The sequence below is a fragment of the Taudactylus pleione genome, unplaced genomic scaffold (assembly GCF_031769625.1).
Source record: "Taudactylus pleione unplaced genomic scaffold, aTauple2 ptg002751l, whole genome shotgun sequence".
Lineage (NCBI taxonomy): Eukaryota > Metazoa > Chordata > Amphibia > Anura > Myobatrachidae > Taudactylus > Taudactylus pleione.
The window spans coordinates 1688621-1954927 of record NW_028287126.1 but is presented as its reverse complement, the minus strand read 5'-3'; the positions used below and the strand labels follow the sequence as shown (position 1 = coordinate 1954927).

The 266307-nt window shown below is 49.1% G+C and overlaps 6 protein-coding genes across 6 annotated transcripts; 3 read left to right on the top strand and 3 right to left on the bottom strand.

Annotated features, from left to right (window-relative positions):
• The first annotated feature begins 8190 nt into the window (after window positions 1–8190).
• Window positions 8191–22700, top strand: LOC148431151 (acidic phospholipase A2 PLA-2-like). The gene is made up of 5 exons (XM_088466301.1): window positions 8191–8204; window positions 8472–8553; window positions 8643–8790; window positions 16711–16817; window positions 22555–22700. The coding sequence occupies exons 2-5, from the start codon at window positions 8517–8519 to the stop codon at window positions 22698–22700; spliced, it is 438 nt and encodes a 145-aa protein (XP_088322427.1). The 5' UTR covers window positions 8191–8204; window positions 8472–8516.
• Window positions 22701–27291: 4591 nt separating this feature from the next.
• Window positions 27292–40362, bottom strand: OTUD3 (OTU deubiquitinase 3). The gene is made up of 8 exons (XM_088466298.1): window positions 40038–40362; window positions 35451–35599; window positions 35255–35367; window positions 32377–32499; window positions 30631–30747; window positions 29887–29983; window positions 28890–29140; window positions 27292–27787 (listed from the first exon to the last, which is right to left on the bottom strand). The coding sequence occupies exons 1-8, from the start codon at window positions 40238–40240 to the stop codon at window positions 27611–27613; spliced, it is 1230 nt and encodes a 409-aa protein (XP_088322424.1). The 5' UTR covers window positions 40241–40362; the 3' UTR covers window positions 27292–27610.
• A 20213-nt stretch (window positions 40363–60575) lies between these two features.
• Window positions 60576–61379, top strand: RNF186 (ring finger protein 186). The gene has a single exon (XM_088466312.1). The coding sequence runs from the start codon at window positions 60576–60578 to the stop codon at window positions 61377–61379; it is 804 nt and encodes a 267-aa protein (XP_088322438.1).
• A 7067-nt stretch (window positions 61380–68446) lies between these two features.
• TMCO4 (transmembrane and coiled-coil domains 4) lies at window positions 68447–116428 on the top strand. The gene is made up of 14 exons (XM_088466302.1): window positions 68447–68658; window positions 82474–82632; window positions 82727–82901; window positions 83983–84010; window positions 88341–88473; window positions 95644–95741; window positions 95828–95971; window positions 97052–97171; window positions 97389–97553; window positions 97634–97770; window positions 100737–100821; window positions 100985–101102; window positions 109527–109644; window positions 115365–116428. Exons 2-14 carry the CDS (start codon window positions 82496–82498, stop codon window positions 115782–115784), a joined length of 1878 nt encoding a protein of 625 aa, XP_088322428.1. The 5' UTR covers window positions 68447–68658; window positions 82474–82495; the 3' UTR covers window positions 115785–116428.
• Window positions 116429–117052: 624 nt separating this feature from the next.
• Window positions 117053–166582, bottom strand: HTR6 (5-hydroxytryptamine receptor 6). Its single transcript, XM_088466303.1, has 3 exons — window positions 165372–166582; window positions 126386–126529; window positions 117053–119539 (listed from the first exon to the last, which is right to left on the bottom strand). The coding sequence occupies exons 1-3, from the start codon at window positions 166104–166106 to the stop codon at window positions 119141–119143; spliced, it is 1278 nt and encodes a 425-aa protein (XP_088322429.1). The 5' UTR covers window positions 166107–166582; the 3' UTR covers window positions 117053–119140.
• A 60117-nt stretch (window positions 166583–226699) lies between these two features.
• NBL1 (NBL1, DAN family BMP antagonist) lies at window positions 226700–265621 on the bottom strand. Its single transcript, XM_088466266.1, has 4 exons — window positions 265111–265621; window positions 232945–233129; window positions 232264–232375; window positions 226700–229201 (listed from the first exon to the last, which is right to left on the bottom strand). The coding sequence occupies exons 2-4, from the start codon at window positions 233118–233120 to the stop codon at window positions 228965–228967; spliced, it is 525 nt and encodes a 174-aa protein (XP_088322392.1). The 5' UTR covers window positions 233121–233129; window positions 265111–265621; the 3' UTR covers window positions 226700–228964.
• Window positions 265622–266307: the final 686 nt, after the last annotated feature.

Here is a 266307-nt window from a genome sequence, read left to right as displayed (position 1 = left end):
ATGGCGGTACCCATACTACACTGGCTCGGGAGGTGAGACTGGTGGGACGCCAACCACCTGGCTGGTCGGCCAATATGGAATTCAGCAGGCGTGAGCGTGATCCGGCACTGACGGGTTAGGTTCCGGGGCCTGGTAGTCCAGTGTGCATCAGTAAGCTCCTCTGATATCCAAATTAGAGAAGACAGTAGCCCCTTTTGATTATGCCCAATAACTCTGAAATGAGTAGCAATGATTAACGATCTTTAACAGTTACAGCTATCAAGCCAAAATATTCTTGAGACCAAAAATTGTTCCACACCGGTAGGAGAATTGGATTTTCTTATAAAGACTCTCTGTACATTCCCTTTAATGTACTCTGCCATGGCTTCAGACTCAGGCAAAGATAAAGGAAAGACTTGTTCCCTTAGTGGGTTCTTCCCAGGGAGTAACTCACTTGGACAATCCCAATCATGGTACCATCCATTTACTGAACACCTCGTGGAAAGAGGAGCGCTGAGGAGGGAGGTCAACTGTAGAGTTATCCATGAGAATCTTTAATAGTTTAACGAGTGAGAGACATCTGCTTGGACAGGAAGGTGCCCAGGACAGTGTTTGCCCAGAATGCCCGTCCACTGAAGGCATGTGTAAACGAAGCCAAGGCAGCCCCAAAATAATGGTTTTAATGGCAGGGAGAATTAACATGAATGAATTGTCTTCTTTATATAATGCTTCAACTCCAGAGGAAATAAACAACGCTGAATAGTGGCATCGGGAACCCATCTCACATCTACTTCTGAGGTGTGTGGATAATCAAGTGGACAAGTTTCAATTTTGGGATGAGATAATGGACCTCATTCAGAGTCGGTCGAAGCGGCCGCACGGTCGTACGGGAAAAGGGGTCGGATATGCAAATGATTCCCTCGCAAGTTGCGTCCCTAAGTTCGGATCGGTAGCTGGCCGACCAAGGGGAGGAAGTGGCCGGAAGACAAAAAAATACGCCCCCTTCTCGTACGCATTACACGTCATCTCCGGGCATATAAGGATTAATTGCGAGCATCGGGAACCATCGGAGCTGGTCGTAGAGCTTAAGGTTGACCATACCCTCTCTTAAGCTCTACGATCATGTCAGTGTAATAACCTACCATGTCACATGTGCCATGACGCTACTTTGTTAATTATGCACTCCCATAAAACGCCGTTCGCATAATTAGACACGCCTGCGTTCGGATTTCCACTCCCCCGTTTTCAAGCACCTTCCCCTGTTACCACCCACAAACGCCTCAATCTGTCATTCAAACTACCGACCTGGCTGTGTTCAAGGAGAGAGAAATTTCTGATCGTAGCGGCTAGTTTGCGCACACGCATTGCGAACTTTACGCATGCGCAGTATAGCGAACATCGGTGGCGTACGACCGTGCGGCCGCTTTGACCGACTCTGAATGAGGTCCAAAATTCCCGCCAGCCCTTGAATCTGTGAAGGCTATAAATGGACCTGGTCTGTTAGAAACCTAGAGGTAGACTGGAGTGGAGAACTGAGTAGCGTTATTGAAATTGGAATTTTGAAGAATTATGTGCATAAATCTGATCAGGGTTAGGGAGGTGATAAAGCAAAATTAATTAAGGTGTCTCTCTCCTGTTGTCACCAGACATATCTCCTGTAGTGCAGAGAAGGCTGGTTGCCATCTATAGCACTTAGGTAAGCGGCTCCCTCCAGATCACCGTCCAGTACGAGTGGACTTCTGTTATCAGGCCGTTCCCCTTCCAATTCATCTCTGGATAAGGCGTGAAAACTCCATCTCCATCTCTTGTCATTAGTGTGGGTTCATTGAAATCTCTTGTTCTTTTGTTCCTGTATTTGCTTTTCTTTGTTTGAACAGCTCGTATTTACTGTTCTCTATGATGTACCTTGTTAGTGCCCGATCCAGGTCACACAGGCTTATTACATCTATTTATTACGCTTTCGAATGGGTCTATTGTAAAACTTCTGTAAACATATTTTAGTACGTTACTTTGTGATCACTGCATAGTTAGATTTGGTTACTACTGTACGCTGGTCTGGACTATTTATATCTGTTTTGTACTCTGACTTACATATAATATTTCACATCAGGGATTTTCCTTTGATGTCCCGTGATATTTTCCAGAGCAATTATTTTTTATATTTTTTTACAAATATGTGATTGTCCTGTACGTGGTAAGGAAGGAACACGCTCGTTCCACCTAATTTCTTCCATCAGTCAGTGCAAACATGGAGATCTCACTCCACAAATCCACGCTCTAATGGGAACCCAGCGCTAGTGCAAACACGGAGATCTCACTCCACAAATCCACGCTCTAATGGGAACCCAGCGCTAGTGCAAACACGGAGATCTCACTCCACAAATCCACGCTCCAATGGGAACCCAGCGCCAGTGCAAACATTCCTCATATTACCAAATACATTGGCACATGCCGGGCGCATCCTAAACTCACCCCCAGATATTCTGCTAATCGCAAGCATTTTCCCACACTGGCTGCTTGTGATTGGCTCCGCGGCTATTGACACTTAGGGCAAAATTTAAAAAGCGGCGAGTTCTAAACCCCAGAGGTTTAATGGCGGTTTCTAATTTACGCCAAAACCGCTGACTAGTAATTTTAGCTCTAGCCCTGTTCTACTCTATTCTAAAATGTGTTTTGACAGCGGTTTTGTGACGGTTTTGGCCTTAGTAAAACTACGGATAGCAAAACCTCTGCCAAACCACTGGGGTTTAGAACCCGCCGCTTAGTAAAGTTTGCCCATCATTCAGCACAGGGCCAGATTCCACACTATATATATATATATATATATATATATATATATATATATATATATATATATATATATATATATATATATATATATATATATATAGGAAGAGGGAAGCCGCGGCACTCACAGGACTTATAAAGTAAAAAAAAAACACTGGTGACGCATCACCTAAGCTTCTTAGTCGTCTACGTTTCATTGTTATTTAACTTTTCATAGGACGTCAGATAAAAGTCCAGACAAAAGTTAAATAAAACTGAAATGTAGACAACTAAGAAGCTTAGGTGATGCGTCACCAGCGTTTTTTTTTACTTTATAAGTCCTGTGAGTGCCGCGGCTTCCCTCTTCCTATATACCAGGGAACCTCAGGCCCAGGGGCCGTATAAGGCCCCCGGAATCATTTGGTCCGGCCCTCGGAGCTTGTTTCTCCTAGCCTCATCTGGCCATCAGGGTGTCTAGAATGTTACCCTGCAGCCAGAATCTATGCAGCAGTGCCGCCTGGGGCGTCCTTATGACACTTCAGACAGTCACACCGCTGCCCTTACAGCTCCCCAGAGCATCCTCAGGATACTCCAGGCATTGCTGTAACCACCGGCGATTATAGCCCAGCCCCGTGTGATGTCACACGGAGTGGTCGTGACCTGCACCGGGCCCGCGAATAATGTTATATATATCAAAATGGCCCTCGGCAGAAAAAAGGTTCCCCACCCCTGCTATATACCTTACATCCGAGTGCACCCAGGCACTTAGTTACTCAGTCAAGGAGTGGTAGCCAACTTGCTGCTATATATATACTGTATGTATGTATATATATATATTATATATACAGTATGTATATATATATATATATATATATTGTGATAGGATCACTGGTAAAGTGGTCTATGGCTGGGACATTTATCCCAGATTCCTGTCCTATGTGTTTAAAATCCCCAGGAGAAAGTCTGCAGTGTAGCAGGCTTGAGTTTCGGCTTTTTGAAAAGCCGGTTTGGGACCTGGGGGTTGTGGGTGAGAGGAGAGGGAGGGCTCCACCCACGGCCACTCCAGGCTTTGGTTCTCGCAGCCTGGTAACAGGCTTGATTGGGTTCCCACCTGAGGGTGGCCAATATAGGTCTAGTGTGTTGAGGGCTGATTGTCTCACCTGGGAGAGCAGACAGGGAGTTTGCTCAGAGACACTTGGAAAACCTATCTGTGAGTACTGTGCTGTGCTTTGTTGCTGGCGAGGGCATTAGGCCCTGCCAGGTTCTGGTAGTGAGGGAACTACCTGTGAAGTTAGTGCCCCGACAGGGCTAGGATTTACGTTTATGTTTTCTTTGTGTTATTTCTGACATTGTACAATAAAGACTGGCGCCGACCAGCTTGTACTTGCATCCAGACTGGTGTGCTGCTTCCCTGCTGCTGTGTGTGTGTGTAAGGAAGGAGTCCTCTACCCAGAAGAGGGACCTCCTAATCTGATTGTGTCACAATATGGTGGAGAATGCGGGCAACCACACACACTGAAGTTGCAGCGAGAGGAAAACTTTCCGTTTAAAAATTAAAGGGACAGACACCCAATTGGTGAGTGTGGAAATAACACTGTGTCCTTGGAGTCCCATAGAGGAGGCGTCAGCCAATGCTCAGAGAGGCAAGGTTCTGCTTCCAACCTACACCCCAGGACAAAATGGAGGACATTATTAAGGCCTTGATCCAAGCTACAGCAGCTCAGCAGGAGACGAACAAACTTCAGCAGGAAGCTACCAGGGCTCAGCAGGAATCCACCAGGGTGCAACTGTTGGCCTTGGAGACAGCTCAGAGGCAACAACAGGTCGCCATCGAGGAAACCTGCCAGGCCATAAAAGAAGTGGTACAGCACCTGGTCGCCCGGCCCAGAGATGTTACTACTAGTCCTCCCACCACCATTCACTCCATACGAGCCAGTCATTTCCTCCAAAAGATGACTTCGGGTGATGATGTGGAGGCCTATCTCGCCGCATTTGAAAGAACGGCCGAAAGGGAGAGTTGGCCCCAGGAGCAGTGGGCAAGTCTGGTGGCACCTTTTTTGTCTGGGGAGCCACAAAAAGCATATTTCGACTTATGCCTAGCTGATGCCAAGGACTATAAAAAACTAAAACAGGAGATCCTAACTCGCTTGGGAGTCACCACCTTTGTTCGTGCCCAACGGGTCCACCGCTGGGAGTTCCATATGGACAAGCCTCCACATTCACAGATGCATGACCTCGTCCATCTGTCCTCAAAATGGCTACAGCCCGACACGCTGACGGGACCACAGATCGTGGAAAGGGTCGTGATGGACCGGTACCTGCGATCATTACCCGCCACTCTGCGCAAGTGGGTGAGCCATGCAGACCCTAAGACCGTGGACCAGTTGGTCGAGCTAGTGGAGAGGTACGTGGCGGCTGAGGAGCTGAGGAGTATGCCCCACCAAGTCCCGATGGCGCACCGGCGAACTCCCACAGACACTGGTAAGACTGTTCCAGGGGAGAAGGGTGCTGGGCGGTGGGATGTACCTAAGACTGAGGGTGTAGAACCTGGAGACAGGCCTGCCAGGCCAGGAAGGTTCTTGCCCCGTAAACGACTAGACATTAATATGATTCAGTGTTTCCGGTGTGGTGACTTCGGCCATATTTCCGCTAATTGTTCACTTACAACTGAACCTATGCAATGTGATACTGCTCATGTCTACCGCAGCGGGTCTTTCTTTGCACAGACAGCCTGTACGGCTGACCGGCAGGCTGAGACTGATAAGCACATGTGTGTACTCACTGTAGATGGCAACCGAGTAGAGGCACTGTTAGACTCTGGTAGCTTGGTGACACTTATAAAAGCTGAGCTGGTGAACCCCTTGAGGCATAAGGGGAAAACTGTTGTTGTGACCTGCATACATGGGGATACTCGATATTATGTTACTGCCGAGGTGAACATCGAGACACCATGTGGTTCTGCTATAGTTTCTGTGGGTTTGGTGCCTGGTCTGATGTACGATGCAATATTGGGGAGAGACTTTGCTCTCTTCTGGAAATTGTGGGAAAGCCGTTTTGTTCCAGAAGTGAACAACCCCGGTCCACTTGAGAAGGTTGTCGATATAGTGGAGGAGGGAGTTTCTTCTGAGTCAGAGTTATTCCCTTTTCCTACTATGGTTGGCGAACTAGAGAATGCGGAGCGTGACGGTGGCCCGCCAACTGATGTGCCTCCCATTGAGGTGGGAAGTGTTGTTCGGCCAGTTGATCGTCTGCCTGATTTAGAGGTCAGAAGAGAGGTCTTTGCCGTGGAGCAGTTGAAAGACCCTACTTTGGTAAAAGCCAGGAAGAATGTAAAGGTAGTTGATGGTAAACCCGTAGACCGTGATAGTCCTTTGTCCTATCCCCACATGGCAATGTGTCAGGATTTATCCTGCCCTGAGTGTCAGTATCATGCTCCCAGACCATGTTTTAAGGGTCCACTAGTTCCATTGCCTATTGTAGAGGTACCAATAGTGAGAGAGCACCTGAAACAGGCTCAACAGGCACAGCAGAGGGTATACAACCGCAATGCTCGGTTACGCAGCTTTGCTCCTGGGGACAGAGTGTTAGTGTTGGTTCCCACTGTGGAAAATAAACTTTTGGCTAAATGGCAAGGGCCCTTTGAAATCTTAGAAAGAGTGGGACAGGTCAATTACAAAGTTTACCAGCCGGGGAAAAGAAAGCCGGAACAGATATACCATATAAATCTGTTAAAGCCCTGGAAAGATAGAACGGTACTGTCGGCCGTCCGAGCCCCTCCAGTAAGTCCAGGGCCCTTAGTTCCCGAAGTGACAGTGGCAAAAACCCTGTCGGCAATTCAACAACGAGAGGTCAAGGAGTTTCTGGTTAGAAATAGGGTGCTGTTCTCTGACGTACCTGGGAAAACCTCGATCGTTAAACATGACATCATCACTGACCCAGGGGTTAAAGTTAATCTAAAGCCCTATAGGTTACCAGTAGCACAAAGAGCATCGGTGTCGAAAGAAATTAAAAATATGCTAGAGTTAGGGGTTATTGAAGTATCACATAGTGAATGGTCAAGTCCCATTGTGTTGATTCCAAAGCCCGACGGGAGTGTACGTTTCTGCAATGACTTCCGAAAGTTGAACAGTGTTTCAAAATTCGATGCCTACCCGGTGCCACAGTGGAGAAGGAGGAGTTGGCCATAAAGTGGGCGTTACAAACTTTTACATTTTCGGTGGAACACAGGCCAGGGGGCCTGTTGTCTAAAGCAGACGCGTTGTCACGCGTTCATTGTTTGGGGGCTTCAGTTGTTAGGCCCCATAGGTCGAAACAAAGGGGGGGGATATGTGATAGGATCACTGGTAAAGTGGTCTGTGGCTGGGACATTTATCCCAGATTCCTGTCCTATGTGTTTAAAATCCCCAGGAGAAAGTCTGCAGTGTAGCAGGCTTGAGTTTCGGCTTTTTGAAAAGCCGGTTTGGGACCTGTGGGTTGTGGGTGAGAGGAGAGGGAGGGCTCCACCCACAGCCACTCCAGGTTTTGGTTCTCGCAGCCTGGTAACAGGCTTGATTGGGTTCCCACCTGAGGGTGGCCAATATAGGCCTAGTGTGTTGAGGGCTGATTGTCTCACCTGGGAGAGCAGACAGGGAGTTTGCTCAGAGACACTTGGAAAACCTATCTGTGAGTACTGTGCTGTGCTTTGTTGCTGGCGAGGGCATTAGGCCCTGCCAGGTTCTGGTAGTGAGGGAACTACCTGTGAAGTTAGTGCCCCGACAGGGCTAGGATTTACGTTTATGTTTTCTTTGTGTTATTTCTGACATTGTACAATAAAGACTGGCGCCGACCAGCTTGTACTTGCATCCAGACTAGTGTGCTGCTTCCCTGCTGCTGTGTGTGTGTGTAAGGAAGGAGTCCTCTACCCAGAAGAGGGACCTCCTAATCTGACTGTGTCACAATATAAATATAATTATATATATATATATATATATATATATATATATACTGTTTATATACACAGCTATTTGGAGGCACTGAGAGACTTCTTGTAGGTATAACTGCCTTTATTGACAATACAGGTAGTCTTACCTTTACAAGAAGTCTCTCAGTGATCTGAATAGCTGTGAACGATTGGGTTACTGACCCTTGGAAGGCTCGAGAGCGAATATACCGACTATACTTTACAAGCAAGTGCTGGATTAATGGATATATATATACATATATATATATAATGTAGTGTTACATCTAGTCTGCCACGCCCAGTGCACATTAGTTCCTATGGCGTTAGCTGATTTGGCCAATGTAATATATTGTATTATCTGTGGAGCTGAAGAAGAGACGAGGAGGGAGTTAAAGTTCCTGATCCTGTTGAAAGAAGCTGTGACATTTGGGAGGACTCCACCCACCTGGAGACTGATACCTTGCCGAGCTTTCCCGACCAGGATCAGGGATGAGCTGGAAGGATCTCTCACAGTACTCAGGTGAGGAACGTTGCACCTGTCATTTGGTTTCACCCTCTTACCTGTATGAGAATGAAGCAGAAGCTGCAGGCCAGGCAGATGGTCAGTGTAGGAGCATTATATGTACACCTGGAATCTGTATGAACACAATACACATTTACTAGGAGACTATTTTGCTTAAGTTATATCCTGAGCTGTGCAGCAATGATCCATATGTCATGAGCAGTCTCTGGGACATAGGACCCTGACACTTCTAGAATAACAATGAGCAGTTTCTTGTTCTTGCAGAATAGGTCCCAGCAGTGTCCTGCTATCTGCTGCTATTGGTGGAATATGGCGTCCTCTCTGCTCGTCCTCCTCCTCTGCTCAGGTAAGTCCAGGAGTGTGGACGGTTGGTGGTGGATGAAGATCATCAGCCCAATTAGTCACACAGGAGCTGACCCTTCTCTCCATATCTAGTGTTGGTGGGGCAAACGTATGGTGACCTTATACAGTTTGGGATAATAGTACATCATGTGACTGGAAGATGGCCGATCCTATCCTATGCGTTCTACGGCTGTTACTGTGGTCTTGGCGGCAGTGGCTGGCCAATAGATGCCATTGACTGGTGAGTACTGAATGTTCGGATTTGGGGAAACCGACTTGTTATATAATGTGGGACAGAATAAGAGACATTATACAACCTGATAGTTATCTTTCTTACCTCCTGGATTAAATACTTAAATTTTCCCATTAATCCATTCCTGGCATAAGGAAAGATTCCCAGTGCGCCTAACGTGTCTTTCTGGCGAAGCTTTCCTGACGCTGACTGCAGCGCAGAGCCCCATAAAGGGCCTGGTTCAGGGCAACGGCGATTTTTACGCAGATAGCGCAATTGTTTGTCATTGCACATGCATATAGTTGCAATGCTCACACGTCGCAACCGCATTGCGGGCACGCACGGACAGAGGATCCATTCGCAGAGTGAGTGACAGGTAGTCAGTGTTTGGGGGAGGTAACAATGGGGTAGTTAGAAAAACGCAGGCGCGTCAGATTGTTTAAACGCTGCAGTGTTTGCGGCTGGTCAGATCTGCCGCAAGGGCGAGACGGCCGCTCGATGTGCGTCGAAGGTTCTGATGTTTACACTGGACTGCGACATTGGACTGATATGAAAAGGCAGAATTGGGAACCTTTATGCCAGCTGTGCTTTGCCAGGCATTAGAATATTTTCGCAGCTGCGTTCCCAGCAGTGCCAGATTAATGTCCACATGGGCCTGGAGCTGAAATTCATGAAGGGCCTATTGCGTGCCGCTGCCACCCCGGGAGTTTTATGGTTAGGCACTCCTAAGGGAGGGTTAGGGGGCGGGGACAGGGGAGGATAATAGTACTTACCTGCCTTAGTTGGGATCTTCATCCTGTCGGGCATCCGCAGTCGGTATTTGAACTGGCTAAACAGCTGCCGGCATTTAAATACCATTCCGGGAACGAGATAGTGTGTGCAGAACACGCTATCTGACCATTGCAGGAGCATTTGAAGATGTTTATTGGCTAGCCCTCCTGCATATACACTAATTATTGGCCCGATCAATGTTTCAGTCCTCTGGAGGGTTCTTGGTAAAAGTCCACAGAGGACTGAAATGTTGATCATAGACCTTTGATGTCTCAATCATGGCGAAAGTGAGTGCCACCGTTTCTGACTGTATACAGTGCCAATCTAGAGGTGTGCGCTGTTTGTAGCACCGTCGCCCTTGACACTGGCAAACAGGTTGCTTGGAACAGCATCCTGCTGCCAGTATCGCTGATGCAGTGCTGCTCAGACAGACACCCTGCAGCCTGTGCAGCATCCTCAGGGCACTCTCGGCAGTGCTGCACTTTACACTTCCAGGTGATGACACTCCCGCCCCCCTGTGCGATGACATGACATCATGAATTTAGGGGACAGGACCAGTAATCTGCCAGGCCGCTTACTGTGTGTGTGTGTGTATATATATAATATAGCAGTCGAACGGACAGCACTCTGAACATCTTGTATAAAGCACACTAAAATCCATTTACATTTTAAATATTTCAGAACCTGTTTTCATACTTTCGTGAGGGATTACAGAGAGAATGAGTGCAGGTTCTGCAATTTTGATACCGAATTTTAGTGTTATATACTAGCCGACCTGAGTGCAGCCCATTCGACTGCTACATGGTCCACTCCCTTCACAGGCAAAAGGTAATTAGGAGGACACCAGGCACCATGGCACAATACTTTGCACAGGAGTGGCAGCCTACCAATTGTGTGTGTGTGTGTGTGTGTGTGTGTGTATATATATATATATATATATATATAATATATTATATACACACACAGTGCCGTAGCAGGACGGCAGTGCGCTCTGTGCTGTACTGCCGCCCCTCTCACTCCCCCCACCGCCGCCTACTTCCCATATGTGCATGCCTTTTCACCCGGCCGTCGGGTGGAGGGCAGGGATTTCTTTAGAGTTGTGCTGCTCTGTCGCTTAGCACTCCAGGAGGTCACTTCCTGCAGACCTCCGGAGCCCAGCAGGAAGAGGCCGATGACTTTGCAGGATTCTGCCCTGTGCGGAGGCACCGGCCGCACCACCCTTCGTACGGTCCTATATATATATATATATATATATATATATATATATTTTAAAGGTAAATAACAGGCGGTACTCCTGGTCTCATAAATCACTTGTATTGAAAGTATGTCACACATAACTTCCAAAGTTTCCTGTTATTTACCTTTGTAGTCGCTTATATAGAGGAGGTCACCTGGGCACTTTACAATAGGAGGAGATTGAGTGCTGGTCCACTACTTGATTAACTAACTAACTAGATAGATAGATAGATAGATAGATAGATAGATAGATAGATAGATAGATAGATAGATATGGAAACATAAGTACACAGGGATCTAGAGTTACACTGACATGCTGTGCTCAGGGCTGCCTTCCCTATGTGCTAGGCTACTGCATTCACAATGCTTTAGAGCAAGATGGCCAGGGGGTGAGCTTCGGGTGACTAGGGGCGGAGCTTCAGCGGGTCCGAGGTGGGCGGGGCTTCAGCCGGCATGTGTGTGTGTCCACCAGCAGAGAGGAGAGGAGGACCAAGGGGGTGTGAGGGCTAAGATTCGGTCGGCCAGGAGGTGAGTGAGCTGGGCTGTTGGTTGTGTCTGCACGGCTGTCAGTTTCCTATGGGCCTATTTTCAATGGGAGGCCTGGAGCTGTAGCTCCACCCGCCCCATTGTTAATCCGGCCCTGGTTCCCAGAGAGTATGCAGTTGCGTTTGCATTATCGTCCGTCTCTGAATCAGGCCCAAAGACCCCTGGGCAACATATTCATTTGAGCCCCTTCCCACACTCTCATTTGGGGGGTTACAGAAACCTGAGCCTTAGACAAAATAAAACATAAAAACTGGTAGGGCAATCCGGGCCCCTAAGTGCCCACTGGGCCCTATCTGGGAGCCGAGGTTGGCTAACGGGTGATCCAGCTCTGCAGCAGAGCGTCACGGACAGTGATGGTCACACACAGACCAGCTTCCTCATGTAATCAGGGCATGAGGTCCACGGAGACAGAGGGAGACAGCAGAGATACAAGGGAATTATAACCTGGAACGTTGGGACTTGTCCTGTGATCGGTCCTTGTTATCTCGCTGTCCCTAGAATTCTGCAATCAGGGGTGAGGGTCTCACGTGTCACAGAAATACCGCTCCACTATGGAAGCAATTTTATTACTTTTACCCTGAGCCCCTAGAAAATATTATTTCTGTACTGCATTTTATAAACAATAAACATACAATGAAACATGGGGTACAGTGACCACGCTCGCTGGGGAGGAGAAGCCCCCAAGTAAGAGAAAGACTGTGCCCCCAGTGGCAAACGCAGGATTTTAAGAGGGGGGTTTCCAAATGCTTAATTTTAGAGCGAGTGTGGACAGTCAATGAAGAGGGCAGAATTAGTACTTAACCAGCTTTAATAAGCGTCATACAAAGTGTATTGTGTGTATCATAATCCCAGCATATACAGGACCAGCGATCACAGTAAGCCATTATATGCGGCAGTAGCGCCATCCTGCCTGAGCTGAACGTATTTATTTTAGATGTGGGCACCATTCCAGACTATTGGAGCAAGTCCGGGCAGTGGCGTCACTAAGAGGGTGCGGGGGGTGCGGGCCGCAACGGGTGTCACCCTCCAAGGGGGTGACACCAAAAGTTGCACACTGATGCCCGCACCCCCCGCCGCCATACTCCCGCACCCACCCCTGCCGCTAGTAATAAAATCCCTCTCATACAAGGGGCTGCCCTACACTCATCTGCTCCAGCCTGGCTGTCACGATCGGAGAGCTCCGATCGGGCAGCGTTACAGGCACTAGAGTTTGAATGAAAATGGCTGACGGGGGAGCTGCTGCGCATGCCCAGCTGCAGCAGCTCCTACCATAAGCCTTTGCGGAGCCGTCATTCATCACTGACAGCTCCGCCTCAAGCCTGTTTGCAGCCAGCCCCGCAGCCATCCAGGACCAGCACCCGCAGCCGGCCAGAACCAGCAGCGAACAGGAGCATTTGCTGGCATGCCATTCCTGATTGCGAGTGACAGTAAGTGAACATCTGCTATAGCATGCCCATTTATAATTATAACATCTATATCTAATATCTATCTGCAGTGTCAGAAAAGTTATATATATATATATATATATATATTATATGTGTATATATATATACATATATACATACATATATATAATGTGTGTGTGTATATATATATATATATATATATATATATATATATATATATGTGTGTGTGTGTATATATAATGTGTGTGTGTATAATATATATATATATATATATATATATACATACACACACACACATATATCAGGGGCAAACGCAGGATTTTTAAGGGGGGGTTTCCATTTATAAAATATATATATATATACACACATATATATCAGGCCCAAACAACCAGTCCCAGCCAGCCCCTGCCGCAGCCAGACAGCCACCCAGCCCCAGATACCGAGCCAGCTCCTGCCCCACACTGCCAGCCTCTGTTCCAGACAGCCAGCCCCAGCCCGATAGGCAGCCTGCCAGCCCCTGCCCCAGTCCAATAGCCAGCCTCCCAGTACCTGCCCCAGACATCCAGCCCCAACCCCACACTTACCTGCTGCTTGTAGTAGCTCCTCAGTCAAAAGCTGCGGCTCAAAGACCTCTGCTGTCAGTGGCGCGGCATAACGTCTTGCGCGCCGGCCGCCGGGTCTCACCGTCTCTCTCTCCAAATGAAAAAAACCTATCTTGCAGGCTTTACACTGCAGCATAGCGGGCGCGTGGGTCGGGAGCGGCGGTGCCGGTCGTGCGGGCCCCCCTCTTTGTCCGGGCCTCCAGTCCAGGACCTGGTGACCACTGCGCGCTGCCCGGCCACTGTCGGTTCAGCTGTCAGCGTTTCCGTGACAGTAGGTATGAAAGCACCTGACGCAGAAGCGCTGACAGCTGAACAGGCAGCAGCTGGGCAGCTCTGAGGGTGGCCCGCTGATTATGCAGAGATAGAGACAAGTCTGTCTCTGAAAAAAAAAAATAGTTGGTCAGGGGGGGGTTTCTGTGTACTCAGAAACCCCCCCTGCATGCGCTAGTGTATATATATATATATATATATATATATATATATATACACACACACTATTCAGGGGAGTATTAAGAGAGGAGGGGGCCCGTGTGCAGAATCTGTCCTAGGCCCTCCTCTCTTTCCGGTGGCCGGAAGCACTGAGCCTATTGAGCGTGCAGCGCCACAGCAGTAGATTCTGGGCACTAGTCTGTGCGCAGAGTCTAATGTGCATGCGCAATACGCTGGGAAAATGCCAGCGGTGGCCAATTAGTGTCAAGGAGGTAGGTTTAAAGCTGAAGACACAGGGCTGGGAAATGGTGAGGCTGAAAGAGAAGGCTGGGGAAGGTGATGAGGGCTGAGGATGGGGATGAGGCGCTGCAGATGGTGATGAGGGGCTGAGGAAGGTGATGAGGGGCTGAGGATGGTGGTAAGGGGCTGAGGATGGTGGTAAGGGGCAGAGGATGGTGGTAAGGGGCAGAGGATGGGGCAGAAAAATGCTGAGGTGAAGAGAGCAGAGGACAGTGATAAGGTGCTGGGTGCTCTTGTGAGTGAGAGAGGGAGCGGGTCTAAGGGCATGATTCAGACCTACTCGCTAGGCTGCATTCGCACGCAGCCTTAAGGAAAGAAAGTATCCAAATGTCGTGATCGCACAGACATTAGGATGCCTCCTATGTCTTAACGTGCAATCGCCGGGTGAAGTTAGTTGCCCACTTGTGCATTTCATCTCTAGGAAGTGTATGAAAATATTGGTACCATCGGGAGACATCGAACCTGCACGCAGTGCTTGAGGTAGACCTTAGCCAACCCCAAGCACTGCGAGCACCACTGTCTTTATTTCTCTCGTATGACGTGTATGCTGACACTGCATCTTAATTATGCACACCCTTTAAATGGTGTTAAAACGCACTGACACGCCTACGTACGCACATCCACACCCCTGTTTCCCTTGTCTGTCCCCTGTCACCACCCACAAACGGCCCATTCTGTCACTCAAACTAGCAGGCTGGCTATGTGCTTGAGCGATCGTCTCCCAATTGCAGTGTCTGGTTCGTGCACGCGCACTGCGTGTTTTATGCATGCGCAGTTTGCAACAATCGGCCGGCTGCGTTTGAATGCTGCCTAGCAAGCAGGTCTGAATCTCCCCTTAAGTTCCAACCCACTGGTCTGGACTTTCTGGAGCGGCTGGAGGCTCGTCTCCTGAAATTAGCTCCGCAGCTATCGGTGACTTCCCAGAATTAAGTCACTCAGGCTTTCTAGGAGACTGGGTGGGAATCAATGTTTGCTTTATTTTTTCCTGCGGGGGCAATCACTGAATCAATTTTTTCATATATAGGTTAATGTGTGCTTTTTCCCTGTGGCGGCTGTTGTGTGTTTTTTTTTTCTCATAGGGACCAATGTTTTTTTCCTGTCAGGGGCCAATGTGTATTATTTTTTCCTGTAGGGCTAATGTGTTTGTTTTTATTTCTGTAGGGCCAAGTTTTTTCATTCTTGTGTCGTTTTTCTTCTGAGCATGAGACTGCGTTGCACCGTGCATACGTCCCGATGGTGTTTGTACAGAGTTGCAGTACAGATGCAGACGCACGCACCAAGTAGTGTAGTGTATTAGAAATGTGTTGGGCCTTCATAGGTGGTTACAGGAGGAAGGTTAATTAGACGCAGATGTAACTTAGCATCCACATGTTATACGAGTGACGTGGGTCATGTTATTGAAGTGGTCGTGTAGAGAGAGTGAAATTGCTCACACTGGAGGCCATACTCAGATGGATGAGATGCAGGTAACATAGGGCTGGTAAAAGTTTCAATGGTGCCACCGATAGTGACATCTAAAGACGCACAAAGCAAGATTGCAGCATCTGTAGACACTGAAAGTAGGCGTCTCAGTCCTTGTACATTCTGACACATGGATGTACACCTGGGAAGGGCATTGTAGTGGCATTAGCCTAAAGGAGGAGTGTTCCCACCCCTCTTCACAGACCCTGCCCTCATTGGGGCTGCTTCCATAAACTTCCCGGGCTGGTTTTTCATCCCAATCCATCCCTGCCCCCGCTCACCAGTCCACTCCCCACTACCACCCCCGCTGCGGGGGCGGTGAGGATGGACTGGCACCAGCAGCGTTTTGGTTCAGTTGGTCCTCTTTACCCAGAAAGTAGGGTATGATGTCATCACGCCGGCCTCGTGCCACCTGGCATTCTGGGAGAAGAACTGCAGCGCTGAGTACTGGACTGGTAGGGGGAGAGAGCGCAGAGCTGCGCACCTTGTTCCTGATTTCTTTTTTGGGGGGTGACACCATGAGTTACAGCACCGGGTGACACCAACCCTAGTGACGCCTCTGAGTCCGGGAGCCTGGAGGAGCAGCAGAAGAACCTAGCACTGCCCTGGACATACTGTAAATGTACATAGTGGGCTCTATAGCAGCACATCCCTAACAGTGCATGTTTTCCAGATCTTCTAGTTGGTGCACAGGTTATTTATTACTGGCTAATACATGTTAAAAGATCCACAGGTAGTGCTAATTATTTCATTTGTGATACTGAGAAGAACATGCATCACAAGTAACAATCTATCATATTATTATTTCTATTGTGTTCATGGTGTGGGCTGGGGAGCGGGGGTTTCCAGGCAGACGGAAACCCCCCCTGCGTTTGCCTATGGCCCCTAAGCAGGTAACTGATTGCACTGCCACGTTCCGAGGACAGATAAGTCCTCGGGACTTTAGCAGCCAGATAGATAGACAGCTAGGGGTAGCAATTTCCTATTAAGTGGAGTAATTTAAAATAGAAGTAAAATTGACAGGGTGGGACTAATTATTATTAGTGTTTTATTTACCATGGTTAATAAATGATATGCGAGCTTAGCTCTGTCTGTTATAGGGTAATACATTTATATGATATTATTCTGTATTTTTGTCCTTTGCTGTACTTTGCAGTTGTTTCTATGTTCTCCACCAGGTGCTGTCACGTTCACGATTGTTGCTACGAAAATATGTCCTGGTTGGGCTGTAATCCAAAGACGGAGCATTATAAGTTCTCCTGCGAGAATGGGAACGTGAACTGCGGTAATGTTGATCAGTCAGGTGCTAGGGAGAGCCTGTGGCCAAGAGCTTACAATCAGTGTGTAGAGACAGGACATCACTGTAGTCGTTATGCAGGCTGTTCCTCTATTCTTCTATATAAGTCTTATAGAGAACACACGAGTGTGCGCCTTAGGCTAATCGCCATACACTTGTTACAGAGTCGCCATGCCAGGGTGACAATAGCTCCAGTACAATGACAACACTGATCAATAAGGCAATCAAATAAGAAGGAAGCTCTGCATGCACAGGGAGCGTACTGATTGTGTTTTCTAGCTGTAGGGTTAAAGGTTAATGATCCCTACAACCGTCCTACGCTGCTAATAAACGCAAAAGGCTTACGGCTGTCAGGTCAGATTCGTATGGGATACCGGCGGTCAGTTACCCGACACCGGCATCCCAACAGGGTTAGGATACTGACACCTATCGGCATGTATCCTAACCCTACCCTTAACCCTCCCTCTACGCACCCTAAACCTAACCTCCCCCATAGTGCCTAAACCTAACCCCCCCCCCCCTAAGACCTGAACCTAACTTCCCCCCCTAAGACCTGAACCTAACCTCCCCCTAGTCAGGGCCAGATTAACAATGGGGCAGTTGGAGCTACAGCTCCAGGCCTCCAAATAAAAATAGGCCCATCGTCATGACCGCATAATGTTGACTGACCATCTGCTGTCCACACGGTCAGCCATAAATCATTAGTAAAATTGTATTTCTATTTACCTCAATATAAAGCATTTTTTTTCTTTTACATATTTACATTGACATTGGTGTTGAGATTATAGAGGGTGTATATGCCCATGTGGCTCTGGCCACACCAAACAGCACTGGTCACACATCATCTACTTCCTATAATAGGCCCTTCATCATTTTCAGCTCCAGGCCCATGTGGTCCTCAATCCGGCCCTGCCCCTAGTGCCTAAACCTAACCGCTCCCCTAGTGACTAAACCTAACCTCCCCATCTAGTGCCTAACCCTAACCTCCCCATCTAGTGCCTAACCCTAACCTCCTCCCCTAGTGCCTAACCTTAACCTCCCCCCTAGTGCCTAACCCTAACCTCCCCCCTAGTGTCTAACCCTAACCTCCCCCCTAGTGCCTAACCCTAACCTCCCCCCCTAGTGCCTAACCCTAACCTCCTCCCCTAGTGCCTAAACCTAACCTCCCCCTTAGTGCCTAAACCTAACCTCCCCCCCTAGTGCCTAACACTAACCTCCTCCCCTAGTGCCTAACCCTAACCTCCCCCCCAGTGTCTAACCCTAACCTCCCTCCCTAGTGCCTAACCCTAACCTCCTTCCCTAGTGCCTAAACCTAACCTCCCCCCCTAGTGCCTAAACCTAACCTCCCCCCCTAGTGCCTAAACCTAACCTCCCCCCTAGTGCCTAAACCTAACCTCCCCACCTAGTACCTAAACCTAACCTCCCCCTAGTGCCTAAACCTAACCACCCCAACTAGTGCCTAACCCTAACCTCCCCACCTAGTGCCTAAACCTAACCTTCCCACCTAGTGCCTAAACCTAACCTCCCCCCTAGTGCTTAACCCTAACCTCCCCACCTAGTGCCTCCCCCCTAGTGCCTAAACCTAACCTCCTCCCCTAGTGCCTAAACCTAACCTCCTCCCCTAGTGCCTAAACCTAACCTCCCCCCCTAGTGCCTAACCCTAACCTCCTCCCTAGTGCCTAACCTTAACCTCCCCACCTAACCTCCCCCCCTAGTGCCTAAACCTAACCTTCCCCCTAGTGCCTAAACCTAACCTCCCCCCTAGTGCCTAAACCTAACCTCACCCCCTAGTGCCTAAACCTAACCTCCCCCCCGAGTGCCTAACCGTAACCTCCCCTCCTAGTGCCTAAACCTAACCTCCCCCCTAGTGCCTAACCTCCACACCTAGTGCCTAAATCTAACCTCCCCTCCTAGTGCCTAAACCTAACCTCCCCTCCTAGTGCCTAAACCTAACCTCCCCTCCTAGTGCCTAAACCTAACCACCCCACCTAGTGCCTAACCCTAACCTCCTCCCCTAGTGCCTAACCTCCTCCCCTAGTGCCTAACCCTAACCTCCTTCCCTAGTGCCTAACCTCCCCACCTAGTGCCTAACCCTAAACTCCTCCCCTAGTGCCTAAACCTAACCTCCCCATCTAGTGCCTAACCCTAACCTCCCCTCCTAGTGCCTAAACCAAACCTCCCCCCTAGTGCCTAAACCTAACCTCCTCCCCTAGTGCCTAACCCTAACCTCCCCTCCTAGTGCCTAAACCTAACCTCCCCCCTAGTACCTAACCTCCTCCCCTAGTGCCTAACCCTAACCTCCCCCCTAGTGCCTAACCTTAACCTCCCCTCATAGTGCCTAAACCTAACCTCCCAACCTAGTGCCTAAACCTAACCTCCCAACCTAGTGCCTAAACCTAACCTCCCAACCTAGTGCCTAAACCTAACCTCCCCCCTAGTGCCTAAACCTAACCTCCCCCTAGTGCCTAAACCTAACCTCCCAACCTAGTGCCTAAACCTAACCTCCTCCCTAGTGCCTAAACCTAACCTCCCCCCTAGTGCCTAAACCTAACCTCCACACCTAGTGCCTAATCCTAACCTCACCCCTAGTGCCTAACCTCCCCCCTAGTGCCTAACCTTAACCTCCCCTCCTAGTGCCTAACCTTAACCTCCCCTCCTAGTGCCTAAACCTAACCTCCCATCCTAGTGCCTAAACTTAACCTCCCAACCTAGTGCCTAAACCTAACCTCCCAACCTAGTGCCTAACCTTAACCTCCCCTCCTAGTGCCTAAACCTAACCTCCCAACCTAGTGCCTAAACCTAACCTCCCAACCTAGTGCCTAACCTTAACCTCCCCTCCTAGTGCCTAAACCTAACCTCCCAACCTAGTGCCTAAACCTAACCTCCCAACCTAGTGCCTAAACCTAACCTCCCCCTAGTGCCTAAACCTAACCTCCCAACCTAGTGCCTAAACCTAACCTCCCCCCTAGTGCCTAAACCTAACCTCCCCCTAGTGCCTAACCCTAACCTCCCCCTAGTGCCTAACCCTAACATCCCCCTAGTGCCTAACCCTAAGCCCCCCCCCTAGTGCCTAACCCTAAGCTCCCCCCTAGTGCCTAACCCTAACCTCCCCCCTAGTGCCTAACCCTAACCTCCCTCTTAGTGCCTAACCCTAACCTCCTCCCCTAGTGCCTAACCCTAACCTCCCCCCTAGTGCCTAACCCTAACCTCCCCCCTAGTGCCTAAACCTAACCTCCCCCCTAGTGCCTAAACCTAACCTCCCCCCCTAGTGCCTAAACCTAACCTCCCAACCTGGTGCCTAAACCTAACCTCCCCCCTAGTGCCTAAACCTAACCTCCCCACCTAGTGCCTAACGCTAATCCCACTACATATCATCGGCTGGTCGGGATGCCGGTGCTGGGATACTGACTGGTGTCTGGGTTCCGGCGCTGGTATTGTGAGCGCCTGAATCCCGGCTGTCAGGATTTCAACTACCTCCCGTCAGAGCATCCATTGCCACACACATTTGCCAATATAAGATAACCACCAGCCACATGATGGTGCCTCCGCTAACAGAGTGGACCTAATGCTATATAATGACCGTACCTATATTGGATGTTGTGATTTTAAATTGAGAGCTAATTACCTGGGGAAACCCTAAAAACCTCCAAAATGGCAACTGAAGGCAGCAATCGAGCAAGACACTGCCGCCCCCGCCCCCGTGATGTCACCTGAGGGGGTGGGGCCACTGGCAGGAGAAAGGGAAGCGCTGCCTAGATGGTCCAGACAGCTCACCACACTGTAGAGTGCCCGCCCAGAGCAGGGTGCTATTGTAGGGGAGGAGACGATTTCGCCCCCATGGCGGCACCGCTAGCAACGCCATCCCTACGGCCCTGACTGAGGGACCAGCCCTGCCTCAAACAATACAGAAACGTATTTATTGCCACAATGTAATAATAAGTAGATTCTAAGTACCCATTCCCAATGCATAATAGGGCGTCATCATCACTCACATTCGCCTTTAGTAGCGCAAACTATAAATACAGCAACCAAAGCCGTAACTAGACTTTTTGGTGCCGTGTGCCAGAAAGAGCATTGACGCCCCACTCATTTTTCAAAGGGACATAATGCATCCAAAAAAGGGCCATGGCCGCATGGGGAAGGACCAGGGAAGAGACAGGGGAGGCCAGGAGATGCTGGGGATAAATAGGGACATAATATAGTGCACCTGAGAGAGGGCCATGGCCTCATGGGGAAGGGCCAGGGAAGAGACAGGGGAGGCCAGGAGATGCTGGGGATAAATAGGGATATAATATAGTGCACATGAGAGAGGGCCATGGCCTCATGGGGAAGGACCAGGGAAGAGATAGGGGAGGCCAGGAGATGCTGGGGATAATTAGGGACATAATATAGTGCACCTGAGAGAGGGCCATGGCCTCATGGGGAAGGACCAGGGAAGAGACAGGGGAGGCCAGGAGATGCTGGGGATAAATAGGGACATAATATAGTGCACCTGAGAGAGGGCCATGGCCTCATGGGGAAGGGCCAGGGAAGAGACAGGGGAGGCCAGGAGATGCTGGGGATAAATAGGGACATAATATAGTGCACCTGAGAGAGGGCCATGGCCTCATGGGGAAGGCCAGGGAAGAGATAGGGGAGGCCATGAGATGCTGGGGATAAATAGGGACATAGTATAGTGCACCTGAGAGAGGGCCATGGCCTCATGGGGAAGGGACAGGGAAGAGATAGGGGAGGCCAGGAGATGCTGGGGATAAATAGGGACATAATATAGTGCACCTGAGAGAGGGCCATGGCCTCATGGGGAAGGGCCAGGGAAGAGATAGGAGAGGCCAGGAGATGCTGGGGATAAATAGGGACATAATATAGTGCACCTGAGAGAGGGCCATGGCCTCATGGGGAAGGGCCAGGGAAGAGATAGGGGAGGCCAGGAGATGCTGGGGATAAATAGGGACATAATATAGTGCACCTGAGAGAGGGCCATGGCCTCATGGGGAAGGGCCAGGGAAGAGATAGGGGAGGCCAGGAGATGCCGGGGATAAATAGGGACATAATATAGTGCACCTGAGAGAGGGCCATGGCCTCATGGGGAAGGGCCAGGGAAGAGACAGGGGAGGCCAGGAGATGCTGGGGATAAATAGGGACATAATATAGTGCACCTGAGAGAGGACCATGGCCTCATGGGGATGGGCAGGGAAGAGATAGGGGAGGCCAGGAGATGCCGGGGATAATTAGGGACATAATATAGTGCACCTGAGAGAGGGCCATGGCCTCATGGGGAAGGACCAGGGAAGAGACAGGGGAGGCCAGGAGATGCCGGGGATAAATAGGGACATAATATAGTGCACCTGAGAGGGCCATGGCCTCATGGGGAATGGCCAGGGAAGAGATAGGGGAGGCCAGGAGATGCTGGGGATAAATAGGGACATAATATAGTGCACCTGAGAGAGGGCCATGGCCTCATGGGGAAGGGCCAGGGAAGAGATAGGGGAGGCCAGGAGATACAGGGGATGAAATAAGAGGAAACTACACGTGAGAATGATAATAAACAGAAATTTGACAGGCCCAAACAGCACCCCCTGCCCTGTGGTGCCCTGTGCCATGGCACCGGCCGCACTACCCTAGCTACGGCTCTGACAGCAACTTTTCCCCCACAAGACGTCCCACCTTCTGTGTAATATAAGATCTACAGTACCTTGTCCTAAGTTTGTTTTTTTCTTCACCACAGGTGACCTGGATGGTTGCGCCAGACAGACCTGTGAGTGTGACCGGCGGGCCGCCCTCTGCTTCAGGGAAAATTATGAAAAATATTCCGTAAGCAAAAGCTTTTATGCCAAGAAGACCAAATGCTGGGGGTTCCAGCCACCCTGCTGACACATGCAGTATACATGCATGGGACTGTTTATTAAAATAAAGCAGAAATTACATTTACCCTCTGTTATTTTGTCTCCCACCTACCTTTACACCACCCGCCCATGGCTTTCTGAAGGTGGACTTATCTGTGTCCCTATGTACTTTGAGTTATATGTATGTGGACACCACATAATTGAGACTGAAGGGTTTAAGTAATCACATGCAAGCTGCAGGTACTGGCGAGATTCCGGCGAGTCTGCCGCTTTTAAAATATGCTTGGAATCGCCATAATTACACCAGAGACAGAATGTTACTGGTTATTACATACATTCCTGAGGCTGAGATCTGGCAAATGTAAACATTTTCCTATTTTGTGCTTTTGTAGAGCTTTGCTTCAGAGCTTTAATGCAGAGCAGAGCTTTGGTGCAGAGCTTTAATGCAGAGCAGAGCTTTGGTGTAGAGCAGAGCTTTGATGCAGAGCTTTAATGCAGAGCAGAGCTTTGGTACAGAGCTTTAAAGCAGAGCAGAGCTTTGGTGCAGAGCTTTAATGCAGAGCAGAGCTTTAATGCAGAGCAGAGCTTTGGTACAGAGCTTTAATGCAGAGCAGAGCTATAAAGCAGAGCACAAAAGGCCTGGTTGGGATTCCCAAACATTTCATAATAAAGAATTCTAAAATTCCTCTTTAATATTCTCTCATTAACAAGATATTCACAGATATTTATTTACAAGCGTTTGGGGAGCTTTTCGAATTTGCGCTAAATCGCTAATAACAAGAGTTATTGTGGCTATGGAGAAGCGACCTTAGTGAATCAGGAGATTATTATTATAACCACAACCTTTATTAAGAGTAACACTCGCGGTATCCATATATTAATGTCGAGTCAAGTACTTTTAAATAAGATAATAGTGAAAATTTGAACAAACTATTCATAAAAGTTGTTTTTTTTAAATATAATGTTAATTCCGCCATGTTCTCTGTCACCTACACTGTAAAGGACAATTACAGACTGACTTTGTTATTAGTACTGTACATGTTGGCCAAACATTACATAGAACCTGATTTATGCTTCACGTTAATTTTAGAGATTATCAAAAGTATTCTGACTATCGGTATTCTTAGTGCTTGGTGTGTGCACCTGCATTTTCTTTTTCCTGCATGGTACTGCAAGTCTCAGCATAGCAGCACCTCCTATTATGTTCAAAAGTAGGATGTGCGGCCCAAGCCCAAGGTCCCTCACTCCCTCCTCAGGTGTAGTAGGTATTACCGCTGGACGCATGTCCGGCGGTTCAAATCCTGACAGCGGCAGCCCGGCAAGGGTGAAAATCCTGATCGTCCCTAAGGTAAGTATCGCTAACCTAATTCCCCCCCAAATACCTAACCCCAATCCCTCCTCTAAGTGCCTAAACCTAACCTCTCCTTCCCCGCCGCCTAAACCTAAGTTCCTCTGGGGGGTGCCTAACTCTAACGCCCCCTCCCCTAGCCTAACCCTAACCTCCTGGGGGGTGCCTAACCCTAAGTCCCCCCCCGGGAGCCCTAAACCTAACCCTTCCCCCCCCCCCCCCGCGGCTGTCCGCGCCCTACATCTCTTCGATCGGGATGCTGGGCGTTGGTCTTCCGGCGTCTGGTTAATGACAGGCGTCTAGATTTAGACGCCTGCCATTAGTACCATGCTGGGATTAGAACATCTGGAAGCCGGCGGTCGGGATTTAGACCGTCGGCTTCCAAACTACATCCCCCCTCCTCTTGTATTGGTTCACAATTTCTTTGTTTAATGAAAAATATCTAACACAAGAAGTGAAATTCGCAGAGCGGTTACGTGTACAGATCACTAGCTGATAATGGCTGTCACACAAGACACTGCAAAGCCGCGCTACGGAGTGAGGAATATAACAGGTAAATGTTCACACTGAAACAACATAGATAAAGAGAGAGGCTTCATTAATAATAAACGGAGGGGGGGCGATCGGAACGGTCTCTCCTGCTTGGTCTGTAATGCCCTATACATTGATGGAAATGGGGGAAACCGGAAACTCCACAGCGGTGACAGACTCTAGGCCTGATTCAGTACAGATCACAATTGCGTAATCTCACGCAATGCAGCTGCGAAAACATTCTACTGCCTGTAACCGCTCACCCAGCCTAGAGACGCCCGCTGTGCCACATCCGTAATACCTCACAGTCCTGCGTATACATCGGTCCCTCACGCACAATTACAGCAGGTCTGACCCGTCACAGAAACCGCAAGTCTCGTCGCACTCAGAGGGCTCTCAAGCTGCGTACGCCATCGCAGTGGCTAATTTATGCACGCCCACGCAACGGCGTTCAAACGGACTGGCACGCCTGGGTTCCTCCAACCAATGCCCCCGTCACCAGTCCCCAAACGCTCACGGCCTGTTACTCCCTCTGCGATGCATCCCTGTGTGCGTACGTAATCGCAGTGCTATCGCGGAGCACACACAATGCGATGAATACGCAGTGTGCAACAATCATCCGATCTGCGTACGCGGTTGCAATGGCGATCCGTGCTGAATCAGGCCCTGTCCCGGTATAAATGGCAGAAGCTGGACCTTGCCTCAGTGTTTTACTATCGTGCTGCAGCAATCACACGACCATTCATGGTCCACGGAGCAGCAACACATCATGGCCACGCAAAGGTCCTTGTATACCGGTATATATACGGATATCGGGACTTTTAAGGGGTTTCTCACCCAGGACACACTGCAGTAAGGAGGAACTTCCGGTGCCTCCTGCTTTTCCATGAAATTAGCGTCTTGTTGTCCCTACCTGGCTGAAGTGTCCTCAGGGCCTGATTCAGATCCGGACATTATGCTGCGCTCGCTCGCATTGAGCGATTTTTCGCAATCTGCGCATGCATATGAGTCACAATGCGCATGCGCAAACCAGTCATTGCGATGGGAAAGCGCTCGCCCGTAGCCGGGCCGCTATTTTGACTGACAGATAGTGCCGTTTGTGGGTGGTAACAGGGGAAGGTGCTTGTAAACGGGGGTGTGGATGTGCGAACGCAGGCGTGCCCAACCGTCAGAACAGCGTTTAATGGGTGTGCCTAATTAGCAAAGCAGCGTCATTATACATGTGACTGGGTTGTATTTTAGCCAGAACTGCTCAAAGTGTTGTGGTGGGAATAGGCTACAACAAGTGCTGCGAGCAGCTCCAATGGCTCTCCATGTTCCCGATTAATCCTACAACTGCCGGAGATGACGTGTGCATACATTTATTGTAACAACTGAAAAAAGACAGTGGAATAAAACGAAAATAAAAGCAGATTGTGCCAGGTAGGCTGCTTTACCGGATGGTGGAAAAACAAAAGCCTTGGTGTTTATAATTTAGGGAGAGGTGGTCCGGATCACCTGACTGCCTTGATAAAGGGACAAGGGAGTCCCGAAACGCGTTGACAACCAGGAGGTCAAAGGGGGTTCTATACCAGGATGGTAGAAGCAGTGGCGTATGGGAGTCAGGTGATCCGGACCACCTCTCCCTAAATTATAAACACCAAGGCTTTTGTTTTTCCACCATCCGGTAAAGCAGCCTACCTGGCACAATCTGTTTTTATTTACGTTTTATTCCACTGTCTTTTTTCAGTTGTTACAATAAATGTATGCATATTTACTTACTATGAATTCTGGGCCTGATACAGAGCCGCTCACTCTGAATCAGGGCCGGGCTTTTATTTATTTATTTTTTTTGGAGCAGCCTCTTGGCCACTCTCACAGCTGTTGGTGACCACCCACAGCTTATGCGAGTGGCCAGGATGATGGTCGCGATGGTCAAGACCATCGCGACCATCGGGCTTGCGACAAGACCCCTTGTGGTAGGGGTCTCGTGGCCGCAATCCCCCAGAGAGCTTTCAGCTCAGAGCCGAAAGCTCTCCCACTGACAATCACTTGTGATGTCAGTGGTGCCGCCCCCAAACGGTAGGCGTTCTCATAGGAACGCCTCACTTTGGGCAGGCACTACCCCCGGCCCGCCCACCAAAGGGGGCGAGCTGTCACTCGACATCGACAGCTCGCCTCCTTTGTTCCAAGACCCGGAGCGATGGATTGCCCGCATGCGCACGACGGAGCCGGCTCCGTCGTGCGCATGCGCTGTGGGCCACCATCGACCCGGTTGCGAGCGCTCAGCGCTTGCGACCGGGTCTGAATCAGGCCCTCTGACCTTAGTGTGGATTCATTATATGCTAAAGTGTAACCTAATGTGTATGTATGTAAATAGTGCACATCTATGACAGTTAACACAAGGTGTTCCCAATAGGGTAGCGCTTGTTGCATAAACGTTCACACACACATATTTGCCTCATATTTATTCTGCCTATAGCAAATATCCCCACAGTCCGAAGCCGTGGGTCTATACGGGCAATACATGGGGGCAGGTTGTCAGATAATTCTAGATGACTGGTGCTTCCATTACTAGTAAGTTTGTATTACGTGGGACAGGCCGGGATACATACAATGAATGAGGAATAGGAGTCTTGATCGGGGTTATTCTGAGAATTAACCCTTCAAGATTGGGATAAGGGCAATGTGTGCTTTGGGTGGATGTATGTAACTTTGGGGTGACTGATCCCCTTAGAGACATCCTGCTCATGCAAATGAAAATTGTTATACATTCACTTTATTTAAAAATATAAAGATTTTCAAATACTGTTCTTCATGTTGCGACAACCTGCAGCGCAGTAGGTTACATGTTATACAGTATTGGTGATTGGTGCACGGATGTATAATTCCACAGCCGACACCACAAACATTGCACGGAGGAGGGGGAAGGCATGGCCGACGCGGCCAAGGCACAGATGTATTTTCGTTCTTCTGCCCTCGCCGGATGAATGAGAAGACAAAGGAGATGGAGAAAGGTCCACAGAAGATGCCGATCGCTTAGTCACGAGAACGGATTAGTCTGCATTAGTCAGTCACCATCAGATATTAAGGGCTGCAAAAGCCTTTATGACCGTTACACGCGAGGGGTCGCTGTCCTCTCGCTGGTTATTGTCCGTGTTATTACTCCGGAGTTCCTGTACCCTCTGGCGGTGTCTCTCTTCCTGACGCTTCTTCTTCTGTTGTCTCTGCTGATCTTTTCGCTGCTTGTTGCTCACCTGTAAAATCAAACAGCTGGGTAAAACTCCACAGACAGACGGGTATCGTAATTCTCCTTTATAGATTGCTCACTGCACACTACCAGATGCCGGGGAATGTTCACCTAGCATCCCAAGTCACTGACACATTAAAGAAGGGACTATAATGTAACATCTCTCCTATCTAAAGTGAGCAAAGCATCCCAGATTCTATAGCATGGCATATACTACTGGTGTATACAGATTATGTAACCTGTGTAGCCAGAAGGGTCGCAAGCTGTCTGTAATATAACAGCAATATAAGCAATAACAAGGGAGATGGCCGGGGCAGCTAGCAGAGGTGGAGACTGTGCATCTGATTTATTGAGCTGGGAAATGCACTCGTACATGGAGCTTTATAGCATGTTGGTGCCTGGTTCCACATAACCACATCTGTTCCAGACATGGCAATAATCCTTCCCCATCACAGCGAACACATCAATATTTACGCAATCATCTACTTTCATCTATTTTCTACAGCTGGAGAAACATCCAGGAAACCTCTACACCAGTGGTCGGGGAACAGGGGTAAATTACCCCATTTGGGGGTAAAACTGAAATTCCTGGGGGTAATGGATGGACAGCCGAGCATGCATATGAATCATTGCATGCCCGGCTGTCCGTCCATTACCTCCAGGAATGGAAGTCACTGGCGCCGGAAGCACCCGGCATCAGTGACCTCCAGCCCGGCGCCGCAGGGAGGCTCTAACCCGGACGCCCGCTGAGATGTTATTACCAGGCGGGCGCCCGGCTCCTTCCCTGCAGCGCCGCGTTAGCCGGAGGCTGGAGTTCTCTTCTGAACTCCAGCTTCCGCCTCTCTCCATGCGCACTATGGGAGAGACGTCATGACGTTTCTCCCACAGTTCCGAGGAGCAGCCGGGCGGACAGGACGGCAGCGGATGCAGGAGCGGGGATTAAGGTGTTTTTTTTGTACAAGTGGCACTACAGGGGCATAACTATGGGGGCACTGCTATAGGATTTCCATCCTTTCAAATCAAGGGGGTAACTTTTGGGGTAAAAGGTAAAAAAGTTCCCTGACCCCTGCTCTACACAGAGAACCTACGTTCTAGACAAAGGTCTTTACCTTCTGGCTCCGCTGGTCCTTGTTCTCCTCCTGGGTGTTTTTTGCCTGTGCGCGCTCCTCCTCAGGTGGGGCGATATTTGCGTCGGGTCTGGTCTGTCTGCTGTGGTTTATCCGCTCCGTGGATACGAGGCCGGAGCTCTCTGTGTATTCTGGTCTCGGTTGGGTCCGTGACCTTTCACAATCACCCGTGTCCAAAGATACATTAGTGTAAGGACATTGACTTCCCTTGTCTACAGAGTCTGCGTTGCCAGCTGCGAAGGACAGACGGCAAAATGTATTACATGTATTATCTTTCCCCAGGGAACCCTAACGAACAAACTAGTTACTGCAGATGGGTCCTCGTACATCTAGCCTCCTTGCCTGTTAAACTTCTAGTTGCACCATGCCGTGGCGTGACTTGGTAGCACAGAGCGTCTTTTCATGTAACTTTTTACCTTCAAAGGCGTTCTATTCTCACAGCGAATGGGACGCACAAGCAGCTTCTGCTGAGTAAAATGATATGCGGCACGCCTATAATCTGTGTGCGACTGCGGCTGTATCTGTATGCTAAATGCTGCGTTACAGTGTCACAGCCACTGACCCTAACGTAGCATTTCGCTCTGTGCTACCGAGTCACACAGAGCTCCCACGTTATGTGCAGCGCACAGAGGACAGATGTATGAGGACACGTCTGTACATCACAGGGCAAAATATTCCAGTTACGAGGGTTCCCTACTTTTGGACAATCCCTCAGTAACTATGCCTCCTACTGTACGTATAAAGCAAGCTGGAATTACTACAATATACCCCATCCCCCTGTGTTCCCGCAGCATAATCAGATCCCGGGGTCATTTACTGATGCGCTTCTTTTGTGGCTAATTCCACATAGTCCTCTTCCAATAATGTATTGTGAATACAGGAGGGGGGGGGGGGGGGGGGGGGTGCTGCCAGATATTCGGCTACCACCAGACTGTGTAAGGTTATGTTATTGTCACCAGCTGTCCGAGGGAAAACTCACCGATCCGCTTCAGTTCCTGGATCTGTAGAATGACGTGGATGGCCGACTCAATGTCGTAGCTCTCGGCCTCCAAACTCTGCAGGATAAGGCGGACGTCCTTATAGAAAGGATATATATATTCAGAATCAGTGTAAGAAGCGAATGCAAGTCTCGCAAATATGCACAAACACACTGTATATAGGAGAGGCCGGCTGTGTAGTAACAGATTAAGGGGGTCTATTTACTAAGCAGTGTTAGGAGACAGAGTGAAAAGTGATAAGGTACCAGCCAATCAGCTCCCAACTCTCATCTCACTGGCTGTGTTGAAAAATGACAGTTGGGAGCTGATTGGCTGGTACCTTATCACTTTTCACTCTGTCTCCTAACACTGATTAGTAACTAGACCCCTGTATGAATGTATTCCCCAAGAGGAAGCTCACAGGAGACCCCCTTCTCTTTACATTACAGACAATGTTCTCTAAAGAGTGGAGAAGTGGACAAGTCAATAAGTTACCCATAGCAGCCAATCAGCTTGTAGCTATCATTTTATATAATGCACTTGCTAAATGCTACCTGAAGGCTGATTGGTTGCTATAGGAAAGGTCTTTAGTAGGCTGGATACTCCTCCCCATTGAGGATCGTAGTTACGTCGCCTGATCCGAGTCCACGTTTATTAGGACTGGACCATAAAATGTTCATCCACCTCCTGGAACTCTTGGTGGTAGGTCTCCATTACAGTCTTAGTGAAAGAACGCAATCTGTTACCGTGCAGCCGGTGGCGTTCTGCACTTTCTGCACCGCGTCCCCCTGCCGCGCGGAGCGCTCATCCGGCAGACTGGACTTCTGTTTGCCCTTCCGATTAGACTCGTCCTTGGACAGCATCTGCACGCGGGTCACAATAATAGACAATTAGGATTATTATTGGAGTAGGGGCTAAAACGGGGCTCATGAAATAAAAATCAGTCATTTAACAACAAACTCTTATATCCTTTGCTGTGGGGCTTGTTCTAAGCACTGTGGAGGCTGGAGAGGAGGTGACCCCCTTACAGCGGCTGCTTGGACGCAGGAGAGATGGGGGGGGGTTCTGGGCAATGGCTACTAGTGCGCGCAGAAATGGTCCTTTCAGTGGGCCCGTCAACGCAAGCGGCCGCGTACCCAGAGCAAGCCTAGGAGGCCATAGAGACTCTACACCTGCGATAGCGCTGGTGGAAGTTTCAATGGTGGTGTCTAAGGATGCACCGATTACGGTGTCCACAGACGCCGACAGTCCTCGCACAGATGTACACAAGGGAAAAGACGATAGCGGCATTTGCAGAAAGTCAGGGACGGCCGAATGCCAATACTTGCTGCGTGCGACTTCGCATCAGGGCCTCGATGAGGGAGCTTGTCTGGTAAATAATATGCCTCGTTGTGCTACAATGTGACTGCTACACGTTTTATGCGTTTCATTCAGTCATGTGACAATAGATCGCAAAACGCATTTTTTTCAAGTGAAGATTTTATAATGAAATGAAAAATGAGATCCCTCCCACTACGTCAGTGGTACATTACCCCACATGGGGTAAAAATGAAATTCCTGGGGGTAATGGACAGACAGCCGGGCATACATATGATATATAACATAGAATGATTCATATGCATGCCCGGCTGTGCCGCAGGGAGGCTCTAAGCCGGACGCCCGCTGAGATGTTATTACCAGCGGGCGCCCGGCTCCTTCCCTGCAGCGCCGCGTTAGCCGGAGGCTGGAGTTCTCTTCTGAACTCCAGCTTCCGGCTCTCCCCATGCGTACTATGGGAGAGATGTCATGGCGTCTCTCCCATAGTTCCGAGGAGCAGCCGGGCGGACAGGATGGCGGCGGATGCAGGAGCGGGGATTAAGGCGTTTTTTTTTTTTTTGTACAAGCGGCACTACAGGGGCATTATATGGGGGCACTACTACAGGGGGATTATATGGGGGCACTACTACAGCGGCACTATATGGGGGCACTACTACAGAGGCATTATATGGGGGCACTACTTTATGATTTTCTTCCTTTCAAATCAAGGGGGTAACGTCGGCGTATCTAAATATATTTGGGGTAATAGGTAAAAAAGTTCCCTGACCCTTGCAGTACATCTACCATATTCATGTGATGCTGACAACATGAAGGGCTGCATACGTCTGCCCTTCATACTACCCTGTAGTGAGAATACACCACTATTCCGGCTTTCAGTCTGCCCCTCTGGGGGATCTCCAAAACAGAAGACAGAGTGGCTGGCAGTCTGGCAGACTTGCTTTCTACAAATGCACGGTCTAGATTCATACACAAGGAAGATCCCACCAAACTGCCCTAATGTGCAGAATATCACAGTCGGGCCTTTAGAAAGTGGTTTTCAGGCAGCAGAGACTTCGCGTCACTTCCGGCAGTTCTCTGATGGCGGAATCACAGGCATACAGTGTTTCCTATGAGTGGAACAGAACGGTACAAGCCATGTACAACCTACAGTATTGTCCAGGATCGTTTGTGTTCACCTCTGTCTGCACGTTGGCCGGGGTCTCGGTGTTGTCATTAATGCGCCGGACGCTGTCATAGTGTTCTCCGTAACGGTAAGCGATGTGCAGCTCGCGGACATTGGGCTTATCGGAGCCTCGGATCTGCAGAGATAGAGAAGATGTTCCAGAGTGGTGACATCAGGACCATAATTACCACTAATGTTTGTACTGGCAGCCAGTCAGCACTGCAGCACGTTGACCTGTACAGGGAGAGGACGTACATATCTGCATTGCCACCGTTACCCAGTTCCTCTCTGAATTTCCTTCTAGTGCAATCTGGCCTCGCCAGCAAGGGACAGAAACATTCAATGGGCTAGATTCTATTCTGCGCAAAGTGAATAGCGCCGGGAATCGGCTACCGGAGCTATTCAATTCAGCGCGCTGCTAAGTCCGACTAAGGATTTCTTCTCGCACCCCTCCGGGGATGGGAGCAGAAATCCGACATAAGTCCAGGCACGAAGCTGTTTTCTGCCCTTCGCGCCTGGAAAACAGCATCGCGCCGGGAAGTTAGGTCGGGGAATGGCCGTTCTAGCGCCTTAAACAGGATGTCTAGTCGCGAGAACGGGCATTCACCGACTAAACACTGCGCAGAATTGAATAGCTCCAGGAGCTATCGCCAGCCGCTATTTACATCGCGGGCAATTGAATCGAGCCCACTATTTCAATGTATTTTAATGCATGTTCCCTCCAGCCAGACTCCATATGTCTGCCCCTACCCAGCTATATACAAGACAGTGTGGAAAAACATTTGCTTTGTTATTTTTAAAGATTTTATTTTTTTTTCCTTATTTACAACAGCTAATTATATTCTGTTCCTGTAACACAATAATGAATCTTGGTTAGAGTATAAACTGCAGACAAATGTGGTAATTGTATCAAAATTGGCAGCACCGTAGCACAATGAATAGCACACTGCCTCACAGCACTGAGGTCCTGGGTTAGATGCGCACCAAGGCCCTCTTCTGTGTGGGGTTTGTATGTCCTCTTTGCGTGTATTTCCTATGGGTGCCCCGGTTTTCTCTCTCTCACTGCAAAAATCATACTAATAGGGTAATTGGCTTCTGACTAACAATTAACCCTATTGTGTGTGTTTGTTCAGGTGGTAGGGAATATAGAGTGTAAGCTCCACTGGTGCAGAGACTGATGAGTGACGGATATATTCTCTGTACAGAGCTGTGGAATATGTGCACGCTACATAAATAACGGGTAATACAGCCAAATGTATCCAAATCCTGATTCCCCAGTAATTGTCTGCTCTGGACACATGTAGCTTGTGGAGGCTTCAATCTGAGACAGGAACTCTCCTGAGCCAACCTGCTTTATAGGAAGGCGCAAATAAGGGTCAAATACAAAATACTAAAACATGGTTCAAAGCAAACCTGCATTTACTGTAGATGTAAAATGTAAGTCTACTTGCTATCTAGAGTGTGAGAGCGAACGTGAACATATAGGTAATTTGCACACATAGCTATTATATCCGTCTCCCCTCCCCACACACGGACAACACACGGGCTCCTCTTTCCCGTCAGTGTGTAACGGACACTCCTCTATAAAGCCATCAGCCAGTCTTCTCCCCCTACATCTCCCTCCACACTGCCACCGCGCTCTGCCAACAACTGCCACCTCTCCTCCCACCGATTACCTCCGTCCGCTCCCGTCTCAGGATTTCACCCATGCTGCTCCTTACCACTGGAACTCTCTCCCTATGAGACTCTCATCCTAACCCACCGCTCTATGGTCACCCATGTCTTCTCCTCCCCTATAGTGTAAGCTCTCATCCTAACCCAGCGCTCTATGGTCACCCATGTCTTCTCCTCCCCTATAGTGTAAGCTCTCATCCTAACCCACCGCTCTATGGTCACCCGTGTCTTCTCCTCCCCTATAGTGTAAACTCTCATCCTAACCCACCGCTCTATGGTCACCCGTGTCTTCTCCTCCCCTATAGAGTGTAAGCTCTCATCCTAACCCACCGCTCTATGGTCACCCGTGTCTTCTCCTCCCCTATAGAGTGTAAGCTCTCATCCTAACCCACTGCTCTATGGTCACCCGTGTCTTCTCCTCCCCTATAGAGTGTAAGCTCTCATCCTAACCCACTGCTCTATGGTCACCCGTGTCTTCTCCTCCCCTATAGAGTGTAAGCTCTCATCCTAACCCACTGCTCTATGCTCTTCGCTCACTGTCTCTCCCATTTGTTCCTCCCCTATAGAGTAAACTCTCATCCTAACCCACCTCTCTATTCTCCTCACTCACTGTCTCCCCCATTTGTGCCAGCCTTGTCTGTCTGCTCTTTCCCCACATAGTGTAATCTCTGGTCATAACCCACCGCTCCATGCTCCTCACTGTCTCTCCCCTTTGCGTCACCCGTCTGTCTGCCCCTCCCCTACAGACTGTAAGCTCTCATCCAAACCTACTGCTCTATGCTCCCCACTCACTGGCTCTCCCCTCTGTCACCCCTCTCTGTCTGCCCCTCCCCTATAGAGAGTGTCAGCTCTCACGAGCAGGGCCCTTTACCCTCTTGTGCTTTTACTAATCTAAAACATACCATCCCCCCCCCTCACTGCCCAAATCGGCAGCAAACCGTCACGACTTATGAGGGTATGATGACTACAAGTACAGCAGTGATAATACAATGGGTATCCCATGATCTGCAATGTTTTGTACGGAAATCTTTTTGCATTTTTTTTCTTGTTTTGTTTGCATAGTTTTTGCTTATGTACTTTGGTGCTGCTAAACCCTTGAGGCACCACATAGAGGATGATAATAATAATTAGTTAATGGCTAAATGTTTCCTATGAGGAGAATGTGGTTTCATTATAACATCATTTGTTGTCATCAAGAATGAAAGCGGAAGCATTACCTGCCACAGAGGGTTATTGAGCTGGTGAATGACCACGTTCACACTGTTATTGCGAGCAAACGCCACTATGGCATCATTACCGGCGAACGTACCGGGCTGCGCCAAGTTAGAAACTACAAGAAGAGAGACATTAAAGAAACTTGTGGCGTCAGTCTGGGTCAGGTCAGCGTCCAGCTCCGGTCATCCAGGCCCTCACCATGTCTGTCAAATGGAATATCGTCCTCCACAAAGGGCTCGAAGTCATCACGGTGCTTCACCATGTAATTCACAGTCTCCTGCCGCAACCTCAGGTGGCTTCTGGAATGTCCCTCCAACTGGTCTCCCAGCGCTCGGAATAAGCAGTTCCTAATGGCAGACAGGGCACAGGGGATGACGGGTTAGCAATAAGGTGCAGCTCCTCCATAACTCAGCACTAACGAGGGTCGTCTAGCAGCACATAACCAGCCTCTCCTGATTAGGGAAGGACATTCATTCTGGATTACAGCAATGGCCATTCAGTCACAGAAACGCATGCCAAGTCAGAGGATTAACGTTCCAGCCAATGCCACGGTACATGTATACATACACACAAGTATTAAGGAGTAATGTGCAGGCTGAGATAGGAACCATGTGTACCATACGGACCCATCATTTGTAAGTCACATAATCCTGCAGGTGGTAATTAAGGAAAAAAGCAACATGTATCACCAGTAGAGGTGGCAGTAATCAGAGCTGCCATGTTATCTGCTGCTGGGACATGGTGACAGTTGCAAGATACCTGCTTGTACAGTGTGAGTAATGGTGCTAGTCTGAGAGTACAAAGATGGCGCTAGTCAGAGCTGAGGTGCAAGTCTGGGGCAGCTGAACAGAATGAGTACAAAGATGGTGCCAGTCTGGGCACAGAATAAGAAAACAAAGATGGTGCTAGCCTGAGCTGAGGTGCCAGTCTAGGGCAGCTGGACAGAATTAGAGCACAAAGATGGCGCTAGTCAGAGCTGAGGTGCCAGTCTAGGACAGCTGGACAGAATTAGAGCACAAAGATGGCGCTAGTCAGAGCTGAGGTGCCAGTCTGGAGCAGCTGGACAAAATGAGGGCACAAAGGTGGTGCTAGTCAGAGCTGAGGTGCCAGTCTGGGGCAGAATGAGGGTACAAAGATGGCACTAGTCAGAGCTGAGGTGCCAGTCTGGGGCAGCTAGACAGAATGAGAGCACAAAGGTGGCGCTAGTCAGAGCTGAGGTGCCAGTCTGGGACAGAATGAGAGCACAAAGATGGCACTAGTCAGAGCTGAGGTGCCAGTCTGGGGCAGCTGGACAGAATGAGAGCACAAAGATGGCGCTAGTCAGAGCTGAGGTGCCAGTCTGGGGCAGCTGGACAGAATGAGGGTACAAAGATGGCGCTAGTCAGAGCTGAGGTGCCAGTCTGGGACAGCTGGACAGGGACAGAATGAGGGTACAAAGATGGCGCTAGTCAGAGCTGAGGTGCCAGTCTGGGGCAGCTGGACAGAAAGAGGGTACAAAGATGGCGCTAGTCAGAGCTGAGGTGCCAGTCTGGGACAGCTGGACAGAATGAGGGTACAAAGATGGCGCTAGTCAGAGCTGAGGTGCCAGTCTGCAGCAGCTGGACAGAATGAGTACAAAGACAACACTAGTCAGAGCTGAGGTGCCAGTCTGGGAACAGAATGAGAGTACAAAGATGGCGCTAGTCAGACCTAAGGTGCTAGTCTGGGGCAGCTGGACAGAATGAGAGTACAAAGATGGCGCTAGTCTGAGCTGAGGTGCCAGTCTGGGGCAGCTGGACAGAATGAGAGTACAAAGATGGCGCTAGTCTGAGCTGAGGTGCCAGTCTGGGACAGCTGGACAGGGACAGAATGAGGGTACAAAGATGGCACTAGTCAGAGCTGAGGTGCCAGTCTGGGGCAGCTGGACAGAATGAGAGCACAAAGATGGCGCTAGTCAGAGCTGAGGTGCCAGTCTGCAGCAGCTGGACAGAATGAGTACAAAGACAACACTAGTCAGAGCTGAGGTGCCAGTCTGGGAACAGAATGAGAGTACAAAGATGGCGCTAGTCAGACCTAAGGTGCTAGTCTGGGGCAGCTGGACAGAATGAGAGTACAAAGATGGCGCTAGTCTGAGCTGAGGTGCCAGTCTGGGACAGCTGGACAGGGACAGAATGAGGGTACAAAGATGGCACTAGTCAGAGCTGAGGTGCCAGTCTGGGGCAGCTGGACAGAATGAGAGCACAAAGATGGCGCTAGTCAGAGCTGAGGTGCCAGTCTGCAGCAGCTGGACAGAATGAGTACAAAGACAACACTAGTCAGAGCTGAGGTGCCAGTCTGGGAACAGAATGAGAGTACAAAGATGGCGCTAGTCAGACCTAAGGTGCTAGTCTGGGGCAGCTGGACAGAATGAGAGTACAAAGATGGCGCTAGTCTGAGCTGACGTGCCAGTCTGGGACAGCTGGACAGGGACAGAATGAGGGTACAAAGATGGCACTAGTCAGAGCTGAGGTGCCAGTCTGGGGCAGCTGGACAGAATGAGAGCACAAAGATGGCGCTAGTCAGAGCTGAGGTGCCAGTCTGCAGCAGCTGGACAGAATGAGTACAAAGACAACACTAGTCAGAGCTGAGGTGCCAGTCTGGGAACAGAATGAGAGTACAAAGATGGCGCTAGTCAGACCTAAGGTGCCAGTCTGGGGCAGCTGGACAGAATGAGAGCACAAAGACGGCGCTAGTCAGAGCTGAGGTGCCAGTCTGGGACAGCTGGACAGGGACAGAATGAGAGTACAAAGATGGCGCTAGTCTGAGCTGAGGTGCCAGTCTGGGACAGCTGGACAGGGACAGAATGAGGGTACAAAGATGGCACTAGTCAGAGCTGAGGTGCCAGTCTGGGGCAGCTGGACAGAATGAGAGCACAAAGATGGCGCTAGTCTGAGCTGACGTGCCAGTCTGGGACAGCTGGACAGGGACAGAATGAGAGTACAAAGATGGCGCTAGTCAGACCTAAGGTGCTAGTCTGGGGCAGCTGGACAGAATGAGAGTACAAAGATGGCGCTAGTCTGAGCTGACGTGCCAGTCTGGGACAGCTGGACAGGGACAGAATGAGGGTACAAAGATGGCACTAGTCAGAGCTGAGGTGCCAGTCTGGGGCAGCTGGACAGAATGAGAGCACAAAGATGGCGCTAGTCAGAGCTGAGGTGCCAGTCTGCAGCAGCTGGACAGAATGAGTACAAAGACAACACTAGTCAGAGCTGAGGTGCCAGTCTGGGAACAGAATGAGAGTACAAAGATGGCGCTAGTCAGACCTAAGGTGCCAGTCTGGGGCAGCTGGACAGAATGAGAGCACAAAGATGGCGCTAGTCAGAGCTGAGGTGCCAGTCTGGGACAGCTGGACAGGGACAGAATGAGAGCACAAAGATGGCGCTAGTCTGAGCTGAGGTGCCAGTCTGGGACAGCTGGACAGGGACAGAATGAGGGTACAAAGATGGCACTAGTCAGAGCTGAGGTGCCAGTCTGGGGCAGCTGGACAGAATGAGAGCACAAAGATGGCGCTAGTCTGAGCTGACGTGCCAGTCTGGGACAGCTGGACAGGGACAGAATGAGGGTACAAAGATGGCACTAGTCAGAGCTGAGGTGCCAGTCTGGGGCAGCTGGACAGAATGAGAGCACAAAGATGGCGCTAGTCAGACCTAAGGTGCTAGTCTGGGGCAGCTGGACAGAATGAGAGTACAAAGATGGCGCTAGTCTGAGCTGACGTGCCAGTCTGGGACAGCTGGACAGGGACAGAATGAGGGTACAAAGATGGCACTAGTCAGAGCTGAGGTGCCAGTCTGGGGCAGCTGGACAGAATGAGAGCACAAAGATGGCGCTAGTCAGAGCTGAGGTGCCAGTCTGCAGCAGCTGGACAGAATGAGTACAAAGACAACACTAGTCAGAGCTGAGGTGCCAGTCTGGGAACAGAATGAGAGTACAAAGATGGCGCTAGTCAGACCTAAGGTGCCAGTCTGGGGCAGCTGGACAGAATGAGAGCACAAAGACGGCGCTAGTCAGAGCTGAGGTGCCAGTCTGGGACAGCTGGACAGGGACAGAATGAGAGTACAAAGATGGCACTAGTCAGAGCTGAGGTGCCAGTCTGGGGCAGCTGGACAGAATGAGAGCACAAAGATGGCGCTAGTCTGAGCTGACGTGCCAGTCTGGGACAGCTGGACCGGGACAGAATGAGAGTACAAAGATGGCGCTAGTCAGACCTAAGGTGCTAGTCTGGGGCAGCTGGACAGAATGAGAGTACAAAGATGGCGCTAGTCAGAGCTGAGGTGCCAGTCTGGGACAGCTGGACAGGGACAGAATGAGAGCACAAAGATGGCGCTAGTCTGAGCTGAGGTGCCAGTCTGGGGCAGCTGGACAGGGACAGAATGAGGGTACAAAGATGGCACTAGTCAGAGCTGAGGTGCCAGTCTGGGGCAGCTGGACAGAATGAGAGCACAAAGATGGCGCTAGTCTGAGCTGACGTGCCAGTCTGGGACAGCTGGACAGGGACAGAATGAGAGTACAAAGATGGCGCTAGTCAGACCTAAGGTGCTAGTCTGGGGCAGCTGGACAGAATGAGAGTACAAAGATGGCGCTAGTCTGAGCTGACGTGCCAGTCTGGGACAGCTGGACAGGGACAGAATGAGAGTACAAAGATGGCGCTAGTCAGACCTAAGGTGCTAGTCTGGGGCAGCTGGACAGAATGAGAGTACAAAGATGGCGGACAATCCCCAAGTTGGGTGTAGTAAAATGTCAGACTCTCCCGGAGACTCGGCTACGCACCCGTCTCCCGGTACCTCCCGCAGCCGGAGACCCAGCACCTGCAGCTGGTTCGCGAAACTAACGAACTCCTCCGAGTCGTCGACTTCTCCCGCCCGGTTCCTACGATCTTTTGCCAGGGCCCGACGCGCCGCTCTCTCGTCCCTCTTCCGCTCCACCTCAGCCTTCTTCCCGGGCCGGGAGCGGACGCTCTGCTTCCTGGACATGTCACCCAGGCGGCGGCAACACCGGGAGCCCGGAGCGTCTCTGAGACCGCAGAACGGTCACTTCCGGCACCCGCCGATCACGTGATGTGCTGCTGATACCATAGAGAGGAGAGAGCTAGAGATGAGGTACCAGACACGCCTTCTTCATCATAGTAGAACCATTGGGGCTCTCCGCCTGTGGCAGCACTACAAATCCCAGCATGCACAGTTCCACTACAGCTGGAGGAGGGATTGGTTACCGTCCTTTATGTGAATCATCGTACATTTCCTATATTAATCAGCCACACACAAAGTACTCTACTCAGTATAGTTACTCTAGGCCACAGGTTTTCAGGACCCCAAACAGTGCATGTTTTCCAGGTCGCCTCACAGAATTACAAGGGAAATAATTAGCTCCACCTGTGGATTTTTTAAAATGTGTCAGTGAGTAATGAGTGCACCTGTTGGGTGACCTGGTAAATGTGATCTGTGTGGGGTCCTGAGGACCGAGTTTGAGAACCACAGATCTAGGCCATTAATGCTGGGAGGAGCATCATGTTGTCATTCCCAATAATATGTAGTGTAAGTGTTCAGAGTGACACGAGGAACAGTCATCCTTCTCGGACAGTATTATTGTCCCTAACATTCATGAGCTATTTGTTAAATATTGTTTTCAAGGGGATCTGTTTGGTGGGTCAGTGCCCCTACAACAGCACTTCCTAGCTGCATCACTTTCCAACAACAGTCCCCTCTCAATGGTGTGGTCAGAAGTCTTCTGACAGAAGGACATGTAGACATTCCCCGTATAAAATGTCCTCCATTTCCAGCAGTAGGGTAGGCAAAGTACCCGATCCCAGCTCTTTCCAATCACTCACCTTGTTTCACGTGCCCTTTTACTTGTCTGAAGCATCAGTTTTACAATGTCCGCTAGCCCTCTTTGTATCACTACACTTCACTCAAAAACAAATGATGTGCCATCACAGCAGGCCTTGGCTTCCTCATCCGTCAGGTCGGCCATATTGATAGTAGATCCAAATCCCTGAACAGTGCATAGTACACACTAATACCGCCGGGTACCTCAGCATATCATACATACAGTTCCTCTACTCGTGCTCTGTCTTCAATATGGAGACCTGAGTGACAGGAGACGCCGTTTGTGGGTGGTGACAGGGGCTGGCCGCTAGAAACGGGGGAGGGGAGGTGCGAACACAGGCGTGCCTGAGCGTCTTAACGCCGTTTCAGAGGCGTGCATAATTAGCAGTCAGCGTCATAGTACACGTCACTTGGCTGAAATTTCCACTGCAGTGCTTGCGGCAGGGTATGGTCAACCACAACTGCTGCGATCGCATCCAATGGTTCTCGATGTTACCGATGGTTGCATACACATCCTGGATATGACGTGCACTAGTGGACGTATTATGACAGGCTGGTGGGCGTCTGCATACACAAAGCGATCGCACGCTAAGACATAGTGGGCGTGCTAATGCCTTGCCGTGCGATCGCTCGCCTTGCCGAATTTGCATACGCATCTACCGAGCGAACGCATCTAGCGAGCGGGTCTAAATCGAGCCCTCAGTGCGGGCCCCCTCCTCTCTCTGGCGGCCCCGCGGCGCAGAACTGGCAGTAGATTCTAGCTTAGTGCCAGAATCTACTGCGCAGGTCTCCAGGAAAATGGCGCCCGTGCCGTTTTCCTGGGGACAGCAGTACTGTGCAAGCCTGAGTCACCGGGAAAATGGCCGCCGCCAGTTTCCCAGTGATTTTTGCTGCTCTGTAGCACAGTCCTGCATTTCCCTGTATAACCGCACACTCGCCTTGTAAGACAGGAGTAAAGTTTCGCCACCTTTGAATTTAAGGCTCATTGTGAAGCTTATTGTAGTAGTCTTCCCTGGGAACGATGCGCTTCCAAAATTCATCCACTTTCTCCTATATTGGCGTTTCCCAAAGCCGGTCCCCATGCCGTGAAGTTGGCTGTGCAGGGAGTGGTCGCACTGGTGAATCTCTCCTTGGTGCAGGGGTCCCGGACACCCTGCACCTGTAATAGATAACCCACTGTTGCAAACCATCATGACAAAGAAACGATGGAGACAGATGTCGTTGCTCCAGGAATTCCGCACCTCCAGGTCCTCGGCCTCAGGACACCTGACACTAACAACATCCTCCTCTTCACATAGTTTCACAAAATTGCAATTAGTTTAGCTCAGAGTTTCCCAAACTCCACAATTACAGTCCAGGTTTTAATGATATCCATGCTTGAGTCCAGATGGTTAAATCAAATTGACTGAGGAAAAATGAAGTCACCTGTGCTCAAGCATGGATATCCTTAAAACCTGGACTGTAATGGCAGAGTTTGGGAACTTCTTGTTTAGCTGATCTGGTTTAGTTGTGAATTCTAGTTTTGCATACTTTGGAGTATCTTTACCAATGGCCGATTTTAATCTACTTAAAATCAATGAAAATCAATCAGCATCGGTGTTGTGTTTCTGGGGCTAAATCACACATTTACTAATACTTAAAAATAAACAAATAAAAAAAATTGTCTAAGTATTAGTAAATGTGTGATTTAGCCCCAGAAACACAACACCGATGCTGATTGATTTTCAATCGCGCAAAATCGATTATAATCGACCTTTAGCACATATAGGGCCTGATTCAGAGCCGCTCAGAAGCGGGTGGTAGGGTGGTTGGGCACCCCCACCGCTGCAGCTGTGCGGCGGTGCCGGACTCCGGAGAAGCTAAATGGATGCGCGGCATCCATTCAGTGCAGGGAGAAGGCTGGGGGCAGCCCAACTACTGACGGAGTGCTGGACTCGCCCCCAGCCTGACGTTAAACGGGAGGCGTGCCATACGGACACGCCCCTAAATAACGCCCCTAATACTCACCTTCGGGATCTATCAGGATTTTGACAATTGGGATTTTGGTGTTGGTATTGTGACTGGTGAGATCGTCACCGCCGGGAACCAAATTACATCCCCCATTTAAATGTGAGGTGATGTCTCATGTGTAATAAACAAATCTGGCTCTAGATGGCAGCACCTGCTAACAATGAAGGAAAGAAAACTTTCGTTAAAAAAAAAAAAAAAAATTATTAAATTCAATCATTTTTATTATTTAAGACTTTGGGCCTCATTCAGAGCCGGTCGCTGTTTGCGTTCGTTCGTTCAAAAACAAGGGGCGGCTATGCAAATGATCCGTTCGCACACTGCGGTCTGTTCACACCTCTAAGTCTGAACGAGCGAGCAAAACATACGCTCGTTTATTTGTTAAAAACGCCCCCTGGCCGCTCGCATCCTACGTCATGTCCGCTATTTATTAGATTAATCGAGTACATCGTACAGGGTAGGACCTGCTCGCTATTCTTGTGGTTGGTTTTTTCAACCGCTATTTTGCGAGCAGTTCTGAGTTAAAAAAAACCCAGTGACGTGGTCAGTGACGCTGCTGTATTAATTATGCACACCCATAAAACGCCCGTTTTGACCTTTAAGCACGCCTGCGTTCGGATCTCCACTCCCCGTTTTCAAGCACCTTCCCCTGTTACCACCCACATACGCCTCCTCCTGTCACTCAAAATAGCAGACATTCGCTATATAGCGAACAAATGATTTTCGGCCGCACTGACTGGTTCGCGCATGCGTACTAAAAACCGTACGCATGCGCAGATGTGCGAACATCGCTCGGAACGAGCGTACTGCCGCTAGCGAGTGGCTCTGAATGAGGGCCTAAGTTTTACAAATATAACAAAGGAAAACAGATCACAGTCAGTTTGTAGCAACAACTTCTGCATCCATCAAATATATGTACATACACTAATCTATCCATACTAATATAATAAAAACGTTGTGCGTCTGTTTGTACCAAGTTGGCTCAATAACTACTGAACCGATTTCATGAAAACTGCATAATTGTGTAGTGGAAACTCTAATAAATACTTGCGGCTAGTAAGGGGGGGGGGGGGGTTAGGGGGGAGAGGTGTTTTGGGCCCGCAATCACTTAGGATAGACTACATGCACATGGCACACAGTGACATTGGTGTGAGTGGAGGGTGATGGTGCTGCTGCCAGTAGTCTGTATAGCGCTGCTGGTCACGTGGGTCACTCCTGCAATCCAGAATTTAAATAGGGGAGGAGCCACACCAACTGCCCTTTCAAATGCGGCCAAACATCATTGGCTGGGACTCACTGGCAGTTGGTGTGGGTCTCCTATTTGAATCTTTTTGAACTGTACTTCAGCCCCCTCCCCTGGAGCCGCCACTGTTTATAACACTTCAAATAATAAAAAATAATGTTGGCAGAAGCAATTTCGCTGTGGGCGAAGCCGTGGCCAACAGGTCCATGTAACATAGGAATACAACAACATACAAATGTGTCCACAGAAACATCCCAGTCCGACCACTCTGTTCCCCCATGTGCAGATTTAAGCAACCAGTAAGAGGAGTCTTTCCACCAGTGCCGCACTCTCTCATATTTCTCCGTCCCGTATAAACAGCGCTCATGGCCCAGCGTGAAAGGATTTTCTGTTATATAAGTGCTTCCAAGTTCTAAGGGGTCAATTCAATTAGATGCGAGTTTGCAAAAGCATACTCGCATCACGAAACTCGCATACATTGCTGCAATGCCCGCACACCTGACAAATGCGATATACAATTAGAAATGGTGATTCGTTGGACTCACGGCAAAGTTGCTCAATTATTCTACAAAGAGTGACCTGGGAGAAGTGTATAAAACATTGGGCAAGGGAAAAGTGGCAAATGAGATAGCATGGCCATAGAGAAGGCTGTTAGTGACAAATGAGATAGGGTCATATAGAGGCTGTTAGTGACCACTGAGATATCAGGACCATACAGAGGCTGTTAGTGACCACTGAGATAGCAGGACCATAGAGAAGGCTGTTAGTGACCACTGAGATAGCAGGACCATAGAGAAGGCTGTTAGTGACAACTGAGATAGCAGGACCATATAGCGGCCATTACTGACCAATGAGATAGCAGGACCATATAGAGGCTGTTAGTGACAATGAGATATCAGGACCATATAGTGGCTGTTAGTGACAATGAGATAGCAGGACCATACAGAGACTGTTAGTGACAATAAGATAGCAGGACCATACAGAGACTGTTAGTGACAATGAGATAGCAGGACCATACAGAGACTGTTAGTGACAATGAGATAGCAGGGCCATATAGAGGATGTTAGTGATAATGAGATAGCAGGGCCATACAGAGACTGTTAGTGACAATGAGATAGCAGGGCCATACAGAGACTGTTAGTGACAATGAGATAGCAGGGCCATACAGAGACTGTTAGTGATAATGAGATAGCAGGACCATATAGAGACGGTTAGTGACAATGAGATAGCAGGACCATATAGAGACTGTTTAGTTACAATGAGATAGCAGGACCATACAGAGACTGTTAGTGACAATGAGATAGCAGGAATATACGGAGACTGTTAGTGACAATGAGATAGCAGGACCATACGGAGGCTGTTAGTGTCAATGAGATAGCAGGACCATATAGAGGCTGTTAGTGACAATGAGATAGCAGGACCATACAGAGACTGTTAGTGACAATGAGATAGCAGGAATATACGGAGACGGTTAGTGACAATGAGATAGCAGGACCATATAGAGACTGTTAGTGACAATGAGATAGCAGGACCATATAGAGGCTGTTAGTGACAATGAGTTAGCAGGACCATACAGAGACTGTTAGTGACAATGAGATAGCACGACCATATAGAGACGGTTAGTGACAATGAGATAGCAGGACCATACAGAGACTGTTAGTGACAATGAGATATCTTTTTGAACTGTACTTCAGCCCCCGCCCCTGGAGCCGCCACTGTTTATAACACTTCAAATAATAAAAAATAATGTTGGCAGAAGCAATTTCGCTGTGGGCGAAGCCGTGGCCAACAGGTCCATGTAACATAGGAATACAACAACATACAAATGTGTCCACAGAAACATCCCAGTCCGACCACTCTGTTCCCCCATGTGCAGATTTAAGCAACCAGTAAGAGGAGTCTTTCCACCAGTGCCGCACTCTCTCATATTTCTCCGTCCCGTATAAACAGCGCTCATGGCCCAGCGTGAAAGGATTTTCTGTTATATAAGTGCTTCCAAGTTCTAAGGGGTCAATTCAATTAGATGCGAGTTTGCAAAAGCCTACTCGCATCACGAAACTCGCATACATTGCTGCAATGCGCGCACACCTGCCAAATGCGATATACAATTAGAAATGGTGATTCGTTGGACTCACGGCAAAGTTGCTCAATTATTCTACAAGAGGTGCCTGGGAGAAGTGTATAAAACATTGGGCAAGGGAAAAGTGGCAAATGAGATAGCATGGCCATAGAGAAGGCTGTTAGTGACAAATGAGATAGGGTCCTATAGAGGCTGTTAGTGACAACTGAGATATCAGGACCATACAGAGGCTGTTAGTGACCACTGAGATGGCAGGGCCATATAGAGACTGTTAGTGACCACTGAGATAGCAGGACCATATAGAGGCTGTTAGTGACCACTGAGATAGCAGGGCCATAGAGAAGGCTGTAAGTGACAACTGAGATAGGGTCATATAGAGGCTGTTAGTGACAACTGAGATAGCAGGGCCATATAGAGGCTGTTAGTGACCACTGAGATAGCAAGGCCATAGAGAAGGCTGTTAGTGACCACTGAGATAGGGTCATATAGAGACTGTTAGTGACCACTGAGATAGCAGGACCATATAGAGGCTGTTAGTGACCACTGTGACCATTGAGATAGCAGGGCCATAAAGAAGGCTTTTAGTGACCACTGAGATAGCTGGGCCATAGAGAAGGCTGTTAGTGACAACTGAGATAGCAGGACCATATAGAGGCTGTTAGTGACAACTGAGATAGCAGGACCATATAGAAGGCTGTTAGTGATCACTGAGATAGCAGGGCCATAGAGAAGGCTGTTAGTGACCACTGAGATAGCAGGGCCATAGAGAAGGCTGTTAGTGACAACTGAGAGAGCAGGACCATATAGAGGCTGTTAGTGACCACTGAGATAGCAGGGCCATATAGAGGCTGTTAGTGACCACTGAGATAGCAGGGCCATATAGAAGGCTTTTAGTGACCACTGAGATAGCAGGGCCATAGAGAAAGCTGTTAGTGACAACTGAGATAGCAGGACCATATAGAGGCTGTTAGTGACAACTGAGATAGCAGGACCATATAGAAGGCTGTTAGTGACCAATGAGATAGCAGGGCCATAGAGAAGGCTGTTAGTGACCACTGAGATAGCAAGGCCATAGAGAAGGCTGTTATTGACAACTGAGAAAGCAGGACCATATAGAGGCTGTTAGTGACCACTGAGATAGCAGGGCCATATAGAAGGATGTTAAGGACAAATTAGATAGTAGGGCCATATAGAAGTCTGTTAGTGACAATTGAGATAACAGGACCATGCCGAAGGCTGTACATGACAACTGAGATAGCAGGACCATACATAAGGCTGTTAGTGACAACAGAGATAGCAGGACCATATAGAGGCTGTTAGTGACACTGAGATAGCAGGACCATACAGAAGGCTGTTAGTGACAACTGAGATAGCAGGGCCATATAGAGGCTGTTAGTGACAACTGAGATAGTACCGTATAGAAGGCTGTTAGTGATAACTGAGATAGCAGGGCCATATAGAGGCTGTTAGTGAAATCTGAGATAGCAGGACCATATAGAGGGTTGTTAGTGACAACTGAGATAGCAGGACCATACAGAAGACTGTTAGTGACAATGAGATAGGACCATACAGAGGCCGTTAGTGACAATGAGATAGCAGGACCATATAGAGGCCGTTAGTGACCAATGAGATAGCAGGACCATATAGAGGCCGTTAGTGACCAATGAGAGCAGGACCATACAGAGGCTGTTAGTGACAATGAGATAGCAGGACCATACAGAAACTGTTAGTGACAATGAGATAGCAGGACCATACAGAAGACTGTTAGTGACAATGAGATAGCAGGACCATATAGAAACTGTTAGTGACAATGAGATAGCAGGACCATACAGAAGACTGTTAGTGACAATGAGATAGCAGGACCATACAGAGACTGTTAGTAACAATGAGATAGCAGGGCCATACAGAGACTGTTAGTGACAATGAGATAGCAGGGACATACAAAGGCCGTTAGTGACAATGAGATAGCAGGACCATATAGAGGCCATTAGTGACCAATGAGATAGCAGGACCATATAGAGGCCGTTACTGACCAATGAGATAGCAGGACCATATAGAGGATGTTAGTGACAATGAGATATCAGGACCATATAGTGGCTGTTAGTTACAATGAGATAGCAGGGCCATACAGAGACTGTTAGTGACAATGAGATAGCAGGGCCATATAGAGACTGTTAGTGATAATGAGATAGCAGGGCCATACAGAGACTGTTAGTGACAATGAGATAGCAGGGCCATACAGAGACTGTTAGTGATAATGAGATAGCAGGACCATATAGAGACGGTTAGTGACAATGAGATAGCAGGACCATATAGAGACTGTTTAGTTACAATGAGATAGCAGGACCATACAGAGACTGTTAGTGACAATGAGATAGCAGGACCATACAGAGACTGTTAGTGACAATGAGATAGCAGGAATATACGGAGACTGTTAGTGACAATGAGATAGCAGGACCATACGGAGACTGTTAGTGACAATGAGATAGCAGGACCATATAGAGACGGTTAGTGACAATGAGATAGCAGGACCATACAGAGGCTGTTAGTGTCAATGAGATAGCAGGACCATATAGAGGCTGTTAGTGACAATGAGATAGCAGGACCATATAGAGACTGTTAGTGATAACTGAGATAACAGGACCATACAGAAGACGTTTAGTGACAATGAGATAGCAGGACCATACCGAGACTGTTAGTGACAATGAGATAGCAGGACCATACAGAGACTGTTAGTGACAATGAGATAGCAGGACCATACAGAGACTGTTAGTGACAATCAGATAGCAGGACCATATAGAGACGGTTAGTGACAATGAGATAGCAGGACCATACAGAGACGGTTAGTGACAATGAGATATCTTTTTGAACTGTACTTTAGCCCCCGCCCCTGGAGCCGCCACTGTTTATAACACTTCAAATAATAAAAAATAATGTTGGCAGAAGCAATTTCGCTGTGGGCGAAGCCATGGCCAACAGGTCCATGTAACATAGGAATACAACAACATACAAATGTGTCCACAGAAACATCCCAGTCCGACCACTCTGTTCCCCCATGTGCAGATTTAAGCAACCAGTAAGCGGATTCTTTCCACCAGTGCCGCACTCTCTCATATTTCTCCGTCCCGTATAAACAGCGCTCATGGCCCAGCGTGAAAGGATTTTCTGTTATATAAGTGCTTCCAAGTTCTAAGGGGTCAATTCAATTAGATGCGAGTTTGCAAAAGCATACTCGCATCACGAAACTCGCATACATTGCTGCAATGCGCGCTCACCTTCCAAATGCGATATACAATTAGAAATGGTGATTCGTTGGACTCACGGCAAAGTTGCTCAATTATTCTACAAAGAGTGACCTGGGAGAAGTGTATAAAACATTGGGCAAGGGAAAAGTGGCAAATGAGATAGCATGGCCATAGAGAAGGCTGTTAGTGACAAATGAGATAGGGTCATATAGAGGCTGTTAGTGACCACTGAGATATCAGGACCATACAGAGGCTGTTAGTGACCACTGAGATGGCAGGGCCATAGAGAAGGCTGTTAGTGACAACTGAGATAGCAGGACCATATAGAGGCTGTTAGTGACAACTGAGATAGGGTCATATACAGACTGTTAGTGACCACTGAGATAGCAGGACCATATAGAGGCTGTTAGTGACCACTGAGATAGCAGGGCCATAGAGAAGGCTGTTAGTGACAACTGAGATAGGGTCATACAGAGGCTGTTAGTGACAACTGAGATAGCAGGGCCATTTAGAGGCTGTTAGTGACCACTGAGATAGCTGGGCCATAGAGAAGGCTGTTAGTGACCACTGAGATAGCAGGGCCATAGAGAAAGCTGTTAGTGACCACTGAGATATCAGGAACATATAGAGACTGTTAGTGACCACTGAGATAGCAGGACCATATAGAGGCTGTTAGTGACCATTGAGATAGCAGGGCCATATAGAAGGATTTTAGTGACCACTGAGATAGCTGGGCCATAGAGAAGGCTGTTAGTGACAACTGAGATAGCAGGACCATATAGAGGCTGTTAGTGACAATTAAGATAGCAGGACCATATAGAAGGCTGTTAGTGACCACTGAGATAGCAGGGCCATAGAGAAGGCTGTTAGTGACCACTGAGATAGCAGGGCCATAGAGAAGGCTGTTAGTGACAACTGAGAGAGCAGGACCATATAGAGGCTGTTAGTGACCACTGAGATAGCAGGGCCATATAGAGGCTGTTAGTGACCACTGAGATAGCAGGGCCATATAGAAGGCTTTTAGTGACCACTGAGATAGCAGGGCCATAGAGAAAGCTGTTAGTGACAACTGAGATAGCAGGACCATATAGAGGCTGTTAGTGACAACTGAGATAGCAGGACCATATAGAAGGCTGTTAGTGACCAATGAGATAGCAGGGCCATAGAGAAGGCTGTTAGTGACCACTGAGATAGCAGGGCCATATAGAAGGCTTTTAGTGACCACTGAGATAGCAGGGCCATAGAGAAAGCTGTTAGTGACAACTGAGATAGCAGGACCATATAGAGACTGTTAGTGACCACTGAGATAGCAGGACCATATAGAGGCTGTTAGTGACCACTGTGACCATTGAGATAGCAGGGCCATATAGAAGGATTTTAGTGACCACTGAGATAGCTGGGCCATAGAGAAGGCTGTTAGTGACAACTGAGATAGCAGGACCATATAGAGGCTGTTAGTGACAATTAAGATAGCAGGACCATATAGAAGGCTGTTAGTGACCACTGAGATAGCAGGGCCATAGAGAAGGCTGTTAGTGACCACTGAGATAGCAGGGCCATAGAGAAGGCTGTTAGTGACAACTGAGAGAGCAGGACCATATAGAGGCTGTTAGTGACCACTGAGATAGCAGGGCCATATAGAGGCTGTTAGTGACCACTGAGATAGCAGGGCCATATAGAAGGCTTTTAGTGACCACTGAGATAGCAGGGCCATAGAGAAAGCTGTTAGTGACAACTGAGATAGCAGGACCATATAGAGGCTGTTAGTGACAACTGAGATAGCAGGACCATATAGAAGGCTGTTAGTGACCAATGAGATAGCAGGGCCATAGAGAAGGCTGTTAGTGACCACTAAAATAGCAGGGCCATAGAGAAGGCTGTTAGTGACAACTGAGATAGCAGGACAATATAGAGGCTGTTAGTGACCACTGAGATAGCAGGGCCATATAGAAAGATGTTAAGGACAAATTAGATAGTAGGGCCATATAGACGTCTGTTAGTGGCAATTGAGATAACAGGACCATGCAGAAGGCTGTACATGACAAATGAGATAGCAGGACCATACATAAGGCTGTTAGTGACAACAGAGATAGCAGGACCATATAGAGGCTGTTAGTGACACTGAGATAGCAGGACCATACAGAAGGCTGTTAGTGACAACTGAGATAGCAGGGCCATATAAAGGCTGTTAGTGACAACTGAGATAGTACCGTATAGAAGGCTGTTAGTGATAACTGAGATAGCAGGGCCATATAGAGGCTGTTAGTGAAATCTGAGATAGCAGGACCATATAGAGGGCTGTTAGTGACAACTGAGATAGCAGGACCATACAGAAGACTGTTAGTGACAATGAGATAGGACCATAGAGAGGCCGTTAGTGACAATGAGATAGCAGGACCATATAGAGGCCGTTAGTGACAATGAGATAGCAGGACCATATAGAGGCCGTTAGTGACCAATGAGATAGCAGGACCATATAGAGGCGGTTAGTGACAATGAGATAGCAGGACCATACAGAGACTGTTAGTGACAATGAGATAGCAGGACCATACAGAGACTGTTAGTGACAATGAGATAGCAGGACCATATAGAGACGGTTAGTGACAATGAGATAGCAGGACCATATAGAGACTGTTTAGTTACAATGAGATAGCAGGACCATACAGAGACTGTTAGTGACAATGATGAGATAGCAGGACCATATAGAGACGGTTAGTGACAATGAGATAGCAGGACCACACAGAAGACTGTTAGTGACAATGAGATAGCAGGACCATACAGAAGACTTAGTGACAATGAGATAGCAGGACCATACAGAGACTGTTAGTGACAATGAGATAGCAGGACCATACAGAGACTGTTAGTGTCAATGAGATAGCAGGACCATACAGAGGCTGTTAGTGACAATGAGATAGCAGGACCATACAGATTCTGTTAGTGTCAATGAGATAGCAGGACCATATAGAGGCTGTTAGTGACAAGGAGATAGCAGGACCATATAGAGACTGTTAGTGATAACTGAGATAACAGGACCATACAGAAGACGTTTAGTGACAATGAGATAGCAGGACCATACCGAGACTGTTAGTGACAATGAGATAGCAGGACCATACAGAGACTGTTAGTGACAATGAGATAGCAGGACCATACAGAGGCTGTTAGTGTCAATGAGATAGCAGGACCATATAGAGGCTGTTAGTGACAATGAGATATCAGGACCATATAGTGGCTGTTAGTGACAATGAGATAGCAGGACCATACAGAAACTGTTAGTGACAATGAGATAGCAGGACCATACAGAAGACTGTTAGTGACAATGAGATAGCAGGACCATACAGAAACTGTTAGTGACAATGAGATAGCAGGACCATACAGAGACTGTTAGTGACAATGAGATAGCAGGACCATACAGAGACTGTTAGTGACAATAAGAGAGCAGGACCATACAGAGACTGTTAGTGACAATGAGATAACAGGGCCATACAGAGACTGTTAGTGACAATGAGATAGCAGGAATATACGGAGACTGTTAGTGACAATGAGATAGCAGGACCATACAGAGACTGTTAGTGACAATGAGATAGCAGGACCATATAGAGACGGTTAGTGACAATGAGATAGCAGGACCATACAGAGACTGTTAGTGACAATGAGATAGCAGGACCATACAGGGACTGTTAGTGACAATGAGATAGCAGGACCATATAGAGATGGTTAGTGACAATGAGATAGCAGGACCATATAGAGACTGTTTAGTTACAATGAGATAGCAGGACCATACAGAGACTGTTAGTGACAATGATGAGATAGCAGGACCATATAGAGACGGTTAGTGACAATGAGATAGCAGGACCACACAGAAGACTGTTAGTGACAATGAGATAGCAGGACCATACAGAAGACTTAGTGACAATGAGATAGCAGGACCATACAGAGACTGTTAGTGACAATGAGATAGCAGGACCATACAGAAGACTTTTAGTGACAATGAGATAGCAGGACCATACCGAGACTGTTAGTGACAATGAGATAGCAGGACCATACAGAGACTGTTAGTGACAATGAGATAGCAGGAACATACAGAGACTGTTAGTGACAATGAGATAGCAGGACCATATAGAGATGGCTAGTGACAATGAGATAGCAGGACCACACAGAAGACTGTTAGTGACAATGAGATAGCAGGACCATACAGAGACTGTTAGTGACAATGAGATAGCAGGACCATACAGAGACTGTTAGTGACAATGAGATAGCAGGACCATACAGAGACTGTTAGTGACAATGAGATAGCAGGGCCATACAGAGACTGTTAGTGACAATGAGATAGCAGGAATATACGGAGACTGTTAGTGACAATGAGATAGCAGGAAGATACAGAGACTGTTAGTGACAATGAGATAGCAGGTCCATATAGAGATGGTTAGTGACAATGAGATAGCAGGACCATACAGAGACTGTTAGTGACAATGAGATAGCAGGACCATACAGAGACGGTTAGTGACAATGAGATAGCAGGACCATATAGAGACTGTTTAGTTACAATGAGATAGCAGGACCATACAGAGACTGTTAGTGACAATGATGAGATAGCTGGACCATACAGAAGACTTAGTGACAATGGCATTGCCTATGGGGATCAAGCTCCGGAAAGTTTTGCTTTCTGGAGATTGATGAATACCGGCACATCGCAGCGGACCACATTAATGCATATGAGGATTGCGGCAAACCTCTGAAGACTGCAGTTTTTGGAGGTTTGACAAGTGGCAGCTCCAGAGGTGAGGCTGCAATGTTATGCAAAATTCAAATAGGGGAGCCACACCAACTGGCAGTGAGTCCAGGCAGGTGATGTTTGGCAGCGTTTGGGGTGGCAGTTGGTGTGGTTCCTCATTTGAATTTTGGTCTGCGCTGCAACCCCACCTCTGGAGCCACCAATTAGCACATCCCTCTCTGGGTGCTGTGGATTAGCAGTCGGGTGCGGTTTCAGGACTCTGGCCCTGATTCAGAGCCGGACGCTCTGACAGAGCGCTCGCTCTGAATCAGGGCCGGCCTTCTTGTTTTTTAGAGCGGCCTCCTGGCCGCTCGCATAGCTGTGGGTGACCGCCCACAGCTATAGCGAGCGGCCAGGAAGATGGTCGCGTTGGTCAAGACTATCGCGACCATCGGGCTTGCGACGAGACCCTTGTGGTAGGGTCTCGTTGCCGCAAGCCCCAGAGAGATTTCGGCGCTCTCGGAGCCAAAATCTCTCCAACTGACATCACTCGTGATGTCAGTGGGGCCGTCCTCAAACGGAGACGTTCACATGGGAACGCCTCAGTTTGGGCAGCCCCACCCCGGCCCGCCCACCAAAGGGGGCGTGCTGTCACTCAACATCGACAGCACGCCCCCTTTGGTTTGAGACCTGGAGCGACAGTTGGCCGTCGCTATCCGGGTCTCGCACATGCACACGACGGAGCCGGATTGCACATAGCGCTCGCCGAGCGGGTTTGAATCAGGCCCTCTGTTTGTTAGTGACATCTCTGTTCTAGCAGCAGGGCACTAAACCTCATTGCATGTCTACTGTACAGTTGCAGCCAGTTACCTGTATCCTGGGGGTATGCATCAATCCATGGAAAGGCGCAGTCAGGGAGCGGTTAAGGACGCTGAACGTCTAATCCTCTGTGCATGTACTTATTGCATTTCGACTTAATCTTATCTGATCTTTTATTGCAGACACACAGTAGCAATTACTGTCCAAACCTACCTTGGATTGAACACAAAAAACTGTTTTGTTACTGTCAGTGCCGCAGAGAAGGCGAAAATAAAGGATAATAATAATAATGATGTTTGCAAATTTTTATCAATAGTGGGATATGAATAAATGCATTGTGATTGGACGCTTCGTAACGCACACCAGGAAATGTGCGACACATTGCTCAGTGCACACAACGCTACCCGGGTATTAGTAATAGCAGACTTTGCTCATTATTTACAGATTTGTTTTTTGAATAATAAATTGGCTTCCTAAGCAGATATCATTATAGTATTATTACTGCTACCTGTTCTCATATTCCCGAAGCTGCCACCTCTGTGATAAATCAGGACCCTGACACCTCCAGGGCTGAGTGGTGACAACTTATATACATATAACTGGAACTCTGCTCTCATGTGATTTTGTATCTTCTTCCATCTCTATAAGTTTCTAGGGTCAGTAAAGCCTGCCCATTCGCACCATAGCGGGGGCAGCCATTGTGGGGCCTGATCCAGCATTCAGGATCACGCTGGAGGTGTCATGTTCTTTATATGTCAGCTTCACACCGTTATAATAATAATAATTACATATCGGCATCACATCTCTTTTCTACTGCTTTTGATGTGTTTCACAGTGAGGAGAGCAGTGACAGTAGATCAAAAATCAGTTCCATAATAGAAGTTCTACTGCGCATCATTATAAATAGGCAAAGTATTAGGAAACCGAATCACCTGCTGATAAAAGCTGGATAAAATACTGCAGTGGTTCTCAAACTCGGGGCCTGATTCAGACCCGCTCGCGGGCGCTAATCGCTCGCAAGTGGGTCGATGGTGGCCCAGTGCGCATGCGCGAGACCCGGATAGCGACGGGCAAACCGTCGCTCCGGGTCTCGTACCAAAGGGGGCGTGCTGTCGATGTTGAGTGACAGCACGCCCTCTTTGGTGGGCGGGGTGGGGGCGTGGCTGCCCAGACGGAGGCGTTCCCATGGGAACGCCTACCGTCTGGGGCCGGCCCCACTGACATCACGAGTGATGTCAGTGGGAGTGCTTTTGGCTCTGTTAGAGCCAAAAGCACTCTGGGGCTTGCGGCAACGAGACCCTACCACAAGGGTCTCGTCGCAAGCCCGATGGTCACGATGGTCTTGACCATCGCGACCATCATCATGGCCGCTCGCATAACCTGTGGGTAGTAACCCACAGCTATGCGAGCGGCCAAGAGGCCGCAACAAAAAAAACAAAACGCCCTGATTCAGAGCGGGCGCTTGTTCAGAGCTTCCGGCTCTGAATCAGGCCCTCGGTCCTCGGGACCCCACACAGTTCACGTTTTCCAGGTCACCCAGCAGGTACACAGGTGTATTTATTACTCACTGACACATTTTAAAAGATCCACAGGTGGAGCTAATTATTTCACTTGCGATTCTGTAAGGAGACCTGGAAAACATGCACTGTTTGGGGTCCTGAGGACCGAGTTTGAGAACCTGTGAAATACTGTAATTCCTTAGGGCTTGACAAGTGTACAGACCTTTAAACACCCACCCATTCATCCAGTGTTGTGACGGCACTAATGCGCCCTGGGTCCAGACATCCCCACCCCTCCCCCCAATCTGCTTTGCGCCCCTCCCCAGCACATATGACAACATGATGGCGTGGAAGACGGGACCAGGAAACTGATCACCAGGCACATCCCAAGGACTCCCTGGGTGGCTCCGAAGGCTGGTTCCCGTAGTTATAGTTCTGTATTCATCACCTGTGCCACCCCTCACCTGCCTCTGCCCGCGTCCTTGCTCGTGCTCAGTGTTACCCTTCCACTTTTTCATCCTTGCCCTCCACAATAGATTGCCAGCTCTCACGAGCAATACTCTCCCTCCTCCTGCCTTTGTCCTTGTGTTACGCCTCTTACGTGTTTTATGCTACGCTCTATGGGCCTGATTCCCTACGAATCGCTATAGCGATAGCGCATGCAGATGGCCGATGGTTGCGTACTGCTCATGCGTATGCACCGCAGTGCAAGTGCGCAGCCACAGAATTGCGATCGCACTGCGATTACGGAGCTCACAGACAGCCATCACAGAGTGAGTGACGGAGGTCAGCGTTTGGGGGTGGTGACGGGGGAGTGGTCGGAGAAACGCAGGCGTGCCTGTCCGCTTGAACGGCGTTACATGGGCGTGCAGAAATTAGCCACTGTGACGGCATACGCAGCCTGAGTACTCACTGCGTGCGATGAGGTTAGCAATGTCTGAGTAAGGTCTGACCGGCTGTAATTGTGCGCGAGGGGCCAATGTTGCTATTGCAAATATTAGCATATTTTCGCAGCAGACCTTAGTGCATAATTGCAATAGTGATCCGTAGTGAATCAGTCCCCAAATTCAGTATTTGCTCGCCAGTTCTTTGGCCATTTCCATTCAAAACTTTATCATTGTGCAAGGAACAGCTCCCAAACTGATGCATGTAAGGGTTTCCATCTGTGATTAATCATAATGGTTTATTGCAACTGGCATCTCTGCGCACGCTTACCTCCGACTAGCTCGCAAGTCTACATGCACACAACACGCGGCCAACGCAACGCTTATTTCATGTGTGAACATAGTTACGCCCTCAGTGCCGCAAATGGAGTTGTGGCCGAGATGCGGATGACACTGAATCGGCAGTAGTTGCTCAAAGTTGCATACTCTCTGCTACAAGATCCGTCCGCAATAACGGACTGGCGCACAACTGTGTACCAGCCCCCTCAGTTGCATCCTGAGAAAACGTCGCCCATTTTCAACTGAAAATTACTCAGCTCTCTCTTTAGGGACTGTTCCTCCTATTCCCTCTATTGCCAATCTCACCAAAAAGAGGGCGAGTTTGACAGTGCTGTAACTATACTTTTTGGTGCCCTGTGCCAGAAAGAACATTTGGTTCCCCCCTATTTTTCAAATGGGGACATAATGCACCCAAAAAAGGGGCATGGCCTCATGGGGAAGGGCCAGGGAGGAGATAGGGGAGGCCAGGAGATGCTGGGGATAAATAGGGACATAATATAGTGCACCTGAGAGAGGACCATGGCCTCATGGGGAAGGGCCAGGGAAGAGATAGGGGAGGCCAGGAGATGCTGGGGATAAATAGGGACATAATATAGTGCACCTGAGAGAGGGCCATGGCCTCATGGGGAAGGGCCAGGGAAGAGATAGGAGAGGCCAGGAGATGCTGGGGATAAATAGGGACATAATATAGTGCACCTGAGAGAGGGCCATGGCCTCATGGGGAAGGGCGAGGGAAGAGATAGGGGAGGCCAGGAGATGCTGGGGATAAATAGGGACATAATATAGTGCACCTGAGAGAGGGCCATGGCCTCATGGGGAAGGGCCAGGGAGGAGATAGGGGAGGCTAGGAGATGCTGGGGATAAATAGGGACATAATATAGTGCACCTGAGAGAGGGCCATGGCCTCATGGGGAAGGGCCAGGGAAGAGATAGGGGAGGCCAGGAGATGCTGGGGATAAATAGGGACATAATATAGTGCACCTGAGAGAGGGCCATGGCCTCATGGGGAAGGGCCAGGGAAGAGATAGGGGAGGCCAGGAGATGCTGGGGATAAATAGGGACATAATATAGTGCACCTGAGAGAGGGCCATGGCCTCATGGGGAAGGGCCAGGGAGGAGATAGGGGAGGCTAGGAGATGCTGGGGATAAATAGGGACATAATATAGTGCACCTGAGAGAGGACCATGGCCTCATGAGGAAGGGCAAGGGAAGAGATAGGGGAGGCCAGGAGATGCTGGGGATAAATAGGGACATAATATAGTGCACCTGAGAGAGGGCCATGGCCTCATGGGGAAGGGCCAGGGAAGAGATAGGAGAGGCCAGGAGATGCTGGGGATAAATAGTGACATAATATAGTGCACCTGAGAGAGGGCCATGGCCTCAGGGCCAGGGAAGAGATAGGAGAGGCCAGGAGATGCTGGGGATAAATAGAGACATAATATAGTGCACCTGAGAGAGGGCCATGGCCTCATGGGGAAGGGCTGGGGAAGAGATAGGGGAGACCAGGAGATGCTGGGGATAAATAGGGACATAATATTGTGCACCTGAGAGAGGGCCATGGCCTCATGGGGAAGGGCCAGGGAAGAGATAGGGGAGACCAGGAGATGCTGGGGATAAAATAAGAGGAAGCTACAAGTGAGAATGATAATAAACAGAAAATTGACATGCCCAAACAGCAACCCCTTCCCTGCGGTGCCCTGTGCCAGGGCACAGGTCGCACTACCCTAGCCAAGGCCCTAGAGTTTTGCCACAGCGCCCTTCTGCACCTCCTCAAGGCCAATGATTAATTCATTATAGTAAGAGCAAAGTGGTCCATGGGCCGTAATTCCGCGAGTACAATCCCTTTGGATTCTAGGAATTTCTTGGCGACTGAAAGTCATCATTCCACTGGAGACAATTGTTGGCTCTGGAATTGTGATCGGGAGAATGGAGACAACTTCTAGAAGTAGCGCTTTGTTACTGTTTAAATATACCATTATAATCTCCCAAACCCACCACCTGCACTAAGGTTTACTCGCCCACAGGCTAAATGGGATCATTTCTTTTCTTAATCTCACTTATCTCCCTGGATGCAAAAATGTGACATGTACGACTGTCAAGGCCCATACGCACGGCACAATATAGCAGCGATATCGTACCAATCAGTCGGATCGGCTGCTATATCGTACCGTGTATGGGGGCCTTCAGCCACAGAAGTCCCTGCTGACCTCAGAGCCTAGGGCACGTCAGTGGCTATCACAAATTGACCAAAAAACTAGAGAAGATGTGACGAGGACATCAGTATCACTTCATCTCTACAAAGGTGTGAGTGTAATCTGTGCCGCTTATTGGGACATACGTTCCATGCCTTCCTCTTTACCATTATATTCTTCCCATTTCCCTGACAACCCCTGTAGGGGAACTCTGCTAGCTGCTATATAAATAAACCATTTCCCCTCCTCCTGTGAAGAATTGGTGCTCTCACCAGAAGCAGCCAGTGGCCTTATCTGGGCCCATAAAACATCAAATATTGAGTTAATGTTTAAGCCGCCATTGATAAGGGACCGGTTACTGGGTGTATGGGAGCATATCAAACTCGGCTGCCTGAATTCCCTGCAAGAAGGAAGAATCCAAGGAAACCTGTTATAGGACAGGACGGTTCTCACCTACTGTATACATGGGGGACTCAGCAGACCCCCATCGCAGGGACAGAGAGGACGTGGGTTTTGAATGTTACGCAGGAGATATGGAACCTGCAATGAATGCAGAACTCTACCCAGGAGAACCCACAGCTGCCAGACCACCCGTTCCAGCTTCAATTTGCCCAGAACCTGTGGTTGCACAGCAGGCCTTACCCCCACCTACAGAGGTATCACAACCACCCATGGTCAAGGCAGATGTCCCAAGTTTTTATCTCACTAATATGGACTGCCCCGTCTGTTTCAGCAGATATGACATCTACCGGATTCCCAAGGAGTTGTCCTGCAAACATAACTTCTGCGCTATATGTCTTAAACTACTGATTCGTATCGAGGATGGCACCTGGCTTATCTCCTGCCCCATCTGCAGAGCTTCCACGACAGTATTTGGGGGGCTCGTGTGTACTTTACAGAACCAGCAGTCACTAATGAGCAGACTGGGGAACCCTGGACCCAAATCTGGGGTTCCCTGTGCAGGCGCTGAGACAGCAGAGATTACTGTGAGACTGAGCAGCGATGCCCACGGGGTGTCGGGTGAGGAAAGTCACGGGAACCTGAGAATGGCGGCAAAAAGACTTGTTGTCCTCTTCCTGATGCTGCTCATCATTCTGATCATCATCCTCCAGTTTGTGTACTCAGGGATTATGAAATGGGTGCTTGGGTTCATACTAGGTGTGGTTGTAATTATCACTGTCCTGCTCTGCTTCAACCCGAACTGCAGGATGAGATTGCTAAGGACAGGGAGGACAGAAGGACAGTGTCCTGATACATGCACAGCGTGATTCATGGACTGAAACCAGCACTATGTGATATATAGACTGCAGTGTGCGCTATGTGATATATAGACTGCAGTGTGCGCTATGTGATATATAGACTGCAGTGTGCGCTATGTGATATATAGACTGCAGTGTGCGCTATGTGATATATAGACTGCAGTGTGCGCTATGTGATATATAGACTGCAGTGTGCGCTATGTGATATATAGACTGCAGTGTGCGCTATGTGATATATAGACTGCAGTGTGCGCTATGTGATATATAGGCTGCAGTGTGCAATATGTGATATATAGGCTGCAGAGTGCGCTATGTTATATATAGACTGCAGTGTGCGCTATGTGATATATAGACTGCAGAGTACGCTATGTTATATATAGACTGCAGTGTGCGCTATGTGATATATAGACTGCAGTGTGCGCTATGTGATATATAGACTGCAGTGTGCGCTATGTGATATATAGACTGCAGTGTGCGCTATGTTATATATAGACTGCAGTGTGCGCTATGTGATATAAAGACTGCAGTGTGCGCTATGTGATATATAGACTGCAGTGTGCGCTATGTGATATATAGACTGCAGTGTGCGCTATATGATATATAGACTGCAGTGTGCGCTATGTGATATATAGACTGCAGTGTGCGCTATGTGATATATAGACTGCAGTGTGCGCTATATGATATATAGACTGCAGAGTGCACTATGTTATATATAGACTGCAGAGTGCGCTATATTATATATAGACTGCAGTGTGCGCTATGTGATATATAGACTGCAGAGTGCGCTATGTTATATATAGACTGCAGTGTGCGCTATGTGATATATAGACTGCAGTGTGCGCTATGTGATATATAGGCTGCAATGTATACTATATCATATGTGGGTTGCTATGTAAAATATGTGATTTATATATGGAAGAGAAGCGTCAGCGTGTATCGTTTTGAGAAGCAAAGCGCAAGATTTCAAGATGGAGGCCTAATACTAATAATTATTCACTTGCTCCACCCAGGTATTCATAAAACTTTTCCTCTTTGTATATGGGCTTCTGCAGTGGCTCAGACCTGGTGGTCATCAGGGCTCGTCCAATACGTGTAATGCAAAGTGTTTGCACATCAGTGGTGAAACGCGTTCCCAGGTGTACTCTGAGCAATGCAACAAAAAACTTCAAATACACAATATTGCCATCTGTAATAATCACCATCCTGATGTCTCTTCACTTTCACTATTTATTAAAGCTATAGAAGAGGCTAAACCAAGCGGTATTCTAAGAGAAACATAACAGATTACTGGGGTGTATGTAAAGTGGCTGGAGACCGGGCCTGAGTGTGACCATTACACGATTGCACCATAAGCATCTGGAAGCAACTGGCAGCACTTCGATGTTACCGGAGACGTCTCCTGAGGGCACGATTGCACCTTTATGTGCACTGAGCGTTTCGGTAACAAGCCACTGCGTTATGAGGAGAGCAAAGAGTGCACTTCATAAATGATCTCCAATGTTTTATTTTTTAATATGTGAGATGTAAGTAGCACTAAATACTACACTCGATGTGACTGTACAGATTTGTCTAAGGTCAATAAAACCGATTGTAATGTGATAATAGTCATCAGTTATATGGTCACTGACATGCAGTTGTGGTATTTGTACACTTTCTAAATACTTAGGGGACTAGTTACTAAGAAGTGTTAGGAGACAGAGTGAAAAGTGATAAGAAAGTGATAAGGTGCCAGCCAATCAGCTCCCAACTGTCATTTTTCAAACAGCCTGTGAGATGACAGTTGGGAGCTGATTGGCTGGCACCTTATCACTTTCTTATCACTTTTCACTCTGTCTCCTAACACTGCTTAGTAAATAGACCCCCTTGGTATTAATTAATAGAGAACACATTAAGGGGTAAATTTACTAAAAGTCGATTTTGGTTCCATATAAAATTGATCAAAATAGAACCAACATCCCCACAAAAATCGACCACAGTGTTTCTATTCTACGACAGTCGATTTTGGGTTCCATTCTGATTTCGATGGTGCATTGGTTTCTATTTGAAGTTCTACATGTGTTCTCTTCATCCTCAAAAGAGCCCGAAATCAGTCTAAAATAGACATAAAATCATACAAAAGCATTCCTGTTGGCCAGAACATGTCACATGCACTGTATTACCCACAAACACATTCATCCCAAAGCTAATTTGCATATCCACGATATTTAAAAAATCATTGCTATGCCTTTAAATGCCTGATGTATACTGTACAGCCAGAGTTCCCCACATGTTTCTCTCCCATGTTTTTTCCATCATAGGGGGGGAATTAAATTCAACGTGCTATTGAATAGCGTTGGTAAGGACTCCCGAATCTATTCAATACACTGCCCTGTTTGGGCGCGCTAAGAATTGAATCGACCCCATAGTGAGTTGTCAGACAATTCTACATAAGTTAAAATCAAATACAATGTTTCTCATGGTTCTATTCAAAATGGTGATTTTGGGTTGATTTTTGGTCTATTTTCAAATCGACTCTTAATAAATAAACTTTTTATACTGATGGCTATTGGGAAGTACCGATGGTCTATTTGAAGTTCTGTTTGTGTGTGAAGTTGAATTTCTGGGGATTTTGAAGGGATTTTGATTCAGTTTTGCCTTTAGTTAACAACTGATTGTCATAATCACCATCAATTCACGGCAAAATCATCACAAAATAGAATGTAACTGAAAATCGACCCTTAGTAAATTTACCCCTAAGTGTCTAGATAAGAATGTATTGCAAGCAGAAAACCGAGGCCTACATACAGAGCATTCTAGTGACCACCATACACTGTACAGAGACCGTGCCGTAGACAGCTGGCCAGGGCACTGTGGCCTAATCGCGGGAGGCCACAGGGATTACCATGGGGACGTCCTAAAGTAGTTTCCTCTAAGGGTGGGGACGCTCCTGAGGAGAAAGGAGAATCCTGCGCCCGAAGGAAGCATCCTGAGAGGCAAAAGTATCAAAGGCAGGAGGAATCAGAGGACGTTGTGGACGGAAGCCCATGTGGCCGCCATGCACAATTGTCTAGGAGAAGCGCCACGGCAAACCACACATGAAGGTCCAACAAACTGGAACCCCACACTCTTCTTCCAGCAAAAATTAAAACCCCGGGATACCACTTTTGGAAGGTAATCACCCAGGTACTGAAGACAGTTCTGTCCTAGATAAAAAATAAAGATAAAAAGTAAGCCCCCAGACACCCCTAAAACCATAGGGTCATAACATCTGGGTGAGCACCCTTAAAAATAAGAGTGCTAAGCTCTGTGACAGATGTGGGCTGAGGAAGGCTTCCTCGCCCCGAGCATCATCCTGACCAAAGAGCTAGAGAAATATTTGGCTCTTAAGGAGAATAACTGAAGAGCCATGCCGTCAAAGATAAACCAGGGAGGTCCGAGTGCAGACAAGGACCCTGTGCTAACAGGTCCGGCCGTAGAGGAAGTGGAAAAGGAGCGTCTATGGAGAGACTCCATAGATTGGTGAACCAATGGTGCCTTGGCCAGGCTGGTGCTATCAGTATCACAGTGCCACCTTCCTGCTTGAATTTCCAGTGAACCCTTGGGAGGAGGAAAATCTGAGGAAAAAGGTATGAGAGATAAAAATTCCATCGCACTGCCAGAGCATCCATGGAAGCTGCTGAGGGGTCTCTGGTCCTGGACCTGTACCTGGGAACTTTGTGGTTGTGACGCGAGGCCATGAGGTCTTTGTCTGGTAGGCCACATTTGTTCACCAGGACTTGAAAGACATCCGGGTGAAGAGCCCTTTTCCCTGTGTGTACAGTACATCCTGATGGCTACAGCACGGTATCAGCACCCGCCCTCACCCACCACCCCTCTCCCAGCAGTGAGCACCACAGCACCCTGGCCCTCTCCTCTCCCAGTTCCAAACTTACTTTACTTGAGCGCAGCATGCAGAGCCATCTGACTCAAGGTACAGCAAGCCGCGGGCAGCAGACCCACTTTTCCCATCTCGGGCTGGCAGGCCGCAGTTGTGATTATTACTGGAGGCGGAACCCAGAGCCGTGAGGTGTGACTCACTACTCCGAGCCCCGCCATGGTGCAGGAGCCCTGCCATGACCGATTACTAGCCACCGTCCAGGTGCTCCGCCCCCGCAAACTGTAGCCAGCTGTTCCTCCGCTGCCCGCTCACTGTTTGCTGCCAGGCCCGATCGGAGCTCCGATCTCTACCCAGCCGACAGTAGGTGCCAGGCCGTGCCTGCATCAAACCTCCACCGGCCCTAGGTACTTGCTCAGTTTGTCTATGCCTAGAGCCAGCTCTCTGCTACGGTCTAGCAGGCCGGGAACAGTGAAGACTGTATCTCACTGGCATGGTAGTGGAGGCACAACCGGAGCTCAGGGAGCGAGCCGACTGGCCACAGGAGTGGTAAGTGACCCAGCGGCAGGGGTAACAAACACACCTAACCCTCCCCCCTTCCCGCACCTTACACCTAACCCTCCCCTTGGGGGTGCCTTACCCTAACCTCCCCCGGTGGTACGTAACCATAACCCCCCCTCCCCGTAGCCTAACCCTCCCTGGGGGGGTGCCAAACCCTATTCTACCCCCGGGGTTCCCTAAATCTAACCCTCCCATTCCCTGAGAAATTCTAATACTTACCCGGATCCTTGCCGACGCCGGTATCCTGATCTCATTCGGGATAGCGGCGTGGGCATTTTCCCAGTTGGCGGGATTGCGGCGTCGGTATATATCAACGTCCGGGATCTCGTCCGCCGGCAATTTAGACGTGTACTGTTGTTTTGTTGGCGCATCGATGCTAGTGGCACATTTCTGAATTTCTGGTGAAATTTTGAATCAGCTGCATCAATTTGCTTATTCCTGGATGTACCGTACAATAGGGTCTCATTCAGAGATAGACGCAAATCCCGTCGCAACAGTGTCTTTGTACGCAGCGACTGTATGAAAATATGCCAATGTCGCAGTCACCAGGATTTCTATTGAAACGCCCAGGGACGGCTTCGCAAATCCAACTGATTGCGCAAAAGATGCAGCATCGGACGCAGATAAGTTGATTATTGAACTTCGGAGTAACCTTATGGTCGCACAGATTCTCCGTCAGGACTTAGACGCTGGAGCCTATGCACGCAGGATTGCAGTCACAGACTAAGACCCGTCCTATAAACGGTCATGACACGCCCACTTTCCCGCCGTTGCCGTCCACAGAGTCCCTGCCTGTCAATCACTTTGCATATAAATCCTCGCTGCGAGCGACAATGATAATCCCTTGGGTGATATGCGCCGTGTGACTCCGCCACATGCGCAGTAATTAAAACATCGCCCATTTGCGAATACATCGCATTGTGTCCATCTCTGTATCAGCTCCCTAAGGCATACCTGCCTACTGTCCCGGACTGTCTGGGAGACCGCAAAATGTATATGAGCTCTCCCAGAATACAACTGGTGTAGACCAGTCTATAGGAAGCCGCCCACTTCCCCATTGAATTGAATGGCGTGTGCGCTTGTTGACCCGATTTGAAACTAGATTTAAAAATGAAAAACCTATACCAAATAAAGGTGTCGGCACTGCCTACCGCTAAACACCATCAGAAAACAGTAGGAATGACATCGGAAGCAACCATTGATGTAAACTGCATGGAAATATTCGTTCCATTAGATGCTCAGATGGCTGTGGCCCTGATTCATAGACGGACACAATGGCGATTTTTATGCAGATCGAGCTGCGATTGTCTTGCGATTGCCCACACAATACAGAGAACCCATTCGCAAAGTGAGTGACAGGTAGTCAGCATTTGGGGGAGGTAACGGGGGGATGTCCAGAAAATAACCCAGGCGTGCCTGACCGTTTAAACGCCGTTACATGGGCGTGCATTAAGCCATTGCGATCTCCTACGCAGTGTGAGAGCCCTCTGTGTGTTAGGGGAAAGCTGCAGTGTCTGGTCAGATCTGTCGCAAGGGCAAGATGGCTACTCGCTGTGCGTCGATGTTATCGATATTTACGCAGGTAAGCAGCGTCGTACGCAGGTGAGAAGGCAGCAGTGGGCGTCCCGATGCTCGGGTGATCTTTGGAACTAGTAGCATGTTCTCGCAGCTGCGTACCGTGCATAAACGCACCTGCCATCATCGCAATAGCGTCCATCTCTAAATCAAGCCCTATATTCCGATGCAAGGCATGTTGTAACGCTGACATCACCACTATTTAACCCTGCGTTAGGCGCAGGTGGCTTGATAAGCGCCACAAAGCTGTTCTCGCTCACCTCTCCGCCGCAAGGGTCTGCCCCTCCTAGTACCTTCCTATCTCTAGGTGCTGTTTGAAACCCCCTAGTCAGTTTTCCCGCCGCCTATGCGGAGCGCAGTAGTGACCTTCCTGGCCTCACAGGCTCATTGCGCCCGAACTCGTCCGACTTTTGAAGGTACGTATTTCTTTTTATTTTCTCACAATCTTGTATATTTTGCTCATTTCCTGAATGAAAATTACAAAGGTTGGGGATATTTTGCGGAAATATGTAGGTTTGTCCAGGGCGGCCTCTTAGGCACACTGCGCCTCTTAAAATTTTGTTTTTTTGTTTTACTTGCTTTAAGGTTAATAAATGTGGGTTTGAGGATGAGATTTCCATATATTCTCTCTTTGTACATCCTAATGAAGGTCACTGATCACTTTAAGAACGTTAGAATTCAGTTAATTAGGTGCTAATGACGATTTTATAACAGGCGCCTGTTGGACGCACTGCGCCTGAACCTGGGAGTCCCAGAGATGCGCCTGACGCAGGGTTAATGGCCATTACTAGGAGAAAGCACTACTTTTAGCATTCCAAATAAATGGTAACTTATGAAGCAACAGAATAAGGAAGTTATTAAGAACTGCATCCAACATACTGATAACATGGGATTTTATTGTGCATTTGGCCAATACTGTTTTGAGCTGTTTTCCGTGGCTAGAGGAGGTATGTCATGGCAAGTGCCTGTATGTCAGTCAGTATGAGGCAGAGATCACAGTGTTCCCATGTCACACACACATAGTGCCAGGGGATGTGTGTACATAACATGCTGGCTGGCTGATCACAGCACCTGTACCAGCACCAGGCGGAAGTCACCTGTCCCCATGACAACCGCCCTGAGGCTCAAAGTCCAACCGCAGCGTATCTACGGGTAGCGGGAACGTGGCAGATGCTACTCTAGGAGCGTAACTTTGGGATTCCCGTTGAGTTACGCTGATTGCGCAGATGCGGCCTGGTGCTGCCGGGTAGCGGTTCAGGGTTTGGGACGGTCTGACCGGGGTCACAGCGGTGGTGACGGGTGAGAACCGGGACCTGTGTGATGGAACGGGACATTTATTCCTTTATCCTAGTTATCTGCAGCTGTTAATAATAATAATGAGGGAGTTATTATTGTGTATAGGAGGTCGGAGATGACATTACATTGTGCCTGTGTATAATATCGTGATATATTGTGTATACTATACTGTGCTATGTATACAGTGTCACCCCTCCCCCATACACTGACTAATACAGCGTGTCACCCCTCCCCATACACTGACTGATACAGCGTGTCACCCCCTCCCCATACACTGACTGATACAGCGTGTCACCCCCTCCCCATACACTGACTGATACAGCGTGTCACCCCCTCCCCATACACTGACTGATACAGCGTGTCACCCCCTCCCCATACACTGACTGATACAGCGTGTCACCCCCCCCCATACACTGACTGACACAGCGTGTCACCCCCTCCCCATACACTGACTGACACAGCGTGTCACCCCCTCCCCATACACTGACTGACACAGCGTGTCACCCCCTCCCCATACACTGACTGACACAGCGTGTCACCCCCTCCCCATACACTGACTGACACAGCGTGTCACCCCCTCCCCATACACTGACTGACACAGCGTGTCACCCCTCCCCATACACTGACTGACACAGCGTGTCACCCCCTCCCCATACACTGACTGATACAGCGTGTCACCCCCTCCCCATACACTGACTGATACAGCGTGTCACCCCCTCCCCATACACTGACTGATACAGCGTGTCACCCCTCCCCATACACTGACTGATACAGCGTGTCACCCCCTCCCCATACACTGACTGATACAGCGTGTCACCCCCTCCCCATACACTGACTGATACAGCGTGTCACCCCCTCCCCATACACTGACTGATACAGCGTGTCACCCCCCCATACACTGACTGATACAGCGTGTCACCCCTCCCATACACTGACTGATACAGCGTGTCACCCCCTCCCCATACACTGACTGATACAGCGTGTCACCCCTCCCCATACACTGACTGATACAGTGTGTCACCCCTCCCCATACACTGACTGATACAGCGTGTCACCCCCTCCCCATACACTGACTGACACAGCGTGTCACCCCCTCCCCATACACTGACTAATACAGCGTGTCACCCCTCCCCATACACTGACTGATACAGCGTGTCACCCCCTCCCCATACACTGACTAATACAGCGTGTCACCCCCTCCCCATACACTGACTGATACAGCGTGTCACCCCCTCCCCATACACTGACTGATACAGCGTGTCACCCCCTCCCCATACACTGACTGATACAGTGTGTCACCCCCCCCCCATACACTGACTGATACAGCGTGTCACCCCTCCCCATACACTGACTAATACAGCGTGTCACCCCTCCCCATACACTGACTGATACAGCGTGTCACCCCCTCCCCCATACACTGACTGATACAGCGTGTCACCCCCTCCCCATACACTGACTGATACAGCGTGTCACCCCCTCCCATACACTGACTGATACAGGGTGTCACCCCCCCCATACACTGACTGATACAGTGTGTCACCCCTCCCCCATACACTGACTGATACAGTGTGTCACCCCTCCCCATACACTGACTAATACAGCGTGTCACCCCCTCCCATACACTGACTGATACAGCGTGTCACCCCCTCCCCATACACTGACTGATACAGCGTGTCACCCCCTCCCCATACACTGACTGATACAGCGTGTCACCCCCTCCCCATACACTGACTGATACAGGGTGTCACCCCCCCCATACACTGACTGATACAGTGTGTCACCCCCTCCCCATACACTGACTGATACAGTGTGTCACCCCCCCCCATACACTGACTGATACAGTGTGTCACCCCCTCCCCATACACTGACTGATACAGTGTGTCACCCCCCCCCCATACACTGACTGATACAGTGTGTCACCCCCTCCCCATACACTGACTGACACAGCGTGTCACCCCCTCCCCATACACTGACTGACACAGCGTGTCACCCCCTCCCATACACTGACTGATACAGCGTGTCACCCCCTCCCCATACACTGACTGATACAGCGTGTCACCCCCTCCCCATACACTGACTGATACAGCGTGTCACCCCCTCCCCATACACTGACTGATACAGCGTGTCACCCCCTCCCATACACTGACTGATACAGCGTGTCACCCCCCCCATACACTGACTGAATACAGCGTGTCACCCCTCCCCATACACTGACTGATACAGCGTGTCACCCCCTCCCCATACACTGACTGATACAGCGTGTCACCCCCTCCCCATACACTGACTGATACAGCGTGTCACCCCCTCCCCATACACTGACTGATACAGGGTGTCACCCCCCCATACACTGACTGATACAGTGTGTCACCCCCTCCCCATACACTGACTGATACAGTGTGTCACCCCCCCCCCATACACTGACTGATACAGGGTGTCACCCCCTCCCCATACACTGACTGATACAGTGTGTCACCCCCCCCCATACACTGACTGATACAGTGTGTCACCCCCTCCCCATACACTGACTGATACAGCGTGTCACCCCCTCCCCATACACTGACTGACACAGCGTGTCACCCCCTCCCCATACACTGACTGATACAGCGTGTCACCCCCCCCCATACACTGACTGATACAGTGTGTCACCCCCTCCCCATACACTGACTGATACAGCGTGTCACCCCCTCCCCATACACTGACTGATACAGCGTGTCACCCCCCTCCCCATACACTGACTGATACAGCGTGTCACCCCCCCCATACACTGACTGATACAGCGTGTCACCCCCCCATACACTGACTGACACAGCGTGTCACCCCCTCCCCATACACTGACTGACACAGCGTGTCACCCCCTCCCCATACACTGACTGACACAGCGTGTCACCCCCTCCCCATACACTGACTGATACAGCGTGTCACCCCCTCCCCATACACTGACTGATACAGCGTGTCACCCCCTCCCCATACACTGACTGATACAGCGTGTCACCCCCTCCCCCATACACTGACTGATACAGCGTGTCACCCCCCCCATACACTGACTGACACAGCGTGTCACCCCCTCCCCATACACTGACTGACTACAGCGTGTCACCCCCCTCCCCATACACTGACTGATACAGCGTGTCACCCCCTCCCCATACACTGACTGACTACAGCGTGTCACCCCCTCCCATACACTGACCTGATACAGCGTGTCACCCCCTCCCCATACACTGACTGATACAGCGTGTCACCCCCCTCCCCATACACTGACTGATACAGCGTGTCACCCCCTCCCCATACACTGACTGATACAGCGTGTCACCCCCTCCCCATACACTGACTGATACAGCGTGTCACCCCCTCCCCATACACTGACTGATACAGCGTGTCACCCCCTCCCCATACACTGACTGATACAGCGTGTCACCCCCTCCCCCATACACTGACTGATACAGCGTGTCACCCCCCTCCCATACACTGACTGATACAGCGTGTCACCCCCTCCCCATACACTGACTGATACAGCGTGTCCACCCCCTCCCCATACACTGACTGATACAGCGTGTCACCCCCCTCCCCATACACTGACTGATACAGCGTGTCACCCCCTCCCCATACACTGACTGATACAGTGTGTCACCCCTCCCCATACACTGACTATACAGCGTGTCACCCCTCCCCATACACTGACTGATACAGCGTGTCACCCCCTCCCCATACACTGACTGATACAGCGTGTCACCCCCTCCCCATACACTGACTGATACAGGGTGTCACCCCCTCCCCATACACTGACTGATACAGCGTGTCACCCCCTCCCCATACACTGACTGATACAGCGTGTCACCCCCTCCCCCATACACTGACTGATACAGCGTGTCACCCCCTCCCCATACACTGACTGATACAGCGTGTCACCCCTCCCCCATACACTGACTGATACAGCGTGTCACCCCCTCCCCATACACTGACTGATACAGCGTGTCACCCCCTCCCCATACACTGACTGATACAGCGTGTCACCCCCCTCCCCATACACTGACTGATACAGCGTGTCACCCCCCCCCATACACTGACTGATACAGCGTGTCACCCCCTCCCCGATACACTGACTGATACAGCGTGTCACCCCCTCCCCATACACTGACTGATACAGCGTGTCACCCCCTCCCCATACACTGACTGATACAGCGTGTCACCCCTCCCATACACTGACTGACACAGCGGTGTCACCCCCTCCCCATACACTGACTGACACAGCGTGTCACCCCCTCCCCATACACTGACTGACACAGCGTGTCAACCCCCTCCCCCATACACTGACTGATACAGCGTGTCACCCCCTCCCCATACACTGACTGATACAGCGTGTCACCCCCTCCCCATACACTGACTGATACAGCGTGTCACCCCCTCCCCATACACTGACTGAAACAGCGTGTCACCCCCCCATACACTGACTGACACAGCGTGTCAACCCCCTCCCCATACACTGACTGACACAGCGTGTCACCCCCTCCCCATACACTGACTGACTACAGCGTGTCACCCCCTCCCCATACACTGACTGACACAGCGTGTCACCCCCCTCCCCATACACTGACTGACACAGCGTGTCACCCCCCTCCCCATACACTGACTGAAACAGCGTGTCACCCCCTCCCCATACACTGACTGACACAGCGTGTCACCCCCTCCCCATACACTGACTGATACAGCGTGTCACCCCCCTCCCCATACACTGACTGATACAGCGTGTCACCCCCTCCCCATACACTGACTGATACAGCGTGTCACCCCCTCCCATACACTGACTGATACAGCGTGTCACCCCCTCCCCATACACTGACTGATACAGCGTGTCACCCCTCCCATACACTGACTGATACAGCGTGTCACCCCCTCCCCATACACTGACTGATACAGCGTGTCACCCCCTCCCCATACACTGACTGATACAGCGTGTCACCCCCTCCCATACACTGACTGATACAGCGTGTCACCCCCCCATACACTGACTGATACAGCGTGTCACCCCCTCCCCATACACTGACTGATCACAGCGTGTCACCCCCTCCCCATACACTGACTGATCACAGCGTGTCACCCCCTCCCCATACACTGACTGATACAGCGTGTCACCCCCTCCCCATACACTGACTGATACAGCGTGTCACCCCCTCCCCATACACTGACTGACACAGCGTGTCACCCCCCTCCCCATACACTGACTGACACAGCGTGTCACCCCCTCCCATACACTGACTGACACAGCGTGTCACCCCCCTCCCCATACACTGACTGACACAGCGTGTCACCCCCTCCCCATACACTGACTGAAACAGCGTGTCACCCCCTCCCCATACACTGACTGATACAGCGTGTCACCCCCTCCCCATACACTGACTGATACAGCGTGTCACCCCCTCCCCATACACTGACTGATACAGCGTGTCACCCCCTCCCCATACACTGACTGATACAGCGTGTCACCCCCTCCCCATACACTGACTGATACAGCGTGTCACCCCCTCCCCATACACTGACTGATACAGCGTGTCACCCCCTCCCCATACACTGACTGATACAGCGTGTCACCCCCCTCCCCATACACTGACTGATACAGCGTGTCACCCCCCCCATACACTGACTGATACAGCGTGTCACCCCCTCCCCATACACTGACTGATACAGCGTGTCACCCCCTCCCCATACACTGACTGATACAGCGTGTCACCCCCTCCCCATACACTGACTGATACAGCGTGTCACCCCCCCCATACACTGACTGAACGGTCACCCCCTCCCCATACACTGACTGATACAGCGTGTCACCCCCTCCCCATACACTGACTGATACAGCGTGTCACCCCCTCCCCATACACTGACTGATACAGCGTGTCACCCCCTCCCCATACACTGACTGATACAGCGTGTCACCCCCTCCCCATACACTGACTGATACAGCGTGTCACCCCCTCCCCATACACTGACTGACACAGCGTGTCACCCCCTCCCCATACACTGACTGACACAGCGTGTCACCCCCTCCCCATACACTGACTGATACAGCGTGTCACCCCCCTCCCCATACACTGACTGATACAGCGTGTCACCCCCTCCCCATACACTGACTGATACAGCGTGTCACCCCCTCCCCATACACTGACTGACTACAGCGTGTCACCCCCTCCCCATACACTGACTGATACAGCGTGTCACCCCCCCTCCCCATACACTGACTGATACAGCGTGTCACCCCCTCCCATACACTGACTGATACAGCGTGTCACCCCTCCCCATACACTGACTGATACAGCGTGTCACCCCTCCCCATACACTGACTGATACAGCGTGTCACCCCCTCCCCATACACTGACTGATACAGCGTGTCACCCCCTCCCCATACACTGACTGATACAGCGTGTCACCCCCCCATACACTGACTGATACAGCGTGTCACCCCCCTCCCCATACACTGACTGATACAGCGTGTCACCCCCCTCCCCATACACTGACTGATACAGCGTGTCACCCCCTCCCCATACACTGACTGATACAGCGTGTCACCCCCTCCCCATACACTGACTGATACAGCGTGTCACCCCTCCCCCATACACTGACTGATACAGCGTGTCACCCCCTCCCCATACACTGACTGATACAGCGTGTCACCCCCTCCCCATACACTGACTGATACAGCGTGTCAACCCCTCCCCATACACTGACTGATACAGCGTGTCACCCCCTCCCCATACACTGACTGATACAGCGTGTCACCCCCTCCCCATACACTGACTGATACAGCGTGGTCACCCCCTCCCCATACACTGGACTGATACAGCGTGTCACCCCCTCCCCATACACTGACTGACTACAGCGTGTCACCCCCTCCCCATACACTGACTGACACAGCGTGTCACCCCCTCCCCATACACTGACTGACACAGCGTGTCACCCCCTCCCCATACACTGACTGACACGCGTGTCACCCCCTCCGCCATACACTGACTGACACAGCGTGTCACCCCCTCCCCATACACTGACTGACACAGCGTGTCACCCCTCCCCATACACTGACTGACACAGCGTGTCACCCCCTCCCATACACTGACTGACACAGCGTGTCACCCCCTCCCCATACACTGACTGATACAGCGTGTCACCCCCTCCCCATACACTGACTGACTACAGCGTGTCACCCCCTCCCCATACACTGACTGATACAGCGTGTCACCCCCTCCCCATACACTGACTGATACAGCGTGTCACCCCCTCCCATACACTGACTGATACAGCGGTGTCACCCCTCCCCATACACTGACTGATACAGCGTGTCACCCCCTCCCCATACACTGACTGATACAGCGTGTCACCCCTCCCCATACACTGACTGATACAGCGTGTCACCCCCTCCCATACACTGACTGATACAGCGTGTCACCCCCTCCCCATACACTGACTGATACAGCGTGTCACCCCCCCATACACTGACTGATACAGCGTGTCACCCCCTCCCCATACACTGACTGATACAGCGTGTCACCTCCTCCCCATACACTGACTGATACAGCGTGTCACCCCCTCCCCATACACTGACTGATACAGCGTGTCACCCCCTCCCCATACACTGACTGATACAGCGTGTCACCCCCTCCCCATACACTGACTGACACAGCGTGTCACCCCCGTCCCCATACACTGACTGACACAGCGTGTCACCCCCTCCCCATACACTGACTGACACAGCGTGTCACCCCCTCCCCATACACTGACTGATACAGGCGTGTCACCCCCGTCCCCATACACTGACTGAGACAGCGTGTCACCTCCCTCGCCATACACTGACTGACACAGCGTGTCACCCCCCTCCCCATACACTGACTGATACAGCGTGTCCACCCCCCTCCCCATACACTGACTGATACAGCGTGTCACCCCCTCCCCATACACTGACTGATACAGCGTGTCACCCCTCCCCATACACTGACTGATACAGCGTGTCACCCCCTCCCCATACACTGACTGATACAGCGTGTCACCCCCTCCCCATACACTGACTGATACAGCGTGTCACCCCCCCATACACTGACTGATACAGCGTGTCACCCCTCCCCATACACTGACTGATACAGCCGTGTCACCCCTCCCATACACTGACTGACCAGGTGTCACCCCCTCCCCATACACTGACCTGATACAGCTGTGTCACCCCTCCCCATACACTGACGCGTGTCACCCCCTCCCCATACACTGACTGATACAGCGTGTCACCCCCTCCCCATACACTGACTGATACAGCGTGTCACCCCCCCCCCCATACACTGACTGATACAGCGTGTCACCCCCTCCCCATACACTGACTGACACAGCGTGTCACCCCCTCCCCATACACTGACTGACACAGCGTGTCACCCCCTCCCCATACACTGACTGATACAGCGTGTCACCCCCCCCCATACACTGACTGATACAGCGTGTCACCCCTCCCCATACACTGACTGATACAGTGTGTCACCCCCTCCCCATACACTGACTGATACAGCGTGTCACCCCCCCCCCCCATACACTGACTGATACAGTGTGTCACCCCCTCCCCATACACTGACTGATACAGCGTGTCACCCCCTCCCCATACACTGACTGATACAGCGTGTCACCCCCCCCCCATACACTGACTGATACAGCGTGTCACCCCCTCCCCATACACTGACCAATACAGCGTGTCACCCCCCCCCCATACACTGACTGATACAGCGTGTCACCCCCTCCCCATACACTGACTGACACAGCGTGTCACCCCCTCCCCATACACTGACTGACACAGCGTGTCACCCCCTCCCCATACACTGACTGACACAGCGTGTCACCCCCTCCCCATACACTGACTGATACAGCGTGTCACCCCCTCCCCATACACTGACTGATACAGCGTGTCACCCCCCCCATACACTGACTGATACAGCGTGTCACCCCCCCCATACACTGACTGATACAGTGTGTCACCCCCCCATACACTGACTGACACAGCGTGTCACCCCCTCCCCATACACTGACTGACACAGCGTGTCACCCCCCCCCCATACACTGACTGATACAGCGTGTCACCCCCCCCCATACACTGACTGATACAGTGTGTCACCCCCTCCCCATACACTGACTGATACAGCGTGTCACCCCCCCCCATACACTGACTGATACAGTGTGTCACCCCCTCCCCATACACTGACTGATACAGCGTGTCACCCCCTCCCCATACACTGACTGATACAGCGTGTCACCCCCCCCCCATACACTGACTGATACAGCGTGTCACCCCCTCCCCATACACTGACAGATACATCGTGTCACCCCCCCATACACTGACTGACACAGCGTGTCACCCCCTCCCCATACACTGACTGACACAGCGTGTCACCCCCTCCCCATACACTGACTGACACAGCGTGTCACCCCCTCCCCATACACTGACTGATACAGCGTGTCACCCCCTCCCCATACACTGACTGATACAGCGTGTCACCCCCTCCCCATACACTGACTGATACAGCGTGTCACCCCCTCCCCATACACTGACTGATACAGCGTGTCACCCCCTCCCCATACACTGACTGATACAGCGTGTCACCCCCTCCCCATACACTGACTGATACAGCGTGTCACCCCCTCCCCATACACTGACTGATACAGCGTGTCACCCCCTCCCCATACACTGACTGATACAGCGTGTCACCCCCCCCATACACTGTCTGATACAGCGTGTCACCCCCCCCATACACTGACTGATACAGCGTGTCACCCCCCCCATACACTGACTGATACAGTGTGTCACCCCCTCCCCATACACTGACTGATACAGCGTGTCACCCCCCCCATACACTGACTGATACAGTGTGTCACCCCCCCATACACTGACTGATACAGCGTGTCACCCCCTCCCCATACACTGACTGATACAGCGTGTCACCCCACCATACACTGACTGATACAGCGTGTCACCCCCCCCATACACTGACTGATACAGCGTGTCACCCCCTCCCCATACACTGACTGATACAGCGTGTCACCCCCTCCCCATACACTGACTGATACAGCGTGTCACCCCCCCCATACACTGACTGATACAGCGCGTCACCCCCTCCCCATACACTGACTGATATAGCATGTCACCCCCCATACACTAACTGATACAGCGTGTCACCCCACCCCATACACTGACTGATACAGCGTGTCACCACCCCCCATACACTGATACAGCGTGTCACCCCCCTCCCATACACTGACTGATACAGCATGTCACCCCCCATACACTAACTGATACAGCGTGTCACCCCCTCCCCATACACTGACTGATACAGCGTGTCACCCCCTCCCCATACACTGACTGATAGTGTGTCACCCCCCCTATACACTGACTTATACAGCGTGTCACCCCCCCATACACTGACTGATAGTGTGTCACCCCCCCATACACTGACTGATAAAGCTTGTCACGGGATGCAGTCAGGAAGCCTACGGTCGAATCCCGGCATGGTACTAATGACAGGCGTCGAAATCCCGGCGCCTGCCATTAGACCTACGCCGGGAGCGTACAGAACGAAGGTAAGACGTGCGCAGACAGCAGAGGGGGGGGGGGGTAGGTTTTAGGGTTCCCGGGGGTACTTAGGGTTAGGCTGTCTGTAGTGGTGTGTAAGTGTAATATACTGTAGCTGTGTATTATCTGTTTGTGTTCTGTAGTGGGGTGTTATATGCTGTAGGTGTATATTATTGTCTGTCTGTAGTGGTGTGTAAGTGTATATTATCTGTTTGTGTTCTGTAGTTGTGTGTTACATGCTGTAGGTGTATATTATTGTCTGTCTGTAGTGGTGTGTAAGTGTAATATACTGTAACTGTATATTATCTGTTTGTGTTCTGTAATTGTGTGTTATATGCTGGTCGTGTATATTATTGTCTGTAGTGGTGTGTAAGTGTAATATACTGTAGCTGTGTATTATCTGTTTGTGTTCTGTAGTTGTGTGTTACATGCTGTAGGTGTATATTATTGTGTGTCTTTGTAGTGGTGTGTATGTGTAATTTACTGTAGCTGTATATTAGCTGTTTGTGTTCTGTAGTTGTGTGTTATATGCTGTAGATGTATATTATTGTCTGTCTGTAGTGGTGTGTAAGTGTAATATGCTGTTGTATATTATCTGTTTGTGTTCTGTAGTGGGGTGTTATATGCTGTAGGTGTATATTGTCTGTCTGTAGTTGTGTGTATGTGTAATTTACTGTAGCTGTGTATTATCTGTTTGTGTTCTGTAGTGGGGTGTTATATGCTGTAGGTGTATATTGTCTGTCTGTAGTTGTGTGTATGTGTAATTTACTGTAGCTGTGTATTATCTGTTTGTGTTCTGTAGTGGGGTGTTATATGCTGTAGGTGTATATTATTGTGTGTCTGTGTAGTGGTGTGTATGTGTAATATGTTGTAGCTGTATATTATCTGTGTTCTGTAGTTGTGTATTATATGATGTAGGTGTTAGTTATTGTCTGTCTGTAGTGGTGTGTAAGTGTAATATACTGTAGCTGTATATTATGTGTTTGTGTTCTGTAGTTGTGTGTTCTATGCTGTAGCTGTATATTATCTGTGTTCTGTAGTTGTGTGTTCTATGCTGTAGCTGTATATTATTGTCTGTCTGTAGTGGTGTGTATGTGTAATATGCTGTAGCTGTATATTATCTGTTTGTGTTCTGTAGTTGTGTGTTACATGCTGTAGGTGTATATTATTGTGTCTCTTTGTAGTGGTGTGTATGTGTAATATGCTGTTGCTGTATATTATCTGTTTGTGTTCTGTAGTTGTGTGTTACATGCTGTAGGTGTATATTATTGTGTGTCTTTGTAGTGGTGTGTATGTGTAATATGCTGTTGCTGTATATTATCTGTTTGTGTTCTGTAGTGGTGTGTTATATGCTGTAGGTGTATATTATTGTCTGTCTGTAGTGGTGTGTAAGTGTAATATGCTGTAGCTGTATATTATGTGTTTGTGTTCTGTAGTTGTGTGTTATATGCTGTAGGTGTATATTATTGTCTGTCTGTAGTGGTGTGTAAGTGTAATATGCTGTAGCTGTATATTATGTGTTTGTGTTCTGTAGTGGGGTGTTATATGCTGTATGTGTAATTTACTGTAGCTGTATATTATCTGTTTGTGTTCTGTAGTTGTGTGTTACATGCTGTAGGTGTATATTATTGTGTGTCTTTGTAGTGGTGTGTAAGTGTAATATACTGTAGCTGTATATTAGTTACTGTATGGTGACTGCAAAAAAACACCAAATACACTTTTTTAATATGAAGTGTTCCTTTATTTAGTTTCATTGGAAAAGTTGAGTTTTCCTTTACATAATTCTCGGCGTGCCATTTAGCGGGCAGTATAGGAGAGGGTGACCTGTCGCCTTCTGATCTGCCAGCAGTGGGTGGAGAGCTTATTTTATGTACTGTATAAAATGGGATGTAGTTATGAGATCTCATTACCGACATGAAAATCCCGACAAGGGATTTAAGATAGGCGTCGAAATACCGACGCCTATCTTATTCCCGACGCTATAACACCGGAGGACACCAGCCCGAAAGAGGTAATTCCAGAGCGCCCTTAGCGTTAGCCGCCGGGGGAGGGGAGGGTTAGGTTTAGGGAGCGTATCGGGGTTAGGGTTAAGTTTTGGGGGCAAGGAGGTTAGGGTTAGGCACCCCAGGGGGAGTATATGGTTAGGCACCCCTGGGGGGAGGTATGGGGGGGTTAGGCACCCCAGGGGGAGTATATGGTTAGGCACCCCTGGGGGGAGGTTAGGGTTAGGCACTAGGGGGAGAGGTTAGGATTAGGCACCACTAAGGGAGGGTTAGCGTTAGGGGGGAGAGAGGGTTAGGGATAGGGTACTTACCTGTCCTGTCGGGATCTTCTCCCTTCGGGCTGCCGGCGTCAGGATATGAACCGGCGGCTATTCAGCCGCCGGGACTTCATATCCATTCCATATAAAAAATGGGACTCCATTTCCTAACATTACACTGTATAACCGCTCATCAGACAATAAAAGGAGGGTTCAGGGTGACGAAACTCCGTCCCGCAGTAAGTCGGGGCTGCTGACTACCGACCAGTATAATCTGTAACACTCTAAATAAATATTACACTGATACATAATGTGGATGTGTTTAACCATCTCAAATATAGGATATGGACACAAATTTTATTGTAATAGAAATGACTAAACTGCCAGCTAAAAAAGCTTAGAAAAGCAACTGGATCAGAGACTGACCTGAATGTTCGCACCAGTCACACATAGAAGGTTCTTTTATGTCCTTTTATGTCCTTTAAATAACAAGTGAAGTACATTTCCACCATGCATCAGATGTCAATATTTCTTAGCTTTCCTTCTTCAAATCATTATCTCTATTTCAACATCTCTCTGGAGGTTGCAAAATATGGCTGCCAGTCACAGACACAGCCAGTACTAGGATTACTGCTTGAAACTTTCTGTGTAATATTTTGGTAGTTTCTAAATAAAGGTACATAATAAAATTATATTGTCCTCACTCTTGCCTGTATTTAGGCTTTTGTTACCATTTCTTCCTTGATTGCCCTCTTAGATTGATGCAAGGTAGAGAAGCTTTTTAAGGAGTGGACACTTTATTTCAGTATAGATCAGCAACACACAGGCTTGGACGTGTATGTCTATATGTGCAGGATATACATATAGAGGCATGAGGGGGTTCTGGTGTGATGGGTGGGGGGCATTGAAAACTAGAGTGAACTTTATTTGCTTTGTAAATAATGCCAGTCATTCCCTCTTGCTCATTTATGCGCAGGTTCGGTCGCCAGGGTGACATCATGGAGGATGAATCAGACGGACGGAGTGCTCTTCCCCAGGTCGTGCTGGGGAGGTCGCTAAGTGAGCCGGCTCGGTTTGCCTATGCCGGCCTCTGTTGCCTATCCCTGGCTCATCTCTTTCCAGAGAAGGAACAAAGGTACATTTGTATTTCTGAACCAACTAAAAGAATCTCCACACAGTCACCCCCATTGTCAGTCTATAATGATGTGTTATAATGTCACCATGTGCAGGGAGTTCTGCAGGAAGTTTGTGGGTGACCTGGTGCGTTGGCTGGCTCTGTGCCCAACCGTCATTCCCGCCATGGAGGCGTTTGCCAGTGGTTTGGGGGGAGAAGGAACAGACACATTCACTCAGGTTCTCCTGGAAGATTCCGCCATGAAGGCAGACCCGACTATTATCACTCAGGTAACACCGTACACTCAGCAGATGACGTGTCACGCAAAGCCCATCTCATCCAGAGAACCACCGTGGTGCGTTCCCGCGGCCCACGTTGCAGCTCGCAGGTTTAGTCTCCCACCTCACACATTAGGAGCTGCCATCTCTGGTGCTCTATGGTGGTCTAGTGGTGAATTATCTGGTACGGCGGCTCCAACAATGTCTTCGGGGTTCGGCAGTCAGATGATGAGAACTTCAGTGGATCCAGTGGCGCTTCCAGCGTTGAGTATTGCTAATCGTAAGCCTCCCCCTCCCATAGCCTAACCCTAACCATTCCCCTAGTGCCTAACCTTAACCCTCCACTGCCAGTCTGTGCAGAAGGTCGGCATTTCCTATGTCGACACCGTGGGCAGTATGTAGTCGGGATGCCAACGGTCTAAATGCCGACTGTCGGCATCCCGGCTGTCTAATCCCAACAAGTGTCTGATGACAGGCAGGCACCTCCCCAGGAGGTTAGGGTTAGGCTAGGGAAGGGGGGTTAGGGTTAGGCACCCCCGGGGGTAGGTTAGGGTTAGGTACCTCCCCGGAAGACTTAGGGTTAGGCTGAGGGGAAGGGGGGTTAGGGTTAGGCACTTAGAGGGGGGTTAGGGTAAGGCACTTAGAGGGGGGTTAGGGTTAGGCACTTAGAGGGGGGTTAGGGTTAGGCACTTGGGGGGGGGGGGGGGTTAGGCACTTGGGGGGGGGGTTAGGGTTAGGCACTTGGGGGGGGGGGTTAGGGTTAGGCACTTGGGGGGGGTTAGGGTTAGGCACTTGGGGGGAGGTTAGGCACCCCTAAGGGAGGGTTACGGTTGAGGGGGGGGAGGTTAGGTTAGTAAATATAAAAAATATGTACCTGTCGGGATCTTCACTGCGGGGCTTCCGCTGTCGGGATTTGAACCGCCGGCCGCATCATACTGATTCCCTGTGAACATGTTATCATACTACACATGACGACATGCTCAGTGTCGACATCGTAACTGCCTACATTGTGATGTTGACATTATAAATGTCGGCATTTTGACTTCATCCCTCTCACGTTGATTATTCATATCCATTCTCTCTTTTCTTGCAGGATCTGGTGTCTTTCTGCCTCCAAGACGGTAAGTTAATTGCGCGCCTCATGGTAGACCGGCAACGAAGCCTAGAGCCGCTGCGTTTATAGGATGTAACCACTAATTCTGAAACCCATCTGTTCTCAGTAAGACGCACCCAATGTACAGTATTGTTCTTTAATTGTCAATAACAAACCGAGCAGCGGGGAAGACGGAGCCGCCATTAAATTCTGCGAGTGTGAGAATTGCTGAAATGTTTATAGATTACTATTAAAGGGGAAGTGCCAAATAATAGGTTCCTGGTAATAATAATACAAGGTAATAAAGTGTTATGCAGGTTTAAATAAGATATCGTTACCAGCGACGCACCGAGGGTTACCGTTCTATAAAGAGAGAGATCTTCTGCTCTCTGCAATCACACAGCGACGGACACGGATCACGCAGATTGCAGGAATTGTAATTATGCTTCTCACGAAAATAGTCTCAAATATATTTTCCTATGTGAAGTATGTTTCCCGGTATATACGCAAAGATGGTAAAATAATGTAAGTACCTGTACGCAGGGCAATTGCTGCTGTGCTGTGCGGAATGCCTGTCCCCCCAGCAGCCTCATGGGGCTACGTAACTAACCCTTCCTGTGCCCTCCTGCATATCACCGCTGTGACATCGGTCTCTCTTGTACATCGCAGATGGTGGAGCACCTGCGTATGTTCAGAATGAGAACCGCGTGACCGCACGTAGTGCCCCAAACCGTTTGGGGCCGAATAGGAGGTGGCGCCGACCTGCGTTCCCGGAATCGCGGGCGTGTCATCCCGATTTCCTGGGAGCGCCAAGGCTGGGGTCTGCTTATCGATGGTTGCGATGTTGATCCGATGCTGGGTCTTCGGAAGCAGCGTTCGGATCACAGATGCTGCCATCCTGTGTCCTTCAGACGCCTCCTGCGGAATGACCATATTTACACATTGCACGCAGTCGGCCAGTGTTTGCTGTCTGTACATGCATCTGAGTCGCAGTGCGTGTGCGGCTCACTGCGATCGGGAATGCAATCGCAGAGAGCTCGCAGAGACATTAAAAAGTGATTGACAGGAAGAGCTGTTTGTGGGTGGTGATGGGGGGGTGGTCGGCCAAACGCTGGCGTGCCAGTGCATCTGATCGTCTTTGCATGGACGTGCATAAATTAGCCGCTGCTATAGCAGACGCAGCCTGGCGTCCCTCTGCGTGCAGGAAGATTAGCGGTTTCTGCGGCAGGATCATGTCAACCACAACTGTGCATACGGGTTCGCTGGTTATTGATGTCACAAATATTTCTGCAGATTTGCTAAGTATTATGGATGTAGGTGAACGTAAGGGGGCGTGTGTATGTAGTGCGTAAGGGGGCGTGTGTATGTAGTGCGTAAGGGGGCGTGTGTATGTAGTGCGTAAGGGGGCGTGTGTATGTAGTGCGTAAGGGGGCGTGTGTATGTAGTGCGTAAGGGGGCGTGTGTATGTAGTGCGTAAGGGGGCGTGTGTATGTAGTGCGTAAGGGGGCGTGTGTATGTAGTGCTGGGCATTTGCTGCTTGTGCTGTGAAGGAAGTGCGATTGCATTCATTAGCATATCTGCGCTTTGGCCGGGTGCGAGCGAATGCAGATGTGCGATCTGTGCTAAATCAGGTCCTGAGTACAATGCAGGTCTGTGTTATACTAATGGCAGCACTGCGCACCCCTGAGTACAGCCACATAATAGCACTGAGTACAATGCAGGTCTGTGTTATACTAATGGCAGCACTGCGCACCCCTGAGTACAGCCACATAATAGCACTGAGTACAGTGCAGGTCTGTGTTATACTAATGGCAGCGCTGCGCGCCCCTGAGTACAGCCACATAATAGCACTGAGTACAGTGCAGGTCTGTGTTATACTAATGGCAGCGCTGCGCGCCCCTGAGTACAGCCACATAATAGCACTGAGTACAGTGCAGGTCTGTGTTATACTAATGGCAGCGCTGCGCGCCCCTGAGTACAGCCACATAATAGCACTGAGTACAGTGCAGGTCTGTGTTATACTAATGGCAGCGCTGCGCTCCCCTGAGTACAGCCACATAATAGCACTGAGTACAATGCAGGTCTGTGTTATACTAATGGCAGCGCTGCGCACCCCTGAGTACAGCCACATAATAGCACTGAGTACAATGCAGGTCTGTGTTATACTAATGGCAGCGCTGCGCACCCCTGAGTACAGCCACATAATAGCACTGAGTACAATGCAGGTCTGTGTTATACTAATGGCAGCGCTGCGCACCCCTGAGTACAGCCACATAATAGCACTGAGTACAATGCAGGTCTGTGTTATACTAATGGCAGCGCTGCGCACCCCTGAGTACAGCCACATAATAGCACTGAGTACAATGCAGGTCTGTGTTATACTAATGACAGCGCTGCGCACCTCTGATTACAGCCACATAATAGCACTGAGTACAATGCAGGTCTGTGTTATACTAATGGCAGCGCTGCGCACCCCTGAGTACAGCCACATAATAGCACTGAGTACAATGCAGGTCTGTGTTATACTAATGGCAGCGCTGCGCACCCCTGAGTACAGCCACATAATAGCACTGAGTACAATGCAGGTCTGTGTTATACTAATGGCAGCACTGCGCACCCCTGAGTACAGCCACATAATAGCACTGAGTACAATGCAGGTCTGTGTTATACTAATGGCAGCACTGCGCACCCCTGAGTACAGCCACATAATAGCACTGAGTACAATGCAGGTCTGTGTTATACTAATGGCAGCACTGCGCACCCCTGAGTACAGCCACATAATAGCACTGAGTACAATGCAGGTCTGTGTTATACTAATGGCAGCACTGCGCACCCCTGAGTACAGCCACATAATAGCACTGAGTACAATGCAGGTCTGTGTTATACTAATGGCAGCACTGCGCACCCCTGAGTACAGCCACATAATAGCACTGAGTACAATTCAGGGCTGTGTTATACTAATGGCAGCACTGCGCACCCCTGAGTACAGCCACATAAGAGCACTGAGTACAATGCAGGTCTGTGTTATACTAATGGCAGCACTGCGCACCCCTGAGTACAGCCACATAATAGCACTGAGTACAGTGCAGGTCTGTGTTATACTAATGGCAGCACTGCGCACCCCTGAGTACAGCCACATAATAGCACTGAGTACAATGCAGGTCTGTGTTATACTAATGGCAGCACTGCGCACCCCTGAGTACAGCCACATAATAGCACTGAGTACAATGCAGGTCTGTGTTATACTAATGGCAGCACTGCGCACCCCTGAGTACAGCCACATAATAGCACTGAGTACAATGCAGGTCTGTGTTATACTAATGGCAGCACTGCGCACCCCTGAGTACAGCCACATAATAGCACTGAGTACAATGCAGGTCTGTGTTATACTAATGGCAGCACTGCGCACCCCTGAGTACAGCCACATAATAGCACTGAGTACAATGCAGGTCTGTGTTATACTAATGGCAGCACTGTGCACCCCTGAGTACAGCCACATAGTAGCACTGAGTACAATGCAGGTCTGTGTTATACTAATGGCAGCACTGTGCACCCCTGAGTACAGCCACATAATAGCACTGAGTACAATGCAGGTCTGTGTTATACTAATGGCAGCACTGCGCACCCCTGAGTACAGCCACATAGTAGCACTGAGTACAATGCAGGTCTGTGTTATACTAATGGCAGCACTGCGCACCCCTGAGTACAGCCACATAATAGCACTGAGTACAATGCAGGTCTGTGTTATACTAATGGCAGCACTGCGCACCCCTGAGTACAGCCACATAATAGCACTGAGTACAATGCAGGTCTGTGTTATACTAAGCTGATAAGTGAAGTGTTATATTGTACGTTCCTGAATCTGTCCGGCTCTGTTCTGACATTTAACATGTTAGTGTCGCTCTAATAAGCCGTATGCAGCAGGCTCTAGAGATGAACGACACACACTGCTGCGGTCACACACATACGGACGCGGTCACACACACACTGCCGCGGTCACACACATACGGACGCTGTCACACACACACTGCCGCGGTCACACAGACATGGGCGCAGCCTGGGAGCAATGATTTACCTATTGAGCCCTATGAAATGTCGGCTCCTCCTTAGCAATGTCCTCTTTGCTGTGTGTCTTATAGTGCTGTGATGGAGTGGGAGCATATAGTGTATACTTCATGTCCTAACAATGGTACAGTGGAAGTAGGGGCTGAATAGTGCCGCTGGGTCATAGATGAAAATGTTTGGCGTTAGTTGTCCTTTAGTAAATACAGTTTGGTATCAGAGATCCTAAACCTTTATATTTGCTCCCTCATGGGGGGGTTTCCTGCCTTGTAAAGCGTGTGTCTGTATTTGTGCAGGATACTACGATGCACGGAGCCGGGTATTGATCTCCCATGTCTCTTGGCTGCTGCGCGTTCCCCCGGAAACCATGGAGATGAGCGAGGAGTCTCTGATGCAGGACCTGAAGCAGTACACAGAGGAGCCGTCAGAGTAAGCACCTGTGTATACCCTGCCCTACAGTGTAACGTGCGCAATGTGAGGGTCTCTCTACTGCTATTCACATAGCTAGCGCAGTCTGCCATGCTGTGTGCCGAACCGTATACCTGAGAATGCAGCCTATCAACCAATGACATCACTCTGTGCCTCATGCCTCCAATGTGAATCTATACCCTGAATTGATCACCATTCAATTCATGCCTCAATTGTGGAACTTGTTTCAAGAGAATACACTGAATTGATCATGGTCACACATTGCCTCATGCCTCATTTATATCACTAGTGAATTGAAAGGCTGAATTGATCACATAGTGACTCATGCCTCATATGTCATTAGTGCCTAGTGAATGGATAGGCTGAATTGATCGCACAGTACCTCATGCCTCATATGTCATTAGTGCCTAGTAAACGGATAGGCTGAATTAATCACACAGTGCCTCATATGTCATTGGTGCCTAGTGAATGGATAGGCTGAATTGATCGCACAGTGCCTCATATGTCATTAGTGCCTAGTGAACGGATAGGCTGAATTCATCACACAGTGCCTCATGCCTCATATGTCATTAGTGCCTAGTGAATGGATAGGCTGAATTGATCGCACAGTGCCTCATGCCTCATATGTCATTAATGCCTACTGAATGGATAGGCTGAATTGATCGCACAGTACCTCATGCCTCATATGTCATTAGTGCCTAGTGAATGCATAGGCTGAATTGATCGCACAGTTCCTCATGCCTCATATTTCATTAGTGCCTAGTGAATGGATAGGCTGAATTGATCGCACAGTGCCTCATATGTCATTAGTGCCCAGTGAATGGATAGGCTGAATTGATCACACAGTGCCTCATGCCTCATATGTCATTAGTGCCTAGTGAACGGATAGGCTGAATTGATCGCACAGTGCCTCATATGTCATTGGTGCCTAGTGAATGGATAGGTTGAATTGATCGCACAGTGCCTCATATGTCATTAGTGCCTAGTGAATGGATAGTCTTAATTGATCGCACAGTGCCTCATGCCTCATATGTCATTAATGCCTAGTGAATGGATAGGCTGAATTGATAGCACAGTACCTCATGCCTCATATGTCATTAGTGCCTAGTGAATGGATAGGCTGAATTGATCGCACAGTGCCTCATGCCTCATATGTCATTAGTGTCTAGTGAATGGATAGGCTGAATTGATCACACAGTGCCTCATATGTCATTGGTGCCTAGTGAATGGATAGGCTGAATTGATCGCACAGTGCCTCATATGTCATTAGTGCCTAGTGAATGGATAGGCTGAATTGATCACACAGTGCCTCATGCCTTATATGTCATAGTGCCTAGTGAATGGATAGGCTGAATTGATCGCACTGTACCTCATGCCTCATATGTCATTAGTGCCTAGTGAACGGATAGGCTGAATTAATCACACAGTGCCTCATATGTCATTGGTGCCTAGTGAATGGATAGGCTGAATTGATCACACAGTGCCTCATATGTCATTAGTGCCTAGTGAACGGATAGGCTGAATTCATCACACAGTGCCTCATGCCTAATACGTCATTAGTGCCTAGTGAATGGATAGGCTGAATTGATCGCACGGTGCCTCATTTATGTTACTAGTTCCCAGAGAACTATTTGGCTGCATTCCCCTGAATAGTTAGTCCAGCTGACAAATAGCCTCATTTAGGAATAATCTCACATTGATGGAGCAATTATTATTACGTAATGCGGCAGTGACTGTAACCTCAGCGTCTATTAATAGTCTTTATAACGGTGTTTACAATCTGAGTCTATAATGTGTGACATCTCCCATCAGTCTCTGTCATCATTCATAAATGGGGCTGTCACGAGCTGTCTCTTATCTGAGATTTACTGTCAGTCTAATAACCGGGAGGTGACAGCTCACAGACATACAGAGATATAGCCACAAACAGCAGCCTGGGAGTATATACAGCAGATATACAGAGATACGTATACCTGTATACAGCAGCCTGGGAGTATAGTACAGCAGTCATACAGAGATACGTATACCTGTATACAGCAGCCTGGGAGTATAGTACAGCAGTCATACAGAGATACGTATACCTGTATACAGCAGCCTGGGAGTATAGTACAGCAGTCATACAGAGATACGTATACCTGTATACAGCAGCCTGGGAGTATGGTACGGCAGACATACAGAGATACGTATACCTGCATACAGCAGCCTGGGAGTATAGTACAGCAGTCATACAGAGATATGTATACCTGTATACAGCAGCCTGGGAGTATATATAGCAGTCATACAGAGATACGTATACTTGCATACAGCAGCCTTGGAGTATAGTACAGCAGTCATACAGAGATACGTATACCTGTATACAGCAGCCTGGGAGTATAGTACAGCATTCATACAGAGATACGTATACCTGTATACAGCAGCCTGGGAGTATAGTACAGCAGTCATACAGAGATACGTATACCTGTATACAGCAGCCTGGGAGTATAGTACAGCAGTCATACAGAGATACGTATACCTGTATACAGCAGCCTGGGAGTATAGTACAGCAGTCATACAGAGATACGTATACCTGTATACAGCAGCCTGGGAGTATGGTACGGCAGACATACAGAGATACGTATACCTGCATACAGCAGCCTGGGAGTATAGTACAGCAGTCATACAGAGATATGTATACCTGTATACAGCAGCCTGGGAGTATATACAGCAGTCATACAGAGATACGTATACTTGCATACAGCAGCCTTGGAGTATAGTACAGCAGTCATACAGAGATATGTATACCTGTATACAGCAGCCTGGGAGTATAGTACAGCAGTCATACAGAGATACGTATACCTGTATACAGCAGCCTGGGAGTATATACAGCAGTCATACAGAGATACGTATACCTGCATACAGCAGCCTGGGAGTATAGTACAGCAGTCATACAGAGATACGTATACCTGTATACAGCAGCCTGGGAGTATAGTACAGCAGTCATACAGAGATACGTATACCTGCATACAGCAGCCTGGGAGTATAGTACAGCAGTCATACAGAGATACGTATACCTGCATACAGCAGCCTGGGAGTATATACAGCAGTCATACAGAGATACGTATACCTGCATACAGCAGCCTGGGAGTATAGTACAGCAGTCATACAGAGATACGTATACCTGTATACAGCAGCCTGGGAGTATATACAGCAGTCATACAGAGATACGTATACCTGCATACAGCAGCCTGGGAGTATAGTACAGCAGTCATACAGAGATACGTATACCTGTATACAGCAGCCTGGGAGTATAGTACAGCATTCATACAGAGATACGTATACCTGTATACAGCAGCCTGGGAGTATAGTACAGCAGTCATACAGAGATACGTATACCTGTATACAGCAGCATGGGAGTATAGTACAGCAGTCATACAGAGATACGTATACCTGTATACAGCAGCCTGGGAGTATAGTACAGCAGTCATACAGAGATACGTATACCTGCATACAGCAGCCTGGGAGTATATACAGCAGTCATACAGAGATACGTATACCTGCATACAGCAGCCTGGGAGTATATACAGCAGTCATACAGAGATACGTATACCTGTATACAGCAGCCTGGGAGTATATACAGCAGTCATACAGAGATACGTATACCTGTATACAGCAGCCTGGGAGTATAGTACAGCAGTCATACAGAGATACGTATACCTGTATACAGCAGCCTGGGAGTATAGTACAGCAGTCATACAGAGATACGTATACCTGCATACAGCAGCCTGGGAGTATAGTACAGCAGTCATACAGAGATACGTATACCTGCATACAGCAGCCTGGGAGTATATACAGCAGTCATACAGAGATACGTATACCTGTATACAGCAGCCTGGGAGTATAGTACAGCAGTCATACAGAGATACGTATACCTGCATACAGCAGCCTGGGAGTATAGTACAGCAGTCATACAGAGATACGTATACCTGTATACAGCAGCCTGGGAGTATGGTACAGCAGACATAGGGCCTGATTCAGCAGGCATTTAATGGGCGGGGGCAGCCGGCGTTCCTGGAAACGGGGTGTCTAGATCCTCCTCCAGTGTGAGCCATTAAGTGTCCGTGTACGCGGCCAGTTATGTGACACGCCCCTGGCAATGCCATAATGAACGATTTTTTTGAACTGCAAACGATTTTTGCATATTCCCTTAATGAAAATCGTTGAGTTGACAAGTCTGACTGAACTACAAACGTGAACGCGCATGAACAATAATCGTTCATTGTTTGACTCAGAAAGTGAACGATTTTTTCAAACGATTATCGTTTAACGATAATAGTTCAAAAAAATCGTTGTGTGTGTGTATGCAGCTTAACTGTTATCATAGGGGTGACGTCTTCTTTAAGGAGTGATTGAAAGACCCTGTTAAAATAATAATTATGCTTCTCTGGCGCCAGCACTTTCCAAAGCGCCGTTTTCTCTGTGTCATCCTTATTTGTGGAATCTGAAAGTAGAAAAATATTTTAATTGTTTTTTTTAAAGTGGCTTCTTATTTGCAGAAGCTGCAGACTGATACCCCTCTCACTGTACAAGCAATAACCCGGGTTACCGTGCAGTGTGAAAGGGCCAGGCATTTCAACCCTGGTCACGAGAAGCCGGCTCATGGAGCAGCGTGAACGGGTAACCCGGGTCCTGGAAGAGCCAGCGTTTGGAGATGAGATCATCCCCAAACGCCGGCTCTCGTGTGATGGCGGTGAATGCCGGGTCGGGCCGCCAGTCTGAAAGGGGTCTCAGCTGGGTCGCACCTGGAATAGACCTGTGAAAAAAATCCCAGGTGCGACCCGGCATTCAGATGTGAAAGGGGGATGATCTGAACTCTGAAAGACCTCATGTAAATTTCGTAGCAATGTGTCTGTATCCATGGTCTTCAATTTAGCGATGTAAAATATTGATCCGAATTAATATTATATATATTGTGATATGATCGGGGTAGGTGGTCCCTCTCCTGGGGTAGGTGGACACCTCCTTACACACAGCAGCCAGGAAACAGCACTCCAGTCGTGGGTTTTTGTGCAAGCTGGTCGGCACCAGTTTTTATTGTGCAACATCAATAGTCAATTAAACCAAACATAAAATAACTCCTAGCCCGGCTGGGCACTGACTAGACAGGTAATTTCCTCTCTACAAGTGGCAAGGCCTACTGCCTCACCACAAACACAGCTCTTTCAAAAGGTCACAGTGTCTCTGAACAAAACCTCAGTGTCTGTTCTCCCCAGGGTGTGTGAGACACTACATCTAAACTCTTACACAGCTATATTGAGCCACTTCCAGGTGTAATCCCTAATTAGCCTGCTCCCAGGCTGAAAGGCCTAACACCTGAAATGGCCCTGTGGATGGAGCCCTCCCTTCTCTCTCACATCCACACCCCCGGGACCCATTCTCCGACTTTTACCAAAAGCCGACCCTCAAATCTGTTTGTAAAACAGACTTTTCCTGGGGGTTAAAATACATATTACAGGAATCTGGGACACATATGCACGCCATCCCTATCTTCTCTAGTGCTCCTATCACATATATATATATATATATAGCCTCGATATCAGCTCATGTACGATCACACAGGATTTCTCTGTAGTATATGTATAGTGTTGTTGCAATGTCCTTTCAATAACTGTTTCTCTATTCTGTCTGCTGCGTGGCAAGGAGCTGTGACTCAGGTATGTAACCGTTTTTTACATCTTTGATAAGTTTAAGAGTGGCTCAGTCGTCCTCTGTTATATACTCCTGTCCCGTCTGTCTGTTCTCACGGATGCTTCGTTTAGGAGGACGGCCTGTTCTAGGTAAATGTACAGTTATTCCATATTCTCTGTTTCTTTATGACAGACTGACAGACAGTTTATATATACTTCCCTTTGCTGTTGCTTTTCAGTAACCTTTCCTTTGATTTCCTTTCCCGTTCTTTGAACTTCATGATGAAGCTCTTGTTTGGCAATGCACTAATGAACATCTCGCAGCCTGGGTGTATTTTATTAAATCCGTTTAAACACTTTAATTATACACTAGTAGACTCCAGTCAATTAATTATGCAATCTCTAGAGACAACTGATTGCACTAGGGCTTATTTTGGTGTAATTTAGCAATAGGAGTTAATACATAAATATTGTCCCTTTTTTCTTTTGTAATTAAGAAAAAGTTTTTACGTTACAGACAAATTTGTGCTAATCAGTGGTTAGAATCGCAAAAGATATCTATGAAATGAGAACATAAAATCTGAAAAGTCCCAAAGTGGTGAATATTTTTATTTCTAGGCACTTACAGAAAACTTTTCTCTGTATATGGAGCGTGCGGCTGGTTTCCTCTGTGCGGAGCGATAATTGCTGCTCTCTGCACTTCCCCTGCTTTATTCTGTTCCTTGCTGGGCTCTAACTGTGCGTTATGAAGACGCCGTGTGATTTGTTCTCATACAGTAATTATTTTTGTTTGTTTTTACCTTTATTTCTGTCGGGGCTTTTGTGCTGTTGTTTATATTCAAGACCCGAACAGATTGCTCACACCGGGAATGCTTCTGTGGTAATAGCAATCAGTATTGCTGACTTACATGAAGCCGAACGTTGTCATTTTACACAGAACCTTTACTACCTTTGCCAGACTCACCGGAAACCCTTCTCTCACCTGGGGGGGGGGAACTTCTGCAGTTAATAATCCAGCCGTCTTGAGAAGTCGGCAAATATTCATTAGCGAATACGATCTCATTCTCTCACTACTTTTAGAATAAACTTTTACTGTATTATTTATTCATCCCGTCTCAATGGGAGCTTTTCATGTCACTGAGCAGAGGCACTCTGTACCCCGTGTCTCAGTGATGTCACTGTTTATTGTTTTTTTTTTTTATCTAAAAGTTTTGATTTAAAGGGCCCCTGAACATAAAAAGTTTATCCATTAGTTACATGAATGCTATTGTTCTCTAATCGCTAATTCAGAGCTTTATAAATTTAATTTTCTACATTTTGCTTCCGAAATCTGAGCTTCCTAAATCTGTTTTCTTTGGCATATACTGTGATTCTATCTCATTATCCATTAGATGGTTTTAATGGTTCTTTCCTTCAGTAGGTTCACGACACATATTTCTTCACTATATAGGATAAAACTTTGATGGTATCCAGGATATATTTTTCACCTCACAATTTGTACCTCCAGGTCCGTCCAGGCCTCCCGCCGTAAAAAGGAGCTCCGGAAGAAGATGAAACGATACCTGCTCATTGGCCTGGCCACTGTCGGAGGAGGGACAGTAATAGGTGAGGGGTCTGTTCTAATGTGCGGTACTATGATCGGCTGTCCAGGCAAGCCTTAATGTGGTCCCCGATGTCTTACTGTGAAACAGGACTGACCGGAGGTCTGGCAGCTCCGCTAGTAGCTGCAGGAGCGGCCACCATCATCGGAAGCGCTGGAGCCGCAGTCCTGGGGTCTACTGCCGGCATTGCCATCATGGCATCACTGTTTGGTGCAGCTGGAGCTGGGCTGACAGGTGAGACTTTGACTCCTTCATCTGAGCTAGACTCAAGCAAATGGATTAACATGAGTTTCATTCTCTCAGGTTGTAGAATGGATTATAATAACATGTGGCTGTGTGATATTGAATGAGGATCCAATAAGTGTATTGTCTTTCACATTCCGAGGATTTACACTGACTCATTCTCTGTTGTCTAAACTACACTTTCAAGATGGCCTCCTTCATGTTGTGTGAGGTAGACTGTGTTCATGGGCTGTAGCGAGGGTGATTTACCCATCTTACAAGATGGCCTCCTTCATGTTGTGTGAGGTAGCCTGTGTACATGGGCTGTCGTGTGGGTGATTTACTCTTCTTACAAGATGGCCTCCTTCATGTTGTGTGAGGTAGACTCTGTACATGGGCTGTTGCGTGGGTGATTTACCCATCTTACAAGATGGCCTCCTTCATTTGTGTGAGTTAGACCTTAGTACATGGGTTGTCATGTGGATGATTAACCCATATCAGATCGCCTCCTTCATGTTTATGTGAGGTACATTCTGGTACAAACTGTCATGTGCCTGATTACCCCATAGTATAAGATGATGTCCTTCATCTTTCTGTGAAGTAGACTCTTCTCAATAGTGTCATGTGACAGATAAACCCATCTTATAAGATGTCTTTCTTTATGTTTGTCAGATAAATCTGGTAAACGGACTGTTATGTGACCAGTTTCCCCATTTTACAAGATGGCCACCTTTTGGTTTGTGTGAGGTAGACTCTGCTCAATGGATTGTCATGTGACTGATTTCCCCATCTTATAAGATGGCCTCCTTCATGTTTGTGTGAGGTAGAATATGCTTGATGGACAGTCATGAGACAGATTTCCGCATTTCACAAGATGGCCACCTTGTTTGTGTGAGGTAGACTCTATTCATTGCATTGTCATGTGACTGATTTCTCCATCTTACAAGATGGCCTCATTCATGTTTGTGTGAGGTAAAATCTGCTTGATAGACCATCATGAGACCGATTTCCCAATTTTACAAGATGGCCTCCTTCATGTTTGCGTGAGGCAGACTCTGTAAATGAACAGTCAGTGACTTGAGATTTTTACAGGCTACAAAATGAAGAAACGAGTCGGAGCTATAGAGGAGTTTGAGTTTCTACCACTAACTGGCGGACGTCGGCTCCACATCTGTATCGCTATCACTGGATGGCTCTCCACCGGCAAATATGGTGAGTGCCTCATTCATAACCCTGTTATACTGAGAGTGACCGAGATGAACTAGATCGTGTATTGCCCTTTAGCCTTGTTCTTGTGTTTGACTTCCTGAATGGCTTCATTGGACGGAACAGTTTGTATTCAACTGGGAGTTCTCTGCTGATGAAAGCAGAGGGTTAGTGCATATTGGAGTGAGTGGGCACCGAGTCATGTACAGTTATTTCCTGACAGGTAGTTTTGCCGCCCCGTGGCAGAGTCTGCTGCACTCCACTGAACAGTACTGCTTAGCGTGGGAGTCGAAGTACCTCATAGAGCTGGGAAACGCACTGGATACGTTACTAAACGGTCTGGTGAACATCGTCGCCCAAGAAGCCCTGAAATACACCATCTTGTCAGGTAAATCTTTACTGCACAAGAAACTCCCCCCGTACTGACAGACTACACGGACGTTGCTCTCACCCTCCCTCTTCCCTCAGGGATCGTGACGGCTCTGACGTGGCCAGCCTCGCTCATCACCGTGGCCAGTGTCATCGATAATCCCTGGGGTGTGTGTCTCAGCCGCTCGGCAGAAGTGGGGAAACATTTGGCGCACATTCTGCTCAGCAGACAGCAGGTAATGTACGTCGTTGAAGGAATGGGTCTCTGCATGGGTCTCCCGTCGTGGCTATTGCATGCTGCTGGGTAATTTGAGTATTGGATAGCTGCTGTGCATGTCTCAATGTCTTTACCGGCTACATCCGGGGGCATCAGCCGATGCCAGGTCCCGGTGTAGGAGACCACAAGACAGGGCTGCCTACGCTGTTTCCTGTGTGTGGGTCTCATCACTATTTCACCTGCTGTATCTCTCCCACTGCCTGCGCTCTTTCTATTTCTCGCTTTACCGATTCCCTCTCCGTCATTCTCTCCCACTACCATCGTGTCTCTCATACATCCTGCTTTTTCCCTATCCCTCTGTTTATCTTTTAGTGGGGCCTGGATTAATACACTTGTGTGGAGGTCAGATTGGCATGTAAAGGGGCATGTTCCGGAGGTCAGATGGGCATGTAAATGGGCATGTTCATGAGGTCAGATGGGCACGTAAAGGGCCATGTTCTGGAGGTCAGATGGCCACATAAGGGGCATGTGGGGTGTTCAGATGACCACATAGGGGGTGTTTGTGGGGTTCAGATGGGCATGTGTGGAGGTGAGATGGGTATATAAGGGGCATGTGTGGAGGTGAGATGGGTATGTAAGGGGCATGTGTGGAGGTCAGATGGGTATGTAAGGGGCATGTGTGGAGGTCAGGAGGGTATGTAAGGGGCATGTGTGGAGGTCAGGAGGGTATGTAAGGGGCATGTGTGGAGGTGAGATGGGTATGTAAGGGGCATGTGTGGAGGTCAGGAGGGTATGTAAGGGGCATGTGTGGAGGTGAGATGGGTATGTAAGGGGCATGTGTGGAGGTCAAGTGGGTATGTAAGGGGCATGTGTGGAGGCCAGGTGGGTATGTAAGAGGCATGTGTGGAGGCCAGGTGGGTATGTAAGGGGCATGTGTGGAGGTCAGGTGGGTATGTAAGGGGCAACATGTGGAGGTCAGGTGGGTATGTAAGTGGCATGTGTGGAGGTCAAGTGGGTATGTAAGGGGCATGTGTGGAGGCCAGGTGGGTATGTAAGGGGCATGTGTGGAGGCCAGGTGGGTATGTAAGGGGCATGTGTGGAGGCCAGGTGGGTATGTAAGGGGCATGTGTGGAGGTCAGGTGGGTATGTAAGGGGCAACATGTGGAGGTCAGGTGGGTATGTAAGGGGCATGTGTGGAGGTGAGGTGGGTATGTAAGGGGCATGTGTGGAGGTCAGGAGGGTATGTAAGGGGCATGTGTGGAGGTGAGATGGGTATGTAAGGGGCATGTGTGGAGGTCAAGTGGGTATGTAAGGGGCATGTGTGGAGGCCAGGTGGGTATGTAAGAGGCATGTGTGGAGGCCAGGTGGGTATGTAAGGGGCATGTGTGGAGGTCAGGTGGGTATGTAAGGGGCAACATGTGGAGGTCAGGTGGGTATGTAAGTGGCATGTGTGGAGGTCAAGTGGGTATGTAAGGGGCATGTGTGGAGGCCAGGTGGGTATGTAAGGGGCATGTGTGGAGGCCAGGTGGGTATGTAAGGGGCATGTGTGGAGGCCAGGTGGGTATGTAAGGGGCATGTGTGGAGGTCAGGTGGGTATGTAAGGGGCAACATGTGGAGGTCAGGTGGGTATGTAAGGGGCATGTGTGGAGGTGAGGTGGGTATGTAAGGGGCATGTGTGGAGGTGAGGTGGGTATGTAAGGGGCATGTGTGGAGGTGAGGTGGGTATGTAAGGGGCATGTGTGGAGGTGAGGTGGGTATGTAAGGGGCATGTGTGGAGGTGAGGTGGGTATGTAAGGGGCATGTGTGGAGGTGAGGTGGGTATGTAAGGGGCATGTGTGGAGGTGAGGTGGGTATGTAAGGGGCATGTGTGGAGGTGAGGTGGGTATGTAAGGTGCATGTGTGGAGGTGAGGTGGGTATGTAAGGGGCATGTGTGGAGGTCAGGTGGGTATGTAAGGGGCATGTGTGGAGGTGAGGTGGGTATGTAAGGGGCATGTGTGGAGGTGAGGTGGGTATGTAAGGGGCATGTGTGGAGGTGAGGTGGGTATGTAAGGGGCATGTGTGGAGGTGAGGTGGGTATGTAAGGGGCATGTGTGGAGGTGAGGTGGGTATGTAAGGGGCATGTGTGGAGGTCAGGTGGGTATGTAAGGGGCATATATGGAGGCCAGGTGGGTCTGTAAGGAGCACATGGGGAGTTTTGGAATACATGTGGAGGAATATTAGAGCAGATGGAGGCCGGGGGTGTTACATTTATACTGGTCCCCAGAGTGTGTGATTGCAGGCCTGTACACATATGTAATAGAGGAGTATCTGTATACACTTGGGGGTAGGAGGGATGAATCACTGTGTGCGCGTGTTGGTGGGGTAGGGGGGGACAGGTGTACAAGTGGGGGCTGGTTCTCCGTCGTCATGCACACAGATGATTTTAATTCTTGACATGAGTCCCTTGAGTGAGCATATGTTCTGTTAGCTGCACGCTGGTAATTGTTACTGCTGAGTGCGGATTAAAGTCGGCTACTTCATGGCACTCATTATGCAGAGCCATGGCAGCCTGGCACATTTCAGCTATTCACCATGTCGCTACTTGGTCAGGCACAGCTGTGTGGGTGGCAGGAGACCGAGCGCTTGACCCACCACGGGGCACTCGTACAGCAGGTTACACAGCGCAGAGAGGAGCAATGTGCCCCAGTTACGGAAGATGGCACAGGATACACGCTGCCGTTATTATGGCTCTATTCTGACCTGTAATATATATATTTTAGCAAAAAAAAAAGAAAAATAAGACTGTGCAGATAAGCTCCATTCACTCGCTATAACCTGTATTCAACAATAACCTCACAGGCCACCTTCATACAACCATCTCCTCTAAGCAGTAACACACATGTGAGTCTCGCTGCAGATAGCTGCCTGACACTGCTACACCTGTAACCCCAGCGTAATGCCCCTGTACAGTGCTGGTAACACTGTCCCTCCTGCTCCTGTTTTAGGGGAAGCGGCCCGTGACTCTTATTGGTTTCAGCCTGGGGGCTCGGGTCATTTACTTCTGCCTGCAGGAGCTGGCACAAGAGGCAGGTAAGCGTCATCTCTCCCGATGTCTGTATCTAGTATTGTCCTAGAGGAATCCATTTCTCCCTCACTGATCCAGCTTTGTAGAATAGCGACTAATCGTCCCACGCCAGTGTGTTTGGTAAATACAGGTTATAAGGAGATGTAAGTGTCTCTTTGCCTCTGGCAGGTGCTGAGGGGATCATTGAGGACGTGGTCCTGCTGGGAGCCCCCGTGGAAGGTGATGCGAAGAGATGGAAACCATTAACGCGTGTTGTAGCTGGGCGGATCATTAATGGCTACTGCAGGTGTGTAAGTGGGTTGGGAGGAAACCAGTAATGTCAGCAAATTTCCATTAGAGAATGTATAGGCTGTATAGCCATGTGTACAGGATCAGTATAGGGAATGTATAGGCTGCATTACCATGTGTACAGGATCAGTATAGGGAATGTATAGGCTGCATTGCCATGTGTACAGGATCAGTATAGGGAATGTATAGGTTGTATAGCCATGTGTACAGGATCAGTATAGGGAATGTATAGGCTGCATTGCCATGTGTACAGGATCAGTATAGGGAATGTATAGGCTGCATTACCATGTGTACAGGATCAGTATAGGGAATGTATAGGCTGCATTGCCATGTGTACAGGTTCAGTATAGGGAATGTATAGGCTGTATAGCCATGTGTACAGGATCAGTATAGGAAATGTATAGGCTGTATTGCCATGTGTACAGGATCAGTATAGGGAATGTATAGGCTGTATTGCCATGTGTACAGGATCAGTATAGGGAATGTATAGGCTGTATAGCCATGTGTACAGGATCAGTACAGGGAATGTATAGGCTATATAGCCATGTGTACAGGATCAGTATAGGGAATGTATAGGCTGTATAGCCATGTGTACAGGATCAGTATAGGGAATGTATAGGCTGCATTGCCATGTGTACAGGATCAGTATAGGGAATGTATAGGCTGTATAGCCATGTGTACAGGATCAGTATAGGGAATGTATAGGCTGCATTGTCATGTGTACAGGATCAGTATAGGGAATGTATAGGCTGTATAGCCATGTGTACAGGATCAGTATAGGCAATGTATAGGCTGTATTGTCATGTGTACAGGATCAGTATAGGGAATGTATAGGCTGTATAGCCATGTGTACAGGATCAGTATAAGGAATGTATAGGCTGTATAGCCATGTGTACAGGATCAGTATAGGGAATGTATAGGCTGTATAGCCATGTGTACAGGATCAGTATAGGGAATGTATAGGCTGTATAGCCATGTGTACAGGATCAGTATAGGGAATGTATAGGCTGCATTGCCATGCGTACAGGATCAGTATAGGGAATGTATAGGCTGTATTGCCATGTGTACAGGATCAGTATAGGCAATGTATAGGCTGTATTGCCATGTGTACAGGATCAGTATAGGCAATGTATAGGCTGTATTGCCATGTGTACAGGATCAGTATAGGGAATGTATAGGCTGTATTGCCATGTGTACAGAATCAGTATAGGGAATGTATAGGCTGTATAGCCATGTGTACAGGATCAGTATAGGGAATGTATAGGCTGCATTGCCATGTGTACAGGATCAGTATAGGGAATGTATAGGCTGCATTGCCATGTGTACAGGATCAGTATAGGGAATGTATAGGCTGTATAGCCATGTGTACAGGATCAGTATAGGGAATGTATAGGCTGTATAGCCATGTGTACAGGATCAGTATAGGGAATGTATAGGCTGTATAGCCATGTGTACAGGATCAGTATAGGGAATGTATAGGCTGCATTGCCATGTGTACAGGATCAGTATAGGGAATGTATAGGTTGTATAGTCATGTGTACAGGATCAGTATAGGGAATGTATAGGCTGTATTGGCATGTGTACAGGATCAGTATAGGGAATGTATAGGCTGTATTGCCATGTGTATAGGATCAGTATAGGGAATGTATAGGCTGTATTGCCATGTGTACAAGATCAGTATAGGGAATGTATAGGCTGCATTGCCATGTGTACAGGATCCGCATAGGGAATGTATAGGCTGCATTGCCATGTGTACAGGATCAGTATAGAAAATGTATAGGCTGCATTGCCATGTGTACAGGATCAGTATAGGGAATGTATAGGCTGTATAGCCATGTGTACAGGATCAGTATAGGGAATGTATAGGCTGTATAACCATGTGTACAGGATCAGTATAGGGAATGTATAGGCTGTATAGCCATGTGTACAGGATCAGTATAGGCTGTATTCCCATGTGTACAGGATCAGTATAGGGAATGTATAGGCTGCATTGCCATGTGTACAGGATCAGTATAGAAAATGTATAGGCTGCATTGCCATGTGTACAGAATCAGTATAGAGAATGTATAGGCTGCATTGCCATGTGTACAGGATCAGTATAGAGAATGTATAGGCTGCATTGCCATGTGTACAGGATCAGTATAGGGAATGTATAGGCTGCATTGCCATGTGTACAAGATCAGTATAGAGAATGGATAGGCTGCATTGCCATGTGTACAGGATCAGTATAGGGAATGTATAGGCTGCATTGCCATGTGTTCAGGATCAGGGGCGTGGCCAATGAAAATGGGATCAGCATATGGAATTAGATGTAAACTGGGTATAACACAGCAATGTCTGATAAATTAGTAAATAAATGGATGAAATAAGTAATATTTTAAATTTAGAAATAGGAAGAGTTTAAGAACAGATAAAGTAGTCAGTGTATCAGATGGTGATAATCACGCTTCTTTGAATGTATTAAACGGCAGCCCGTAGAGAAATCAGAGATCTGTCCAGCAGCCGCTTTGTGTTCTTTCAATAACAATGCAGCAGTGTGCTGGTAACATATCAGGGAGGAAGAGCTGAGCCTTACAGCGCTTGTCACATAACACTGCAGAAGTGTGCTGGTAACATATCAGGGGAGGAAAAGCTGAGCGTTACAGCGCTTGTCACATAACGCTGCAGAAGTGTGCTGGTAACATATCGGGAGGAAGAGATGAGCGTTACAGCGCTTGTCACATAACGCTACAGAAGTGTGCTGGTAACATATCGGGAGGAAGAGCTGAGCGTTACAGCGCTTGTCACATAATGCTGCAGAAGTGTGCTGGTAACATATCAGAGGAGGAAAAGCTGAGCGTTACAGCGCTTGTCACATAACACTACAGAAGTGTGCTGGTAACATATCAGGGGAGGAAGAGCTGAGCGTTACAGCGCTTGCAACATAACACTGCAGAAGTGTGCTGGTAACATATCAGGGGAGGAAGAGCTGAGCGTTACAGCGCTTGCAACATAACACTGCAGAAGTGTGCTGGTAACATATCAGGGGAGGAAGAGCTGAGCGTTACAGCGCTTGTCACATAACGCTACAGAAGTGTGCTGGTAACATATCAGGGGAGGAAAGCTGAGCGTTACAGCGCTTGTCACATAACGCTGCAGAAGTGTGCTGGTAACATATCAGGGGAGGAAAAGCTGAGCGTTACAGCGCTTGTCACATAACCCTGCAGAAGTGTGCTGGTAACATATCAGGGGAGGAAAGCTGAGCGTTACAGCGCTTGTCACATAACGCTGCAGAAGTGTGCTGGTAACATATCAGAGGAGGAAAGCTGAGCGTTACAGCGCTTGTCACATAACACTGCAGAAGTGTGCTGGTAACATATCAGAGGAGGAAAGCTGAGCGTTACAGCGCTTGTCCCATAACACTGCAGAAGTGTGCTGGTAACATATCAGAGGAGGAAAGCTGAGCGTTACAGCGCTTGTCCCATAACACTGCAGAAGTGTGCTGGTAACATATCAGGGGAGGAAGAGCTGAGCGTTACAGCGCATGTCACATAACACTACAGAAGTGTGCTGGTAACATATCAGGGGAGGAAAAGCTGAGCGTTACAGCGCTTGTCACATAACCCTGCAGAAGTGTGCTGGTAACATATCAGGGGAGGAAGAGCTGAGCGTTACAGCGCTTGTCACATAACACTGCAGAAGTGTGCTGGTAACATATCAGGGGAGGAAGAGCTGAGCGTTACAGCGCTTGTCACATAACGCTGCAGAAGTGTGCTGGTAACATATCAGAGGAGGAAAGCTGAGCGTTACAGCGCTTGTCACATAACACTGCAGAAGTGTGCTGGTAACATATCAGAGGAGGAAAGCTGAGCGTTACAGCGCTTGTCACATAACGCTACAGAAGTGTGCTGGTAACATATCAGGGGAGGAAAGCTGAGCGTTACAGCGCTTGTCACATAACGCTACAGAAGTGTGCTGGTAACATATTAGGGGAGGAAAAGCTGAGCGTTACAGCGCTTGTCACATAACGCTGCAGAAGTGTGCTGGTAACATATCAGGGGAGGAAGAGCTGAGCGTTACAGCGCTTGTCACATAACACTGCAGAAGTGTGCTGGTAACATATCAGGGGAGGAAAAGCTGAGCTTTACAGCGCTTGTCACATAACGCTACAGAAGTGTGCTGGTAACATATCAGGGGAGGAAAAGCTGAGCGTTACAGCGCTTGTCACATAACGCTGCAGAAGTGTGCTGGTAACATATCAGGGGAGGAAAAGCTGAGCGTTACAGCGCTTGTCACATAACACTGCAGAAGTGTGCTGGTAACATATCAGGGGAGGAAGAGCTGAGCGATACAGCGCTTGTCACATAACGCTGCAGAAGTGTGCTGGTAACATATCGGGAGGAAGAGCTGAGCGTTACAGCGCTTGTCACATAACGCTGCAGAAGTGTGCTGGTAACATATCAGAGGAGGAAAGCTGAGCGTTACAGCGCTTGTCACATAACACTGCAGAAGTGTGCTGGTAACATATCAGGGGAGGAAGAGCTGAGCGTTACAGCGCATGTCACATAACACTGCAGAAGTGTGCTGGTAACATATCGGGAGGAAGAGATGAGCGTTACAGCGCTTGTCACATAACGCTGCAGAAGTGTGCTGGTAACATATCGGGAGGAAGAGCTGAGCGTTACAGTGCTTGTCACATAACGCTGCAGAAGTGTGCTGGTAACATATCAGAGGAGGAAAGCTGAGCGTTACAGCGCTTGTCACATAACACTGCAGAAGTGTGCTGGTAACATATCAGGGGAGGAAGAGCTGAGCGTTACAGCGCATGTCACATAACACTGCAGAAGTGTGCTGGTAACATATCGGGAGGAAGAGATGAGCGTTACAGCGCTTGTCACATAACGCTGCAGAAGTGTGCTGGTAACATATCAGGGGAGGAAGAGCTGAGCGTTACAGCGCTTGTCACATAACGCTGCAGAAGTGTGCTGGTAACATATCAGAGGAGGAAGAGCTGAGCGTTACAGCGCTTGTCACATAACGCTGCAGAAGTGTGCTGGTAACATATCAGGGGAGGAAGAGCTGAGCGTTACAGCGCTTGTCACATAACACTGCAGAAGTGTGCTGGTAACATATCAGGGGAGGAAAAGCTGAGCTTTACAGCGCTTGTCACATAACGCTACAGAAGTGTGCTGGTAACATATCAGGGGAGGAAAAGCTGAGCGTTACAGCGCTTGTCACATAACGCTGCAGAAGTGTGCTGGTAACATATCAGGGGAGGAAGAGCTGAGCGTTACAGCGCTTGTCACATAACACTGCAGAAGTGTGCTGGTAACATATCAGGGGAGGAAAAGCTGAGCTTTACAGCGCTTGTCACATAACGCTGCAGAAGTGTGCTGGTAACATATCGGGAGGAAGAGCTGAGCGTTACAGCGCTTGTCACATAACGCTGCAGAAGTGTGCTGGTAACATATCAGAGGAGGAAAGCTGAGCGTTACAGCGCTTGTCACATAACACTGCAGAAGTGTGCTGGTAACATATCAGAGGAGGAAAGCTGAGCGTTACAGCGCTTGTCACATAACGCTGCAGAAGTGTGCTGGTAACATATCGGGAGGAAGAGCTGAGCGTTACAGTGCTTGTCACATAACACTGCAGAAGTGTGCTGGTAACATATCAGGGGAGGAAAAGCTGAGCTTTACAGCGCTTGTCACATAACGCTACAGAAGTGTGCTGGTAACATATCAGGGGAGGAAGAGCTGAGCGTTACAGCGCTTGTCACATAACGCTGCAGAAGTGTGCTGGTAACATATCAGGGGAGAAAAAGCTGAGCGTTACAGTTTTTGTCCTGTAATGCCGCAGTATCGGACACTCATTCTGAAAAATTTGCACGTTTCGACGTTTAGTTTTGCATTTGCGCTGACTAGAAATAGCTTATTTTTATCCCACGCGTGCGCATTAGAGCTGCGCACTAACTACCACATAGGGGGACATGAGGTCACCGGAGTGATGAATTTGCACAACAGCTGGTGATAGGATAAATGTTTTTGGCGTATGAGTGACTATGATCCTGCACACTGAATAGTAAATACCTAAAGATGTCTTGTGTATTTCTCTCGCTGAATCATTTCTTCTTGTTTGCACTAATGATACAGAATGAATAATGCACTAAATAATTACCCCCATCAGATAAACCCAGGAATAGAATTGGAAGCCAGAGATAGTGGGGGCGGAATATAAACATTATGTCATGGAATCCGATTCCTCAGCTTAACAGCTCATCAAAACAATTGTCTCTATGTACTGACAGGAGATAGATTGTTGTAAGAAGAGAAGATTACATATAGTGTCTGTCAGACAGTTCTCTCTGTCCTACATTACATATAGTGTCTGTCAGACAGTTCTCTCTGTCCTGCGTTACATATAGTGTCTGTCAGACAGTTCTCTCTGTCCTGCGTTACATATAGTGTCTGTCAGACAGTTCTCTCTGTCCTACATTACATATAGTGTCTGTCAGACAGTTCTCTCTGTCCTGCATTACATATAGTGTCTGTCAGACAGTTCTCTCTGTCCTACATTACATATAGTGTCTGTCAGACAGTTCTCTCTGTCCTGCGTTACATATAGTGTCTGTCAGACAGTTCTCTCTGTCCTACATTACATATAGTGTCTGTCAGACAGATCTCTCTGTCCTGCGTTACATATAGTGTCTGTCAGACAGTTCTCTCTGTCCTGCGTTACATATAGTGTCTGTCAGACAGTTCTCTCTGTGCTGCATTACATATAGTGTCTGTCAGACAGTTCTCTCTGTCCTGCGTTACATATAGTGTCTATCAGACAGTTCTCTCTGTGCTGCGTTACATATAGTGTCTATCAGACAGTTCTCTCTGTCCTGTGTTACATATAGTGTCTATCAGACAGTTCTCTCTGTGCTGCGTTACATATAGTGTCTATCAGACAGTTCTCTCTGTGCTGCGTTACATATAGTGTCTATCAGACAGTTCTCTCTGTGCTGCGTTACATATAGTGTCTATCAGACAGTTCTCTCTGTCCTGTGTTACATATAGTGTCTATCAGACAGTTCTCTCTGTGCTGCGTTACATATAGTGCCCATCAGACAGTTCTCTTTGTCCTGCGTTACATATAGTGTCTATCAGACAGTTCTCTTTGTCCTGCATTACATATAGTGCCCATCAGACAGTTCTCTTTGTCCTGCGTTACATACAGTGTCTGTCAGACAGTTCTCTGTCCTCAGTTACATATAGTGTCTATCAGACAGTTCTCTGTCCTCAGTTACATATAGTGCCCATCAGACAGTTCTCTTTGTCCTGCGTTACATACAGTGTCTGTCAGACAGTTCTCTGTCCTCAGTTACATATAGTGTCTATCAGACAGTTCTCTGTCCTCAGTTACATATAGTGTCTATCAGACAGTTCTCTGTCCTGCGTTACATATAGTGTCTATCAGACAGTTCTCTCTGTCCTGCGTTACATATAGTGTCTGTCAGACAGTTCTCTCTGTCCTGCGTTACATATAGTGTCTATCAGATAGTTCTCTCTGTCCTGCGTTACATATAGTGTCTGTCAGACAGTTCTCTCTGTCCTGCATTACATATGGTCTCTGTTCTCTGACTGTGGGCCTGATTCAGAGCCGGACGCTATTTGCGGACGGTCGTTCTGAAAAAGGGGCCGGATATTTAAATTAAGCGCTCGCTCTTTGCGGTCTGTTGACGCCTCTATGTCTGAACGAGCGAATGAAACATGCGCTCGCTAATTTGAAAAAAAACGCCCCATGGCCGCTCGCAACATACGTCATCTCCGCTATTTATTAGATTAATCGAGTACATCGAATGGCGTCTGAACTCGCTATTCTTGTGGTAGGATTTTCCTACCGCAATCATGCAAACAGTTCAGGCTAAAAGACAACCAAGTGACGTGGTCGATGACGCTGCTGTATTAATTATGCACACTTTTAAAACGGCCGTTTTGACCGTTTGGCACGCCTGCGTTCGGATCTCCACTCCCCGTTTTCAAGCACCTTCCCCTGTTACCACCCACAAACGCCTCATCCTGTCACTCATATTAGCAGGCACTCGCTATTTTGCGAGCGCTCGATTTCCGACCGCACTGACTGGTTGGCGCATGCGCATTACAACCTATACGCATGCGCAGATGTGCGAACATCGCTCGGAACGAACGAGCGGCCGCTTACGAGCGGCTCTGAATCAGGCCCAGTGTTCAGGCTGTTGTGCTGAGCCCCTCTCTCCCCTGCAGCCCCCTGCTCTCTCTCCTAGCACAGATCATGCAATGTAGAACCTCCCTGTTTAGTACATATGATTGTACGTTTAATAAAGCGACACACATATGACTTATGCCCTCTCTCGTATATCTGTCATCTGTTCTGAGTAATGCTGTGGCAGGTGTTGACGTGTCGCTTTCTGTCCTGGCAGAGGGGATTGGCTGCTGAGTTTCGTGTACCGCAGTTCTTCAGTGAAGCTGAATGTGGCTGGGTTACAACCAGTGAACCTGGATGACAGGAGAATGGTGAACGTTGACCTGTCTTCCGTGGTACGTGGAAGTTTCCTTTGTTTTACTTTATCTGCCGTTAAATAACTGTTGTTGGGAGAAGAGATTGTAGCGTTTATAAAGGATTTTCCATTATTGAGGGACCTTTAATGTAATCGGTGTCCACCATTGTGTTATTGGTTCTGAAGGGGATGGGGGTGGGGGGCTATTTTTGTGGCTACAATAATGTAGGCGTTTCTGCTGCTATAACGACTGGTTACCGCTGCAACGGTGTATAATAAAATATATTTCATTCTGTCGCAATCAATATGGTTTTGATTTATTCTGAGGTAATTTCCATAGTATGTTATCCTTGTATTAAAGATAGCACGGTCCTGTCAGACTCTGTACCACGTCATAGCCTGGATCTGCCTCCTTCTGTAATCCGCAGGGAGAGTTGAGTGCAGGAACAGACCCCCGCCTCCCAGCCTCTTCACACCGCGCCTGCCATGATTGCATTACTCTTCTAGGAAATGAAGGAGCTTCTTTGTTTGTAGTTGCGAGGAAACTTAATTATTTCTAAATCCACTTTCCCATCACTTCCATATTTATACCTTGTAATCAGCGGCAGGATTAGCCGGCCCAGCAGCCTCGCTGCTCGCCATACGTGAGTCTGTGCGGTGATACGAGCAGCATTTTCACATGCCCTAATCCCTCTTCCATCGTTGGCAGTAATGATAACCTTGTCGAAATAAATGTTCCAAAATCTTCCCACAAATAACTAAACATGAAAAACATAAATGATCATATTTTAAAAAGTATTCATACCCCATGTGATGGCAGGGTCCCATTAGCTCAGTGCCTCCAAAGTTACCCCACGCTTCAGTAACGCCATCGATCTGCCCAACACAAATGGAGGAGCTCACTCCTTGGAAAGCTGCTTTCGCGCTGCCATTTAGACTCTGTAAAGTATTTCAGAATCCCGTTTGGTGTGAAACTTTCTTCCTATAGCTGCTGATCTTCATACGCTAAAACCACAGATCCCTTCCGCTAGGTGTTCTTAACATGAGGACATTATGGCCCCAATGATGCTAATATACCTGAGGTAGACGAGGGCTCCATAAAGAGCACCCAAGCATGGCTGACCGATGGCTCAACAGGAGCTAACCGTCAGGTGGGGGAGGCAGCGAGACGATGGCTTCAGTCTAGCGTTATCTCCGTTATACATAGGAGGCCATCGGAGCTCATCTGGGATCTGACGGTTGAATGCTCGCGAAATAGACAACAAGACTGACAGCTGTGATTACATACGGTCCAGAGGTGGGAAAAGAAAAAAATAAGTTTGCAGTTTGAAATGTTTTGTGGGAGAGCACTTGTGTCCCTGAATAAATATCTTTTGCTCAGTAGAGCGGACAGGCCTGGAGGTGTGTGTAGTGTGAGTGCTTGGAGGAAACACTGGATACGTCTGTGAGCTATATTACCTGGGAAGCTTGAGACTTGCGTTTTTCCGGATGAGCATTTTGGAGCACCATGCCTAAATTAAACTGAGTAATGTATATAAATAGCCCCCCCCCCCCCCCCAAATAGTACCCACCTAATAATTGTGTTCATTCTAGCACCTTGTACCTGTCACAACCAGTGCCATTCCTCTTTCCTGCCTGTGGTGTCCCTCTGGTGCTTCTAGCACATTCAGCTGATGCAAACAAACTGCTGAGATACAGACCAGTGTGCTAAGAGCACCAGGGGGAGAGTGACAGCCCAGGCGGGAGAGAGGAACTGCACGGGCTGCGACAGGTACAGGGTGCTAGAATGAAGACTATAATAAATTGTATAGTAATATGCGACTGCGATGTCTTGTAGCTGCCGTCAGTCATCTGCTCCCAACGCACCCAGACCGCACAGCCAGACCATGGCCAGCGCACATCGTCCACTGCTTCTGGTTACCAGGCTGCTGCCCAGTTCTGGTTAGACTGTAAGCTCTTCTGAACAGGGCCCTCTTCCCTCATGTGGTTTTCCTTACTTAAACCATCATCACCTTCCCACCGCCAACAACAGCACCAATCCGTTGGGCTTAGCCGCCCCGCAGCTTATTTGGGTGCTATGACTGCAGAAATGTTTATTACATCACCTTTTTCTTCTTTTCTCACCGTTTCTGTTTTCGTACTCTGTAAGGCGCTGCGGACCCCTGGTGGGCGCATTTAAATAGGGGATAATAATAATTCTGAGATGCCGCTTGTGAGCACAACCTCGCCTTTTGCCCAGTTGAAGTTACATCTGTTATCGGTGCTGTTTGCAGCAATAACAGATGACTTAACCGAGTCATGCCAGGACAGCGCGTCTGTACAGAGGCCGTGCCGGCAATGACTGAGCCCTTCGGCGGTACAAGTCTGAGCTTCCAGGTATCAGGACCTGACGCCTTTACATGCGTATACGGTCGCTGAGAAGGCGTTAGTTATTTTGGAGCTCCATAAGTTGCTCCAGACTTCAGGCCCCAGGACTGCAGTATTCTCTTTTAGTTTGGCAAATCCCGGAGATATCGGTTATGCTGTATATATGACAGGCTATGGGGAGTATTCAATTAGGCTGCGAAAAGTCGAAATGACGTCATTTTCGCATGATTCAATTATCCCCGTATTCAATTTCAAAGCCTTTTCGCAGGTTCGAAAAGTCTTAAAAAAAAAAAAAAAAAACGGGGATAAGTTTTCACCATGTTTTACATGGCGAAAAAAAGTGCAGAATTGGGGTTTAGAGGTGCAGACTTTAAACAAAATAGCCTGCACCCCTGGGAATGTCATTTCAAAATAAACTGTGTCAAAAAAATAAAAAAAAAATAGGGACACGCCAAAAAAAATGATTTAAAAATTTGGGGTGAAAAAAAAAAAGTGGAAACAGTGTTTAAAAATAGGGGAATAGGTTCAGGGCTATTCTGCAAGTATGCGGCAGGTGTTTTCTAGAATAGGTTATTAGCGGCAGGTGTATTTTTGCAGAATTTAAAAAAAAAAAGACTTTAGGGACTTAAAAATATGCTAGTACCCATTTTCATGTACCCCAAATTTGATGGGACCACTTAAAAAAATGAAAAAAAATTCCTAAGTGCTCTTCTGCATCAATGCATCTGCATTTCGGGAAAAAACACCGGCTGCAGCTATTTAAAAACCCAACTTTCTTTTGCAGGCAAAAAACGGGGGTACCCATAGTGATCCCCCATGTCTGGACATCTTTAGGGGTCCTACAATTAATTCCCGAAAATACACGATTTTTCGTAGCTCCCAATTCGCCGGGTCCCGTTTTCGCTGATTTTAATTTGAATATGGGGATAAAGCGGGCGTGCACCCGATACTTTATCCCAGGAAAATCTCCGATGTGGAGCGAAAAGTCCAGCACGGACTTTTCGCTCCCATATTGAATACGGCTCTATGTCTCATCAGGGTTTGCCTGACTACACGTCCCAGCATGTCCTGTCAGCCAGAGCAGGTGGAACAGAGAGAGCGTTCAGCTTTAGATCTAGAATGAATATAATATGCCGTGTTTATGTACAAGTTGCTGGTTATTCCGTTCCGCACCTCGCTGCTGACTCCGGCTTTTTTTTATACATATCGTTCCCAGAAGTTGCTTTATATTTCTGCCCGGTGCTGTCACAGAGTTAATGTAGAACGGCGAAGATCACAGCAGGTAATTAGCGGAACGCCCCCACCTCGCAGGAACTAATTACACCTTGAGATTAACCCCTGACCTGCCGTCCTTTTCACAGCCCCTCATTCATCTCTGCAGGACTCACGGCGTTTGTTCAGAGCCAGGCAGGGAACAGCTGCTGTAAACAATGAGGCACCAACCTCTTCTCCGTAATTACCAGCAGTGCACAGAGCGCAATTCCCTCTTTTGTTTATTACTGTAAGCGCCTGATTGTCTATTATTTCATTTCTCATACTTTGTGTTCTCAGCGCCGATACCTCTGCCTGAGTCACAGCTGCGGTGTTCTGATCTCGCCGAAACGTCGTGTCGGCTCACAGAGAGAGACACTAACCTACAAGAGACCGCCATAGATAGCCGTGGCGTCTGTGCGAGTTTAAAGGTCTTCACCTTTAAAGGTCTTCACCTAGGAGGAGCTGGGTGGCCCTGATAACCGCAGAGAAGTTTTGCTCCTAAGCAGAACAACCGGGTGCCGTTTTGTGGGAGAGGATTATTGCAATGACCTGGAACAGGCAGAGACGGGAGACCGTACCTGCTGTACCGATACAGGCATTGCCCTTTTCTCCCTGTGTAAGGGCCCGGGTTTGGTCCTCTGGCTGGTTGATAGTGCCGAATTCGCAAGCTCAGACCTATACTTATACATAGACGCAATGCATCGGTACATTCAATGCACAATTCTAGATCGCCTAGTGAAAGTCTTGAAAATCTCATAAAAATAGTTAAATCGCCCCGTCAGGGCCCTGAATGGATCAGAATGTACACAATACAGAGTGCATTACAATTATAACATAACGTTGGCTCTTCCTGGTTCCCTTGTTTCTTCTGAGGGGTGAAAGCATCCTGACCCCTCTACATACTATTTCCAAGAGAGAATAATCTGGACATATACCATAATAGGTACCAGAATTGCCGGGTCCATTACACTTCGGTACACAGAGCCGTAACTAGACTTTTTGCGCTTGTGGCTAGAAAGAGCATTGACGCACCCCCCCCCCCCCCCCCCTCCCCTATTTTTCAAGATGTGCGCCCGAGAAAGTGGTATGTCCTCATTGGTAAGGGCCATGACCAACCCGACTCATCCCGTACATTGATGAGGGGGGTACCAATCTCGCTGTACCACTGTTATCCATTGCCAAATACAGCGAGAATCCAATGGTTGCAGTGATGATACGCAATGATTATGCCGTATACCTCATCAGCTCTAGATGTAGGAGAGCGCTGGACAGAACGGCCATGGGCATCGGTGTCTGTGCTCGGGGCTGCCGTCAGTAATTGTGGGCAGAGAGCTGTGTGTGTTAGATAAGTGAGGATGTGACTGGAGGTGCTCGGGTAGGTGGCCACATGGAGGGGGAGGAAGTGACTGGACTGGAGGTGCTTGGGTAGGTGGCCACATGGAGGGGGAGGAAGTGACTGGACTGGAGGTGCTCGGGTAGGTGGCCACATGGAGGGGGAGGAAGTGACTGGACTGGAGGTGCTCGGGTAGGTGGCCACATGGAGTGGGAGGAAGTGACTGGACTGGAGGTGCTCGGGTAGGTGGCCACATGGAGGGGGAGGAAGTGACTGGACTGGAGGTGCTCGGGTAGGTGGCCACATGGAGGGGGAGGAAGTGACTGGACTGGAGGTGCTCGGGTAGGTGGCCACATGGAGTGGGAGGAAGTGACTGGACTGGAGGTGCTCGGGTAGGTGGCCACATGGAGGGGGAGGAAGTGACTGGACTGGAGGTGCTCGGGTAGGTGGCCACATGGAGGGGGAGGAAGTGACTGGACTGGAGGTGCTCGGGTAGGTGGCCACATGGAGGGGGAGGATGTGACTGGACTGGAGGTGCTCGGGTAGGTGGTCACATGGAGGGGGAGGAAGTGACTGGAGGGGAGGTCGAAAGATCGGAGATGGAGTGGTCACTTAAACTTCTGTGATCTAAGAGCAGCATTATGGAATGTTTTACATTCATTGTTTATCCCTGAAATGCGTTATTGTATGTGTGATGCTCTGGTTCATGTTTTCATTCTTACCTTATGTTCTGTGATGATATACGGAAGGCGAGCGTTCTGCTCCTATATACCAGGCTACCTGCGTGTCTGTGCTTTCCTCTCTAGGTGAACGGACACCTGGACTACATGAAGCAGATGGATACGTTGCTGAAAGCGGTTGGCATTAAGACCAAGGAGTGCCGGCTGGAAGAACAGAGCGGACTTCTGCACCCGCTGGTGGCATTCAGCGAGCCATCTCAGATTAGTCAGGCTGCCAACGAAACGGATTCTGGGGACAACTGGGACTGGGAACCTGTAACCACTGACCCACAGAACGACGACGCCAGTGATCCTGCGCAGTCCTGCTGCGCCAAATGTGGAGAAGGTGAAGGCCGAGCGCTCTGCGGAGACTGCACAAATAACAACAACAGCAGCAGCTGCGCGAAGGATCCAGCGCCTCATAGTGTAATAACCAGCAGTGACTCATCCGATTACTCCCTCGCAGACACCAAAAGTCAGCGTCAGGCCCCCTTCCACGTAGGATGACCGTAAATTACGTGTAATGTCCTGGTCACTGTGCAGCTCAGATGCCCACTTACCGGTCACTCGCCATAGGCCGGGAACCACCATAACCAGGTCAGGCTGCATCTAACAATGTAACGTCTCTACTGCACAATCCCGATGCTCCGTTGCACGTAAAGTGCTGGATACGTTCTGTCGTCCAGAGATTGTACATAGTACTGGGGCTGCCATGCAGGTATTTGTATATAGACGTGCTGCCTATTCCCCCGTTATCTATATATAAATCAGCAATAGAGTGTTCCTCCCCTTCATGTAAGACTCCCCTGCACAGCTGTAATGTATATATTGTCCTGTGCATCTGACACTGATGACCTCTGTATGTTCTCAGGACACTGAGGGGCTAGTGCCGATACACAGTCCATCCCTGGTGTACATCCGTGTGTGGTCTGACGGAACACCCCTTACATTGCTGCTACCCCCGTTACCTCCCAGTCACCGGTTAGGAACACCCCTTACATTGCTGCTACCCCCGTTACCTCCCAGTCACCGGTTAAGAGCACCTCTTACATTTCCGCTACCCCCGTTACCTCCCAGTCACCGGTTAGGAACACCCCTTACATTTCTGCTACCCCCGTTACCTCCCAGTCACCGGTTACGAACACCCCTTATATTTCTGTTACCCCCGTTACCTCCCAGTCACCGGTTAGGAACACCCCTTACATTTCTGTTACCCCCGTTACCTCCCAGTCACCGGTTAGGAACACCCCTTACATTTCTGCTACCCCCGTTACCTCCCAGTCACCGGTTAGGAACACCCCTTACATTTCTGCTACCCCCGTTACCTCCCAGTCACCGGTTAGGAACACCCCTTACATTACTGCTACCCCCGTTACCTCCCAGTTACCGGTTAGGAACACCCCTTACATTACTGCTACCCCCGTTACCTCCCAGTCACCGGTTAGGAGCACCCCGTACACAGACTGCTGTAAGGAATCTTAGAAACATGGCGTATATATTATACAGATATTATCTACGTTCCTGATGCGTCTGATACATGCTTCTATTACATTTAATCTGAGTCACACAGTTGTCGCCAGATTTGTGATACACTTCATTACACAATGTATAACTCGACAAGAGTCTGACATTTAGCGGATGTAATCAGATCCTCGCTGGACCTGTGGAGAGACCTGAGATGCTGCTGTCTCCTAATTCCATGTCGTCATTTCAGCAAATATCACTGGATGTATTGTAAGAAAAAATATTTTAATACAGAAGTAAACAGAACATGTGAGAGAGTGCATGATTCAGTGCTCAGCGTCCCTTATTGTCAGGGTCTCTGGGCAATTCCAAATCAGAATATCAGGACGTAGAAAAGTGCTGCACATTTATAGAAGTGAGAGTCGTCCCGGACTCCTGAAAAGCCCAAATACAGTTTCTGACTAGTTCATTTATTGTTTCAGGGGTTGGGCTGGGAGGTGTGGATCAATAGATCGACAATAAAAAGGTCAACACCAAATGGGCAACAGGGACAAAGGGTCGACACTTCGTTTTTTTTGTTACCTCTTCTAAACCAAATCTTCACCCTAACCCTGCCTTTGGTGCCTATCCCTAAGCGCCCCTCCTAGTGCCTAACCCTCCGGTAAGTGCCTAACCCTAATCTTCACCCTAACCCTGCCTTTGGTGCCTATCCCTAAGCGTCCCTCCTAGTGCCTAACCCTCCGGTAAGTGCCTAACCCTAATCTTCACCCTAACCCTGCCTTTGGTGCCTAACCCTAATCTTCACCCTAACCCTGCCTTTGGTGCCTAACCCTAAGTGTCCCTTCTAGTGCCTAACCCTAATCTTCATCCTAACCCTGCCTTTGGTGCCTATCCCTAAGTGTCCCTCCTAGTGCCTAACCCTAATCTTCACCCTAACCCTGTCTTTGGTGCCTAACCCTAATCTTCATCCTAACCCTGCCTTTGGTGCCTATCCCTAAGCGTCCCTCCTAGTGCCTAACCCTAATCTTCACCTTAATCCTGCCTTTGGTACCTATCCCTAATCTTCACCCTAACCCTGCCTTTGGTACCTATCCCTAAGCGTCCCTCCTAGTGCCTAACCCTAATCTTCACCCTAACCCTGCCTTTGGTGCCTATCCCTAAGTGTCCCTCCTAGTGCCTAACCCTAATCTTCACCCTAACCCTGTCTTTGGTGCCTAACCCTAATCTTCATCCTAACCCTGCCTTTGGTGCCTATCCCTAAGCGTCCCTCCTAGTGCCTAACCCTAATCTTCACCTTAATCCTGCCTTTGGTACCTATCCCTAATCTTCACCCTAACCCTGCCTTTGGTACCTATCCCTAAGCGTCCCTCCTAGTGCCTAACCCTAATCTTCACCCTAACCCTGCCTTTGGTGCCTATCCCTAAGCGTCCCTCCTAGTGCCTAACCCTAATCTTCACCCTAACCCTGCCTTTGGTGCCTAACCCTAAGTGTCCCTTCTAGTGCCTAACCCTAATCTTCATCCTAACCCTGCCTTTGGTGCCTATCCCTAAGCGTCCCTCCTAGTGCCTAACCCTAATCTTCACCCTAATCCTGCCTTTGGTGCCTATCCCTAAGTGTCCCTCCTAGTGCCTAACCCTAATCTTCACCCTAACCCTGTCTTTGGTGCCTAACCCTAATCTTCATCCTAACCCTGCCTTTGGTGCCTAACCCTAATCTTCACCCTAACCATACTTTTGCTGCCTAACCCTAAGCGTCCCTCCTAGTGCCTAACCCTCTGGTAAGTGTCTATCCCTAATCTTCACCCTAACCCTACCTTTGGTGCCTAACCCTAAGCGTCCCTCCTAGTGCCTAACCCTATGGTAAGTGTCTAACCCCAATCTTCACCCTAACTCTGCCTTTGGTGCCTAACCCTAAGCGTCCCTCCTAGTTCTTCACCCTAACCCTCCGGTAAGTGCCTAACCCTGCCTTTGGTGCCTGTCCCTAAGCGTCCCTCCTAGTGCCTAACCCTAACTCCGGTAAGTGCCTAACAAACAAAAAAAAAAACATTTTTACAGTAACCTTTTGTACCTGTTGACCTAAACCCATGTTGACCTTTTATACCTGTCAACCTATTGCTGTGTCGTCCATCTGGTGTTGACATATTGCTTGTTAACATATTTACTGTCGAGCTTTCATCCAGAACCCCAAAACCCGACCAATCCTAATCCCAGCATAAATGTTGTCCTTCCCTGAGTTTTGTACGTTCACATTTATCATTTTACCCCACATAAGACTCAAATCTCTGCTGTGCACAGTTATTACATTCCAGCCGTTGATTGCGTGTACACGGACTCTGGACAATCCCTTACGCGTGGTAGGTATCTATCGCGGAATCCGCAACTTTATCTCCCCATGAAGACTCAGTCCATTGGCGTGTTCAGCTGGTGTACCTGTATTTCCTGCTCCAGGTCGAAAAGATTGACGGAGTCGGCTGCGGTGACCGGCAATGGGTCGGTGCTATGGTCCTTATAATTTTGTAACAAGTGCTCGTTTCCCAGAGTGGCTGAATACAGTGAGTCCGTCTCCCCACGTAGAGTCAGGACATTCCTCAGGGATAGCCCCAGCCGCGGGGCGCTGTTGGAGTTACGCATGGATAGCGAGATGACCCTGGAGCGCCTGCAGCAAGGCAGATACTTCCCCATGGCGCGCTTGAAGTCTCTCATGAAGAGTGGGTAGATGATGGGGTTCATTGTGCTGTTAAAGTAGCCCAGCCACGTGAGCACGTCAAACAGGCCAGCGGGGACACAGTCACAGACAGCCTGTGTGACACAGAGAGAGGACACAGTCACAGACAGCCTGTGTGACACAGAGAGAGGACACAGTCACAGATAGCCTGTGTGACACAGAGAGAGGACACAGTCACAGATAGCCTGTGTGACACAGAGAGAGGGCACAGTCACAGACGGCCTGTGTGACACAGAGAGAGGGCACAGTCACAGACGGCCTGTGTGACACAGAGAGAGGGTAGCTGTGTGACACAGAGAGGACACAGTCACAGACAGCCTGTATGACACAGAGAGGGCACAGTCACAGACAACCTGTGTGACACAGAGAGGGCACAGTCACAGACAACCTGTGTGACACAGAGAGAGGGTAGCTGTGTGACACAGAGAGAGGACACAGTCACAGACAGCCTGTGTGACGCAGAGAGAGGGGACAGTCACAGACAGCCTGTATGACACAGAGAGGGCACAGTCACAGACAGCCTGTGTGACACAGAGAGGTCACAGACAGCCTGTGTGACACAGAGAGGTCACAGACAGCCTGTGTGACACAGAGAGGGCACAGACAGCCTGTGTGACACAGAGGGCACAGTCACAGACAGCCTGTGTGACACAGAGAGAGGACACAGACAGCCTGTGTGACACAGAGAGAGGGCACAGTCACAGACAGCCTGTGTGACACAGAGAGAGGACACAGTCACAGACAGCCTGTGTGACTCAGAGAGAGGGTACAGTCACAGACGGCCTGTGTGACACAGAGAGAGGGTACAGTCACAGACAGCCTGTGTCACACAGAGAGAGGGCACAGACAGCCTGTTTCACACAGAGAGAGGGCACAGTCACAGACAGCCTGTGTGACAGAGAGAGGACACAGACATCCTGTGTGACACAGAGAGAGGGTACAGTCACAGACAGCCTGTGTGACAGAGAGAGAGGGCACAGTCACAGACAGCCTGTGTGACACAGAGAGAGGACACAGTCACCGACAGCCTGTGTGACACAGAGAGGGCACAGTCACCGACAGCCTGTGTCACACAGAGAGAGGGCACAGTCACAGACAGCCTGTGTGACACAGAGAGAGGGCACAGTCACAGACAGCCTGTGTGACAAAGAGAGAGGGCACAGTCACAGACAGCCTGTGTGACACAGAGAGAGGGTACAGTCACAGACAGCCTGTGTGACACAGAGAGAGGGTACAGTCACAGACAGCCTGTGTGACAAAGAGAGAGGGTACAGTCACAGACAGCCTGTGTGACAGAGAGAGGACACAGACATCCTGTGTGACACAGAGAGAGTGTACAGTCACAGACAGCCTGTGTGACAGAGAGAGAGGGCACAGTCACAGACAGCCTGTGTGACACAGAGAGAGGGCACAGACAGCCTGTGTGACACAGAGGGCACAGTCACAGACAGCCTGTGTGACACAGAGAGAGGACACAGTCACAGACAGCCTGTGTGACAAAGAGAGGGTACAGTCACAGACAGCCTGTGTGACACAGAGAGAGGGTACAGTCACAGACAGCCTGTGTGACACAGAGAGAGGACACAGTCACAGACGGCCTGTGTGACACAGAGAGAGGACACAGTCACAGACGGCCTGTGTGACACAGAGAGAGGACACAGTCACAGACGGCCTGTGTGACACAGAGAGAGGTCACAGACGGCCTGTGTGACACAGAGAGGGCACAGTCACAGACAGCCTGTGTGACACAGAGAGAGGGTACAGTCACAGACGGCCTGTGTGACACAGAGAGAGGTCACACACAGCCTGTGTGACAGAGAGAGAGGGCACAGTCACAGACAGCCTGTGTGACAGAGAGAGAGGACACAGTCACAGACAGTCTGTGTGACACAGAGAGAGGACACAGTCACAGACTGCCTGTGTGACAGAGAGAGGACACAGTCACAGACGGCCTGTGTGACTCAGAGAGAGGGCATTGTCACAGACAGCCTGTGTCACACAGAGAGAGGGCACAGACAGCCTGTTTCACACAGAGAGAGGGCACAGTCACAGACAGCCTGTGTGACAGAGAGAGGACACAGACATCCTGTGTGACAGAGAGAGGGTACAGTCACAGACAGCCTGTGTGACAGAGAGAGAGGACACAGTCACCGACAGCCTGTGTGACACAGAGAGGGCACAGTCACCGACAGCCTGTGTCACACAGAGAGAGGGCACAGTCACCGACAGCCTGTGTGACACAGAGAGAGGGTACAGTCACAGACAGCCTGTGTGACAAAGAGAGAGGGCACAGTCACAGACAGCCTGTGTGACACAGAGAGAGGGCACAGTCACAGACGGCCTGTGTGACACAGAGAGAGGGCACAGTCACAGACGGCCTGTGTGACACAGAGAGAGGGTAGCTGTGTGACACAGAGAGAGGACACAGTCACAGATAGCCTGTGTGACACAGAGAGAGGGCACAGTCACAGACGGCCTGTGTGACACAGAGAGAGGGCACAGTCACAGACGGCCTGTGTGACACAGAGAGAGGGTAGCTGTGTGACACAGAGAGGACACAGTCACAGACAGCCTGTATGACACAGAGAGGGCACAGTCACAGACAACCTGTGTGACACAGAGAGGGCACAGTCACAGACAACCTGTGTGACACAGAGAGAGGGTAGCTGTGTGACACAGAGAGAGGACACAGTCACAGACAGCCTGTGTGACGCAGAGAGAGGGGACAGTCACAGACAGCCTGTATGACACAGAGAGGGCACAGTCACAGACAGCCTGTGTGACACAGAGAGGTCACAGACAGCCTGTGTGACACAGAGAGGTCACAGACAGCCTGTGTGACACAGAGAGGGCACAGACAGCCTGTGTGACACAGAGGGCACAGTCACAGACAGCCTGTGTGACACAGAGAGAGGACACAGACAGCCTGTGTGACACAGAGAGAGGGCACAGTCACAGACAGCCTGTGTGACACAGAGAGAGGACACAGTCACAGACAGCCTGTGTGACTCAGAGAGAGGGTACAGTCACAGACGGCCTGTGTGACACAGAGAGAGGGTACAGTCACAGACAGCCTGTGTCACACAGAGAGAGGGCACAGACAGCCTGTTTCACACAGAGAGAGGGCACAGTCACAGACAGCCTGTGTGACAGAGAGAGGACACAGACATCCTGTGTGACACAGAGAGAGGGTACAGTCACAGACAGCCTGTGTGACAGAGAGAGAGGGCACAGTCACAGACAGCCTGTGTGACACAGAGAGAGGACACAGTCACCGACAGCCTGTGTGACACAGAGAGGGCACAGTCACCGACAGCCTGTGTCACACAGAGAGAGGGCACAGTCACAGACAGCCTGTGTGACACAGAGAGAGGGCACAGTCACAGACAGCCTGTGTGACAAAGAGAGAGGGCACAGTCACAGACAGCCTGTGTGACACAGAGAGAGGGTACAGTCACAGACAGCCTGTGTGACAAAGAGAGAGGGTACAGTCACAGACAGCCTGTGTGACAGAGAGAGGACACAGACATCCTGTGTGACACAGAGAGAGTGTACAGTCACAGACAGCCTGTGTGACAGAGAGAGAGGGCACAGTCACAGACAGCCTGTGTGACACAGAGAGAGGGCACAGACAGCCTGTGTGACACAGAGGGCACAGTCACAGACAGCCTGTGTGACACAGAGAGAGGACACAGTCACAGACAGCCTGTGTGACAAAGAGAGGGTACAGTCACAGACAGCCTGTGTGACACAGAGAGAGGGTACAGTCACAGACAGCCTGTGTGACACAGAGAGAGGACACAGTCACAGACGGCCTGTGTGACACAGAGAGAGGACACAGTCACAGACGGCCTGTGTGACACAGAGAGAGGACACAGTCACAGACGGCCTGTGTGACACAGAGAGAGGTCACAGACGGCCTGTGTGACACAGAGAGGGCACAGTCACAGACAGCCTGTGTGACACAGAGAGAGGGTACAGTCACAGACGGCCTGTGTGACACAGAGAGAGGTCACACACAGCCTGTGTGACAGAGAGAGAGGGCACAGTCACAGACAGCCTGTGTGACAGAGAGAGAGGACACAGTCACAGACAGTCTGTGTGACACAGAGAGAGGACACAGTCACAGACTGCCTGTGTGACAGAGAGAGGACACAGTCACAGACGGCCTGTGTGACTCAGAGAGAGGGCATTGTCACAGACAGCCTGTGTCACACAGAGAGAGGGCACAGACAGCCTGTTTCACACAGAGAGAGGGCACAGTCACAGACAGCCTGTGTGACAGAGAGAGGACACAGACATCCTGTGTGACAGAGAGAGGGTACAGTCACAGACAGCCTGTGTGACAGAGAGAGAGGACACAGTCACCGACAGCCTGTGTGACACAGAGAGGGCACAGTCACCGACAGCCTGTGTCACACAGAGAGAGGGCACAGTCACCGACAGCCTGTGTGACACAGAGAGAGGGTACAGTCACAGACAGCCTGTGTGACAAAGAGAGAGGGCACAGTCACAGACAGCCTGTGTGACACAGAGAGAGGGTACAGTCACAGACAGCCTGTGTGACAGAGAGAGGACACAGACATCCTGTGTGACACAGAGAGAGTGTACAGTCACAGACAGCCTGTGTGACAGAGAGAGAGGGTACAGTCACAGACAGCCTGTGTGACAGAGAGAGAGGGTACAGTCACAGACAGCCTGTGTGACAGAGAGAGAGGGCACAGTCACAGACAGCCTGTGTGACACAGAGAGAGGGCACAGTCACAGACAGCCTGTGTCACACAGAGAGAGGGCACAAGATTCATGGCCATTTAAACAGCATTTAACATACCTGTCACAAATCTGACACACCTGAGCCTGTGTGACCTGTGAGTGTGTGACCTGAGCCTGTGTGACCTGTGAGTGTGTGACCTGAGCCTGTGAGTGTGCAAGGGTTAATGACAACCAAACCACCTGGCCTGTCTATTATGAATTAAATCCCCCATTCAATATTCCACACTCATCCCTACGTATTATTCTGACCCCTAACATGGATTTGCCCCATGCTATAAAGTCTGTCTCTCCCTCACTTATCTCAGCTTAGTTTTATATCTATTGTTATCCTAACAATATCTGCCTTAAAAGTAGGGCCAGATTAAGAGGGGGGGGGGTGATCGTCTCTGGGCCCTCACACCTAAAGGGCCCCCACACCCATCGGGGTTAATGTGAACCGGAGGAGACGGAACCAGTTCCGCCTCCTCCGGCCAACCTAACCCCGGCGCCGCAGGGAGGCTCTATTTGCCAGACACCCGCTGATTGTAACCAGCGGGCGCCCGGCTCCCTCCCCGCAGTGTCAGCCGGAGACTGGAGCTCATTCGTGAGCTCCGGCTTCCGGCTCATGCAGTGCACTATGTGAGATACGTCATGATGTGTCTCCCATAGTGCAGAGGAGCTGCCGGGCGGAATGGACGTGGACGGCAGCGGGTGCGGGGCTTAAGGTAAGTAATAGCTTTTTTTGTTTTTTTTAAGTGCAATTGGCCTTTCTACTGGGGGGATTACTACTGGGGGCATTACTACTGGGGGCATTACTCGGGGTGCCTAACCCCCCCTCTCCGCACGCTAACACACTCCAGGGGGGGGTGCCTAATCCTAACCACCCCCATCCCCGGCTTACCTTCATACTCACTGTCCATCGGGATATCGACGTCGGCATTATGCCCGCGCAGCGGGATTGCGGCGTCGGTATTTCGACTGCCGGCATAATAACGGCATCCTAACAGTAGAATTTATGAACCGGTGTTTAATGTGACAAAGTTGTCACAATGCAAAAAATTAACAAAATTTAGACACTGAGGGCCTGATTCAGCAAGGAACGCACGGATGCCGAAGCACGCACCTAGCCGCTGCGATCATATGCTAATCAGTGCACACGCACGGAGACCGCAGCACAAGATGGAGACGCCCAGCCCCATACTAAGCCCCCCATCTACCTTTAATCACAGCCTGACCAGCACGCAAGATAGCGTAAACATCGGTAAAATCGAGAACCATCGATCCCATTAGCATAATAGTGGTGCCCTGACCTGCCGCAGGATTTTGGCCGCTTCCTGTGTACAGCTTACGGTATGGCTGCGTATGCCGCAATTATGCACGCCCCTTTAACGGCGTTATAGCGCCTGCGTTCGCCTGACCACCCCCCCGTCACCGCCCACAAACGGCACTTCCTGTCAATAGCGGAGAGGCCTGCGTACACACTGCGTGTAGACTGCGTACCGTAACCTGATCGCACTGGCTAGTTCGCGTAAGCGCATTGCGATGCTAACAACCACGCACGCTATGAGAACTCAGGACGCGTAGGGAATTGCAGTGGTTAATTTATGCACAGCCCTGCAATGGTGTTCAAATACACTGGCACGCCTGCTTTTCGCGAACCACCCTCCCGTCACCACCCCCAAACAGTACTTCCTGCCAATCACTCTGCGATGGGTCTGCGTAGTCACTGCGATCCCGAACGCAGTGGCTAGTTAGTGCGCAGAACGCAAAAATCGGACGAAATACTGGGCCTTAAAAACAATTATTTCAACACTTCATAATCACATAAAGAATGGATGGGGAATTCAGAGGTGCTTGTGCCCTATCTGCTATATATTCCATTTATTGTTACATTGCTTTCCTCATCAATATATACAGACCACTAACTACTCAAAGGGCAAATTAGCTCTAAGCTTCATCCATTCAGCAATTAGCTAGCATCTGTCTACAGCAAGCTACTGTCTGATTGGCTGCTATTGATGATCTCACATATATATGCCAATGAGCATAACCCTCAGTGTAAGTCTCCCTGTCAGGGTTATAGAATATATATATAGTGGATATTATGACTGTGATGGTCTTTAGTGTTCTTTATAAAAAGAAGACCCAAAGTTACGCATTCAAGTTACCTGAACCACATTGGCGACAAAGAACGGCAGCCAGGCCACGAAGAACATGCCCAGTAGTATGCCCAGCGTGAGACTCGCCTTCAGTGCCTTCTTACTGTGCTTGGTGACAAACTTCCTGCTCTCCGCCACTGGCACAGCGAGGACCTGGCATGCCAACAGAGAGAGACATCAGTGGTAACATTCAGGGCTGAGACATCCCATCTCCCTATGCATTGTGGGTACCCGGCGCACACTGGGGCCAATACGCAGTTTGCAGCTATGGGCCGTACTCAGTTTGAAGCGAAAAGCCGTTTTTGCGTGTTTATGGCGAAAACTTTTCGCCGATGACGTCATTTTCGCCTGTTTTGATTTTACTCCGTATTCAATTTGGAAGACTTTCTGCCTAGGCGGAAAGTCAATGCAATGTAATAGGCGGTAAAGTTTCGCCTATGAATGGGAGGCGGAAAAAAGTGCAGAATTGGGGCTTTCGGGTGCAATGTTGCAGGAACCCCCCCTGCAGCCTTCAGACAGCCCCCCAAAGGTAATATGTGTCAAAAAAAAAAAAAACACTTAAGGACACAACAAATAATCACTTTGAATTTGGGGGCGAAAAAAAAAATAATGTTGGGGGACAAAGTAAAAACTAGCGAACTTGACTCTGGGGGGGTCCCCAAGTATGCACCATGTGTTTTTTTTATTGCAGGGGCTTGGAGCAGGTGGATTTTTCACGATTTTTTCAACTTCACTTTAGCAACTTTTAAATATGCAGACCCCCATTTTCAAGTACCCCAAATTTGCTGGGATCAGTTATTTTCTGGGAAAAAATATGAGATATGGTAAGAACTTACCCTTGTTATCTCTATTTCTACGAAGTCCATAGGGTTCCACAGGATACCTTGGGGTATAGGTGTGACGTCAGTCGCAGGGCACCAAAGAGTTAAGCTTTCAGCCTCCCAGGATGCACTAGGTCCCCCTCCTATACCCCGCCCCCGGGCCAAGGCACCTCAGTTAGTTACCAAGCCATAGGCCGGAGGAGGAGAAGGAAGAGAGAGAACAAAGATCTGGACACATACAAGAATCACATTCTCACCAGAGGGAGACGGAAAACCGGTGACCAGAGCAAAGCCCATCTGCAGCACAGGTGCGACAGGGCGGGAGTCCTGTGGAACCCTATGGACTTCGTAGAAATAGAGATAACAAGGGTAAGTTCTTACCATATCTCATATTTTCTACTTCAGGGTCCATAGGGTATCCACAGGATACCTTGGGGATGTCCCAAAGCAGTATCCTTTAAGGGTGGGGACGCTCCTGTGCAGAAAGGAGAATCCGCCGCCCGAAGGAAGCATCCTGAGAGGCGAAGGTGTCAAACCTGTAATACCTCACGAAGGTATGGACAGAAGACCACGTAGCAGCCTTGCAGATCTGAACTGCCGAGGCACCACGTCGAGCTGCCCACGAAGGACCCACAGACCTAGTGGAATGAGCCTTCAGAGAAGGAGGGACCGGTAGGCCTTCATGAAGATAAGCTTCAGAAATAGCCATACGGATCCAGGCTGCCAAAGTTTGCTTTGAAGCAGGCCAACCCTTTTTACGGAAGCCAAAGAGGACAAACAAAGCGTCCGACTTCCTAAACGAAGAAGTGCGGTCAACATAAGTCCTTAAGGCCCGCACAACATCCAAAGAGGCCTCACCCACGGAAAGACCCGGTGAGTTAAAGGCCGGAACAACTATTTCCTCGTTAATATGAAACTGGGAAATAACTTTGGGAAGAAACTCGGGCCGAGTGCGGAGCACTGACCTGTTCCCATAAAAAACCAAGAAAGGGGGTCTACAAGAAAGAGCCCCTAACTCAGAAACACGTCTGGCCGAAGCAATAGCCAGAAGGAAAACAGTCTTAGCTGTTAGCCATTTAAGATCCACTGAGCCCAGTGGTTCAAACGGCGGTCCTTGGAGAGCCCTCAGGACCACAGCCAAATCCCAAGGCGCCACAGGTGGAACAAAGGGCGGCTGAATGCGGAGAACACCCTGCATAAAGGTGCGCACATCCGGGATTGTAGCAATCCTACGGTGAAACCAGACAGATAGGGCCGAAACCTGTACCTTCAAAGAAGCAAGGCGAAGCCCATGATCTAGTCCCGCTTGCAGGAAGGCGAGAATCCGAGACAGACGAAACTCCCGCGGTGCATAACCTCTCGGTCGACACCACTGGAAGAACGTATGCCACACGCGATGGTATATCCTCGCGGAAGACGGTTTCCGAGCTCGTAACATGGTACGCACCACAGAGCTGGAAAACCCCCGGGACCTCAGCATGGCCGTCTCAACAGCCACGCCGTCAAAGACAGCCGAGTCAGGTCCGGGTGAAGGCAAGGACCCTGAGACAGAAGGTCCGGTCGTAGCGGCAACCGCAGAGGAATGTCCACGGACAGACCCTGAAGGTCTGAGAACCAGTGCCGTCTGGGCCACGCGGGAGCTATCAACAGGAGCGTCCCTCCTTCCTGTTTGAATTTCCGGATTACCCGTGGAAGAAGGGAGACCGGAGGGAACAGGTATGCGAACCGGAACGTCCACCGGACGGACAGAGCATCCACCAGAGACGCCCCTTTGTCTCTTGTGCGAGACCCGTACACCGGCAACTTGTTGTTGTGCCGGGACGCCATGAGGTCGATTTCTGGAAGACCCCACCTGTCCACCAGTAGTTGAAAAACGTCCGGGTGCAGGGACCATTCCCCCGGATGAACGTCCTGGCGACTTAGAAAGTCCGCCTCCCAATTGAGCACTCCCGGGATACAGACCGCTGATATGGCCGGAAGATTGCGCTCCGCCCAAACCAGGATCCGAGAGACCTCTACGAGAGCCGCCCGACTGCGAGTTCCTCCTTGCCTGTTTATGTAGGCCACGGTGGTAGCGTTGTCCGACTGGACCTGCACCGGGCGACCCTGGAGAAACCGCTGTGCCTGCTGGAGAGCATTGAAGACCGCACGGAGTTCCAAGATATTTATTGGAAGCTCCGCTTCTGTCGGCGTCCACCTGCCCTGGAACAAGTGTGGACCCGAAACTGCTCCCCAGCCCCGAAGACTGGCGTCCGTTGTCAACAGGACCCAATTTGGAACCCAGAACGGACGTCCCTTGTTGAGGTGGGTCGTCTGTAACCACCACGTAAGGGACAGGCGAACCTCCTGGGTGAGCACAATCGTCTGGGACTTCAGAGACTGAGTCAGCCCGTTCCACTTGGACAGGATCAGGTGCTGCAGAGGTCTGGAGTGAAACTGGGCGTATTCCACCATGTCGAACACCGACACCATGGAGCCCAGTAACCTCATCGCCGAGTGTAAGGACACCCGGCGGCTGTGCAGACAACTGCGCACCCTTGACTGTAAAGCAGAGATCTTGTCCTCCGTCACGAAGATCCTTTGCTGTCCCGAGTCCAATAAGGCTCCAAGATGCAGAATCCTCCGAGACGGGATTAGAGTGGACTTCTGCCAGTTGATTAGCCAGCCGTGCCGTTGCAGCAGTGCAATGGTCAGGTCCAAGTGGCGTAACAGGAGCTCTGGAGATCCTGCCACCAATAACAGGTCGTCCAAATACGGCAACATGCGGACTCCCTGCAGCCGCAGAGAAGCCGCCATGACCGCCATCACCTTGGTGAAAACACGTGGTGCTGTTGCCAGGCCAAAAGGTAACGCCCGAAACTGGAAGTGGTCGCTGCTGATTGCAAACCTGAGGAACTGTTGATGGCGCCAAAGAATAGGGACATGCAGGTAAGCGTCCTGTATGTCCAATGACACCAAGTAGTCCCCAGGTTCCAGCGCCATAATGATGGACCGTAGGGTCTCCATCCGAAACTTCGGGACCCGCAAAGACTTGTTGAGTGCTTTGAGGTTGAGTATCGGACGATATGACCCATTGGGTTTCTGTACCAAAAATAGATTTGAATAGAAACCCTGGCCCCTCTGGGAGAATGGAACCGCCACTATAACTCCAGCCTGGAGCATAGTGTGCAATACCTTCCGCAGCTCCGTAGCCTTGTTCCGGTCTGATGGGAGACCCGTGGTGAAGAAGCGAGCCGGGGGTCTGTGCCGGAAGGAGAGGGCGTATCCGTGGGAAACCACCTCCAGAACCCAAGTGTCTGTCGTAGTGGTCGACCAACACTGGGCGAACTGTAGCAGGCGGCCTCCCACCCTGGGATCCCCCAAAGGGAGGCCCGGACCGTCAGGCCGCAGGCTTGTCATCTGGCTTGGGGGCCGGACGTCTGGTACTCCATGCCTGCTTCCGGGGCTTGACCGATTTCTTAGGGCCAGCCTGTCGAGGAAACGACTGTGGTTTGGGCCTGCCCTGGGCCCTAGATGACCGAAAGGACGATGGTCCCGAACCAGAAGGAGCAGCGGCCGACGGGAGACAGGCAGATTTGGCTGCCGCCAGCGTGGCCACAATCTTATCCAGATCCGGACCGAAGAGAACTTCTCCGGTAAACGGCAACGCTTCCAGACCTTTCTTGGAATCTGCGTCCGCCTTCCAGGATCGCAGCCACAAGGTGCGACGAGCAGCTACCGCTGCTGAAGAAATTCTAGACACCAGAGTACTAATGTCTAGAGCCGCCTCGTTGATGTAGGTGGCCGAATCACGGAGATTGCCAATCAACTCCGCCTGATCGGCCGGACAGTCGGATTCAAAAGAAGCCTCTAATGAATCCGCCCAGCGCTCCATCGCTCTGGCAACCCAGCAAATGGCCATAGCCGGCCGTGCTGCCCCCCCTGCAAGGGAATAAGCGGACTTCAGGCAGATTTCTACCTTGCGGTCCGTAGCATCCTTAAGGGAGGACATGGATGGCATCGGCAATGTGGCACTACGGACAAGACGGGTCACGTGAGAATCCACCTGTGGAGGGGATTCCCACTTAGCAAAATAATTATCCGCGAACGGATAAGCCACCGCCAGGCGTCTCTGCGGCTGGTATCTTTTGCCAGGTTGTTTCCACGCCTCCTCTAAATGGTCCACCAACTGACCCGAAAGAGGAAAGACTGTGGCATCGCCCTTCACATCTTTGAAAAAGGCATACTTAGATTTAGCCGCTGGGGGAACTTCGTCCTCAATCACCAAGGCTGTGCGGACCGCCCGAATAAGTCCAGGAATATATACTTTGGACTTAGCATCAGCGTCCTTAGTATGGAGAGGTTCCTGATCGTAAGGATCTAGAATCTCCCCATCATCAGACGTCCCTTCGTCATCCTCATAAGGAGCGGACAGAGACGCCACCGGCCTTTTATGAGACCGCATCACAGACTCCCCTTGCAACACATCCGACAAGTGCTGTACAGAACTTGTCAGGGAGTTAACCCACGCTGGCTCCTGAGAACCCGGGAGCGGGGAAATAGGGAGACTGTGGGGTACCACCAATTGTCGTGGGAACCCCTGCATGGGTGACGACACCACAGACTGCTGGGACAAACCCATCGGAGTAAACGCGGGCTGCGGAGCTAACTGGCCCACTAAAGCTGTTAACGCCTGAGCGAAACAAGCCCAGGGCGGCTCCTGTACCGGTGCTGTAACCGTAATAGGCCGCGCCATGGACAAACACTGCCGGCAAAGGCCCTCCGCGCTACCCTCCCCCTCCGCTAACGGTACTTTGCACGTGGTACACTGTAGCCGGAGGGGAAAATCACTTTCAGACATGATGGCACCACGTATGTGACCTCTCTCACCAATTAAGTATTAAATAGGCGAGAGACCACCCTGCAGCACCGCACCGCAAGGGCTTTAGCAGAAAGAACAGGGACAGTAATAAAGCTGACAGTTTAGAGAAGAAAAGATTACAGGCAGCAGCGCTAGCACAGTCACATACAATGCAGAAAAATAACAATTCCTGCACTAACAGCGCTGATCACTCAACTACACAGACACAGGGCCTGGTAGGACACAGCGCTGCATACACAGACCTGACCACAGCGGAGGAGAGGTATGCGGGGGGACCCAGACCACGATGCTTCCGTCCAGCGCTTCCAGCAGCGTTCACCATGCGTTCTGGAGAAGATGGCCGCCGAGGAGCAGAGAGGAGGCTGGCCTGGGGGAGGAGCGCTGCCACAGGACCAGTCGGCAGCATGCAGAGAGGGCTGTGTGCAGCGGGGGAGGCGCCGGCTGTGAGACAGGGAAGGCGCGCTCCCCTGGCATGCATTTAACCCCTGGGACGCCGCAGCGCTACCGCTCTGCTGCGGTCCGCTGTCCCAGGGGGTAGTGGAAGCGCAGGTTGGTCGCCTGGCTCCACGCTGCAGCCAGTCCCCAGGGAGCCCCCTGCCTGGGGACTTAGGACCATGTGATCAGCGGGGACCCACCGCGGGACCCCGCTGCTTACCTCTGTCCCCCTTGAATCCGGCCATGGTCCGGAGCATCTGGGGTCACCGCTAGCTGTGACCCCAGACGCCCACCAGCATCCCCGGATCAGTACCGGCGTTCTGGTACCGGCGGGGTGTAGGGAAGACAGCATGGACGTCAGGACTGACTGTCCATGCTGTTCATCCAGATGTGCAGCCACAGCTGCATGAAGAATAAGCTTCAGGGGCTCTTCTAGCCCCCACTCCAACAGGTGCACCCGACTCCGGCCGGGCACCAAACTAAACTGAGGTGCCTTGGCCCGGGGGCGGGGTATAGGAGGGGGACCTAGTGCATCCTGGGAGGCTGAAAGCTTAACTCTTTGGTGCCCTGCGACTGACGTCACACCTATACCCCAAGGTATCCTGTGGATACCCTATGGACCCTGAAGTAGAAATACTCCTGAAGACTATTCTGCACCACGTATAGAAAAACGCTATTTAGCAGCTATGAGCCCGTTTAAAAACACAAAACACCTTCAGCGAGCCAAATCGGGGGGTACCATAGGGAATCCCCATGTCTGAGCATCTTTTGGGGGGTGTCAGGCTGATTTCCCCAAATCTAAGAGTACTTTCCGCCTGTTCAAGTTTCGCCGGGTCCCGTTTTCGCGTACTTCCATATTGAATATGGGGTAAAGCGGGGACGGGCGCGATACTTTTCCGCCTACAAAAGATGCAATGTAGGCGAAAAGTCTGGGAGGCGGAAAAGTATTGCAGATCCGCTCTAATTGAATACGGCTCTAAGTGGGCTTACATTATATCGGCATGTGCGCTGTGCCTCTCACAATGCACATAACAAAGGTATGAAGCTGTTTACATGAAAACTGGGATCACAGATCAGTAATATGCGCTCACATTGCACAGTAGTAACAGGCAGTGAACATGTCATAAAACAAATTTCTAAAAAGTTATTTAAAAGCAAAAAACATCATTAAAACAAATTTGTTATTTTCAGGACAATTCTCAATGAGAACCAAAGTGATGCTTGTAAGACTCTATGGTCCCACTCGTCCCCTTCACGTTACAGTCCTACTCATCCCCTTCCCATTACAGTCCCACTTGTCCCCTTCCCGTTATGGTCCCACTCGTCCCCTTCCCCTTACGGTCTCACTCGTCCCCTTCCCCTTACGGTCTCACTCGTTCCCCTTCCTGTTACGGTCCCACTCGTCCCCTTCCCGTTACGGTCCCACTCTTCCCCTTCCCGTTATGGTCCCACTCGTCCCCTTCCCCTTACGGTCTCACTCGTTCCCCTTCCCGTTACAGTCCCACTCGTCCCCTTCCCGTTACGGTCCCACTCATCCCCTTCCCGTTACAGTCCCACTCGTCCCCTTCCCATTACAGTCCCACTCGTACCCTTCCCGTTACAGTCCCACTCATTCCCTTCCCGTTACGGTCCCACTCGTCCCCTTCTCGTTACGGTCCCACTCATCCCTTTCCCGTTACAGTCCCACTCGTCCCCTTCCCCTATTCTCTTTCTGTGGATGTTATTTTCCCTGCTGCAGACCGTACGCTGTAATGTAACCATGCGTCAGGACACAGATACACCCAGCGCGTGTGTAGGAAAGTGTCTGCGCAAATATTTCCCAGGATTAGTGACGCGAGACCGGCAGCAGCATGACTAGAGCCATCACATTCTGGACTAGTGTAGTGCTCACACACACCACACTTGTGAGCCTTAAAGCACTACAACTCCCATCATCTCCTGTTTACTGACCTAGATTTTATAACCCTCTAAACCAGTGATTCCCAACCTCGGTCCTCAAGGCACACCAACAGTCCTGGTTTTAGTGATATCCATGCTTAAGCACAGATGGTTAAATCAAAATAACTAGTACTAATTAAGTCACCAGTGCTCAAGTATGGCTATCCTTAAAACCTGAACTGTTAGTGTGCCTTGAGGACCGTGGTTGGGAACCCCTGCTCTAAACTGTAAGCTCTCAGGAGCAGGGCCCTCCGCCCTCCTGGTTCTCTACCTGCACTATACTTGTCTCCAGCGAGCTCACCCTCACAGTCTGTGACTCTTGTCCTTTCTGTACACCCAGTGCCAGATTAATGTCCACATGGGCCTGGAGCTGAAATTTATGAAGGGCCTATTGTGTGCCGCTGCAGGGGGTGTGACCAGCGCTGCAGCAGTGTGACTGGTGATGTGGGGTTGTGGCTAGTGTGGTGTAGCTGTGATTTACATAGGGGTGTGGCCTGTGTTGTGGGTGTGTTTTGACTGCATACAGTGCCATAACCGCAGGTATGCGACCGGTGATGCTGCACAGAGCGCAGGGCTCTGTTTGCAGCACCATCACTACCCCATGGCCTTTGTTACTGGCTAGCAGGGTGCTTGCACCCTGCAGCCAGTATCACTGCTGCAGTACTGCCCAGACAGACACCCTGCAGTCTTTGCAGCCTCCTCCGGATGCTCTGGGCAGTGTTGCACTTCCAGGTGCCGGTGGCCCAGGCCCCTCTACACGACAGCATGACGTCATGTGGTTAAGGGGCAGTGCCGGCACAGGGCGCTCTGGAGCCAGCTGTTTGTGTGTTTGTGTGAGACACTCTGGAGCCAGCTGATTGTGTGTGTGACACTCTGGACGGCTTGTATAAAACACACTGACCCGTTTATGTAAGCAATGTTTCAGAACTTGTATTTGTCATTTTGCTAATCCTGATGAAATAATGAATACAAGTTCTGAGACGTTGATTACTTAAATGTATTCTAGTGTGTTTTATACAAGTCGACAGTTATAATGTCAATATTCATTATGTTGACATTAAAGTTAATTTAAAAATGACTGTGAAAGGGTTAGGCCGGTATACAATCGGGAAACCGGCTGCCTTAATACCGATAGCCGGCTTCCCGACTGTCATATCCCGGCGAGGGTGAAATGCCGGGCGTCTATATCTAGACGCCTGTCATTTCCCCGACGCCGGGAGACAGGCGCCTGGCATCCCGACCGAAGGGATGCCGGGCGCCGCGAGCGGACAGCCATTTAGGCTAGGGAGAGGGAGGGTTAGGGCTAGGCACCCCCGGGGGGGGACTTAAGGTTAGGCACCCCCCCGGGGGACTTAGGTGTAGGCAGCGAGGAAGGGGGGGTTAGGGTTAGGCACTTAGAGGGGGGAGGTTAGGGTTAGGCACGCCTAAGGAGGGTTAGGTTAGTTTATACTTACCTTAGTGACGATCGGGATTTCCAGCGCTGTCGGGCTTCAGCTGCCGGGAACTCTGCTTTTGTCGGCCATGCGGCCGGCGGTATTTCATACCGATTCCGGTTAGACCCTAGGGCAGGGGAACCTTTTCTCTGCCAAGGGCCATTTTATAACATTATTCGCGGGCCAGGTGCAGGCCACGCTCCCTCCATGTGACATTACATGAGGCGGGGCCACAATCCCTGGCGATTACAGCTATGCCCGGGGCATCCTAAGGATTTTCCAGGGAGCTGTAAGGGCTCCTGGCGGCACTGGTGCATCGACTCTGGCTGCACGGTGCTATTCTAGGCACCCTGGTAGCCAGATGAGACTAGCAGAGAAAAGTTCAGAGGGCCAGACCAAATGATTCCGCGGGCCTTATACGGCCCCCAGACCTGAGGTTCCCCATCCCTGACCTAGGGGAAGGTTAAGGCTAGGCTGCGGGGGAGGAGGATAGGTTTAGACACTGCACGGAGGGTTAGGCATTAGGGGAGGTTACAGTTAGATTGGGGGGGCGTGGCTAAGGTTAGGCCCTATAGGGAGGGTTAGAGGTAGGGATTAGGGTTAGGCTGTGCCGGGGCGTTAGGCACTAGGGGAAGGTTAGGCTGCAGGGGGAGGAGTGGGTTAGGCACTACAGGGAGGGGTAGGGATTAGGTTTAGGGATGGGAGTAATACTCATCGGAAGGCAGGAGCAGCAGAGGTCATGACTGCTGGGACCCGGAAGCCGCACTGGAGCTGCTACAGCCATCAGGAGCATGTTAGTGGGCCAACAGGGATGATATGTCGGCATTCCATCACTGTCTACATGATGAATGTCGACATATAATACCACACCCACTTTCGTCCCCATAAGTGTGCCTCAAACTCCTGTACCCTCTCTATTTACCAATGTGTGTGTTTTATATATATATATATATACATATATACAGTATATCACCCAAAATCAATCGGGACTCACAGTCCAAACTAAAGGCAGGGTGCCCAGGTGCCCTCCCAAGGAATATTCATACAGTAGGTGCTTGTTCAATCCTAGGAAAGACAGAGGGGGCACTCCGGGACTTGAATGCACAAAGTATTTACTTGAAAATTACCGACGTTTCAGAGCCCACCCAACTCTTTTATCAAGGTTGGCTCTGAAACGTCAGTCATTTTCAAGTAAATACTTTGTGCATTCAAGTCCCGGAGAGCCCCCTCTGTCTTTCCTAGGATTGAACAAGCACCTACTGTGTGTGTGTGTGTGTGTGTGTGTTTGTGTGTGTCTATATATATAATGTATACACATACTGTACTTATGTATGTATATATACATACACATACTGTGTATGTATGTATGTATATATATATATATGTATATACATACATATACATATTTATACATTATATGCTCCTGTACCCACCTAATTTAACACACACATATATATAGCCATGTAAATAAATATATATACAAAACATACATAAATTGTACACAGGGGCCAAACATTACACTGACCTGTGTAATGTGACATGCTGGGCTGCAGGGCCTTCCCTCCTGAACTGGGCGATTGGTCTGGTGCACAGTCACAGGACACAGCTCTGCAGTAGGACGTACAGGAGGCGGAGCTTAAGGCACATAGGGGCGGGGCTTCGACGGCCAATAGTGGGCGGGGCTTAGGTCGAGCAGCCGAGAGGAGGGGTTGGGGGTGACAATGGGCTCAGCTTCTGGCGGGAGAGTGAGCTGGGAGGTGAGTGGGCCATAAGTGAGTGAGCTGGGAGGTGAGTGGGCCATAAGTGAGTGAGCTGGGAGGTGAGTGGGCCATAAGTGAGTGAGCTGGGAGGTGAGTGGGCCATAAGTGAGTGAGCTGGGAGGTGAGTGGGCCATAAGTGAGTGAGCTGGGAGGTGAGTGGGCCATAAGTGAGTGAGCTGGGAGGTGAGTGGGCCATAAGTGAGTGAGCTGGGAGGTGAGTGGGCCATAAGTGAGTGAGCTGGGAGGTGAGTGGGCCATAAGTGAGTGAGCTGGGAGGTGAGTGGGCCATAAGTGAGTGAGCTGGGAGGTGAGTGGGCCATAAGTGAGCCAGCTGGGCTGTCGGTGGTGACAGGAAAAAAAAAATATTTTTTTTCCTGTCTGCACTGCAGTCCTTGCATCCTGTGGGCCTATTTTCAATGGGAGGCCTGGAGCTGTAGCTCCATCCGCCCCATTGTTAATCCGGCCCTGTGTACACCCTTCCGGGTCATTGAATGCTACTAATATATTCGGTCACTAAGTTGTATAATTTTCTCACTGTGTAACTCCCCCTAAATCAACACTTGCAGGTATATTACTAGTTATTGTGCCTCATGCATCAGCCATGTCATTATTTACTACAGCGACTATTGGGTAGCCATCTCTTTCACCACATGAAATAGTTACTCCATTATATGTAGGCAACATGTACGCTTAATATTCCACCGCCTTAATTAACCCTTTATACATTTTCTTTCTTATTACAGTTTTCTTTGCTGATGGGAAGAGAAAAAAAAAAATTGACACATTTATTATACACTGGTAACACTGCTCTTTTGTCTCTGGCTAAAGCATTGGCCCTAAGGAGCCTATTCATTATGGGTTCATTTCTACAAAAGCAGGTGAAAATTAAATTTTCATCATAGAGGTAATACAGGAGCTATCACAGATATCTCCTGCTTACCTTCCTCTCCCGGAATGGCCGCTGTCCCCATACACTAGTATCACAGATATCTCCTGCTTACCTTCCTCTCCCGGAATAGCCGCTGTCCCCATACACTAGTATCACAGCTATCTCCTACTTACCTTCCTCTCCCGGAATGGCCGCTGTCCCCATACACTAGTATCACAGATATCTCCTGCTTACCTTCCTCTCCCGGAATGGCCGCTGTCCCCATACACTAGTATCACAGATATATCCTGCTTACCTTCCTCTCCCGGAATGGCCGCTGTCCCCATACACTAGTATCACAGATATCTCCTACTTACCTTCCTCTCCCGGAATGGCCTGCTGTCCCCATACACTAGTATCACAGATATCTCCTGCTTACCTTCCTCTCCCGGAATGGCCGCTGTCCCCATACACTAGTATCACAGATATCTCCTGCTTACCTTCCTCTCCCGGAATGGCCGCTGTCCCCATACACTAGTATCACAGATACCTCCTGCTTACCTTCCTCTCCCGGAATGGCCGCTGTCCCCATACACTAGTATCACAGATATCTCCTGCTTACCTTCCTCTCCCGGAATGGCCTGCTGTCCCCATACACTAGTATCACAGATATCTCCTGCTTACCTTCCTCTCCCGGAATGGCCGCTGTCCCCATACACTAGTATCACAGATATCTCCTGCTTACCTTCCTCTCCCGGAATGGCCGCTGTCCCCATACACTAGTATCACAGATATCTCCTACTTACCTTTCTCTCCCGGAATGGCCGCTGTCCTCATACACTAGTATCACAGATATCTCCTGCTTACCTTTCTCTCCCGGAATGGCCGCTGTCCCCATACACTAGTATCACAGATATCTCCTGCTTACCTTTCTCTCCCGGAATGGCCGCTGTCCCCATACACTAGTATCACAGATATCTCCTGCTTACCTTCCTCTCCCGGAATGGCCGCTGTCCCCATACACTAGTATCACAGATATCTCCTGCTTACCTTCCTCTCCCGGAATGGCCTGCTGTCCCCATACACTAGTATCACAGATATCTCCTGCTTACCTTCCTCTCCCGGAATGGCCTGCTGTCCCCATACACTAGTATCACAGATATCTCCTGCTTACCTTCCTCTCCCGGAATGGCCTGCTGTCCCCATACACTAGTATCACAGATATCTCCTGCTTACCTTCCTCTCCCGGAATGGCCGCTGTCCCCATACACTAGTATCACAGATATATCCTGCTTACCTTCCTCTCCCGGAATGGCCGCTGTCCCCATACACTAGTATCACAGATATCTCCTACTTACCTTCCTCTCCCGGAATGGCCTGCTGTCCCCATACACTAGTATCACAGATATCTCCTGCTTACCTTCCTCTCCCGGAATGGCCGCTGTCCCCATACACTAGTATCACAGATATCTCCTGCTTACCTTCCTCTCCCGGAATGGCCGCTGTCCCCATACACTAGTATCACAGATATCTCCTGCTTACCTTCCTCTCCCGGAATGGCCGCTGTCCCCATACACTAGTATCACAGATATCTCCTGCTTACCTTCCTCTCCCGGAATGGCCGCTGTCCCCATACACTAGTATCACAGATATCTCCTGCTTACCTTCCTCTCCCGGAATGGCCGCTGTCCCCATACACTAGTATCACAGATATCTCCTACTTACCTTTCTCTCCCGGAATGGCCGCTGTCCTCATACACTAGTATCACAGATATCTCCTGCTTACCTTTCTCTCCCGGAATGGCCGCTGTCCCCATACACTAGTATCACAGATATCTCCAGCTTACCTTTCTCTCCCGGAATGGCCGCTGTCCCCATACACTAGTATCACAGATATCTCCTGCTTACCTTCCTCTCCCGGAATGGCCGCTGTCCCCATACACTAGTATCACAGATATCTCCTGCTTACCTTCCTCTCCCGGAATGGCCTGCTGTCCCCATACACTAGTATCACAGATATCTCCTGCTTACCTTCCTCTCCCGGAATGGCCTGCTGTCCCCATACACTAGTATCACAGATATCTCCTGCTTACCTTCCTCTCCCGGAATGGCCTGCTGTCCCCATACACTAGTATCACAGATATCTCCTGCTTACCTTCCTCTCCCGGAATGGCCGCTGTCCCCATACACTAGTATCACAGATATCTCCTGCTTACCTTCCTCTCCCGGAATGGCCGCTGTCCCCATACACTAGTATCACAGATATCTCCTACTTACCTTTCTCTCCCGGAATGGCCGCTGTCCTCATATACTAGTATCACAGATATCTCCTGCTTACCTTTCTCTCCCGGAATGGCCGCTGTCCCCATACACTAGTATCACAGATATCTCCTGCTTACCTTTCTCTCCCGGAATGACCCGCTGTCCCCATACACTAGTATCACAGATATCTCCTGCTTACCTTCCTCTCCCGGAATGGCCGCTGTCCCCATACACTAGTATCACAGATATCTCCTGCTTACCTTCCTCTCCCGGAATGGCCGCTGTCCCCATACACTAGTATCACAGATATCTCCTACTTACCTTCCTCTCCCGGAATGGCCGCTGTCCTCATACACTAGTATCACAGATATCTCCTGCTTACCTTTCTCTCCCGGAATGGCCGCTGTCCCCATACACTAGTATCACAGATATCTCCTGCTTACCTTCCTCTCCCGGAATGTCCTGCTGTCCCCATACATTAGTATCACAGATATCTCCTGCTTACCTTCCTCTCCCGGAATGGCTGCTGTCCCCATACACTAGTATCACAGATATCTCCTACTTACCTTCCTCTCCCGGAATGGCCGCTGTCCTCATACACTAGTATCACAGATATCTCCTGCTTACCTTTCTCTCCCGGAATGGCCGCTGTCCCCATACACTAGTATCACAGATATCTCCTGCTTACCTTTCTCTCCCGGAATGACCCGCTGTCCCCATACACTAGTATCACAGATATCTCCTGCTTACCTTTCTCTCCCGGAATGGCCGCTGTCCCCATACACTAGTATCACAGATATCTCCTGCTTACCTTCCTCTCCCGAAAGGAGCAGTGAAAACATTTGGGGAGACAGGTGATTTTCGTATCAGCTGTTTCCGTGCCAAAGCCACAATGAATTGCTCCGGCGCTCGCCGTGAGTAGGAATGTTAATTGTTGGGGTCTGCTCGGACATCTATATCATTCCTGAGGCTGATTCTATCTTTGGCATGCAGCCCCCCCCAATGGCGAATGTGAAAGATCCTTTTTAACTGTATTTTAAATGAAAACACATGAAGTGTGTAATTACTGTATGAAAGCGACGTGAAGCTGAACAGCGAATATGTCGGTTATTCTGAATATTGTTATTATAGCAGGAGGAGATGTGCAGTCAATCGCTGCTCCCCCTGCACTCTCAGCGTTGGCACCAGGCAGCCTGCGAGCAGAGGGTAGAGGGGCGTGTATGTTTTATGCATGCACGATGGGCAGCAGCCAAGCCTGGCAGGAGACTGGAACCCACATGGTGATAGATTACCATGAATTGGGGGGAGTGAGTTGTGAATCATCACAGCGGCTGTTCTGCAGAGAGCGCAGGGTAAATGTCACTCGTGTGAGGGGTATGGTGTCACAGACAGGAATACAGCAGCAGCAATGAGCCACCAGAGGAGGAGGCACAGGGCCTGACACAAAGGTGCGCACAGTTGCAGCCACTGGTGCGCATATTTGCAGAGTCACGGTGGCGATAATATGCAAATGCTAGTTCTAGCCTTCCCCTCCGGTACTAGCGTGCAGCTGAATGTGCAGGCACTGAGACGCCCGCTTACAGTGATCTGCACGCAGTAACGCCACCGGCGAATCTTCTCACTCCACGATCGACACTTGCACAGGCCCTACAGACAGGGTTGCTGCTGGATCCTAGTTGGATAAAGGACCTCTCTGGCGTTGCACCCACGTGAGCGCTTTGGCAGTGCCGGACTGCTCCAATGTTACCATCCACGTGGGCATAGGGGAATATATTTTTGTAGTGAGCCACTGTGCCCAAAGCATGGCGAGCATAGTGAGCCCACGAGGGGACACTTTTGCCCCCCCCCTCTATTCGGATCCTTGCCCTTCCTCCTTTGGTCGCCCGGTTACGTGAGTGTGACGTCAGAGGTCCTTTGCAGCACCCAATTGTAGACCTAACTCTGCGGACAGGTCCGTTGTCTCTGAACATGGCCTCTGCGCAGCTGACACACTCGCGGCACTCCTGTAACGCCCTCAAAATGGAATTTAATGAATCTGGCCCAATATGTTTATTACATTTTTTTTTTTTAAATGTACCTTTTTGGAGATCAAATCCGATGGCGTCCTGTCAGCGATGTTTGGGGGAACGGAGCTTAGCCCTGTCCCCGTGTCCCACCGCTAAATCCACGTCTCTCATTGCCCACAGCATGGGTGGCAAGTGGGGATGTAGTCAGGAAGCTTACGGTCTAAATGCCGACCGCCGGCTTCCCGACTGTCTAATCCCGGCAGGTGTCTAATGACAGGCGTCGAACTTCAACTTTATTTTTCATTTTCTGGCAATTCGTTCTGTCAGCTTTCAGGTGTTAAATATTGATCTTCACAGGTAACTTGGACATTTTAACCAAGATAAACCAGGTGATCTGGGAATGTAAAGGGGGAGAAGCTGGATGGAAGCTTGGTGTATGTGCTGGTCCTATCAGAAACCATAGATGTATCCACTGCACTGGGATCTAAGTAACTGGCTAAATTGCTTCACCTCCCGTCCAATACTTTATAATATACCTATAAATGGGAAGGGGTGCTACCAAAGATTACACATATATATATAAATCTGACCAGGGAATTGGACAAAGAGGAAAATAATCTTGGATTCGGTGCACTCGGGCAATTTATCCCATATTTAAAATGTAACTTATTGAGTCCTTATAATAAAAATATTTTATTAAATCAATCAATACGTTTATTAAAGCGCATGTAAAGCTAGCGAAATAAAAATAGACATAAAAAAGAATGTGAGAAGAGTTGAACAAGTGATTCAAAAATCAATTAATGTAAATTAATGCTGTTCATAATATGTTATATATAGCAGCCACAGAAAACATATTATGAACAGCATTAATTTACATTAATTGATTACAATTACATGGTGACAGCATTTAAATATTTGAGACTTATTTTATTAGCATCAGCGGTAGAATTATTATTTTTTAGTCACTTGTTCAACTCTTCTCAAATTCTTTTCTATGTCTATTTTTATTTCGCTAGCTTTACATGTGCGATAATAAAGGTATTTATTGATCTAATAAAATATTTTTATTATAAGGACTCAATAAAAGTTACATTTTAAATATGTGATAAATTGCCCGAGTGCACTGAATCCAAGATTCTTTTCCTCTTTCTCCAATTCCCTGGTCAGATTTATATATATGACGCTGGTCCTATCACAGGTCAGGCACACGCACGTACGCACAATAATATATAAAGGTGCTAAGTAACCCAGGATGACAGGAACGCCACCAGCTACAGTACTTAGTATGAATGCCCCGGAGGCAGCCTGAGCGTGCAGAGACCTCACATGTACCGTATTTATCAGTATACAGGACCACTAATACAGATGTAACTAGGGTAGTACGACCAGTGCCATGGCAATGGGCACCGCAGGGCAGGGGGCGCTATTTGGGCCTGTCAACTTATCTGTTTATTATCATTCTCACATGTAGCTTCCTCTTATTTTATCCCCAGCATCTCCTGGCCTCCCCTATCTCCTCCCTGGCCCTTCACCATGAGGCCATGGCCCTCTCTCAGGTGCACTATATTATGTCCCTATTTATCCCCAGCATCTCCTGGCCTCCCCTATCTCCTCCCTGGCCCTTCACCATGAGGCCATGGCCCTCTCTCAGGTGCACTATATTATGTCACTATTTATCCCCAGCATCTCCTGGCGTCCCCTATCTCTTCCCTGGCCCTTCCCCATGAGGCCATGGCCCTCTCTCAGGTGCACTATATTATGTCCCTATTTATCCCCAGCATCTCCTGGCCTCTCCTATCTCTTCCTTGGCCCTTCCCCATGAGGCCATGGCTCTCTCTCAGGTGCACTATATTATGTCACTATTTATCCCCAGCATCTCCTGGCCTCTCCTATCTCTTCCCTGGCCCTTCCCCATGAGGCCATGGCTCTCTCTCAGGTGCACTATATTATGTCCCTATTTATCCCCAGCATCTCCTGGCCTCCCCTATCTCTTCCCTGGCCCTTACCCATGAGGCCATGGCCCTCTCTCAGGTGCATTATATTATGTCCCTATTTATCCCCAGCATTTCCTGGCCTGCCCTATCTCTTCCCTGGCCCTTCCCCATGAGCCCATGGCCCTCTCTCAGGTGCACTATATTATGTCCTTATTTATCCCCAGCATCTCCTGGCCTCCCCTATCTCTTCCCTGGACCTTCCCCATGAGGCCATGGCCCTCTCTCAGGTGCACTATATTATGCCCCTATTTATCCCCAGCACCTCCTGGCCTCACCTATCTCTTCCCTGGCCCTTCCCCATGAGGCCATGGCCCTCTGTCTTATGTCCCTATTTAAAAATAATGGCCCATGGGCACCGTACACCTTGAGCGCGGTGCCTGGTGCCACTACCGCCTCTGGTCTCTGCTCACCTTCCCTGCAGCTCGGATCTCTACACAGTGACGTCTGGAGGACCCCAACCAACGTACTAATATCAATAAGGGATTGGTCAAAATCTAATGTAGAGTGGAAATCCTGTGATATAATTATTGTTAGCCCAGTAGTCCTAGGGTCACATGGGGAAATAGTGGGAGCAAGTCTGGTTGGGTGTAATGGGGTCCGGTATACTGCTGTTGGCCTGGGCAGGTAGGACAGAACGGCAATTTCTCAGATGTATTAGATGCCGGGTGCACTTAATGACACTTTAAAGTAGAGACCCTTTCCCCGGACACATGGCTCAAAATCGCACAGAGCTTTTACATACACACAGAGCTCACGAAAGTCAGCGTGGTGTCCTGCGATCGCATTGTCACCGCCAAGTTCCTGCCTTGAAACACCCTATTTCACGGAAAAACAGATCCGGCCAAGTTCTGTCCGACTCAGGATAGGACGGACAAGCGCAAACATGCATAAATTTCTTTCCGTTGTCTGCAAAAACTCGCTGTGTGTGTGATCTCAGGGGCGTATTTATAATGGATGCAGGGTGTACGGTCCAGGGGGGCCCACACCGCACACCTTGTACCCATATGATTTAATACTTATGTCTATGAAGTTCCACGTTGGGCTGTAGCGCTGGACAAAACCTGAAAAATGGCAGCCTCGCCATTTTCCTGCATTTTGTGCATGCGCACTAAGGAAATCACTGGGAAAATGTGGCTCGCATGCGCAGTAGACTCTGGGCACAGACTAGTGCCCAGAGTTTACTGCTGGGGTGAAGCGGCCGGTGAACTACGCGTGCTCCACTTGTGTGTCAGACAGGCGCAGTGCATCAATATCGGCGTCCTACGCAGGTTACAGAATGGGCAGATGGCTTCCTCTCCTGACAGAATGATATTTAGAAGAATAAGGCAACAATAGAAGGTAAGTGGACACCAATTGGTTAGGTCATATATCAGCGGAGCCAATGTTTTTATATTTAGATTATTTATTGGTCAGATAGAATTTGCGATCATTAGTTCCCTCCCCTTTCTGTGTCTTCTCTCTTCTCCAATTCCCCATCTCCTCCTGTAAGAAGGTCTGTCCATGTACTTTACCATAGGGCCCCAGGATGTTTCCTCCTGAGTTCTCCTGCCGACCGCGACGCAAGTTACGGATAGAAAGAAAAGCCACGACTCTGCGATGGATCACGCGTGGCTGAAGAACGCAGCTCACTGATAGAATTAGTGTGAATTGCAGGACACATTGACCATCGACTGCCCTTAATTACTGAACTGTTTCATTAGATGTTACAAGTCAAGACTTTCCCTATTAACGCCAGCAGTAGCTGCCATGAAAAATAAACCTTAAACATCAGGTAGATTTCACGATCTGAGAATGATACATAACAATTCCCACTCACTACCCATGCTAAACAAAAATCCCCCATCAGAATGATGAAAGTGACTGATTACCGGACTAAGGTCTTGATTCAGAGGCGCTTGCTATTTGTGAGTGTATGCTCTGAATCAGGGCGTTTTTTTTTAACCCGGCCTCCAGGCCGCTCACTAAGCTGTGGGTGACCACCCACAGCTTTAGCGGGCGGCCTGGCGATGGTCGCGATTATCGCAACCATCGGGCTTGCGAGGAGACCCTTGTGGTAGGGTCTCAGGTCTCGCAAGCCCGAGTGGACTTCCTGCTCTAATAGAGCAAATGTCAAAATAAAAATGAGTTATGCTTTGGTGCGCAAAAACAATCTTGCTGCTTTAATGATACTACAAAATGGAGTAATACCAACTCCACATAAAGACTTGTATAAATATATAAGTACTTCCTTCAAAAAGGGCTCAAATTTGCACCCACAGCTAAAGTCGATAATTTTGAATTATTTATTGATTTAGAAAAGTACATCCGGAAACTTAGCATAAAAAAGTTTTTTCTTATGCAACAAACGGTTGATATCAATATGGTTGCTTCTAAAACTCCTTATATACCAGTTTCTAAGTTTTATCCAAAAAAATATAAAAAGTGGCAGTATTGATTGTTTTGTATCACTGGTGGGTAAAGAATTGAAAAATATAAAAACTTGCAAAAAACAGAACCTGACAAAGAAAGAGTTTTTGGCGATAAAATCCTTAAAAAATTATAATTTGATTATAAAACCAGCCGATAAAGGCGGAAGTGTCGTGTTAATGAGTAAGGATGATTATCTGAATGAGATTAATAGACAATTAGATGATCGTTCTACTTATAAAAAACTTAAAAGTGATCCCACTCAAAAGATTTTAAAATCATTTATGGTGCTTACGAAAAAAGCCTTTGAGAATGGTGTTTTAAATAAAAATGAAATGGATTTTATTAATATAGAGAAGCCTAACATTGCGACCATGTATGTGTTACCCAAGATACATAAAGATATGACTAATCCTCCGGGACGCCCGATAATATCGGGTACTAACAGCTTAACCTCCAATTTATCAGCAGTTGTTGATTTTTATTTACAACCATTGGTGCAACAAACACAGGCCCTTTTAAAAGATACCAGTGACATTTTAAGAAAACTAAATCAAATTGAATGGTCAGAAGATTGTTTTTTAATAACCACTGATGTAAGCACTTTATATACTATAATTGAGGAGTAACAAGGATTACAGGCTGTTGAATATTTTTTGGATATTAGCACATATAGTGATAATGTAAAAGATTTTATTTTAGAAGCCATTTCTTTTATATTGAAAAATAAATATTTTTATTTTAATGGAGGATTTTATCTACAGATTTCAGGCACCGCAATGGGCACCAGGTTTGCCCCTAGATACACTAATTTATTTATGGCCTACTGGGAAATTTTGACGATCAACCCAGCAAAAGAGGAAGGGGCAAACCTGGTGGCCTGGTGGCGTTTTATTGATGATGTGTTTTTTATTTGGAAAGGGGACCCCACCCATCTTAATAATTTTTGTGACTTTTTAAACACTAATACTTTCAATATTAAATCAGGTAGTCTTTTTAGATTTGGTAATTTACATTGATGACGGTCATATTTGTACAAAAACGCATAAAAAAATGACCGATTCCAACTCCTATATTGCATCTAATAGTGAACATCATAATAGATGGTTGGAAAGCACACCACTCGGCCAATTTAAAAGCTTGAAAAGAAATTGCACTAAAGAATGCACTTTAAATGTACAAAATGATGAAATGACCGAAAGATTTAAAACAAAAGGTTATTCTGATTCTTTATTAACTGCTGCTAAACAACAGGTGACAGAAGTCAAGAGAGAAGATCTTTTAAAAGAAAAAATAAACACTTCAAAAAAGAAAAATAATTATGAATGGGCATTCATAACGAAATATGGTGCCCATCATAAACAAATTGAAAATATTATAAGAATAAATTGGAATATCTTAAAGAATGACCCCATATTGGGGGAAGTATTACCAATAAAACCAGTTTATATATACAAAAAGGCTTCTTCTCTTAAAGATAAATTAGTTAGGAGTACTCTTCCTGAAAAGAATCAAGTGAGAGAACAAAAGGCTTCCACCGATGTGGAAGCTGTTTAATGTGTAGAACCACAGCATCATCACATGGAAATACTAAAAAGATTATAGAGTTCACCATAAAAGGAAAATCACATAGAATGAAAGATTTTATCACGTGTCATTCGAGAAATGTTATATACGTTTTAGAATGCGCTTGTGGTTTATTTTATGTGGGGAGAACCACTAGAAATTTAAAAATACGTATGGCAGAACACATTTATAATATTAGAAAAGGACTAAATACTCATTCCTTTTCAGATCATTTTTCAAAAGTCCATAACAAAAATGAAAACCAAATAAAAAATTTTTTTGGTATCCAGCTTATTAAAACTAACTGGAGAACCAATGATACAGACAAGCGTTTAGCCACTAGTGAGATGAAGTGGATTTTCGATTTAGAAACTTTGTCTCCAAAAGGCTTAAATCTCAATTTTGAATTGAAGTGGTTTTTAGACTGAAACTGTTTTTATCCCGTATTTTGAATAGCATTTATAATTGTGATTATGTCTAACTCCGTTCTCCTTTTATCTCTCCCTTATTTATTTTTGATTTTTTATCTTTTTATCTTTCCCCTTTTATGGTTTTTACCTTATTTGGAGGATTAACAAGGAAATGTTCAGCTGGTTTCTAGGGATGGACAATGCCGAAATACACAGTACGGCATAGTTTTTCCAGCTGAACATAGAAAAATACATTGGAATTTGGAACCTGATTTCAATAGCAATGGGCAAATAGTTCCATACATCGCTGCCTATTTTGGGAATTTAGCCTACACCAAGATGGCCGCGACCGGAGCCCAAATATTTATCCCCTAGTGACCACTAGATGATCCGGAAGAGAGTTTCCCCGCTGATGAGTGGAACACACGTGACTTCCGGGTTTCTGAAGGAAGTCGGAGCAAGGTGGAATGCATGAAACTCCCAGCGAATACCGGAAGTGACGCGGCTGCCGCATCCATCGCCAGTACGCGGGAATTTCGGCACCAATCAGAGTTTGGACCTGGGTATAAAAAGGGTTAGCTACAAACTATAAGTCACCTTTGCTTGAAGAAGGATCCTTGAAGTGATCCGAAACACGTTGCAAAAAGGTGACTACTTGAAGACCGGGAGGGACGCATTTTGGGAACCCAATTACGTTTTTTGGACCTAACACACTATCTGCGGTGGTGCCGAGCTACTGAGGCCCGGGACCCATTGCTAAATTAGCACTTGCCCACCGCAGCACCTTGTTTGGGTGAGAAGCTTATTGTGGAACCCTTTTCTCCTCCATGTAACATTGTGCGTTTATTTTATGTTGTGTATAATTATGAATAAATTGATATAATATTATACTGTGGGGTAAGTTATTAACATATCCCGATTACTAAAAGGTGCTCTAATAGAGCAGGAAGTCCACTACTGACATCACGAGTGATGTCAGTAGGGCCTCCCACAAACGGCAGGCGTTCCTTCGGGAATGCCTCAATTTGTCCAGCCACCCCTCCTACCTGCCTACAAGACGGGGCGAGCTGTCGATCAACATCGACAGCCACCCCGTCTTGTAGCTAGCCCCGGAGCGAGTGAAGTTCTCACTCCAGGGCGAGCGCACGCCGTGCGTACGCAATGGCCCACCATCGACCCGCTTGCGAGCGCAATGCGCTCGCGAGTGGGCCTGAATCAGGCCCTAAATGCGAAAAATATAGCAAAACTGCTTCTTACATACTAACGATATTTATTGCAAAAAATGAACGTGTTTTTATTTGTATCTTGATACATATCCCGCTATCACTCTGATCTGGTTCAACTGCACCCCCTTCCTCCAGCTCTGTGCCACCCCAGCAGACTTTATACATCTGTACAAAGTACTTTATACATCTGGGATATGCGGTAAACCTCCCGAAAACTGCATTTTCGGGGGTTCTACCGCATTTCCTCGTAGGGTGCGGTGCAGGTTGACTGCGTCGGTGGGATACCAGTAAATGTGTTCGTTTCTTTTTTTATTTGAAACATAGTAACCCTAACTACACTCCGCAGAAGGTACCTGAAGGGGAGCCCATATTATCGATCACTTTACTTTGACACATTACAGGGATGAGATCCAGTCGGAGCCTCTTTCCCTGTATATGCATTTATATACATTCCGGAAATACATAATATGTTATTACTGCAATAAGGCACCGCTAAGAAATCATAAATATCAGATGTAAAACCCGATAATGAATAAATGGGTCGCCTAGTGACTTTTTTATTTGAAACATAGTAACCCTAACTACACTCCGCAGAAGGTACCTGAAGGGGAGCCCATATTATCGATCACTTTACTTTGACACATTACAGGGATGAGATCCAGTCGGAGCCTCTTTCCCTGTATATGCATTTATATACATTCCGGAAATACATAATATGTTATTACTGCAATAAGGCACCGCTAAGAAATCATAAATATCAGATGTAAAACCCAATAATGAATAAATGGGTCGCCTAGTGACTTGTGATGTAAGCCAGGCATTCATAGGAATATGGCATTGTTCAGTGAGCAACAAATCTGCACATTCACCGTCTACGATGTACAGAAACAAAGTATATCTTCATGTTCAGCTTTGTTATATTGAATTCTTTGACCCTGCGGCGCCATTCGCCAGTGGCAGGGGGTGGAGTGAAGCGACGGTTTCTCTTCAGCGAGATGTTCACAATCACCCAGATCCATCTCTCCGCTCCGGCCGTGGTGGGATTTCCAGCATCGGCCCAGCAGAGACCTCTTATCACTAAGAACGTGTGTGTACACTGCGTCATTTCATTGTTGGAGCAGCCTGATCTAAACCGGCCTGAAACCATCTATAATAGTGATTATCGTGTGGGCGGAACTCCTGGGCAAAATATACACAAAGGAGACGTTCAACAACAAAGAGCTTTCTTTTCTTCCTGAGGCTTAGGATGGGCGAGAGTGTCTGTGCATAGGCGAGCCTTCCCCCCAATTACCAAGTTTATCTAACTGTACATTTATTCCTTTGGACATTGTGTAAAATAAGTCACTGGAATGTGTGGCCCTGTACATTAGTCCTGGCACCTAGATGTGGCTCTGTACATTAATCCTGGCACCTAGATGTGGCTCTCTACATTAGTCCTGGCACCAGGTGTGGCTCTGTGCATTAGTTCTGGCACCAGGTGTGGCTCTGTGCATTAGTCCTGGCACCTAGATGTGGATCTGTAGATTAGTCCTGGCACCTAGATGTGGCTCTGTACATTAGTCCTGGCAACAGGTGTGGCTCTGTACATTAGTCCTGGCACCTAGATGTGGCTCTGTACATTAGTCCTAGCACCTAGATGTGGCTCTGTACATTAGTCCAGGCACCTAGATGTGACTCTGTACATTAGTCCTGGCACCTAGATGTGGCTCTGTACATTAGTCTTTGCACCTAGATGTGGCTCTGTTCATTAGTCCTGGCACCTAGATGTGGCTTTGTACATAAGTCCTGGCACCAGGTGCGGCTCTGTACATTAGTCCTGGTACTAGATGTGTGTCTGTACATTAGTCCTGGCACCGAGATGTGGCTCTGCACATTTCTAGATTTGACTCTGTACATTAGTCCTGGCACCTAGATGTGGCTCTGTACATAAGTCCTGGCACCTAGATGTGGCTCTGTACATGAGTCCTGGCACCTAGATGTGGCTCTGTACATTGGTCCTGGTATTAGATGTGTCTCTGTACATTATTCCTGGCACCTAGATGTGGCTCTGTACATTACTCTGGTACTAGATGTGACTCTGTACATTAGTCCTGGCACCTAGATGTGGCTCTGTACATTAGTCCTGGCACCTAGATGTGGCACTGTACATGAGTCCTGGTACTAGATGTGACTCTGTACATTAGTCCTGGCACCTAGATGTGGCTCTGTACATGAGTACTGGCACCTAGATGTGGCTCTGTACATTAGTCCTGGCTCCTAGATGTGGCTCTGTACATTAGTCCTGGTACTAGATGTGGCTCTGTACATTAGTCCTGGTACTAGATGTGGTTCTGTACATTAGTCCTGGCACCTAGATGTGGCTCTGTACATTAGTCATGGCACCTAGATGTGGCTCTTTACATTAGTCCTGACACCTAGGTGTGGCTCTGTACATTAGCCCTGACACCTAGATGTGGCTCTGTACATGAGTCGTGGCACCAGATGTGGCTATGTACATTAGTCCTGGCACCTAGATGCGGCTCTGTACATTAGTCCTGACACCAGATGTGGCTCTGTACATTAGTCCTGGCACCAGATATGACTCTGTACATTAGTCCTGGCACCTAGATGCGGCTCTGTACATGAGTCCTGGCACCTATATGCGGCTCTATACATTAGACCTGACACCAGATGTGGCTCTGTACATTAGTCCTGGCACCAGGTGTGGCTCTGTACAATAGTCCTGGCACCTAGATGTGGCTCTGTACATTAGTACAGGCACCTACATGTGGCTTTGCACATTATTCCTGGCACCAGGTGTGGCTCTGCACATTAGTCCTGACACCTAGATGTGGCTCTGTACATTAGCCCTGACACCTAAATGTGGCTCTGTACATGAGTCCTGGCACCTAGATGTGGCTCTGTACATGAGTCCTGGCACCTAGATGTGGCTCTGCACATGAGTCCTGGCACCTAGATGTGGCTCTGTACATTAGTCCTGGTACTAGATGGGTCTATGTACATTAGTCCTGGCACCTAGATATGGCTCTGTACATTAGTCCTGGCACCTAGATGTGGCACTGTACATTAGTCCTGGTACTAGATGTGACTCTGTACATGAGTCCTGGCACCTAGATGTGGCTCTGTAAAAGAGTCCTGGCACCTAGATGTGGCTCTGTACATGAGTCCAGGTACCTAGATGTGGCTCTGTACATGAGTCCTGGCACCTAGATGTGGCTCTGTACATGACTCCTGGCACCTAGATGTGGCTTTGTACATTAGTCCTGGCACCAGGTGCGGCTCTGTACATTAGTCCTGGTACCAGATGTGTCTCTGTACATTAGTCCTGGCACCTAGATGTGGCTCTGTACATTAGTCCTGGCACCAAGATGTGGCTCTGTTCATTAGTCCTGACACCTAGATGTGGCTCTGTACATTAGTCCTGACACCTAAATGTGGCTCTGTACATTAGCCCTGGCACATAGATGTGGCTCTGCACATGAGTCCTGACACCTAGATGTGGCTCTGTACATGTGTCCTGGCACCTAGATGTGGCTCTGTACATTAGTCATGGCACCTAGATGTGGCTCTGTACATTATCCCTGGCACCTAGATGTGGCCCTGTACATTAGTCCTGGCACTAGATGTGGCCCTGTACATTAGCCCCGGCACCTAGATGTGCCTCTGTACATTATCCCCGGCACCTAGATGTGGCTCTGTACATTAGCCCCGGCACCTAGATGTGGCTCTGTACATTAGCCCCGGCACCTAGATGTGGCTCTGTACATTAGTCCTGGCACCTAGATGTGACTCTGTGCATTAGTCCAGGCACCTAGATGTGGCTCTGTGCATGAGTCCTGGCACCTAGATGTGGCTCTGTGCATGAGTCCTGGCACCTAGATGTGGCTCTGTACATGAGTCCTGGCACCTAGATGTGGCTGTGTACATGAGTCCTGTTACTAGATGTGGCTCTGTACATGAGTCCTGGCACCTAGATGTGGCTCTGTACATGAGTCCTGGCACCTAGATGTGGCTCTGTACATGAGTACTGGTACTAGATGTGGCTCTGTACATGAGTCCTGGTACTAGATGTGGCTAAGCACATTAGTCCTGGTACTAGATGTGACTCTGTACATTACTCCTGGTACTAGACCTGGCTCTGTACATTAGTTCTGGTACTAGATGTGGCTCTGTAAATTAGCTCTGGCACCTAGATGTGACCCTGTGCATTTGTCCTGGCACCAGGTGTGGCCCTGTACATTAGTCCTGGCACCTAGATGCGGCTCTGTACATGAGTCCTGGCACCTATATGCGGCTCTATACATTAGACCTGACACCAGATGTGGCTCTGTACATTAGTCCTGGCACCAGGTGTGGCTCTGTACAATAGTCCTGGCACCTAGATGTGGCTCTGTACATTAGTACAGGCACCTACATGTGGCTTTGCACATTATTCCTGGCACCAGGTGTGGCTCTGCACATTAGTCCTGACACCTAGATGTGGCTCTGTACATTAGCCCTGACACCTAAATGTGGCTCTGTACATGAGTCCTGGCACCTAGATGTGGCTCTGTACATGAGTCCTGGCACCTAGATGTTGCTCTGCACATGAGTCCTGGCACCTAGATGTGGCTCTGTACATTAGTCCTGGTACTAGATGGGTCTATGTACATTAGTCCTGGCACCTAGATATGGCTCTGTACATTAGTCCTGGCACCTAGATGTGGCACTGTACATTAGTCCTGGTACTAGATGTGACTCTGTACATGAGTCCTGGCACCTAGATGTGGCTCTGTAAAAGAGTCCTGGCACCTAGATGTGGCTCTGTACATGAGTCCAGGTACCTAGATGTGGCTCTGTACATGAGTCCTGGCACCTAGATGTGGCTCTGTACATGACTCCTGGCACCTAGATGTGGCTTTGTACATTAGTCCTGGCACCAGGTGCGGCTCTGTACATTAGTCCTGGTACCAGATGTGTCTCTGTACATTAGTCCTGGCACCTAGATGTGGCTCTGTACATTAGTCCTGGCACCAAGATGTGGCTCTGTTCATTAGTCCTGACACCTAGATGTGGCTCTGTACATTAGTCCTGACACCTAAATGTGGCTCTGTACATTAGCCCTGGCACATAGATGTGGCTCTGCACATGAGTCCTGACACCTAGATGTGGCTCTGTACATGTGTCCTGGCACCTAGATGTGGCTCTGTACATTAGTCATGGCACCTAGATGTGGCTCTGTACATTATCCCTGGCACCTAGATGTGGCCCTGTACATTAGTCCTGGCACTAGATGTGGCCCTGTACATTAGCCCCGGCACCTAGATGTGCCTCTGTACATTATCCCCGGCACCTAGATGTGGCTCTGTACATTAGCCCCGGCACCTAGATGTGGCTCTGTACATTAGCCCCGGCACCTAGATGTGGCTCTGTACATTAGTCCTGGCACCTAGATGTGACTCTGTGCATTAGTCCAGGCACCTAGATGTGGCTCTGTGCATGAGTCCTGGCACCTAGATGTGGCTCTGTGCATGAGTCCTGGCACCTAGATGTGGCTCTGTACATGAGTCCTGGCACCTAGATGTGGCTGTGTACATGAGTCCTGTTACTAGATGTGGCTCTGTACATGAGTCCTGGCACCTAGATGTGGCTCTGTACATGAGTCCTGGCACCTAGATGTGGCTCTGTACATGAGTACTGGTACTAGATGTGGCTCTGTACATGAGTCCTGGTACTAGATGTGGCTAAGCACATTAGTCCTGGTACTAGATGTGACTCTGTACATTACTCCTGGTACTAGACCTGGCTCTGTACATTAGTTCTGGTACTAGATGTGGCTCTGTAAATTAGCTCTGGCACCTAGATGTGACCCTGTGCATTTGTCCTGGCACCAGGTGTGGCCCTGTACATTAGCCCTGGCACCAGATGTGGCCCTGTAATTTTGTCCTGGCACCTAGATGTGGCTCTGTACATTAGCCCTGGCACAAGGTGTGGCTCTGTACATTAGTCCTGGCACCTAGATGTGTCCCTGTACATTAGTCCTGGCACCTAGATGTGGCTCTGTTCAGTAGTCCTGGCACCTAGATGTAGCCCTGTACATTAGTTCTGGCACCTAGATGTGGCCCTGTACATTAGCCCTGGCACCAGATGTGGCCCTGTACATTAGCCCTGGCACCAGATGTGGCCCTGTACATTAGTCCTGGCACCAGATGTGGCCCTGTACATTAGTCCTGGCACCTAGATGTGGCCATGTACATTAGTCCTGGCACCAGGTGTGGCCCTGTACATTAGTCATGGTACTAGATGTGGCTCTGTACATTAGTCCTGGCACCTAGATGTGGCTCTGTACATTAGTCCTGGCACCAGATGTGGTCCTGTACATTAGCCCTGGCACCTAGATGCGGCTCTGTACATTAGCCCTGGCACCTCGATTCTGCTCTGTACATTAGCCCTGGCACCTAGATGTGGCTCTGTACATTAGTCCTGGCACCAGGTGTGGCTCTGTGCATTAGTTCTGGCACCAAGTGTGGCTCTGTGCATTAGTCCTGGCACCTAGATGTGGATCTGTAGATTAGGCCTGGCACCTAGATGTGGCTCTGTGCATTAGTCCTGGCTCCAGGTGTGGCTCTGTACATTAGTCCTGGCACCTAGATGTGGCTCTGTACATTAGTCCAGGCACCTAGATGTGACTCTGTACATTAGTCCTGGCACCTAGATGTGGCTCTGTACATTAGTCCTGGCACCAGATGTGGCTCTGTACATTAGTCCTGGCACCTAGATATGGCTCTGAACATTAGCCCTGGCACCTAGATGTTGCTCTGTACATTAGTCCTGACACCTAGATGTGGCTCAGTACATTAGTCCTGACACCTAGATGTGGCTCTGTACATTAGCGCTGGCACCTAGATGGTGCTCTGTACATTAGCCCCGGCACCTAGATGTGGCTCTGTACATTATTCCTGGCACCTAGATGTGGCTCTGTACATTAGTCCTGGCACCTAGATGTGGCTCTGTACATGAGTCCTGGCACCTAGATGTGGCTCTGTACATTAGTCTTTGCACCTAGATGTGGCTCTGTTCATTAGTCCTGGTACTAGATGTGGCTCTGTACATTAGTCCTGGCACCTAGATGTGGCTTTGTACATAAGTCCTGGCACCAGGTGCGGCTCTGTACATTTGTCCTGGTACTAGATGTGTGTCTGTACATTAGTCCTGGCACCTAGATGTGGCTCTGCTCATTTCTAGATTTGACTCTGTACATTAGTCCTGGCACCTAGATGTGGCTCTGTACATTAGTCCTGGCACCTAGATGTGGCTCTGTACATTGGTCCTGGTACTAGATGTGTCTCTGTACATTATTCCTGGCACGTAGATGTGGCTCTGTACATTACTCTGGTACTAGATGTGACTCTGTACATTAGTCCTGGCACCTAGATGTGGCTCTGTACATTAGTCCTGGCACCTAGATGTGGCACTGTACATGAGTCCTGGTACTAGATGTGACTCTGTACATGAGTCCTGGCACCTAGATGTGGCTCTGTACATGAGTACTGGCACCTAGATGTGGCTCTGTACATTAGTCCTGGCTCCTAGATGTGGCTCTGTACATTAGTCCTGGTACTAGATGTGGCTCTGTACATGAGTCCTGGCACCTAGATGTGGCTCTGTACATTAGTCCTGGTACTAGATGTGGCCCTGTACATTAGCCCTGGCACCAGATGTGGCTTTGTACATTTGTCCTGGCACCAGGTGTGGCTCTGTACATTAGTCCTGGTACTAGAAGTGTCTCTGTACATTAGTCCTGGCACAAGATGTGGTTCTGTACATTAGCCCTAGCACCTAGATGTGGCTCTGTACATTAGTCATTGCACCTTGATGTGGCTCTTTACATTAGTCCTGACACCTAGGTGTGGCTCTGTACATTAGTCCTGACACCTAAATGTGGCTCTGTACATTAGCCCTGGCACATAGATGTGGCTCTGTACATGAGTCCTGACACCTAGATGTGGCTCTGTACATTAGCCCTGGCACCTAGATGCGGCTCTCTACATTAGTCCTGACACCAGATGTGGCTCTGTACATTAGTCCTGGCACCAGATATGACTCTGTACATTAGTCCTGGTACTAGACCTGGCTCTGTACATTAGTTCTGGTACTAGACCTGGCTCTGTACATTAGTTCTGGCACCTAGATGTGGCTCTGTGCATTTGTCCTGGCACCAGGTGTGGCCCTGTACATTAGCCCTGGCACCAGATGTGGCCCTGTACTTTTGTCCTGGCACCTAGATGTGGCTCTGTATATTAGCCCTGGCACAAGGTGTGGCTCTGTACATTAGTCCAGGCACCTAGATGTGGCTCTGTTCATTAGTCCTGGCACCTAGATGTGGCACTGTTCAGTAGTCCTGGCACCTAGATGTGGCCCTGTACATTAGTTCTGGCACCTAGATGTGGTCCTGTACATTAGCCCTGGCACCAGATGTGGCCCTGTACATTAGCCCTGGCACCAGATGTGGCCCTGTACATTAGTCCTGGCACCAGATGTGGCCCTGTACATTAGTCCTGGCACCTAGATGTGGCCGTGTACATTAGTCCTGGCACCAGGTGTGGCCCTGTACATTAGTCATGGTACTAGATGTGGTCCTGTACATTAGCCCTGACACCTAGATGCGGCTCTGTACATTAGCCCTGGCACCTCGATTCTGCTCTGTACATTAGCACTGGCTCCTAGATGTGGCTCTGTACATTAGTCCTGGCACCTAGATGTGGCTCTGTACATTAGTCCTGACACCTAGATGTGGCTCTGTACATTAGCCCTGACACCTAAATGTGGCTCTGTACATGAGTCCAGGCACCTAGATGGGTCTATGTACATTAGTCCTGGCACCTAGATGTGGCTCTGTACATTAGTCCTGGCACCTAGATGTGGCACTGTTCATTAGTCCTGGTACTAGATGTGACTCTGTACATTATTCCTGGCACCTAGATGTGGCTCTGTACATGAGTCCTGGCACCTAGATGTGGCTCTGTACTTGAGTCCTGGCACCTAGATGTGGCTCTGTACATGAGTCCTGGCACCTAGATGTGGCTTTGTACATTAGTCCTGGCACCAGGTGCGGCTCTGTACATTAGTCCTGGTACCACATGTGTCTCTGTACATTAGTCCTGGCACCAGATGTCGTTCTGTACATTAGTCCTGGCACCTAGATGTGGCTCTGTACATTAGTCCTGGCACCAAGATGTGGCTCTGCACATGAGTCCTGACACCTAGATGTGGCTCTGTACATGTGTCCTGGCACCTAGATGTGGCTCTGTACATTAGTCATGGCACCTAGATGTGGCTCTGTACATGAGTCCTGGCACCTAGATGTGGCTCTGTACATGAGTCCTGGCACCTAGATGTGGCTGTGTACATGAGTCCTGGCACCTAGATGTGGCTCTGTACATGAGTACTGGTACTAGATGTGGCTCTGTACATGAGTCTTGGTACTAGATGTGGCTAAGCACATTAGTCCTGGTACTAGATGTGACTCTGTACATTACTCCTGGTACTAGACCTGGCTCTGTACATTAGTTCTGGTTCTAGATGTGGCTCTGTAAATTAGCTCTGGCACCTAGATGTGGCCCTGTGCATTTGTCCTGGCACCAGGTGTGGCCCTGTACATTAGCCCTGGCACCAGATGTGGCCCTGTACATTAGCCCTGGCACCAGATGTGGCCCTGTACATTAGTCCTGGCACCAGATGTGGCCCTGTACATTAGTCCTGGCACCTAGATGTGGCCATGTACATTAGTCCTGGCACCAGGTGTGGTCCTGTACATTAGCCCTGGCACCTAGATGCGGCTCTGTACATTAGCCCTGGCACCTCGATTCTGCTCTGTACATTAGCCCTGGCACCAAGATGTGGCTCTGTACATTAGTCCTGGCACCTAGATGTGGTCCTGTACATGAGTCCTGGCACCTAGATGTGGCTCTGTACATGAGTCCTGGCACCTAGATGTGGCTCTGTACATGAGTCCTGGTACTAGATGTGGCTCTGTACCTTAGCCCTGGCACCAGATGTGGCTCTGTACATTAGTCCTGGCACCTAGATGTGGCTTTGTACATTAGTCCTGGCACCAGATGCGGCTCTGTACATTAATCCTGGTACCAGATGTGTCTCTGTACATTAGTCCTGGCACCAGATGTCGTTCTGTACATTTGTCCTGGCACCAGGTGTGGCCCTGTACATTAGCCCTGGCACCAGATGTGGCCCTGTACTTTTGTCCTGGCACGTAGATGTGGCTCTGTACATTAGCCCTGGCACAAGGTGTGGCTCTGTACATTAGTCCTGGCACCTAGATGTGGCCCTGTACATTAGTCCTGGCACCTAGATGTGGCTCTGTTCAGTAGTCCTGACACCTAGATGTGGCTCTGTACAATAGTCCTGGCACCTAGATGTGGCCCTGTACATTAGCCCTGGCACCAGATGTGGCCCTGTACATTAGCCCTGGCACCAGATGTGGCCCTGTACATTAGTCCTGGCACCAGATGTGGCCCTGTACATTAGTCCTGGCACCTAGATGTGGCCGTGTACATTAGTCCTGGCACCAGGTGTGGCCCTGTACATTAGTCATGGTACTAGATGTTGGTCTGTACATTAGTCCTTGCACCTAGATGTGGCTCTTTACATTAGTCCTGGCACCAGATGTGGTCCTGTACATTAGCCCTGGCACCTAGATGCGGCTCTGTACATTAGCCCTGGCACCTTGATGTGGCTCTGTACATTAGTCCTGGCACCTAGATGTGGCTCTGTACATTAGTTCTGGTACTAGATGTGGCCCTGTACATTAGCCCTGGTACCTAGATGTGGCTCTGTACATTAGTCCTGGTACTAGATGTGGCTCTATACATTATTCCTGGCACCTAGATGTGGCTCTGTACATTAGTCATGGCACCTAGATATGGCTCTGTACATTAGTCCTGGTACTAGATGTGGCTCTGTACATTAGTCCTGGCACCTAGATGTGGCTCTGTACATTAGTCCTGGTACTTGATGTGGCTCTGTATATTAGTCCTGGCACCTAGATGTGGCTCTGTATATTAGTCCTGGTACCTAGATGTGGCTCTGTACATTAGGCCTGGCACCTTGATGTGGCTCTGTACATTTGTCCTGGCACCTAGTCCTAGATGTGGCTCTGTACATTTGTCCTGGCACCTAGTCCTAGATGTGTCTCTGTACATTAGTCCTGGCACCTAGATGTGGCTCTGTATATTAGTCCTGGCACCTAGTCCTTGATGTGGCTCTGTACATTAGTCCTGGCACCTAGTCCTAGATGTGGCTCTGTACATTAGTCCTGGCACCTAGATATGGCTCTGTACATTAGCCCTGGCACCTAGATGTGGTTCTATACATTATGTAATTCAACTTACATTTATATTTAGTGGTAATATAATATTCAGCCTTGGAGGATTCACAGTATGTAAAATATATAAACAAGTGGAATGAGTGTACAATTGCTGTGAGTTGTGTGACACTTGTATCTCAGTAACAGTGAAAGTAGAATTTTATTCCCATTCAATTACAAACCAGCCCCAGTTATCCTGCTAATAAGAAATATTGTGTATTGTGTAGATGCCGCCATCTGTGTTTTGTTTTCGTGCATCGGAGAAGGGAAAGGTGCAGTCACCGGTGGCCATTTACTAACAACGCAGGCGTAGAAATTACAGTGAACCATATCAACCAATCAGACGCTTGCTTTAATTGTCTAACTTGTACTAGACAAACTACTTGCTGATTGGTTGCTGTGGCTCAGTACAAGTATGCTATTAAAGAGCCCCCATTGCATTTGTGTTGATGGCCCTTTCATATACATTTCCTTATATACAATCAGTATTGCTGTGATAGTCAGGAGTGAGCTGCAGCCCCTCAGCACTGGGTAAGAGGGTATATGACCACTTCTATCTGCAGTGCTGACACTGCCTGTAACAGTCCTATAGTGCTGGGCTCCCATTTATGGAGAGTAAGGGACCACTTCTATCTGCAGTGCTGACACTGCCTGTAACAGTCCTATATTGCTGGGCTCCCATTTATGGAGAGTAAGGGACCACTTCTATCTGCAGTGCTGACACTACCTGTAACAGTCCTATAGTGCTGGGCTCCCATTTATGGAGAGTAAGGGACCACTTATATCTGCAGTGCTGACACTACCTGTAACAGTCCTATAGTGCTGGGCTCCCATTTATGGAGAGTAAGGGACCAGGTGTGTATAGCGGAAGTGCTGACACTGCCTGTAACAGTCCTATAGTGCTGGGCTCCCATTTATGGAGAGTAAGGGACCAGGTGTGTATAGCGGAAGTGCTGACACTGCCTGTAACAGTCCTATAGTGCTGGGCTCCCATTTATGGAGAGTAAGGGACCAGGTGTGTATAGCGGAAGTGCTGACACTGCCTGTAACAGTCCTATAGTGCTGGGCTCCCATTTATGGAGAGTAAGGGACCAGGTGTGTATAGCGGAAGTGTCACAATGAGTTTGGATCTATCTTCTCAGCTCCGGAGATACTCTCCTATTTTCAGCTCTATTCTCTATGGGTTAAGTTCGGAAACCCACTAGTGCTCCTTAGATCGCAGAGATTGGGCACCACCCCTACATTCATATATATATATATATATATATATATATATATACATAACATACACACACATATATACATATATACTCACACACATATATCCAGTGTATACACACACACACATATATATATATATATATATACACACACACATATATATATATACATATACACACACACACATATATATATATATATATATATATATATACACACACATATATATATATATATATACACACATATATATATATATATACATATATACTCACACAAAAATATCCAGTGTATACACACACACATGTATAGAGAATATATACACACACACATACAGATATATATACACACACATATATACACACACATATATACACACACAGACATATATGTGGACCTGTACATATATATACATACACATATACAGTATATATACACACATATATGTGGCCCTGTATAAACATCTATGCACACATACACACATATATATATATATATATATAGACACACACATATACACATACACAGCAGCTCTGTTTACAACACTAATGAGAGATGTCTTAGTGACATTGTTTTCTGTAGGTATGCATTATACTGTAGATGTACATTATACTGTAGGTATGCATTATAGGTGTGCATTATACTGTAGGTATGCATTATAGGTGTGCATTATACTGTAGGTGTACATTATAGGTGTGCATTATACTGTAGGTATGCATTATAGGTGGGCATTATACTGTAGGTGTACATTATAGGTGTGCATTATACTGTAGGTATGCATTATAGGTGGGCATTATACTGTAGGTGTGCATTATACTGTAGGTATGCATTATACTGTAGGTGTGCATTATACTGTAGGTGTGCATTATAGGTGTGCATTATACTGTAGGTGTACATTATAGGTGTGCATTATACTGTAGGTATGCATTATAGGTGGGCATTATACTGTAGGTGTGCATTATACTGTAGGTATGCATTATACTGTAGGTATGCATTATAGATGTACATTATACTGTAGGTGTACATTATAGGTGTGCATTATACTGTAGGTATGCATTATAGGTGGGCATTATACTGTAGGTGTGCATTATACTGTAGGTATGCATTCTAGGTGTGCATTATACTGTAGGTGTACATTATAGGTGTGCATTATACTGTAGATGTACATTATACTGTAGGTGTACATTATACTGTAGGTGTACATTATAGGTGTGCATTATACTGTAGGTGTACATTATAGGTGTGCATTATACTGTAGGTATGCATTATAGGTGTGCATTATACTGTAGGTGTGCATTATACTGTAGGTATGCATTATAGGTGTGCATTATACTGTAGGTGTACATTATAGGTGTGCATTATACTGTAGGTATGCATTATAGGTGTGCATTATACTGTAGGTGTGCATTATACTGTAGATGTGCATTATAGGTGTGCATTATACTGTAGGTGTACATTCTAGGTGTGCATTATACTGTAGGTATGCATTATACTGTAGGTGTACATTATAGGTGTGCATTATACTGTAGGTGTACATTATAGGTGTGCATTATACTGTAGGTATGCATTATAGGTGGGCATTATACTGTAGGTGTGCATTATACTGTAGGTATGCATTCTAGGTGTGCATTATACTGTAGGTGTACATTATAGGTGTGCATTATACTGTAGGTATGCATTATAGGTGGGCATTATACTGTAGGTATGCATTATACTGTAGGTTTGCATTCTAAGTGTGCATTATACTGTAGGTGTACATTATAGGTGTGCATTATACTGTAGGTGTGCATTATACTGTAGGTGTGCATTATACTGTAGGTATGCATTATAGGTGTGCATTATACTGTAGGTGTGCATTATAGGTGTGCATTATACTGTAGGTGTACATTATAGGTGTGCATTATACTGTAGGTATGCATTATAGGTGTGCATTATACTGTAGATGTACATTATAGGTGTGCATTATACTGTAGGTGTACATTATAGGTGTGCATTATACTGTAGGTATGCATTATAGGTGTGCATTATACTGTAGGTGTGCATTATAGGTGTGCATTAAACTGTAGGTGTACATTATAGGTGTGCATTATACTGTAGGTGTGCATTATAGGTGTGCATTATAGATTGAGTACTCAATATGACCTTTTTATGTGAAACCTATTCCTTTCATATCTGAATATCTCAATTGTAAAAAAGATTTTGTGTTTAAATAATAAAGGTTATATTTTCGCGTATGCAATCACATCCTAGTATGCCGAAGGAGAAAGTCTCTATCCACCTTATGGGGTTCCTTCCCCTCCTCTAGAGGTGACTACAGACATCACTACTGCGCTAGTTACCTGCTCACTCCATTGCACTGATAGTTTGTCACCTGTTATACTGCACATGGCCGAGAGGGGTCAGACAGCGGGGGAGCTACTCACCTGCACGTGGTCTCCAGACACGTTGGGCACATTAGTGGTCAGAGAAGCCACCTGAACAGCCTGTTTCTTGGCTGCCAGCAGGATCCTGCAGTACGTGAACGAGATGGCTGCAGATGGCAAGAAGAACGTCAGGCAGGAGACAATCAAAGCGTAGGGTAGGCTGACCAGGAGGCGACACTGCTTCTCCACCGACCCTGATGTCAGGTTCAATGGCTGCTCCTCAAAGTCCTGCCCATGCCATCCCATCTCAATGGGCAGGAATGATGCTAGAGCGGCCAGCGTCCACGTGGCTAGAATCAAGCCGAGAGCCCGGCAAGAGGTCATGCGGAGCTTGTACTTGAGCGGGGAAATGATCAGCAGGTACCGGTCCAGGCTGATGACGCAGAGGTTGAGTATGGAGGCGCTGCAGCACATGACATCAAAAGAATACCAGATGCAACAAAACTCGGCGTCCAGCACCCACTTCCCGTACAGTTCGTTCAACATGGCCGGCGGCATGACCACCAGGCCCACCATGAGATCGGACATGAAGAGCGACACCAGGAAGTAGTTGGAAGTGTTTCGCAGGGACCTCTGGGTGAAGATGAGTAAGATGAGGAGAGAGTTGCCCAAGGTGGTGAGGAAAATAATGAAGCAAAGAAAAATGGCCATCCAGACTTTTCCGCCATTGGGAGGAGCCCCCAGGACCCCTTTCCCATAAAGCCCATTCCATTGTTCATCCATGAGCTGAGCCATGAAGGATCTTTCTACTGATAAGTGACCATTGCGGGTGTCTTCTCCTTGCCCAGTGTCTCTGGCTTCTCCTCTCCATCTATCCTACACCTCTACTCTCATCGCTATCCCAGCCCTGGCTCTGCCTCCCAGCTCTCCTACCCACTTTTATTTCTTCACTCTTTTCTCTCCATCTCCTCAGTGCCAACCTTCAGCCGAGCTCTTGTGCTTCCAATATTCATGTGTTGCTTTTATGTTTTTGTTTTTTTTTCCTCCCTGCATCTAATAATATTCTCTTTCAGTAGTTCAGCTTGTGTGTGTCACCGGCTCTCAGTACCCTGTCTCTTCCCCCCATCTTGCTGTCAATTCTCCTCAGTCAGCAGCCCCCCACCCAGCCTCCCTCGCTGTTTCCGCCATGCCTCCCGCAGGTTCAGCAGACCTGGCAGAGAGGATTCTAATCACACGGAAAACCCTTTTCAAAAGGCAGCGATTCTGAGATGTGTAACTCGGCGACTGAGCAGAACGGAACCCAGCAGATGACAGGGAGGTTATGGAAACTGGAGTGATGTGTCCCACCCCTTCCAAACCCCTTCCTCTCACAGGGAGAAATCTCATTATCTCTGGGAATGAATTGACTTTTCCGCAACTGAATTCATCCTACGAAGCTGATCAAATGCCAATGCACATCCTACTGATAAAGGAATGGTTTAGCAGCGTCTAAAGCCTCAATCTTCCTCCGTTCCCCACCTGCGGCCTCAGCGCCGTGCGTTTCCAACACTCTGGGGTCACAAATTCTTATTACTGCCCATTTACTTATAGCTCTCGCGCATCACATTGGTATAATCTCCTATAAATTATGTCTGACTAATAAATAAATGATAATGTGCGTCTTCGTCCGTAGTAACTACGCAGAGGGGTATATTATGGCATATATCGCACACAGGTTAGACGAATATATAGGACAGTGTAACCCCAGGTGCACATACTAAGCTTCTGTGATTGCATAAAGGCCAAGGACCAGCAGCCGAGAGTCTCTTTACAGCTGACAAAAGACTGTGGTGGCTTTTAATTGCCACAATTAATGACCGTAGGGGCCACTTTATTGCTTTTAAAACACACAAGAAATGAAAGAACAATATATATTATACAGACATAATTTAGAGGACTATAAATATTCCTAACATGAACTGAACGGACAGATAAAGGGAATGACACAGGGCCTGATTCAGAGCCGCTCGTAAGCGTCCGCTCGTTCGCTCTGAGCGATGTTCGCACAACTGCGCATGCGTATGGGTCGTAATGAGCATGCACAAACCAGTCATTGCGGTTGGAAATCGTGCGCTCGCAAAACAGCGAATGCCTGCTAATTTGATTGACAGAATGTACCGTTTGTGGGTGGTAACAGGGGAAGGTGCTTGAAAACGGGGGAGTGGAGATCCGAACGCAGGCGTGCCAAACGGTAAAAAGGGCGTTTAATGGGAGTGCATAATTAGTAAAGGAGCGTCATCGACCACGTCACTTGGTTGTCTTTTAGCCTGAACTGCTCGCTGTGATTGCGGTAGAAAAAACCTACCACAAGCACTGCGAGCAGTTCTGATGCCTTTCGATGTTCCCGATTAATCTAATAAATACCGGAGATGACGTGTGATGCGAACGGCAAAGGGGCGTCTTTACAAAATAGCGAGCGCATTTTTCGTTCGCTCGCTCGCTCAGACATAGAGGCATCAACAAACCGCAAACAGCGAGCGCTCAATTTAAATAGCCGGCCCCTTTTTTGGAACGACCGTCCGCAAATAGCGTCCGGCTCTGAATCAGGCCCATATTTCCAATTCACCTCAGAGCTCGGAGCTTTTATATAAGAGCATGTAACCAGTGGTCCCATTTATATGGTCACAGAACCACTCAGGGACCCCTCGTATCCTTATGATTTACACTAGGCATTTAGTGGTCCTTTCTAAGTGGTCCTACCTAAGCAGCAGTCACACACGTACAATAGAAATATACTCAACCTTGTTAAACGCAACACGGAGAAATGTTATTTTGTGTTATTTTTGATCACAGAATTGAATACGTTTTTTTTTTTTTTTTTAAATTATAATCATTCTGGGGCTCATTTAGAGCTGGATGTCCGGCGGTTTGTGTTGTGTAAGATATATATTACCGTACCAGGGCCCTGATTCAGAGCCGGATGCTCTGACAGAGCGCTCGCTCTGAATCAGGGTATCTTTTTTTTTTTTATGGAGCGGCCTCCTGGCCGCTCGCATTGCTGTGGGTTGTCACCCACAGCTAATGCGAGCGGCCAGGATGATGATCGCGATGGTCAAGACCATCGCAACCATCGGGCTTGCAACGAGATGCTTGTGGTAGGGACTCGTGGCCGCAAGCCCCAGAGAGCTTTCGGCTAAAACAGAGCCGAAAGCTCTCCCACTAACATCACAAGTGATGTCAGTGGGGCCGCGCCCAGACGGTAGGCGTTCTCATGGGAACGCCTCCGTCTGGGCAGCCACCTCCGCGGCCCGCCCACCAAAGGGGGCGTGCTGTCACTCAACATCGACAGCACGCCCCCTTTGGGGCGAGACCCGGAGCGACGGATTGCCCGTCGCTATCCGGGTCTCGCGCATGCACACGACAGAGCGGGCTCCATCGTGCGTATGCGCTCTGGGCCACCATCAACCCGGTTGCGAGCGCTCAGCGCTTGCGACCGGGTCTGAATCAGGCCCCGGGCCTGCGTACGTATACATTCATATATAATAATTTGCGTACGGCGACTTATGCCTCTTTTCGCTTGGTGTGTCGGAACAGGGTGGACGAGCGTAAACACTGTACAGTCACGGCGCGTTCATGTAATAGCGTGCATGAACTCATCAGCGGATACACTTACTAGTGGGTGTATCTCTTACAGGTGCTAAAGGGAAGGTTGCAGCGATACACAATGACGACTATCGGCAGCACTGATCGTACGGCCATTTCTGGTCGGCTGGTTGCATACTGACCCAAGTCTCTGCTGTCTCTTTCTGTTATTTAAATGACATTTCAGTTTGGACAGCTGCCGGGAAGAAAATTCCCATTTGATTTTTAAAGGGGAAGACAGATGCTTAAGTTTAATTTAATTTTTCTTAGTATTTTGTATTCTTCATTGTTTTTCCAGGGAGGACAAATGAAATTAGATTTTGGGAGGAGCTATGCAAAAATCAGAGGAATCAACTAGGGCTAGTTAGGGGTAGGGATGGACATTTCGGAAGCCCATGATGGCTAGGCTTTCGCCATTACAACATTTGATGCAATGGTAACCATCGCGTCATAAGAATTTGATGCATGCGCAAAAATAAAACCATGTGCAATAGCACCCTGTGGCCAATGTTAAACAGCTGAATTCAGCAATATTTTAACATCGGATGGCCATCGCTTCCACACCATTCGATGGCAGCTACCATCAGAAAACCGCCATCAAATGGTGAAAACACAACCACCGAATAGGAAAACATTGATGGTTGTGAAGTATCGGAAAGCGATGTCCATCCATAGTTAGGGACAGGTGACATAGTGGTAGGGGCCCTGGTGTATGTCGATAACTGTGTACTGCTGTACCCCTGTATTGCAGAGACTTCTATAGTAACCATTAGCAGATAGACAGTAAAAAGGTCGACATTGTCTAGATAGACACCAGATGTTAGACAATCAATAGGTTGACTGGGACAAAAGGTCGACACACTGAAGGTAGACATGTAAGAAGGTCCACAGGAACAAATGGTCAACGCGGTCGGAATGTCAACATGAAAATGGTTGACTTGATTTTTATTTTCTTTAGCCCTAATTTTCACCCTAAGCCTCCCCTTGGTGTCTAACCCTTACCCTCCCTCCTGGTGCCTAACCCTAACTGTCCAGTAAGTTCCTAAACCTAACCTTAAAAAACAAAAATAGCATGTGTCGATCATTTTCGTGTCGACCATTTTCATGTCGACCTTTTGACCCTGTCGACCTTCTTACATGTCAACCTCTAGTGTGTCGACCTTTTGTCCCTGTCAACCTTTTCTCCCAGTCGACCTACTGACTGTCTAATATCTAGACATGGTCGACCTTTTTAGTGTCTATCTATAGTCCAGAACCCAGTATAGTGTCATCCAAAACGATCTATTAAATCATAACGACTCAGTTGTGAGACCTCACGTCCATTCCTACGTGAGTGCCATTACACAGCAGCCCCCTATGTCCTGCGCTGCCCCCCAGCCCCCAATCAGTATCGTATTGCAAATCTGAACAAATGCCGACATGCTATAAAGTAATAACTCAGAGCACGCTCATTACCATAGTTCTCTATGGCAGTTTTTGCTTCTGCTAAATATTTTCGGTGAAATTGAATATCTGTAATTGCTGAGAGACAGTAGCATCTGTGCGGAACGCTGAAATGTCAATGAGGCACCTGAGAGGTACGTGTGCGCTGTGCGCCTGCTGTCTCCGGCAGTCTATTCCCAGGGCTTAGAGATGGGATATGTCACTGAGATTTCCCAGTGATGGAGAAATTAGTAATACAGCTGTGGCCACGTTCACCTTGGTGCGCGCAGACTTACTGTAGCTGCGGGAAGCGCCCCCTGCCAGAGACGGGCCTGACACAGAGGTGGACGCAGTTTCGAGGCCGCACGCAGTTGGCCGATGTTGTAGGTCTGTGTCTGAGTCACACGGGTCCTGATTGTTACCTACTAAGTACTAAGCTGGGGTCCCTGGTGACTTTGTATGTATGCGGATACGATGCAAATAAGATGCAAAACTCAAACTGAAAAGTCTGAATCGCCTAAGTCACGCCAAGCGTCTGCTACTGCAATATGGAGCAGACCCCCCGGGTGAATCAGGTGAATGTCAGCAGCTGAGCACAGAACAGTCCTCCGTCTGGGTGCTGACCACAGTGCTGAAATAATCCCCATCACTCTGTGGTCGCTTTTGGATCCAACATGAGAAGTCATGTAACAACTTCACACAGAGGTACCAAAAGGTCGCAGAGCCTGGATAGGTGGGGAAGTTCCCCATAGCGACCAATCAGCTCTTAGCTGTCATTTTACAGAATAAATGAGAGCTACAGTAGGTTCTAATTAATTGCTATGGTGCAACTCAGAGCCGTAACTAGACTTTTTGGTGCCCTGTGCCAGAAAGAGCATTGGCGCCCCCCTCATTTTTCAAAGGGACATAATGCACCCAAAAAAGGGCCATGGCCTCATGGGGAAGGGCCAGGGAAGAGATAAGGGCGGCCACGAGATGCTGGGGATAAATAGGGACATAATATAGTGCACCTGAGACAGGGCCATGGCCTCATGGGGAAGGGCCAGGGAAGAGATAGGGGAGGCCAGGAAATGCTGGGGATAAATAGGGACATAATATAATGCACCTGAAAGAGGGCCATGGCCTCATGGGGAAGGGCCAGGGAAGAGATAGGGGAGGCCAGGAGATGCTGGGGATAAATAGGGACATAATATAGTGCACCTGAGAGAGGGCCATGGCCTCACGGGGAAGGGCCAGGGAAGAGATAGGGGAGGCCAGGAGATGCTGGGGATAAATAGGGACATAATATAGTGCACCTGAGAGAGGGCCATGGCCTCATGGGGAAGGGCCAGGGAAGAGATAGGGGAGGCCAGGAAATGCTGGGGATAAATAGGGACATAATATAATGCACCTGAGAGAGGGCCATGGCCTCATGGGGAAGGGCCAGGGAAGAGATAGGAGAGGCCAGGAGATGCTGGGGATAAATAGGGACATAATATAGCGCACCTGAGAGAGGGCCATGGCCTCATGGGGAAGGGCTGGGGAAGAGATAGGAGAGGCCAGGAGATGCTGGGGATAAATAGGGACATAATATAGTGCACCTGAGAGAGGGCCATGGCCTCACGGGGAAGGGCCAGGGAAGAGATAGGGGAGGCCAGGAGATGCTGGGGATAAATAGGGACATAATATAGTGCACCTGAGAGAGGGCCATGGCCTCACGGGGAAGGGCCAGGGAAGAGATAGGGGAGGCCAGGAGATGCTGGGGATAAATAGGGACATAATATAGTGCACCTGAGAGAGGGCCATGGCCTCATGGGGGAGGGCCAGGGAAGAGATAGGAGAGGCCAGGAGATGCTGGGGATAAATAGGGACATAATATAGTGCACCTGAGAGAGGGCCATGGCCTCATGGGGAAGGGCCAGGGAAGAGATAGGGAAGGCCAGGAGATGCTGGGGATAAATAGGGACTATAGTGCACCTGAGAGAGGACCATGGCCTCATGGGGAAGGGCCAGGGAAGAGATAGGGGAGGCCAGGAGATGCTGGGGATAAATAGGGACATAATATAGTGCACCTGAGAGAGGGCCATGGCCTCATGGGGAAAGGCCAGGGAAGAGATAGGAGAGGCCAGGAGATGCTGGGGATAAAATAAGAGGAAGTTACAAGTGAGAATGATAAACAGAAATTTGACAGGCCCAAACAGCGCCCCCTGCCCTGCGGTGCCCTGTGCTACCCTAGCTACGGCCCTGGTGCAACTTCTGCTCTTTAAAATATATGATACACCCCCCCATAGTCTTCAAGCCTTCAGTGGTCAAAGAGCGATGAGTAAATGTCGGGCTGCCGGGGGTGTTTGTGTTATGGTGGGTGGGAGTCCGGTGATGGTGCAGTGTGTAAGGGGGGGGGCTGGGGTATTCAGATGCCCTGGAGACTTGTCCACCTCTCTGGCTGGTCCCCAGTTTTTGGGAAGCCCACGGCCATTCCGGGGGGTAGGCAGGGTTGGTAGTGTCCCTTATTCACGTTATGACACACAGTAGTGTGAGAGGCGATGACCCTAACGGTCTCTGCGACACAAATCTACCTGCGCTGCTGAGAGGAACAGTAGGTAGACCGACACAATTATCCTGTGCACAAAGTCACTGTATTATCAGCCTGACCCATATGTAATAAGTATAAAATCATATCTATAACCACCCTGTGTGCAATAGGCAGGGGGGTATTAAGAGAGGGGACCCCAGAAGGAGCCTGCAAACGGGCCCCCTCCTCTCTACCCGGTGGCCGGCAGTGCACTGGTGCAGCAGTCTAGTGCTGTGCCAGAGTCTACTGCGCCTGCACAGGTCACCGGGGAAATGGCACGGCAGCCATTTTACCAATGATTTCAGTACTGCGCCTGCACAAAATGCCGGGGGACTTACAGCAGCGGCAATTTTCCAGGCAATTTGTACAACGTTTCTACCGCCGACGCGAGACTCGGGATAGTTCAGTATTTATTAAATGGGTGCAGGGTGTGCAGTGTGGGTCACTCTGCACACATTAGCCCCTGGCAGTAGGAGTGTTCTTACAGAGCTGGCCCTCACCGATTTGATGCCCTAGGCGCTGCTAGTTCCACCTTTAACCCAGCAGCCCTCTCCCAGAACAGTACCCATCACCACAGATCACAGCACCCGTCTCCCAGCACAGCACCCATCACCACAGATCACAGCACCCGTCTCCCAGCACAGCACCCATCACCACAGATCACAGCACCCCTCTCCCAGCACAGCACCCATCACCACAGATCACAGCACCCGTCTCCCAGCACAGCACCCAACAGCACAGATCACAGCACCCGTCTCCCAGCACAGCACCCATCACCACAGATCACAGCACCCCTCTCCCAGCACAGCACCCATCACCACAGATCACAGCACCCCTCTCCCAGCACAGCACCCATCACCACAGATCACAGCACCCCTCTCCCAGCACAGCACCCCTCTCCCAGCACAGCACCCATCACCACAGATCACAGCACCCCTCTCCCAGTATAGCACCCAACAGCACAGATCACAGCACCTGTCTACCAGCACAGCACCCAACAGCACAGATCACAGCACCCGTCTCCCAGCACAGCACCCATCACCACAGATCACAGCACCCCTCTCCCAGCACAGCACCCATCACCACAGATCACAGCACCCCTCTCCCAGCACAGCACCCATCACCACAGATCACAGCACCCCTCTCCCAGCACAGCACCCAACAGCACAGATCACAGCACCCCTCTCCCAGCACAGCACCCATCACCACAGATCACAGCGCCCATCTCCCAGTATAGCACCCAACAGCACAGATCACAGCACCCGTCTACCACCACAGCAACCAACAGCACAGATCACAGCACCCGTCTCCCAGCACAGCACCCATCAAATAGATCACAGCACCCATCTCCCAGCACAGCACCCAACGGCACAGATCACAGCACCCCTCTCCCAGCACAGCACCCAACAGCACAGATCACAGCACCCCTCTCCCAGCACAGCACCCATCACCATAGATCACAGCACCCGTCTCCCAGCACAGCACCCAACAGCACAGATCACAGCACCCGTCTCACAGCACAGTACCCATCACCACAGATCACAGCACCCCTCTCCCAGCACAGCACCCAACAGCACAGATCACAGCACCCCTCTCCCAGCACAGCACCCATCACCACAGATCACAGCACCCGTCTCCCAGCACAGCACCCATCACCACAGATCACAGCACCCGTCTCCCAGCACAGCATCCAACAGCACAGATCACAGCACCGCTCTCCCAGCACAGCACCCATCACCACAGATCACAGCACCCCTCTCCCAGTATAGCACCCAACAGCACAGATCACAGCACCCGTCTACCAGCACAGCACCCAACAGCACAGATCACAGCACCCGTCTCCCAGCACAGCACCCATCACCATAGATCACAGCACCCCTCTCCCAGCACAGCACCCATCACCACAGATCACAGCACCCCTCTGCCAGCACAGCACCCATCACCACAGATCACAGCACCCATCTCCCAGCACAGCACCCTCACCACAGATTTCAGCACCCGTCTCCCAGCAGAGCACCATCACCACAGATCACAGCAAAATGCAGTAATTCTGTCCCTGGGAAAATGGCGCAGTAGATTCTGGTTCTAAGCCAGAATCTATTGCTGCACTACCCACCGCGGCACCACAAGAGAGAGGAGGGGGCCCACACTGAATCAGGGCAGGCGCTTGTTTTTTTAGTTGCGGCCTCTTGGCCGGTCGCATAACTGTGGGTTACCACCCACAGCTTATGCGAGCGGCCAGGATGATGGTCGCGATGGTCAGAAGCTCTCTCACTGACATCACTGGTGATGTCAGTGTGGCCGCCCACAAACGGCAGACGTTCGCTTGGGAACGCCTCCGTTTGTGAAGCCACCCCCCCGCCACGCCTACAAAATGGGGCGAGCTGTCGATCAACATCTACAGCCGCCCCTTTTGTGGTGAGCCACGGAACGAGTGCTTTTTGCGCTCGCTCTTGGGCTCGCGTGCGCACTGGGCCACCATCGACCCGCTTGCAAGCGGGTCTGAATCAGGTCCTGAGTCTGCACACGGGCACACCTCCTCTCTTGAAACGCCCCGGCCATCACCCCTCACAATCCTCATCCACAGAGCTGTAACTAGACATTTTGGTGCCCTGTGCCAGCAAGAGCATTGGCACCCCAATCCCCTAAGGTGTGTCAAGTAGCAACACCATAGTACCCCCAAATCCAATTACACCACACAGTAGTGCAACTTTATTCACACGATATATGTAATATCCTCACTCTATGCTCAGCACTATGGGTCTCTCTGCATCATTCTCAGCCTGCTGGACTCCGCAAAGGCCCACAGGAGGCCATTTCTGTTTCTGCCCGCTGCCCCCACTATCTCTGCTCCCCGCTCCTGCCGGCTGTATGAGCTACCGCTGGATGGGAGCTGAGCTGAGAGCTCCAATCATGTAAGGCAGCCAGAGCAGACCCACCGGTGCCGTCCACCGGTCCTGCTGCTGCCCGCTGTCAAGCTTAGCCGGCCCTAGGCTTGGTTTTGCATGCCCTTAGGCATCCCAAATGCTCTGGGCACATACTTTTCTACTCTCCCGATTTGTCCGGGAGACTCATGAAAATTGGGTGCCGCCTCCGGCTCCCCGGAAAGGCAGGCAAGCCGACCCCTCCGATATCCCCCCCCCCCTCTGAATCGCATAATTTTGGCCCCGGCCCCCTACTTCACAATGCCTGTAATATTGGCCAAAATAATGCGAACGTGTGGCCCACCCCCACTCCGTCCACAAATGACAGTAATTTGTCTGACCCGCCCCCTTGCGTCGGCCATGCCCCCTGTCAAGCCGATCTGGCTACTGCCTCCCGGAAGGGGCAGCCAGAATGTCGGCAACCATGCCTGTGTTCTTATACTGTGATGTGCTGGAATACAGTTCTACAGTGCAAAAACATGTGCACCAACCCCCGTACATTGGTTTTTACTCCTAGTGCCAAATTAGGTTCTCTATAGTAAGCCTTTGCTTATGATACGGCTGGACAAAAAACTAGAGATGTGCTCGTAACCCCAGGTTTTGGTTTTGGATTTCTGTAAAATATATAAAAAAAGCTAAAATCATGTAACTTGGGCCTGTTTTTGTTTCTATAGTATCATTACCATCAAAACCATGAATCAATCACCAGTCATTTCCAGTTCATTTCACCACTTTTGACACCGGAAAGAATGACGGGTGAGAGACTTACATGCAATTAAAAACATGCAAGATACGATTTTTATCTCTGAGATCCGACTTCCGAGAATACCCAAGACGGGGACTCTGTACTCCTCCCAAAGATCCGGTGAGTTTCAGAAAAACCAAACAGCTCATCTCTACATAAAAAGGAAATGTAATGGCTCTACAATGACACCTAGAGGGCACATATGGAACTTCCGCATCAGTATTTCTGGTCTACAGGCAGAGATCATCACAAAATTTCTACAAAAGCATGTGAAAATGAAAACTTTTACCTGCAATTGTAGAAATTAACTTTTCGGGCCATTCATCAAAAAGGTTGTCCACATTCGCTAGTATCACAGATATCTCCTGCTTACCTTCCTCACCCGGAATGGCCCGCTGTCCCCATACATTAGTATCACAGATATCTCCTGCTTACCTTCCTCTCCCGGAATAGCCGCTGTCCCCATACACTAGTATCACAGATATCTCCTGCTTACCTTCCTCTCCCGGAATGACCAGCTGTCCCCATACACTAGTATCACAGATATCTCCTGCTTACCTTCCTCTCCCGGGAAATGGCCCTCTGTCCACATACACTACTATCACAGATATATCCTGCTTACCTTCCTCTCCCGGAATGGCCCGCTGTCCCCATACACTAGTATCACAGTTATCTCCTGCTTACCTTTCTCTCCCGGAATGGCCGCAGTCCCCATACAATAGTATCACAGATATCTCCAGCTTACCTTCCTCTCCCGGAATGCCCCGCTGTCCCCATACACTAGTATCACAGATATCTCCTGCTTACCTTTCTCTCCCGGAATGGCCCACTATCCCCATACACTAGTATCACAGATATCTCGTGCTTACCTTTCTCTCCCGGAATGTCCCGCTGTCCCCGTACATTAGTATCACAGATATCTCCTGCTTACCTTCCTCTCCCGGAATGGCCCGCTGTCCCCATACACTAGTATCACAGATATCTCCTGCTTACCTTTCTCTCCCGGAATGGCCCACTATCCCCATACACTAGTATCATAGATATCTCGTGCTTACCTTTCTCTCCCGGAATGCCCCGCTGTCCCCATACATTAGTATCACAGATATCTCCTGCTTACCTTCCTCTCCCGGAATGGCCCGCTGTCCCCATACACTAGTATCACAGATATCTCCTGCTTACCTTCCTCTCCCAGGAAATGGCCCTCTGTCCACATACACTACTATCACAGATATATCCTGCTTACCTTCCTCTCCCGGAATGGCCCGCTGTCCCCATACACTAGTATCACAGTTATCTCCTGCTTACCTTCCTCTCCCGGAATAGCCGCTGTCCCCATACACTAGTATCACAGATATCTCCTGCTTACCTTCCTCTCCCGGAATGACCAGCTGTCCCCATACACTAGTATCACAGATATCTCCTGCTTACCTTCCTCTCCCGGGAAATGGCCCTCTGTCCACATACACTACTATCACAGATATATCCTGCTTACCTTCCTCTCCCGGAATGGCCCGCTGTCCCCATACACTAGTATCACAGTTATCTCCTGCTTACCTTTCTCTCCCGGAATGGCCGCTGTCCCCATACAATAGTATCACAGATATCTCCAGCTTACCTTCCTCTCCCGGAATGCCCCGCTGTCCCCATACACTAGTATCACAGATATCTCCTGCTTACCTTTCTCTCCCGGAATGGCCCACTATCCCCATACACTAGTATCACAGATATCTCGTGCTTACCTTTCTCTCCCGGAATGTCCCGCTGTCCCCGTACATTAGTATCACAGATATCTCCTGCTTACCTTCCTCTCCCGGAATGGCCCGCTGTCCCCATACACTAGTATCACAGATATCTCCTGCTTACCTTTCTCTCCCGGAATGGCCCACTATCCCCATACACTAGTATCATAGATATCTCGTGCTTACCTTTCTCTCCCGGAATGCCCCGCTGTCCCCATACATTAGTATCACAGATATCTCCTGCTTACCTTCCTCTCCCGGAATGGCCCGCTGTCCCCATACACTAGTATCACAGATATCTCCTGCTTACCTTCCTCTCCCAGGAAATGGCCCGCTGTCCCCATATACTAGTATCACAGATATCTCCTGCTTACCTTCCTCTCCCAGGAAATGGCCGCTGTCCCCATACACTAGTATCACAGATATCTCCTGCTTACCTTCCTCTCCCGGAATGGCCCGCTGTTCCCATACACTAATATCACAGATATCTCCTGCTTACCTTTCTCTCCCGGAATTGCCGGCTGTCCCCATACACTAGTATCACAGATATCTCCTGCTTACCTTCCTCTCCCGGAATGGCCCGCTGTTCCCATACACTAGTATCACAGATATCGCCTGCTTACCTTTCTCTCCCGGAATGGCCGCTGTCCCCATACACTAGCATCACAGATATCTCCTGCTTACCTTCCTCTCCCAGGAAATGGCCGGTGTCCCCATACACTAGTATCACAGATATCTCCTGCTTACCTTTCTCTCCCGGAATGGCCGATGTCCCCATACAATAGTATCACAGATATCTCCTGCTTACCTTTCTGTCCCGGAATGGCCGCTGTCCCCATACACTAGTATCACAGATATCTCCTGCTTACCTTCCTCTCCCTGAATGACCCGCTGTCCCCATACACTAGTATCACAGATATCTCCTGCTTACCTTCCTCTCCCTGAATGACCCGCTGTCCCCATACACTAGTATCACAGATATCTACTGCTTACCTTCCTCTCCCGGAATGACCCGCTGTCCCCATACATTAGTATCACAGATATCTCCTGCTTACCTTCCTCTCCCGGAATGGCCCGCTGTCCCCATACACTAGTATCACAGATATCTCCTGCTTACCTTCCTCTCCCAGGAAATGGCCCACTGTCCCCATATACTAGTATCACAGATATCTCCTGCTTACCTTCCTCTCCCAGGAAATGGCCCGCTGTCCCCATACACTAGTATCACAGATATCTCCTGCTTACCTTCCTCTCCCGGAATGGCCCGCTGTTCCCATACACTAATATCACAGATATCTCCTGCTTACCTTTCTCTCCTGGAATGGCCCACTATACCCATACACTAGTATCACAGATATCTCCTGCTTACCTTCCTCTCCCGGAATGGCCCGCTGTCCCCATACACTAGTATCACAGATATCTCCTGCTTACCTTCCTCTCCCAGGAAATGGCCGGTGTCCCCATACACTAGTATCACAGATATCTCCTGCTTACCTTTCTCTCCCGGAATGGCGGCTGTCCCCATACAATAGTATCACAGATATCTCCTGCTTACCTTTCTGTCCCGGAATGGCCGCTGTCCCCATACACTAGTATCACAGATATCTCCTGCTTACCATCCTCTCCCGGAATGCCCCGCTGTCCCCATACACTAGTATCACAGATATCTCCTGCTTACTTTTCTCTCACGGAATGGCCCACTATCCCCATACACTAGTATCACAGATATCTCCTGCTTACCTTTCTCTCCCGGAATGCCCCGCTGTCCCCATACATTAGTATCACAGATATCTCCTGCTTACCTTCCTCTCCCGGAATGGCCCGCTGTCCCCATACACTAGTATCACAGATATCTCCTGCTTACCTTCCTCTCCCAGGAAATGGCCCGCTGTCCCCATATACTAGTATCACAGATATCTCCTGCTTACCTTCCTCTCCCAGGAAATGGCCCGCTGTCCCCATACACTAGTATCACAGATATCTCCTGCTTACCTTCCTCTCCCGGAATGGCCCGCTGTTCCCATACACTAATATCACAGATATCTCCTGCTTACCTTTCTCTCCCGGAATTGCCGGCTGTCCCCATACACTAGTATCACAGATATCTCCTGCTTACCTTCCTCTGCCGGAATGGCCCGCTGTTCCCATACACTAGTATCAAAGATATCGCCTGCTTACCTTTCTCTCCTAGAATGGCCGCTTTCCCCATAGAATAGTATCACAGATATCTCCTGCTTACCTTCCTCTCCCGGAATGACCCGCTGTCCCCATACACTAGTATCACAGATATCTCGTGCTTACCTTTCTCTTCTGGAATGACCCGCTGTCCCCATACATTAGTATCACAGATATCTCCTGCTTACCTTCCTCTCCCGGAATGGCCCGCTGTCCCCATACACTAGTATCACAGATATCTCCTGCTTACCTTCCTCTCCCTGAATGACCCGCTGTCCCCATACACTAGTATCACAGATATCTCCTGCTTACCTTCCTCACCCGGAATGACCCGCTGTTCCCATACATTTGCATCACAGATATCTCCTGCTTACCTTCCTCTCCCGGAATGGCCCGCTGTCCCCATACACTAGTATCACAGATATCTCCTGCTTACCTTCCTCTCCCAGGAAATGGCCCGCTGTCCCCATATACTAGTATCACAGATATCTCCTGCTTACCTTCCTCTCCCAGGAAATGGCCCACTGTCCCCATACACTAGTATCACAGATATCTCCTGCTTACCTTTCTCTCCCGGAATTGCCGGCTGTCCCCATACACTAGTATCACAGATATCTCCTGCTTACCTTCCTCTCCCGGAATGTCCCGCTGTTCCCAAACACTAGTATCACAGATATCGCCTGCTTACCTTTCTCTCCCGGAATGGCCGCTGTCCCCATACACTAGCATCACAGATATCTCCTGCTTACCTTCCTCTCCCAGGAAATGGCCGCTGTCCCCATACACTAGTATCACAGATATCTCCTGCTTACCTTTCTCTCCCGGAATGGCCGCTGTCCCCATACAATAGTATCACAGATATCTCCTGCTTACCTTTCTCTCCCGGAATGGCCGCTGTCCCCATACACTAGTATCACAGATATCTCCTGCTTACCTTCCTCTCCCGGAATGACCCGCTGTCCCCATACACTAGTATCACAGATGTCCCCTGCTTACCTTCCTCTCCCAGGAAATGGCCCGCTGTCCCCATATACTAGTATCACAGATATCTCCTGCTTACCTTCCTCTCCCAGGAAATGGCCCGCTGTCCCCATACACTAGTATCACATATATCTCCTGCTTACCTTCCTCTCCCGGAATGGCCCGCTGTCCCCATACACTAGTATCACAGATATCTCCTGCTTACCTTCCTCTCCCTGAATGACCCGCTGTCCCCATACACTAGTATCACAGATATCTCCTGCTTACCTTCCTCTCCCGGAATGACCCGCTGTCCCCATACATTTGCATCACAGATATCTCCTGCTTACCTTCCTCTCCCGGAATGGCCCGCTGTCCCCATACACTAGTATCACAGATATCTCCTGCTTACCTTCCTCTCCCAGGAAATGGCCCGCTGTCCCCATATACTAGTATCACAGATATCTCCTGCTTACCTTCCTCTCACAGGAAATGGCCCACTGTCCCCATACACTAGTATCACAGATATCTCCTGCTTACCTTCCTCTCCCAGGAAATGGCCGCTGTCCCCATACACTAGTATCACAGATATCTCCTGCTTACCTTCCTCTCCCGGAATGGCCCGCTGTTCCCATACACTAATATCACAGATATCTCCTGCTTACCTTTCTCTCCCGGAATTGCCGGCTGTCCCCATACACTAGTATCACAGATATCTCCTGCTTACCTTCCTCTCCCGGAATGGCCCGCTGTTCCCATACACTAGTATCACAGATATCGCCTGCTTACCTTTCTCTCCCGGAATGGCCGCTGTCCTTATACACTAGCATCACAGATATCTCCTGCTTACCTTCCTCTCCCAGGAAATGGCCGGTGTCCCCATACACTAGTATCACAGATATCTCCTGCTTACCTTTCTCTCCCGGAATGGCCGATGTCCCCATACAATAGTATCACAGATATCTCCTGCTTACCTTTCTGTCCCGGAATGGCCGCTGTCCCCATACACTAGTATCACAGATATCTCCTGCTTACCTTCCTCTCCCTGAATGACCCGCTGTCCCCATACACTAGTATCACAGATATCTACTGCTTACCTTCCTCTCCCGGAATGACCCGCTGTCCCCATACATTAGTATCACAGATATCTCCTGCTTACCTTCCTCTCCCGGAATGGCCCGCTGTCCCCATACACTAGTATCACAGATATCTCCTGCTTACCTTCCTCTCCCAGGAAATGGCCCGCTGTCCCCATATACTAGTATCACAGATATCTCCTGCTTACCTTCCTCTCCCAGGAAATGGCCCGCTGTCCCCATACACTAGTATCACAGATATCTCCTGCTTACCTTCCTCTCCCGGAATGGCCCGCTGTTCCCATACACTAATATCACAGGTATCTCCTGCTTACCTTTCTCTCCCGGAATGGCCCACTATCCCCATACACTAGTATCACAGATATCTCGTGCTTACCTTTCTCTCCCGGAATGCCCCGCTGTCCCCATACATTAGTATCACAGATATCTCCTGCTTACCTTCCTCTCCCGGAATGGCCCGCTGTCCCCATACACTAGTATCACAGATATCTCCTGCTTACCTTCCTCTCCCAGGAAATGGCCGGTGTCCCCATACACTAGTATCACAGATATCTCCTGCTTACCTTTCTCTCCCGGAATGGCCGCTGTCCCCATACAATAGTATCACAGATATCTCCTGCTTACCTTTCTGTCCCGGAATGGCCGCTGTCCCCATACACTAGTATCACAGATATCTCCTGCTTACCTTCCTCTCCCTGAATGACCCGCTGTCCCCATACACTAGTATCACAGATATCTCCTGCTTACCTTCCTCTCCCGGAATGACTCGCTGTCCCCATACATTAGTATCACAGATATCTCCTGCTTACCTTCCTCTCCGGGAATGGCCCGCTGTCCCCATACACTAGTATCACAGATATCTCCTGATTACCTTCCTCTCCCGGAATGGCCTGCTGTCCCCATACACTAGTATCACAGATATCTCCTGCTTACATTCCTCTCCCAGGAAATGGCCCGCTGTCCCCATATACCAGTATCACAGATATCTCCTGCTTACCTTCCTCTCCCAGGAAATGGCCCGCTGTCCCCATACACTAGTATCACAGTTATCTCCTGCTTACCTTCCTCTCCCGGAATGGCCCGCTGTTCCCATACACTAATATAACAGATATCTCCTGCTTACCTTTCTCTCCCGGAATTGCCGGCTGTCCCCATACACTGGTATCACAGATATCTCCTGCTTACCTTCCTCTCCCGGAATGGCCAGCTGTCCCCATACTCTAGTATCACAGATATCTCCTGCTTACCTTCCTCTCCCGGAATGTCCCACTGTCCCCATACACTAGTATCACAGATATCTCCTGCTTACCTTCCTCTCCCGGGAAATGGCCCTCTGTCCCCATACACTACTATCACAGATATATCCTGCTTCCCTTCCTCTCCCGGAATGGCCCGCTGTCCCCATACACTAGTATCTCAGATATCTCCTGCTTACCTTTCTCTCCCGGAATGGCCGCTGTCCCCATACAATAGTATCACAGATATCTCCTGCTTACCTTCCTCTCCCGGAATGCCCCGCTGTCCCCATACACTAGTATCACAGATATCTCCTGCTTACCTTTCTCTCCCGGAATGGCCCACTATCCCCATACACTAGTATCACAGATATCTCGTGCTTACCTTTCTCTCCCGGAATGCCCCGCTGTCCCCATACATTAGTATCACAGATATCTCCTGCTTACCTTCCTCTCCCGGAATGGCCCGCTGTCCCCATACACTAGTATCACAGATATCTCCTGCTTACCTTCCTCTCCCGGAATGCCCCGCTGTCCCCATACACTAGTATCACAGATATCTCCTGCTTACCTTTCTCTCACGGAATGGCCCACTATCCCCATACACTAGTATCACAGATATCTCCTGCTTACCTTTCTCTCCCGGAATGCCCCGCTGTCCCCATACATTAGTATCACAGATATCTCCTGCTTACCTTCCTCTCCCGGAATGGCCCGCTGTCCCCATACACTAGTATCACAGATATCTCCTGCTTACCTTCCTCTCCCAGGAAATGGCCTGCTGTCCCCATATACTAGTATCACAGATATCTCCTGCTTACCTTCCTCTCCCAGGAAATGGCCGGCTGTCCCCATACACTAGTATCACAGATATCTCCTGCTTACCTTCCTCTCCCGGAATGGCCCGCTGTTCCCATACACTAATATCACAGATATCTCCTGCTTACCTTTCTCTCCCGGAATTGCCGGCTGTCCCCATACACTAGTATCACAGATATCTCCTGCTTACCTTCCTCTGCCGGAATGGCCCGCTGTTCCCATACACTAGTATCAAAGATATCGCCTGCTTACCTTTCTCTCCTAGAATGGCCGCTTTCCCCATAGAATAGTATCACAGATATCTCCTGCTTCCCTTCCTCTCCCGGAATGACCCGCTGTCCCCATACACTAGTATCACAGATATCTCGTGCTTACCTTTCTCTTCTGGAATGACCCGCTGTCCCCATACATTAGTATCACAGATATCTCCTGCTTACCTTCCTCTCCCGGAATGGCCCGCTGTCCCCATACACTAGTATCACAGATATCTCCTGCTTAACTTCCTCTCCCTGAATGACCCGCTGTCCCCATACACTAGTATCACAGATATCTCCTGCTTACCTTCCTCTCCCGGAATGACCCGCTGTCCCCATACATTTGCATCACAGATATCTCCTGCTTACCTTCCTCTCCCGGAATGGCCCGCTGTCCCCATACATTAGTATCACAGATATCTCCTGCTTACCTTCCTCTCCCAGGAAATGGGCGCTGTCCCCATATACTAGTATCACAGATATCTCCTGCTTACCTTCCTCTCCCAGGAAATGGCCCACTGTCCCCATACACTAGTATCACAGATATCTCCTGCTTACCTTCCTCTCCCAGGAAATGGCCGCTGTCCCCATACACTAGTATCACAGATATCTCCTGCTTACCTTCCTCTCCCGGAATGGCCCGCTGTTCCCATACACTAATATCACAGATATCTCCTGCTTACCTTTCTCTCCCGGAATTGCCGGCTGTCCCCATACACTAGTATCACAGATATCTCCTGCTTACCTTCCTCTGCCGGAATGGCCCGCTGTTCCCATACACTAGTATCAAAGATATCGCCTGCTTACCTTTCTCTCCTAGAATGGCCGCTTTCCCCATAGAATAGTATCACAGATATCTCCTGCTTACCTTCCTCTCCCGGAATGACCCGCTGTCCCCATACACTAGTATCACAGATATCTCGTGCTTACCTTTCTCTTCTGGAATGACCCGCTGTCCCCATACATTAGTATCACAGATATCTCCTGCTTACCTTCCTCTCCCGGAATGGCCCGCTGTCCCCATACACTAGTATCACAGATATCTCCTGCTTACCTTCCTCTCCCTGAATGACCCGCTGTCCCCATACACTAGTATCACAGATATCTCCTGCTTACCTTCCTCTCCCGGAATGACCCGCTGTCCCCATACATTTGCATCACAGATATCTCCTGCTTACCTTCCTCTCCCGGAATGGCCCACTGTCCCCATACACTAGTATCACAGATATCTCCTGCTTACCTTCCTCTCCCAGGAAATGGCCCGCTGTCCCCATATACTAGTATCACAGATATCTCCTGCTTACCTTCCTCTCCCAGGAAATGGCCCACTGTCCCCATACACTAGTATCACAGATATCTCCTGCTTACCTTCCTCTCCCAGGAAATGGCCGCTGTCCCCATACACTAGTATCACAGATATCTCCTTCTTACCTTCCTCTCCCGGAATGGCCCGCTGTTCCCATACACTAATATCACAGATATCTCCTGCTTACCTTTCTCTCCCGGAATTGCCGGCTGTCCCCATACACTAGTATCACAGATTTCTCCTGCTTACCTTCCTCTCCCGGAATGGCCCGCTGTTCCCATACACTAGTATCACAGATATCGCCTGCTTACCTTTCTCTCCCGGAATGGCCGCTGTCCCCATACACTAGCATCACAGATATCTCCTGCTTACCTTTCTGTCCCGGAATGGCCGCTGTCCCCATACACTAGTATCACAGATATCTCCTGCTTACCTTCCTCTCCCTGAATGACCCACTGTCCCCATACACTAGTATCACAGATATCTACTGCTTACCTTCCTCTCCCGGAATGACCCGCTGTCCCCATACATTAGTATCACAGATATCTCCTGCTTACCTTCCTCTCCCGGAATGGCCCGCTGTCCCCATACACTAGTATCACAGATATCTCCTGCTTACCTTCCTCTCCCAGGAAATTGCCCGATGTCCCCATATACTAGTATCACAGATATCTCCTGCTTACCTTCCTCTCCCAGGAAATGGCCCGCTGTCCCCATACACTAGTATCACAGATATCTCCTGCTTACCTTTCTCTCCCGGAATGGCCCACTATCCCCATACACTTGTATCACAGATATCTCGTGCTTACCTTTCTCTCCCGGAATGCCCCGCTGTCCCCATACATTAGTATCACAGATATCTCCTGCTTACCTTCCTCTCCAGGAATGGCCCGCTGTCCCCATACACTAGTATCACAGATATCTCCTGCTTACCTTCCTCTCCCAGGAAATGGCCGGTGTCCCCATACACTAGTATCACAGATATCTCCTGCTTACCTTTCTCTCCCGGAATGGCCGCTGTCCCCATACAATAGTATCACAGATATCTCCTGCTTACCTTTCTGTCCCGGAATGGCCGCTGTCCCCATACACTAGTATCACAGATATCTCCTGCTTACCTTCCTCTCCCTGAATGACCCGCTGTCCCCATACACTAGTATCACAGATATCTCCTGCTTACCTTCCTCTCCCGGAATGACTCGCTGTCCCCATACATTAGTATCACAGATATCTCCTGCTTACCTTCCTCTCCCGGAATGGCCCGCTGTCCCCATACACTAGTATCACAGATATCTCCTGATTACCTTCCTCTCCCGGAATGGCCTGCTGTCCCCATACACTAGTATCACAGATATCTCCTGCTTACCTTCCTCTCCCAGGAAATGGCCCGCTGTCCCCATATACCAGTATCACAGATATCTCCTGCTTACCTTCCTCTCCCAGGAAATGGCCCGCTGTCCCCATACACTAGTATCACAGTTATCTCCTGCTTACCTTCCTCTCCCGGAATGGCCCGCTGTTCCCATACACTAATATAACAGATATCTCCTGCTTACCTTTCTCTCCCGGAATTGCCGGCTGTCCCCATACACTGGTATCACAGATATCTCCTGCTTACCTTCCTCTCCCGGAATGGCCAGCTGTCCCCATACTCTAGTATCACAGATATCTCCTGCTTACCTTCCTCTCCCGGAATGTCCCACTGTCCCCATACACTAGTATCACAGATATCTCCTGCTTACCTTCCTCTCCCGGGAAATGGCCCTCTGTCCCCATACACTACTATCACAGATATATCCTGCTTCCCTTCCTCTCCCGGAATGGCCCGCTGTCCCCATACACTAGTATCTCAGATATCTCCTGCTTACCTTTCTCTCCCGGAATGGCCGCTGTCCCCATACAATAGTATCACAGATATCTCCTGCTTACCTTCCTCTCCCGGAATGCCCCGCTGTCCCCATACACTAGTATCACAGATATCTCCTGCTTACCTTTCTCTCCCGGAATGGCCCACTATCCCCATACACTAGTATCACAGATATCTCGTGCTTACCTTTCTCTCCCGGAATGCCCCGCTGTCCCCATACACTAGTATCACAGATATCTCCTGCTTACCTTTCTCTCACGGAATGGCCCACTATCCCCATACACTAGTATCACAGATATCTCCTGCTTACCTTTCTCTCCCGGAATGCCCCGCTGTCCCCATACATTAGTATCACAGATATCTCCTGCTTACCTTCCTCTCCCGGGAATGGCCCGCTGTCCCCATACACTAGTATCACAGATATCTCCTGCTTACCTTCCTCTCCCAGGAAATGGCCCGCTGTCCCCATATACTAGTATCACAGATATCTCCTGCTTACCTTCCTCTCCCAGGAAATGGCCCGCTGTCCCCATACACTAGTATCACAGATATCTCCTGCTTACCTTCCTCTCCCGGAATGGCCCGCTGTTCCCATACACTAATATCACAGATATCTCCTGCTTACCATTCTCTCCCGGAATTGCCGGCTGTCCCCATACACTAGTATCACAGATATCTCCTGCTTACCTTCCTCTGCCGGAATGGCCCGCTGTTCCCATACACTAGTATCAAAGATATCGCCTGCTTACCTTTCTCTCCTAGAATGGCCGCTTTCCCCATAGAATAGTATCACAGATATCTCCTGCTTACCTTCCTCTCCCGGAATGACCCGCTGTCCCCATACACTAGTATCACAGATATCTCGTGCTTACCTTTCTCTTCTGGAATGACCCGCTGTCCCCATACATTAGTATCACAGATATCTCCTGCTTACCTTCCTCTCCCGGAATGGCCCGCTGTCCCCATACACTAGTATCACAGATATCTCCTGCTTACCTTCCTCTCCCTGAATGATCCGCTGTCCCCATACACTAGTATCACAGATATCTCCTGCTTACCTTCCTCTCCCGGAATGACCCGCTGTCCCCATACATTTGCATCACAAATGTCTCCTGCTTACCTTCCTCTCCCGGAATGGCCCGCTGTCCCCATACACTAGTATCACAGATATCTCCTGCTTACCTTCCTCTCCCAGGAAATGGCCCGCTGTCCCCATATACTAGTATCACAGATATCTCCTGCTTACCTTCCTCTCCCAGGAAATGGCCCACTGTCCCCATACACTAGTATCACAGATATCTCCTGCTTACCTTCCTCTCCGGGAATGGCCCGCTGTTCCCATACACTAATATCACAGATATCTCCTGCTTACCTTTCTCTCCCGGAATGGCCCACTATCCCCGTACACTAGTATCACAGATATCTCGTGCGTACCTTCCTCTCCCGGAAAGGCCCGCTGTTCCCATACACTAATATAACAGATATCTCCTGCTTACCTTTCTCTCCCGGAATTGCCGGCTGTCCCCATACACTAGTATCACAGATATCTCCTGCTTACCTTCCTCTCCCGGAATGTCCCGCTGTTCCCATACACTAGTATCACAGATATCGCCTGCTTACCTTTCTCTCCCGGAATGGCCGCTGTCCCCATACACTAGCATCACAGATATCTCCTGCTTACCTTCCTCTCCCAGGAAATGGCCGCTGTCCCCATACACTAGTATCACAGATATCTCCTGTTTACCTTTCTCTCCCGGAATGGCCGCTGTCCCCATACAATAGTATCACAGATATCTCCTGCTTACCTTTCTCTCCCGGAATGGCCGCTGTCCCCATACACTAGTATCACAGATATCTCCTGCTTACCTTCCTCTCCCGGAATGACCCGCTGTCCCCATACACTAGTATCACAGATATCTCCTGCTTACCTTCCTCTCCCTGGAAATGGCCCGCTGTCCCCACATACTAGTATCACAGATATCTCCTGCTTACCTTCCTCTCCCAGGAAATGGCCCGCTGTCCCCATACACTAGTATCACATATATCTCCTCCTTACCTTCCTCTCCCGGAATGGCCCGCTGTCCCCATACACTAGTATCACAGATATCTCCTGCTTACCTTCCTCTCCAAGGAAATGGCCCGCTGTCCCCATATACTAGTATCACAGATATCTCCTGCTTACCTACCTCTCCCAGGTAATGACCCGCTGTCCCCATACACTAGTATCACAGATATCTCCTGCTTACCTTCCTCTCCCGGAATGGCCCGCTGTCCCCATACACTAGTATCACAGATATCTCCTGCTTACCTTCCTCTCCCAGGAAATGGCCCGCTGTCCCCATATACTAGTATCACAGATATCTCCTGCTTACCTTCCTCTCCCAGGAAATGGCCCGCTGTCCCCATACACTAGTATCACATATATCTCCTGCTTACCTTCCTCTCCCAGGAAATGGGCCGCTGTCCCCATACACTAGTATCACAGATATCTCCTGCTTACCTTCCTCTCCCAGGAAATGGCCCGCTGTCCCCATACACTAGTATCACAGATATCTCCTGCTTACCTTCCTCTCCCAGGAAATGGCCCGCTGTCCCCATACACTAGTATCACAGATATCTCCTGCTTACCTTCCTCTCCCGGAATGGCCGCTGTCCCCATACACTAGTATCACAGATATCTCCTGCTTACCTTCCTCTCCCGGGATGTCCCGCTGTCCCCGTACACTAGTATCACAGATATCTCCTACTTACCTTTCTCTCCCGGTATGGCCTCTGTCCCCATACACTAATATCACAGATATCTCCTGCTTACCTTCCTCTCCCGGAATGGCCGCTGTCCCCATACACTAGTATCACAGATATCTCCTGCTTACCTTCCTCTCCCGGGATGTCCCGCTGTCCCCGTACACTAGTATCACAGATATCTCCTACTTACCTTTCTCTCCCTGTATGGCCCGCTGTCCCCATACACTAGTATCACAGATCTCTCCTGCTTACCTTCCTCTCCCGGAATGGCCCGCTGTCCCCATACACTAGTATCACAGATATCTCCTACTTACCCTTTTTTCCCGGAATGGCCGCAGTCCTCATGCACTAGTATCACAGATATCTCCTGCTTACCTTCCTCTCCCGGAATGGCCCGCTGTCCCCATCCACTAGTATCATAGATATCTCCTGCTTACCTTCCTCTCCCGGAATGGCCGCTGTCCCCATACACTAGTATCACAGATATCTCCTGCTTACCTTCCTCTCCCGGAATGGCCGCTGTCCCCATACACTAGTATCACAGTTATCTCCTGCTTACCTTCCACTCCCGGAATGGCCCGCTGTCCCCATACACTAGTATCACAGATATCTCCTACTTACCTTTCTCGCGCGATATGGCCCGCTGTCCCCATATACTAGTATCACAGATATCTCCTGCTTACCTTCCTCTCCCAGGAAATGGCCCGCTGTCCCCATACACTAGTATCACAGATATCTCCTGCTTACCTTCCTCTCCCGGAATGGCCCGCTGTCCCCATACACTAGTATCACAGATGTCTCCTGCTTACCTTCCTCTCCCAGGAAGTGGCCCGCTGTACCCATATACTAGTATCACAGATATCTCCTGCTTACCTTCCTCTCCCAGGAAATGGCTCACTGTCCCCATACACTAGTATCACAGATATCTCCTGCTTACCTTCCTCTCCCAGGAAATGGCCCGCTGTCCCCATACACTAGTATCACAGCTATCTCCTGCTTACCTTCCTCTCCCGGAATGGCCCGCTGTCCCCATACACTAGTATCACAGATATCTCCTACTTACCTTTCTCGCCCGGCATGGCCCGCTGTCCCCATATACTAGTATCACACATATCTCCTGCTTACCTTCCTCTCCCAGGAAATGGCCCGCTGTCCCCATACACTAGTATCACAGATATCTCCTGCTTACCTTCCTCTCCCGGAATGGCCCGCTGTCCCCATACACTAGTATCACAGATATCTCCTGCTTACCTTCCTCTCCCGGAATGGCCCGCTGTCCCCATACACTAGTATCACAGATATCTCCTACTTACCTTTTTTTCCCGGAATGGGCGCTGTCCCCATACACTAGTATCATAGATATCTCCTGCTTACCTTCCTCTCCCGGAATGGCCGCTGTCCACATACACTAGTATCACAGATATCTCCTGCTTACCTTCCTCTCCCGGAATGGCCGCTGTCCCCATACACTAGTATCACAGCTATCTCCTGCTTACCTTCCTCTCCCGGAATGGCCCGCTGTCCCCATACACTAGTATCACAGCTATCTCCTGCTTACCTTCCTCTCCCAGGAAATGTCCCGCTGTCCCCTTATACTAGTATCACAGATATCTCCTGCTTACCTTCCTCTCCCAGGAAATGGCCCGCTGTCCCCATACACTAGTATCACAGATATCTCCTGCTTACCTTCCTCTCCCGGAACGGCCGCTTTCCCCATACACTAGTATCACAGATATCTCCTGCTTACCTTCCTCTCCCGGAATGGCCGCTGTCCCCATACACTAGTATCACAGATATCTCCTGCTTACCTTCCTCTCCCGGAATGGCCCGCTGTCCCACACACTAGTATCACAGATATCTCCTGCTTACCTTCCTCTCCCAGGAAATGGCCCGCTGTCACCATACACTAGTATCACAGATATATCCTGCTTACCTTCCTCTCCCGGAATGGCCCGCTGTCCCCATACACTAGTATCTCAGATATCTCCTGCTTACCTTTCTCTCCCGGAATGGCCGCTGTCCCCATACTCTAGTATCACAGATATCTCCTGCTTACCTTCCTCTCCCGGAATGTCCCACTGTCCCCATACACTAGTAACACAGATATCTCCTGCTTACCTTCCTCTCCCGGGAAATGGCCCTCTGTCCCCATTCACAACTATCACAGATATATCCTGCTTACCTTCCTCTCCCGGAATGGCCCGCTGTCCCCATACACTAGTATCTCAGATATCTCCTGCTTACCTTTCTCTCCCGGAATGGCCGCTGTCCCCATACAATAGTATCACAGATATCTCCTGCTTACCTTCCTCTCCCGGAATGCCCCGCTGTCCCCATACACTAGTATCACAGATATCTCCAGCTTACCTTTCTCTCCCGGAATGGTCCACTATCCCCATACACTAGTATCACAGATTTCTCGTGCTTACCTTTCTCTCCCGGAATGCCCCGCTGTCCCCATACATTAGTATCACAGATATCTCCTGCTTACCTTCCTCTCCCCGAATGGCCCGCTGTCCCCATACACTAGTATCACAGATATCTCCTGCTTACCTTCCTCTCCCGGAATGCCCCGCTGTCCCCATACACTAGTATCACAGATATCTCCTACTTACCTTTCTCTCACGGAATGGCCCACTATCCCCATACACTAGTATCACAGATATCTCGAGCTTACCTTTCTCTCCCGGAATGCCCCGCTGTCCCCATACATTAGTATCACAGATATCTCCTGCTTACCTTCCTCTCCCGGAATGGCCCGCTGTCCCCATACACTAGTATCACAGATATCTCCTGCTTACCTTCCTCTCCCAGGAAATGGCCCGCTGTCCCCATATACTAGTATCACAGATATCTCCTGCTTACCTTCCTCTCCCAGGAAGTGGCCCGCTGTCCCCATACACTAGTATCACAGATATCTCCTGCTTACCTTCCTCTCCCGGAATTGCCCGCTGTTCCCATACACTAATATCACAGATATCTCCTGCTTACCTTTCTCTCCCGGAATTGCCGGCTGTCCCCATACACTAGTATCACAGATATCTCCTGCTTACCTTCCTCTCCCGGAATGGCCCGCTGTTCCCATACACTGGTATCACAGATATCGCCTGCTTACCTTTCTCTCATGGAATGGCCGCTGTCCCCATAGAATAGTATCACAGATATCTCCTGCTTACCTTCCTCTCCCGGAATGGCCCGCTGTCCCCATACACTAGTATCACAGATATCTCCTGCTTACCTTCCTCTCCCAGGAAATGGCCCGCTGTCCCCATATACTAGTATCACAGATATCTCCTGCTTACCTTCCTCTCCCAGGAAATGGCCCGCTGTCCCCATATACTAGTATCACAGATATCTCCTGCTTACCTTCCTCTCCCAGGAAATGGCCCGCTGTCCCCATATACTAGTATCACAGATATCTCCTGCTTACCTTCCTCTCCCAGGAAATGGCCCGCTGTCCCCATATACTAGTATCACATATATCTCCTGCTTACCTTCCTCTCCCGGAATGGCCCGCTGTCCCCATACACTAGTATCACAGATATCTCCTGTTTACCTTCCTCTCCCAGGAAATGGCCCGCTGTCCCCATATACTAGTATCACAGATATCTCCTGCTTACCTTCCTCTCCCAGGAAATGGGCCGCTGTCCCCATACACTAGTATCACAGATATCTCCTGCTTACCTTCCTCTCCCAGGAAATGGCCCGCTGTCCCCATACACTAGTATCACAGATATCTCCTGCTTACCTTCCTCTCCCGGAATGGCCGCTGTCCCCATACACTAGTATCACAGATATCTCCTGCTTACCTTCCTCTCCCAGGATGTCCCGCTGTCCCCATACACTAGTATCACAGATATCTCCTACTTACCTTTCTCTCCCGGTATGGCCCGCTGTCCCCATACACTAGTATCACAGATCTCTCCTGCTTACCTTCCTCTCCCGGAATGGCCCGCTGTCCCCATACACTAGTATCACAGATATCTCCTACTTACCTTTTTTTCCCGGAATGGCCGCTGTCCTCATACACTAGTATCACAGATATCTCCTGCTTACCTTCCTCTCCCGGAATGGCCGCTGTCCACATACACTAGTATCACAGATATCTCCTGCTTACCTTCCTCTCCCGGAATGGCCGCTGTCCCCATACACTAGTATCACAGCTATCTCCTGCTTACCTTCCTCTCCCGGAATGGCCCGCTGTCCCCATACACTAGTATCACAGCTATCTCCTGCTTACCTTCCTCTCCCAGGAAATGTCCCGCTGTCCCCTTATACTAGTATCACAGATATCTCCTGCTTACCTTCCTCTCCCAGGAAATGGCCCGCTGTCCCCATACACTAGTATCACAGATATCTCCTGCTTACCTTCCTCTCCCGGAATGGCCGCTTTCCCCATACACTAGTATCACAGATATCTCCTGCTTACCTTCCTCTCCCGGAATGGCCGCTGTCCCCATACACTAGTATCACAGATATCTCCTGCTTACCTTCCTCTCCCGGAATGGCCCGCTGTCCAACACACTAGTATCACAGATATCTCCTGCTTACCTTCCTCTCCCAGGAAATGGCCCGCTGTCACCATACACTAGTATCACAGATATATCCTGCTTACCTTCCTCTCCCGGAATGGCCCGCTGTCCCCATACACTAGTATCTCAGATATCTCCTGCTTACCTTTCTCTCCCGGAATGGCCGCTGTCCCCATACTCTAGTATCACAGATATCTCCTGCTTACCTTCCTCTCCCGGAATGTCCCACTGTCCCCATACACTAGTATCACAGATATCTCCTGCTTACCTTCCTCTCCCGGGAAATGGCCCTCTGTCCCCATTCACAACTATCACAGATATATCCTGCTTACCTTCCTCTCCCGGAATGGCCCGCTGTCCCCATACACTAGTATCTCAGATATCTCCTGCTTACCTTTCTCTCCCGGAATGGCCGCTGTCCACATACAATAGTATCACAGATATCTCCTGCTTACCTTCCTCTCCCGGAATGCCCCGCTGTCCCCATACACTAGTATCACAGATATCTCCAGCTTACCTTTCTCTCCCGGAATGGCCCACTATCCCCATACACTAGTATCACAGATTTCTCGTGCTTACCTTTCTCTCCCGGAATGCCCCGCTGTCCCCATACATTAGTATCACAGATATCTCCTGCTTACCTTCCTCTCCCCGAATGGCCCGCTGTCCCCATACACTAGTATCACAGATATCTCCTGCTTACCTTCCTCTCCCGGAATGCCCCGCTGTCCCCATACACTAGTATCACAGATATCTCCTACTTACCTTTCTCTCACGGAATGGCCCACTATCCCCATACACTAGTATCACAGATATCTCGAGCTTACCTTTCTCTCCCGGAATGCCCCGCTGTCCCCATACATTAGTATCACAGATATCTCCTGCTTACCTTCCTCTCCCGGAATGGCCCGCTGTCCCCATACACTAGTATCACAGATATCTCCGGCTTACCTTCCTCTCCCAGGAAATGGCCCGCTGTCCCCATATACTAGTATCACAGATATCTCCTGCTTACCTTCCTCTCCCAGGAAGTGGCCCGCTGTCCCCATACACTAGTATCACAGATATCTCCTGCTTACCTTCCTCTCCCGGAATTGCCCGCTGTTCCCATACACTAATATCACAGATATCTCCTGCTTACCTTTCTCTCCCGGAATTGCCGGCTGTCCCCATACACTAGTATCACAGATATCTCCTGCTTACCTTCCTCTCCCGGAATGGCCCGCTGTTCCCATACACTAGTATCACAGATATCGCCTGCTTACCTTTCTCTCATGGAATGGCCGCTGTCCCCATAGAATAGTATCACAGATATCTCCTGCTTACCTTCCTCTCCCGGAATGGCCCGCTGTCCCCATACACTAGTATCACAGATATCTCCTGCTTACCTTCCTCTCCCAGGAAATGGCCCGCTGTCCCCATATACTAGTATCACAGATATCTCCTGCTTACCTTCCTCTCCCAGGAAATGGCCCGCTGTCCCCATATACTAGTATCACAGATATCTCCTGCTTACCTTCCTCTCCCAGGAAATGGCCCGCTGTCCCCATATACTAGTATCACAGATATCTCCTGCTTACCTTCCTCTCCCAGGAAATGGCCCGCTGTCCCCATATACTAGTATCACATATATCTCCTGCTTACCTTCCTCTCCCGGAATGGCCCACTGTCCCCATACACTAGTATCACAGATATCTCCTGTTTACCTTCCTCTCCCAGGAAATGGCCCGCTGTCCCCATATACTAGTATCACAGATATCTCCTGCTTACCTTCCTCTCCCAGGAAATGGGCCGCTGTCCCCATACACTAGTATCACAGATATCTCCTGCTTACCTTCCTCTCCCAGGAAATGGCCCGCTGTCCCCATACACTAGTATCACAGATATCTCCTGCTTACCTTCCTCTCCCAGAATGGCCGCTGTCCCAATACACTAGTATCACAGATATCTCCTGCTTACCTTCCTCTCCCAGGATGTCCCGCTGTCCCCATACACTAGTATCACAGATATCTCCTACTTACCTTTCTCTCCCGGTATGGCCCGCTGTCCCCATACACTAGTATCACAGATCTCTCCTGCTTACCTTCCTCTCCCGGAATGGCCCGCTGTCCCCATACAATAGTATCACAGATATCTCCTACTTACCTTTTTTTCCCGGAATGGCCGCTGTCCTCATACACTAGTATCACAGATATCTCCTGCTTACCTTCCTCTCCCGGAATGGCCCGCTGTCCCCATCCACTAGTATCATAGATATCTCCTGCTTACCTTCCTCTCCCGGAATGGCCGCTGTCCCCAAACAATAGTATCACAGATATCTCCTGCTTACCTTCCTCTCCCAGAATGGCCGCTGTCCCCATACACTAGTATCACAGCTATCTCCAGCTAACCTTCCTCTCCCGGAATGGCCCGCTGTCCCCACACACTAGTATCACAGATATCTCCTACTTACCTTTCTCTCCCGGTATGGCCCGCTGTCCCCATATACTAGTATCACAGATATCTCCTGCTTACCTTCCTCCCCCAGGAAATGGCCCGCTGTCCCCATACACTAGTATCACAGATATCTCCTACTTACCTTTCTCTCCCGGTATGGCCCGCTGTCCCCATACACTAGTATCACAGATCTCTCCTGCTTACCTTTCTCTCCCGGAATGGCCCGCTGTCCCCATCCACTAGTATCATAGATATCTCCTGCTTACCTTCCTCTCCCGGAATGGCCGCTGTCCCCATACACTAGTATCACAGATATCTCCTGCTTACCTTTCTCTCCCGGAATGGCCCGCTGTCCCCATCCACTAGTATCATAGATATCTCCTGCTTACCTTCCTCTCGCGGAATGGCCGCTGTCCTCATACACTAGTATCACAGATATCTCCTGCTTACCTTCCTCTCCCGGAATGGCCCGCTGTCCCCATCCACTAGTATCATAGATATCTCCTGCTTACCTTCCTCTCCCAGAATGGCCGCTCTCCCCATACACTAGTATCACAGATATCTCCTGCTTACCTTCTTCTCCCGGAATGGTCGCTGTCCCCATACACTAGTATCACAGCTATCTCCTGTTTACCTTCCTCTCCCGGAATGGCCCGCTGTCCCCATACACTAGTATCAAAGATATCTCCTACTTACCTTCCTCTCCTGGGAAATGGCCCGCTGTCCCCATATACTAGTATCACAGATATCTCCTGCTTACCTTCCTCTCCCAGGAAATGGCCCGCTGTCCCCATACACTAGTATCACAGATATCTCCTGCTTACCTTCCTCTCCCAGGAAATGACCTGCTGTCCCCATACACTAGTATCACAGATATCTCCTGCTTACCTTCCTCTCCCGCAATGGCCGCTGTCCCCATACACTAGTATCACAGATATCTCCTGCTTACCTTCCTCTCCCGGGATGTCCCGCTGTCCCCATACACTAGTATCACAGATATCTCCTACTTACCTTCCTCTCCCGGAATAGCCCGCTGTCCCCATACACTAGTATCACAGATATCTCCTACTTACCTTTTTTTCCCGGAATGGGCGCTGTCCCCACACACTAGTATCACAGATATCTCCTGCTTACCTTTCTCTCCCGGAATGGCCCGCTGTCCCCATCTACTAGTATCATAGATATCTCCTGCTTACCTTCCTCTCCCGGAATGGCCGCTGTCCACATACACTAGTATCACAGATATCTCCTGCTTACCTTCCTCTCCCAGGAAATGGCCCGCTGTCCCCATATACTAGTATCACAGATATCTCCTGCTTACCTTCCTCTCCCAGGAAATGGCCCGCTGTCCCCATACACTAGTATCACATATATCTCCTGCTTACCTTCCTCTCCCAGGAAATGGGCCGCTGTCCCCATACATTAGTATCACAGATATCTCCTGCTTACCTTCCTCTCCCAGGAAATGGCCCGCTGTCCCCATACACTAGTATCACAGATATCTCCTGCTTACCTTCCTCTCCCAGGAAATGGCCCGCTGTCCCCATACACTAGTATCACAGATATCTCCTGCTTACCTTCTTCTCCCGGAATGGCCGCTGTCCCCATACACTAGTATCACAGATATCTCCTGCTTACCTTCCTCTCCCGGGATGTCCCGCTGTCCCCGTACACTAGTATCACAGATATCTCCTACTTACCTTTCTCTCCCGGTATGGCCTCTGTCCCCATACACTAATATCACAGATATCTCCTGCTTACCTTCCTCTCCCGGAATGGCCGCTGTCCCCATACACTAGTATCACAGATATCTCCTGCTTACCTTCCTCTCCCGGGATGTCCCGCTGTCCCCGTACACTAGTATCACAGATATCTCCTACTTACCTTTCTCTCCCTGTATGGCCCGCTGTCCCCATACACTAGTATCACAGATCTCTCCTGCTTACCTTCCTCTCCCGGAATGGCCCGCTGTCCCCATACACTAGTATCACAGATATCTCCTACTTACCTTTTTTTCCCGGAATGGCCGCAGTCCACATACACTAGTATCACAGATATCTCCTGCTTACCTTCCTCTCCCGGAATGGCCCGCTGTCCCCATCCACTAGTATCATAGATATCTCCTGCTTACCTTCCTCTCCCGGAATGGCCGCTGTCCCCATACACTAGTATCACAGATATCTCCTGCTTACCTTCCTCTCCCGGAATGGCCGCTGTCCCCATACACTAGTATCACAGCTATCTCCTGCTTACCTTCCTCTCCCGGAATGGCCCGCTGTCCCCATACACTAGTATCACAGATATCTCCTACTTACCTTTCTCGCCCGGTATGGCCCGCTGTCCCCATATACTAGTATCACAGATATCTCCTGCTTACCTTCCTCTCCCAGGAAATGGCCCGCTGTCCCCATACACTAGTATCACAGATATCTCCTGCTTACCTTCCTCTCCCGGAATGGCCCGCTGTCCCCATACACTAGTATCACAGATATCTCCTGCTTACCTTCCTCTCCCAGGAAATGGCTCGCTGTCCCCATACACTAGTATCACAGATATCTCCTGCTTACCTTCCTCTCCCAGGAAATGGCCCGCTGTCCCCATATACTAGTATCACAGATATCTCCTGCTTACTTCCTCTCCCAGGAAATGGCTCGCTGTCCCCATACACTAGTATCACAGATATCTCCTGCTTACCTTCCTCTCCCAGGAAATGGCTCGCTGTCCCCATACACTAGTATCACAGATATCTCCTGCTTACCTTCCTCTCCCGGAATGGCCCGCTGTCCCCCATACACTAGTATCACAGATATCTCCTACTTACCTTTTTTTCCCGGAATGGGCGCTGTCCCCATACACTAGTATCATAGATATCTCCTGCTTGCCTTCCTCTCCCGGAATGGCCGCTGTCCACATACACTAGTATCACAGATATCTCCTGCTTACCTTCCTCTCCCGGAATGGCCGCTGTCCCCATACACTAGTATCACAGCTATCTCCTGCTTACCTTCCTCTCCCGGAATGGCCCGCTGTCCCCATACACTAGTATCACAGCTATCTCCTGCTTACCTTCCTCTCCCAGAAAATTTCCGCTGTCCCCATATACTAGTATCACAGATATATCCTGCTTACCTTCCTCTCCCGGAATGGCCCGCTGTCCCCATACACTAGTATCTCAGATATCTCCTGCTTACCTTTCTCTCCGGAATGGCCGCTGTCCCCATACTCTAGTATCACAGATATCTCCTGCTTACCTTCCTCTCCCGAAATGTCCCACTGTCCCCATACACTAGTATCACAGATATCTCCTGCTTACCTTCCTCTCCCGGGAAATGGCCCTCTGTCCCCATTCACAACTATCACAGATATATCCTGCTTACCTTCCTCTCCCGGAATGGCCCGCTGTCCCCATACACTAGTATCTCAGATATCTCCTGCTTACCTTTCTCTCCCGGAATGGCCGCTGTCCCCATACAATAGTATCACAGATATCTCCTGCTTACCTTCCTCTCCCGGAATGCCCCGCTGTCCCCATACACTAGTATCACAGATATCTCCAGCTTACCTTTCTCTCCCGGAATGGCCCACTATCCCCATACACTAGTATCACAGATTTCTCGTGCTTACCTTTCTCTCCCGGAATGCCCCGCTGTCCCCATACATTAGTATCACAGATATCTCCTGCTTACCTTCCTCTCCCCGAATTGCCCGCTGTCCCCATACACTAGTATCACAGATATCTCCTGCTTACCTTCCTCTCCCGGAATGCCCCGCTGTCCCCATACTCTAGTATCACAGATATCTCCTACTTACCTTTCTCTCACGGAATGGCCCTCTATCCCCATACACTAGTATCACAGATATCTCGAGCTTACCTTTCTCTCCCGGAATGTCCCGCTGTCCCCATACATTAGTATCACAGATATCTCCTGCTTACCTTCCTCTCCCGGAATGGCCCGCTGTCCCCATACACTAGTATCACAGATATCTCCTGCTTACCTTCCTCTCCCAGGAAATGGCCCGCTGTCCCCATATACTAGTATCACAGATATCTCCTGCTTACCTTCCTCTCCCAGGAAGTGGCCCGCTGTCCCCATACACTAGTATCACAGATATCTCCTGCTTACCTTCCTCTCCCGGAATTGCCCGCTGTTCCCATACACTAATATCACAGATATCTCCTGCTTACCTTTCTCTCCCGGAATTGCCGGCTGTCCCCATACACTAGTATCACAGATATCTCCTGCTTACCTTCCTCTCCCGGAATGGCCCGCTGTTCCCATACACTAGTATCACAGATATCGCCTGCTTACCTTTCTCTCATGGAATGGCCGCTGTCCCCATAGAATAGTATCACAGATATCTGCTGCTTACCTTCCTCTCCCGGAATGGCCCGCTGTCCCCATACACTAGTATCACAGATATCTCCTGCTTACCTTCCTCTCCCAGGAAATGGCCCGCTGTCCCCATATACTAGTATCACAGATATCTCCTGCTTACCTTCCTCTCCCAGGAAATGGCCCGCTGTCCCCATACACTAGTATCACATATATCTCGTGCTTACCTTCCTCTCCCGGAATGGCCCGCTGTCCCCATACACTAGTATCACAGATATCTCCTGTTTACCTTCCTCTCCCAGGAAATGGCCCGCTGTCCCCATATACTAGTATCACAGATATCTCCTGCTTACCTTCCTCTCCCAGGAAATGGGCCGCTGTCCCCATACACTAGTATCACAGATATCTCCTGCTTACCTTCCTCTCCCAGGAAATGGCCCGCTGTCCCCATACACTAGTATCACAGATATCTCCTGCTTACCTTCCTCTCCCGGAATGGCCGCTGTCCCCATACACTAGTATCACAGATATCTCCTGCTTACCTTCCTCTCCCAGGATGTCCCGCTGTCCCCATACACTAGTATCACAGATATCTCCTACTTACCTTTCTCTCCCGGTATGGCCCGCTGTCCCCATACACTAGTATCACAGATCTCTCCTGCTTACCTTCCTCTCCCGGAATGGCCCGCTGTCCCCATACACTAGTATCACAGATATCTCCTACTTACCTTTTTTTCCCGGAATGGCCGCTGTCCTCATACACTAGTATCACAGATATCTCCTGCTTACCTTCCTCTCCCGGAATGGCCCGCTGTCCCCATCCACTAGTATCATAGATATCTCCTGCTTACCTTCCTCTCCCGGAATGGCCGCTGTCCCCATACACTAGTATCACAGATATCTCCTGCTTACCTTCCTCTCCCGGAATGGCCGCTGTCCCCATACACTAGTATCACAGCTATCTCCAGCTTACCTTCCTCTCCTGGAATGGCCCGCTGTCCCCATACACTAGTATCACAGATATCTCCTACTTACCTTTCTCTCCCGGTATGGCCCGCTGTCCCCATATACTAGTATCACAGATATCTCCTGCTTACCTTCCTCTCCCAGGAAATGGCCCGCTGTCCCCATACACTAGTATCACAGATATCTCCTACTTACCTTTCTCTCCCGGTATGGCCCGCTGTCTCCATATACTAGTATCACAGATATCTCCTGCTTACCTTCCTCTCCCGGAATGGCCGCTGTCCCCATACACTAGTATCACAGATATCTCCTGCTTACCTTCCTCTCCCAGGATGTCCCGCTGTCCCCATACACTAGTATCACAGATATCTCCTACTTACCTTTCTCTCCCGGTATGGCCCGCTGTCCCCATACACTAGTATCACAGATCTCTCCTGCTTACCTTCCTCTCCCGGAATGGCCCGCTGTCCCCATACACTAGTATCACAGATATCTCCTACTTACCTTTTTTTCCCGGAATGGCCGCTGTCCTCATACACTAGTATCACAGATATCTCCTGCTTACCTTCCTCTCCCGGAATGGCCCGCTGTCCCCATCCACTAGTATCATAGATATCTCCTGCTTACCTTCCTCTCCCGGAATGGCCGCTGTCCCCATACACTAGTATCACAGATATCTCCTGCTTACCTTCCTCTCCCGGAATGGCCGCTGTCCCCATACACTAGTATCACAGCTATCTCCAGCTTACCTTCCTCTCCTGGAATGGCCCGCTGTCCCCATACACTAGTATCACAGATATCTCCTACTTACCTTTCTCTCCCGGTATGGCCCGCTGTCCCCATATACTAGTATCACAGATATCTCCTGCTTACCTTCCTCTCCCAGGAAATGGCCCGCTGTCCCCATACACTAGTATCACAGATATCTCCTACTTACCTTTTTTTCCCGGAATGGCCGCTGTCCCCATACACTAGTATCACAAATATCTCCTGCTTACCTTTCTCTCCCGGAATGGCCCGCTGTCCCCATCCACTAGTATCATAGATATCTCCTGCTTACCTTCCTCTCCCGGAATGGCCGCTGTCCCCATACACTAGAATCACAGATATCTCCTGCTTACCTTTCTCTCCCGGAATGGCCCGCTGTTCCCATCCACTAGTATCATAGATATCTCCTGCTTACCTTCCTCTCGCGGAATGGCCGCTGTCCTCATACACTAGTATCACAGATATCTCCTGCTTACCTTCCTCTCCCGGAATGGCCCGCTGTCCCCATCCACTAGTATCATAGATATCTCCTGCTTACCTTCCTCTCCCAGAATGGCCGCTCTCCCCATACACTAGTATCACAGATATCTCCTGCTTACCTTCCTCTCCCGGAATGGCCCGCTGTCCCCATACACTAGTATCAAAGATATCTCCTACTTACCTTCCTCTCCTGGGAAATGGCCCGCTGTCCCCATATACTAGTATCACAGATATCTCCTGCTTACCTTCCTCTCCCAGGAAATGGCCCGCTGTCCCCATACACTAGTATCACAGATATCTCCTGCTTACCTTCCTCTCCCAGGAAATGACCTGCTGTCCCCATACACTAGTATCACAGATAACTCCTGCTTACCTTCCTCTCCCGCAATGGCCGCTGTCCCCATACACTAGTATCACAGATATCTCCTGCTTACCTTCCTCTCCCGGGATGTCCCGCTGTCCCCATACACTAGTATCACAGATATCTCCTACTTACCTTCCTCTCCCGGAATGGCCCGCTGTCCCCATACACTAGTATCACAGATATCTCCTACATACCTTTTTTTCCCGGAATGGGCGCTGTCCCCACACACTAGTATCACAGATATCTCCTGCTTACCTTTCTCTCCCGGAATGGCCCGCTGTCCCCATCTACTAGTATCATAGATATCTCCTGCTTACCTTCCTCTCCCGGAATGGCCGCTGTCCACATACACTAGTATCACAGATATCTCCTGCTTACCTTCCTCTCCCGGAATGGCCGCTGTCCCCATACACTAGTATCACAGCTATCTCCTGCTTACCTTCCTCTCCCGGAATGGCCCGCTGTCCCCATACACTAGTATCACAGATATCTCCTGCTTACCTTCCTCTCCCAGGAAATGTCCCGCTGTCCCCATATACTAGTATCACAGATATCTCCTGCTTACCTTCCTCTCCCAGGAAATGGCCCGCTGTCCCCATCCACTAGTATCATAGATATCTCCTGCTTACCTTCCTCTCCCGGAATGGCCGCTGTCCCCATACACTAGTATCACAGATATCTCCTGCTTACCTTCCTCTCCCGGAATGGCCGCTGTCCCCATACACTAGTATCACAGCTATCTCCTGCTTACCTTCCTCTCCCGGAATGGCCCGCTGTCCCCATACACTAGTATCACAGATATCTCCTACTTACCTTTCTCGCCCGGTATGGCCCGCTGTCCCCATATACTAGTATCACAGATATCTCCTGCTTACCTTCCTCTCCCAGGAAATGGCCCGCTGTCCCCATACACTAGTATCACAGATAGCTCCTGCTTACCTTCCTCTCCCGGAATGGCCCGCTGTCCCCATACACTAGTATCACAGATATCTCCTGCTTACCTTCCTCTCCCAGGAAATGGCCCGCTGTCCCCATATACTAGTATCACAGATATCTCCTGCTTACTTCCTCTCCCAGGAAATGGCCCGCTGTCCCCATACACTAGTATCACAGATATCTCCTGCTTACCTTCCTCTCCCAGGAAATGGCTCGCTGTCCACATACACTAGTATCACAGATATCTCCTGCTTACCTTCCTCTCCCGGAATGGCCGGCTGTCCCCCATACACTAGTATCACAGATATCTCCTACTTACCTTATTTTCCCGGAATGGGCGCTGTCCCCATACACTAGTATCATAGATATCTCCTGCTTGCCTTCCTCTCCCGGAATGGCCGCTGTCCACATACACTAGTATCACAGATATCTCCTGCTTACCTTCCTCTCCCGGAATGGCCGCTGTCCCCATACACTAGTATCACAGCTATCTCCTGCTTACCTTCCTCTCCCGGAATGGCCCGCTGTCCCCATACACTAGTATCACAGCTATCTCCTGCTTACCTTCCTCTCCCAGAAAATGTCCCGCTGTCCCCATATACTAGTATCACAGATATATCCTGCTTACCTTCCTCTCCCGGAATGGCCCGCTGTCCCCATACACTAGTATCTCAGATATCTCCTGCTTACCTTTCTCTCCGGAATGGCCGCTGTCCCCATACTCTAGTATCACAGATATCTCCTGCTTACCTTCCTCTCCCGGAATGTCCCACTGTCCCCATACACTAGTATCACAGATATCTCCTGCTTACCTTCCTCTCCCGGGAAATGGCCCTCTGTCCCCATTCACAACTATCACAGATATATCCTGCTTACCCTCCTCTCCCGGAATGGCCCGCTGTCCCCATACACTAGTATCTCAGATATCTCCTGCTTACCTTTCTCTCCCGGAATGGCCGCTGTCCCCATATAATAGTATCACAGATATCTCCTGCTTACCTTCCTCTCCCGGAATGCCCCGCTGTCCCCATACACTAGTATCACAGATATCACCAGCTTACCTTTCTCTCCCGGAATGGCCCACTATCCCCATACACTAGTATCACAGATTTCTCGTGCTTACCTTTCTCTCCCGGAATGCCCCGCTGTCCCCATACATTAGTATCACAGATATCTCCTGCTTACCTTCCTCTCCCCGAATTGCCCGCTGTCCCATACACTAGTATCACAGATATCTCCTGCTTACCTTCCTCTCCCGGAATGCCCCGCTGTCCCCATACACTAGTATCACAGATATCTCCTACTTACCTTTCTCTCACGGAATGGCCCTCTATCCCCATACACTAGTATCACAGATATCTCGAGCTTACCTTTCTCTCCCGGAATGTCCCGCTGTCCCCATACATTAGTATCACAGATATCTCCTGCTTACCTTCCTCTCCCGGAATGGCCCGCTGTCCCCATACACTAGTATCACAGATATCTCCTGCTTACCTTCCTCTCCCAGGAAATGGCCCGCTGTCCCCATATACTAGTATCACAGATATCTCCTGCTTACCTTCCTCTCCCAGGAAGTGGCCCGCTGTCCCCATACACTAGTATCACAGATATCTCCTGCTTACCTTCCTCTCCCGGAATTGCCCGCTGTTCCCATACACTAATATCACAGATATCTCCTGCTTACCTTTCTCTCCCGGAATTGCCGGCTGTCCCCATACACTAGTATCACAGATATCTCCTGCTTACCTTCCTCTCCCGGAATGGCCCGCTGTTCCCATACACTAGTATCACAGATATCGCCTGCTTACCTTTCTCTCATGGAATGGCCGCTGTCCCCATAGAATAGTATCACAGATATCTGCTGCTTACCTTCCTCTCCCGGAATGGCCCGCTGTCCCCATACACTAGTATCACAGATATCTCCTGCTTACCTTCCTCTCCCAGGAAATGGCCCGCTGTCCCCATATACTAGTATCACAGATATCTCCTGCTTACCTTCCTCTCCCAGGAAATGGCCCGCTGTCCCCATACACTAGTATCACATATATCTCGTGCTTACCTTCCTCTCCCGGAATGGCCCGCTGTCCCCATACACTAGTATCACAGATATCTCCTGTTTACCTTCCTCTCCCAGGAAATGGCCCGCTGTCCCCATATACTAGTATCACAGATATCTCCTGCTTACCTTCCTCTCCCAGGAAATGGGCCGCTGTCCCCATACACTAGTATCACAGATATCTCCTGCTTACCTTCCTCTCCCAGGAAATGGCCCGCTGTCCCCATACACTAGTATCACAGATATCTCCTGCTTACCTTCCTCTCCCGGAATGGCCGCTGTCCCCATACACTAGTATCACAGATATCTCCTGCTTACCTTCCTCTCCCAGGATGTCCCGCTGTCCCCATACACTAGTATCACAGATATCTCCTACTTACCTTTCTCTCCCGGTATGGCCCGCTGTCCCCATACACTAGTATCACAGATCTCTCCTACTTACCTTTTTTTCCCGGAATGGCCGCTGTCCTCATACACTAGTATCACAGATATCTCCTGCTTACCTTCCTCTCCCGGAATGGCCCGCTGTCCCCATCCACTAGTATCATAGATATCTCCTGCTTACCTTCCTCTCCCGGAATGGCCGCTGTCCCCATACACTAGTATCACAGATATCTCCTGCTTACCTTCCTCTCCCGGAATGGCCGCTGTCCCCATACACTAGTATCACAGCTATCTCCAGCTTACCTTCCTCTCCTGGAATGGCCCGCTGTCCCCATACACTAGTATCACAGATATCTCCTACTTACCTTTCTCTCCCGGTATGGCCCGCTGTCCCCATATACTAGTATCACAGATATCTCCTGCTTACCTTCCTCTCCCAGGAAATGGCCCGCTGTCCCCATACACTAGTATCACAGATATCTCCTACTTACCTTTCTCTCCCGGTATGGCCCGCTGTCTCCATATACTAGTATCACAGATATCTCCTGCTTACCTTCCTCTCCCGGAATGGCCGCTGTCCCCATACACTAGTATCACAGATATCTCCTGCTTACCTTCCTCTCCCAGGATGTCCCGCTGTCCCCATACACTAGTATCACAGATATCTCCTACTTACCTTTCTCTCCCGGTATGGCCCGCTGTCCCCATACACTAGTATCACAGATCTCTCCTGCTTACCTTCCTCTCCCGGAATGGCCCGCTGTCCCCATACACTAGTATCACAGATATCTCCTACTTACCTTTTTTTCCCGGAATGGCCGCTGTCCTCATACACTAGTATCACAGATATCTCCTGCTTACCTTCCTCTCCCGGAATGGCCCGCTGTCCCCATCCACTAGTATCATAGATATCTCCTGCTTACCTTCCTCTCCCGGAATGACCGCTGTCCCCATACACTAGTATCACAGATATCTCCTGCTTACCTTCCTCTCCCGGAATGGCCGCTGTCCCCATACACTAGTATCACAGCTATCTCCAGCTTACCTTCCTCTCCTGGAATGGCCCGCTGTCCCCATACACTAGTATCACAGATATCTCCTACTTACCTTTCTCTCCCGGTATGGCCCGCTGTCCCCATATACTAGTATCACAGATATCTCCTGCTTACCTTCCTCTCCCAGGAAATGGCCCGCTGTCCCCATACACTAGTATCACAGATATCTCCTACTTACCTTTTTTTCCCGGAATGGCCGCTGTCCCCATACACTAGTATCACAGATATCTCCTGCTTACCTTTCTCTCCCGGAATGGCCCGCTGTCCCCATCCACTAGTATCATAGATATCTCCTGCTTACCTTCCTCTCCCGGAATGGCCGCTGTCCCCATACACTAGAATCACAGATATCTCCTGCTTACCTTTCTCTCCCGGAATGGCCCGCTGTTCCCATCCACTAGTATCATAGATATCTCCTGCTTACCTTCCTCTCGCGGAATGGCCGCTGTCCTCATACACTAGTATCACAGATATCTCCTGCTTACCTTCCTCTCCCGGAATGGCCCGCTGTCCCCATCCACTAGTATCATAGATATCTCCTGCTTACCTTCCTCTCCCAGAATGGCCGCTCTCCCCATACACTAGTATCACAGATATCTCCTGCTTACCTTCCTCTCCCGGAATGGCCGCTGTCCCCATACACTAGTATCACAGCTATCTCCTGTTTACCTTCCTCTCCCGGAATGGCCCGCTGTCCCCATACACTAGTATCAAAGATATCTCCTACTTACCTTCCTCTCCTGGGAAATGGCCCGCTGTCCCCATATACTAGTATCACAGATATCTCCTGCTTACCTTCCTCTCCCAGGAAATGGCCCGCTGTCCCCATACACTAGTATCACAGATATCTCCTGCTTACCTTCCTCTCCCAGGAAATGACCTGCTGTCCCCATACACTAGTATCACAGATAACTCCTGCTTACCTTCCTCTCCCGCAATGGCCGCTGTCCCCATACACTAGTATCACAGATATCTCCTGCTTACCTTCCTCTCCCGGGATGTCCCGCTGTCCCCATACACTAGTATCACAGATATCTCCTACTTACCTTCCTCTCCCGGAATGGCCCGCTGTCCCCATACACTAGTATCACAGATATCTCCTACTTACCTTTTTTTCCCGGAATGGGCGCTGTCCCCACACACTAGTATCACAGATATCTCCTTCTTACCTTTCGCTCCCGGAATGGCCCGCTGTCCCCATCTACTAGTATCATAGATATCTCCTGCTTACCTTCCTCTCCCGGAATGGCCGCTGTCCACATACACTAGTATCACAGATAACTCCTGCTTACCTTCCTCTCCCGGAATGGCCGCTGTCCCCATACACTAGTATCACAGCTATCTCCTGCTTACCTTCCTCTCCCGGAATGGCCCGCTGTCCCCATACACTAGTATCACAGATATCTCCTGCTTACCTTCCTCTCCCAGGAAATGGCCCGCTGTCCCCATACACTAGTATCACAGATATATCCTGCTTACCTTCCTCTCCCGGAATGGCCCGCTGTCCCCATACACTAGTATCTCAGATATCTCCTGCTTACCTTTCTCTCCCGGAATGGCCGCTGTCCCCATACTCTAGTATCACAGATATCTCCTGCTTACCTTCCTCTCCCGGAATGTCCCACTGTCCCCATACACTAGTATCTCAGATATCTCCTGCTTACCTTTCTCTCCCGGAATGGCCGCTGTCCCCATACAATAGTATCACAGATATCTCCTGCTTACCTTCCTCTCCCGGAATGCCCCGCTGTCCCCATACACTAGTATCACAGATATCTACTGCTTACCTTTCTCTCCTGGAATGGCCCACTATCCCCATACACTAGTATCACAGATATCTCCTGCTTACCTTCCTCTCCCGGAATGCCCCGCTGTCCCCATACACTAGTATCACAGATATCTCCTGCTTACCTTTCTCTCCTGGAATGGCCGCTGTCCCCATAGAATAGTATCACAGATATCTCCTGCTTACCTTCCTCTCCCGGAATGACCCGCTGTCCCCGTTCACTAGTATCACAGATATCTCGTGCTTACCTTTCTCTTCCGGAATGCCCCGCTGTCCCCGTACATTAGTATCACAGATATCTCGTGCTTACCTTTCTCTCCCGGAATGCCCCGCTGTCCCCATACATTAGTATCACAGATATCTCCTGCTTACCTTCCTCTCCCTGAATGACCCGCTGTCCCCATACACTAGTATCACAGATATCTCCTGCTTACCTTCCTCTCCCGGAATGACCCGCTGTCCCCATACATTAGCATCACAGATATCTCCTGCTTACCTTCCTCTCCCGGAATGGCCCGCTGTCCCCATACACTAGTATCACAGATATCTCCTGCTTACCTTCCTCTCCCAGGAAATGGCCCGCTGTCCCCATATACTAGTATCACAGATATCTCCTGCTTACCTTCCTCTCCCAGGAAATGGCCCGCTGTCCCCATACACTAGTATCACAGATATCTCCTGCTTACCTTCCTCTCCCGGAATGGGCCGCTGTTCCCATACACTAATATCACAGATATCTCCTGCTTACCTTTCTCTCCAGGAATGGCCCACTATCCCCATACACTAGTATCACAGATATCTCGTGCTTACCTTCCTCTCCGGGAATGGCCCGCTGTCCCCATACACTAGTATCACAGATATCTCCTGCTTACCTTCCTCTCCCTGAATGACCCGCTGTCCCCATACACTAGTATCACAGATATCTCCTGCTTACCTTCCTCTCCCGGAATGACCCGCTGTCCCCATACATTAGCATCACAGATATCTCCTGCTTACCTTCCTCTCCCAGAATGGCCCGCTGTCCCCATACACTAGTATCACAGATATCTCCTGCTTACCTTCCTGTCCCAGGAAATGGCCCGCTGTCCCCATATACTAGTATCACAGATATCTCCTGCTTACCTTCCTCTCCCGGAATGACCCGCTGTCCCCGTACACTAGTATCACAGATATCTCGTGCTTACCTTCCTCTCCCGGAATGGCCCGCTGTTCCCATACACTAATATCACAGATATCTCCTGCTTACCTTTCTCTCCCGGAATGGCCCACTATCCCCATACACTAGTATCACAGATATCTCGTGCTTACCTTCCTCTCCCGGAATGGCCCGCTGTCCCCATACACTAGTATCACAGATATCTCCTGCTTACCTTCCTCTCCCTGAATGACCCGCTGTCCCCATACACTAGTATCACAGATATCTCCTGCTTACCTTCCTCTCCCTGAATGACCCGCTGTCCCCATACACTAGTATCACAGATATCTCCTGCTTACCTTCCTCTCCCGGAATGACCCGCTGTCCCCATACATTAGCATCACAGATATCTCCTGCTTACCTTCCTCTCCCAGAATGGCCCGCTGTCCCCATACACTAGTATCACAGATATCTCCTGCTTACCTTCCTCTCCCAGGAAATGGCCCGCTGTCCCCATATACTAGTATCACAGATATCTCCTGCTTACCTTCCTCTCCCAGGAAATGGCCAGCTGTCCCCATACACTAGTATCACAGATCTCTCCTGCTTACCTTCCTCTCCCGGAATGGCCCGCTATTCCCATACACTAATATCACAGATGTCTCCTGCTTACCTTTCTCTCCCGGAATGGCCCACTATCCCCATACACTAGTATCACAGATATCTCATGCTTACCTTCCTCTCCCGGAAAGGCCCGCTGTTCCAATACACTAATATAACAGATATCTCCTGCTTACCTTTCTCTCCTGGAATTGCCGGCTGTCCCCATACACTAGTATCACAGATATCTCCTGCTTACCTTCCTCTCCCGGAATGGCCCGCTGTTCCCATACACTAGTATCAGAGATATCGCCTGCTTACCTTTCTCTCCCGGAATGGCCGCTGTACCCATACACTAGCATCACAGATATCTCCTGCTTACCTTCCTCTCCCAGGAAATGGCCGCTGTCCCCATACACTAGAATCACAGATATCTCCTTCTTACCTTCCTCTCCTGGAATGGCCGCTGTCCCCATACACTAGTATCACAGCTATCTCCTGCTTACCTTCCTCTCCCGGAATCGCCCGCTGTCCCCATACACTAGTATCACAGATATCTCCTGCTTACCTTCCTCTCCCAGGATGTCCCGCTGTCCCCATACACTAGTATCACAGATATCTCCTACTTACCTTTCTCTCCCGGTATGGCCCGCTGTCCCCATACACTAGTATCACAGATCTCTCCTGCTTACCTTCCTCTCCCGGAATGGCCCGCTGTCCCCATACACTAGTATCACAGATATCTCCTACTTACCTTTTTTTCCCGGAATGGCCGCTGTCCTCATACACTAGTATCACAGATATCTCCTGCTTACCTTCCTCTCCCGGAATGGCCCGCTGTCCCCATCCACTAGTATCATAGATATCTCCTGCTTACCTTCCTCTCCCGGAATGGCCGCTGTCCCCATACACTAGTATCACAGATATCTCCTGCTTACCTTCCTCTCCCGGAATGGCCGCTGTCCCCATACACTAGTATCACAGCTATCTCCAGCTTACCTTCCTCTCCTGGAATGGCCCGCTGTCCCCATACACTAGTATCACAGATATCTCCTACTTACCTTTCTCTCCCGGTATGGCCCGCTGTCCCCATATACTAGTATCACAGATATCTCCTGCTTACCTTCCTCTCCCAGGAAATGGCCCGCTGTCCCCATACACTAGTATCACAGATATCTCCTACTTACCTTTCTCTCCCGGTATGGCCCGCTGTCTCCATATACTAGTATCACAGATATCTCCTGCTTACCTTCCTCTCCCAGAATGGCCGCTGTCCCCATACACTAGTATCACAGATATCTCCTGCTTACCTTCCTCTCCCAGGATGTCCCGCTGTCCCCATACACTAGTATCACAGATATCTCCTACTTACCTTTCTCTCCCGGTATGGCCCGCTGTCCCCATACACTAGTATCACAGATCTCTCCTGCTTACCTTCCTCTCCCGGAATGGCCCGCTGTCCCCATACACTAGTATCACAGATATCTCCTACTTACCTTTTTTTCCCGGAATGGCCGCTGTCCTCATACACTAGTATCACAGATATCTCCTGCTTACCTTCCTCTCCCGGAATGGCCCGCTGTCCCCATCCACTAGTATCATAGATATCTCCTGCTTACCTTCCTCTCCCGGAATGGCCGCTGTCCCCATACACTAGTATCACAGATATCTCCTGCTTACCTTCCTCTCCCGGAATGGCCGCTGTCCCCATACACTAGTATCACAGCTATCTCCAGCTTACCTTCCTCTCCTGGAATGGCCCGCTGTCCCCATACACTAGTATCACAGATATCTCCTACTTACCTTTCTCTCCCGGTATGGCCCGCTGTCCCCATATACTAGTATCACAGATATCTCCTGCTTACCTTCCTCTCCCAGGAAATGGCCCGCTGTCCCCATACACTAGTATCACAGATATCTCCTACTTACCTTTTTTTCCCGGAATGGCCGCTGTCCCCATACACTAGTATCACAAATATCTCCTGCTTACCTTTCTCTCCCGGAATGGCCCGCTGTCCCCATCCACTAGTATCATAGATATCTCCTGCTTACCTTCCTCTCCCGGAATGGCCGCTGTCCCCATACACTAGAATCACAGATATCTCCTGCTTACCTTTCTCTCCCGGAATGGCCCGCTGTTCCCATCCACTAGTATCATAGATATCTCCTGCTTACCTTCCTCTCGCGGAATGGCCGCTGTCCTCATACACTAGTATCACAGATATCTCCTGCTTACCTTCCTCTCCCGGAATGGCCCGCTGTCCCCATCCACTAGTATCATAGATATCTCCTGCTTACCTTCCTCTCCCAGAATGGCCGCTCTCCCCATACACTAGTATCACAGATATCTCCTGCTTACCTTCCTCTCCCGGAATGGCCCGCTGTCCCCATACACTAGTATCAAAGATATCTCCTACTTACCTTCCTCTCCTGGGAAATGGCCCGCTGTCCCCATATACTAGTATCACAGATATCTCCTGCTTACCTTCCTCTCCCAGGAAATGGCCCGCTGTCCCCATACACTAGTATCACAGATATCTCCTGCTTACCTTCCTCTCCCAGGAAATGACCTGCTGTCCCCATACACTAGTATCACAGATAACTCCTGCTTACCTTCCTCTCCCGCAATGGCCGCTGTCCCCATACACTAGTATCACAGATATCTCCTGCTTACCTTCCTCTCCCGGGATGTCCCGCTGTCCCCATACACTAGTATCACAGATATCTCCTACTTACCTTCCTCTCCCGGAATGGCCCGCTGTCCCCATACACTAGTATCACAGATATCTCCTACATACCTTTTTTTCCCGGAATGGGCGCTGTCCCCCACACACTAGTTCACAGATATCTCCTGCTTACCTTTCTCTCCCGGAATGGCCCGCTGTCCCCATCTACTAGTATCATAGATATCTCCTGCTTACCTTCCTCTCCCGGAATGGCCGCTGTCCACATACACTAGTATCACAGATATCTCCTGCTTACCTTCCTCTCCCGGAATGGCCGCTGTCCCCATACACTAGTATCACAGCTATCTCCTGCTTACCTTCCTCTCCCGGAATGGCCCGCTGTCCCCATACACTAGTATCACAGATATCTCCTGCTTACCTTCCTCTCCCAGGAAATGTCCCGCTGTCCCCATATACTAGTATCACAGATATCTCCTGCTTACCTTCCTCTCCCAGGAAATGGCCCGCTGTCCCCATCCACTAGTATCATAGATATCTCCTGCTTACCTTCCTCTCCCGGAATGGCCGCTGTCCCCATACACTAGTATCACAGATATCTCCTGCTTACCTTCCTCTCCCGGAATGGCCGCTGTCCCCATACACTAGTATCACAGCTATCTCCTGCTTACCTTCCTCTCCCGGAATGGCCCGCTGTCCCCATACACTAGTATCACAGATATCTCCTACTTACCTTTCTCGCCCGGTATGGCCCGCTGTCCCCATATACTAGTATCACAGATATCTCCTGCTTACCTTCCTCTCCCAGGAAATGGCCCGCTGTCCCCATACACTAGTATCACAGATAGCTCCTGCTTACCTTCCTCTCCCGGAATGGCCCGCTGTCCCCATACACTAGTATCACAGATATCTCCTGCTTACCTTCCTCTCCCAGGAAATGGCCCGCTGTCCCCATATACTAGTATCACAGATATCTCCTGCTTACTTCCTCTCCCAGGAAATGGCCCGCTGTCCCCATACACTAGTATCACAGATATCTCCTGCTTACCTTCCTCTCCCAGGAAATGGCTCGCTGTCCACATACACTAGTATCACAGATATCTCCTGCTTACCTTCCTCTCCCGGAATGGCCGGCTGTCCCCCATACACTAGTATCACAGATATCTCCTACTTACCTTATTTTCCCGGAATGGGCGCTGTCCCCATACACTAGTATCATAGATATCTCCTGCTTGCCTTCCTCTCCCGGAATGGCCGCTGTCCACATACACTAGTATCACAGATATCTCCTGCTTACCTTCCTCTCCCGGAATGGCCGCTGTCCCCATACACTAGTATCACAGCTATCTCCTGCTTACCTTCCTCTCCCGGAATGGCCCGCTGTCCCCATACACTAGTATCACAGCTATCTCCTGCTTACCTTCCTCTCCCAGAAAATGTCCCGCTGTCCCCATATACTAGTATCACAGATATATCCTGCTTACCTTCCTCTCCCGGAATGGCCCGCTGTCCCCATACACTAGTATCTCAGATATCTCCTGCTTACCTTTCTCTCCGGAATGGCCGCTGTCCCCATACTCTAGTATCACAGATATCTCCTGCTTACCTTCCTCTCCCGGAATGTCCCACTGTCCCCATACACTAGTATCACAGATATCTCCTGCTTACCTTCCTCTCCCGGGAAATGGCCCTCTGTCCCCATTCACAACTATCACAGATATATCCTGCTTACCCTCCTCTCCCGGAATGGCCCGCTGTCCCCATACACTAGTATCTCAGATATCTCCTGCTTACCTTTCTCTCCCGGAATGGCCGCTGTCCCCATATAATAGTATCACAGATATCTCCTGCTTACCTTCCTCTCCCGGAATGCCCCGCTGTCCCCATACACTAGTATCACAGATATCACCAGCTTACCTTTCTCTCCCGGAATGGCCCACTATCCCCATACACTAGTATCACAGATTTCTCGTGCTTACCTTTCTCTCCCGGAATGCCCCGCTGTCCCCATACATTAGTATCACAGATATCTCCTGCTTACCTTCCTCTCCCCGAATTGCCCGCTGTCCCATACACTAGTATCACAGATATCTCCTGCTTACCTTCCTCTCCCGGAATGCCCCGCTGTCCCCATACACTAGTATCACAGATATCTCCTACTTACCTTTCTCTCACGGAATGGCCCTCTATCCCCATACACTAGTATCACAGATATCTCGAGCTTACCTTTCTCTCCCGGAATGTCCCGCTGTCCCCATACATTAGTATCACAGATATCTCCTGCTTACCTTCCTCTCCCGGAATGGCCCGCTGTCCCCATACACTAGTATCACAGATATCTCCTGCTTACCTTCCTCTCCCAGGAAATGGCCCGCTGTCCCCATATACTAGTATCACAGATATCTCCTGCTTACCTTCCTCTCCCAGGAAGTGGCCCGCTGTCCCCATACACTAGTATCACAGATATCTCCTGCTTACCTTCCTCTCCCGGAATTGCCCGCTGTTCCCATACACTAATATCACAGATATCTCCTGCTTACCTTTCTCTCCCGGAATTGCCGGCTGTCCCCATACACTAGTATCACAGATATCTCCTGCTTACCTTCCTCTCCCGGAATGGCCCGCTGTTCCCATACACTAGTATCACAGATATCGCCTGCTTACCTTTCTCTCATGGAATGGCCGCTGTCCCCATAGAATAGTATCACAGATATCTGCTGCTTACCTTCCTCTCCCGGAATGGCCCGCTGTCCCCATACACTAGTATCACAGATATCTCCTGCTTACCTTCCTCTCCCAGGAAATGGCCCGCTGTCCCCATATACTAGTATCACAGATATCTCCTGCTTACCTTCCTCTCCCAGGAAATGGCCCGCTGTCCCCATACACTAGTATCACATATATCTCGTGCTTACCTTCCTCTCCCGGAATGGCCCGCTGTCCCCATACACTAGTATCACAGATATCTCCTGTTTACCTTCCTCTCCCAGGAAATGGCCCGCTGTCCCCATATACTAGTATCACAGATATCTCCTGCTTACCTTCCTCTCCCAGGAAATGGGCCGCTGTCCCCATACACTAGTATCACAGATATCTCCTGCTTACCTTCCTCTCCCAGGAAATGGCCCGCTGTCCCCATACACTAGTATCACAGATATCTCCTGCTTACCTTCCTCTCCCGGAATGGCCGCTGTCCCCATACACTAGTATCACAGATATCTCCTGCTTACCTTCCTCTCCCAGGATGTCCCGCTGTCCCCATACACTAGTATCACAGATATCTCCTACTTACCTTTCTCTCCCGGTATGGCCCGCTGTCCCCATACACTAGTATCACAGATCTCTCCTACTTACCTTTTTTTCCCGGAATGGCCGCTGTCCTCATACACTAGTATCACAGATATCTCCTGCTTACCTTCCTCTCCCGGAATGGCCCGCTGTCCCCATCCACTAGTATCATAGATATCTCCTGCTTACCTTCCTCTCCCGGAATGGCCGCTGTCCCCATACACTAGTATCACAGATATCTCCTGCTTACCTTCCTCTCCCGGAATGGCCGCTGTCCCCATACACTAGTATCACAGCTATCTCCAGCTTACCTTCCTCTCCTGGAATGGCCCGCTGTCCCCATACACTAGTATCACAGATATCTCCTACTTACCTTTCTCTCCCGGTATGGCCCGCTGTCCCCATATACTAGTATCACAGATATCTCCTGCTTACCTTCCTCTCCCAGGAAATGGCCCGCTGTCCCCATACACTAGTATCACAGATATCTCCTACTTACCTTTCTCTCCCGGTATGGCCCGCTGTCTCCATATACTAGTATCACAGATATCTCCTGCTTACCTTCCTCTCCCGGAATGGCCGCTGTCCCCATACACTAGTATCACAGATATCTCCTGCTTACCTTCCTCTCCCAGGATGTCCCGCTGTCCCCATACACTAGTATCACAGATATCTCCTACTTACCTTTCTCTCCCGGTATGGCCCGCTGTCCCCATACACTAGTATCACAGATCTCTCCTGCTTACCTTCCTCTCCCGGAATGGCCCGCTGTCCCCATACACTAGTATCACAGATATCTCCTACTTACCTTTTTTTCCCGGAATGGCCGCTGTCCTCATACACTAGTATCACAGATATCTCCTGCTTACCTTCCTCTCCCGGAATGGCCCGCTGTCCCCATCCACTAGTATCATAGATATCTCCTGCTTACCTTCCTCTCCCGGAATGACCGCTGTCCCCATACACTAGTATCACAGATATCTCCTGCTTACCTTCCTCTCCCGGAATGGCCGCTGTCCCCATACACTAGTATCACAGCTATCTCCAGCTTACCTTCCTCTCCTGGAATGGCCCGCTGTCCCCATACACTAGTATCACAGATATCTCCTACTTACCTTTCTCTCCCGGTATGGCCCGCTGTCCCCATATACTAGTATCACAGATATCTCCTGCTTACCTTCCTCTCCCAGGAAATGGCCCGCTGTCCCCATACACTAGTATCACAGATATCTCCTACTTACCTTTTTTTCCCGGAATGGCCGCTGTCCCCATACACTAGTATCACAGATATCTCCTGCTTACCTTTCTCTCCCGGAATGGCCCGCTGTCCCCATCCACTAGTATCATAGATATCTCCTGCTTACCTTCCTCTCCCGGAATGGCCGCTGTCCCCATACACTAGAATCACAGATATCTCCTGCTTACCTTTCTCTCCCGGAATGGCCCGCTGTTCCCATCCACTAGTATCATAGATATCTCCTGCTTACCTTCCTCTCGCGGAATGGCCGCTGTCCTCATACACTAGTATCACAGATATCTCCTGCTTACCTTCCTCTCCCGGAATGGCCCGCTGTCCCCATCCACTAGTATCATAGATATCTCCTGCTTACCTTCCTCTCCCAGAATGGCCGCTCTCCCCATACACTAGTATCACAGATATCTCCTGCTTACCTTCCTCTCCCGGAATGGCCGCTGTCCCCATACACTAGTATCACAGCTATCTCCTGTTTACCTTCCTCTCCCGGAATGGCCCGCTGTCCCCATACACTAGTATCAAAGATATCTCCTACTTACCTTCCTCTCCTGGGAAATGGCCCGCTGTCCCCATATACTAGTATCACAGATATCTCCTGCTTACCTTCCTCTCCCAGGAAATGGCCCGCTGTCCCCATACACTAGTATCACAGATATCTCCTGCTTACCTTCCTCTCCCAGGAAATGACCTGCTGTCCCCATACACTAGTATCACAGATAACTCCTGCTTACCTTCCTCTCCCGCAATGGCCGCTGTCCCCATACACTAGTATCACAGATATCTCCTGCTTACCTTCCTCTCCCGGGATGTCCCGCTGTCCCCATACACTAGTATCACAGATATCTCCTACTTACCTTCCTCTCCCGGAATGGCCCGCTGTCCCCATACACTAGTATCACAGATATCTCCTACTTACCTTTTTTTCCCGGAATGGGCGCTGTCCCCACACACTAGTATCACAGATATCTCCTTCTTACCTTTCGCTCCCGGAATGGCCCGCTGTCCCCATCTACTAGTATCATAGATATCTCCTGCTTACCTTCCTCTCCCGGAATGGCCGCTGTCCACATACACTAGTATCACAGATAACTCCTGCTTACCTTCCTCTCCCGGAATGGCCGCTGTCCCCATACACTAGTATCACAGCTATCTCCTGCTTACCTTCCTCTCCCGGAATGGCCCGCTGTCCCCATACACTAGTATCACAGATATCTCCTGCTTACCTTCCTCTCCCAGGAAATGGCCCGCTGTCCCCATACACTAGTATCACAGATATATCCTGCTTACCTTCCTCTCCCGGAATGGCCCGCTGTCCCCATACACTAGTATCTCAGATATCTCCTGCTTACCTTTCTCTCCCGGAATGGCCGCTGTCCCCATACTCTAGTATCACAGATATCTCCTGCTTACCTTCCTCTCCCGGAATGTCCCACTGTCCCCATACACTAGTATCTCAGATATCTCCTGCTTACCTTTCTCTCCCGGAATGGCCGCTGTCCCCATACAATAGTATCACAGATATCTCCTGCTTACCTTCCTCTCCCGGAATGCCCCGCTGTCCCCATACACTAGTATCACAGATATCTACTGCTTACCTTTCTCTCCTGGAATGGCCCACTATCCCCATACACTAGTATCACAGATATCTCCTGCTTACCTTCCTCTCCCGGAATGCCCCGCTGTCCCCATACACTAGTATCACAGATATCTCCTGCTTACCTTTCTCTCCTGGAATGGCCGCTGTCCCCATAGAATAGTATCACAGATATCTCCTGCTTACCTTCCTCTCCCGGAATGACCCGCTGTCCCCGTTCACTAGTATCACAGATATCTCGTGCTTACCTTTCTCTTCCGGAATGCCCCGCTGTCCCCGTACATTAGTATCACAGATATCTCGTGCTTACCTTTCTCTCCCGGAATGCCCCGCTGTCCCCATACATTAGTATCACAGATATCTCCTGCTTACCTTCCTCTCCCTGAATGACCCGCTGTCCCCATACACTAGTATCACAGATATCTCCTGCTTACCTTCCTCTCCCGGAATGACCCGCTGTCCCCATACATTAGCATCACAGATATCTCCTGCTTACCTTCCTCTCCCGGAATGGCCCGCTGTCCCCATACACTAGTATCACAGATATCTCCTGCTTACCTTCCTCTCCCAGGAAATGGCCCGCTGTCCCCATATACTAGTATCACAGATATCTCCTGCTTACCTTCCTCTCCCAGGAAATGGCCCGCTGTCCCCATACACTAGTATCACAGATATCTCCTGCTTACCTTCCTCTCCCGGAATGGGCCGCTGTTCCCATACACTAATATCACAGATATCTCCTGCTTACCTTTCTCTCCAGGAATGGCCCACTATCCCCATACACTAGTATCACAGATATCTCGTGCTTACCTTCCTCTCCGGGAATGGCCCGCTGTCCCCATACACTAGTATCACAGATATCTCCTGCTTACCTTCCTCTCCCTGAATGACCCGCTGTCCCCATACACTAGTATCACAGATATCTCCTGCTTACCTTCCTCTCCCGGAATGACCCGCTGTCCCCATACATTAGCATCACAGATATCTCCTGCTTACCTTCCTCTCCCAGAATGGCCCGCTGTCCCCATACACTAGTATCACAGATATCTCCTGCTTACCTTCCTGTCCCAGGAAATGGCCCGCTGTCCCCATATACTAGTATCACAGATATCTCCTGCTTACCTTCCTCTCCCGGAATGACCCGCTGTCCCCGTACACTAGTATCACAGATATCTCGTGCTTACCTTCCTCTCCCGGAATGGCCCGCTGTTCCCATACACTAATATCACAGATATCTCCTGCTTACCTTTCTCTCCCGGAATGGCCCACTATCCCCATACACTAGTATCACAGATATCTCGTGCTTACCTTCCTCTCCCGGAATGGCCCGCTGTCCCCATACACTAGTATCACAGATATCTCCTGCTTACCTTCCTCTCCCTGAATGACCCGCTGTCCCCATACACTAGTATCACAGATATCTCCTGCTTACCTTCCTCTCCCTGAATGACCCGCTGTCCCCATACACTAGTATCACAGATATCTCCTGCTTACCTTCCTCTCCCGGAATGACCCGCTGTCCCCATACATTAGCATCACAGATATCTCCTGCTTACCTTCCTCTCCCAGAATGGCCCGCTGTCCCCATACACTAGTATCACAGATATCTCCTGCTTACCTTCCTCTCCCAGGAAATGGCCCGCTGTCCCCATATACTAGTATCACAGATATCTCCTGCTTACCTTCCTCTCCCAGGAAATGGCCAGCTGTCCCCATACACTAGTATCACAGATCTCTCCTGCTTACCTTCCTCTCCCGGAATGGCCCGCTATTCCCATACACTAATATCACAGATGTCTCCTGCTTACCTTTCTCTCCCGGAATGGCCCACTATCCCCATACACTAGTATCACAGATATCTCATGCTTACCTTCCTCTCCCGGAAAGGCCCGCTGTTCCAATACACTAATATAACAGATATCTCCTGCTTACCTTTCTCTCCTGGAATTGCCGGCTGTCCCCATACACTAGTATCACAGATATCTCCTGCTTACCTTCCTCTCCCGGAATGGCCCGCTGTTCCCATACACTAGTATCAGAGATATCGCCTGCTTACCTTTCTCTCCCGGAATGGCCGCTGTACCCATACACTAGCATCACAGATATCTCCTGCTTACCTTCCTCTCCCAGGAAATGGCCGCTGTCCCCATACACTAGAATCACAGATATCTCCTTCTTACCTTCCTCTCCTGGAATGGCCGCTGTCCCCATACACTAGTATCACAGCTATCTCCTGCTTACCTTCCTCTCCCGGAATCGCCCGCTGTCCCCATACACTAGTATCACAGATATCTCCTGCTTACCTTTCTCTCCCGGTATGGCCCGCTGTCCCCATATACTAGTATCACAGATATCTCCTGCTTACCTTCCTCTCACAGGAAATGGCCCGCTGTCCCCATACACTAGTATCACAGATATCTCCTGCTTACCTTCCTCTCCCGGAATGGCCCGCTGTCCCCATACACTAGTATCACAGATATCTCCTGCTTACCTTCCTCTCCCAGGAAATGGCCCGCTGTCCCCATATACTAGTATCACAGATATCTCCTGCTTACCTTCCTCTTCCAGGAAATGGCCCGCTGTCCCCATACACTAGTATCACAGATATCTCCTGCTTACCTTCCTCTCCCAGGAAATGGCCCGCTGTCCCCATACACTAGTATCACAGATATCTCCTGCTTACCTTCCTCTCCCGGAATGGCCGCTGTCCCCATACACTAGTATCACAGATATCTCCTACTTACCTTCCTCTCCCGGAATGGCCCGCTGTCCCCATACACTAGTATCACAGATATCTCCTACTTACCTTTTTTTCCCGGAATGGCCCGCTGTCCCCATACACTAGTATCACAGATATCTCCTACTTACCTTTCTCTCCCGGTATGGCCCGCTGTCCCCATCCACTAGTATCACCGATATCTCCTGCTTACCTTCCTCTCCCGGAATGACCCGCTGTCCCCATACACTAGTATCACAGGCCTGCTGTCCTCATACTATACATTCAGTGTGTATGAACGACCATCATCTGCAGATATATCAGTCAGGTGTGTACCCACCTTTACTCTACAATTTAGTTAAAAATCTGCTCTGGCCTAGGCAACTCCTTACCTTTAGTGACAGAACCTATCTTTCCTTTCCTCCCCCGATTCCTCCACCACATTGTATAACAACACCAGAAGTGAATCCCTCTAACTTGAGTACACCTGTATCTCTACGACAGGTAATGGGCTGTCAGCAAACGCCAGGATCCCAATTCCTGTTAGTGCCATCTTAATATTAATTTTCTGAAGACGATAAAGAGCTTTACTAACATGTGACTATTTGTCATTACTAATAATTGTTCAATAAGTATTTATGGGCTATAATATAGGAAGCGATAATTTAAGAGACACATATAAAAAAAATATACATGGTGTCTCCAGTCTGATACTATAACAACACAATTAAATCTACACTTGTCTACTTCCTTCAAACTGTAGTATAAAGAGTCCCAGTAAGTCTCTCATTGGTTGTTCAATGCCCTAGTGTCAAACAGCTAAAAGCAGAACCGAATAACCCTATTAACTACAGTTACCTCTTTTTCACAGGATTGTTGTTAGCAGGGGTGTAGCTAGACCTTTGGGGGACCCATAGCAACATTTCCATGGGGCCCGGCCGCACCGCTGCGCACAACTCCGAGCAGGACGGGTACTTACCTCCTGAGTCCTGTGGGTGGCTTCATTTCTGGGCACTGTGAATAGTAGCGGCTCTGTCTCTCCTCACTGATGCTGGGTGGAGGCATGGCCATGATCCGTGATGTCCCAGCTGGCTCAGCACAGCCATGCCTCCTCCCAGCATCAGCGAGGTGAGACAGAGCCATGTGCTCTGCTAGCAGCACATTGCTAAGAAATTAAAAGCCACCCGCGGAGCTCAAGAGGTTAGTACCCGCCCACTGGCAGCGTAACTTGGTGCAGGGGAGGGACGGGCCCCCGAAGGTGACCTGTGCCCAGTATCAAGTCCACCTCTTGCACCTACTATAGCTACACCCCTGGTTGTTAGTATGTATCTCACTCACTGTTCACTGTCCTGTGACACACAGTAAGCAGCAGAATACAGAATACAACTCTCCTACTAACTTTCTTTGCAACAATAAACATCAATTTACATTTACGCCTCCTGCTGCATGTGCATTTTTCTTGGACAGTATTGCACAGCCGTTTCCCTGCCGCTCTGCAATACCGTCCACAACAGAATCGTGTCCACAGATCAAACGGAATTGGTATGAATTACCGCCGGACCCATTCCCGGCGGTTGGAATCCCGACAGCGGCATCCCGGCAGAGGAGGAAATCCCGATTGTCCTAAGGTAAGTACTAACTAACCTATTTCTACCCCCTAACCCTCCCTTAGGGGTGCCTAACCCTAATCCCCCCCTCTAAGTGCCTAAACCTAACCCGCCCTTCCCCACCGCCTAAACCTAAGTCCCCCAGGGGGGGTGCCTAACCCTAAGTCCTCCCCGGGGGTGCCTAACCCTAACCATCCCTCCCTCCCCCTAGCCTAAACCTAACCTCCCGGGGGGGTGCCTAACCCTAAGTCCTCCCTGGGGGTGTCTAACGCTAACCCCCCTTTCCCCTAGACTAAACCTAACCTCCCAGGGAGGTGCCTAACCCTAAGTCCCCCCCGGGAACCCTAAACTTAACCCTCCCCCCCCCCGCGGCTATCCGAGCTCGGGCTCCCGGGGTATGTCTAATGACAGGCGTTGGCATATCAACACCTGTCTTTAGACCCTTGCCGGGATATGATAGTCGGGAAGCCGGCTGTCGGGATTAGGTCAGCCGGCTTCCCGACTGCATACAGATCAAACAGGGCCCGAATAGTGAATCTTTGTCCTATTACATTTACAGGTATAAAAGTGAGTTTTCTGTATAAGCTGTAATCTATCTGCACCATCCATGATCTTCCTGTAAAGGTTCTAAAACATACTTGCCTATCCTCCCGATTTGGCCAGGAGGCTCCTGAAAATCGGGGGCCGGTGATGCGATTCACGCAGAATCGCGTCATTTTAGCCCCCCCGCCTGCGTCCTAGTGCCGGAATTCCCGGCATTGTGTAGCCAAAATGACGCAAGCATGTGGCCATGCCCCCACTCCGCCCACAAACACCGGTCACGCCCCCGATTTTGCCGATCTGATTGCCCCCTCCTGGAAGGGGCAGCCAGAATGTCGGCATCTATGTTCTAAAATAATTTTTTGGGCAGTCACCAGTGTCACACACACGATGCTTCGCACAAACTCCGGGGTGATTATATTTTGTGTTTATTTAAAAAACAACAAATGTAAAATGTTAGACAAGAGAACTCTGTATAGTAATGAGGAGGCGGGTTACACAACAGCGACCACATCGCTAGCCGGTTATTTCGCCTGGCCGTGTGGCAACAAACTTTATTTATAACTGAACAGAAACATTGTGTGCACAGTAGTGATATTTCTCCATTTGGTGCAGTAGGGTTTATAACAACTCCCAATAGGCCTGCATAAAGGAACGTTAAATTATTTAGTGTTCATTCTAACACCCTGCACTTGTCACAACCTGTGCAGTTCCTCTTTCCTGCCTGGGGTGTCGCTCTCTGCTCTGGTGCTTCTTAGCACACTCTGGGCCTGATTCAGAGCCGGACGCTATTTGCGCTCACTCGTTCAGAAAAAGGGGCCGGCTATTGAAATAGAGCACTCGCTCTTTGCTGTCTGTTGACGCCTCTATGTGTGAGCGAGCGAACGAAACATGCGCTCGCTATTTTGTAAAGACGCCCCCTGGCCGCTCGCATCATACGTCATCTCCGCTATTTATTTGATTAAGCGAGTACATCGATAGGCGTCTGAACTGCTCGCAGTGCTTGTGGTAGGATTTTCCTACCGCAATCATGCGAACAGTTCAGGCTAAGAGACAACCAAGTGACGTGGGCGATGACGCTGCTTTGTTAATTAGGCACACCCTTAAAACGCCCGTTTTGACCTTTTGGCACGCCTGCGTTCGGATAACCACTCCCCATTTTCAAGCACCTTCCCCTGTTACCACCCACAAACGCCTCATCCTGTCACTCAAATTAGCAGGCACTCGCTATCTAGCGAGCGCTCGATTTCCGACCGCAATGACTGGTTGGCGCATGCGCATTATGACCCATACGCATGCGCAGATGTGCAAACATCGCTCGGAGCGAACGAGCGGCCGCTTACGAGTGGCTCTGAATCAGGCCCTCTGGTCTGTAGATCAGAAGTTTGTTGCATCAGCTGAGTGTGCTAGAACAACCCGTGCAGTTCCTCTTTCCTGCCTGGGGTGGCGCTCTCTGCTCTGTTCCTTCTTAGCACACTCTGGTCTGTAGATCAGAAGTTTGTTGCATCAGCTGAGTGTGCTAGAACAACCAGTGCAGAGAGTGACACCCCAGGCAGGACAGAGGAACTGCACAGGTTGTGACAGGTGCAGGGTGCTAGAATGAAGACTATTATTTTTCTTTTATACTTTGTACATTGGTACAAGTAGTGATGCAATTTCTTTAATTTCATGTATCACGGAGTCCCGATTCATCATTTCCAGGGTACGCGGACATGAAACGCGTTGTGCCGACAGGATTTCATGCATTTCTATGAATTAGAGAGCCATGAGAGCCTTCCTTGAAACAAAGTGCCATTTATTACCAGGTCCTTACACTGCGGAGATGTCTGTAAAGTTCGTGCTATGAAAAAAAAAAACTTTAAAGTGGAATAAGATATCCATATTTCATAGATCCTTTCTTGAGTTGCAAAATGACCATTCATCTACTTCTGTTAAGTGCATTATTTAGACTTTATGAAAGAAATAATAAGGTTTTTGCCTGTGAATTTATTTTACGTGCACTTCCTACAAACAGCCTGTAGGCGGTGCTATTATATCTATAAAAAAAAAAGCAAACTGAATGCCGTAAAACCGTTTCATGGACATGCAGTGAGTATGAGAGAACCCAGTGGCTGAATTCAACATGATATTCCAAAATAATACTCTGTTTTTATAATGCCTCAGTCCAAAGGGATAATAGTTACTGTAATACTTGTAAGGCTTGCAAGCAATAGAAACCTCCTTTCCTTTGCTAGAACCGAACTGCAGATCTGCCCGGCAGTAATTAGCTCCCTGGCGGCTTTCATACAATCATCTGGCGCCTGATTGGAGACGGAACAGAACGTCTTGGGCGGAACAGAACATCAGAGTTTTGTACATCAGCCAAAACCAGAGAAGACACGATGTACTTCCTACAGCCGTGGAATTAGCTGCATAGACGCAAAATAGAGGACACAACATTTGTCAGTGGAAAATGTTCAAATATTATCTGGTTAGGTGGGATTTAAGCCGACCTGGACCCATCTGTCAGACGTGTCTTTAGCTACGTGAGATGTGATCGAATTTGGAGGTACGGAGAACGTTCTGTAGCCCGGGTGATGGCACTTGGTGTAGTCTCTGGTCCAAGGGAGGGTGAAAGTGCTGCATTCTGTGGTAGATCCTTGTAGAGCGAGGCAAGTCCTTGAAGTGAAAGACCCGGCTACTCCTCACTCTCGCCGTCGCGCGGAGCGGTAGGGGGGGAGCCTTCCCCTTGCTGGTGGCGGCCAATGTTCTCCGCAGGAGAAAGCGTCTCCTCAGCTGTGTTCAGATAGACGTTAAACATGGCCCCTTCCTGGCTTAGCTCCTTCCCGCATGCCTGACAGCTGCAACGGAGGATCTTCTCCACCAGTTTGTCCACCCGGGGGACTTCCTCGTTTCCAGGGCACTCCAGCGTCACCTGTTAAGAGACGGCAAAGGGTGAGTAAGTTTGCGTCCATGCAGATGGGCATTCAAAGCAGGCTGTGAGATGATTCACAGGAGGGGTAGAAGTTTTTTAAAAATTTTTAATCCAATCAATCCTGAGAATGGCTTGGCCAACGATGATCAGTGACCAGCGCGGGGTCACATATCACCATGAAGTAGGAGGTATAGGGAACTTTGCTAAGCTGCCACTCTACCATCTGATCGTCAAATAGCCACCTACGTGTTACCAATGGGATGTAGTTAGGAAGCCCGGCATGGGATTAATGATACGAATCTAAATACTGACGCCTATCATTAGCCACACAACGAAATACCGATGCCCGGCCTACCGAACGTAAGCCGGGCGTCGGGAGCTCATAGCTGCGGGGGGGAGGGTTAGGTTTAGGGACACCTGGGGGGGACTTAGGGTTAGGCACCCCCCCGGGAGGGTTAGGCAAGGGGACGGGGGGTTAGGATCAGGCACCGCCGGGGGGAGGTTAGGGTTAGGCACCCCCCCCAGAGGGTTAGGTTTAGGGTGCGCATCTCTGGGTACACACCTCGGCAAGTGAGTACCCACCTTTAGGTGCAAGTTTGCACTAAATTGTATGGGGATTATGGCGTTAATCCTATTAGATGCGAATGGCGAGTAGCGAATTTGTTTCTTGAAACTCGCAGACTTCGCAGCGAAGCGCGCTCCCGTGAATTCTCCAATCCAATTGAAAATGCCGATTCGCACTACTCGTAGAGGAGGGGTGAGAACTGACTGCCAAATGAGATGTGAGAGAAGTGCATGAAAATGTGGGGAGACCATCCTGGACCCCTCAAAATGGATAATTTAGTTAGCAGGACCGTATAGAGGGCGGTTTGTGGGAATTAGGAAGGTACCGTAGGTTTTTAAATGGTGACAAATGACTGATTTGTGCTTTTGTTTTTTAAAAAAAGCAAGAAAATGATTTAAAAAAACCCAACTTTTTTCGTTTACTCTCAAACTAATTAAACGAAAAATGCAAAAAAAAATAGGAAAAAGGGTGATTTTGGGGTACTTTGAGGGCACCTTGAAAAATGTAAGAAAAAAAAAAGTAAATACAATTATTTGTCAACTAAAGAATGATTGTAATTGAATTTGGGGTGCCTAAACTAACAAAAAAGTAGATTTTGGGGTAATTTGAGGACAATTTTTATAATTAACCCCTAAAAATGACATGTAATTATTGGACTAATTAAGTTAATTGGAAACTTCCAAATGCCTAATTAGTCATTAGGGGGGTGTCCAAGGGGTTCAGCACAGTGGACCTCATTCAGAGGCCGTCGTTAGTTGCAAGCGGTCGCACTGAATCAGGGCGGCCGCTTGCATCCTGAACCCACAGCTCTAGAGACCGACATGGGTGATGGTCGCGATGGTCAAGACCATCACGACCATTGGGGCTTACGACCAGACCCTATGGTTGGGTCTGGGCACTCGTAAGTCCCAGGGAGCTTCCTGCTCTGATCTAGCAGGAAGCTCCCCACTGACATCAGCAATGATGTCAGTGGGGTCGCCCCCAAACGGCAAGCGTTCCGGCGGGAACGCCTCCTTTTGGGCAGGCACGCCCCCTGCCCGTCTCCCAAACGGAGCGTCCGTCGCTAGCCGGTTCTCGCGCATGTGCACAACGGAGCCAGCTCCGTCGTGCGCATGCCCAGTGGGGCAACATCGAGTCGGTTGCGAGCGCTCAGCGCTTGCGACCGACTCCGAATGACCCCCAGTGTCCTGACATTTTAACCTTAAAATAAAAAGATTTTCCTTTCCGTCTCTCACCCTCATGGAGGTGTGAATGGAAAGTTGTGAATTCAGTCTGACTGATACAGTGCGAGTTGCTAATTGGATTCGCTATGCGAATTCGAAAAGAAAATAGCACCTCTCACTTCGCACCTAATTGGATTGACCCCCTATGTATTAAATGTACAATTAAAAAACGTTTCCAATGGTGTCCTGAACCTTTTTTAACAGCAAAACATCCGAGTATTAAATTGCCCAGCTTCTCTTAAATCAACAATATTTATTCTTCAATGGTTTTTAACAACCTACTTCAGTAACATCATTAAATGTCGCTAGTGATTTACCCATCTAAGGGACCGATTGACAGATGGACGACGTGTCGGACTTCCCGCAGTTGAGCGATTATTTTACTAGTGCAAACCCAAGTGTAAAATGGCAATCACAATTGCGTACGGCATCGCTAACACTTGATAAGGGGTTTGCGGCCCCTGGGCGTCTCAGGGCGGAGACTGGGAGGTGACCTAAAGTGATCACAAAAATGGGCGGATTTATGGGCGTAAGAGAGGAGTGTCAGGGGCGTGTCTGGGAGCTGCTGCATAACCAATCACAAATACAATGCTTCAGAGGCCATGTGTAGTTGGATTAGTAGAGAGGTAAACACTAGTGTACCGCTAATGTCGATGGTGGGACCGATGCTGCGTCGATGTTGGAGTGTTTACAATCGCCATCACAAATGCACAGACCATACAGCCTGTAAGTGGGCATCTCACCGCTTGTACCCTCCATCGCACCGTCCCGCACAAAGGGAAGGCTGAGATTAGCATTTGCATGTTCCCGCAGCCGCTATTGTGAGTGACTGCGACCGTATTACCAGCCATCTCTGAATCAGGCCCTAAGTGATGTAACTAGAAGCTAATTACAGCCAAAGGAACACTACGTTTTATGTAATAAGCTACGAGTTATAGACAGCCACAATATATATCACCACTAAATTAAAGCGGCAATGTATTAACATGCAAAACCAGGTTAGTTGTGCCTTTTAAGAATTTGCCACTTTAAATCTAGCCACTAGATCACTGACAATCTCGCGGCTCCCTGCAACTCGCAGGCTATTACATATACCGGAATGGGCCCTCGATAGTAGCCACGTTTTGTACCTACAGTAGATTTAGTAGACCCAGATAACCGCTTGAGCCTGGTTGGCCCTCTGAATACTGGGCACTAATATTACCTCTTATTGCTATAACAGCCAACATACAATCATACGCCATAATCTTACACAATAATGCACAGATACTGACCACATCCCACAAGGACTTGGCCGGCATGCAAGAGTCGCAGTGAACCAGAGACTCGGTAGATTGCGGAAACGTGTTGGGGACGCTGTAACTGAAGCACTGTCCGAGGCAGGCCCTGTAATCAAAGAGAAGTCAGTGGGTAAAATCAGTTATCTGCACCTGTACGAGCTCTTCTGTCCCCGCATGCGCTCGACAGGAACCCAGTCTGCAATCGGAGAAACACCTTACTGAGGACATGTGAGAGGTGCACCGGGGGGGGGACCAGGATACTGCAGCAGATCGGGGGGACCCCAGAAGTGGAGGACTCCGTAACTTGTACAATTAGTGCAATGGAGCAATACGATAACTATCGGTACACACAGAAAACTCTTTATCCAGTATAATGTACGCTGGGCCAGCTGACACCATCAGGAGGGATAGAGGACACTGGGACGCCAGGAGAAAGCTCCCTCTGCTAGTGGCACAACTCAGTCCATAAACTACTTGTTACCTGAGAGGTACTAAAAAGGCACAGGCAAAAGATGCAGGCCAGGGGCATGGTTTCCATGTATATAGGGCGCTGTACCGTAAAGATGGAGACATCTCTTCAAAAACTGTAGTAGCATACAAATAACTGGGATGCTATAAAGACATCCATGTATCTTACACAGGTGCCACCACATTCACCACTGGGGGTCCGCTCACCTGTTTTGAATGGATTTTGATTCGCAGCCGCTGTGCCCCACGATCTGGGTGATATTTTTAGCTTCGCACCAGGCGCTCTTGTCGGGGAACAGGGCCAGCCTGTTAATGGGAGGCGGAGCAGCGAAGAGCGCTACCGGGAGCAGGAAGCCAATGAGAAACCTCCCCATCATTGTCATCACCTACAACTGAGACAATATTGGTAAAGTCAGGACCCAGAGAAGAAAGCAGAATTTTTACAAATAAACATGAACTGTAATCACCTATCACTGCGCGAGAGAGAGAGAGAGAGAGAGAGAGAGAGAGAGAGAGAAATGAAAGAGAGAGAAAGAAAGAGGAAAAGAAAAGGGAAATCAAGAGGGGACTCCCAAATATATGAAAATACAAACTCCAAATATAAATATATATGATTTTCCAACCGCTCTCCCCCAAGTTTGTGAGTTTCAGCTAAACCAATGGTGATTGAGCTTAGGGTTGTATACCAAAAAATTAAATAAAAATAAATGTGATCGGTTCAAGCAACTGGCGTGTTTCTGTATATAACCATGTATAATAATGTAACCACCCTGTATATAACCATGTATAATAATGTAACCACCTTGTGTGTGTATAAAGCCAAGTGCAACAGTGTCCAATTGTGTGTTATTTTATATAGTACCAATGTATAAATAAAATACAATATAGCAATTCAAATATACGAGTGTGATAAATAAATAAGATGTATATATTAATAAAACATTTTAAACAATTTATTATAAAATAGATAAACAGTTGATGTAGACACAAAAAATATATGTTCACAGTGAGGTTTAGTTAACCTCTAACCTCTAACGGGTAACCAGTTAATCTGAATATAGATGTACAAAGAATGCAAAAAGTGCATAGTGCACTCATCCGAATAAGGACCGTAGAGGCGAAATCGGCCGCAATCAGCCGATTTCGCCAAAGATGGCGAAAAAACGTCTGTTTTTCGCCTAAAAACTGGAGAAAACTTGTTTCCAGGCTAGGGCAGGTGAAAAAAATGAGCAAAATCCCTATTTTTGGGTAAAAATGTGGGGATTTCTTACAGAACCCTTTGGACAGCCCCCCTAATGATAATTTAGCAAAAAAAAAATTAGTAAGTTGCGCACTTTGGCGAAAAATGGGCGCTGAAATTTTGATCAAAAATTATTATTTTTTCCCATGAAAAATGCGTTTAACGTATTGGGGGGGGGGGATGTACTAAAGGGGAAAATGCGGTAAAACCCCCGAAAATGCAGTTTTGGGGGGTTTTACCGCATTAATCGTATGTACTAAGCAGCAGAAAGTGATGCATTCTGCTGCACCACGTCGCTAGGTAACGCCACCTTCAGGTGGCGTTACCCAATAGAAGCCCACGGGCTTCTTAACGCTGTGGGATCCCTCCCATGAGCCCCCGCGGCCCTCAATATCACACTCGTATATTTGAATTGCTATACTGTATTTTATTTATTCATTGGTACTATATAAAATAATACACAATTGGACACTGTTGCACTTTACTGTGCTGTCTTTTGCAAAATCCTTAGTACATACCGCAGTAATGAACCGTGGTATGTATGCAAAGTCAGGGGGGGATGTACCACATCGCGGCACATCTTTATGGTCCTCGGATGGCCATAAAGATGTGCCAAGTATTTTAAACATCGCACATGGCTGCCGCAAGCGGTTTTTTAAAACGTCTCGTGCGATGTTTAAAACACTTGGCGCATCTTTATGTCCCTCCAAAATACCAGCCCCAATACAATAAATGCATAATTCACTAAAAAATAAATAAAAACGTACTGAAATTTCAGCAGTCGTCTTTCGCCAAAGTACGCAATTTACTAAATTAATTTTCGCTAAAGTATCATTAGGGGAGCTGTCCTAAGGGTTCTGTAAGAAATCCTCACATTTTTATACAAAAATAGGGATTTTGCACATTTTCCCCCTTTTTTAAAATGGAGAAAAGTTTTGAAAAATCGGCGATAAATTATGGCCGGTGCGATAATATCGCCGCTAATTGAATTTCGGGGTGCAAGTAGTTCATGAGGTGAGTTAGCTGCTCCTCGTGCCTCATGAACTACTTGCACCTTAGTCCGATAAGCACTGACTTTTTTTTTTTTTAGAAGGACTTATTGCTTTTTAAACCTTTTAGTCTTATTGTGCTGTAAATGTGTGATTGATTGCGGTTACCTTACAGTTATATGTGAGTGACAATATAGGATAACTGTGTGAGTTTTTGCATAGCACTTTGCCTTTTTGCATTCTTTGTACATCTATATGCAGATTTAGGGGCCTAAAGGGAAAAAAAAAACATGCTTCCTCTTTTATTTTTTATTATAATGATTTTAGAAGTGACAGAAATGTCCTGCAGGGGTCACTACACTCATGGCTGGGTCTCTAGTCACTTTTTTTTTTTTGTTTCCTAATTTTGAGTCCTTGTAGGAAATGAGGTTTCTGCCAAACCACTGACCCCAAGTGACCCATAAGTGTTCCTTTGTACTACAATGCCCTCCGCTCCCTGACAGGAGCACACAGCCTGACCCTGAGAGCACCACGTACTGCAGCCTCCAGTGGGTGAGCACAGGTGGGGGCACTACATAGATCATATCAATACAATTTAATGCTGTCTACACAATAGGTTTACTCTGCGATGAATAAACTGACACCTACAGACTATTCCATTGTACGCAATCCATTATATTGTGGTTATAACTCTCGGCATTTTCTATTTACATCTCAAACAACCTACAAATAACCACTGAATACATCCTCCTTCTAATCACGGTTTATAAATCTTAGTGCTAGCAGCTCTTTATGCAAATGAGAGGGAGGAGACAGATTCAGCGACTAGTCTAGTAGTATAAAAATAGATGGTGACTGTCACAGTAGCAACGGTGGGAGGAAAACACGAAAAGGACTTTGCAACTAAATTAGTATGTTTTCAAAACACAGGCAACCCACTTGTAATATTTATTTTGTTTTTTTGAATGCACGTTGCATATATAGCTACACAGATTAAATACCGTAACCGATATGAAATACCGACGGAGGAGATGCCGGCTGTCAGTACACTGGCTGCAGCATCCTGAAGGTTGGAATCCAGACAGGGGAACGGTGAGTACTGTTCCCCTGTCCTATTTACCCCCTAACCCTCTTTTTTTGTACCCTCACACTAACCCTCCCTACCCCGCACTCTAACCCTCCTGGTAAGTGCCTAACCCTCACCCTAACCCCCAGGTGGTGCCTGAACCTAACCTTAACCTCCCACCTACTGTAGCCTAACCCTAAGTCCCCCCGGGGCGCCTAAACCTAACCCTCCCCCCGCGCGGCTAATACTTACCTTGTCCCAGTTTCCTTACGATCGGGATGCCAGCTGCCAGGATTCCAACGTCGGCTTCTCCAGTCATGTCAGGATTCCGGCAGTCGGCATCCCAATTGTCGGGATATTAACCGCATTCCCTTCATTCTGTACTTATAATCTAAGAACAACACTACATAATGATAAATTCAAAATCGCAGGAGTCTACTAAAGAAATGAATATAGTAAAATTTGCAGGAAACCAAAAATACAAATATTATAAATACTACAAATAATATACATAGTATAAATAATAATAGTACAAATAACACAAATAGTACAGATAATACAAATAACATAAATAATACAAATAGTAATAGTACAAATAACACAAATAGTACAGAAAATACAAATAGTAATAGTACAAATAATACAAATAACACAATAGTACAAATAACACAATAGTACAAATAACACAATAGTACAAATAACACAAATAGTACAAATAACACAATAGTACAAATAACACAAATAGTACAAATAACACAATAGTACAAATAACACAAATAGTACAAATAACACAATAGTACAAATAACACAAATAGTACAAATAATACAAATAGTACAGAAACTACAAATAGTACAAATAACACAATAGTACAAATAACACAAATAGTACAAATAATACAAATAGTACAAATAACACAAATAGTACAAATAACACAAATAGTACAAATAACACAAATAGTACAGACAATACAAATAACACAAATAGTACAAATAACACAAATAGTACAAATAACACAAATAGTACAAATAATACAAAAAACACAATAGTACAAATAATACAAATAGTACAAATAATACAAAAAACACAATAGTACAAATAATACAAATAACACAAATAGTACAAATAATACAAATAGTACAGAAACTACAAATAGTACAAATAACACAATAGTACAAATAACACAAATAGTACAAATAATACAAATAGTACAAATAACACAAATAGTACAAATAACACAAATAGTACAAATAACACAAATAGTACAGACAATACAAATAACACAAATAGTACAAATAACACAAATAGTACAAATAACACAAATAGTACAAATAATACAAAAAACACAATAGTACAAATAATACAAATAGTACAAATAATACAAAAAACACAATAGTACAAATAATACAAATAACACAAATAGTACAAATAATACAAAAAACACAATAGTACAAATAATACAAATAACACAAATAGTACAGAAAATACAAATAGTACAAATAACACAATAGTACAAGTTATCAGAAGGTGGGAATCCATAAAAAAAAATAAGTTGGACAAGAAATAATCATTTAATTTATGACTATGGGGTAAATAGATAAACTACCAACCAATCAGCGCCTGTAATTTTTCAAACACAGCCTGTAACATGACAGGAGCTAATTGGTTGGTACTTTATCTCTCTCCACGACTTCATACATCTCCCCCTATATATGAAAGGATTTGGGGTGAATATTGCATAGGGTGTGTCGCAGGGGCAGCATTAGCACCTGGCGGGAGCACTGAGCGCCCTAGGGTCACCGATTGGCTGCCACCCCCGTGTCTCAGAATAATTTGCAGGTTTGCAGACAGTAGGACGTGTGCACCTTTCACATTCATGTACAGACATGGCACCCCCGGTGCACACAGCAGGCACGTCCCGCAGCCCCAGGGATGGAATGTAACTTGGCTGTACATGAAGCAGCTCAGTATCTCTGCATCTAAGACAAATGTCTCCCTCAGCCCAGGAGCTGCGCAGGAAACACTCCATTAACCCCTTCACGGTGGCTGGAGCAGATTGTGTAATATTGGGAACTCTCAAAAATGTACTTTATATAGTGGTTCTAGTATCTCGGCTTTCCCTGAGAGGCAGCTGCCATGTTTTACTCGCCTGATTTAGAGGTTGCGCGATGTTGCAGCCGCCACTGCGGATTTTGTATGCTAATGCTGCAGACAATTGTATTCATAGGCAGACGCCCACCAGCTGTGGCCCTAATCCGCCAATGTGCGCACTGAGATGCACAATCGGACGTATCCATCACACCATTGAAGATTGCGCCAACCAATAAGGAGGAGCAGATTATCCATCTGAACATTGCCGTCTGTTACGGTGCATCTGCATTTTAAGACGCAGTCGCTGATCGCTACACGTCCAAATCACACGCCCACATCTGGCTAGCCGCCCCCTGTTACCTCCCAGAAATGCCCACCAAAATTACCTGGATGTACTAAAGGAAAAAATGCGGCAAAAACCCAGTTTTCGGGGGTTTTGCCACATTTCCATATGTACTAAGCCCCGGCCGGCCTTTTTTCGGTGTGGAGGGTAACGCCAGAAAAACCTGGCGTTGCCCTATAGAAGCCTATGGACTTCTTACCGCACCCTGGACCCGACGCTTCGCCATCACCCAACGCTGGCCCCTACTCACCTGATCTCGATGGTTGCCGTCCGGTGCTCCTGCAGGGTCCTCTGGCTCCTCCTCCTCCTAATCTTCTTCCGGGTGCTTCGAGGAGGAGGAGCCTGGGGCTTCCTGCACATGTGACCAGCAGGAAGCTCCCGCGGCTCGAAGGGGGTGGGTCCCACGGAGACCCCATCACCCGGCATCGGCTGCTTTGCAAAGGGCAGCTCTTATCGCAAGAGCTTCCTTTTGCGATACTAATCGCATATGTTAGTACATATGCGATTAGTAAGGTTGCGGTGACTGGTGGAATGGTCACCGCAACCTTAGTACATCTTGGCCTCTGTTCCCAAATTTGTTCTGCAGCTTAGAGCGGTAACCATCAGAGCGGATTCGCGAGTCACACACTGGCGCAGGCTGAAAACATCGGCCGCTTGCGTGCAGCATGGAGTCTGCGTGCGCCTCTAATTAGGCCCACCGTTACCAACTCTACGCGAGCTTCCGAGCACACAGAACCGGAACTCGGCACGGCTCACGCTGCTCTGCGCTATATTAAAAACTAACTTTTTACAGTTAATCCCTCTCTGATTCTCTGATTCATAGGGCGAGACGTTTTGTATAAATGCACTTTTCTGAAGCCGGATGAATCTGCGCATAGAGCAGATATACACAATGTTCCCTACATCTCCGAGCGGGGAAAACAATTATTTCCAATGAGGAAGTTCATTCCAGCTAAATGAGAGCCAGGCCTTAGGCCGAGTCGTGCGCGGGTTTTCACACAAATACAGAGCATTAACGGCTGACTAGATGCACTACGCTACGCACCATTTCCCCTCACATTCCTCGCATACAGAGCCTAATACTGATTAGCAGCTCGCACACGGACGCATGTATGTAGTAATGTCACGTGGAGGGAACCGCTTACATCCAGTCACATAAATATGAGTGACTGACAGCGTTTAACATGTAATATTTATATCATTCAGATATATTTCATTTAGATGATAGTTATCCCCCCCTCCCACCCTTTCTACCATTTTTATTAGTGATGCTTTTAAAAACAAACCTTGGAGAGAGAAAGCACCAACCAATCAGCTTCTATCTGTCATTTTTCAAACACAGCCTGCAAAATGACAGTTAGTTGCTGATTGGCTGATAGCCAGGGGCGTATCTATAATGAGTGAAGGGTGTGTGGTGCCTGCGCCCGGCACCCATAGGGGCCTAATCATCATACGATAAATGGGCCGGTAACCATGCGGAAACGCTAGTTATATACATATTCAGCAAACTCCGAAAACTGAAAGTTTTCGGAGTTTGCTTCCGAGAACAAGCGCCATTTTCAGACGGCGCTTGTTCTTGGATCTCCGCTCAGGGGCGTATCTATAATGGGTGCAGGGTGTGCGGGGAACACGGGGGCCCCGCACCGCACACCCTGCACCCATAATATTACTTCCCTCTCCGAAGTCCCACGTCGGCGCGGGGTTCTGGCGCTGTAAAACGACTGGAAAATGCCAGCAGCGGCCATTTTCCCGTCATTTGCGCATGCGCAGTACAGGGAAAATGGCCGCCACGCCCATTTTCCCGGTGACCTGTGCTTACACTGTAGACTCTGGCACATTCCTCTAGTGCCCAGAGTCTATAACTCCGGAGCTGGCCTCGCACAGCTCAGTGCACTGCCGGCCACCGGGCAGAGAGGAGGGGGCCCATGTCGGAAACTGCAGACGGGCCCCCTCCTCTCTAGAAATGCCCCTGTCTCCGTTACAGGGATGCGAAGAGGGATCCGAGCGGATCCCTCAGCTGCCGCCTCCTCACTACCTCCCCTGCGGCTTTGCACATGTGTGACAACTGATTTTCGGAGCAGATGTTCCCTCACCGGAGCAATGATGAATAGGCCCCATAGTCTTATACTCACCTCTCCGTAGTGCTGAGCCGGCACTGCAGAGCAGCAAAAATCACTGGGGAAATGGCGGCGGCCATTTTCCCAGTGACCAGCGCATGCGCAGTACTACTGTCCCCAGAGACTCGCGCATGTGCACCACGGGACTGGCGGAGAGAGGAGGGGGCCCGCGTGCAGACTCAGCCCTCGCACTGCGATTACGGACGCACTGAGGAATCCACACAGAGTGAGTGACAGGCTGCGAGCGTTTGGGGGTGGTGACGAGAGAGTGGTTGAAATAACGCAGGCGTGCCTCTGTCCGTTTAAACGCCGTTTCATAGGCGTGCATAAATTAGCCCCTGCGATGGCCTACACAGCCTGACTACTCTGCGTGCGACGAGACTTGCCGTTTCTGCGGCTGGTCAGAGCTGCTGTAATTGTGCGTGACGGGCCGATGTGCTTCCATGGTACCGATGTATATACGCAGGAGTGCGGGGTAGTACGGATGTGAGGAAGCAGCAGTGTGCGTCTCTATGCCAGCTGAGATGTGGCAGGCGTTAGCATACTTTTGCAGCTGCGTACCGTACAAATTCGCAGCTGCATCTGTAACACCCCGCAATCAGAAATGTATTAACATTCTAGTACACACATACCTTTCTGGACTGAGGTGGGACCTTCTCTCTTTAGCTCTTCAAATACACTTCCTAACTTTGGTCCTGATTCAGAGCCACTCGTAAGCGACAGCTCGTTCGCTCCGAGCGATGTTTGCCCAACTGCGCATGCGTACGGATCGTTATACGCATGCGCGAACCAGTCAGTGCGGTCGAAATTCATGTGCGCGCAAAATAGCGAATGCCTGATAATTTGAGTGACAGAATGAGGCGTATGTGGGTGGTAACAGGGGAAGGTGCTTGAAAACGGGGAGTGGAGATCCGATCGCAGGCGTGCTTAAAGGTCAAAACGGGCGTTTTAAGGGAGTGCATAATTAATCCAGCAGCGTCATTGACAACGTCACTTGGTTGTTTTATAGTCAGAACTGCTCGCAAAATAGTGGTTGAAAAAACCAACCACAAGAATAGCGAGCAGTTCATACGCTGGTCGATGTACTCGATTAATCTAATAAATAGCGGACATGACGTATGGTGCGAGCGGCCAGGGGGCGTATTTTTCAAATTTACGTTCGCATGTTTTGCTCGCTCGTTCAGACTTAGAGGCGTGAACAGACCGCAAAGTGCGAACGGTTCATTTGAATAGCCACCCCTTTTTAGAAAACGAACGACCGCAGAGAGCGAGCGGCTCTGAATGAGGGCCTTTATTTAGATAATTCAACAGAGAGGTGAGGATGTTTCTTTCCCAACCACAATCAAACAAGTGTTCTAGGAAAAGTTGGTTTCATTTAACTGGAAAAGAGTCACTCAGGCAAGTCACGGCTAAAACAATTGTTCACAGAAGAGTTTCCTATAACATGTCAACTTCGGTTATAAACATCAATAGTAATACATGGTCACAATATATATTTGTCTATTTTCTTTTGTATCAACAATTAGCCTCTGTACCTATTACAGATATTTACCATATACAATTATTACATATTTTAACCTGCTTTTATAAATTAGTGTAAACTTTCAGTTCTAACTACAGTATTGCATCTTATTTTGCATAAGTATATATTCTCCGATATAACTCAGTTCGCCCTATTCCCTGTTTCAATAAACAGGACGGGCCATCGTTGGTGCACTTTTCTTAGGTTACTTAAAAGCCCAGGAATTTATCATAACGCATCCGAGCGTTTGGCGGCAATAGTTTCATTAAAGTCTAAAATCTGTTTGAGATGTTTCCCCTTTAAATGTTGCTGCATCTTTAAAACTCTGCTTAAAGGTCCATGGTCAGTTGAGGCTTTCTGGAATACTGTGTACAAGGATGTACATGGGGCTATTGGGTCCTCAGGAGATTTAAACTAAGGGCCTGATTCAGAGCTAAACGCTCTGACCAGAGCGCTCGCTCTGAATCAGGGCCCTCCTACATGAAAATGGAGCGGCCTCCTGGCCGCTCGTATAGCTGTGGGTGACCACCCACAGCATATGCGAGCGGCCAAAAAGATGGTCGCGATGGTCTGGACCATCTGACTTGCTATGGAGACCCTGTGGTAGGGTCTCCCTGCCACAAGCCCTGGAGTGATTTTGGCTCTATCAGAGGTTCCCATGGGAACGCCTCCATCTGGCAGGCACGCCCCCGGCACGCCCACCAAAGGGGGCGTGCTGTCAATTAACATCGACAGCACGCCCCCTTTGGTGCGAGACCCGGAGCGATGGAAAGCCCGTCGCTCCCCGGGTCTCGCGCATGCGCACGACGGAGCACCCTCCGTCGTGCGCATGCGCAGTGGGGAACATCGACCCGCTTGCGAGCGTCCTGACGCTCACGAGCGGGTCTGAATGACCCCCTAAGTCTTTGTTATTTTTCTCTGCACTTGTATCTTCAGTTACAGTACCTTTAGTATAGTTGCATTAAGAATAGTATTAGCTATATAGATATCTATATAAGTATATCAGTCTTTTTCCTTTCTCCTTTTCGCCCACTTTCTAGTAGCTTGGCAACTAGGCTTACAGTCTATTACTGATCTCTCTCTCTGGGTAATTGCTAATAATGTGCGAGTTTAATATTGAAGCTTTTAAATAAATTCTCTCTCTGAGTTCATTAGAGACAAATACTTCTTACTTGGGTATAGTGAGGCGCAGGCTGTGTGTGAGGCTGGGATAAGTGTCCTCAGCCCATACACTGCTCCACCATGAGTCCCTTTAGGCTGCACCTCAGTGACAAACTGAATATGTTGCTTCAATCCCCTCACAGGGTAGGAGCACATCTCTTCCCTGCAGTGATGACATGGGGGAGTCACTTTTTGCCGAGTCTGCCTCAATCACTGCCCCAAAGGACTGGCTAGTCCTAGAGGTGTGTGGGATAGACCCCTCTCACCCTCCTCTCAGCTCTCCAGTATGGCCGTCCTCAGCGCCTCCTCATACCTCTTCCCTCCGAGACGGTTACCTCAGCTATGCCCTGACCAGCGGCTACTGGCTTACAACTGCCACTCGCGATGCACTGATCATGTGACCTGCTCCTGACACCTTTAGAAGCTGCAGTGGCTGCTAGGAATTGTAGGGGTAACACACAGGGGGAGTAATAGTTCACTGTTAATGGACATTTACATAACATAAAATACTTTACAATAAATGTATATATTTATATATATATATTTATTTACATGGGCACCCCAGCACAGATAGGTACCCAGAATCTGGGGTACCACATATCCTTACTGAATCAGGCCCAATAGGCTTGACACAGAGTAGTACGCAAACCTGAATGTTGGAGATTTGCACATGTGCAGGACTCCTTCTGGGACTACGGTCATGGTGCCCTCCATTAGGGGGCGGGGACAGGGCGGCGCTGCCTGCGTTTACAGAAAACTGGGGGTGTCTGCGCCGTTTTCTGGGAGTGCCTGCGTCTTGTGACTCAGATTTCCTGGCATAGCAAGTGGCAAGAGGTGGCATCTGCTCTGCGCCCGATGCTGTATATGTGTACACAGGTGCGCACAGCTGCAGTGGCTCCGGTGGGCGTCTCAGTACAAGTCGCAGTAGCGGATTTTCTCACCGCTGTGAAAATCGTGGCTGCAGCAGTAGTAGCTTACAGCTCTGATACGGGCCCTATGCCTGCGAGTAAGTGAACTCACTTATGGTAACCCAGAGATCGCATATTTTTGTACGCTGCCCTATGGAGAAGCAAAAATCTGCAATTTAAGGGTCATTTGGCACACCATTGCTGGCATTTCCACGCCATTGATATTCAACAAAACCCCTCTCGTCGGTTCAGCCCAAGTACCTGCAGTAACAATAATAATAATAATTGTATTTATATAGTGCTTTTCAGTAAGAATCAGCTTATGCATTATAAATCTATATGATCTAATGTTTCCTCCCTCGAGGAGACGTCTGATGATAAAAGACGCCACCTGCCAGATTTGCAGATCTCGGTGCTGGGTCTGAAGACGCAGCATCGATATCATCGGATCATCAGCGCAGTCATTACTGATCTGCATAAGCCTCAGCTTACTCAGAATGGGCAACGGAACTGCTCAGCAAGGCCAGGAATTCTGCATCAGAAGACACAGACCCCTGTCCTGCCTACAAAACGGGGATAACCCCCCCCTCCCTGTTTTGTAAACCGGCCCCCATCACTGCCCCCTTCCCACACCCAAACAGGAGCAGCATGTCAATCGCATGGCTGGTGCAAGTGTCGATGTTGCGACCAATAGTGCTTTCAAAGACGCACCGACATGTATTAGCACCGCTGCCTGTGGGCGTCTCAGTAGAAACAGACTCGGTTGCGGAATTAACATAAAGCCGCATGCATGCCAGGCCCCTGTATGTTTGCACAGTAACACCTGCAGCTGGAGTAACTGCATTGCACCCAGGCAGCCGGTCCTGTGTAGGTCATATATGTACACTCAGCAGCTCAGCCATGCAGATCCTGAATAAGTATGTATGGCACACTGCACGGTTCACATTCATGCTACATATTTGCCTATACACAGGGCTACCGAGAGATAACTTGGGACCAGGTGCAGCTGCTGCTCCTTGCCGGACCTGCTATGCTCTGCTTGGGGATATACCGGAGCTGTGGCTTGCAGGGTAGACTGAGTATGGACACTTACTGTATGTAAGTGGTTCTGTACTTAACTGCTTTCGGCAACAAGCCTGCGACACTCCCATAACACACATCTATGTGCGTGCGCTAAGCCACCCCCAAGGACACCCAATACATTTTCAATACACTTCTCCCTGCATGCACCTGAAATCACAACTGCGAATATGCACGGACACAATCGGGACGCAGGCACTATACGATTTAGATGCATGTGCAGTAGCAAAAATCGCTCCACTGCGTCCAGAAACAGGCAGTGCGCTCACCTCTAAATCAGGCCTATTATCCGTCTGTGTAAGTAGTTCTCCTACCGGTTCTCAGGTGCCACCAGGTGTATTGTGACTCTCCCTGCACAGGTGGATTCATTACAAATTCTCCCTGAGGTCATAATTAATCCACCGGTCTGCATGGATACATTTCAATTAATGGAAATAAATGTTAGATTGGCTTCTATGGGCAGCATGGTATTTGTATTTTTCCAACCGCATAATAGTCCTGATTATCGTAGGTGTTTAAACATTCCAAAAGCGGGTGTGGGTTCATCTGAATTTGGTGCACAGATTGGGACAGAGGCCCTCATTCAGAGCCATACGCTCTGAGCAGAGCGCACGCTCTGAATGAGGGCCGTCCTCCATAACTATGGAGCGTCCTCCTGGACGCTCGTATAGCTGTGGGTCACCACCCACAGCCTATACGAGCGTGCAGTTTGATGGCCGCGATGGTTTTGACCATCGCGACCATCGAAACTGCGAGCCGGAGCCTGCGGTTGAGGTTTTCAACCGCAAGGCCCGGAGTGATTTTGGCTCTATCAGAGCCAAAATCACTCCCACTGACATCACTAGTGATGTCAGTGGGCCGTCTTCTGATGGTAGGCGTTCCCTTAGGAACGCCCCCGTCAGGGAGGCACGCCCCCGGCACGCCCACCAAAGGGGGCGTGCTGTCAATCAACATCGACAGCACGCCCCCTTTGATCAGACACAACGAGCGAAGGAAAGTCCTTCGCTCGTCGCGTCTGACGCATGCGCACGACGGAGCTCCCTCCGTCGTGCACATGCTCAGTGCAGAACATCGACCCACTTGCGAGCAGACAGCCGCTTGCGAGTGGGTCTGAATCAGGGCCAGAGTTTTGACCGGCTGTGAGAGGGGCTTCATTAATACTCATTTTGCTTTGTTAAATGTTAGGTGGAGTATGATTTCTCACAGTGCGTAATTGTAGCAATTGTCCCACCTTTCCAGGGCAAAAATCAGCTACGCTCCCCACCTGCCCCAACCACATCCAAATCTGTTACTGTTTATCCAGGCTTGTTGGAGGGCTGCATCAGGGGCCTGGGTCAGCTGCTGAGGGGGACATTGCTCCTCTCTGCATTGTTGTGCATTGTATTTTTCCTTTTCCGGGGGAGTGCGGCTTACGTGTACAGGATTTGGTCACGATCTCCCGGTCCCAGGTCACGTTCAACTCTCGCTGACCTTCGGCGGAATGGATGCATAGAACTTTGAAGATCAGACAAGCGGCACAGAAATTATAAATCATATACATATATATAAACTTTCTGCATTGCAAATACCGTATATATAATGTTGCTGAGTCAGTTGTGTACAGTGGGCCTGATTTGTTTGCCATTGCGCATGCGATTGTTTTTGCGATTACGCTTGCACAGAGTATCCATTCGCAAAGTGAGTGACAGGTAGTCAGCGTTACGGGGTGGTAACAGGGTGATTAGGCAAACGCAGGCGTGTCTGACCGTTTCATGGGCGTGCATAAATTAGCCGTTGCAATCTATTTCGCAGCATGCGAGCGCTCTGCGTGTCATGAGAGCTACAGTGTTTGCGGCTGCTTCGACTTGCCGCATATGCTGCATGGCTGCCCGATGTACGTCGATGTTACCGATGTTTGCACTGCTGCACATGGTCGGACGGATATGAGAAGACAGCAGTGGGCGTCCCTATGATCACCTGTGCTTTGGACAGCATTATCATACTTTAGTAACTGTGATAAGTGAGAGAATGAAACTGCGATTCCGTCTCTGAATTAGGCCCCCTGTTCTCGTCTCTTTTGCCTTCTGTTGCCACAAACGGTTCTGACTAAAGGGCCTATTTATTATGATAATTATCAGGGGCCGGGCAACTCCTGCTAATTAACATTCTAATTAGCTGTGAGCGCACGGAGACAATTGACCCAAAGATCACGTCTCCTCGCAAAGACTTCTCAGCGGTGCTACTGCTCATGCGTGAACTTGGGTTAACGCATGCTGGCTTCTGGCAGAGGGAACCGAGCGGTGGCGTCACCTGTATTCTTTCCCACAGAAACACAGTGGGAGTGCGGGGACAATTGTTTGCGCAGTGAATCTCCAAATATATTGTATTTTCAGAGCTTGATGCATTTAGATCCCCATACTAGTGTATAGGGGCAGCAGGACAGATCGGGGCTGAAAGGTAAGCAGGAGATATCTGTGATACTAGTGTATGGGGAAAGCGGGCCATCCCGGGAGAAGAAGGTAAGCAGGAGATATCTGTGATACTAGTGTATGGGGACAGCGTGCCATTCCGGGAGAGGAAGGTAAGCAGGAGATATCTGTGATACTAGTGTATGGGGACAGCGGGACATTCCGGGAGAGGAAGGTAAGCAGGAGATATGTGTGATACTAGTGTATGGGGACAGCGGACCATTCTGGGAGAAGAAGGTAAGCAGGAGATATCTGTGATACTAGTGTATGGGGACAGCGGCCATTCCGGGAGAGGAAGGTAAGCAGGAGATATGTGTGATACTAGTGTATGGGGACAGCGTGCCATTCCGGGAGAGGAAGGTAAGCAGGAGATATCTGTGATACTAGTGTATGGGGACAGCGGCCATTCCGGGAGAGGAAGGTAAGCAGGAGATATCTGTGATACTAGTGTATGGGGACAGCGGCCATTCCGGGAGAGGAAGGTAAGCAGGAGATATCTGTCATACTAGTGTATGGGGACAGCGTGCCATTCCGGGAGAGGAAGGTAAGCAGGAGATATCTGTGATACTAGTGTATGGGGACAGCGGCCATTCAGGGAGAGGAAGGTAAGTAGGAGATATCTGTGATACTAGTGTATGGGGACAGCGGCCATTCCGGGAGAGGAAGGTAAGCAGGAGATATCTGTGATACTAGTGTATGGGGACAGCGGGGCATTCCGCTAGAGGAAGGTAAGCAGGAGATATCTGTGATACTAGAGTATGGGGACAGCTGGCCATTCCGGGAGAGGAAGGTAAGCAGGAGATATCTGTGATACTAGTGTATGGGGACAGCGGCCATTCCGGGAGAGGAAGGTAAGCAGGAGATATCTGTGATACTAGTGTATGGGGACAGCGGGCAATTCCGGGAGAGGAAGGTAAGCAGGAGATATCTGTGATACTAGTGTATGGGGACAGCGGCCATTCCGGGAGAGGAAGGTAAGCAGGAGATATCTGTGATACTAGTGTATGGGGACAGCGGGCCATTCCGGGAGAGGAAGGTAAGCAGGAGATATCTGTGATACTAGTGTATGGGGACAGCAGGCCATTCCGGGAGAGGAAGGTAAGCAGGAGATATGTGTGATACTAGTGTATGGGGACAGCGTGCCATTCCGGGAGAGGAAGGTAAGCAGGAGATATCTGTGATACTAGTGTATGGGGACAGCGGCCATTCCGGGAGAGGAAGGTAAGCAGGAGATATCTGTGATACTAGTGTATGGGGACAGCGGGCAATTCCGGGAGAGGAAGGTAAGCAGGAGATATCTGTGATACTAGTGTATGGGGACAGCGGCCATTCCGGGAGAGGAAGGTAAGCAGGAGATATCTGTGAAACTAGTGTATGGGGACAGCAGGCCATTCCGGGAGAGGAAGGTAAGCAGGAGATATCTGTGATACTAATGTATGGGGACAGCGGGTCATTCCGGGAGAGAAAGGTAAGCAGGAGATATATGTGATACTAGAGTATGGGGACAGCTGGCCATTCCGGGAGAGGAAGGTAAGCAGGAGATATCTGTGATACTAGTGTATGGGGAGAGCGGCCATTCCGGGAGAGGAAGGTAAGTAAGAGATATCTGTGATACTAGTGTATGGGGACAGCGGCCATTCCGGCAGAGGAAGGTAAGCAGGAGATATCTGTGATACTAGTGTATGGGGACAGCGGGGCATTCCGCTAGAGGAAGGTAAGCAGGAGATATCTGTGATACTAGAGTATGGGGACAGCTGGCCATTCCGGGAGAGGAAGGTAAGCAGGAGATATCTGTGATACTAGTGTATGGGGACAGCGGCCATTCCGGGAGAGGAAGGTAAGCAGGAGATATCTGTGATACTAGTGTATGGGGACAGCGGGCCATTCCGGGAGAGGAAGGTAAGCAGGAGATATCTGTGATACTAGTGTATGGGGACAGCAGGCCATTCCGGGAGAGGAAGGTAAGCAGGAGATATGTGTGATACTAGTGTATGGGGACAGCGTGCCATTCCGGGAGAGGAAGGTAAGCAGGAGATATCTGCGATACTAGTGTATGGGGACAGCTGCCATTCCGGGAGAGGAAGGTAAGCAGGAGATATCTGTGATACTAGTGTATGGGGACAGCGGGCAATTCCGGGAGAGGAAGGTAAGCAGGAGATATCTGTGATACTAGTGTATGGGGACAGCGGCCATTCCGGGAGAGGAAGGTAAGCAGGAGATATCTGTGAAACTAGTGTATGGGGACAGCAGGCCATTCCGGGAGAGGAAGGTAAGCAGGAGATATCTGTGATACTAATGTATGGGGACAGCGGGTCATTCCGGGAGAGAAAGGTAAGCAGGAGATATCTGTGATACTAGTATATGGGGACAGCGGGCCATTCCGGGAGAGGAAGGTAAGTAGGAGATATCTGTGATACTAGTGTATGGGGACAGTGGGCCATTCCGGGAGAGGAAGGTAAGCAGGAGATATCTGTGATACTAGTATATGGGGACAGCGGGCCATTCCGGGAGAGGAAGGTAGTAGGAGATATCTGTGATACTAGTGTATGGGGACAGCGGGCCATTCCGGGAGAGGAAGGTAAGCAGGAGATATCTGTGATACTAGTGTATGGGGACAGCAGGCCATTCCGGGAGAGGAAGGTAAGCAGGAGATATGTGTGATACTAGTGTATGGGGACAGCGTGCCATTCCGGGAGAGGAAGGTAAGCAGGAGATATCTGCGATACTAGTGTATGGGGACAGCGGCCATTCCGGGAGAGGAAGGTAAGCAGGAGATATCTGTGATACTAGTGTATGGGGACAGCGGGCAATTCCGGGAGAGGAAGGTAAGCAGGAGATATCTGTGATACTAGTGTATGGGGACAGCGGCCATTCCGGGAGAGGAAGGTAAGCAGGAGATATCTGTGAAACTAGTGTATGGGGACAGCAGGCCATTCCGGGAGAGGAAGGTAAGCAGGAGATATCTGTGATACTAATGTATGGGGACAGCGGGTCATTCCGGGAGAGAAAGGTAAGCAGGAGATATCTGTGATACTAGTATATGGGGACAGCGGGCCATTCCGGGAGAGGAAGGTAAGTAGGAGATATCTGTGATACTAGTGTATGGGGACAGTGGGCCATTCCGGGAGAGGAAGGTAAGCAGGAGATATCTGTGATACTAGTATATGGGGACAGCGGGCCATTCCGGGAGAGGAAGGTAGTAGGAGATATCTGTGATACTAGTGTATGGGGACAGCGTGTCATTCTGGGAGAGAAAGGTAAGCAGGAGATATCTGTGATAAATGGCCCGATACTTAATTTAAACAAAAGTAGGTATAACATTTTACATTTCAGTTATCACATGCTTTAGTATAAATTAGGTGACGATGAACACAGCCCTAAGATGGTAGATAAAAATCATAGTTACTTTTAAATAAATAACTACAATATTTTATTATTAAAGGAAAGCGGGAGGAGGAGCCGAAGTTCTGTCCTCAGGCGCCACACCTTGCCGCACCCCACTGTGCTATAGATGATAGGATTAGTGAGCCGACAAAAGTGTTCTTAGGTGAAAAAATAGGACACAATTCAATTGTCATTGACTGGAAATGAGACGTTTGGGCAGAAAGCCACAGGAGAAGCCTTCTATAATGAGCCGGTGTACTGAAATGTCTGCCATCCCTCTCACCCGGCGACAACAATTTAGAGCTGTGCCCCTGCGGTGGCATCGTTCATCTGGCAGCTTTCTGAAGGCGGTGGCATATCTGTGCGTGGTGTGTAACAGTCCAAAATAGGTTCCTGTGCGCCTGCGGCCTCAGATTCCTAACACCTGTCACAGGGGCCTGATAAGCAAATGCAAAATGTAAACAGGATCTCAAGGACGCCCTTGTAAGCTGTGAGAGATGCCCTGCGCCATTACATCCAATACAACATCCTCTTACACCAGGGTATCACTAAGGTTATGCCATCCCCGATGCCTTGGATTTCAGACAGGCTCCAGCCAGAGTATCCTGTGCCCTCCCCCCTCTTGGCACCCAGATTACATCTGGCTACTTCTTGTGTACCCCCTCCATTTGGGACATGGGGGGGGGATTTATCAAACCTTCTAAAGGGACATGTAGAGGAGATGACCCATAGCTATGGCAATGGCTTCTCAGGATGGCGTTATTCAGTCCTACCTGCTGCAATATAGGAGACTAAGGGCCGTATTCAATTTGGGGCAAAAAGTCTGTTGCTAGACTTTTCGCCATCTTCACCACTTTTCTGCGCGAAAAAGTATCGTGTGCGTCCCCGCGTATCCCCGTATTCAATTACAAATCAGCAAAAACGGGTTGCAGTGAAACTCAAACAGGCGGAAAGTCCTGTCATTTTTGGGGAAATCAGCCTGACACCTCCCAAAAGGTGCTCTGATATTGGGGATCACTATGGGTACCGCTGATTAGCCCTGCTGAAGATATTTAGGGTCTTTGAATGGTCTCAATAGGCGCTATTTAGCGTCTGCCAGCAAGTGGTGAAGAATAGCATTTTGCTACTTTTTTGGGAGAAAATAAGTATTCCCATCAAATTTGGGGTAGATGAAAATGGGTGCAAGCATAAATTAAAATGTGTGAAGTCAAGCATTAAATAGCGGCAAAAAGGCACCTTCAGCAAACACTGGCAATCCAAAATACGCCTCCCCCAAACTTGCAGACCCCCCAAAGGCTATTTCACTAGTTTTTGAATTTGTACCCCACTTTGATTTTTTTTTTTTCTATACCCTTTATTCAAAGTGATTTTTTTAGGGTGTCTTTTTTTTTTTTTTTGACGCAGTTAGCGTCAAGGGGGGTGTCCAAAGGGTGCAGGGTGCTTCCCGCAACGTTGAACCCCAAAACCACTTTTTTTCAGCCGGGTGTTCATAGGCAAAACTTTTTCGCCTATTACATTGCTTTGCGTTATCGCGTCGGCGGAAAGACGGGGAAATCGAATACGGGGATAATTGAAATCGGCGAAGATTACGTCATCGGTGAAAAAATTTCGCCGAAAACAGCTTTTCGCTCCAAATTGAATACGGCCCTTAGTGAGGACGATCTCCCACCCCCCTCCCCTCTCCTGGAGGGTGATGGTCTGGTTCCTCTCCATGTCTCGCTGCCTTCCTGACTTGCGCACATACATTATGCGCAAGAGGTTATCGCATCAGCATAATGCTGACGGGGGACATCGCCAGAGCAGGGACGTAGCACAGCACTTCCCCACCGGATAATACATTGATAAATATGGATGAAGAGATGCTGCAATAACCACAGATATCAACACTTTCTGCAGAAAAAACTGAGAATTCTGATAATAGACCCCTTAGTCCAGAGGTTTCCAAACTCCTCCATTACAGTCCAGGTTTTAAGGATATCCATGCTTGAGCACAGGTGACTTAATTAGCTCCTTAGTCAATTTGATTTAACCATTCTGGGCTCAAACCAGTGGCGGATCTTGGCCCTCATTCAGAGCCACTCGCTAGCGGCAGTACGCTCGTTCCGAGCGATGTTCGCACATCTGCGCATGCGTACGGATCGTTATACGCATGCGCGAACCAGTCAGTGCGGCCGAAATTCATGTGCTCGCAATATAGCGAATGCCTGCTATTTTGAGTGACAGAATGAGGCGTATGTGGGTGGTAACAGGGGAAGGTGCTTGAAAATGGGGAGTGGAGATCCGAACGCAGGCGTGCTTAAAGGTCAAAACGGGCGTTTTATGGGTGTGCATAATTAATACAGCAGCATCATTGACCACGTCACTGGGTTATTTTATAGCCAGAACTGCTCGCAAGATTGTGGTAGCAAAAACCAACCACAAGAATAGCGAGCAGTTCATACGCTGGTCGATGTACTCGATTAATCTAATAAATAGCGGACATGACGTATGGTGCGTGCGGCCAGGGGGCGTTTTTAACAAATAAACGAGCGTATGTTTTGCTCGCTCATTCAGACTTAGAGGTGTGAACAGACTGCAATTTGCGAACTGATCATTTGAATAGCCACCCCTTGTTTTTGAACGAACGACCGCAAATAGCGAACGGCTCTGAATCAGGCCCCTAGACTTTACTTTTATGGGGGGTGGTTTAAAAATTAACACTAACTCCTCCCCTCTATTCATTACTCCTCCCACTTAATTATGCCCCTCCCAATTGCAACAAATACTGGAAAAAAATAAAACAAACTGAATATGAATATTCATTAACATACAATGTGCACCAGACCCTCCCCTCCTCACATAATAATATGCTCCACTCACAGTCTGCAAAAGGGACAGGCAGGACCCACGACGCTCTGCACTGCAATCCGCCCACTGCACGAGCACTGCTCCGCAGCTACTGAAGATGGCGCCGGGGGACCTGGTAATAAGTTCCAGAGACCCCCCCACAATAATAATAAGCCCCACAGAACAGGCTCCCTCCAGCCCCACATGTGCACCAGACCCCCCCTGGGACCCCACAATAATAAGCCCCCAGAGCTGGCTTTCCCAAGCCCCACATGTGCACCAGCCCAGACCCACTCTGGGCCTCCCAATAATAATAAGCCTCACAGAGCAGGCTCCCTCCGGGCATCAGCCCCACATGTACACCAGACCCCAGACCCGCTCCCCTCCCCCTAATGATATTCTCCACAACTAACAGGCAGCACAATAAAAAGTGACAGGCAGGACTCAGGAGAAGATGAGTCTGCAACTCAGTCTGACCACCATCAGCCAGCCCAGTCTGCTCCGCTGCTATGAAGATGGCGCCCGCCTCAACGGATCCCGGCATCCTCACTGTCCTCACTGCGCATATCAGAAATCTGACCTTGCGTCTGCGCAAAGGAGGACAAGGGGGCCAGCCGCGGAAGAGACTGTTAACTCAGCCTCTCTGTCTGCCCGCCACGCCGCCCGGCCCCGGAGAGTCTCTCTGTGTGAGTCAGACAGTCTGTCAATGTCACTCACATGTCACATCGCGATGCTGCACCGCGGCCGCCTGCCTGAGCCTGTCTGACACACTAATGTTAAGTAGGCGGGGCTTTCAGGAATCGAGGTAATGTGTACAGGGGGCGATCGCCCTAATCGCCCCCCTGTGGATCTGCCACTGGCTCAAGCATTGATATCCTTAAAACCTGGACTGCAATGGCAGAGTTTAGGAACCTCTGCCTTAAGGCCTGATTCATTCCGGATCGCAACTGCGATTAAGCACGCAGACAGACGATTGTTGCGTACTGCGCATGCATCGCAGTGCGCGAAGGCTCCACTGTGATCACAGTCACCACGCAGACCCATCGGAGAGTGATTGACAGGGAGTGACCATTTGGGGGTGGTCCGGGAAACGCAGGGCATGTCAGTGCGTTTGAGCGCCGTTACAGGGGCGTGCTTAAGTTAGCCACTGCAGTGCCCTACACAGCCTGGGCTCTCGCTGCGTGCGCTGAGGTTAGCAATTCCTGAGTAAGGTCAGAGCTTGTGCAGGTGTACGTGAGGCTGCGATGGTACTCACTGTTACCGGTGGTTTTGCAGACTTGCTAAGTATTACGGATGTGTGTAAGGTGAAGTGGGCGTCCTTATGTTGGGCTGCGATGGCACAGCGATTGCAAACATTAGTATATTTTCGCAGTGGGTCTGCGTGCGTAATCGCAGCTGCAATCTCAATAGCGATCCTTAATGAATCAGGTCCTTAATCCATGACAAGGGTGGTACGTTTTTAAATTGACCAACTACACAATGTTTTGTAATCCTGAAATAAATTCAAACCCCTGAACCTGACCTGTTTTATATAATGACATAACGGGGCTTTAATGCTCCCTGTGCCAGCCCCCTCCCCTTAGCGCAGGACATTGCACATAGGGTGTGGTGCCAGCCAGCCCCCGGAAGCTGGGCAGTGTACAGAGCATCCAGAAGATGTTCCGTGCAGCTTTATACACAGCAGGGTGCCTGCCTGTAGCGCTCACAGGACGCTATGGGCGGCACTGCCGGGTGACTGGCTGAAGGGTGCCGTTGCAGACACCCTGCTAGCCAGGTGCAAGGGCCTGTTCCTGATGTGAATGACTAGAACAGTGGTTCTCAAACTCGGCCCTCAGGACCCCACACAGGTCACGTTTTCCAGATCACCCAGCAGGTGCACAGGTGTAGTCACTACTTACTGACACACTTTAAAAGATCAACAGGTGGAGATAATTATTTCACCTGTGATTCTGTGAGGATAACTGGAAAACATGCACTGTTCGGGGTCCTGAGGACCGACTTTGAGAACCTGTGGACTAGAATATGCTCTGTAAATCGCTGCGTTATACGTGTGCGCTATATATATATAATTGTTAATAATAAGTAAATAATTAAATAACAGGATAGGTATGGAGAATAGGAATGTTGCAATGTCCTCCTTCAGCCTGTATACCCTGAGTAGCATCCTTTACCGTTGTCTCAGACAATTACCCTGAAACCAGACGGAAAAGATGGAGAACTGATTGAACGGCGTCCGGGCAATGTGCAATCAGACATCGTCAGCGCAGGTCAGGAAGATTCCTGGGGAAGGAAAATGTTCAGATACAGGGAATGGTCCCCTGCAGAGGGTTTCTGACAAGAGGATCTGCTGAAGTGAGGCACAATTGGGTGTAGTCACAGATGATAAATATCTATAGCTATGAGAGGAAAGAGACTCAAAGATCTGGTGGAACTAATAACCATTTATACCCTGGAGAATATATCACAACATAGTATACCCTGGTCGCACTAAGGGCCTGATTCAGACCCGCTCGCAAGCGCACAGCGCTCGCAAGGGGGTCGATGGTCCCCCACGGCTCCAGTGTCCGCATGCTCGAGACCCGGCCAGCGATGGGCGCTCCGTCGCTATGGGTCTCGCACCAAAACGGGGCGGCTGTCGATTGTGATTGACAGCTCGCCCCGTTTTGGAGGCGGGGGGGGGGACGACGAACGCCTGCCACTTGGGGGCGGCCTCAGTAGTGAGCTTCCGGAAGCTCACTGGGGCTTGCGAAGGATGAGACCCTACCACAAGGGTCTCGTTGCAAGCCCGATGGTCGCGACCATCATCTGGGCGCTCGCAAAAGCTGTGGGTGGTCACCCACAGCTTAGTGTACGGCCAGGAGGCCAGTTAAAAAAAAAATAATGCCGCCATGATTCACAGCGAGCGCTCTGAAGAGCGTCCGGCTCTGAATCAGGCCCAAAGGGTCATTTACAGCAGCGCACAAGTTCCGCACAGCCCTATTAATAAACAGACCCCCTGATTCCTGATCGGGTCTCTTCCCTATACTTTCAATAAGGAGCATTCTGCACGGTCCAGTTGCAGGAGAGGGGTATTTGTAGTTGCAGTAAAAACCTACAGACAGCACCGTAACAAGGCGGCAGTGCGTCCCGAGTGCCGGCCCTGACCCCTGTGATCTAATCCACCAAAAATCAGGACTGTACCCCGAACATCTACACACATGATATCATATAAAGAGCTGTATATAATGGTACAGTCTAAGGTGTAAGGGGCCTGTCCATTGGTTATGCACTATAGAGGTGCTGATAGTGGTCACATAGCCTGCACACAGGCAGTTACGTCTCCCACTGATAAATGTTTTGCACATGTCCCAGAAACCCCATCGTAACGCCCGTAATCCAGGGGAATGTCAGCCAATTACTTTCTGTATCTGTTATTTTACTAGCAGAAGTGATTTCCAAATCCCCGGCCGCAGAGCAATAAAACTGTGCTCAGGAATCCATCTTTATTTCAGTACCTCGTTTTCTCTACGACAAATAACTTTGTAGTGAATAGGTATCAGAAGTATCTTGCCCAAAACATATATGTCATCGTCCCACAGGCACCAATTACAGGACCCGAAATTCCTGAACCTGACCCTCGATTTACTGAGGGATTTTCTCCGACGAGAAGGAATAATTTGCGCCACTGCAGCAATTTCCGGATTACGGTGTCTGGGTCTGTGCGGTTTCTGCCGGAATAGAGCCTGTTTGGTAACCTAAGAGGGGAGGTTGGGGAGGCCCCCTGGACGCTTTTAGTTTACACAGCAAGGTGTGGAAGGCACAATAGATATTTGGGGCACCTCTGACGTACATGTAAGGGCATCTCGGTATCGCATTGCCTTAAGACTGTGACTGACCAATGAGCCCACTGCCAACATGGGGAGCAGCGGCCTACTGTCGTAACAGTCTGCCGCCCCGCCATTCAGTGCTCAATCCCTAGTGCACGCCTGCCCTGACCACAGGGACAGATCCCTAGAGCACAGTAGTGGGCCTGCCCTGACCACAGGGGCGGATCCCTAGTGCACAGTAGTGCGCCTGCCCTGACCACAGGGGCGGATCCCTAGTGCACAGTAGTGCGCCTGCCCTGACCACAGGGGCGGATCCCTAGTGCACAGTAGTGCGCCTGCCCTGACCACAGGGGCGGATCCTTACTGCACAGTAGTGCGCCTGCCCTGACCACCGGGGCAGATCCCTAGTGCACAGTAGTGTGCCTGCCCTGACTACCGGGGCAGATCCCTAGTGCACAGTAGTGCGCCTGCCCTGACTACAGGGGCAGATCCCTAGTGCACAGTACTGCGCCTGCCCTGACTACAGGGGCGGATCCCTAGTGTAAAGTAGTGCACGCCTGCCCTGACCACAGGGGCGGATCCCTAGTGCACAGTAGTGCGCCTGCCCTGACCACAAGGGCAGATCCCTAGTGCACAGTAGTGCGCCTGCCCTGACCACAGGGGCGGATCTTTAGTGCACAGCAGTGCGCCTGCCCTGACCACAGGGGCAGATCCCTAGTGCACAGTACTGCGCCTGCCCTGACTACAGGGGCGGATCCCTAGTGCAAAGTAGTGCACGCCTGCCCTGACCACAGGGGCGGATCCCTAGTGCACAGTAGTGCGCCTGCCCTGACCACAAGGGCAGATCCCTAGTGCACAGTAGTGCGCCTGCCCTGACCACAGGGGCGGATCTTTAGTGCACAGCAGTGCGCCTGCCCTGACCACAGGGGCGGATCCCTAGTGTACATTAGTGTGCCTGCCCTGACCACAAGGGCAGATCCCTAGCGCACAATAGTGCGCCTGTCCTGACCACAGGGGCGGATCCTTAGTGCACAGCAGTGCGCCTGCCCTGACCACAGGGGCGGTTCCCTAGTGCACATTAGTGCGCCTGCCCTGACCACAGGGGCGGTTCCCTAGTGCACATTAGTGCGCCTGCCCTGACCACAGGGGCGGATCCCTAGTGCACAGTAGTGCGCCTGCCCTGACCACAGGGGCGGATCCCTAGTGCACAGTAGTGCGCCTGCCCTGACCACAGGGGCAGATCCCTAGTGCACAGTAGTGCGCCTGCCCTGACCACAGGGGCGGTTCCCTAGTGCACATTAGTGCGCCTGCCCTGACCACAGGGGCGGATCCCTAGTGCACAGTAGTGCGCCTGCCCTGACCACAGGGGCGGATCCCTAGTGCACAGTAGTGCGCCTGCCCTGACCACAAGGGCAGATCCCAGAGTGCACAGTAGTGTGCCTGCCCTGACCACAGGGGCGGATCCCTAGTGCAAAGTAGTGCGCCTGCCCTGACCACAGGGGCGGATCCTGAGAACTGCATCTAAGCTATAAAATGTGTCATAGCGCGATCAGAGATGCTAAGTAACCACGAAGGAAGGAGTGACTGCAAAGAGATATATTAGACATGGATAGATATGTATATATACACACATACAAATATATATACATAATAGCTTTTAATTTAAACTGTACCGGATTCTCCCACATGCAGCTAATAAAATATGTATCTCTAGGAAACCCCCAGTCACCAATCAGGAATGTCCGCTCATTCATGTAACGCAGAGCTCACACTTTTCCTTCTGCAATTATTGGTCAAGGTAACAAATAAAGGCAGGTGGATCGGGGTGATCTGGAGGGACGGGGGGGAAAAAAGTTATCCCGTCCCAGTTCCTAAAGTGGATGTTCAGAGAAGCACAAAGCCCATAGAGAACGGGGAACGCTGCACATCTGTGTATAATACAGCGGATGCTGGTGCCTTCTGGGAGATGCAGAGAATAACAGGGACCATCCTGGCAGATCCCCAACAAGACAAGCGTGATTAATGCGGCTAATAATTGCAATGGGTTTAACTCGCTTTAAGGAGAATTAGAATCTTGTATCATAGAATCCAGAAAACAATTCATCCAGCCTCAAGAAGTAACATTCAATTTCCTTTCTGGTTTATTCATCTGCAATCACCTGATTTTAATTGGATCGGTGGATGGATCTGGGGTTAAGATGGCCACAATTCACCCCTTAGGGGGGCAGTTCAGGAGCGTGGGAAGGACCCCGCAGGGCCGGATGTTGTGTCGTAAAGAATATACATGTGATTTAAAGGTCAAAATATAATGCTAAGAAGATTGTATGGATAAGCTTGCTCTATCCAAGTCTTAGTGGGTGACGTCAGATAATATCAGTTCAAAAGTGATATAGCGGCAGCAGGGACAAGTGGTACATGTTGGGCTGTGCAGCTACACGTGCTGTAATTATGTTACAAATCAATGTTTTTATCATTCTAATATCCAGAAACTACATGTGTAACAGGTATAAAATGCAATAAATAAATAAATAATAATCAGCAGTAAAAATAAATAATAATAATAATAATAAATATCAGTAATAATAGTAAATATCAGAAATAAACAATAAATATCAGTAATAATGATAATAAATATAATAAATGCTATTAAAAATAATCAGTAGTAATAATAGTAATCAGTAATAATAGTAAATATCAGAAATAAATAATAAATATCAGTAATAATGATAATAAATATAATAAATGCTATTAAAAATAATCAGTAGTAATAATAGTAATCAGTAATAATAGTAAATATCAGAAATAAATAATAAATATAATAAATGCTATTAAAAATAATCAGTAGTAGTAATAATAATCAGTAATAAGAAAATGTTTGCTACAGTTCACCTGGATACTGTTACCATTAATTTACCAGACATGACATAATACCAACATTAAGCAAACTCGCATTTGATTTACAGCAAACATAAGTTATTTTGATACCCCGGGACACGTTTTGTACATTCAGCTGAAAACAATTTATAAATAAAAGCCATTTAGGCCGTTTTCATAGTCGTCATTATTGCAAGAATTATTATGCTGTAATACAGAATATCTGAATAGTGTAAAGTAACAAAGATGTACACCACAAAGCCTTGCTATCTTACACTGATGCAGAAAAAAAATATATATATTATATTACCTATGTCCATGACATATATAATATAGATGTCATGGACAGAGGTGGTAAATTAAACCTTGATACATGTTACTTTTGTTTCCACCAGAAGGCAGCAGGAAAGTTAATAACAATACAATGCAAATGCTTCTCAGTTTGAAAATAGGGATTTAATAAATGTGTGTAGGATGTGTATCTGTAAAGCTCTGTGATGCGTTCATTTCAGCTGACACTGTGTACTAAGGGGCATAAGTATCAAAGCTTGATGTAAGATAAAATTGTGAGATATATATCGCCAACCAATCAGCTTCTAACTTACATTTTGCAGGCTGTGTTTAAGAAATGATAGATTGGAGCTGATTGGTTGGGGATTTATATTTCACAATTTTATCTCACATCAAGCTTTGATACATATGCCCCTAATAACGTTACATGGCTGGGTCCGTTCATTAGAGCACACGACATCTTGGCACGCTCTTTGCCATCCTAAGAACATATGCGACAATCACCTCATACAATGATCCCATCAATACTGTGGCCATGAAGCCATATATTTATAGGATGACACTGGGAGTGGTAAGGTGCACTTATATACAGACGTGAGACACTGTGATAGATGCAGCACAAATAGATGGGATTATGGAGAATTCATCCTCGGCACTTTTTCTTAGCAAAGGACAAGTCTTCAGAAACAAGGACTGTGCGCGGAAAGCTATGGGCATAATGTGCTTTGTCTACCCCGGGAATATACAGTACAAACACAGATTGCAGTATACACAGGTATACAACAGGTCTACGCAGAATTAAAGCTATACTAAGAGGTATTCATATGAATTCTATATTATTTTAATATATAATTAAGTTACTTATAGAGTGCCAGCTTATTTAGTTGCGCTTTACAATTGGGAACAAAACAGTAAAAAGACGAGAGACAGGGTTATACTCTAGCTATGACCAGGCCCATACAGACCAACATAAACAATCCATCCAATTTATGCGGCTATGATTTTGCACCAGTTTAAAGATGAAACGTGTGACTGACTTTACATTACAAGCTAAAAACAATCCACACAATGGGCCTGATTCAGAGCCGCTCCGAGCGATGTTTGCCCAACTGCGCATGCATACGGATTTTAATACGCATGCGCGAACCAGTCAGTGCGGCCAAAAATCGTTTGTTCGCTAAATAGCGAATGCCTGCTATTTTGAGTGACAGAAAGAGGCGCATGTGGGTGGTAACAGGGGAAGGTGCTTGAAAACGGGGAGTGGAGATCCGATCGCAGGCGTGCTTAAAGGTCAAAACGGGCGTTTTATGGGTGTGCATAATTAAAACAGCAGCGTCATTGACTACGTCACTGGGTTATTTTATAGCCAGAACTGCTCGCAAGATTGTGGTAGCAAAAACCAACCACAAGAATAGCGAGCAGCTCATACCTGGTCGATGTACTCGATTAATCTAATAAATAGCGGACATGACGTAGGATGCGAGCGGCCAGGGGGCGTAGTTTCCCAAAACACGACCGCAAGTTTTGTTCGCTCGTTCAGACCTAGAGGCGTGAACAGACTGCAAAGAGCGAACGGTTCATTTGAATAGCCACCCCTATTTTCTGGACGAGCGAGCGCTAATTGCGTCCGGCTCTGAATCAGGCCCAATGTCCAGAAGCAGATTAAATGTGGTTGAAAACCACTTATAAGTTCTATTCAACAATGATTAACTCCACCAGGCCTATACATGCAGTGATGTCAGGTATGTATAAGTTCCCCAGTGGATTCTCTTTGGTAAGGGCAGATAATGATTATGATGAGCATTGCGAGACGGTCTGTAAGCGCTGTGTAATGAACCTGGCCCTCGGTTCCTTACAGGGAGGTTTGGGAAGGAATAAGATTCCTTAGCATTTCTCTGCTGCTTTTGATGGGGAGAGATCTTGTATCAGCAGGGAGGTAAAATCTTTTCTATATATTTCCACTGAACATCTGGAAAAATAAGTGCGTATGTATAACTTGGTGACGACGCTTCGAGGAAAACTGCATCAGCAGAGAAAATAATGCACATTGTCTTATTCCTATAACATCTAAATATCATCTATGCAACGTGTCTTATTCCTCCGTTGCAGAACGGTTTCTGTTTCCGCCGACTGAGACGCAGAGCACGTCACCTGCATATCAGGTGGCGGTGTACACAATGTGTGTTTAGTGCATTGCGCTGGCAGGTATATTGGGCGGGTGTACGGTGACCATATGGAGGTCACTGCACCGCTATGGGCAAACTCCCTGTTTTGTCACTTTTGTGCAGTGAGGTGAGCAGGGAGGGTGGAGGGGGAAGAGTGAATGTTGGGGATCAGGTAAAGATTTACAGAATTACAGGGGAGCTGGTAGAGTATATAAAGAAGCTTGGAGAGCAGGTAATGATCGTCAGTAGTTGGGGCAGAAGGTAATGATCATCAATATTAAGGGGAGCAAGTAATGATCATCAGTAATTGGGGAAACAGGGAATTATCACCAGTATTTGAGGAAGCAGGGAATTATTATCAGTATTTGGGGGAGCAGGCAGTGTGTAATCAGTATTTGGGGGAGCAGGCAGTGTGTAATCAGTAATTGGGGGAGCAGGGAATGATCATCAGTATTTGGGGAAGCAGGGAATTATTATCAGTATTTGGGAGAGCAGGCAGTGTGTAATCAGTATTTGGGGGAGCAGGCAGTGTGTAATCAGTATTTGGGGGAGCAGGGAATGATCATCAGTATTTGGGGGAGCAGGCAGTATGTAATCAGTATTTGGGGGAGCAGGCAGTGTGTAATCAGTAGTTGGGGGGAGCAGGCAGTGTGTAATCAGTATTTGGGGAGCAGGCAGTGTGTAATCAGTATTTGGGGAAGCAGGCAGTATGTAATCAGTATTTGGGGGAGCAGGCAGTGTGTAATCAGTAGTTGGGGAGCAGGCAGTGTGTAATTAGTCGTTGGGGGAGCAGGCAGAGTGTAATTAGTCGTTGGGGAGCAGGGAATGCTCATAAGTATTTGGGGGAGCAGGCAGTGTGTAATCAGTATTTGGGGAAGCAGGCAGTATGTAATCAGTATTTGGGGAAGCAGGCAGTGTGTAATCAGTATTTGGGGGAGCGGGCAGTGTGTAATCAGTATTTGGGGAAGCAGGCAGTATGTAATCAGTATTTGGGGGAGCAGGCAGTGTGTAATCAGTATTTGGGGGAGCAGGCAGTGTGTAATCAGTATTTGGGAGAGCAGGCAGTATGTAATCAGTATTTGGGGGAGCAGGCAGTGTGTAATCAGTATTTGGGGGAGCAGGCAGTATGTAATCAGTATTTGGGGGAGCAGGCAGTGTGTAATTAGTAGGTGGGGGAGCAGGCAGTGTGTAATCAGTAGTTGGGGGAGCAGAGAGTGTGTGATTAATAATTTGGAAGAGCAGATAAAAGGCAGAGAGACCGGTAGGGTTACTGAGAGCAGGATGTGACAGACTTATTACCATTAGACAATGGACTATATAGCACTATGGAATCGAATACAGCTCTGTTTTGTATTTGACGGGAATGAAATGGGTGAATTTTTCTCCCAATACCGGGTGAGCCCTAGGGACTATTCTATGCTCGGGGCAGGGAGATGATGCCAGTATATTACTATAATACAATAGGCAGCAGAACATTATTATTTTGGGGAGTGATTAGCTCTTATTATGATGCCTGTGGGGCAGTAAGTACAATGCTGATAAGGATACAGAGGGTACCGACATGTAACAAAGGAAGTGAGAGGAGCCAGAATAACCTGTGTATAGTGCTGGAAAATCTATTATTGTTATTAATGTCTTGTACACAAAGTGCAGATTTATTGGCCCCCAGAGCTCCTCTTCATACCATAGTCACACTGGGCATCAGAGGGGTGCTTCATCCGGGGGGTCTAGTGCATCCCCCATCCCCCTGGCATTAGCAGGAGCAGAACCTGTATTCTCTTATCAGGGGAGTGTGTCAGTCACCAAGGGGTTAACATGTATCTAGGTCTAGTACAGATCAGACGTACCAGGGCACCCGGGTGACTGACACATGCACAGGACCATAGACCACAACGGCCCTTGCCCGAAGAGCTTACCATCGACATTCTGCTCTGCCCCTGGAAGATCAGAGTTAAGTTTTGCCGGGTCCCAAGGAAGTCTCCCAACACAGAGAAGCCTGTAGGAATCACCATGACCCTCTCTATGCCCTATGGACATGTTGGTGCCCCTGGGAGCTGGTACTCACCAGGAGAAGAGCCAGGGGGAAATCCATTCAGGGGGTGACTAGGGTGTGCCAGCCATCCAGGTCTCCTGCAGCGATTGGAAAACAAGATCCCCCCAGTAAGAGAGAGCAGAGCTCCGGCTGCTGCTGCAGAACACAAGTCAGTATTGCAGAGCAGCAGAACCCGCCTCTCCAAATAGGGGAAAGACATCCCAAATCCTCCTCTGCCCAGTGCGGAGGGGAAGGGGGGACAGAGGCAGCACCTCTGTGTGACCGGGGGGGGGGGGGCAGGTACTGGTGGACACCACAGGGGAGGTGGGTGGGGTGGGGGGTCGATGCTTGTGGTCTCTTGCCTGCAGCAATTTCATCATCACTTCGCCTAAAAGTCAAACTAAGAACTCTGGAATTCCTGGCTGGGCACTGAGGCACCAGGGAGGTTACACACCCTCAGTACAGCTGTAACCTCATACCCCATCTCCCACACATCACATGCAAGGGAGCTGCTAGATTTCTCGGTTCCCGCACAGTCCCACTTCCCCTACTATACTGTTATTTATACATGACTGCAACAATGTATCACAGGGCCTGTCACGTGACTGCACAGCCTCTATAATAGTAATGACGGGAAGGGGGGATACTATGTTCTTATTGGGTACTCTAAAGTGTCCTTTAACATTTTTATAGCGCAGCTGACAGGGTATGCTGGGACTTGTAGTTCCACAACTCTTAAAGCCGGCCTGGATAACCTGTGCTGATTTGGCAGTCCTAGATCTGGTTATATGAATGTTATACCATTCTCACCAATAGGTGGCGCCACCAGAGAAGCAGGTTACACATACGGACACTGCTCACCTTAGAGAACCACACCCAGGCCTCCTTAAGGGGCCCATTTGTCAAAGTTTATTTGAGGTAAAATCCCCGAAAACACCTGCTGTGATCCCTCCAATGCCGCTGGCAGCCGCATCCCCCATAGGTTTCTATGGGGTAAGCGGATGCTCCCAAATTTACCAATACCTGGAATGTGTTACATTCCAGATGATGGCGTAAGATGCTATAGCCTATGGACTACACCGCGCACTATTAGCCGGCGGAGGATTCCGCCGAAACCCTTCCCGGCTATGGCGGATGTGCAGCCCACGGGACTGGCCGGCATATTCTCCGGAGACTGTGCAGGGACTGTATCCCTGCCAGTCCCGGATGATACATGCGGCCGAAGAGATT

Coding starts and splice junctions, on each gene's coding strand:
- OTUD3 (XM_088466298.1), bottom strand. CDS start 40,240: ATGTCCAGGAAGCAGAGCGTCCGCTCCCGGCCCGGGAAGAAGGCTGAG. Junction 35,600..40,037: donor CGGGAGGTACCGGGAGACGG/GTGCGTAGCCGA, acceptor GTCTGCCATTAG/GAACTGCTTATTCCGAGCGC. Junction 29,984..30,630: donor AGAACGCCACCGGCTGCACG/GTAACAGATTGC, acceptor CCTTTCTATAAG/GACGTCCGCCTTATCCTGCA.
- LOC148431151 (XM_088466301.1), top strand. CDS start 8,517: ATGGCGTCCTCTCTGCTCGTCCTCCTCCTCTGCTCAG. Junction 8,791..16,710: donor CCAATAGATGCCATTGACTG/GTGAGTACTGAA, acceptor GTTCTCCACCAG/GTGCTGTCACGTTCACGATT. Junction 16,818..22,554: donor GAATGGGAACGTGAACTGCG/GTAATGTTGATC, acceptor TCTTCACCACAG/GTGACCTGGATGGTTGCGCC.
- TMCO4 (XM_088466302.1), top strand. CDS start 82,496: ATGGAGGATGAATCAGACGGACGGAGTGCTCTTCCCCAGGTCGTGCTG. Junction 82,633..82,726: donor TTTCCAGAGAAGGAACAAAG/GTACATTTGTAT, acceptor CACCATGTGCAG/GGAGTTCTGCAGGAAGTTTG. Junction 88,474..95,643: donor TACACAGAGGAGCCGTCAGA/GTAAGCACCTGT, acceptor TTGTACCTCCAG/GTCCGTCCAGGCCTCCCGCC.
- NBL1 (XM_088466266.1), bottom strand. CDS start 233,120: ATGACAATGATGGGGAGGTTTCTCATTGGCTTCCTGCTCCCGGTAGCG. Junction 232,376..232,944: donor TCAAAATCCATTCAAAACAG/GTGAGCGGACCC, acceptor CTTTGATTACAG/GGCCTGCCTCGGACAGTGCT. Junction 229,202..232,263: donor CCAAGTCCTTGTGGGATGTG/GTCAGTATCTGT, acceptor GTCTCTTAACAG/GTGACGCTGGAGTGCCCTGG.
- RNF186 (XM_088466312.1), top strand. CDS start 60,576: ATGGGGGACTCAGCAGACCCCCATCGCAGGGACAGAGAGGACGTGGGT.
- HTR6 (XM_088466303.1), bottom strand. CDS start 166,106: ATGGCTCAGCTCATGGATGAACAATGGAATGGGCTTTATGGGAAAGGG. Junction 126,530..165,371: donor TGTCTGGAGACCACGTGCAG/GTGAGTAGCTCC, acceptor TTGGCATGCCAG/GTCCTCGCTGTGCCAGTGGC. Junction 119,540..126,385: donor TTGTCGCCAATGTGGTTCAG/GTAACTTGAATG, acceptor TGTGTCACACAG/GCTGTCTGTGACTGTGTCCC.